General features: G+C 38.2%; 1 protein-coding gene and 1 pseudogene across 3 annotated transcripts; both read left to right on the top strand.

Annotated features, from left to right (window-relative positions):
• Nucleotides 1-22,541: 22,541 nt before the first annotated feature.
• On the top strand, nt 22,542-22,966 carry LOC103241699 (ATP synthase F(0) complex subunit C2, mitochondrial pseudogene; annotated as a pseudogene).
• A 50,421-nt stretch (nt 22,967-73,387) lies between these two features.
• COL6A5 (collagen type VI alpha 5 chain) lies at nt 73,388-196,314 on the top strand. Of its 3 annotated transcripts, XM_008009169.3 has the most exons (41): nt 73,388-73,677; nt 94,665-94,759; nt 97,296-97,895; nt 100,486-101,118; nt 105,862-106,422; nt 109,629-110,183; nt 112,234-112,809; nt 115,902-116,477; nt 118,227-118,567; nt 118,674-118,755; nt 121,679-121,821; nt 122,405-122,497; nt 124,258-124,311; nt 126,224-126,295; nt 126,629-126,655; nt 126,767-126,811; nt 126,903-126,956; nt 129,937-129,999; nt 130,622-130,687; nt 131,089-131,142; nt 134,439-134,474; nt 134,962-135,024; nt 136,553-136,615; nt 137,668-137,730; nt 139,781-139,843; nt 142,059-142,109; nt 142,231-142,266; nt 143,631-143,693; nt 144,750-144,812; nt 147,117-147,152; nt 147,270-147,306; nt 150,488-150,499; nt 152,389-152,873; nt 160,104-160,197; nt 160,748-161,407; nt 164,079-164,166; nt 166,688-166,899; nt 179,897-180,583; nt 182,289-182,385; nt 183,100-183,344; nt 195,502-196,314. In XM_008009169.3, exons 2-41 carry the CDS (start codon nt 94,693-94,695, stop codon nt 195,525-195,527), a joined length of 7,842 nt encoding a protein of 2,613 aa, XP_008007360.3. In that variant the 5' UTR covers nt 73,388-73,677; nt 94,665-94,692; the 3' UTR covers nt 195,528-196,314. The 3 variants fall into 3 exon arrangements, with proteins under 3 accessions (XP_008007360.3, XP_037858822.2, XP_037858821.2); XM_038002894.2 differs by lacking the exon at nt 183,100-183,344; XM_038002893.2 differs by lacking the exons at nt 73,388-73,677; nt 195,502-196,314 and adding an exon at nt 188,477-188,505 and having other exon boundaries at nt 94,693-94,759.
• The last annotated feature ends 11,496 nt before the right edge of the window (nt 196,315-207,810 follow it).

Raw genomic sequence — 207,810 nt, 5'->3', positions numbered from 1 at the left:
GATCTAGCCTTTGCATTCATCTCTAGCCTCACCTATGGTGGTGGTTGTTCTGACCCTCCAACTTTTCATTTGAGCAATACCATTTCCTGGAACTGCCATATTCCATCCACCTATGCTGTTGCCCTTCTGTGATACTTCTGTGGGAAATGCCTTTATTTATTTAAAAATATTTAATTGGCATCTATTATGTACCATATCCATTATCTGTGTCAAAACCCAGCTCAGCTCTCATTGCCTCTCAGGAAAACATCTCCCATTGCCCCCTTTCAAGAAAGAATTAATCAGTAGCTCCTATAGGCTGCCTTGTATACCCTTATCTTTTTGCCCTTTTCCCTCCATTTCACACCATTTGCCAATTAGTCTCCTTATTAGGCCATGAGCCTCTTCACCTTGGAATCCCCGGCCCAGGACAGGGCCTGACACATCTCCCTTTAGTTCTGATATTTAAACTCCCTGCCAGTTTTCAGACTGTTAGAAATGTCCCACAGCCATCCTAACAGTTGGTTTCCTTCTATATCTCTTGCTCTAGAACAATTCTTTGCTTTGTAATTCTGCATTTATTTTTGTTCTGCATTTGTTTCAGACACCAGGGCATCTGCCTCCATCAGTCAATTGTAAAAAGGTTCACGTGTTTTTAAATTCCTCCTTGGATCTGTTATTTCATTAATTATAACCTTGCGCTGCTTTGGGGATATTAATTTATCTGATGAAAGAACTGAGACCCAGAAAGGTCAAGTGGCATCAAATCTTACACAATGATTCAACTGGTAGCCTAAAATTAGAATTAAAATGTGTTTTGAACTGATTTGGCATCTGCTTGGTTCGCTCTGCAAAGTTTAAGGGTTTTAATCATATGAATTGACTGCTTTGCACTTTTAAACATGTAGTGGATTTCACTGATTCTAGAAAAGTGGAGGGTTTGTGATTGCTAGGCTCAGAACTTGGTTCCCAGCCATGTATCAGAATGTCTAAATACATATGGGGATTTTCCCTGAGCTCTCCTGAGTGGAGATCATGCTGACTGTGTACTATTTATGGTTCTTCCTTTAATTTCTTTCCTCTTGTGATCTTATGGTAGATTCTTCCTTTAACTTTTGAATAATCTCAAAGGTATATTTCTAATACAGCTGAAGGGTCCATAATCCCCAGATTATGGTGTTAAGGGAAATACCAAAACTGGGACATGTGAATTCAGCATCTGGTTCCCTCCCCGGCTTTCCTGGTGACTTCATAGGAGAAACTCTATTTTTTTGTGGGGGCTTTGGCCTTTTCTGTCTGAGGAGACTGGAGAGGAGAGAAACATTACTTGCTCCTTTATGCTTTCTCTAAATTCTGCAAACAAAACCATTCCTTCTTTAGCTAATCTCTTAGGAAGCTAAAAGATGCAAGCCCAGTCAAGGACAGGAGAACCACCCAGCTGAACCCAACCCAAATTTATGGCCCACAGAATAATGAACTAAATAGATGGCTGTTGTTTTAAAACACTAAGTTTTGGGGTAATTATTACTTGAAAAAGTTGTGGCTGGGTTTGCTCATGTGTCTAGTCAGCTACCAGTCTGTTGGTCAGTTGGCTGGCCTAGGGTCAATTCCTAATGATAAAAAAAATTGTATATTTGTATTCATGTAATAATATAGCCTCAAAATACTTAAAATACCAATGCAATTAGAATAGAGAAAGCATTTAGAAGTTTCTATTCATACGCAATATTAATATATATCTAGAAAAGTAAAACATCCTAAGAGAACAGCAATGTTACAGAAAGAGTCTTCTCCATCAGCCTGGAGCCTGTGGTGATCATTCAACAGCTGACCATGATGGACATAAAATATGATTGAGAAAGAAACTTTTGTTTTTGTAATCCACCAAAATTAGGGGGTTGTTACTGAAGCACTTCCAGGCCTTTCCCCAGAGATACAGATATAGAGAAATGGGGACTCTCAAACCTGGCTTTTGGAAGCAAATATTAGAAAATGTTTTGGCATTTTCTAGTAAAATTAAAAATTTAAATGCTACGAACCAGCCATTTTACTTGTAAGTATATTCCCTGAAAACTCATTTGCTTGATGACCAATATACAACCACATTCATGAATGATGTTCACAGCAGCATTTTTTTTTAAACCCCCAAGTTGTAAACAACTCATATGTTCATTAAGAGTGAAATGTGTAGGCCAGGTGTAGTGGTTCATGCCTGTAATCCCAGCACTTTGGGAGGCCAAGGTGGGCGGATCACTTGTGGTCAGGAGTTTGGACCAGCCTGGCCACTATGGTGAAACCCCATCTCTACTAAAAATACAAAAATTAGCTGGGCATATAGGCTGGTGCATGTAATCCCTGCTACTTGAGAGACTGAGGCAGGAGAATTACTTGAACCTGGGAGGTGGAGGTTGCAGTGAGCCAAGACTGTGCACTGCATTCCAGCCTTGGTGACAGAGTGAGACCTTGTCTCAAAAAACAGAAAAAAAAGAGTCAAATGTGTGAATATGCTATAGTACATTAAAATAAGGTGTACGACAATGAAAAGAATGAATGAAATTGAATTAAGATTAAGCCACATTTACTAAATCTTAAAAGCATATATTTGAGAAAGACACAGAAGTATGCATACATTAGGATTTCATTTATCTAAGCTCCAAATGAAGGCAAAATTAAAACTATATTGTTATCCTTTATGTGGTAAAACTAGAAAAAAATATGTGGTGACCATTGAAGTCAGGACAGCAACACAGTAGATGCTGTGATGTGTTGCCTACATCCCCCTTCAGGAATGAAGAATTTATTCTTCAGCTGCTGTGAGTGCTGCTGGAAGGTGACTCTCAGAGGTCAGCCCTCACTGGGGATTTCCTCAGAGGAAGAGAAATTCACCTTCCATGGGCAGATGCATCCAGTGACTGGTCAACACTGAGTTATAAAATCCCAGCCCAACAACTTGGGATAACTCTGCAGGCCATCCCAGAGCTGCTTGTGGGGTTGACAGGCCTTCCACTGGACTGCACCACAGCCCAACTTCTCTCGCTGCCTAATTTTGCTCTCTTCTTCATTCCACCGGTGTTGATTTTAAAGACACTCCCATAGAAATGTCTTATGTACTAATCTCTGTTTCAGAGACTGTTTTCTGGTGACTCCAGTCTGTAATCCTCTTGTGGAGGGAGGTGGCTACGACCAGGAAGGAAAACACGAATGCTAAGAATGTTCTGTTCTTCTGTCGAAGTTATATTTTCACAGGGGTTCGCTCTGTATGTATTCATTAGCGTGTACACTTACATTTTATGCTGTTGATTTATGTTTCATGCATCATAGTAATCCAGAAATTCCTCAGAAACACAAATCCAGGACAAGTGAGCTGATGTCATCCTCATATGACTCCTGATTCAGGAAAATAAAACATATTCTTTTAAGATATGTGTCAGCCTGAGTGAATCTGCTTTTTTTGGAAGGGGCAGGGGACTCTTCATTATGCATCTATGAGTGGACACATTTTAAAAGCAATTTTTTTTCATTAATCAGAATGTAGAGCCTGTGTCAGAATTCCTTCTGTCAGGAAAAGAAAATCCCAGACTGGTTCCTGGTCTTGTCTTCTTAATCACTTTCCTCAGGGAAAACTGAAAAGTGATCTCAGAATGTTGGTCTCATTTTAATCCCGTGGTCCTTTGGACATAATTTTGTTTTGACTCAGAACTGTACAGGGGCTTAGAGAGAAACTTACAAGTGTAGATGTAAGAGCTGATATATAGCTATTTTGTCAACACGTATTTACTAAGCACCTACTGTGTGCTAAGAACTCTTCTAGTAGCTCAGGAAGTGGCAGTGAAGAATAATAGCAATAAATAAAAAACCCTGCCCTCAAGGAGTTTACATATTAAAAGCATGGCTGGGGATCTTAGAGATAGTACCACAGTAAATAAGTAAATTATCCAGTGTGTTATAAGGTGAAAACGCTATGAAATAAAAATGAAAGTATAACAAGGTAAGGGTACCTGGAGTGCCAGCGGGAAGGTTTGGGCAAGTATTAAAAAGATGGCCAGGGTTTGCCAGTGAGGGACTGACACTTGAGCAAAGATTTGAAGGAGGCAAAGGAAAAGCTTGTCCTTGAAATCCTATGTAGATATCAGAGACAAGGTCATTCCAGGCAGAGACAACAGCTAACACAAAGAAAGGCTGTGGCCGGGCACGGTGGCTCATGCCTGTAAATCTAGCACTTTAGGAGGCCTAGGTGGGCAGATCACAAGGTCAGGAGTTTGAGACCAGCCTGGCCAACATGGTGAAACCGTGCCTTTACTAAAAGTACAAAAATTAGCCGGGCATGGTGGCGGATGCCTGTAATCCCAGCTACTCAGGAGGCTGAGGCAGGAGAATTGCTTGAACCTGGGAGGCAGACATTGCAGTGAGCCAAGATCGCACCACTGCACTCCAGCCTGGGCAGCAAGAGTGAGACTCCATCTCAAAAAAAAAAAAAAAAAAAAAAAAGGAAAAAAAAAAAGAAAGGCTGCAAGGTGGAAATGTACCTGGTTTGTTTGAGGAACAGCAATGATGATGCCAGTATGCATGAAGTGGTATGAAAAAGTGAGTCGAAGAAATGAAGTTAAAGAGGAATTGAGGAGGAGAATCACATTGCATGTGGCCTTATAAAGGATTATGTTTAAGTTATCTTTGCTATGTAACAAATTATTCCAAACTTTATGGCTTAACTCAATGAAAACACTTACTTTGTTCACTAATCTGTGATTTGGGCAGGGCTCATTGGGAAAGTACATCTCTACTTGGCATCCGCGAGTATGGCTTGAAGGCTGGGGCTGGTATCATCTCTAAGGCTTCCTCACATGTCTGGTGGTTGATGTTGGTTGGGACTTCAGCTGGGGCTGCAGCCAGACCACCTATATGTAAACTCTCCATGTGGTCTGGGTTTCCTTACAATATGGTAATTGAGTTCCATGAGCCTCGAGAGAGAGACAGAGACAGCTTTTGAAGTCATGCCCCATCATCTCCATCCCATTCTAGTCATTAGAAATGAGTCACTAGTCACTGAGGCTGGTCCCTAACCAACGTGAGGGAGATTCAGCTTCACCCTGAAGTGTGAGGAGTATCCCAAAGTTTGCAGATATGTTTTAAAACTACCTTTTAAAAAGTTCTCCAGATTTTATTTTGAGTAAAGTCTATTGCAGGGTTTTGATAGAGGAGTGAGATGATTTGATTTATGTTTTAAAAGTATTACTCTGCTGTAGTGTTGTCAATAGAATATAGGCCTGCAAAGGTAGCAGTGGGGAGATGAATTAAGATTCAAGGGATAAGCCTGTAATTCCAGCACTTTGGGAGGCCGAGACAGGCGGATCATGAGGTCAGGAGATCGAGACCATCCTGGCTAACACGGTGAAACCCCGTCTTTACTAAGAAAATACAAAAAACTAGCTGGGTGAGGTGGCGGGCGCCTGTAGTCCCAGCTACTCAGGAGGCTGAGGCAGGAGAATGGCGTAAACCCAGGAGGCGGAGCTTGCAGTGAGCTGAGCTCTGGCCGCTGCAGTCCAGCCTGGGAGACAGAGCGAGACTCCGTCTCAAAAAAAAATTCAAGGGATAATGATGTCTTGGATATGATGGGCAAGAAATGGTGATATTTTAGATATATTTTGAACTTACAGCCAATATTGACAGATTGATTGTGGGATATGAAAGGAAAACAAGAGTCAAAGATGCCAGAAAGGTTTTTAGCACAGTAAGCTTAAAGGATGAAGATGTAGTCAACCGAAATGCGGGACAGTCCTGAGTAGAGCAGGTTTGATGAGTTGTTAAAGACCAAAAATTCAGCTCTGGAAATGTTGAGCTTGAGACAGCAATTGGACACGCAGCTGGGGATGTTGAGTAAGCAGCTGGATATGTGAGTCTGGAATTTAGAAAAAGGCTGGGGCTAGAAATATGTATTTTAAAGTCATTAGACTATAGATACTATTTAAAGTTCTGAGACTGGATCAGATTCCCAAGTGAATGAGTGCAGAGAGAAAAGAGAAGAGGACAGAGGACTGATTCCTGGAGCACTCCAGCATTTAGAGCAGAAGCCAGGGAAAAGAGGAGAAACCAGGGAAAGAGACCAAACAAAGGGACCAGAGAACTAGGAGGAAAATCAAGATATTGTGATGTCCTTCCTGGAAGCGCCAAGAGAAGAAAGTGCACTGAAGAGGAAGAAGTTTTGGCAAGCCTGTTTTTATTATAGTTCTTTTATTATGAGTACCGTCATCATCTTTTAAGCTTTAGGGAGTGTTATTTTGGGTTCTTTTTCTATAAACTTTCTATTTATATCTTTTAAGTCAAATTTTCTACTGAGTTGGTTATCTTTTTCTTACTGATTTCAGGATTTCTTTGCAAATAAAGAAAATTATCTGTCATATGTGCTACTGATATTTTGTACAGTTTGTCATTAGTATTTAGACATGGTTTAACATATGTGTATATTATATAAAATATATACTGTAGCACTCTCTATACACATATAGTACTCTCTCTATATATATACACACATATATACATATATATATATCTTTAAAGTAATAACATTTCATGAATTATATTTGTAACTATCACTTGCCTTAACAGCAAGAGCTCCCCCTGATCCACATTCTGTCCCAGGAATCTTCAAAATTGGTTGTGGGAGGAGGATTTTTCAGTTTATAGGATGGCTGGCAAACAGAACAAACTCTGTTTCTTAGGCTTTGTCTTCCTTTCTTACTGCCTCCTTTACTCACTGGCACCAGCTTGTCTCCTTGGGTTTTAACCATTCCAACCCTACTCCACTATGAACTTTAGAAAGCTGAAAGCTGAATTTTCCAGACTCCCTTGTACCTAAGGGGGCCTTGTGAATGAGTTATGACTAATGAAAAGCAGGTGGGAGACTGCTGGAGCTGTATTTCCACTTTCTTGTCTGTTTTTTAACCTACAATATAGACATGAGCCTGGAGATCCAGGAAGCTTCACTTAGGATGGCAGAAAGATGGAAAGAGTCTAGAGTCTTGAGGGCATAGACTTTCAGTCTACCTGCCTTGGTCTGCCTGTCCCACACTTCTTGTCATGTAAAACAAATTACTTGTTTGGGCCATTGTTTATCAAGTTTTCTGGAAACAGCAACCCAACAGTACCCTAACTGATACATAGGCATTCAAAGCTCCTCCTTTAAATCCCTAGCTCAAGTGTAGAAAGGCCCTTCCTCCCCTGTGCTTTAGTCAAGATTCTTTTGGAAGTGACAGAAGTGAAATTCAAAATAGTTAGGTCAATAAAAATTTGTTGGCTCATGCATCCTTCTTACGAAATGTATACAGTTGTGCTTCTGGAACGAGAAACACAAATACTGACTAAACTCTATATTTCTATGTTTAATTCTTTTTCTCTCTGTGGGTTAGTTTCAGTTTTTCAGCCCAGATGTCTCTAGGAGTCTTGAACCACCATTGTGACAGTTCCTTGGCCACTTCTACCCAGCTAAGCCACCAGAAAATAAGGGTCTGAGGGCTGGGGACTTTCTCACTCTCAGGTCCCCGCACCTGGTGGATGACGTCCAAAATCTGCCACTAAGAAATCTCTTCTTTAACACTTTGAACAATCAAAATTAGAGTCTCCCCTGGATGCTACCTTGGTAATCCCCCCTCAATCCCGATTTTCTGTCAGAAAGACTTCCGCTCTTCAGTTACACCTATAAGAGGGTAGCTTTAATCTTGAAATATTATGAGTATATCTTAAAAATATATAAGCATTCCTACAAATGTAACTATATATTTAGGTATGAGGAAAAGAGAAGAGGAGGTTATTTTCTCCTGGGTGTCACCCCCACCGCCCCTGTTCCAAATTATGTGAGAATATACCTTTAAAAGGAAAACCACAAAACTCAAACCAATTGTCATAAATGAATTAAAGTTCAAGAGGACTCACAAGAGTTATGTAAGTCATAATGTGATCAGATTCAGGTTAGGGAAAGAATGGGTGCAGCACACCAACATGGTGCATGTATACATATATAACAAACCTACACGTTGTGCACAAGTACCCTAGAACTTAAAGTACAATTAAAAAAAAAAAAGAATGGTTGAATTTCAAGAATTTCTCGGATTTCTCCATCTTTCCTACATACAGAATGATGGCAAAGAAGGAAAACAGAAAGGACTATTACACTGCAAATCACCATAACTTATGAAATAAATACATTTACACAAAAGGCCTTCCAGTTAAGTATTGCAGAATCAAGATAAGCCAACTTCATTCTCCCTTCTGAAACAACAAAAAGAGCAGAGACCATATGAGAAGAAAATCTCAACCCACAATCAATGCAGAACAGCTGCCAAATGCAGTGAAATTTAGACCATTATCTTTTAAATTGCAATTGTTTATCTTCTACCACTCCTGATTCCTCCTTTCCGCACTTCTCCCCAATATATTTATCAATTTTTATAATTTATGACATTACTTTTCATTGTCTCTCCCCTTCTCCCTGCTCCCAACAAGGAAAATTCAGCAAGGACTTAGAACAGTATCTGCAATGTGGTGTCCACTCAATAAATATTTATTTGAATAAATGAAGTTGCTTCTTCAGACCCAACCAGTACACAGAATTCTCCGTGAGGGTACAAACTGTCAACCTGTGATCTTGGAACAGATGGTATACTGGAATATCCCTGAGCCCCATTTAATATTAAAAAGCAGTAAGAAAGTTCAGAGGTAAAGAGTAGCAGATATGCCATCTCATGAGTCAAGCTGTGGTAGTGTAGAGGGATGCTACGGGGCAAGGTCATTTGAAGAGGAGTAAGCACAAAATCACTACATGAAGAATCTGGGATACTGGCCTCATGGAGACCCATGTCTAAATCCAAAAGATAGAGCTTCAGAGTAGAAAGTTGGTGGGAGAATATTTTGAGGCAATAGATCTAGACCCTATTTACCAGCTCAGCCGGCTCACCTAGACTGATGTCTGTTACCATACACTGTTCTTCAGCAAGCAGCTGACCAAGAAAAACTAGCTCCCATTAAAAGATAAACAATAATTTAAAAAACCAGCGGGAAACAATGAGAAAAATATTAAAAGATAAAAATGAAGAAACTCACTATAACAAGAACATCAAAATAATTATTTTACAAAGCATAAAAAATTGAACACTTTCCTTGAATTAAAATAAGATACATTAAAATAAATCTCTTTGCCAAGAGCTCAAAGAATAGAGACAAGTGTACAAATAAGATAATAACAAAAAAATGCTAGAAAGAGATTTTAAAAATGAGTTGGAAGAGCTGGGAGAAAAAAATTAGAGGAGAGATTGAAGCCATTATATAAAAGACAGCCATGTTAGAAATAGCAATAAAAGGAGAAACAGTAGTACCAAAAATACAGTTAGAAATATTGATGGGTTTCAGAAAACTGAGCAAAATAAAATGGAAAAGCAAAAGAGCATTCAAAAGGATTACAGAGAAAATAATAGAAAAATAAAAAGGATTTTATTTATACCTGATTAGTATCCTTGAATAAGAGTAAAGAACAGAGAAAGCCAAATTATCCTTCTTTGCAGATGACATAATCTTATATACAGAAAACTTAAAGATGCCACAAAAAGCCCTTAGGACTGATAAGTGAATTCAGTAAAGTTGCAGGATACAAAATCACTAGCATTTCTATACACCAATAATGAACTAGCTGAAAAAGAAGTCAAGAAAGCAATCCATTTACATATCTACAAAAAACCCAAAGTACCCAAGAATAAATTTAATCAATTTATTGATTAAAACAAATCAATTTTACAGGCTCATGCCTGTAATCCCAGCACTTTGGGAGGCCAAGTGGGGTGCATCACTGAGGTCAGGAGTTTGAGACCAGCCTCGCCAACATCGTGAAATCCTGTCTCTACTAAAGCTACAAAATTAGCCGGGCATGGTGCGGCACTACTCAGGAGGCTGAGGCAGGAGAATTGCTTGACCCTGGGAGGCAGAGGTTGCAGTGAGCCGAGATCCTGCCACTGAACTCCAGCCTGAGCAACAGAGCGAGACTTGTTCCCCTGCCATCCCTCAAAAAGGTGAAAGACCTCTACAATGAAAACTACAAAACACTAATAAATGACGCTGGTTTCTTCTGGTTTTTAGTTTCTTTTTGGTTTTGTTTTGGGGATTCCCCTCACTTTCTTTAAACTCAGGTATAGAATTAAAAGACTATCGGTGAGTTTCACCCAATATTACTAGATGCTTTTTAGTGAGAGGTTTTTCCCTTCAGTGTATCTAGCACATAATATTGATAGAAATAGAAATCTGCCACATAGTATTTCTCTGTTTAAAATTTAACTTTAATTTTTAATAAGGTTTTCCATGTACGTAGATTAAAAAGTCAATTGATTCTACTAAGGTTACTACAGAAGGTAAAATTGTCTTGCCTCTTGCCTCTCCAGTTCATGTGCTCTAAAGACAACCACGCTCAACTCTTTCGTTTTTGTATAATATTCTCATGCATCTCTTTCTTGTTTTCTAGTTTTAGATATTCTCTATAGAATTTCTTTACAGGCTGTCTTAACCACATCTGCATTTCCCTTATCATCCTCCAAATAATTTTGTCTATTTAAATGAGATCAATGTTTAGTGTCTATATTACTATGACTATGCAAATATTGTTCCTAACAGAGCCATGTTTTATACATTGTGTACAATTTATTGTTTTCTTGGGAGTAATAGTCACTTCTGTTTTTTGTTTTGTTTGACTGTCATTTATACATGCATCGCCATTTCATTGCCAAATTTTGTATGAAGTGTAACTCTCCTCTCACTTTATTAAATACATGAGTTATTCTATCAGGTTTGTCTCTCCTCCATCTCTCCTGAAGACTTTCTGCTCTACTTGGGGCTGCTCTTGCTGTATAGCTCTCTCTTTTCACCATCATACTGGGAATACTTTGGCTCTGTCTTATGTTGATGATCTGTTTTCTGGATTCCATGGCTTTCTATTTGTTAGTTTCTTCATGTATTTTAATGGAATACATGCTTCAGCAGATTTTTTGGGACTATATTAACATCTAATGGCTTTATTTATGTGTTAGCTATTAAAATAGCATTTCTATTTCCAGGAAGTGGTGTTATTTTATTAGTAATGGCTTTACTGAGACATAACTAACATGCCATATAATTCAGCTATTTAAAGTATACAACTCAATAGTTTTCAGCACATTCACAGAATTGTGCAACCATCACCACACTCGATTTCTGAATATTTAAATCACAATCACCCAACCAAAAATATCTGTACCCATTAGCACCCACTCACCATTTCATCTCAACTTCCCCACCCTCCTACCTTGGGTAACCATAAATCTACTCTTTGATTTGACGGTATACGTGGTGCTTTGTGAATGGTTTCTTCACTTAGAATAATGTTTTCAAGATTCATCTGATTAAAATATGTATCAGTATTTTATTACTTTTTACTGCTGAAGAGTATTCCATTGAATGAGTATTATATTTTGTTTATCAGTTTCCCAGTTGATGGACATATGGATTATTTCCACTTCTTGGATATTATGAATAATGTTGCTATGAACATTCATGAAAAGGTTTTTGTGCGGAACACATGTTTATTTTTCTTGGGTAGATACCTAGTGCTATGGTCTGAATGTTTGTGTCCCTCCCAAATTCATATGTTGAAACCTAATCACCAATGTGATGGTATGAGGAGGTGTGGCCTTTGGGAGGTAATTGTCATTAGGGTAGAACCCTCATGAATGGGATTAGTGCCCTAATAAAAGAGGCATCAGACAGCTGCCTTGCCTCCTCCACCATTTCAGAATGTAGTAAGAAGGCTTCACCTATGAACTAGAAAGTGGTTCCTCACCAGACATCAAATCTGCTGGCACTTTGACCTTGGACTTCCCAGCCTTCAAAACTATGGAAAATAAATTTCTGTTGTTTATAAGCCACCAAGTTTATGGTATTTTTAAAATAGCAGATCAAACAAATTGAGACGCTTAGGAATGAAATTGCTGGGTCATACGGAAACTCTATCATGTACTAAGTTGTGTCCTCTCCAAATTTATATATTGGAGTCCTACTGCCTTGCACCTTAGAATGTGACTGTATTTGGAGATTGGATCTTTAAAGAGGTAATTAAAATAAATGAAGCCATTAGGATAGGTTCTAATCCAATATGACTGGTGCCCTTATAAGAAAGAAGATTAGAACACAGATAGATACGGGGGGGCGGAGCAAGATGGCCGAATAGGAACAGCTCCAGTCTCCAACTCCCAGCGCGAGCCACACAGAAGACCGGCGATTTCTGCATTTTCAACTGAGGTACTGGGTTCATCTCACTGGGGAGTGCCAGACGATCGGTGCTGGTCAGCTGCTGCAGCCCGACCAGCGAGAGCTGAAGCAGGGCGAGGCATTGCCTCACCTGGAAAGCGCAAGGGGGAAGGGAATCCCTTTTCCTAGCCAGGGGAACTGAGACACACAACACCTGGAAAATCGGGTAACTCCCACCCCAATACTGCGCTTTAAGCAGACAGGCACACCAGGAGATCATATCCCACACCTGGCCGGGAGTGTCCCACACCCACGGAGCCTCCCTCATTGCTAGCACAGCAGTCTGTGATCTACCGGCAAGGCAGCAGCGAGGCTGGGGGAGGGGCGCCCGCCATTGCTGAGGCTTAAGTAGGTAAACAAAGCTGCTGGGAAGCTCGAACTGGGTGGAGCTCACAGCAGCTCAAGGAAACCTGCCTGTCTCTGTAGACTCCACCTCTGGGGACACGGCACAGTAAATAATAACAAATGCAGCAGCTCTGCAGACGCAAACGACTCTGTCTGACAGCTTTGAAGAGAGCAGTGGATCTCCCAACACGGAGGTTGAGATCTGAGAAGGGACAGACTCCCTGCTCAAGTGGGTCCTTGACCCCTGAGTAGCCTAACTGGGAGACATCCCCCACTAGGGGCAGTCTGACACCCCACACCTCACAGGGTGGAGTACACCCCTGAGAGGAAGATTCCAAAGCAAGAATCAGACAGGTACACTCGCTGTTCAGAAATATTCTATCTTCTGCAGCCTCTGCTGCTGATACCCAGGCAAACAGGGTCTGGAGTGGACCTCAAGCAATCTCCTACAGCTACAACCTACAGCTGAGGATCCTGACTGTTAGAAGGAAAGCTATCAAACAGGAAGGACACCTACACCAAAACCCCATCAGTACATCACCATCATCAAAGACCAGAGGCAGATAAAACCACAAAGATGGGGAAAAAGCAGGGCAGAAAAGCTGGAAATTCAAAAAATAAGAGCGCATCTCCCCCGGCAAAGGAGCGCAGCTCATCGCCAGCAACGGATCAAAGCTGGACGGAGAATGACTTCGACGAGATGAGAGAAGAAGGCTTCAGTCCATCAAATTTCTCAGAGCTAAAGGAGGAATTACGTACCCAGCGCAAAGAAACTAAAAATCTTGAAAAAAAAGTGGAAGAATTGATGGCTAGAGTAATTAATGCAGAGAAGCTCACAAACGAAATGAAAGAGACGAAAACCATGGCACGAGAAATACGTGACAAATGCACAAGCTTCAGTAACCGTCTCGATCAACTGGAAGAAAGAATGTCAGCGATGGAGGATCAAATGAATGAAATGAAGCGAGAAGAGAAACCAAAAGAAAAAAGAAGAAAAAGAAATGAACAAAGCCTGCAAGAAGTATGGGATTATGTAAAAAGACCAAATCTACGTCTGATTGGGGTGCCTGAAAGTGACGGGGAAAATGGAACCAAGTTGGAAAACACTCTTCAGGATATCATCCAGGAGAACTTCCCCAACCTAGTAGGGCAGGCCAACATTCAAATCCAGGAAATACAGAGAACGCCACAAAGATACTCCTCGAGAAGAGCAACTCCAAGACACATAATTGCCAGATTCACCAAAGTTGAAATGAAGGAAAAAATCTTAAGGGCAGCCAGAGAGAAAGGTCGGGTTACCCACAAAGGGAAGCCCATCAGACTAACAGCAGATCTCTCGGCAGAAACTCTTCAAGCCAGAAGAGAGTGGGGGCCAATATTCAACATTCTTAAAGAAAAGAATTTTAAACCCAGAATTTTATATCCAGCCAAACTAAGTTTCATAAGTGAAGGAGAAATAAAATCCTTTACAGATAAGCAAATGCTTAGAGATTTTGTCACCACTAGGCCTGCCTTACAAGAGACCCTGAAGGAAGCACTAAACATGGAAAGGAACAACCGGTACCAGCCATTGCAAAAACATGCCAAAATGTAAAGACCATCAAGGCTAGGAAGAAACTGCATCAACTAACGAGCAAAATAACCAGTTAATATCATCATGGCAGGATCAAGTTCACACATAACAATCTTAACCTTAAATGTAAATGGACTAAATGCTCCAATTAAAAGACACAGACTGGCAAACTGGATAAAGAGTCAAGACCCATCAGTCTGCTGTATTCAGGAGACCCATCTCACACGCAGAGACATACATAGGCTCAAAATAAAGGGATGGAGGAAGATCTACCAAGCAAATGGAGAACACAAAAAAGTGGGGGTTGCAATACTAGTCTCTGATAAAACAGACTTTAAACCATCAAAGATCAAAAGAGACAAAGAAGGCCATTACATAATGGTAAAGGGATCAATTCAACAGGAAGAGCTAACTATCCTAAATATATATGCACCCAATACAGGAGCACCCAGATTCATAAAGCAAGTCCTTAGAGACTTACAAAGAGACTTAGACTCCCATACAATAATAATGGGAGACTTCAACACTCCACTGTCAACATTAGACTTCAACACTCCACTGTCAACGAGACAGAAAGTTAACAAGGATATCCAGGAATTGAACTCATCTCTGCAGCAAGCAGACCTAATAGACATCTATAGAACTCTCCACCCCAAATCAACAGAATATACATTCTTCTCAGCACCACATCGTACTTACTCCAAAATTGACCACGTAATCGGAAGTAAAGCACTCCTCAGCAAATGTACAAGAACAGAAATTATAACAAACTGTCTCTCAGACCACAGTGCAATCAAATTAGAACTCAGGACTAAGAAACTCAATCAAAACCGCTCAACTACGTGGAAACTGAACAACCTGCTCCTGAATGACTACTGGGTACATAACGAAATGAAGGCAGAAATAAAGATGTTCTTTGAAACCAATGAGAACAAAGATACAACATACCAGAATCTCTGGGACACATTTAAAGCAGTGTGTAGAGGGAAATTTATAGCACTAAATGCCCACAAGAGAAAGCAGGAAAGATCTAAAATTGACACTCTAACATCGCAATTAAAAGAACTAGAGAAGCAAGAGCAAACACATTCGAAAGCTAGCAGAAGGCAAGAAATAACTAAGATCAGAGCAGAACTGAAGGAGATAGAGACACAAAAAACCCTCCAAAAAATCAATGAATCCAGGAGTTGGTTTTTTGAAAAGATCAACAAAATTGACAGACCACTAGCAAGACTAATAAAGAAGAAAAGAGAGAAGAATCAAATCGACGCAATTAAAAATGATAAAGGGGATATCACCACCGACCCCACAGAAATACAAACTACCATCAGAGAATACTATAAACACCTCTACGCAAATAAACTGGAAAATCTAGAAGAAATGGATAATTTCCTGGACACTTACACTCTTCCAAGACTAAATCAGGAAGAAGCTGAATCCCTGAATAGACCAATAGTAGGCTCTGAAATTGAGGCAATAATTAATAGCCTACCAACCAAAAAAAGTCCAGGACCAGATGGATTCACAGCTGAATTCTACCAGAGGTACAAGGAGGAGCTGGTACCATTCCTTCTGAAACTATTCCAATCAATAGAAAAAGAGGGAATCCTCCCTAACTCATTTTATGAGGCCAACATCATCCTGATACCAAAGCCTGGCAGAGACACAACAAAAAAAGAGAATTTTAGACCAATATCCCTGATGAACATCGATGCAAAAATCCTCAATAAAATACTGGCAAACCGGATTCAGCAGCACATCAAAAAGCTTATCCACCATGATCAAGTGGGCTTCATCCCTGGGATGCAAGGCTGGTTCAACATTCGCAAATCAATAAACATAATCCAGCATATAAACAGAACCAAAGACAAGAACCACATCATTATCTCAATAGATGCAGAAAAGGCTTTTGACAAAATTCAACAGCCCTTCATGCTAAAAACGCTCAATAAATTCGGTATTGATGGAACGTACCTCAAAATCATAAGAGCTATTTATGACAAACCCACAGCCAATATCATACTGAATGGGCAAAAACTGGAAAAATTCCCTTTGAAAACTGGCACAAGACAGGGATGCCCTCTCTCACCACTCCTATTCAACATAGTGTTGGAAGTTCTGGCTAGGGCAATCAGGCAAGAGAAAGAAATCAAGGGGATTCAGTTAGGAAAAGAAGAAGTCAAATTGTCCCTGTTTGCAGACGACATGATTGTATATTTAGAAAACCCCATTGTCTCAGCCCAAAATCTCCTTAAGCTGATCAGCAACTTCAGCAAAGTCTCAGGATACAAAATTAATGTGCAAAAATCACAAGCATTCTTATACACCAGTGACAGTCAAACAGAGAGCCAAATCAGGAATGAACTTCCATTCACAATTGCTTCAAAGAGAATAAAATACCTAGGAATCCAACTTATAAGGGATGTAAAGGACCTCTTCAAGGAGAACTACAAACCACTGCTCAGTGAAATCAAAGAGGACACAAACAAATGGAAGAACATACCATGCTCATGGATAGGAAGAATCAATATCGTGAAAATGGCCATACTGCCCAAGGTAATTTATAGATTCAATGCCATCCCCATCAAGCTACCAATGAGCTTCTTCACAGAACTGGAAAAAACTGCTTTAAAGTTCATATGGAACCAAAAAAGAGCCCGCATCTCCAAGACAATCCTAAGTCAAAAGAACAAAGCTGGAGGCATCACGCTACCTGACTTCAAACTATACTACAAGGCTACAGTAACCAAAACAGCATGGTACTGGTACCAAAACAGAGATATAGACCAATGGAACAGAACAGAGTCCTCAGAAATAATACCACACATCTACAGCCATCTGATCTTTGACAAACCTGAGAGAAACAAGAAATGGGGAAAGGATTCCCTATTTAATAAATGGTGCTGGGAAAACTGGCTAGCCATAAGTAGAAAGCTGAAACTGGATCCTTTCCTTACTCCTTATACGAAAATTAATTCAAGATGGATTAGAGACTTAAATGTTAGACCTAATACCATAAAAATCCTAGAGGAAAACCTAGGTAGTACCATTCAGGACATAGGCATGGGCAAAGACTTCATGTCTAAAACACCAAAAGCAACGGCAGCAAAAGCCAAAATTGACAAATGGGATCTCATCAAACTAAAGAACTTCTGCACAGCAAAAGAAACTATCATCAGAGTGAGCAGGCAACCTACAGAATGGGAGAAAATTTTTGCAATCTACTCATCTGACAAAGGGCTAATATCCAGAACCTACAAAGAACTCAAACAAATTTACAAGAAAAAAACAAACAACCCCATCCAAAAGTGGGCAAAGGATATGAACAGACATTTCTCAAAAGAAGACATTCATACAGCCAACAGACACATGAAAAAATGCTCATCATCACTGGCCATCAGAGAAATGCAAATCAAAACCACAATGAGATACCATCTCACACCAGTTAGAATGGCGATCATTCAAAAGTCAGGAAACAACAGGTGCTGGAGAGGATGTGGAGAAATAGGAACACTTTTACACTGTTGGTGGGAGTGTAAACTAGTTCAACCATTATGGAAAACAGTATGGCGATTCCTCAAGGATCTAGAACTAGATGTACCATATGACCCAGCCATCCCATTACTGGGTATATACCCAAAGGATTATAAATTATGCTGCTATAAGGACACATGCACACGTATGTTTATTGCAGCACTATTCACAATAGCAAAGACTTGGAATCAACCCAAATGTCCATCAGTGACAGATTGGATTAAGAAAATGTGGCACATATACACCATGGAATACTATGCAGCCATAAAAAAGGATGAGTTTGTGTCCTTTGTAGGGACATGGATGCAGCTGGAAACCATCATTCTTAGCATACTATCACAAGAACAGAAAACCAAACACCGCATGTTCTCACTCGTAGGTGGGAACTGAACAATGAGATCACTTGGACTCGGGAAGGGGAACATCACACACCGGGGCCTATCATGGGGAGGGGGGAGGGGGGAGGGATTGCATTGGGAGTTATACCTGATGTAAATGACGAGTTGATGGGTGCAGCACACCAACATGGCACAAGTATACATATGTAGCAAACCTGCACGTTGTGCACATGTACCCTACAACTTGAAGTTTAATAATAATAAATAAATTAAAAAAAAAAAAAAAGAAAACTTAAAAAAAAAAAAAAAAAGAACACAGATAGATACAGAGAGAAGGTTATGTGTAGACATAGGGAGAAGACAGCCATCTTCAAGCCCAAGAGAGAGGTCTCAGAAGAAACCAACCCTGCTGACACCTTGATCTCAGACTTCTAGCCTCCAGAATTTGAGAGTTGTTTATACCACTCAATGTGTGGTACTTTGTTATGGAAGACCTGGAAACTAATACTCTCTATCGAGGTTTAGCCTTTTGAGGAACTGCCAGACTGTTTTCCAAAGTAGTTCTGTCCCAGGCAATCCCACCAGTAGTTTACAAGGGTTCAATAGCTTGTCATTAAGGTTTTGGCATCCTAGTGAGTGTAAAGTAGTATCTCATCGTGGTTTTAATGTGCATTTAGTTGGTGGCTAATGACATCGATCATTTTTTCATGTACTTACTGACCATTTGTATATCTTCTTTGGAGAAACGTTTATTCAAATCCTTTGCCCATTTTTAATTGGGCTTTCTTTTCATGATTGGGTTGTAAGAGTAAGAGGTGTTGTGTGTTGTGTATTTTAGATACAAGTCCCTTATCATAAATACGATTTGCAAATATTTCCCCCTCTTCTGTGGGTGTCTTTTCACTCTTCTGATGGTGTCTTTTGTGGCACAAAAGTCTGAAATTTATATAAAGTCCAATTTGTCTAGTTTTTTCTTTTGCTGCTTGTACTTTTAGTGTTATGCCTAAGAAATCAGCCTATTCTAAGTTAATAAAAATCTAGACCTATATTAACTTCTAAGAATTTTATAACTTTTGCTCTTATTTCTATGACTTTGATCAATTTGAGTGTATTTTTGCATGTATTTAGTACTATGAGGTAGGGTCCAATTTTACTATTTTGCATGTGGACGTCCAGTTGTTTTAGCATTATTTTCTAAAAAGACTATCCTTTAGCCACTGAATTGTCCTGGCACTTTTGTTAAAAATAAATTTACCATAAATGAGAGGGTTTATTTATGGACTCTCAATTCTATTCCATTGATATATGTCTACCCTGATGCCAGTACCATGCAGTCTGGATTACTGCAAGGTTAGAAATCAGGATGTATAAGCCCTCCAATTTTGTTCTTTTTCAAAATTGTTTTTTGCTATTCTAGGTCTCTTGAATTATCATATATATTTTAGGATCTGCTCATCAATTATTACAGAGGGGCCAGCTAGAATTTTGATGAGGATTGTGCTGAAACTATAGATTAATTTGGGGAGTATTTCCATTTTAATAAAATTAGATCATCCAGTTGATGAACATGGGACCTCTTCCTACTATGTATTGATAATATTCAGACATACAATTTATCTTTTTTGTGTTTTTGAGACAGTGTCTGGCTCTGTCACCAAGACTGGAGTACAATGGTGTGATCTCAGCTCGTTGCAACCTCTGCCTCCCGGGCTCAAACCATCTTCCCCGCTCAGCCTCCTAAGTAGCTGGTACTACAGGTGCATACCACCATGCCTAGCTAATTTGTGTGTGTATTTTTGGTAGATATGGGGTCTCGCCATATTGCCCAGGCTGGTCTCGAATCCCTGAGCTCAAGTGATCCTCCCACCTCGGCCTCCCAAAGTGCTGGGATTACAGGCATGAGCCACTACTCCTGGCCTGATTTTTTATGTTGATCAGTTGAAACAATTAATCTATCTTTTATCCTGCAATGTTGCTGAACTAATTTATTATCTGATTATCTTTTAGTGGATTCCTTAGGATTTTCTATACGTAATATCATCTGCAAATATATATGGTTTTCCTTCTTCTTTTCCAAATGAATACTTAAAAAAAAAAAACTTTTTAAATTGCCCTGACTTGAACCTCCAGAACAAAGTTGAATAGAAGTTGAAGATGGAGCGGACATTCATGTCTCATTCCTGAGCTTAGGAGAAAAGTTCTCAGTCTTTCACCATGAAGTATGTTAGTTATGAGACTTTTGAAGATGCCCTTTATCAAGTCAAGGAAATCCCATTTTCTACTTATTATTTGTTGCATATTTTCTTCATGAGGTACTGTCAAATTTTGTCAAATGTTTTTTTCTGTATTTATTGAGATGTTCATGTCGTTTGTGTCCTTTATTCTATTGACATGCTGTATTACATTGATTCTTGGATGTTAAACCAACCTTAAATTGCTGGTATAGATCTTGCTCAGTAATGGTGTATAATCCTTTTCATATGTTGCTGAATTGGTATGATAGTACTTTGCTGAGGATTTTTGCCATTGCACTATTAGGGGTTATTGATGTAAATTTTTATTTTCTTGTAATATGTTTGCCTGGTTTTGGTATTAGGGTAATACTGGGCTCATAGAATGAGTCAGAAAGTGTTCCCTCCTTTGGAAGAATTTGTGGAAAACTGGTGTTAATTTAGCTTTAGGCATTTGGTATAATTTAAATGAAGCCATATGGGCCTGTTTTTATTTGTGGGAAGTTTTAAATGTCTAATTCAATCTATTGTTAAATCTATTCAGGATTTTTACTTCCTCTTGAGTCAGTTTGCAGTTTGTGTCTTCTAGGAATTTGCCCATTTCATCTAAGTTATCAAATTTGTTAGCATATAGTTACTGCTTATCATATCCCTTATAACCCTTTTTATTTCTGCAAGTTCAGTATTATCCTCTGTCTTTTATATCTTATTTTAGGAATCTGTCATGCCTCTTTTTTTTTTGGTCGGTCTAGCTTAAAGTTTGTTAATCTCTTTAAAGAACAATGTTCAACTTCATTAGTTTTCTATATTTTTTCTGTATTCTACTTCATTAATTTTCATTATAATCTTTACTATTTCCTTCATTTTATCAGTTTGAGTTTAGTTTATTCTTTTTTCCAGTGATTTGTATAAGCTTAGGTTATAAATTTGAGATATTTCTTCTTTCTAAAGATAGGTTTTTACCGCTATAAATTTCCTTCTAAGCATGGTGTTAGCTTCATTCCATAGTTTTGAAATGTGTTTTTATTTTAATACATCTCTAAGTATTTTAAATTTTGTATTTCACTCATTGAATATTTAGACATCTGATGTTTAATTTTCATATATTTGTGAATAAAATTATTTTTCTTTATGTTTTTGATTTTTAATTTGATTCTTTTTGGGCTAGAGAATGCACTTTGTATGACTTTAACCCTCTTTAATTTATTGAGGCTTGCTTTATGGCCTAACAACATGGTCTATTCTGGAGAAAGTTCCTTACGGACTTGAGAAGAATGTGTACTCTGCAGTTATTTCGTGGATTATTGTACAACTGCACGTCAGGTATAGTTGGTTTACATTGTTGTTCAAGTCTTCCATTTTCTCATTCACCTTCTGTGTGGTTATTCTATTCATTATAGAAAGTGGAGTATTGAAATCTCCAACTATTATTGTTGAATTATCTATTTATTGAATCTGTCAGTTTTTGCTTCATGAATTTGGGGGTTCTGTTATTAGGTGCATATATGTTTATAATTATTATACCCTAAATAATGACTCATCATTATCAAGTGTATCTCTTTAGTAACAGTTTTTGTTTTAAAGTTGATCTTATGTTAGGATTGACACTTCAACTTTCTAATGGTTGCTTTTGCATGATGTATCCTCTCTTATTGTTTTACTTTCCATATATTTGTATGTTGGAATCTAAAATTAATCTCCTGTAGACAGGATAAAGTTAAATAATGATTTTTAAAAGTCCATGTTACCAATCTCTGCCTCTTAATTGGAAGATTAATACATTTGTTTAATGTAATTACTATATAGTTGTTCTTTTTAAATGTAATTTTCACTCATTATGGTCATTTTGCTAGAGAGTGACTCCGCAGAGCTCTTCAGGCAGCTTTAACATTCCTTTTTATTCTTATAATTTTGTCCTTTAAAAAATTTATTTACTGGGTCATTTGTAAATGTACATAGAAAAGTTACCTTTTTCCACTACCTCACCTCATAAACAAAAATCAAGATCAGAGTTACAATGATAAAAAGTAAACAATGAGATTTTAGAATAAAATGAAAAATATCCTCATGACCTTGGGGTAGGTAAAAAACTCTTAAACAAGATACAAAATGCATTAGCTGTAAAGAAAAAAACTAATAAATTAGCTACATTAAAATTATGAATTTTGCTCTCTGCCTTCTCTGCACTGAAAGCAACTGTGTTCCCATAGCCCCTTACCCCTAAAAATGTATGCCTGCTCCAAGTATGTCTCCACCCACTCTTGGTCAAGAGCACCTCCCAGTTGCTGAGCTGTCTACTATCTGCAGTGGTGCTGAAATGAACAGAGACACTGATAGATGAGAGCCTCAGCAGCTTGGCAGTCTCACATCCCCTTATCTCACTTGTCCCTAGCTGCAGCTTCCAAACCAGTGCAATTTCAAGAGACATTGACACAGCAGCCAAGTTTATTGGGGTTGGGGCTGCTACAGTTGGGGGGCTGGCTCTGGGGCTGGGATTGGTTGGGATTGTGTTTGGGAGCCTCATCACTGGTTATGCCAGGAACTCTTCTCTGAAGCAACAACTATTCTATCCCATTCTGGGTTTTGCCCTCTGGGAGGTGATGGAGCTGTTTTGCCTGATGGTAGCCTCTCTCATTCTTTTTGCCATGTAAAGGAGCCATCTCCACCTCCCATAGTTCTTTCTCCCATGTGTCATTGGCCCTGTATGTTCTTTTTTCCTATACATTCCCAGGTAGTCCGGGGAACGTGGTTGGCTCAGGGTTTGACAGAGGGAAGACAAATAAATACTGTATTAATAAGGTGAAAACAATTATGAATTTTAAGAAAGTAAAAGGTAAGCCACATTGTAAGAGATGACAGTTGAAATACATACATCTGATAAAGGACTCAAATCCTGAGTGTACAAATAACTTACAAAAAAGGAAAAGAAAAAGGCAAGCAATACAATAGAAAAAAGCAGAGGAAAGATTTTAATAAATACTTGATCAAAATCAGGACATCCAAATGGCAAATGAGGACATGAAAACACACATAATTTTGTTAATCATCAAAGAAATGCAGATAAAGCCATAAGCAATGTCACAGTCACTAGAATAGTTAAAATGAAAAAGGCAACAGTACTAAGAGTTGGCAAAGATGTGTAAAGATTGAAACATTCACATAGTATATGAAAGTATACATTGGTACAATCACCTAAGAAAACTTTTTGGCAGTACCTACTAAATAGAGAAATAAATTATATTCTTCGATGAGAGGAACTAAGTGGCAAAGATGCCAATTATCACTACACTAATTTATAAATTCACAAAAATAGCAAATAAAATATCAATGAGTTTTTTTAAATTTTGAGTTTGGCAAAGTAATTTTATCTTTTGTCTGGAAGAATAAGTAATTCATGAAGGAAAACAAAATATTGAAAGGAAGAACCACCAGTGTGGAGCACAGAAATGCTAGGTATTAAAATATACCACAAATATGTGTTAAATAAAATAATAGATTATTCAGTCATTGTAAAACATTTTCAAGAAAGACCAAAGAGTTTATAGGAGTTAAATTTGTGGTTTCAAGTCAATGGGGAAGATTAAATTCTTTAATAAATAATGCTGAGTGAACTGTTTAAATATATGGAAAAATTTAAGCCACAGTCTAAACACTTTGCATGCACCAAAGTATTCCAGATGAATTAGTATTTAAATGTTCTTACAACATTAACAAAATAAAAATATAAAACAAAATAAATATATTTAAATATAGATGAATATTTAAAAGCATTACACCAAAGAGAAAATGAAACAGAAAAATACTGATACATTTAACAACATAAAAAACATACATTTCAGAAAACAGCACAAAGAACATTGCAAGGCAAATTCAACCAAATGTTAAGTTGTTAGGAAAAGATGGATGTCTCATATTATATTTTTGTGCTTCTGTAAGGTTTTATAAATGTCTTACAATAAAGAAATTATTCAGAAAGAAACAACTGAAAATTAAATTTCAGTAAAAGTCCTCTAAGAAATTAATATTCAAATAACCAACATATTAATAGAAAAATGGATGAAGGATGCAATAAACTTTTCAAAAAGGGAAAGTACGACACTAATAAAACATTAGAAAATCAACTTCATAATTATTCAAAGAAATAAATAAGAATAAGAAATGACCTTAGTTCATGGTATGCTGGCTACAGTGTTTAGGGGGAAGTGTACTCATATATGCAACTCTGCAATGCATCAAAAGATAAGATGTATAGATGGATGGATGAATAAACAGATGGATAAATATGTGATATAACAAGTACAGTAAAATGTTACTGGTAGAATCTAGGTGGAAAGTACACTGTAAAACTCTTTCAACCCTACTATAAAGTTCAGCATTTTTATAATAAATATTGGGAAAAAAGGAGTGGAGACAGTAAAATGAATTAGTAAGTTTGTTTAATAGTCTGCAAACAAGAGTTCTAGATTAAGATATCAACTGAAGCAGTGTTGGTGAGGGGTTAACTAAATGAAAAATAGTGTGTTAAAATGTAAGCTCAGTCCCGTCTTTAGGGTGCAGTTTTTCAATGTTCTCTCTGAAAAATGACCCCCATCCAAAAGAACTAATAAATTTGTCTGCCTGTCTTTCCAGGGAGTCAACAGATCTATCGGGGAGAAGAAAGTAGAAATCCTGGAGACAGGAGCTCTTCACAAATGACAAATAGTTCACAGGAAACACTTCTACCCCAGGGTATCAGTTCCTCCAGAGAATCAGAGCTTTTATCCAGCCTCAGGGCAGAAGATTCTTTGAATTAGAAAAATTGTCACACTGACAGCTTTATTTTTACCAATGACACAGACAGTCATCAACATAATCATACCCCATAAGCAGTGTGTTCAAAAGACAATTAGAGAGGGCTCTGGGTTGCTATGGTGACAGAACAGCCCGCCAGACCTGATATTTCTCCTCCTGACTTCTCATTAAAATAGCCTTAAAAAACAGAAAAAGATAAAAATGGAAAGCATACTGTAAAATAAAAGTAAGAGATGTCATAGTTGGAGTGGAATTTTTCCTGAGCATATCATTTTAGAGTAGATCAAGGAGCATCATCCTAGATCATTCATCTCCTTGTCACCCTCTGAAATACACAGTTTGGAGCCCCTCAAAGAGTTGAGAAAGGCTTTGAGTGACCTCTCTCCTAAATCTGGGATACAGGGCTTCATGGATAGAAAAACATCGAACCTCACACCAAAAATCAGACTCCGGTCTTACGCCTGCCTACTAACACCTTTTTTTTTTTGGATATTTACTCAGAGATTAATACTCCTAGCACCAAACATGGCAAAGGTAGAAGATGAGCAGAGATTCATTGTGTTCCAGAATTCTTTGTCATTGAAGAAACTAACTAGTTGCAGAGCCAGGAAGAGTTCTGGCAGCAGCAATCACTTGGGGTTTAATGTTCCATGCAATATAGTTCACCAGAACAAAAGCTATAAAAATCTAACTTAATTTGGAAATCTCCAATTCTCAGATCAAGACAACACCCAATTGTATTGTTTTTGTACTCATTGACCAAATTGACCCAACAATTCTATACTTCCCTAAATGTTATAGGTGTTCAAAAGTAAAAAAGAGACATCCTGAGATATGCAAGAACTCAGAAAAGTAATAATTATTCTTCCTTTCTTTTTTTGAGATGAAGTTTCACTCTTGTTGCCCAGGTTGGAGTGCAATGGCGCAATCTTGGCTCACTGCAACCTCTGCCTCCTGGGTTCAAGCAATTCTCCTGCCTCAGCCTCCTGAGTAGCTGAGATTATAGGTACCTGCCACCACACCCTGCTAATTTTTGTATATTTAGTAGAGATGGGGTTTCACCATATTGGCCAGGCTGGTCTTGAACTTCTGACCTCATGTTATCCACCCGCCTCAGCCTCCCAAAGTGCTGGGATTACAGGTTTGAGTCACTACGCCCGGCCCTTCTTTTCTTAAAGAAAATTCTCATTTGGGTTTTCCAATCCATTGGAAAAAATCAAGAAAGAATTCCAGTTCTGAAGTAGGAGACCAGCAGGACTTGTTTCCTGGTCACAACCCTGCTCACCAAAACAGAATCTGGTCCAGACAGGATAAAGTGGAAAAACCAGCAAGAACCAGCAGATGGTGACAAAAGCAATCCCTAGCTGCCCTCATTGTTCACTGGCATAAGACATTCCCATCAGTGCCAGGACAGTTTATAAATGCCATGGCAATGATCCAGAAGCTACCACTTCTTTCAATGGCAACGCCTCAGAAGTTATCACCCCTTTCCTAGAAAGTTCTAAATAACTCACCCCTCAATTTGCATTGTCCTACTCATTAATTTGTACTGACCCACCCCTTAATTTGCATATAATTAAAAGTAGATTTATGTGAGCATAAATATAGTTGCCAAGAGCCCATATGTTACTGATTCTGGGTGCACTGCCTATGAGTTAGCCCTGCTCTGCAAGGAGTAGTCATTCAATAAAAGATTGTTGTCTAACGCTATGAGCTCACCCTGGAATTCTTTCCTGGGCAATGCCAAGAAGCCTCCTGGGCTAATCCCCAGTTTGGGGGCTTGCCTGTCCTGCATCATCTGGCAACCATGAAGGGACAAAGATGGTGAATGAGAGGCAGGGACTGACATGGCAGTGAGAGAGTGGTGATCAGTGGCAAGATGGTGAGCCAGTGGCAATCAGGGGAGAGGTGGTGAGACAATAGAGACGATGGAAATTGGAAGTCAGCAAAGAGTTCAGACAACAAGAGACAGTGAGAAATGGCAAGATAGAGACTGGCGAGGTGGCAAAAGGTGGCAATCGGTGATCAGCAATCTGTGGGATGGCAAGACAGCAAAAATGGTGATTGGAGAGATGAGAGACGGCAATCAGCGAGAGATGACGAGATGAGATGGCAATTAGCATTACAGAGCTGTAACACTAGTCAAAGGCTCTTTTAAGATCATCTTTCCTGCCAGTGGAGCTCAATGGACAGGCAAGTAGCCATAGTGCTGCTGCCTTGTGTGGGACCCACTACTCTGACTGGCAGGCCGGCAGGTCACTGGTCCCCATGCCACCCCCTCCTCTGCCACATGGCAGCCAAGCTCACCCAGGCTGAGAGAACCTGGAGAGACTTTTACCCGAGTCCCACATTGAAGACCAGTCAGTGCCATTTTGCTTCCTGTGGATGGATGAGTGTCCCTCTGCCCTCCCAGCCCCCACTCCTCTTGAATCAAGTGAGCCAGGGAGTAAAGCCTCTGGCTAGAGGGTCAGTTTAAAGTCCTGCATCATCTGGGTACCCCAAAGCACGTCCTTGTCATCCTTTCCCCTGGTGCTTTTCCTCTGACTCCATTTTATTGCTCTGCCAGCCATTTTATTTTCAGTTCTCAATTGTATGTTTTGTTTGAGGTTTTTTTAACTTTGATTTTCTGTTAACTGTATTTGGGCAATTGTTTAAGGCAAGACACTTGGTTGTGAGAGGTCCCCGTTTTGCTGACTCTGGGATGCCGGAGTCATATTGTTCTGTGGCCCTGACCAACCCTTTGGGGTTCACTGTGGCTGCCCCTCAGGTGCTCTGGGGTTTTCAGCATTTGGTGTGGGTTCCCTCATTGGCCAATACTTGGGTACTCTGGGTTTTCAGCGTTCAGTATTGTTGGCTGCCTCCCAGATGCTCTAGGGTTTTTGGCATTGCCGTTAGCTCTAGGATTATGAGTTATGGGTCCATCCTAGGGAATTCTTGGTCTTCCTTTTTCTTGTTTTCTAATCTAAAGTTATCATTTTCTGTAATAGCATTTTCTTTTCTTTGTCACTTTATTTACACTTTTCCTTCTACATTTTGCTTAATAAAAATACTTCTTTTCATATTTAATTCACTGGCAAATGCTTATAATCTACTTTTGTAATGCCTTGCTACCTCAGTTACATCTTCTCTGCAGGCAGTGGAAATCTGAAAGGAAAATAGTGAGGACCCATTTGTTTTCCCTCTTGCTAGACTTAGAAAAACTTCTGTGTCCAATAGAAATCCTTGTTTGACATGGAGACAATGATAAGCATCCCAGAGAACTCACTGCTAAGATGTCTTTTAGGCTATTGGAGCAAATTCAAATTCAGCTGAAAGAAAAATAAATTCGTTTTCTATTGCAACATCATTTGGGTTTAATATAAATTGGAAAACCAAGATATTTGGCCTAAACATGGTTCTATACATTATACTGCTATTTTACAATTGGACTTATCCTGTAAAAAAAGAAGGAAAATGGGAGGAGGTCTCTTATGTACAGGCTTGTATGGCCCTTTACTGGCTCATGTTACTTCCAGATACCAGGTAGCTACACTTAAGGGATTCCGTCTGAGCTGTTCTTCCTAAAAGGCCTACACCCTCTCCAGAGTCTCTTCAGTTCCCTAGTTCCGAGGCGGGGCTCAGGTCCCACCAGTTCTCTAATGAAAAATTCTACCCCAAGGTCATCAGGCAACCCTCCCCCTTATCCAACTTGCCCCAGCACATACACCCTGCTGCCCAACCAGTACCACCAGGAGTGGGGTCCCCTATCAGCCTTTGAAGTCAAACCTGTGTCCATTGTGGGAGGTAGCTGATGGAAATGGGGGAACACTTAGAGTGCATGTGCATTTTCTAGATCTGATTTGGCTTTATACAAGTAAAAATTTGACCAGTTTTCAGAACATCCAGAAAAGTTTATAGAGGAGTTTGTTAAGTTGGCCACATTCTTTAATTCAACTTGTCATGACTTACGAGTATTGTCCACTTGCTGTGCTGTACAGAAAAAGCAGAGGAAAAATTGGGTTGTTAAGCCAGTCAATTACGACAAGATTAGAGAACTAATTCAGGGAAAGGATGAAAATCCTACTCTGTTTCAGGGCTGTTTGGTTGGGGCACTCAGGAAATATACTAATGGAGACCCAGACTCCCCATACGGGCAAGCTCTCCTGGGTATATATTTTTTACTCCATCTGCCCCTGACATTATAAGGAGACAACAAAAATCAGCAATGGGACTTCAAATCCCTCTGAGACAACTCTTAAATGTGGCCTTTAAGTTTACAACAATAGGGACAGGCAAGTCTTTTTTTACTGGGTCATCTTCTAAGCCTGAAATGCCTACTTCTTTCTTCCTTCAGTCAACATTCTACTCCATCTTCAAGGCCTTCCCTTCAGGAGACCTTCTCTTATCTGATCTTTAAAAAGGTTATTTTCCTACCTGAACTTCAGGGGAAATACAATAAAAAATCCTCGCCACTAAATATAGGAAAGAAAAGAAGTAGTTTCATTATTGAATAAAGTTTAAACCAGACTCTGATATGGATCACAGGCAATCTGCTAAGGAGATCACAAAGACAGAAAGAAAGCTCACCCTTTATAAAACCAAACAGATACAATCCATTACACACATGTTCTCAAGATAAGAATAACTAGATCTCAAGTAAGGGGACTTTGACGTGCCCTTTGTCACACATAATTTATCCTAAATTTACCTAGTAATTGAGGTGGTTATTCATGTTTGCTAACAGACTTTATCCAAAGTAAAAATAAACTTACCGTATCTCTCTCTTTTTTTATAACTTCTGATATCTTTATAGCCGGGTGTCCTGCCAAAGAGAGAGTCCTATCCTTCCATGGGAACTGGGAGATGGGGGTACTGTCTTCCTTGATGATTATGTTTCAAAGATATGGGTGCCACATCCCTGAGAAAAAGATTCCTGGGTTGTAAAACTGGCAAGAGGCTTATTTATCTTTTAAAAATATTCACATCCATCTCAAAGAGTCAGAGAAAGAATTTATAAATTTTCTAAGTAAATAAGAAAAGGGATGGGGAAATTCTCTCTCCTTCTTTTTGTACTAAGGAGATTTTTCCCCCCTTTACTCTTAATTTGTATTTGCCTTGCGAACTCACATAGCCTCTTTGTTCTGTGTCGTTAAAATGTTATTTCATTGACAGGGGTATTTGTATACTCCTCATCTCTTTTTCCTACTCGATCATAGTAGAAACTGTGTCATGTGTGTTTGTGCTGTGGCACCTGATGTGTACCCTGCATACAACTGAGTTCTTTCAGTTTATTTGTTTTTCTTGGCCAGTCTCTTGCTTCCAATCTTTCTATTCAGCACGTCTCTGGCTTTGGTCATCAATTCACAAGTATCACCAATCACTTTGGCTCTTGTTCCTTGAGACTGATGGGGTCCTCTGTGGCTTGGCCTTAAATTACTCCCTTAGGAACTACCTCCTTGAGAAGCACAGGTGTGTAAAACCCATACATTTTATGGAACCTGACTGTCTTCTTGGTGCTGATTATAGGAGTATACGTAGCAAGAAAATAGTAGCTGTGGTTGCCAAGTTGAAGTGATGCCATATGTACTTAATTATAGCTAAGCCATGAAAAACTTAGAAACTTCAATAGCGAACCAAATTGTGAGGAAATAATAGGATAAAATCTTCCACTTTTTGAGGGCTCTGTATTTGTTGACAACTCTGGTAGGTTGTGATTTACACTTCCAAGAGAAAAGCCCAGCAACATGGTGAAGAATTGAGGTTTTGGAGAGGCATCCTGCCAGAGAGAGGCCAAATTCCCAGAGAGAACAGCAAGAGAAGAGGAGACTTAGGATAACTTGTCAAATGAGAATTTTTGAGCATTTTGCTTTGTGGTGTGTGATGTAAAGTCTATTCTGTTGCAAAATTTTCAACAAAATCTTTGTTGCTCATTAATGCTTCGAGTGTGAGTGAATTCCCTTTGGGGAATGCAACTAGTATTGAATTTTGGGTGGTTCAAGTACAGTAAAGAGCAAAAACAGAGATTCTGTATGGGGACATCTGACCTCTGTGTTCCATTAGTCCTTGAGTGTTCATTCAAAATTATCTCCTCAAAGGCGATGACTCCTGGACATTTTCTAGCTTTCTTAAGAGGAGAATAGAGACAATGTTTAAGTAAAGTAATTCAGAGATTAAGTTGAATAATTTCCCAATAGTAGGGCTGCTGAATAGTGATATGATTTCAAAAAAGTATTCAAGCATCAAATGGGAATGGAGCTGCAACTGGATGATTTTTAAATGCACCATGGAACCCTTAAAGCAACACTTCCAGGGAAGGTTTTCTCATTTCCTTCTCTTAATTAAGAATCTTTTAAAAGATCTATTTCTATTTGACCAAGAGGATAGGAATTAGGACTCCTTACCCCAGTCCTGGACTACTTCATACTGTATAAGGACTGCGTTTTGCTCTCCTCTCTTCACCCCAGCTTGGCAGGATCCAGTTAGAGTAGCTCACACTCCACTAGCCAGAGGGGTTATGAGGTAGTTTGAGGCTACTGCTTATACAAAGGCCAAACGTCTCTCAATCTCCTCCCAGTGCAGTCTTCATCTCCCTCCAAGTCTCACATTTTTCACATTTATATGTAGAGCCATTCAGCTTGGACTCAGCTACCTTGATCTTGCATGTTCACATCTGTCAATTCATATTATTTTCCAAGTATGTGAAAACTTTTATACTGACAATGATGACTTTGTTTGGTTTGAGAAAACAGAAACATCCTCAAATTATAAACATCCACTTTCTTTAAAAACCACTAGGATTGGGATGAATAAACAATCTTTTTTCTCATTTCACCCATTTTGTTAAGAGCGTCTGTCCTTTGTCCTTGCTAAAATTGTCCCCCCAGGCACTCAAGCTGGAAACCTAAGGGCCATCTCTAATACCTTTCTTCCCTTCTATCCTATATCAGAGCTATCACAAAATCAAAGTAATTTTATTTTCAAATTACAGTAAGGCTCTGGCTACTCTCCTCTGTTTTCAGTCAGTATCCCAGTCCAAGTCACCATCACTTCTTATGGTGACCACTGCAATAGCCTCCAGTCTGGTTTCTCTGCTTCCATTTAATTATCACAAAGCAGCCATAGCATTCTTCTTAAAATGCAAATAGAATCATGTCACTTTCCTGCCCAAATCCAGCCCTTCAATAATTTCTCAATGTGTTCCATAAAACCCAGACTCTGAAACATAGTCTGTAGTATGCCTACATGATATTGGCCCTGGCTTACCTCTCCAAGCACATTTTGGAGAGGTAAGTATGAGTTCTGGCAACTCATTCTGGCAACTCATACTTAGCTCTACACTATTGGCATTTCTAATTTTCCTCACTAAAACATTTAATCATAGATAAACATGCACCATGAGCTTAGCTGCTGCAGAGATATGTCTTCCCTAACTAAACTTGAGACTGTTTCCTACCTCTTTCAAGGTGCCAACAGTCTTAATTTTTTCAAAGAATCATGCATGTATTTATTTCAAACTTTTGTATTATAACAGCATAAAATGTATCACACAGACAAAGCATACGTCATATGTAAGTACATAATAAAAAGTCTTATTTCTGTTTTGATTACCATGGAAGAGTATCCAAAAATTTTTTTAAAAGTTTAATCTCCTACAATTTTAATCTTAAAAATTTCTGAGTCATTGCCCAATGTTATGTTTTTAGGGGTAAATGGGCTGGGAAAAGCCATCAATCAAAGCTAAGCCAAAAAACGTGGTGTGTGTCCTTTTAACCACCAGAGACACCAGAGGATGGATGGTCAGGGTGAGACTTGTGTGAAAGACATGGTAAAAAGTCACATCTTGTTGGGCACATCAATCACCCCCAAGTTGATAATTTTTACTTTGCTTAGTCTTTGATGACACATTCAAATCAGATAATTTGAAGATAATTTAATAAAAGGTCTCTACAGGAACTCAAACAAATCAGCAAGAAAAAAAACCCAAACGATCCCATCAAAAAGTGGACAAAGGACAGGAATAGACAATTCTCAAAAGATATACAAACACCCCAAAAACATATAGAAATGTTTAACAGCACTAATTATCAGAGAAATGCATATTAAAACCACAATGAGATACCACCTTACTCTTGCAAGAATGGCCATAATTAAAAAATCAAAAAATAATAGATGTTGGTATGGATGTGGTGAATAGGGAAATCTTTTACACGGTTGGTGGGAATGTAAACTAGTACAACCACTATGGAAAACATTATGGAGATTCCTTAAAGAACTACAAGTAGAACTACGATTCCATCTAGTAATCCCACTACTGGGTATCTACCCAAAGGAAAAGAAATTCTTATATGAAAAAGACACATGCATGTGCATGCTTATAGCAACACAATTCACAATTGCAAAAATGTGGAGCAAACCTAAATGCCCATCCATTAATGAGTGGATAAAGAAAATGTGGTATATGTACACAATGGGATCTACTCAGCCATAAAACAGAATGAAATAATGGCTTTTGCAGCAACTTGAATGGAGTTGGAGACCATTATTCTAAGTGAAGTAACTCAGGAATGGAAAACCAAATATCGTACATTCTCACTTATAAGTGGGAGCTAAGCTATGAGGATGCAAAGCCATAAGAATGATGTAATGGACTTTGGGGACCAGGGAGAATAATGGGAGGAGGGTGAGGAATAAAAGACTACGTATTGGGTACAGTGTACACTGATTAAGTGACAGGTGCATTAAAATCTTAGAAATCACTACTAAAAAACTTATCCGTTTAACCAAAAACCACTTGTTCTCCAAAAACTATTGAAACAAAATAAAATAAAAGGAAAGATCTTTAAAAGTTTAAGTAGGGTTGAGGAAAAGCAAGAGGGAATGCTCTAGTACCTGGAAATGCCTGAGCCAGTTATACATTTCTATTGAGTTTGGGTCCAGTTGTTACAACACTGAGCCTACTTTAATATACAAGAGAGCTCTTTAAAAATTAGAATCCATTTAAATATGTTTAGTAAATTTCTAACTTAACTTTTAAATAGATAAATTTACATAGATCCAAAGGAATAAAGGAATTTCAGTGTTAGGTCTCTCTCCCTCTACTCATAACCACTCATTAGTTAATTGTTAATCTTCTAGAGACATATCATATATAAGCAAACATATAAAAATTGTTATACCTTTTTCCATTTTTTACAAAAATCTTGGCAATATTGTGAGCGCTTACTCTATACCAGTTTCTGTTCTAAGAATTTGCATTTAACTCATTAACTGTGAAACAACCCTATAAGATATATACTGTTTTAATCTCTAGTTTATAAATGAGAAGGCTGAGAAACAGAAAACATAAATGTGCCCAAGAACACACAGCTAATGAGTACTGAGGGTAAGATTTGAACCCGGGCTGTCTGATTCCAGTTCCTGTCTTCTTAACCACTTTGTTGTGTGGCTTCAGAGATAACACTGTTAACATAATAAATGTATTTTATTCTATATATGTTATGAAACAGTATTTTACTATTTCTATGATATAATAATGTAGTTTTAAAAATTTCATTTATTCCCTCTACTTGTTTGGAAATTATGCACTCTATTTTTTTATTGTTATTCTTTAAAATAGAATATGTATACTTAATGTAAAGTCTATAATTAATTATTTCTATTTTCTTCAGAAACACAACATAACAGCCTAATCACATTCTCCCTGGTTTATACGCTATCGTTTCCTATTATGTCCAATTTGGGATTTATTATACTATTTTTTAAATTCACAAGTTAAGACATTATTATTGCTGTATGCAGTCTATATTTGTTTAGATTTGCCTATTTATCATTCTTTTTGTTGACTTTTCCACCCCAACTTCAAATCTCATGTGCACAAAATTGGATTAATCATAATTTGGACTCATGATATGCTGTCATCATTAACCCATCATGATCTTCATTTTAAAATTCTCTCTTTTGCTTAAGGAACAACTAACTATAAATGTATTGCTGAACCCACAAACACTAACTATAACATATCTATATACTCTTTTTTCTTGCATCTCAAAACAATTTATCTTTTTCCCAAAGTACATCCTTCAGAGAAGTTCCTCTGGTCTGCTGGTGATAAATGCTTTTAGTTTTTGTTAGATGATAAAAATCTTTACGTCACCCTTTGTCTTGAATGACAATTTTGCTGGATAGAGAATCCTAGGTTCATAGATTTTTCTCAGCATTTTGAAAATATTATTTCATTGTCTTTGGATTCCATTTTTTGGTTGATGAGAAAGTTGTTTTCAGCAAATTATTGTTCTGTTTAGTGGCTCTTTCTTTCTCACTGCCTTTAAGAGTTTCTTTGTCTTTGGTACCCTGCAGTTACATTACAACATATCCAGGTGTGAATTTGTTTTCTTTTTTCCTTCTTGGTTTATGTTGTGATTCCCGTATCTATGGATGTATATCTTTCATCATTTCTGGAAAAATCTCAGCCATTATCCCTTCTTCTTCTACTTCATCCTTTGAAAATATATACTAGATGTTTTTACATTTTATCCTCCATTTCTCTTAACATTTATATATATATATATATATATATATATATATATATATATATATATGCATATTTCACCACTCCTTAGTTCTCTGCACTACCTTCTGGGTAATTCCTTAATGTCTCTTTTCCAATTCACTGTTTGTTCTATTGTGTCCAAACTGCTTTTTAATTCCTTGATTGAGGTGATTATCATTTTTCTTCCCAGAAGTTCTATTTGGTTCTTTTTAAAATCTGCTTAATAAACTATAATTTCTTTAAATATTTTATACAAGTTATTTCATATTCTCTAACTGGTAATCCTAATATCCGAAGTCTGGATTTTTAAAAAAATTATTTATGCTGGCCACTCCTTATGGCACCTTTTAACTCATTTATTCGGTATATTTTGTTCATTAATTCACATTTAAATGACTTGAGTCTGTGACTACTTGATGGCTCTGGACTGAGAATGTTTATCTCTAGAAAGAATTTGCATTTGCTTCTGCAGGGTATCCGATAGTACTATCAAATCAAAACCATTTTAGTTTAACTTGTAGCTCTGGGGATTACCTAGGCAGAGGTAGTATAAATTTGAATCTCAGATTTGTATCACAGCAAGCCTATAATATCATTTCTCAGGAAGTCTATTGTTTTATATATAGATATAACCCAGAAAAGGAGCAGATAGCTTCCAACGTTGGCTATCTTTGCAAGCAGATGGGTGTTTTCCTCAACAACCTCTTCAAGAGATTCCTGAGTAGTCTAAGAGCTACCCTCCCATTCTCTGAATCAGCCAACCATTAATCACTCAACTCTGGATCCCTAAAATGGATTTTTTGCTCCCAGAAGCACTACATTCTGTCCACCTTTGTTTATCTCTGTAATTTTTGCTTACTCTTCATTTTTGGTAGCCCTTACGGATTTTTTCTACTTCTTTGTGTGCCCAGCAATGCAATTGACATTGTTTGGCTCTGTATCCCCACACAAATCTCATCTCGAATTGTAATCCCCATAATCTCCACATATTGAGGAGGGGACCTGGTGGGAGGTGATTGGATCATGGGAGTGGTTTCCCCCATGCTGTTCTCACAATAGTGAGTTCTCATGAGATCTGATGGTTTTATTGCATGTTTGACAGTTCCTCCTATTATCTCTCTCACAATCTCACCTGCCACCATATAAGATGTGCCTGCTTCCCCTTCTGTCATGATCATCATGATTGTAAGTTTCCTGAGGCCTCCCCAGCCATGCAGAACTGTGAGTCAATTAAATGTCTTTTCTTTATAAGTTGCCCACTCTCGGGCAGTTCTTTATAGCAGTGTGAAAACAAACTAATATACTAATATATACATATTCATATATGTATTGTGTATATATATTATTTTTATATATAAAATAGGTTTATATATAAAACATACACACACACACACTGCCCAAGGCAGAACTCCTAGTGTGATCTTTTAAAAGATAAACTTTTTACCCCTAATTAGAATACTTTAATGAATTCTCAATGTTCTTAGAATAAAGACTAAAATGTATCTTCACAAAGTCTGTGAAGACTTATTTAATGTAACTATAATTTTACATTTATTTGTGTTATCATTTTTTAAATGTCTGGTAGCCTCCAAGATAACTGTCCCCCACCCAGCCCAAGATTCTTACCTTCTGGTATTTGTGCTCAGTGTAGCTCTCTCCCATATTGAATGAGGCTGACATATATGAAACTTAGGATATTGTGGAAAAGATAATGTGTGACTTCTGCAGTAAGATCGTAAAAGATATCTCACTTCTGCCTTGCTCTCTTGGGTCACTCACTCTGGAGAAAGTCAGCTGCCATGCCATGAGGCACTGAAGCAGCCATATGAAGAGTTCACATGGTAAATAACTGAAGCCTCCTGCCAGCAGGCATGTGAGTGAGCCATTTTAGAGGCACATCTTTCCTCTGCAGTCAAACCTTCATCTGGCCAACATTGTGACTGTTAGCTTATGAAAATCTTTGAGCCAGAACCACCCAATGAAACCACTCCTAAATTCCTGACTTACAGACTTTGTGAGATAATAAATGATAACTTGTTTTAAGCTACCAGGTTTTGGGATAATTTGCTATACAGCAAAAGATAATAATAGATAACTAATATAATGTCCATGTCTTCCCCTACACTGAATACTTCATGAAGCAGAGACTGTGTCTGTTTTTGCTTACTCTTGCATGCCCTGTGCCTGGCGAATAGTAGAGACTTAAGAAATATTTGTTGAATCAACAAATAAAGCAATGAATGTAAAGATTGTATATCCTTAGTCTCTAGCAAAGATTTCATGACAAAAATGCCAAAAACAATTGTGACAAAAAACAAAAATCGACAAGCTCATTAAACTAAAGAGCTTCTGGACAGCAAAAGCAAAAACAAAAACTATCAATAGAGTAAAGAGACAGTCTACAGAATGGGAGAAAATGTCTGCAAACTACGCATCTGACAAAGGTTTAATATCCAGAGTCTAAAGGAACTTAAATTAATAAGCAAAAATCAAATAACTCCATTAAAAAGTGGGCAAAGAACATGAACAGACACTTCTCAAAAGAAGACATACATGCGGCCAACAAACATATCAAGAAAACTCAACTTCACTGATCGTTAGACAAATGCAAATTAAAACCATAATGAGAAACAATTTCACACCAGTCAGAATGGTTATTATGAAAAAGTTAAAAGATTACAGATGCTTGCAAGGTTGCAGAGGAAAAGAAACACTTAAACACTGCTGGTGGGATTGTAAATTAGTTCAACCACTGTGGGAAGCAGTTTGGCGATTTCTCAAAGAACAGAAAACGAAATACTTCATGTTCTCATTTACAAGTGGGAGCTAAACATTGATCATACATGGACACAAAGAAGGGAACAACAGACACCAGGGCCTACTGGAAGGTGGAGGGGAGAAGGAGGGTAGGAGGAGGGTGAGGATTGATCACCATTCAACCCAGCTTCCCATTTTTAGGTATGCACCCAAAGGAATAGAAATCATTCTATCATAAAGACACATGCATGTGTATGTTCATTGCAGCACTATTCACAATAGCAAAGACATGGAATCAAACTAGATGCCCATCAACAGTAAACTGGATTAAAAAAATGTGGTACATATACACCATGGAATACTATGCAGCCATAAAAAATGAGATTTTGTCCTTTGCAGCAACATGGATGCAGCTGGAGGGTATTATCCTAAGCAAGCTAACATAGGAACAGAAAACCAAATACCTGATTTTCTCATTTACAAGTGGGAGCTAAACATTGATCATACATGGACACAAAGAAGGGAGTAACAGACACCAGGGCCTACTGGAAGGTGGAGGGTGGGAGGAGGGTGAGGATAGAAAAACCACTTATCAGGTACTATGCTTATCATCTGGGTGATTAAATAATCTGTACACCAAACCCCTGTGACATGCAATTCACCTAAATAACAAACCTGTACATGAAATCCTGAACCTAAAATAAAAGTTAAAAAAAGAGAGAGATGGCATGTCCTGTGCAATAGAAATGACCAGAAGAACCCTATGGTAAGAAGCTGCTAGAAAAATTATCTTGACATTATATAATGACCGGTATTTTCCTTAGAGACTGAGAAATTTTAAATTTGGAAGATGTTTATGCAGAATCTGCTGAAGTTAAGGGGTTTTCAAAATATTTGGGCAGTAAAAGATGACAACAGGGATCAGGCTAAGTTGTTCTCATCATTGAAGCTCCTTAAAAGGAAACAAAACATCACAAATGTTTAAAAATGGCTTTGGTTCTATTTCAAAGTAAGAATTAAAAGGGGAAAGATAAACCAGAATTTGAGTATGTGGATGTTCCTGGGTATGGGTGTATGTGTTCGTTGCAGTAGTGGTGGTGGCAGCATTCGTGGTAATAATGGCTCTGGGAATGAGGGTAGCAGTGCCTCACCCCATCCTTCTGCTTATCTAGTCTTGGCCCTTCCAACAAAGAAGGGTTAGAGATTATTCCAAGTGCCTATTTTCCAACAAATAACAGTTCAAGTCTTTCTTCTTCTAGAAAGCTTTCTCTGACTCTCAGGGGCCACTCCCTCCTTTCTATTGCATTTATTGTTTTTAAGAACTTCATGAAAGTCTTAGTTCATTACTTTATATCATGGTTTACCGCCCCCCCCCCCCCTTTTTTTTTCCTGAAACAGTGCCTCTCTGTCTCTTACTCTCAGGCTGGAGTGAAGTGGTGTAATCATAGCTCACTGTAATCTCAACCTCCTGGTCTCAAGCAATCCTTCCACCTTGGCCTCCCAAAAAACTGGGATTAGAGGTGTGAGCCACTGAGCCTGGCCTGGTTTATGCATATTTATAAGTATGCTATGTACTTGATTTCCCTCCGTGGAACAGAAAGCATTATCAGCAGAAAGAAGATTCCCTCAGTTAGAGTTGCTATTCAGAGCAGTGGGAAATACACACAGTAGGACTGGTGGAGGAGGTAGTGGAGGTCATTCCCAGAGTCCTAGAGGATTGATTTCAGTTTCAGCCTCAAGCGATAAGTGCATAGCCAGAGAGAAATACTATGATGAGGCAGAGTCAGAAATCAGTCAGGAAGTGGACTGGAAGGCAAGAAGAGACAAAAAGATCCTAGATGCAGGTGCAAAAATGCAGGATCAAGAGTTCAGTCTTATTGGGTATTGGCTGTATGGTCACCAGAGCATATCACCCAACCGAAAGTTGCAGACCTAGACTGACGTCGTTTTCCAAACTAGACTATATATTCCTCAAGGATTGGTATTTGTACTCATCTCTATCCTCAGGGTATTGCATAGGGCTCTACATATAATAGCTGCCCAGCACATTTATATATATATATACACACACACACACATATATATGTATATACACATATATATGCACACACATATATATATAACTTTGAATTGAATTTTACTGTATTTATATTTGATTTTCATATAGCTAGCTGTGTAAGATTAATCTTTACTAGGTAGATAAAAGGGTTGAAGCTTATTAGTTGTGAGTAATATATATACTACAAAAATAGGCCATTGTTGGTGAATCTCTAAAATACAATTGAAATAAAACCTTCACCTACAACATCATCTGAGCTAACTACATACTGTCATATAGATTACTTGAACCAACCTTAATAGAGGAGTCATTTGTAACCAGGAAATAAATTGAATACAAATAAGATTTGCTAAAGAATGTGGTTTTCTTTTGCAATATTTCCTTATTTGTGACATGTGTCTAAATTATTGCTACTCTGAATTAATGAGGTTGAAAGGAATAAGGTTCAATTGCTGTGTGATGAGTTAAAATATTAATTGTGTTTATTTTTCTATATTTGTTCCTTCTGCCATTTCAAGCAGGTAGCCAGGACCTAGATAATTCCTGTGATTTTAATTCATTTTAAAATTTTAATTTTAATTTTTGGCAAGGCTGAAACCTGAAGCTACTTGAAATAAAAGGATCTTCACATATTTATTGGAACCTAAATTCACTGAAGAGATAATTCCAAGTGAAGAGATTATACCAAGTGCCTTTGAAGAACAATTAGGGAAGAGAGGAGTGGATATAGAACTCTGGCAAGAAATGTGTTTGGAGTGCACAATAGCTTTAAAATGCTTTAATTTAAATGTCTATAGATGGGGTGAACTTTACTCAGATTAACACAGTTCCTTCCTGTTTCTGACATTTGACTTGAGAACTTCTGCTAACAAGCAATAGTAGGAAAAAGGGGGAGGCTTTTCCAGACTGAAAAAGGCAACCTGAGGCCATGAGGTAGGAGAAAACAGCACCGCAGCACAATGTGTACCTAAGAAGATATGAATGTAGTTTTGATTTGCATTTCTCTGATGGTGAGTGATGATGAGCATTTTTTCATGTGTCTGTTGGCTGCATAAATGTCTTCTTTTGAGAAGTGTCTGTTCATATCCTTCGCCCACTTTTGGATGGGGTTGTTTGATTTTTTCTTGTAAATTTAAGTTCTTTGTAGATTCTGGATATTAGCCGTTTGTCAGATGGGTAGATTGCAAAAATTTTCTCCCATTCTGTAGGTTGCCTGTTCACTCTGATGGTAGTTTCTTTTGCTGCCATCTCACACCAGTTAGAATGGCAATTATTAAAAAGCCAGGAAGCAACAGGTGCTAGAGAGAATGTGCAGAAATAGGAACCCTTTTACACTGTTGGTGGGACTGTAAACTAGTTTAACCATTGTGGAAGACAGTGTGGCGATTCCTCAAGGATCTAGAACTAGAAATACCATTTGATCCAGCCATCCCATTACTGGGTATATACCCAAAGGATTATAAATCATGCTGCTATAAAGACACATGCACACGTATGTTTATTGTGGCACTATTCACAACAGCAAAGCCTCAGAACCAACCCAAATGTCCATCAATGACAGACTGGATTAAGAAAATGTGGCACATATACACCATAGAATACTATGCAGCCATAAAAAAGGATGAGTTCATGTCCTTTGTAGGGACATGGATGAAGCTGGAAACCATCATTCTGAGCAAACTATTGCAAGGACAGAAAACCAAATACCGCATGTTCTCACTCATAGGTGGGAATTGAACAGTGAGAACACTTGGACACAGGTTGGGGAACATCACACACCAGGGCCTGTCATGGGGTGGGGGGAGGGGGAGGGATAGCATTAGGAGAAATACCTAATGTAAATGATGAGTTAATGGGTGCAGCACACCAACATGGCACATGTACACGTATGTAACAAACCTGCACATTGTACACATGTATCCTAGAACTTAAAGTATAACAATAAAAAAAAGAAAAAAAAGAAAAAAAAAAGAAGAGATGAATGTAGAGACTACCTTTCAGTATCTGAGACCTAGAAGCTGAATTTACTGCTGGTTTCATAAGAGAGAGCTCTGCTGCACAGGCAGGGCTTCACTGAAAAATGCAACCTGCTATCTGACAATGGGTTGTTGGTAAGTGTCTTTGGGTTGTGTTGTTGCTAGAGGCAGGAGTCGATCGACCTCAGCCTTAGAAGCAGTTTCAGTGGAGTGAGTTCACCACTTACTGGTTGATTTCCAAAGTGGGAGGCTGTCATTGATTTGCTGGCTTTCAGAGGACAGTACATTGCCGCTGAATGGAGTAGCAGTTCTGGTATTTACTTGTAACTGTGCCTATAGAACTACCAGTTTTTTCGTAGAAGAATGGGATTTTTAGTTTTGATTTTGCTTAATTCTCAGAAAGATGAGACCTTGTTATCATCTAGGCAAAGATTTACAAGTGCACATCATATTTCTAAAACAGGGAGCTTCCAGACCATGGACGACCACTGGGTTTTGGACATGAGGATGTGAGGGGCAAACACAAGGGCATGGAGGTGAAAGGCCTTTCCTGTTCTCCAGGTGTCATGGAGATCTCATGGCTTCTGCTGTCATATAGAAAAGAAGGTGCCCACAGCAGTTAATAGTGAATTGCCTCCCAACCAGAGATATGGATGTTAAAAGCAAGATATGAATTGATTTAAAGAATATAAATAAATGCAGTACTTCTTGCAACCCTGTGTTTGTAGACTGATACCGTTTTCCTCATTTTATGAAAGGGGATGTTTATGATACATACTTGTCATTAAAAGAAGGAAGAACGTGAAAGGAACAGTAAAAATGGGACTGGGGATTTCGTTTAAATGGGTAAGGGGCAGGCGTTTGTAGCACAAACATTTCTTCCTTGGCCTCTCAAAAGAAATTCACCTTTTCTGAAATGAAGGAGCTGGGCTAAATCATCTCTAGGGTCACTCACAGATCTAACCCACCAATTCCATTGATTTTTATTATTATTATTTTTAAATGTAATATTGTTTTTAACAGGACAATCACAGCAGATTCCAAGTTTCAGAATGTAACTGCATCTTGTTAAGAAGCAAAATCTATTCATTCATTAACACCAGGGAAAAGTAAATAAGCTTAGTTATTTTACATATAATTGTAATGTTCTACATTTGTAAAATGACTTCATGCCACTCTTCTCACTTTATACTCAATAAAACTGTCAAACTCTTATAGGGTAGGAAATATTAGAAGTGCCCAAGAATTCTGGAGCCTTTCCCTGGCTCTAGTACTGACACTGGGAGGCGTGAGGAGATGGACACAGAGCTCCTAGACCATCATCCCCAGTACTCAGGGATTCACCATCCTATCTGCTCTGGAGTCTTGCAGTCTATCCTATCATGCCCTCTATCCCTTTTCATATCAGTCACCACAGAAAGCCAACACCTTCGCATCTTCCAACATCACCTGGACTCCCATCCTCAGGAGGCTCTGAACATTCCTTAATTCTTCTACTCCTCCTTCCTCCTGCTCCCAAAGACCCCAAACCTCTCACTGCATCTCCTGAAGCTCTATCGGTCACTAGCTAAGTACTCTGTGCCCTCAGCCTCCTCTGTGAGGGTTCTCTTCAATTGCTTGTTCTCACCGGACTCCTAAAGAACCATGTTCCCATAAGGCCTCTCAGGTGAGAGCCATTTTCTCTCTCACATCACTCATACCACCGTGTAGAGAGGCAAGGATCCTTATCGTTGCATCTAGGATGTTTCTCACTTCTCCTTAATGGCCTAACTTTTACTCTTATGCTATTGTAATTCTGCTACACCATCCCCACTGTGAGCCTCAGATACCTTCAGATTCCTCAGTCACTTCATAAAGATTTTAGCTCGTGGCTCACAGTCACTCTCTCCATCACTACCCCTTCCCTCCTTCCCTCATTCTTGATGATATCAGTATCCACGTGGCTCACCCTTCCAATATCCTGGCTTCTCAGCTCCTTGGTTTTTAACAAAGATCCTACCTGCTTCGGTTAAATACTCCCAGAACCCACAACGGCCCATGTCATCACCTATACTGCACACTCCATTATCTTGAATCCAAGCATCTGGGTGTCTGACTGTTTCACCCCACTGCTACTGGTATCCAGAGACCACACTGAGATCTATGATCCATTGATCCTGTCGCCTTTTGACAGTCTGCCTCTTTTTCCCATCATGCCTCCACTTCTTAGATTCTAGAAATCATCGTAATCATTTCCTTATATGCACCTTCAACTTCCTTGTCCCTCTTTTCTGTCTCCATATTCATCTGGAAAACTTGACCTTGGTAAAATACAGCTCTCCACATCCTTGCCACCTGCATCAGGCAGTGAGTGTGGCTGGGAGAAAATGAACAACTATGTTGACCAGTGGTGCTGGCCAGCAAATCGAAATTACATTTTTCTTCCCTCTTGCTACTCAACATGTAGTTCATAGTTCCAAAGCATCAACATTTGAGAGATGATTAGAAATGCAGGATCTCTATCCCCAGCTCACTTAATCACAGTCTGCATTTTAACAAGGTCCCCAGGTATTTCCTGTGCACATTAAAGTATGAAAATAATGACCTAGAGGATGATTTAAAACTTCACTGGCTAGGCACAGTGACTTACCTGTAATCCCAGCACTTAGGGAGGCTGAGGCGGGAGAATCACTGGAGCCCAGCAGTTCAAGACCAATCTGGGCAACTTAGCAAGACCTCATCTCTACAAGAAGTAAAAAAATAAATAAAATAAAATAAAATAAATAAAATAAAATAAAATAAATAAAATAAGATAAAATAAAATAAAATAAAATAAAATAAAAATTACCCTGGCATGGTGGTGTGCGCCTGTAGTCCCAGCTATTTGGGTGACTGAGGTGGGAGGATTGCTTGAGCCCAGGAGGTGGAGGTTGCAGTGAGCTGAGATCGCACCACTTCACTCCAGCCTGGGTGACAAAGTGAAACCTGTCTCAGAATAAATAAAATAAACAAATAGAACCTTCTTTCTTCTTAAACTTCCAATACTTCCAGGACATCCTTATTCTCAGCTGATGAGTTCACTTCCTGTTTCAATGAGGAAAAAAAAGGCAATCTGAAGAAAACAAGCACACTTCCATTCCTACCTACCAACTGTACAGAATGTGTACCTGTATGCTCTGTCCTTTCCTCTCTAACTGTGGGTGCACTGCCAACTCTCTTTTTTTAAATTAATTAATTTATTTTTTATTATACTTTAAGTTCTAGGGTACATGTGCACAACGTGCAGTTTTGTTACATATGTATACATGTGCCATGTTGGTGTGCTACACCTATTAACTCGTCATTTATATTAGGTATATCTCCTAATGCTATCCCTCCCCTCTCCCCCCACCCCACGACAGGCCCCAGTGTGTGATGTTCCCCTTCCTGTGTCCAAGTGTTCTCATTGTTCAATTCCCACCTAGTAGAGAGAACATGCTGTGTTCGGTTTTCTGTTCTTGTGATACTTTGCTGAGAATGATGGTTTTCAGCTGCATCCATGTCCCTACAAAGGATATAAACTCATCCTTTTTTATGGCTGCATAGTATTCTATGGTGTATATGTGCCACATTTTCTTAATCCAGTCTGTCATTGATGGACATTTGGGTTGGTTCTGAGGCTTTGCTGTTGTGAATAGTGCCACAATAAACATACGTGTGCATGTGTCTTTATAGCAGCATGATTTATAATCCTTTGGGTATATACCCAGTAATGGGATGGCTGGGTCAAATGGTATTTCTAGTTCTAGATTCCTGAGGAATCACCACACTGTCTTCCACAATGGTTGAACTAGTTTACAGTCCAACCAACAGTGTAAAAGTGTTCCTATTTCTCCATATCCTCTCCAGCACCTGTTGTTTCCTGACTCTCAATGATCACCATTCTAACTGGTGTGAGATGGTATCTCATTGTGGTTTTGACTTGCATTTCTCTTATGGTGAGTGATGATGAGCATTTTTTCATGTGTCTGTTGGCTGCATAAATGTCTTCTTTTGAGAAGTGTCTGTTCATATCCTTCACCCACTTTTAGATGTTTTTTTTTTTTTTTTCTTGTAAATTTGTTTGAGTTCTTTGTAGGTTCTGGATATTAGCCCTTTGTTAGATGGGGTAGATTGCAAAAATTTTCTCCCATTCTGTAGGTTGCCTGTTCACTCTGATGGTAGTTTCTTTTGCTGTGCAGAAGCTCTTTAGTTTAACTAGATCCCATTTGTCAATTTTGGCTTTTGTTGCCATGGCTTTTGCTGTTTTAGACACCAAGTCCTTGCCCATGCCTATGTCCTGAATGGTATTGCCTAGGTTTTATTCTAGGGTTTTTATGGTTTTAGGTCTAACATTTAAGTCTCTAATCCATCTTGAATTAATTTTTGTATAAGATGTAAGGAAGGGATCCAGTTTAAGCTTTCTACATATGGCTAGCCAGTTTTCCCAGCACCATTTATTAAATAGTGAATCCTTTCCCCATTTCTTGTTTTTGTCAGGTTTGTCAAAGATCAGATGGTTGTAGATGTGTGGTATTATTTTTGAGGGCTCTATTCTGTTCCATTGGTCTATATCTCTGTTTTGGTACCAGTACCATGCTGTTTTGGTTACTGTAGCCTTGTAGTATAGTTTGAAGTCAGATAGCATGATGCCTCCAGCTTTGATCTTTTGGCTTAGGATTGTCTTGGCAATGCGGGATCTTTTTTGGTTCCATAAGAACTTTAAAGTAGTTTTTTCCAATTCTGTGAAGAAAGTCATTGGTAGCTTAATGGGGATGGCATTGACTCTATAAATTACTTTGAGTGGTATGGCCATTTTCACAATATTGATTCTTCCTATCCATGAGCATGGAATGTTCTTCCATTTGTTTGTGTCCTCTTTTATTTCATTGAGCAGTGGTTTGTAGTTCTCCTCGAAGAGGTCCTTCACATCCCTTGTAAGTCAGATTCCTGGGTATTTTATTCTGTTTGAAGCAATTGTGAATGGGAGTTCACTCATGATTTGGCTCTCTGTTAGTCTGTTATTGGTGTTAAGAATACTTGTGATTTTTGCACATTGATTTTGTATCCTGAGACTTTGCTGAAGTTGCTTATGAGCTTAAGGAGATTTTGTGCTGAGACAATGGAGTTTTCCAAATATACAATCATGCCATCTGCAAACAGGGACAATTTGACTTCCTCTTTTCCAATTTTACTTCCTCTTTTCCCTTTATTTCTTTCTCCTGCCTGATTGCTCTGGCCAGCACTTCCAACACTATGTTGAATAGGAGTGGTGAGAGAGGGTCTCTTGTGCCAGTTTTCAAAGGGAATGCTTACAGTTTTTGCCCATTCAGTATGATATTGGCTGTGGGTTTGTCATAAATATCTCTTATTATTTTGAGACATGTTCCATCCATACTGAATTTATTGAGCGTTTTTAGCATGAAGGGCTGTTGAATTTTGTCAAAGGCCTTTTCTGCATCTATTGAGATAATCATGTGATTTTTGTTTTTGGTTCTGTTTATATGCTGGATTATGTTTATTGATTTGTGTATGTTGAACCAGCCTTGCATCCCAGGGATGAAGCCCACTTGATAATGGTGGATAAGCTTTTTGATGTGCTGCTGGATTCGGTTTGCCAGTATTTTATTGAGGATTTTTGCATCAATGTTCATCAGGGATATTGGTCTAAAATTCTCTTTTTTTGTTGTGTCTCTGCCAGGCTTTGGTATCAGGATGATGTTGGCCTCATAAAATGAGTTAGGGAGGATTCCCTCTTTTTCTATTGATTGGAATAGTTTCAGAAGGAATGGTACCAGGTCCTCTTTGTAACTCTGGTAGAATTTGGCTGTGAATCCATCTGGTCCTGGACTTCTTTTGGTTGGTAGGCTAGTAATTATTGCCTCAATTTCTAAGCCTGTTATTGGTCTGTTCAGGGATTCAACTTCTTCCTGGTGTAGTCTTGGGAGATTGTGTGTGTCCAGGAATTTATCCATTTCTTCTAGGTTTTGTAGTTTATTTGCGCAGAGGTGTTTATAGTATTCTCTGATGGTAGTTTGTATTTCTGTGGGGTCAGTGATGATGTCCCCTTTACCATTTTTTATTTCATCTATTTGATTCTTCTCTCTTTTCTTCTTTATTACTCTTGCTAGTGGCCTATCAATTTTGTTGATCTTTTCAAAAAACCAGCTCCTGGATTCACTGATTTTTTGGAGGGTTTTTTGTGTTTCTATCTCCTTCAGTTCTGCTCTGATCTTAGTTATTTCTTGCCTTCTGCTAGCTTTTGAATGTGTTTGCTCTTGCTTCTCTAGTTCTTTTAATTGTGATGTTAGGGTGTCAATTTTAGATCTTTCCTGCTTTCTCTTGTGGGCATTTAGTGCTATAAATGGCCCTCTACACACTGCTTTAAATGTGTCCCAGAGATTCTGGTATGTTGTGTCTTTGTTCTCATTGGTTTCAAAGAACATCTTTATTTCTGCCTTCATTTTGTTATGTACCCAGTAGTCATTCAGGAGCAAGTTGTTCAGTTTCCACGTAGTTGAGCGGTTTTGAGTGAGTTTCTTAATCCTGAGTTCTAGTTTGATTGCACTGTGGTCTGAGAGACAGTTTGTTATAATTTCTGTTCTTTTACATTTGCTGAGGAGTGCTTCACTTTTAACTATGTGGTCAATTTTGGAATAAGTGCGATGTGGTGCTGAGAAGAACGTATATTCTGTTGATTTGGGGTGGAGAGTTCTGTAGATGTCTATTAGATCTGCTTGGGGCAGAGCTGAGTTCAATTCCTGGATATCCTTGTTAACTTTCTGTCTCATTGATCTGTCTAATGTTGACAGTGGGGTGCTAAAGTCTCCCATTATTATTGTGTGGGAGTCTAAGTCCCTTTGTAATAAAGTCTCTAAGGATTTGCTTTACAAATCTGGGTGCTCCTGTATTGGTTGCATATATATTTAGGATAGTTAGCTCTTCTTGTTGAATTGATCCCTTTACCATTACATAATGGCCTTCTTTGTCTCTTTTGATCTTTATTGGTTTAAAGTCTGTTTTATCAGAGACTAGGATTGCAACCCCTGCCTTTTTTTGTTTTCTATTTGCTTGGTAGATGTTCCTCCACCCCTTTATTTTGAGCCTATGTGTGTTTCTCCACGTGAGATGGGTCTCCTGAATACAGCACACTGATGAGTCTTGACTCTTTATCCAATTTGCCAGTCTGTTTCTTTTAGTTGGAGCATTTAGTCCATTTACATTTAAGGTTAATACTGTCATGTGTGAATTTGATCCTGTCATTATGATGTTAGCTGGTTATTTTGCTCATTAGTTGATGCAGTTTCTTCCTACCATCAATGGTCTTTATATTTTGGCATGTTTTTGCAGTGGCTGGTACCAGTTGTTCCTTTCCATGTTTAGTGCTTCCTTCAGGAGCATTTGTAAGGCAGGTCTGGTGGTGACAAAATCTCGGAGCATTTGTTTGTCTGTAAAGGATTTTATTTCTCCTTCACTTATGAAACTTAGTTTGGCTGGATATGAAATTCTGGGTTGAAAATTCTTTTCTTTAAGAATGTTGAATATTGGCCCCCACTCTCTTCTGGCTTGTAGAGTTTCTGCCAAGAGATATGCTGTTAGTCTGATGGGCTTCCCTTTGTGGATAACCCGACCTTTCTCTCTGTCTGCCCTTAACATTTTTTCCTTCATTTCAACTTTGGTGAATCTGACAATTATGTGTCTTGGAGTTGCTCTTCTCATGGAGTATCTTTGTGGCGTTCTCTGTATTTCCTGAATTTGAATGTTGGCCTGCCTTGCTAGGTTGGGGAATTCTTGTGGATAATATCCTGCAGAGTGTTTTCCAACTTGGTTCCCTTCTCCTGGTCACTTTCAGGTACACAATCAGACATAGATTTGGTCTTTTCACATAGTCTCATATGTCTTGGAGGCTTTGTTCATTTCTTTTTACTCTTTTTTCTCTAAACTTCTCTTCTCGCTTCATTTCATTCATTTGATCTTCAATCACTGATACCCTTTCTTCCAGTTGATCGAATCAGTTACTGAAGCTTGTGCATTTGTCCCGTAGTTCTTGTGCCATGGTTTTCAGCTCCATCAGGTCATTTAAGGACTTCTCTATGTTGGTTATTCTAGTTAGCCATTCATCTAATCTTTTTTCAAGGTATTTAGCTTCTTTGTGATGGGTTCAAACTTCCTCCTTTAGCTTGGAAAGGTTTGATCATCTGAAGTCTTCTCTCAACTCATCAAAGTCATTCTCCGTCCAGCTTTGTTCCATTGTTGGCGAGGAGCTGCGTTCCTTTGGAAGTAGGCAAGCAGTCTATTTTTAGAATTTTCAACTTTTCTGCTCTGTTTTTTCCCCATCTTTGTGGTTTTATCTACCTTTGGTCTTTGTTGATGGTGACATACAGATGGGGTTTTGGTATGGATGTCCTTTCTGTTTGTTAGTTTTCCTTCTAACAGTCAGGACCCTCAGCTGCAGGTCTGTTGGATTTTGCTGGAGGTCCACTCCAGACCCTGTTTGCCTGGGTATCAGCAGTGGAGGCTGCAAAAGAGTGAATATTGCTGAACAGCAATTGTTAACTGCCTGATCGTTCCTCTGGAAGCTTCATCTCAGAGGGGTACCCAGCCATGAGGTGTCAGTTTGCCCCTACTGGGGGGTGCCTCTCAGTTAGGCTACTCGGGGGTCAGGGACCCACTTGGGGAGGCAGTCTGTCTGTTCTCAGATCTCAAACTCAGTGCTGGGAGAACCACTACTCTCTTCAAAGCTGTCAGACAGGGACATTTAAATCTGCAGAGGTTTCTGCTGCCTTTTGTTTGGCTATGCCCTGTCCCCAGAGGTGGAGTCTACAGAGGCAGGCAGACCTCCTTGAGCTGCAGTGGGCTCCACCCAGTTCAAGCTTCCTGGCTACTTTGTTTACCTACTCAAGCCTCAGCAATGGTGGGCGCCCCTCCCCCAGCCTTGCTGCCACCTTGCAGTTAGATCTCAGACTGCTGTGCTAGCAATGAGGGAGGCTCCGTGGGTGTGGGACCCTCTGAGCCAGGTGCGGGATATAATTTCCTGGTGTGGCGTTTGCTAAGACCCTTGGAAAAGTGCAGTATTAGGGTGGGAGTGATCCAATTTTCCAGGTGCTGTGTGTCATGGTGTCCCTTGGATAGGAAAGGGAATTCCCTTTCCCCTTGTGCTTCCCAAGTGAGGTGATGCCTCGCCCTGCTTTGGCTCTTGCTCCGTGGGCTGCACCCACTGTCCTGCACCCACTGTCTGACACGCCCCAGTGAAATGAACCCGCTACCTCAGTTGGAAATGCAGAAATCACCCGTCTTCTGCCTCCCTCACGCTGGGAGCTATAGCCTGGAGCTGTTCCTATTCAGCCATCTTGGATGTAGGCACCAATTCTCTTTTCTAAGGCTATTCATTGTACTTGTGCTCTAGCTCTCCTCCCCTCTGCCCTCCCCAGGGAGACTACTTCAACTATCTCTCGTATCCTCAATTTTTCTTTCTTCTAAGTCTTTTGTATCAGCAACCTACCATTCTATAATTTTTCTCATCTTAAAAACTAAGCACACAGATTAAAAAAAAAAAGCACTCATCCTTTGCTACATTCTCATGAAGCTGCCCATTTCTCTGCTCCCTTTTATAAAACTCTCCTGAAAGTGTTCTCATTCTCCTCTTTTTTCCCTCCAATCAAGCTTTCATCTCAATATTCCACCAAAACTGCTCCAATTGTGGGCATCAGCGACTTCTACGTTGCTGAATCCTATGCTCAATAAATCCCCTTTTCACTTGACCTTCAACAGTAATTACTCAGTTGATCAAGCCTTTCTTGAAAAAACAAAAAATGAAAACAAAAAAACCCCATTTTCTTTGCTTGAAACAATAAAAGCCCCAAAATGTGTTTACTTTCTACTTGCAATCAATTCTTAGTTTAAGTTTACAATTCTAGATTAAATATACATCTCCTTTAGCATTGCTAAAGCATTTTTCCTTGTCTTTTTTTAGACTAAAATATTGTTGGAAAGAATGGTGATACTATAATTCCTGGTCCATTGTATTTGACCTGCTTTTACTTTCTTGAAGACTTTAGGATTTACAATTCGTCACTTGGGTTCAGAAATTTCACGTTGATATGCTTTTTTGTGTGTGGTTTTTTTATTTATTATACTGGATTCACAGAGGACTTCTTCATCTAAGTGGTCACGTCCATCAGTTCAGAAAATTTTCTTAATTACTTTTAAAATAATTTTTTCCTATATTTTCTATGTTCTCTCTTTCTGAAATTCCTACTACTTGGATATTGGATTGCCTACATTGATTCTTTAATTTTCTTTTTTCTTCAAAAATTTTCCTCTATCTCCTTTGCACTTTTTTTTTTAATTGTCATTCTACTTTCTGGGATTTCCTTTATCTAATTCCAATTATTATTTTTTATTGTTGATATCATATTTGTAACTTATAGGGGCCCTTTTTGTTTGTAAAACTACTCTTTAATAATTTTATCTTCTTGTGTAAAGGATATGATTGCTTCTTTTATCTCTCTGAGGATATTAGTTCTGGTCCCACATCTTCCTTCAGTTGTCTCCTTGCATTGCTTCTTGCATCACTTCTATTTCTTCCTAATTTATTTTTTTCTGTTTATTATTTTGCTCTATTGTTTAGTCTTTTTTTTCCCCAAATGTCCTGTGATTGGTAGTCTTGGATTGAATTTAAGAGGAGGTCACTAAAAAACTTTTTGGACACCTTGAGTGTAAATGAGAGAGAGAGTGAGGGTATAGTCTTCAGGTAGGCTATATTATGGGTTGATTTGACTGGGATGCTTCTTTAAGAAAACTCACAATAATCATATTCTAAAGTTTTTTGGGTTTTTTTGTTTATTCTTATTATTTTAACTTTTATTTTAGGTTTGAGGATACATGTGAAGGTTTGTTACACAGGGAAACACATGTCATGGAGGTTTGTTATACATATTATTTCATCACCTAGGTATTAAGCCCAGTCCCCAACAGTTATCTTTTCTGCTCTGTTTGTTTTAATCTTGGCCCAGTCTATTTTCAAAGCATGAGATCCTCCAATCACATGCCCAAGAGAAGTATAGCATGCTGCTAATGTTTTCATGGAAGCAAAACATGGAGCATAGATAAAAGTATTATTGTTCAATATGCAAAGTTTCACGTAATCTTCTCTTGTGAGTATCTACCCCTCATCTGTTCCTATTGTCCCACTTGAAGTTTTTCTGGTGAGTTTTCTCCATGTACTAGTCTCTACCTTGATGAGGTAGGAGAGGGGACGAGTAGAGAATAACGTGGCTACATAGGGCAATGAAACGTGCCTGGTGGCATCTAGTTATCTCTTACACAAAATGTCAACCATTTCTCCTATTTTCAAATATACATATGCAACATCTTCTGGAGGTTCCTGGAGCCCCTACATTCTGAACCTTTTAGGAGTGTTTTATAGCGCAAATTACCCAAAGGTAAAAGATCCTGGGCAATTGAAGTTGCTCAATAATGTGTTTTCAATAACAGGAAGAAATGGGCAGAATTCTGCATCCCTTGATGAGTGGAAGGACCCTTAGGAGTCATACTGAGTAACATGCCTGGAACAGAAAGTGATATTTGAACCAACCTTCCTTCCTTCCTTCCTTCCTTCCTTCCTTCCTTCCTTCCTTCCTTCCTTCCTTCCTTCGTTTCTTCCTTCCTTCCTTCTGGACTGAGTCTCCCTCTGTCACCCAGGCTGGAGTGCAGTAGTGCAATCTCGGCTCACTGCAACCTCCGTCTCCCAGGTTCAAGCAGTCCTTCCATCTCAGCCTCCTGAATAGCTGGGACAACAGGCATGCGCCACCACACCCAGCTAGTTTTTGTAGTTTTGGTACAGATGGTGTTTCGCCATGTAGCCCAGTCTGGTCTTGAACTTCTGAGCTCAAGCTGTTCCCCACCTCAGCCTCCCAAAGTGCTAGGATTTCAAATCTTCCATATCCTTCTCATCCATCACAGAAAGTGGGACTGTGTTTGTTCCCATGCCAGAAAGTACACAGGTTGTGGGAAAGGAAATTCAATCATTTTTGAGCAGGCATTTCATGAACATGTTCTCTCTCCAAACACTGGAGAAATATTTTCTCTAACTGAAGAATGATCAAGTCACATAATCAGAGAGGGACACACACTACCTATAATCTCCCATCATTTCTGCAAATTGTTTAGGGACACCACATCATTGACAATTACCTTGACGATGCCAGATTTCATAAAACACAGCAATTCTCCATAAGGAGACTCTAGCAGTGCTTCACCTGAGGGGGAAAAAATTGTTTTCAGCCTTCACCCCAACCCATGGTCAAGCAGGCTTAGACCCCTTTTTAGAACCATGTCTTTGTTCAAAAGACTAAGAACATAGTATGGAGTAATTTTTCGTGTTACAGTACTGTGTAACAAGCAATCCCCCGCACTACAATCTCAGTAGTTTAAAACAATAAACACTTAGCTCTTTTTCATGACTTTTAAACTATGGCCCAACTGATTATGGGCTAGACTCAGCTGGGCTGAGACGGATATCAGCTTCTGTTTGGGTTCAGGTCTGCTCCATGAATTTTCATCTGGCAACCTGAATTACGGTCTTCACCTGGCAAACATGTGAAGCGCCAAGAGGGTTGGTGGAAACTCCATACTTCTTAAAACTTTAACCAGAAAAAAAGGTACTGTTGTGTTTGCTTATATTCCACTGGCCAAACCCAAAATAAATGGAGGTAGAGAAATATACTTATCTCACAGTAAATCATGACAAAGTTGTGGAAGAAGAAAAAGATTGTGAATAAATATTGCACTCTACCACTCCAAAGTTCACAAAAGAGAGATGATTTTTTGACAAACAGAAGTTTGTCAAAAAAAAAAAAAAGAAAGAAAAAAAGAGAGACAATCTGAATTCTGCATTAAAGAAATGATGTTTATAAATAAGCAGAATAGGAAAAAAAATGTAAGTAAAGTAAAAGATACAAAATTTTGCATGACATACTAAAAAATTAGAAGACAAAATTAGCCAAAACAGAAGATTCACATTTGTAAAAATGTGGAAGAACTTTGAAAAGTGTATGAACCACTTCGTCAAAGACCTTGCATAGCTGGTTATACAAAGTACAAGTAAACATTAAATTGTATTATATTATATAGGCAATAGAGATCCATGAAAGATTTTTCAGAAAGAGAATAGCATATGCAAAGCAATATTTAAGAAGGTTAACCTTGAATTGGACCACATGACATATCGGGCAGCAAAGATATTGGAGGTAGGGAATGTAGTTAAGAGTCAATTGGGGATGAGAACTTAAAGCAGGAGAGAATGGAAAGAAAATAATCAATATTTCAAAGAAAATATCAGCAGGATCTTACACAAAATATGTGTTTTTTAATGCAGATAACAAAAACCGAGTTTGAACTAAGGGATTTCATTGTAAGGACTCGGGGATATCTTGTAGACTTCAAGGTGAGGGCTAAAGCTAGATTACAGAAACAACTGGGACCAAGTTTAGAACTCCATCAGATGTTTTCTCCATTTAAAATTTCTGCTCCTCTCTCTCCCTCTATGTTGGCCAATTCTTACTTTTTCTCTCCCTTCAGTCAGGCTTTTTCAACTTATCCCACCCATATGGTAGAAAACCTGGTCACTAACAGCTCCCAAATTTAAGTCCAGGCCACCAGAAAGGGAGTGATCTAAGTTGCTATTCCTCAGAGATGAACCATCATTGGGACCATAGCTTGGGTCAGGTTTCTACCTCTAAGCTAATGAATAGTGGCCAGGGGGGCATTTGGATAAATATGGCAGATTCTGTAGCAACAATGTAGGTAGAGGCAGAAGGGCAAGTCAAAAGGGATGATAGATAGCCTAAGTGGGTTCTTCATACATGATGACTATCTTTACAGACAGTAGAGAACAGCACGACAAAAAATGACTTTGAAGTTTGATTCTGGGAGAATATCTGTGGCACTGAGAGAAATAGTCTTGCAGAGTTACCGGGCTTCTGGAGAAAGATTGTAATCTTGCTTGTGGATATGTCAATATTGAGATGTCATGGAATGTCCAGACGGAACTGTTAATCAGACAGTGGGAGATGTGGGACTAAAACTGAAACAGAGTCTTGTGGGCATGATGGTTGTACACACATGCTCAGAATTGCAAGATTAAACTGAAAATTGGTTCAGCATGCAGGGGAACCAGAGCCAAAGATCAGGTATTGAACTTTGATGTGGCCACAGGTAGGAGGCTGAAGGAGGACATGGAGTCAAGGAAGAAATGTCACAAAAAAGCCTAGAATATATGATCTCTCCAAAAACAAAGAAGAAAACATTCAGTGGTGAGGCCAAGAAAATCTAACACTGTGTAAAAATTCAGGACAATGAAGGCTGAGATTTAGCAGTTTAAGTAACCTTAGCAGTTTAGGTAAAGCAACATCAAAGTATTGTTTCAGTTAGGATGCTCTCAAGCAGCAAGTCATGGAAAACCCTGACCTAGCTGACTGTTTTAATAAGGATATTTATTGTCTCAGATAACAAGAAGTCCAAGGGAAGGGGAGCCACAGGCTACAAGCTGCATCTGCTCAATGACATCATCCAAGTTCCAGGTTTTCTCCATTAATCATCAAGCTAATCACAAGATCCCTGCTGTAGCAACAAGCATCTCACTTGACTGTGATAATGCCAAGAGAAGAAAATAGAATATATCTTTTTAAAAAAGAGAAAATGGAAAGTGATGTCAAAAGGTGCCATAATAGAAAGTCCTAGTCCTTGTCCCCAAACAGAAACATAAGTTTGTTAATGATATAAGTAACAAAATACGGAAGTCCAGAATCCAGTTAAGCAGCTGCAGTACCCCAGATGAATACAAAATTGGAATCAGCTTCACCAAAACAAGTATTTTGTTTTGGTGAAGAAGAGCAATTTTACTTTACCTATATCAGCCTTTCCCCCAAGCCAATGCAGCTAAGCATTTAGAAAGATTGCAACTGCTCTCTGGAAAGAAGGGAAAGAGAGCGGGCAAGTGTCAATTTCTCTTTATTTTCAGTGCACTCCCTAAGGAGCTAGCTTCTGTTTCACCTCAACGGAGTGTTGAAAGTACTGGGATAACCTGGATACCTGGGGAAGCTACCAGACAGGCTCTTTCCTGCAGCCAGCATTGTTCTGGGGATAATGGAGAAGGTGTAGAACTAAGGTCTCTCCTCCAGGACAGAGGGAGAAATGAAGTATGGCTCTAATGTATCTGGTCTTGTAGTATGCTCCTTAAGAGGCTGGTTTTGGCCCCTAGAGCACTGAAGAAACTGGCATAGTCTAGATGCCCAAGGCACCTGTGGCTGGCATGACTCTGTAAGACTAGAAAAGAGAGTATGACTAAGGGTTTATGCCAAGGGAAAAAGGGAAGAGTGGAGCATGCTCCCAGTGTACCCAGCCTTTCAGTGCATTGCCCAAGGGGCTAGCTTCCATCTCACCTCCCACAAAGCATTGATGGAATTAACATAGTCAGTTAGATACCAGAAGGAGCAAGAGATTATGGGCTTCTGGGGGAAAAAAAGGTTGGATGCCTAAGGCAAGTAGGAACAAAGGCCTAGAATCTCTCTAGCCAAGTTAAATGGTGAAGGTCTTTCCTAGTCAAAGCCAGTCTCTAAAAAGTGGGAGAGAGAACCTGTTTCTCCAAATACACAGACACAAGTTCAAAGCTACAAGAAACAGGAAGAATCAGAAAAACACCACACAATCAAAAGGACAAACTAAATTTCTATTAATTGAACCTAAAAAAAATAGTGATCAGTGAGTTGCCTGACAAAGAGTTCAAATAATTGTGTTAAAAAAGTTCAGTGAGTTAGAAAAGAACATACATATATAACTAAATGAAACAGGAACACATTACATAAACAAAATGAGAATATTAACAAAGATAAAAATAATAAAGAGGAACCAAACAGAAATTCTGGAACTGAAGAATATAATAACTGAACTAAAAAAAAATCATTAGAGAGGTTCAACAGTAGATTTAATTAGGCAGAAAAAAAAATCAACAAACTTGAAGGCAAGTAATTTGAAATTCTTCAATCAGAGGAGCAAAAATTAAAAAAAAATAAAAAACTGTAGAAATCATAAGGGAATTATGGGATACCATCACAGGAGCTAATATATGCATTTCAAGAGTTCCAGAAGGAGAAGAGTGAGAAAAAGGGACAGAAATCTTATTTAAAGAAATAATGCATGAAAACCACCCAAATCTGGGGCAGGAAAATGGACATCTAATTTCATTTCACAAATCCTAATGTATCCCAAATAATATGAACCTAAAGAATTCTACAAAGAGATAAAAATATGGAATCAATCTGAATGACCATCAATAGATCAATAGATAAAGAGAATGTGGTATATATACACTGCTATTCAGGAATATAAAAGAACAAAATCATGTCATTTGCAGAAACATGAATGGAACTGGAGGTCATTATGTTAAGTGAAATAAGCCAGGCACAGAAAGACAGATGCCACATATTTCTTGCTCATGTGTGGGAACTAAAAAAAAATTGATCTCATAAAGATGGAGAACAGAATGACAGACATCAGTGGCTGGGAAGAGTGTGTGGATAGGAGGAAGGAATAAAAAAGAAGTCGTTTAGTGAGATAAACGTACAATTAGATAGAAAAAATAAGCCTCAATATTTGAGAGCTGAATAGGGCGATTATAGTTAGCAACAAGGTTTTATATATTTCAAAGCAGCTAAAAGAGAGGACTTTACATGTTATCAACACATGGAAATGATAAATACCCAAGGTGATGGATACTCAAATTGACCTGATCATTGTAGTCTATGCATGTAACGAATACTCACATGTACCTCATCAATATGTAAAATATTTTGTATCGATAATAAGTAAATAAATAAAAAAGAAGTAAAATTATCTGTATATGACATTATCTCTTATGTAGAAAATCTCAGTGACCCCACAAAAACCTGTTAGAACTAATAAACAAAGACAGTACAGTTATACAATCAATGTATAAAAATATTTGCATTTTTGTACATTAACAACAAACTATCTGAAAAGGAAATTAAGAAAAAATTTCATTTATAATATGATTAAAATGATACAATACTTAAAAATAAACTTAACCAAAGAGGTAAAAGACTTGTACACTAAAAATATAAATTGTTGATAAAAAAAAGTTAAAGAAGACACAAATAAATGCAAAGATGCTCCATGTTGATGGATTGAACAAGTTAATATTGTTAAAATGTCTATACTGCTGATAATAACCTACAGATTCAATATAATCCCTATTAAGATTCCAATTAATTTTTTTACAGAAATAGAGAAAAGAATCCTAAAATTCATATGAAACCACAAGACACTAAATAGCCAAAGCAAACTTGAAAAAGAAGAACAAAGCTGGGGGCATTATACCTCCTGATTTCTATAAAGCTATTGTAATCAAAATAGTACGGCATTGACATAAAAACAGACATATAAGCCAACAGAATAGAAAAGATAGCCCAGAAGTAAACCCATATATTTACAGTTAGTTGATCTTGGACAAGGATGCCAAGAATACATAATGGGGAAAAGATAGTCTCTTCAATAAATGGTGTTGGAAAAGCTGAATATCCACATGAAAAGAATTAAATTGAACCTTTATCTTACACCATACACAAATATCAAAGATTTAAATGTAAAACCTAGAACTGTAAAACTACTAGAAGAAAACATAGATGTATACTTCATAACATTGGGCTTAGCAATTATTCTTGGATATGACACCAAGAGTACAGAAAACAAAAACAAAATTAGATAAGTGAGACTACATCAAACTAAAAAGCATCTGTACAGCAAGGAAAACAATCAACAGATTGAAAAAGCAACCTACAGAATGGAAGGAAGTATTTGCAAACCATGTATTTCACAAGAGATTAATATCTTTTAAAAAAATCCAAAACAAAACAAGGAACTCTTACAATTCAACAGCAAAAATAAAAATTAAAAAACAAAAAACAAAAAAATGAAAATCAAAACTAAAGTAAACCAAACTAATAACAACATGATTGGGCAAGGGACCTGAATAGACATTTCTTCAGAAAAGAAATATGAATGGCAACAAGGACATGAAATGATGCTCAGCATCACTAATCATCCAGGGAAATGCAAATTAAAACCATAGTGAGATGTCACTGCATACTTGTTAGCATAGCTGTTATCAAATAAACAAAAGATAAGTGTTGGTGAGGATGTGGTGAAATTGAAACTGTTGTACACAGTTGGTGGGAATGTAAAATGGCACAGCCACCATGGAAAACAGTATGGCAGTTTCTCAAAAAATTAAAAGCAAAACACCATATGATCTGGCAATTCTACTTCTGGTTATACATCCAAGAGAATGAACATCAGGATCTCAAAGATATATATGCACTCCCATGTTCATTGAGGCATTATTCACAATAGTCAAGATGTGGAAACATCCTAAATGTCTATCAATGATGAATGGATAAAGAAAATGAGGTATATACATACAATGAAATATTATTCAGCTCTAAAAGAAAAGGAAATCCTGCAATATGTGATGACACAGATGAACCTAAAGGACATTATTCTAAATGAAATATGTCAATCACAGAGGGACAAATACTGTATGATTCTATTTTGTGAAGTATCTAAAATAGTAAAACACATAGAAATAGAGAATAGAATGGTGGTTGCCAGGGAATTGTGAGGAGGAGGAAATGGGGAGTTGCTGTTCAATGGGTATAAAGTTTCAGTGATGCAAGATGAATAAGTTCCAGAGATCTGCTATACAACATTATGCCTATAGTTACTGATACCGTATTGTGCACTTAAAAATTTGAGAAGGTAGAGCTCATGTCAAGTGTTCTTATCTTATTTATACACAGTGTGTATAAATAAAAAGAAAAAATGTTTGGACTTTCCTTTGTGTATAATTGGCTAGAAGAATTTCACATGCAGACTGGCAAGAATAGGACTAACATAAACTACTTGGTTTAAACTGAGTTGGCAATAGGGTCAATTTCCCTAAGTACACTCTCACACAGAGGGTAGATACTTGAACAAAACTCAAACACTGCTAGTGCAGAAGAATGGCATAGTGAATTTTGAGTAGGAAGCCAATATTGTTTGCTATTATTTCTTATTAGGAAATTGACAAAGATGATGTGGAGTTTAAGAGATTGATTGGTACAGAAAGTTTGAAATAGATGTGATAAATTCAGTAAAATCAGAATAGAACAAATAAGAAGCTTGTGAAATGGCAGTGAAGGCCTATTGAAGTTAGATAGCATTGCTCAGAAGACATAAGCAGCAAAGTCTTGAGATACTGAATAATATTCAAGACATTTGGTTATAGGAGTCATAGTCATTGACATTTCTAATACTAGTAAGGAGAAAATTTAGATGCAAGAGAGCTTTTCTTTTCTTTCTTCTTTTTTTTGAGATGGAGTCTTCCTTTACTAAGTGTCCATAAAACCATATCTTGTTTGTTCAGTTAGGAGGGCTTAAATGAAACCCTCATTTGTCTTGATTCATGAAAATAACTTATTATCTTCTTGATTAGAAAATTTCTGAAAACCCCAACCACAATGTGGCAATGATATTTTTTATGTATTTATTTATTTATTTATACACACTATGGTAAGAATGCTTGACATGAGCTCTACCATCTTAAATTTTTAAAAGTCAAATAAATTGTCTTATTATGGAACCTCATGTGGACATGATGAATAAATGTTTTCTAATGTGTGGTTTTCCTCTGAAGAGATTTTATCAGGACAACCCTTGGATTCCTCACTGTGTGGTCTCTGTATAAGCAAAATCAGGTGTCACTCTCTTCACACAAACACCATTGATTTGGTGAAGTGGGTGGTGGTCAAGAGTATCCGCCCAGCAGAGGATTCTGCTCTTCAGTCAGGAGTAAAACAGTGTTTCAAACAAGAAGGAAACAGAAAAATTTCTTGAAACAAATGATAATGGAAACACAACATACCAAAACCTACGAGATACAGCAAAAGCAGTACCGAAAGGGAAGTTAATAGCTAGTTTACAGATATAAGCTATAAGCATCTACATCAAAAAAGAAAAACTTCAAATAAATAACTTTATGATGCATCTCAAAAACTAGAAAAGCAAGAGCGAACCAAACCCCAAATTAGTAGAAGAAATAATAAAGGCCAGAGTGGAAATAAATAAAATTGAAATGAAGAAACAATACAAAAGATTAATGAAATGAAAAGTTGGTTTCTTGAAAAGATAAATGAAATTGACAAAGCTTTAGCCAGAGAAGAAAAAAAGAGAGAAGACGAAAATAAATAAAATCAGAAATGAATAAAGAAGACATTACAACTGATACCACAGAAATTCAAAGGATCATTAGTGACTACTCTGAGCAACAATATGCCAATAAATTGGAAAATCTAGAAGAAATGAATAAATTCCTAGACACATACAGTCTACCAAGATTGAACCATGAAGAGATCCAGTAGCTGAACAGACCAATAACAAGTAATGAGATCAAAGCTGTAATAAAAGATATCTCAGTGAAGAAAAGCCCAGGACCTGATGGTTTCACGGCTGAATTCTACCAAACATTTAAAGAAGAAATTATACCAGTCCTACTCAAACTATTTAGAAAAAATAGAGGAAAAGGAAGTATTTCCAAACTCATTCAACAAGGCCAGTATTATCCTGATACCAAAACCAGAAAAAGACACACGAATAAAAGGAAACTACAGGCCAATATCCTTAATAAATATTGATGCAAAAATCCTCAAAAAAATACTACCAAACTGATTCAATAACACATTAAAAAGATCATTCATCATGAACAAGTAGGACTTATCACAGGAATGCATAAAAAGGAACATATCTCAACATAATAAAAGCTGTATATAACAGGCCCACAGCTAGTACCATACTGAATGAGAAAAAACTGAAAGCCTTCCCTTTACGATCTGGAATATGACAAGGATGTCCACTTTCACTATTGTTATACAACATAGTACTAAGAGCCCTAGCTAGAGCAATCAGACATAAAGGACATCCAGATTGGATAGGACAAAGTCAAATTATCTTTGTTTGCAGAGGATATGATGTTATATTTGGAAAAACCTAAAGACTCCACTAAAAAAACTATTAGAAGTGATCAACAAATTAAGTTGCAGAATACAAAATCAACAACAACAAAAAATTGGTAGCATTGCTATATGCCAACAGCAAACAATTTGAAAAAGAAATCAAGAAAATAATCCCTTTTACAATAGCTACTTATAAACACCTAGGAATTAACTTAATCAAAGTAATGAAAGATCTATGCAAAGAAAACTGTTAAACATTAATGAAAGAAATTGAAGAGGACACCAAAAAAATGGAAAAATACTCCATGCTCATGGATTGGAAGGATTAATATTGTTAAATGTCGATACTACCCAGAGCAATCTATAGATTCAATGCAATACCTATTGAAATACAAATGACATTCTTCACAGTAATAGAGGAAAACAATCCAGATGCTCATATGGAACCACAAAAGACCCAAAATAGTCAAAGCTATCCTGAACAAAAACTACAAAACGGGAGGAATAACATTGCCTTACTTCAAATTATACTATAGAGTTATAGTCAAAAAAAAAAAAAAAAAAAAAAAAAAAAAAGCATAGTACTGGCATTGTAAACAGACACATAGACCAATGGAACAGAACAGAATTGAAAACCCAGAAACAAATCCATCTATTTGTAGTAAACTCATTTTTGACAAAGGTGCCAAGAACATACATTGGGGAAAAGACAATCTCTTTAACCAATTGTGCTGGGAAAACTGGATATTCATATGCAAAAGAATGAAACTAGACCCCTATCTCTCATCATATACAAAAATCAAATCAAAATGGATTAAAGACTTAAATCTAAGACTTCAAACTATAAGAATACTAAAAGAAAACATTGGGGACACTCTCCAGGACATTGGACTAGGCAAAGATTTCTTGAGTAATACCCCACAAGCACAGGCAACCAAAGCAAAAATGGACAAATGGGATCACATCAAGTGAAAAAGCTTTGGCACAGCAAAGGAAACAATCAACGAAGTGAAGAAACAACCTACAGAATTGCAGGAAACCTACAGGAGGTTGTCTCAAAAAACTAAAAATAGAGCCACTATACAATCCAGCAACCCCACTGTTTGGTATAAACCCAAAGGAAAGGAAATCAGTATATTGAAACGATATCTGCACTCCCACGTTTTTGTGCAGCACTATTCACAATAGTCAAGATTTGGAAGTAAACTAAATGTCCATCAACAGACAAATGGATAAAGAAAATGTAGTACATATACACAATGGAGTACTAATCAGCCATGAAAAAGAATGAGATCCTGACATTTGCCACAACATGGATGGAACTGAAAATAAACCAGGCACAGAAAAACAAACCTTTGTGTGAGCTAAAAATTAAAACAATTGAACCATGGAGATACAGAGTAGAAAGATGATTACCTGATTATCAGAGGCTGGGAAGGGTAGTGGGGGTGGAGTGGGGTGGAGGAAGTGGGGATGGTTAATTGGTGCAAAAAATAGAAACAATGAAAAAGAACTAGTATTGATAGCACAACAGGTGATTATAGTCACTAATAATTATTTCTGCCTGTTTTAATTTAATTTAATTTAATTTAATTTAATTTAATTGTTTTGAGATGGAGTCCAGTTCTGTCGCCCAGCCTGGAGTGCAGTGGTGCGATCTTGGTGCACTGCAACCTCCGCCTCCCAGGTTCAAGCAATTCTTCTGCCTCAGCCTCCCAAGTAACTGGGATTACAGTCATGCGCCACCACACCTGGCTAATTTTTGTATTTTTAGTAGCAACAGGGTTTCACCATGTTGGCCAGGCTGGTCTCAAATTCCTGACCTCAGATGACCCACCCCTCTTTGGCCTCCCAAAGTGCTGGGATTATTTTATATATATAAATATATATATCTTTATATAAAGATATATAAAGATATATATATATATATTTTTTTCTTCAACTTTTATTTTAAGTTCCCAGGTACATGTGCAGAATATGCAGGTTTGTTACATAGGTAAATGCGTGCCATGGTGGTTTGCTGCACAGATCAACCCATCACCTAGGTATTAATCCATTAGCTATTCTTCCTGATGCTCTCCCTCCCACTCCCCTCGTCACCCCCGATAGGCCCCAGTGTGTGTTATTCCCCTCCATGTGTCCATCTGTTCTTATCATTCAGGTCTCACTTATAAGTGAGAACATGTGGTGTTTGGTTTTCTGTTCCTGTGTTAGTTTGCTGAGGATAACAGCTTCCAGCTCCATCCATGTCCCCACAAATGACATGATCTCATTCTTTTTTGTGACTGTATAGTATTCCATGATGTATATGTACCACATTTTCTTGATCCGGTCTATCATTGATGGGCATTTGGGTTGACTCCATTTTTTGTGACTGTATAGTATTCCATGATGTATATGTACCACATTTTCTTGATCCGGTCTATCATTGATGGGCATTTGGGTTGACTCCATGTCTTTACTATTGTAAATAGTACTTCAGTGAACATATGCACACATGTATCTTTATAATACAATGGTTTATATTCCTTTGGGTATATAGCCAGTAATGGGATTGCTGGGTCAAATGGTATTTCTGCTTCCTGATCTTTGAGGAATTGCCACACTGCCTTCCACAGTGGTTGAACTAATTTACATTCCCACCAACAGTGTAAAAGTGTTCCTATTTCTCTGCAGCCTCACCAGCATCTGTCGCTTCTTGACTTTTTAATAATCACTATTCTGACTGGCATGAGATGGTATCTCATTGTGGTTTTGATGTTCATTTCTCTAATGATCAATAATGTTGAGCTTCTTTTCATATGTTTGCTGGCCACATGAATGTCTTCTTTTGAGAAGTGTCTGTTCATGTCCTTTGTCCACTTTTTAATGGAGCTTTTTTTTTTTGTTTTGTTTTTGTTTTTTGTAAATTTGTTTAAATTCCTTGTAGACTCCGGATATTAGACCTTTGTCAGATGGATAAATGGCACAAATTTTCTCACATTCTGTAAGTTGTCTGTTCATTCTGACGATAGTTTTTGTTTTGTTTTTTGCTGTGCAGAAGCTCTTTAGTTTAATTGGATCCCAACTGTCAATGTTTGCTTTTGTTGCAATTGCTTTTGGTGTCTTCATAAAAACTTTGCCTCACCTATATCTTGAATGATATTGCCTAGATTTTCTTCCACGGTTTTTTATAGTTTTGTGTGTTACATTTAAGTCTCTAATCCATCTTGAGTTAAGTTTTGTATAAGGTGTAAGGAAGGGGTCCAGTTTCAATTTTCTGCATATGGCTAGTCAGTTCTCTCAGCACCATTTATTAAATAGGGAGTCCTTTCCTCATTGCTTGTTTTTGTCAGGTTTGTTGAAGATCAGATAGTTGTAAGTGTGTGGTCTTATTTCTGGGTTCTCTATTCTGTTCCAGTCTATGTGTCTGTTCTTGTACAAGTACCATGCTGTTTTGGTTACTGTAGCCTTGTAGTGTAGTTTGAAATTGGGTAGCATGATGCCTCCAGCTTTGTTCTTTCCGCTTAGAATTGTCTTGGCTATTCAGGCATTTTTTGGATTTGTTTTGTTTCATATGAAGTTTTAAATAGTTTCTTCTAATTCCGTAACAAATGTCAATAGTAGTTTAATGGGAATAGCATTGAATCAATAAATTGCTTTGGGCAGTATGGCCATTTCATGATATTGATTCTTCCTATCCATGAGCATGGAATGTTTTTCCATTTGTTTGTGTCATCTCTGATTTCTTTGAGTAGTAGTTTGTAGTTCTCCTTGAAGAGGTCCTTCACTTCCCTTATTAGCTTTATTTCTGGTATTTTATTCTCTGTGTAGCAATTGTGAATGGGAGTTCATTCACAATTTTGCTCTCTGCTTGCCTGTTGTTGTTGTATAGGAATGGTGGCGATTTTTGTACACTGAGTTTGTATCCTGAGACTTTGTTGAAATTGCTTATCAGCTTAAGAAGATTTGGGGCTGAGATGATGAAGTTTTCTTGATAAAGGATCATGTCATCTAAAAACCAAGATAATTTGATGTCCTCTCTTTCTATTCAAATACCCCTTTTTTCTTTCTCTTGTCTGACTATTCTGGCCAGAACTTCCAATACTATGTTGAATCGGAGTGGTGGGAGAGGGCATCCTTGTCTTGTGCCGGTTTTCAAGGGGAATGCTTCCAGCTTTTGCCCATTCGGTATGATATTGGCTGTGGGTTTGTCATATATAGCTCTCATTATTTTGAGATATGTTCCTTCAATATGTAGTTTATTGAGAGTTTTTAACATGAAGGGATGTTGAATTTTATCAAAGGCCTTTTCTGTATCTATTGAGATAATCATGTGTTTTTTGTCTTTAGTTCTGTTTATATAGTCATTAATAATTTAGTTGAACATTTAAAAACACCTAAGAGAGTAATTGGATTGCTTGTAACACAAAAGAAAGATGCTTGAGGTGATGGCTACCACATTTATCCTGATGCAATGATTACACATTGCATGCCTATACCAAAATATCTGATGTTCCCCATAAATATATACACCTACTATATACCCAAAATTTTTTAAAAAAATTTTTAAGAGTTTTGGAATTGTCCCTCTGGGCTGTTAAAAATATAATTGAATTAAAAGGAATTCAACTGCTCCTTGGAAGTGTAAAATCTGAACCATGACCTTGATTGCTAAAACTAACTTTATTTTTATAAATTCTTACCCAAGTTTCTGGGTGATAGTAATAGAAATTTCATTTGTTTTATATTTTCTACACATTTGAATTTGAGGAATCTTTTTATAAAATCTTTTCTAACAAGGACAACAACAACAAAAACTCTTAATCATCCACTAGAGACATCTTGCAGATTTATGCGATGGCCAAAACACCAACACCCATTGACTTACCCACATTTCCTTTTCTAATTGTTTCTTGTCTTGTTTTTCCTTTTAGGGAATGAAGGCAGTACAGCATCGAAATTTCAGGTGTACACAGCTGGAATAATTACAGCGAGCACCAAGTCATAACATCTTGCCAATGTATCACTTAGTAATTGTATATATATAGTAGAATTAACATTGAGGACTTGAAATTTCTTGTTATTTAATATCCTTCAGGGACATGTTTACAGAATTTCATGCTTATGCTCGACAGATGTTTGGTGGTTCAGGAAGGAATAATGAAAAATTCAGATATGTAAACAAAGATCTTAGTTACTCAATAAATCAGAAAGGAAATAAGTTTCCCAAGAATACCAAGTAAAATCAGCAGAAAAGGACCCAGAGCATTTGGCATTTCTATTTTCTTTTTCTTTTTTTTCGTTTGGCTCTGTCACCCACTCTAGAGTCAGTGGTGCAATCTCGACTCACTGCAAGCTCTGCCTCCCAGGTTCAAGCAATTCTCCTGCTTCAGCTTCCTGAGTAGCTGGGACTACAGGCGCTGGCCACCATGCCTGGCTAATTTTTTGTATTTTTAGTAGAGACGGGGTTTCACTGTGTTAGCCAGGATGGTCTTGATCTCCTGACCTCATGATCCGCCCACCTCAGCCTCCCAAAGTGCTGGGATTACAGGCGTGAGCCACCGCGCCCAGCTTGGCATTTCTTTTACATCTTTTATTTGCTTGTATATAAATCCCTAGGTCTATATTAGTTTCTCTGGATTCTTGACATCCAAGCCAGTGTTTATTTGTTAGGCAGCAATAATAAACACTCAGGTAGAGTGTTTCAAAGGTAGAAGTAGCAGTTATAGGATTCACATAATGGAAGTGATTTCAGTGGAAAGACCTACTCATAACAAGGACAAAATGAATGGGCATTGTGGTTTGTTAATGAGGGTTTTGCACATTTGAGTATGTGAACCATTTCTTTGAATTAGGGTTGCTCAACTCTTCCTGCTCAAATGAATCAATGCTGAAGCCTAAAAATATCCAAATTTCTGGCACCATTCCCCAGAGATTCTGAATTAATTGGCCTTAAGTTGGGCCTATACATATGCATTTTTTAAAAAAACTATTGGCTTTGAGACACAATCCATTTGGGAAAATATAATCTCAAGCCTGACTTCACCAAAACCTAATAAAACAAAAGCCAGAAAACAGGTTCAGAACCCATCAGGATATGGTGGCTCCTTTAAGATTTAACTTGTACCACTGAATTAGCCTTAACCATTTCTTTCATTATTAATTTTAATATCCCAACAGCATTGGTTTGAGGCATTGCATGTTCTTTGAAATTCGAGCTACTTCTACAAGCCTTCCTTGGTGACTTGATGTACTGAGAACTTGTCCATTTGCTTAGCAGTGGTTGTTGAACCTTGTATGTGGAATGTACTTAAGTATGTGGCTTCATTCATTGAGCGGGACATGAGATATTCTGAAGTTTCCTGTGGTTAGCTCTTTATCTCAAATGGAAACGGATAATATTACTATTTACTTTTCCTACTGTGGTGCTCTTTTATTTTTAAGTTACTTCAGGATGGTTCTGAGATACCAAAATGAGTAAGATATGGTTTCACTAATGCAACCAAGATTAACTAGGTGAATAGCAATTATATTTTATTGAATGAAACACAGCTTAATTAGGTTAGGCCAAGGAGGGCTATTTCCTCACCAATGTGCACACCTTGAGGGAAGGACAAAATATTAAAGATAACTAGAATTTGCGATTCTAACACCCCCTGAAGCTCTCCATCTCTCTTCTCTGCATGTCAACTCTAATCCTTAGATAGACTTTTTTCACAAAGACTGGAATGTTGTTTCCATCAACCTTCAGGGTCACATTTATCTTCTGAGGAATGGAAACTCATTTTTTTTTAACCTGGGATCCTAGGGCTAACTGGCCAAACTTGGGTCAAGGGCCATCCCCAAAGAACTGTGGCTAGGGAGGTGGGATCCTGACAAAACAGCATTTATCTTTGGATTGTAGAGACAGAATAAATGTTTCCTAGGAAGGGGAAGGGAATGTAATTTCAGGAATTAAAAAAAAAAAAATCAGATGGATATCCAGTACAGACATTGCTTTCTGGTTCCAATTGCTGTTGGAGGTGGAGGGTTTCTCCTCATGAGACATGGCTCCCCAGTCTTGCAGAGTTGAACTTAGGACTTTTTCAGACCCACCTCTCATGTCACCCTCTCATTAAGACTTTATTGACTATATTACCCCCAACCACCCACACACTGTTGGCTTCACCTTCCACTGTGATGCTGTAACATGAAGTAATAAGCCATGATTACAGTGTGCTGCCAACTGTTGTGTTTTCCAGAAGACCATAAGAAAAACGTTGATCCAACTTACTGCAGTAAAGGTAAATACAACATTGACAGTCTTAGTAGTGTCTCAGAAAGGAACTCAGGGAGGATATTTATAGGGTTTAGGTCTTAGACTGAGTGAATTTCAGGTAGGTTTTGCAAGACAGCAAACTGTTTGGGTTTGGCAGAGTTCATGACATAATATCTTTGAATTGTTGGGACACAGGGAGATGAAGGAGTTGAAACACGTCTTCTAGAGCAAGCTGGTTGACATAGCTAAGTAAGCCTCTTTGGTTAGTTACAGCCTTGTCTATTAGGAGCAAATATTTCCTAAAGCAAGTAGTTAAGTCATTTTTGCTTATTTTCAGCATGGCTTAAACACAGAGAAAGTAAAGTATACTATATTCCAATATTATTTAGTACACAGAGAGGAAAGTATTTGGCTTCAGTTATTGATAATGCATTTTAATCATTAACTTTTTATCTGTTGATATATAGGAATGACCAAGGGTCATTGAGTCACATGTAAGAAAAATGTTATTTTATCTTTTAATAATTCTGATTACATCAGTGAGAAAGTTAATCATATTTCCATTTAAATCATCTCACATCCAAAATCACCTTGCATATTTCTGATAGTACGGTTTTCACATTTTCAAACATACCATCAGTATTTCCCAGTGGGAATCAACGAGTTCAGGGTAGAGCAGAATTTGCTATCTCTTACTCTGATGTTATTTCCTTATTTAAAACAGCTGCAGAAAATATAGATTATGAAGGTTCGGTTAATAAAAGGCATATGTGACTAATGATGAAGCCTGAAAAAAAATTTACTGTCTTTTCCACACTTTTGAAATTCTGGATTACTTTTCTTTTATTCAATACCTTTTTATTTTCTAGAGAAAATGGAAAGTGAAACCCAAGTCAGTTAAAGTAATGTAAGTCCAATTGTGTTCTGTGTTAGAAAATTGAAAAGTTGGCACTTTTAGTGCCTGAATTCCTTCAGACGTTAAGCTCCAAACTTCTGCTTTCTGAAGAAAATTAAGTTAATGCATCCTTAATGGAATAAATGCAATTCTCAATAGTGAATAAATTTCACATTATGATTTCTTTAGGGAAATCCTTGTTTCAATTTCATAAGCAGAAGAAAGGAAAGGAAATGTTAAAATCTGTGGAAAAGTTGTAGATTCCTGGAGCCACTTTTATTTCATGATTGTGAAAGTTAAATCATAATTGTATTGCAAATAAAAACATTTCTACAATAATACTTTCTAGAGAAGTCTCTAAACAACAAAAGAACCCCCAAAACACAAACCCACAACTTCCTTTTGGCTTCATTACTATTTGGATATTACCCTAATTGTGAAGAAAAAACCCCACCCTTCTCCTGAAGTATAAAGTAGGCCTCCTTTCTCCCTTGGGGCATTACTCTTGGTTGGGGAAGGATATCTCAATTCATAAATCTTTACACACTGAGGGTATGTGGACATCATAGTAGCAAAGTTTTGGTCTGGGCCAGGCATGAATGTGAAATAGATGTATATTTTGTCCCCCCAGACTCTAGCTTCCTGATATTCCAGCCCATAGACTCTCTCTGGGCTTCACTCTGGTGACCAATGGCACATTTTCCATTAAAACCTCGACAAATCTGAGACTCATTGATACTGAAGGGTGAGTCTAGGCATTCAAATCCAGGATTTCAGGATGTTCTGTGCAGAACACCCCATAACCCTGACTATTCCAAGTGGATTCAAAATAGATAAAATACACTTTTTTTTTTTAGAAAAACCATTTTCAACTTACATCATTTTTTTCTTATTAATGAAAAACAACAACAACAAAAAACAGTTTTTGGTTTAAACATAATTGTGTTCTCTTTGTAAAAAAAATTAAATAACAAAAGGATAAAATCCTGACAGTCCTCATTACACTTCCCTCTCTTCATTCTTCCAACCCATTCTTTCTAAGACATACTTTGAAACTTCCTAGTTAACTTCAGAAGCAATCTCAGAATCGTGTTCTTGCTGAGCAAGGGTGACCTCCCATCTCTCATGTTTCCTCTTAACCTTTTAATAAACTTTCATCAGTGTAAGTAATTGTAACATCTCTTCACAGACAGCCTGAAGAAGCTAGCAGGCGAAAGCAATGGATTGATTGAACTTAACCACTCAAGCTAGGAGTACCTTTACTGGCAGGTGATATACATATATGTAATATAAAATCTCAACCTGAGTACATGTCCATACAAACCAAACAAAAATTAAACCATGCATGTATGAATAGTCTATGCTTTCCTAGTTCTTCACTATCATCTATGTACTAAAAATCACATCTTCATTTTTGTTGCCTGCTCCATTTCCCCATCATGCCCTTTCTAGAAGTTGCTGGATAAAACTCCTGCTGCCTTTAGCATCAGGGGTGCCTTACTTTCTCTCTTATCGGGTTTCCCCCAGGACTTTGCTCCTCCTTGGGCATTTTCGCTGGTTCTCTGCAGGCTGCCTCTGAGAAATTGGGAAACTTGGAGCCAAATGGCGAGTCCTCTGCCCAAGTAGTAGAAGTGATCGCAGCTCGGCCTCCAGCAAAGATTGCCCTTGGTTTCTGAGAAATTCTGACTTCCTAAGTTCATTTGGCAGACAGCGGCTTCTCTGAAACAAAACAAAGCCAGCAAACAGCTGGAGCGTCTCTGGACACTCACATTAAAACTTGTGAAGAGTTAAAAGCCCCAGGGAAGAACCCGGCCAAGGGCACGGGTCAGCGCCGGCTTAAAAGAGTCTCTCAGCGCACGCGGCGTTTGCTCGGGGCACCCACCTGAAGCTGCGCAGCGCGGGCCTGGGCTTCCGGCGCGCGCTCCATCCAACTGCGCCGCGGGCGCCTGAGAGGCGCGCGGTTACTGCGCTCAGGCGCTCGGTGCGGCCTCTTCTGGAGAGTTGGGGTGGTTTCCAGGGTCCGGAGTGTTTCCTGACCCCGGGAAAGCTGAGTAAGTATGGGGTACGGAAACTTGGGGCCTGAGGCAGGCGAGGGAGAAAACCTCGGGTAGACAGGTGGATGTAAGGATTCTCCTTTCTGGTGATTTGCACCTGTTGACGCCCTCAAATCTGGGCTCCAAGGAATTTTACAGATGGTTGAGACAGGTTCTGAAAGGGAGACTCAGAATTCAAATGAACCTTAGAGCAGTGCTATCCTAAGTGTGGTGGAAGGACTAATACATCGCCTTCCCCTGGAAACTTGTTAGAAATGCAAATTCCTGGACCCCACCAAACCCTGTAGAACCCAATCCCTTCTTACTCAAAGTGTTTTCTGAGAACCAGCATTCTCTAGGGGCTTATTAAAAATGCAGAACTCAGGGCTCACTCCAAAGCTGCTGAATCAGAGTCTACATTTTAATAAGATGCCCAGGTAATTCATATGCACGTTAAAGCTTGAGAAACACTTTCTTAATTAACTACTTCCTAAAAGAGCCACTTCCTAGAAATACTACTTGAAGAGTCACGTAGCCCAGAGCTTCCCAGCTGGTGTGCTTCGTGAGAACTATGATAGGCTGAGACATTGATCTCTTTAGCTTGGGACTCTGGGATGGAAGGCCATGGGCTAAGAACCTGAATAATATTGTCATTTCCTGTGTATTCTACCATCTATACCTGTGCTATCCAAGAGCGTAGCCACTCGCCGTATTGGCTACTGACCATTTGAAATGTAGCTAGACTGAGTTGAGATGTGCTATAGAAGTAAAATACACAGCAGATTTTGAGGACTTAGTATTAAAAAAAAGTAAAATATTTCATTAATTTTTATATTGGTTATACATTGAAATTGTAATACTTTAGATATATTGGGTTAAGTAAAATATTTAATTAATTTCATCTTTTTTTTTTTTTTTTTACTTTTGTTAATGTGCTACCAAAAAAGTTAAAATTACATACACAGTTTGCATTGTGTTTCTACCCAATGGTGCTGATGTGGATTGCTTTAGATGGCAAAAAGAAGAATCAAAATTAAAAACCTAGAATAGATACAAACTGGGAGTGCACATTAATTTTATTTAAATTCAAAAATAAACTTGAAATAACTGTGCTATTATAATCACAAAGCAAGAATTACACTTCTTGAAAGAAAAGCTACAATATAAAAATCCCTAAAGTTTAAAAGATAATTTCATGATAATAGATTGAGAGATTCCTCTTGCCCCTATAAAATGCAAACAAAAATTTAAAGGAGAGAAAGGAAATGTAAGCAGACTAATTTTATCTTTCATAGGTGGAAGTTATCAATATTATTTTATTTCTAAAGTTGATAAATTTGGAAATATAAGTTAAAACATTTTATTTATAAATTATTTTACTAGTTTACCCTAAGTAAAAATTAGAGAGAGATATATACACCTCTCAAATACTTAGGGTAAACTAGCAAAATTATATATATACACACACACACACAGACACTTAGGGTAAACTAGTAAAATAATATATATATATGTGTGTGTGTATATATGTATATATAATATATATATACACACACATAAAGTTAATGATTAATGAAAGGGAAATTGAAAGGAAACATAAGGCAAAGTAAGTTAAATCATGTAGTAGTGGAAAGTAAAGAATAATATATTTAAAAGAGATGAAAGTAAGCCCAAACATATATTTTATAATATAAAATAAAGAGTTTAAGTCCTTATCTTAAAAATAATCACAGATTTGATCAAAAAGCTGAATCCAGCCATACACTGTCTACAATAGATACAACTTAAACAAAATAGATTTGATCATTGACATTACGTTGTTTGTAAAAGACACACCACCCAAGAGGAAGCAGGGTTTATGATATTATATCAGAAAATGTTGAGGTCAAAAAAAAACTATATTAAATGAGGTGTAGTGCATACTTTTTTCTATCCTCTCTTCCTTTTTTTGCATCTTCTTTTTTTCAACCGAGATTTATGAAGTGTTAACTATTGACCAGGTAGCCATAGAGATTGAGGATACAACAGTGGGCCAAAGCAGACAGTGGTGGTGCAAGTGATAATCAAAAGTCAGATAATAATGGTAAACAAGTTATGAATATGTTCCACATTGAAGAGATAACTGTCATAAACCTTATGAAATAACTAGCATACTGTAGAAATGCATAAAGCAGGAAATAAGAGAACTGATGAAAATACAGTTGTAGGGGAAATGTTGAGACACTCGTATTAGTCCTTGAGAGTTAAGATAGGCAAAAATAAAGAAAGATTAGTCTATTAGTATAGACTAGTAATGAACTCTATCATCAGGAGCAAATGTGATTTCTAGCATTAAGCATTTCAAAAACTGAGCATTATATTAGGTCAGTAGAAAAGTAATTGTGGTTTTGCCAGTAAAAGTAATAGCAAAAACCTCAATTACTTTTGCACTGATCTAATATATACTAGGTTATATATAGGGGAAACTTTGACATATTCCAGGAAAGAGTACAGAGTACATTCTCTAACCACAATGCATTAAAACCAAAAGTAACTAATAAAAGAGCTACATTCACACTGAAAAATAAAACAACCCCAATAAAACAACCAAATCAAAATAGAAAATCTCTTGATTTTCAATTGAAGAAATAAAAAATGCAGTCACTTGAAAAATTTCAAACCATAATTGAGGAACGTCTGGCCTGTAGTAATGATGAGCATGCTTGCATATCAAAGCTGATGCTGTACTCAGGAAAATGCATTACCTCAAAAAGCTCTCATTACTAAATAAGAAAGAATAGAAGTGGATTAATCATTCAATTCAACAAGTTAGGGGGAAGGCAAAACAAACCTATGTGAAATAGAATGAAGTAAAAATAAAGACAGAAAATTGAGAATTAAGACAAAGAATAACAATAGACTTGATTAATAAATGAAAAATGTCTTTTGGGAAAAACTCACAGTAAACAGGATAAAATACTAGGTACCATAATCCAGACAAGAAAAGAAGAATGAAAACAAATAATAGCACTAGGAATGAGAAATTTGACATAACCTTAAAGAGCAGAAAAAAGGGGTAATAATTTATTTGACTTTATCATAAACAATTGGAAACCAGGATGAAATGGAAAATGATAGGAGGGCACATGAATGATATTTGCAACATCTAGCTAAAGAAGCAATAGAAAATCTAAGTGGCCGGTAACCTGGAAGGAACTGAGAATTGCTGCCAGCTAACACTTTTGGCCTTGTCAGTATATGGGTAATTCCTTTCAAAACTCCCAATAACTGGCAATTGCTCTGTCACTTAAAATGTTTAGAACAAAGATAAAGAAGAAAAGCTTCCAGATCATTCTTATGAATCCAGCATGATTGATACCTGACAAAGATAGCTCACACACACAAAAAAATAGGCATTCTCACCTTTGAACAATAATGCAAAATTCCCAAATCAAATATTAGCAAGTAAAATTCAATAGCACATAAAAGGAAATGTAGGATAATGAAGTGGAATTTATTTTAGAAAAGCAAAAATCATTCAATATTAATAACTCTAATAAATTATTCACCAATATTTTGTAAATAAAGTTCAACATATGGTTATATTTGAAAAGAAAAAGCATATATGATCATTGTAGTAGATGCTGAAAAGGTATTGGGTAAGGAAAAATTTAGCAGCCATTCTTGATTTTCTTAAATCTTAGGTTAAAATAAGAAATATTTTAACATAATCAGAAATATATATTATAAACGAACTGCCATCATGACATGTGTAATGAAGAAAACACTTAAAATATTACCATTAACTGGCCGGGCATGGTGGCTTATGCCTGTAATCCCTGCACTTTGGGAGGCTGAGGCGGGCGGGTCACGAGGTCAGGAGATCGAGACCATCTTGGCTAACACAGCGAAACCCCATCTCTACTAAACAAAATACAAAAAATTAGCCGGGCGTGGTGGCGGGCACCTGTAGTCCCAGCTATTCGCGAGGCTGAGGCAGGAGAATGGCATGAACCCAGGAAGTGGAGCTTGCAGTGAGCCGAGATCATGCCACTGCACTCCAGCCTGGGCGACAGAGCGAGACTCCATCTCAAAACAACAACAACAACAACAACAACAACAACAAAAATTACAATTAAGTTAGGAACATTATCAACACCACTCTTTAACATTGTGAAGTTCTGGTCAATGTAATAATATAAGATATATACATTGAAAAAGGAAAAGGCAAAATTATTATTTTTATTTAAAGTGAGAATATACTGGAAAAGTCTAAGCAAGCCAACAAGAAAGTTCAGCAAAGTGGTCAATACAAATAATTTAATAACATGAGTAAGAGAAAAGATTCAATTTACAATAGCAACAGATATAAAACATCTAGGACTGTGTATATTAATAATAAGAGCAAGTAAAAATAAATACAAAGACAAGCACTCACAGGCAAAATGGTCAAAAATCTTAAGTGTACAGTTAATAGAAAAAAATACCTTTCCCAATCTCACTAGTAATTATAGAAATGCAAATTCAAAGAGCCATATGGTAATGTGGAATTTCTTCCCCTCAATCAGGATTCCAAAACTTCAAAAGTATGTTGTGAGAGTGTGGGGAAATAAGGACTTCCATATGTTCCTGAGGGAAAATATGATTTGGCATACCTTTTTGCTGCAGTTGTCTAATATTGACCACAATTTTAGATATACATTCCTTTTGACCCCGAATTTCCATTCCTAATAAGTGATCTTTTAGAAATATAATACTTCTTCTACTGTGCAATGCTGTTTATTGCAACATTGTTTGGAATTGTGAAAAAGTTGGAAACAACCTAAATATCTATTTATAAATAATTAGTTAAATAAACATTGATATAAAGGAGTACTATGCAGCTGTTAAGATAAATGAAGTAGATCAAGAGTGATATTAAAAATAGTTAACAATGACTATGCATTGATCAATCAGAATGGATGTTGATTTCAACTAGTATGGTCAATCCAGTCTGACAATTTTTAAGGACTTTCAAATAGTTAAATAAGTATGGAAATAGATTGACTGTTAATATGATTATTAATACAGTATAAATGAGGTAGGTACATTTAGGAAGAATATTTGAGCCATCAATTATTTTTAAAATTTAAGAAACAATACCAGGCAGAATAATAGAGATTATATATTAATAGTAAACTTGTATAATTGTTTTGTGCAGGTTTAACAACTTGCCACCAAATAAAGTTTTGTTGGAGCACAGCCATGCAGGACCAATTTATCCATTAGGCACAGTGTTTTAGAAGCCTATGACATGTTTAATTTAAAAAAATTAGAAGAAAAATGAATATTTAGGTCAAAAATTGTTTAGTTTTTTCTCACACAAGGAAAAAAATGTAATTGTTAGGACTCATAAGTCTATTAAATTTTGTCTAAAACAGAAATAAATTGTAAAGTACTTGAAGTTATATTAATAATTTTTAATTTGTTATATTATAGTGAGAGAATCCTATAAAGCAAAAGTGTATGGGACCCACAGCAAAAATAATTTTTAATTCATTTTATTATGAGAGGATTCCATAAGGCAAAAGTGTGTAGGACCCGCAGAAGTCATAGGTGGTTCTGCAGTCACGCTTGTTTGTTTACATATTTTCTGTGGCTGCTTTTGCAAGGGCAAAATTGAGTAGTATATTTGTCCTGGAGACCATCTGGCCTACAAAGCCTGAAATACTTACTTACTTTTTCTTCACAAAAAAGTTTAGCTTAGTGTATTAGCACTCATGATATTATAGAAAGTTATCTTGATGAACTGGATTTTTTTAGTTATTTACTTCCACCTAGACCGTTAATTTTCAAGAAAAGGTTCTGCTTTTAAAGTGTTCACAATTCATGACCATTTGTTGTGGGGAAATGTCAACTACATCAGCTCAAAATTTTGAGACAAGGAAAATTACCAAATAACCAATATTTATATTAAATCATTTTCATACCAAACACCAGAAAGAGTGTGAAGAGAATGAAGAAAAACATGAAGTTTTACAGGAAAAATCCCCAATAGATCTCCAAATAACGTGCTTTTCCTAGACATCAGCTGCAAATGAGCATCTGCTTAGTGTGGCATTAATGTAATGCAGTGGCTTCAAGAACAATCCAACAGGTATCAGTGCTGACAATATTGTTCCTGTACTCTAATGCCAATTTTTAATAATTTCATTATTAAAGTTTTAATAAAATGATAATAATTTACACATTTGGGGTAAAACTTCTGATTTATTCTTGAATTCTTCAAATTCATATTATGAGGGAGATATTTAAGCTTAGGCCTGTTTTGATCATATATTGATTTAAGATGCAGACAGCATTCCATTAATGTAGATTATGATTCATTTATGCATAGGGAAACCTTCTGGAAGAATACATCCAACCAGTAGGAGTTTTATTATGTCTCTAGGGAATGGGAATATGTATCATTTGTGGTGAAAGTAGTCCATGCAGCCACGAAGGCGAAGATTGTTACTGACATTGATTAACATTGCTTCCTCCCTGGGGATAGTAAAGCAGGCCAAGTTTGTTTTGTTATTATTTTTAAAGGCTATGTGCACCACTTTATTGCTAGTGCAGACTACTACCACAGCCCTTCCTTCATTATACCATTCTTATGATAAAATAATTCATCATCCAAACTGTGCACTTAACGAAGTTAACCCTTTTGAGATATAATTTACATATAATATAATGCATCCATTTTAAACGTACTATTAGAACTGTTTGGCAAATGTACATTTCCACGTAACCACAATCAGTATAGAGAGCATTTCCATAATCCCAAAAAGTCTCTCATGCTCAGACTGAAGTTCTATTTAAGTTCACAGCAAAATTGAGCAACAAGTACAAAGTTCCTATATGCTCCCCTACCCCAAACACACGAGGCCTCCCCTGCTATCAATATCCTGCACCAACGTGGTACATTTATTACAATCGATGAACCTACATTGACACATCATTGTCATCGGAAGTCCAAAGTTTATCTTAGGCTTCACTCTTGGAAATGGACATTTGATGAATTTTGACAAATGTATAATAACATGTATCCATTGTGATAGAATCAGACAGAATAGTTTTTTAAAATCCTCTGTGCTCCACCTGTTCATCCCCCCATACCTCCTAACCACTGACAGCCACAGATCTTTTTACTGTCTTTATAGTTTTACCCTTTCCAGAATGTCATATAGTTGTGAAAATACAATATATAGCCTTTTCGGATTGGCTCCTTTCATTTATTAATGTGCATTTAAGGTTCGTGTCTTTTAGTGGCTTGATAGTGTATTTCATTTTAGTCTGAAATAATCTATTGGCCTGAATTACTACAGTGTATCCGTTCATCAACTAAAAGGCGTATTGTTTGCTTCCAAGTTTTGGCAATTATAAATAAGGCTGAACATCCACGTGTAGTTTTTTCTATGGACATAAGTTTTCTTTTTTTTTTTTTTTTTTTTTTTTTTTGAGACGGAGTCTCGCTCTGCCGCCCAGGCTGGAGTACAGTGGCCGGATCTCAGCTCACTGCAAGCTCCGCCTCCGGGGTCACGCCATTCTCCTGCCTCAGCCTCCCGAGTAGCTGGGACTACAGGCGCCGGCCACCGCGCCCGGCTAATTTTTTGTATTTTTAGTAGAGACGGGGTTTCACCGTGATAGCCAGGATGGTCTCGATCTCCTGACCTCATGATCCGCCCGTCTCGGCCTCCCAAAGTGCTGGGATTACAGGCTTGAGCCACCGCGCCCGGCCTTGGACATAAGTTTTCAACTCATTTGGGTAAATACCAAGAAGCATGATTGCTGGATTTTATGGGATGAATATGTTTAGTTTTGTAAGAAACTATCAAATTGTCTTCCAAAGTGGCTGTGCCATTTTGCATTCATCCCTGTCAGCAGTGAATGAGAGTTCCTGTTGTTTCACATTCTTGCCAGCATTTGGTGTTGTCAGTGTTTTGGATTTTCACCATACTAATGGGTGTGTAGTAACATCTTACTCTTTTAATTTGCAATTCCGTAATGCCATATGATGCTAACCATCTTTTCATATGCTTATTAGCCATCTGTATGTCTTCTTTGATGAGAAGTCTGTTCAGATATTTTACCCAATTTAAAATTGGTTTGTTTTCTTATTGTTGAGTTTTCAGAGTTCTTTGTATATTTTGGATAATAGTCCTTTATCGGATATGTCTTTTACAAACCTTTCCTCCCCTCACCAATCTGTGGCTTGTTTTCTCATTTTGTTGACAGTGCCCTTCATAAAACATGGCATTTTAATGTTAACGAAGTGCAGTTCATTAATTATTTTTTTTCATAGATCTTGTCTTTGGGGTTGTATTTCACAAGTCATTGCCAAACCCGACGTCATCTAGATTTTCTCCTATGTTATATTCTAGGAGCTTATGGTTTTGCATTTTGCATTTAGGTCTCTGACCAATTTTGAGATAATTTTTGGGAAGGGCGTAAGGTTTCCCTCGCTCTCTCTCTCTCTCTCTCCATATATATATATATATATTTTCATGTGGATGTCTGGTTGTTTCAGCACTGTTCGTTGAAAAAACTGTCTTTGCTCCATTGTATTGCGTTTGCTCCTTTGTCAAAGATCAGTTGACTATTTGTGCAGGTCTATTTCTGGGCTCTCCAGTCTATTCCATTGATTTGTCTGTTCTTTCACCAGTATTACACTGTCTTGATTACTGTAGCTTTACAGAAGGTCTTGAAATGAGGAAGTGTCAGTCCTCCAACTTTGTTCTTCTCCTTCAAAATTGTATTGGTTATTCTGAGTCTTTTGCCTCATCATATAAACTTTAGAATCAGTTTGTCAGTATCAAAATAACTTGCTGACTTTGATTGGGATTGTGTTAAATCTATAGATCAATTTGGGAAGAACTCACATCTTGACAGTACTGAGTCTTTCTATCCATGAACATGGAATATCTCTCCTTTTATTTAATTCTTCTTTGATTTCTTTATTAGAGTTTTATAGTTTTCCTCATATAGATTTCAGACATTTTATTATATTTTTAACTAAGTATTTCATTTTGGGGGGTGCTAATGTAAATAGTATTGTGTTTTAAATTTCAACTTCCAATTGTTTATTGCTAGTATACAGGAAAGCAACTGGATTTTGTATCCTGCATCCTTGTTCTAATCACTTATCATCCCAAGAATTTTTTTGTTTATTCTCTGGAATTTTCTACAACCATGTCATCTTCAAGCAAAGATAATTTTATTTTTCCCTTCCAAATCTATATACATTTTACGTTCTTTCTTTGTCTTATTGCATTAGTTTGGACTTCCAGTACAAAATTAAAAAGGAGTAATAAAAGAGGATGTATTTACATCGTTCCTGATCTTGGCAGGAAAGCTTCTAGCTTCTCATCATTATAGTGTTAGCTGTAGCTTTTTTGTAGATTTTCTTTATCAAGTTAAAAAGGTTTCCCTTTATTTCTGGATGACTGAGGGTTTTTAATAATGAATAGGTTTTGGATTTTGTCAAATCCTCTTTTTCCCTCTATTGATATGATTATGTAACTTTTCTTCTTTAGCCTGTTGATATAATGGATTTGTAAATTGATTTTTAATTGACAAGCCAACTCTACATACCTGGAATAAATCCCACTTGGTCATGATATATAATTTTTAATACATTGTTGGATTTGATTTGCTAATATTTTGTTGATGATTTTTGCATCTGTGTTCATGAAATATATTGGTCTGTAGTTTTCTTTTCTTGTGATGTCTTTGGTTTTTGGTGTTAGGGTAATGCTGGCCTCACTCAATCAATCAGAAATATTCTTTCTGCTTCTACCTTCTGAAATAAATTGTTTAGAATTGGTATAATTTCCTCTTTAAATGTTTGGTAGTGCTTACCATTGAACCCATCTGGGCCTATTGTTTTCTGTTTTGGAAGGTTATTAATTACTGATTTGATTTCTTGTGTGAGTTCTGTCAGATTGTGTCTTCATGGAATTGTTCCATTTCATCTAGGTTATTAATTTTGTGGGCATAGAGTTGTTCATAGTATTTTTTATTATCATTTTAATGTCCGTGGGACTTATAGTGATGCTTCGTCTTTCATTTCTGATGTTAATAATTTATGTTCTCTGTTTTTTTAAATTAGCTTGGCTAGAGGCTTATCAACTTTATCATGTTTTCAAAGAACTAGTTTTTGGTTTCATTGATTTTTCTCTATTAATTTTCTGTTTTCAGTTTTATTGATTGCTCCTCTAAATGTTATCATTTCTTTTGTTCTGCTTATTTTAAATTTAATTTGTTCTTTTTCTTATTTCCTAAGGTGGAAACTTGGATTATTCATTTTATATCTTTCTTCTATTCTAACATATGCATTAAATGGTATAAATTTTTCTCTAACCACTTCTTTTGCTGCATCTCACAAATTTTGATAAGTTGTCATTTCATTTTCATTTAGTTCAAAATAGTTTTAAATTTCTCATGAGATTTCTTAGACCCAGGTGTTATTTAAAACTGTGTGATTTAATCTCTTTTTTGGGATTTTCCAGCTATCTTTCTGTTTTTTGTTTTTAGCTTAATTCCATGTGATCTGAGAGCAGACATTGTATGATTTCTCTTCCTTTAAGTTTGTTATCTTGTGTTTTATGGTCTATTTTGGTAAATTGAGAAGAATGTGTTATTCTGCTGTTGTTGGAAGAAATGGTTTATAGATGTTCATTGCATTCAGTCAATTGATGGTGTTGCTGAGTTCAACTATATCCTTACTGATTTTCTCCCTGTTAGAACTGTCTGTTTCTGATGGAGGATGTTGAAGCCTTCAACTATCATAGTGGATTCATCTATTTCTCCTTGAAATTCTATCAGTGTTTGCCTCATATATTTTGGTGCATTGTTGCTAGGTGGAAACATGTTAAGGATTGCTATATCTTCTTGGAGAATGGACTTCATCATTTTCTAATGCCCTTCTTTATCTCTGATAACTTTCCTTGCTCTGAAGTTTTCTCTGTCTGAAATTAATATGGTTACTCCTGCTTTCTTTTAATTAGTATTAGCATGGTATATCTTTCTCTATCCAATTTCTTTTAATCTACATTTATCTATATTTAAACAGGGTTCCTTGCAGAGAACATATATTCAATTTCTTTCAGTTTCTGACAATCTCTTTTAGTTGTGCATTTAAACCATTGAAGTGATTATTGATACAGATGCATTAATATCTACCATATTTGTTACTAGATTCTATTTGTTGCCTTTGTTTTTTGTTCCAATTTTGTCTTCTACTCTTTTCTGTTTTTTGTGGTTTTTGTTGAGCATTTTAAGATTCAATTCTCTCTCCTTACTTAGCATATCAGTTATACTTCATTCTTTAGTAGTTGCTCTAGAGTTTGCATTTATAACTAATCCAAGTATACTTTCAAATATCACTATACTGCTACACAGGTAGTGCAAATAACCTATAATAACAAAATAATTCAAATTCCTCCTTCCTTATCCTGTAAATAGGACTTTAATCATGTAGTGGTAGATGTAGTGGTAAGGTATGGAGTGAGAAGCAGCATTCTATAGTTCTCTGATTAGGTTTCATTCCTTTAGTGAACCTGTGTTGCCGAGCTATGAACTTTACAAATGCCTCTCATTCTGTCTTCCGTCACTCTTGGGAGGGACAAGATGGTGTAATGGGGACTAGAGTTGGGTATTTCCTTTCGTCTAGGCCAGTTAGATTCTGATAAAACCCCAGCAGATTGAGTTCTGGTAAAATAGTTTCTCTTGAGAACATGCCTTGTTAAGAAGAACAGCGTGCTGTGGTGTATTTAAAAATGGTTCCTATTCCCCTCACTCTGCTGAATAATGAGGAATTTTTTTCTTTTATCTTTACTGCAAGAGTTTGATAGAGCTCCTTGAGGTAAAACTTAACGAAAGTGTGGGTGCCTCTTTAGCAATTGCTTTTCTGGAATTTTTAACTATTAGATGTGTCCACATTGAACCTCCAGCCATTTGTCAATTATACTTCAAGTTTTCCTACCCAAGCACTGGTTCCTGCAAAGGTTTCAGCTCATGAGTTTCTGCTCCAATAAATTGTACTTGTGATTTTCCGTATCCTCCTGACTGTCTCTTTAATTTTGGGGCAGCGGTTTTCCCTGTGACAAAGAAAAATTATTAATTTTCAGTTTGCTTAGTTTTTTACTTGTTTTTAGGATGGAGTGACAACTTAGGTCCAAGCTACCTCATAGCAAACTAGAAACCATAGTCCCAGGTCAATTTTAAGAGATAACTAAGGTGCTATTAATCGTTGCACTGGGACCACAGTCATAAATTGACACTGTCCTGGGAAGCCATGTATTCTATTTGTGATTTTTCTCTCAAATTTTTGTTTGTTTTACTCCAGAAAAATAATTTCTAATTTAAGAATGAACCAAAAATATCCTCAACCCCACATCTTAGAAATAAATGCACATGACGTTTTTAAAAATTGGGATTATACTCTGCATAACCATTTCTGCATTTCCCCCTAACCTACGATATCTTTTAAGTTTAGCAAGCATTTACTTGCTTTGCATTGTATTAGGACAACCCCAAAGTAGAAAAAAACATGGTCCCTTCTCTCAAAAGTTTCAGTGGAGATAGCACTACCAAACATATACACACGAATAAACAGTACAGCTAAATACAGTATATATCTTAGCTATTAAAAACTCGTGATATAGACTGAGTATTTGGGGCAGATGGGAACACGGAGGATTAGATACAGACTACAGTAGTCAGGGAGCAGGCAGGTCTAGTTCTGAAATATAATTAGGATTTGAATTTACACTTAAGAAAAGCGCAAATTCCTTCAGCCTTGAAGCAGAGGGAAAAACGATGTGGATACTATGGTGCTTGGTCAGGTGCAAAGGGAATAGGAATTTGAGATCTCTCCAGTGAGTCTAGTTCTGCAAAGTTGCAGCAGGAAAGAACCATCATAGAGGCCCTAATCTTGGATATCCCAGTAGGTCTGGTATCCAGGCATTTTCAAAGGTTGTCAGTTGAATTCTGGTCAGGATTCTTTTTGCTCCTGTATTAGTAAAACCCTACTCAAACCAGCTCAAACACAAAATAAAATTTATTGACTGAGACACCTGAAAAGTCCAGGGATTGATCAGGCTGATCAAGCTGCGCAGTTGACATCATCAAAGATACATCTCTCTTGATCTTGGGATTCTTCTTCATGGTGGCAAAACCTGTATATTGGCTGAGGCTCTCTGACTTTGATGGTGTAGGTCAAGTGCTCATTGTTGGATCAATCACAGTGACTGTAGCAATGCTGGTCTAAGCCAGGTATACTTTCCTGGAGTAAGAGTGAGGTCAAGATTTCAGCAACTACATGGTTTGAAAGTGGGGAAAGAGAATCCTCAGAAGAAGTAATGAAAGTTGGGCAGACAAAATCAACAAATGTTTCCTTTAAGATATTTCCTTTAAGAGGTTTTATATACATGGTCTCATATAAACTTCTCAACAACACAATGTTATAGCTATTATTTACCACAACTTGCAGAAAAAGACATTGAGGCCCAGATTTTCTCTCTGGGACTATACCTCTGTGTTTTCTATAGAGAGCTTGCTTAGACCATTCAAGATGGCCTAACTTAGTGGTCCTCAACCTTGGCTGCACATTGGAATCACCAGGAGTGTTTTAAAAAAATCCATGTTCAGACCATGCCCCTGACCAATTGAGTCAGAAACTCTGGGGGTGGAACCTGGCATCAGTATTTTTAATAGCTCTCTAGTGTGCAGCCAAAATTGAGAATCACCAGCCCACAGCCTGTTCTTTCTTAAGAAAGTAATAATGAGAAGAGCAAGCCAAGCCATGTTTTGTTTTCTGAGCCACAACCCTAATAATGAGGCACACAACCAGACAGCCAAAGGATCCTAGAGCAGGAAAGCAGGCTACCGAAACTATGGATAGCAATGCTGCTCATGTGGGGTCTTCATGATTTTGAGGGCAGCTGTGGTCCAGTGTCATTTATTTCCATGTGGATATAATGGCCCTTATGACGTTTTGGCAAATAGAAGGATTAGTAACATAAGCAAGACATTCTTCTGTCTAGGGATGTTTATTTTTTGAAATCTGGCGTATAAGAAGCTTATGGTTTGGATACTTAAACAATAATTAAGAATACTTGAAACAAAATTCTGATGCCTGGGCTCTGATAGAGGGGGCTTCTGTATATATCAATGTGATTTTTGCCAATGCTCTTGCAAGAAGGGTGATGTCTCGCCCTTCTGAGAGGCCCGGACCTTGTAGGGCTGGACCTGTTCACTCATTTTATGCCTTTGGTTGAACCCATGTTCCCAGATGGCCTGTACTCTAATTTACAAAATGAGATCATTTTATAGCTCAAGTCCAACCCTCTTGTTTTATAGATCATAGAAACAAGTCTCAGAGAGGAGCTCATGGTTTGAATTATGAGTTCTGATTCCTTGATATTCTTTCCACAATGCCTGATCAAAGTTGTAGAAGCCTTTAGAGTATATCAAAGGCTTTTGTAAATTTCCTTTTGATGCCTTTTTATAAATTGTACTCTGAAGTGCTGTATTTTATTCTTTTGTATTATTATTGTATTCTTTAAGCTGCATTCTAACTGTTCTTTACAATTTATTCTGAAACATCATGTTCATTTATTCTTTTAACAAATATTCACTACTCACCTACTATGGGGTAGGCATTGACGTAAATGCCATAGACAGTTATTGTATGATGGAGCCTGCAGTGACATTTTAGTCAAAACCAATAGGTTTATGACCTTTACTGACCTTACAAAATAACCTCCATAGTTATTAGGGGGCTAATGTTTGTGAATTTCTATATTTTATCTTTTCATGTCACTGTCCTGGCGCCCCAGATAGATTGTGTGCTCTTGGAGGAAGTATTTTATGTGTTTTACTCTGTGTCCAAAGCCTATGGCAGTTCCATAAATTATCTATAAATGGCAGTGTTGGATGACTGGGAAATTGATGGTTGTTAGATGTGTTAATTAAACTGTAGCCTGTGTTTCTGATATGTCTTATTTGTTTTGATTTTAGGAGCTGGTGGCATAAGCATTCCTGCCTTCTGTCCTAATCCAATTTCCTCTGATAAAGATGTTACTAGAATGTGATATCAGACATTTCCCAATAAGAAGAACTTGAGAAATGGTTTCCTTCTGCTGATGTGCTGTGTAATACAGTTGTAGGCACCTCTCTACCTGAGATCCTTGATCTCTCCTCTTCCCCTTTGTGCATGATATTTTTGTCGATTCCTTCATTTGAAATAATACCTCATCCTCCCATATTTTACCAGCGTTTGCACAATAACTTGCCTTCCGACCTGCCCTCATTTCCTCTTCTCCTTTCTTGCGAATACTCACTCTGCCAAGCCCTGGAAATATAAAGATGTATCAAACATACTTGGTCCCTTAGCAGTATTAGGACCATCATGTCCTAATACTGCTGCCAAACCTCCTCGCCACACCTGCTTCTTCCCTGGGCTGACCCAGGAAGATTTGTAAGGCCTCTGCCTTTTGAAAAGATGGAACCAGAATGGTTTACACAGCCCCTCCTGCTAGAGCAGACTCCCTGGGACTTGTCTGGAATGCTCCAATATGGTGTTCAGCTTTTCCCCAGAGTTGCTCAAATTAGTGGAGTTTGCTTCCCATGCATAAATCCTTACTTTATCAATCACAGGATATTCCAAACATGGCCTTTTGCTTCTAGAAGTTTCTGGAATTCCTGCTGTGTGAGTTTAATAGGCACAATAGTTGGATAAATGAGGCGTTTAATCACTTCCTAAGTAATTAATTCAATTCAGCAAATATTTCTTGAGAGCCTGTTCTAAAGCAGGCACTCACCTAAGCAAGTGGGACGTTCAATGACAAGGAATGAAGAGTCCAGTCCTGCCTTCAAGGAGTTTATAGGTGTTAGTGGTCTGTGTGTATGTGTGAGAGTGTGTGTGTGTGTGTGTGTGTGTGTGTTACTGGGTAAAGAGGAGAAGTGCGGGATTAAGAAAGTCTTTCAGTAACTTCAGTACAAGGCAAAATATGATAGAGAAGAGGAGTGACTTGGCAGTCCAGGTGGCTAGAATGAGTGTCTAGCTGTGGACAGATTTGAGAGTGTGGAGGAGTGGTGCCATGGAGGAAACAAAAGTAATGAAAACCAAAGGAAGTAGAGTCATATGGCACCCACAGGATGGACAGCCAGCACAGGAAAATAAGGCTAAATAATTATCTAGCCTCACAGTTTGTTTTGACAGGAAAACTCAATGTGCCCTCCAGATGCTCCAGAAATGGGATAAGGCACCAGGGAGGCTAAGCCGAGAATTTAAGCTTTAGCTCAGCCATGGACTCATTCTGTGACCTCAGATCCTCAGCTGGGTGTGCATGAATGGTGCATTTGCAGCCTAAGGCCCTTATCAACTGGAGACTGTGGTTCCTAAAGCTGTGCCCTTCTCCCTCTACTGGAGCTCCATATTCTGGCCAGCTTTTGTTGCATAGATCCTGAGTGAGGGATGCTTAACCAGGGAAACTGGAAGGCAGGCATTAGGGAGAAGGGAAACAGTGTAGAGGACAGAGGGGAGATGACCTGACCTTTATTTCTTACCATATTTCAGGACTTTTTGCTCCTTTGACTGCAAAAGGAGAGAAAGAGAAATTAAACTTGGTGGTTTCAGAATGCTATAGTTTACCATTACTTTTAATGGTAGAAACTGCAATTACTTTTGCAACATTTGTGACATGCTTGATTTAGGATTTAGCAGTCTAAGCCTCCAATAAACTGTTTACATACTTACTTCTAATCTCATGGATTCAAGAATTACACCAAGGCCTTTGCTGTGTTGTTGTAACTCGCTAAATAAGTTCTTTTTCCCTTTAGTGTCTGAACTTCTTAGTGGGTTGCAGGCTTTATCATGTGCCTTTATGTTTTGCTAAATTAAGCTTTTTCTCCCTACTTCACCAAGTCACTTTAACACCTCATGCCATAGGTTATAAAATAGATTGCCCCGTAAAACAATACAGTTTCTCATTCATAATGGTGAGATTTGTCTTCACAGATATTTTTAACCAAAGGAATGCAATCAAAAGAAGGGATGTGATTATTCATTAGTCTGTTATTACCCTCTTATTTTGTCTCCTGGAAGTGGCTAGGGAGCTTTAGCCCCCATCTCTATGTGGCTGATCTACATGTGCTGAACATCCCCACAGGAAATAGCAAGGCTAGCTGATTGTTGCCTAGCCCTCGGCATGTGTGCCTTCTCTTCAGATGTGCAGTTTGGCTGTTGGTCCACCCTGAAGTGGGCTTGGGGTGCCCTTCCCTCAGATGTGATACTAACTTTGAATTCCCAATCAGCCTCTGAGAGTTTGAACATTTGAAAGTATGAGAAAGGGTGAGTTGGTTCACTTGGTAGCTATTCAAACTTGGAGTTTCTTTGGGCCCCAAGTCTAGTTTGGGGTATGTCTCCTCCAGAATGGCCAATTAATTCCTTAAAGTGTCACTCATACATGCCACTCTGTGCCTCAGGTCCTTCCATCATAGAATCACAGGATCAGATAATTTTAGAGTTAGGAGGAGCCTTAGAGATATGATTCAACTCTCTCCAAAGGGATCCCTACTATTATATCTTAGAGTCTGTATATTCTAAATATTTTTTCATTTTTCCTTTGGTATGGGAAACTTTAAATTTTGGAAAAGTTGGAAATTTAGCACTGCCTGCTGACTTCCTGCACCAAATCCAAACTTCAAGATGTTACAAAAGAGACAGGGAGGCTGAGCCATCAAAGGACCAAGAGTCATAGAAAATTAACAATTAATAAGCAGTGGCTTCCCCTGAATAACTACAGGGCTGGAAGAGGGGATTGGGAGTGGTAGAGCCTAGATTATAACACTGGACATTTTCTTTTCTGAGAGGCTGCCCTCTTCTATCTCCATCTTATCTGCAGGAATACAAACTTTCACTTTGTTCCTGGGCATATATTACTTGCCAAGGGAATTAAAAATAAGCATATGAAAAAAATGAAAAAAATATGAAAAAAATTTATTTCAGAAGCATGAACAATAAAAAAGACAGACTAATCAGAATAACTTATACCAAAATAGTGTAAATAATGGAAAAGACAAATAGGAATGTGAAGTGAAAATAGTGAGACATACTATGTTGGGGCAGGTAAGGGAATATTATTTGGTACTCAAAGGATGGCAATTTGGCAGTATCCAAAGAAACTTAAAGTAAATATACTTTTGACTCAGCAATTCCACATCTACAAAATTAAGCTATTGACACTATTTTGGAGCCAAGACATGCAAAGTGGGAATTTGAGCTGAAGAAAGAACGGGAGCAGAGCTAAGCCAAGGGATGTGTGCATGAATGGTCACCTGGGATATGTCCTATGGGCTCCAGTGTTCATAAGTAAAACTCTGCTGAGCTTTACTGGGTTGAGACCAGCTTAATCTTACTCTCTAAACATACCACCAACCTAAAGAAGGATGTATACACAGCTCTGAACATTTATTGGCTTTGGAATTCACGTGGCTGTACAGAAATGTCTCCTCTTTATCTTTGAATTCTTATGATCTCCTATATTTAAAGAACATCAGGGAAAATATGAAATAAGATCTCAAAATTCTATTCTCCATAGAAAACCCATATTAATGGATTGTAAGACAATATTAAGATGCTAAAACTCCATAAATTTATCTACCTGTTCAATGAAAACCCTATCAAAATCCAGATGCCTTTCTTTTTTTTTTTTTTTCCAGAAACTGACAAGGTGATTCTAAAATACATATAGAAATGCACAGGGCTCAGAATAGCCAAAACAACCTTGAGAAAGAACAAAGTGGAAGGACTCACACTTTCCAACTTCAAATCTTTCTTAAAAGTAGCATAATCAAGACTATGTGGTACTGGCATAAGGATAGAAATATAGATAAATAGAATACAATTGAGAGTCTAAAAATAAACTCATCCACTCATAGTAAATTTGTTTTTGATGAGGGTGTGAAGATAATTCAATGGTGAAAGAAAAGTATTTTCAACAAATGGTACTAGGACAACTGTAATTGTATATGCACATACAAAAGAGTGAAATTGTATCCCTACCTCACACCACACACAGAAACAACTTAAAATGGGTTAAAGAACTAAATGCAAGGCTAAACTATAAAATGTTTAGAAGAAAATATACAAGTAACCTTTAGTGACTGTAGGCAATGGTGTTTTAGATACGACACTAAAAGCATTAGGAACAAAATAAAACAAAAAAAAACCCAGATAAATTGGACTTTATCAAATTTAAAATCACTTGTGCCTCAAAGGACACATTTAAAAAGTGAAAATACAACCCACAGAATGGCAGGAGTATATTAGCACGTCATATATCTGTGAAGCATCTCATATTCTAGCATCTAGAATATATAAAGAATTTTTATATTACAACAATAAAAGACAAATAACCCAAGTAAAAATGGGTAAAGCATTTAAATAGATGTTTCACCCAGTAAGAGATACTAATGACCATTAAGCACCTGAAAAGATAGCATCATTCTTCATTAGGGCAATGCAAATGAAAACCATTTATACCCACTAGAATGGCTATAATAACAAAACGGAAAATTAGTGTTGATGGCGATGTGGAGAAGTTGGAACCTTTATACATTGCTGCTGAAAGTGTAAAATAGTACAACCACTTTGGAAAACAATTTTACAGTTTCTCAAAATGTTAAACATAGTGTTATGATAAGACCAAATATTTCACTCCTAGGTACCTACTCCAGATAAATGAAAACATATATTCACATCAGCATGTACATAAGTGTTCATAGCAGTATTATTTGTAATAGACCAAAGTAGAAACAACCCAAATGTTCATCAACTGACAATTAATGTTTTAAATGTTATACATCCATACAATGGAATATTACTCAGCCATAAAAAAGAATTAAGAATTAAGTACTGATACATACTCATACTAAATGAAAGAAGTCAAACAGAAAGGCCACATATTATGTGATTCTGTTTATATGAAATGTCCAGAATAGGCAAATCCATAGAGAAAGATCAGTGCCAGCACCTATAGAAGGGTGGCACGGGGGAGGGAGTGGGGAATGACTGCTATGGGTTTGGGGTTTCTTTTTGGGGTGATAAAAATGTTGTTTCCTCTGAACTGGGTGCTTAATCTAAATTATTTATAGGGTCTTTTCCACATCCAGCTTCCAATGATTCTATCAATCTTCCTTAATGAGTAACAATTTCAAAAGAGCTCTAAAAATCAGCCCTTATACCTTTGGTATCTGTTTTAAGGCAGATCTATTTTTTGAGTATTGGCCATTTTAATCTATTTCTATTCTTATAAAGAACAAACTCTGATTTGGTTAAATTCCTGAGATTTTAATTTCCCAGGAAGCGTTCTGATTGATTGTGAACTATGTGGAAAAACCAAACCTAAGGTACTTTGTGAAATTGGGCATAACTGTAAGTGAGGAAGCAGTATTCACAAGGACTCAATGAAGGAAGAGACATGTGTAGCTGTTGGCTTTTTAAGCCAAATTATGAACATATATGATAGTGGCATAACAATAAAGGGTAGAGAATAGTGACTATGTAAATTTTGTGAGGACACTAATTTTGTATAAAGCTTATGACATAGTGGTTAAGAGGTTGGGTGATGCAATTGCTTTGTCTGGGTTAGTACTGTGGATTGATCTACCTCTTACCAAGACATTTGGTGCTTCAGTTTCCTTATCTGTCACGTAAGTGTAGTAATTGTACCTCCCTATAAGACTGTTGTGAGAATTAAATTAGATGACACTTGTCAAGCAAGAGAAAGGTGTTTGAGCCTTAGCCAGGGCTCACCAAACATTAGCATTAATATTTTCAACAAATATTCCAAATGCTTGATGAATTTTATAAACACACTTGGCACTGCTTGACAAATACTTGTTTACAGTGTACCATGCTCTAATACAACTATCTTCACAGTTATTTAATGGTAAGAAATAAAAATTTTCATATTGTAAATAATTCTTTTTTGCAGAACAAAAGTAAAAATCTTCACTAACAAAATGAAGATCCTGCTAATTATATTTGTCCTAATCATTTGGACTGAAACATTGGCAGACCAGAGCCCAGGTACCAGTATATTTTATGTTTATTATTATTTAGGAAATATTTTTATATCTCAGTAAACTTTAATAAACAGAGGGAAATAATTTATTTACTAAAAATCAAAGTATGCAGCATTTAGTAATTGTTATACAATATCAAACAAACTTAACTTGTCAAAGACAGCACAAAGCCATGAGAAAAAATCATGAGTTATGTTGCACCTGGCTAGAAAAATTCAGTTATCCATTGATTTGCTTCAGTCTCAATATTACTTGTCTCCATGGATTGAGTCAGTCCATTTGTTTATAGATCCATTTGAATCTTGATCTTATAAATGAAAGGAAAGGAACCCCACACAGAAACAAATTCTAAGTATTTCATGACTAAACCATTGCCTTCCTTTCCTTTTACAAGCATGAAATATATATTTACACACAAACACACACACATAGTCATACATCACTTAACAATGGGTGTACTTTCTGAGAAATACATCATTAGGCCATTTTGTCATTGTGTAAACATCATAGAGTATACTTATACCTAGATGGTGTACCCTACTGCACACCTAGGGTATATGATACAGCCTATTGCTCCTAGGCTGCAAACCTATACTGCATGTTACTATGCTGAATATTATAGGCAAGTATAATACAATGGTAAGAATTTATATATCTAAACACATCTAAACACAGGAAAGGCAATACCTTGCACTGCCACATTATGACAGCTATGATGTTATTAGGTGATAAGAATTTTTCAGTTCTATTATAATCGTTTTTTTTGTTTTTTTTTTTTTTTTTTGAGACAGAGTCTCACTCTGCCACTCAAGCTAGAGTGGAGTGGTGCAGTCTCGGCTCACTGCAACCTCCGCTCCCTCGGCTCAAGCAATCCTTCTGCCTCAGCCTCCCAAATAGCTGGGACTACATATGCATGCCACCACACCTGGCTAATTTTTATATTTTTTGTAGAGACAGGGTTTCATCATCTTGCCCAGGCTGGTCTCAATTTCCTGGGCTCAAGTGATCCTACCACTTTGGTCTTACAGTGTGAGCCCAGCCAGTTTAATTATAACCTTATGAGGACACTATCATATATACAGTCTGTTGTTGACTGAAATGTCATTATGTCATTGTGAAGCACACGACTGTGGTGTGTGTGTGTGTGTGTGTGTGCACGTGTGTCTGTATAGGAAAAGAGAGAGAGAATGCATTAAAGGCAGGTTTTTCTACTCTATTGTAATTACTAAAAACATCATTCAAAGAAGTATTTTTTACTGTGCATTGTCACGGTGTTACTCTAAGATTTCCTGATGAATTTCTGAGTTACCTTGAAAGAGAGAGCCAGTTGTTAGACATTTACTAGCACATTACTAATTTCAAGAGCAGCATGGATGACCATGACTGCTAAGGTAGATACTATTGGCACTCCCTTGCCAGACTTTTCTTGTCTGGCTGGTGCACCCACCTCCCAGCTACTGTAAATACTGCTGGCAACAGCTCATGGCTGTACCCCATTTTCTCAGGGGAACTGTTCTCAGCTTTCCCACTTAACCAAAAGGTTCTGCCTGCAACCCTCTGCTCCTCTCCAACTTCTGGGGATGGTCTGCAGCCAATGACTGACCAATAGGGTAGCACAAAAAACTGGCCCTCTTGCCTCAAAGAGGGACAGCTCTGCTGTAATTTAGGCTCCAGAGCCCCTTGCAGAGCAGGCCAAAGCTAGACCTTACCTGATGACATGCCCTTCTCTGCTTGTTCCCTGTCCTGTCCTGTTTCTCTTACATTGCATGCCTTCAATCAAGCACTTTCATCTGAAATCCTGGTCTTAGACTCTGTTCTGCCACCTGAGACAACTGCTTACTCTATAATGTTTCCAAAAATTGCTGTAGTCCTCAGACTGCTTTGGCCCATTCTTACACTGCTATGAAGAAATACCCGAGACTGGGTAATTTACAAAGGAAAGAGATTTAATTGACTCACAGTTCCTCATGGCTGGGGAGGCCCCAGGAAAATTATAATCATGGCAGAAGTGGAAGCAAACATGTCCTTCACATGGTAGCAGGAGAGAGAAGTGCCAAGCAAAAGGGGAAAAGCCCCTTATAAAACCATCAGATCTCATGAGAACTCACTCACCATCACAAGAACAGCATGGGGGTAAGCACCACCATGATTCAATTACTTCCTACTGGGTCCCTCCCATGACATGTGGGGATTATGGGAGCTATAATTCAAGATGAGATTTGGGTAGGGACACAGCCAAGCCAGTCCAGTCAGGGACTTTCTGGGTTGGTACAATATCAGAGTTTGGGGTTCCAGAACTAAAAAAGGAAAGAAGTTTATTGTCTCTTGTATATCTGTTGGCTAACTTTACTAAAGCCCTTTTGTTTGACATTTTAGCAAAGGCAATTATAGTTTCTTCTGTTTGACCTCCAAAAGACACTTTTCTTGGGATTCTGATGTATACTTAACAATGGGGCATAGTCTTAAATAAGTATTGCGATGTAAAATATAAAGGCTGAATGATAACTTTGTTTTTGCATGTTGTTATTTTATTTTGATAGGGCCAGGCCCTGAGTATGCAGATGTTGTGTTTCTGATGGACAGCTCCGATCACCTGGGACCTAATTTGTTCCCATTTGTCAAAACGTTCATCAACAAAATGATCAACAGTCTCCCCATAGAGACCAACAAATACCGTGTAGCCCTGGCCCAGTACAGCAATGAGTTTCACAGTGAATTCCATCTGAACACCTTCAAAGGCAGGAGCCCCATGCTGAACCACCTCAAGATGAACTTTCAGTTCATTGGCGGGTCCCTGCAGATAGGAAAGGCTCTTCAGGAGGCTCACAGGACCTATTTCTCTGCACCCACAAATGGGAGAGACAGGAAACAATTTCCCCCAATTTTGGTGGTCCTGGCTTCAGCTGAGTCTGAGGATGAAGTGGAAGAGGCTTCAAAAGCCCTGCAGAAAGACGGGGTGAAAATTATCTCTGTGGGGGTGCAGAAAGCTTCTGAGGAAAATCTGAAGGCCATGGCCACGTCCCATTTCCATTTCAACCTTCGGACAATCAGAGACCTCAGCATGTTTTCCCAAAACATGACACAGATCATCAAGGATGTAACCAAGTACAAGGAGGGAGCCATCGATGCTGATACGCAAGGTAAGGAAGCCCTTGGTTGACGAGGTGCCTGATCCCCAGGTGGGTCTACATTTGTCCACCCTCACCTCTTGCAACTCATGTTAGGTTTTCATGATTAGCCGTATTGAAGTACTGGAAACTTCTATACATCATACCTGCTCACTTCTGCCTTTGCTTGTGAAATTTTTTTCTGACAAGAGCTCGATCTTATTGCACTCCTTTGTTTTCTTATAGCTTGAATGACTCCTGTCATCATGTAAATCTCATCCCTACATCCTTTTCCTCTTGGAATCTTTCCTTTCTAATTTCTTTTTGAGTTTCAGTTCCTTGCACACAGCTTATGACAGCAGCACTTTCCATTTAACTATCCATTTCTGTGTTTGTCCTCCTTTCCTTCCCCACCACCACCGAGCAAGAAACAGGTAGCACATGAGGGCAGGACTGACAACTTATCTCTCTATTCTTTGTGCCAAGCACAGTGTCTGACAATGAGCTGGTGTTCTATTTCTTAATGAATTAATACATGAGGATCTTATAGATAAAGAAATAGGATCATTGTCTATTCTCTTTCCTTCACAGTCTTGTTACAGTATGAGGCTCACAATAAATATTCAATAAATGCTTGTGAACTGATATATAGTGATACTCAGTGAGAAGAATGATAACCTTAGAATAAGACACTATTAGTACATGTTCATATTTTGTGTTCAACCAGGAAGAAGAGGGGATGCCCTCAGTGGTGCAGTAATGCAATGCAGTGGACTGCATTCTGCTGTGTTGAGCCCTGTGTCTGCTGTGTTGTCTCATCCTGGACTTTAGAGTTTAGGACCAAAGACTTTGGAGTCAGGAAGGTCTGAGTTCAAACCCTGGCTTGGCCACTTAGGACATTGAGTCCCTTACTTAACCCTGAGCATCAGTTTCCTTACCTGTAAAGTGAGGATAATAGTGCCTACCACATAATATGAGTGAGGTGGCTTGTATGGCATTTGGCACACTGTTTACTGTTATTAATAGTAACAACTATTTGCAAATCAATACTGACCTGAGAAGGTCATTCTTGGAATTTGTTTAGCTAACTATGGGGGATTCAGAGTAGATTGGTAGATTTATGAGAATTATTTTTAATTCCATAAATATTTTTGAGCTCTCACCAGGCACCAGGTACTGGAGGGACAGTGATAAGTAAGACATGCTTTCTGCCTTCTCAGAACTCACAGATGGGTAGTTCTTGGCAAGGTTGAGCTTATCTCTTGGCTAGCTTTCCACACCTGCAGTTCATCCACCTGTGCTTGGAGTCTATGTTTTATGTGAATTTGGCATACTTTCCATTAGATTCCAAATTTGTATAAGCAACTGCTTACCTGGCATCTCCTCTTCAATACTCAGTAGTTTCTCGAACTTACCATGTCTGAAACAGAACACAAATCCCCCCTGTAACTTGTTTTTCTCACTATCTTCCCTGTCTTGAAAAAAGACACCACCACCATTCACTCAGTCGTTCAGGCCAAAAACCCAGGAGTTTTCACCACTTCCTCTTTTGTTGTCAATACTCACATCCAATTTATCCAGTTTTCTGTTCTACCTCTAAGTCACGTATCAAAACTATCCTTGTCATTCCATCTTAGCAGCTGTAATACTTGCCCAGGAATCCTTATCTCTTTCCTGGACTAGGACTATTGTTTCTTAATTATTATCCCTGAATTCATTATTTCCTCTCAGCAACTGGAATGATATTTAAAATATTTAAATAAGATCATGTGACTCCCAGAATATCTAGGCCCTGCTTCCTTCTGGCCTTATCCATCAGTATTTCCCCTCACTCATGGACTCCAGCTACTCTGGACTTCTTGCTTGTTCCCACCTCTTGCTGCTCTATCTGCCAGAATTCCTCTTCCTTCAGAACTCCACGTGGCTGAATTCCTCTCTCCAGTGATTTCTCAACCCATATGTGATCCTCTCAGAGAGGCCTTCCCTGATTTCTTCATGTCTCAGGTAAGTTAACCCTCCCTTAGCGACAGTGTAGTCAGTCAAGTCACCTGTTTTATTTTCTTGCTAGCACTTACTACTATGTGAAATAATACAATCTAGTTATCTGCCCTCCCCAGAGAATGTGAACTTCCTGTGGTCAGAGATATTTCTGCTAACTCATCCCTGCATCCCAGTTCTTGAGAGTGGTGGTGGCAGTGGGAAAGGTAGCGGTGATGGTGGACATGGTGGTTCCTTCACTTCACTAGTAGTGAAGGTAGTGGCGGCAATGGTGGTGGTGGTGGTGGTGGAGGTGGAAGTGATGGCAGTGGTGGTGGTGATCATACCAGTGGTGATGGTGGTCATGGAGATAATAGTGGTGGTGGTCATGGGATGTGGTAGGGAAATTGGTCAGAAACATTCTTCAGACAGAGGGAACAGCACATGGAAAGCTTTTGAAGTCAATGACCTTGTAAGTCTTACTTAGAATTTTGATCTTTTGTTCACTAAAAGAAAACAATGCTGTCTACATCCGTCATGATTACCTCTATCCTAACTAATGTGCTTGACAATGTAAAAAGTACCTTTCTCTCTCTGGGCCAGTGGTGTATACAACATAATCCTCACACTTTTTGTCTCTCCATAGTTCCCTTCCCCATATCCTGTCAGAAAGACTCACTTGCTGACCTCGTGTTCCTGGTGGATGAGTCACTTGGGACCAGAGGAAATTTAAGGCATCTTCAGACCTTCCTGGAGAACATTACCAGCTCCATGGATGTGAAGGAAAATTGCCTGCGACTTGGACTGATAAGTTATAGCAGTAGTGCCAAGACTATTTCTTTTCTTAAATCAAGCACAACCCAATCTGAATTTAAGCAGCAAATCAAGAATCTTTCCATCCAAGTTGGGAAATCCAATACAGGGGCTGCCATTGAGCACATGAGAAGAGACGGCTTCTCAGAGTCATATGGCAGCAGAAGAGCACAGGGAGTGCCTCAGATTGCAGTCCTGGTCACCCACAGACCATCAGATGATAAGGTGCATGATGCTGCACTGAACCTTCGGCTGGAAGATGTTACAATGTTTGCCTTGAGCATCCAAGGGGCTAACAATACCCAGTTAGAAGAAACAGTGTCTTACCCTCCAGAACAGACAATTTCCATGCTGAAGTCCTATGCAGACTTAGAAACTTATAGCACAAAGTTCCTGAAAAAACTCCAGAATGAAATATGGTCCCAAATTTCTACTTATGCTGAACAAAGGAATCTTGATAAAACTGGTATGTTTTTAAAAATACTTTTCTAATTATAAAAGTAATATAAGTGGTTACCTAGCACTGAAGGGGGAGCGTGAGGATCAACTGTAATTGGATAAAGGAACTTTCAGGAGTTGTGGGAATGTTCTAAAGCTGGATTTTGGTGATGCCCATACAACTTCAAACATTTATCAAAAATCATTGAACAATACACTTACAAGAGATCAATTTTATAACATGTAAATCATAGCTCAACAAAATGTAAAATATATATGTTAATTATAAAATACCATAATAGTATGGCTTGACATACAGAAGAAAATAGAATCACCCGTAATTCTATCTTCAGATAAAACCATTAATACTTTTTCCTGTTGTCTTTAGTCTCTTCCATCCCTCTCTCTTTCTCTCCCTCCCTTCTCCCATCCCTTTACCCCTCCCTCCCTCTCTCCCTCTGTCTTCCTTTCATTCATGCACACACACACAAACATAGAGTTTTTAAAAATGATATCACATTGTATATATCAGTGCTGTCCAACAGACCTTTCTGTGATGCTGGAAATGTTCTTTATCTGCACTGTCCACTAGGTCAGCCACCAGCCACATGTGGCTACTGAGCACTTGAAATGTGACTAGTGTGATGGAGGAACTGAATTTTAAATGTCATGTAGTTTTAATTCATTTTAATGTTAATAGCCAGGTGTGTCTAGTGGCTGTCATATTGAACCGTATAGGCATAGAGAGTTGGGTAACTTTTAATAGTTACAACTATATTTGCGTGTGACCACAGAAGAAACCAAAATTACAGTGATTGAAACAGGGTAAGATTATTTTTTCTGTTTCACAAGTAAGTCCAGAGGTAGGCAGACTGAGCTAGTCTGGTACACCACAGTGTCAGAGACCCTGTCTTTTTCCACATTATTTTTTGCTGTTCGTGGGCTTAATCCCTAGGATCGTTGTCCAAAATAATGGCTCTAGGCATCACCCTCACATCCAGAAAGCAAGAAAGACAAAAGGGAAGAAAAAAGGGGCAGGCCTCTTCACCTTTTCTTCAAGGATGCTCCCGAAAGTTATGTGTACCATTTCTGCTTACATCCCATTGGCCAGCACTTGGTCACATGTCACACCTAAGTTATGAAAATGGGAGCTGGGAAATGTGACCTTTATTTGGGGAAGTCAAACACCTAGGTTAAAACTGGCAGTTCAGTTGGTATAGAAGAAGGAGAAAATGGATATTGGAGATAACTAGTAATATCTGCCTTACCCACTTTTCCATCATCTTGATATTATGATTGTTTGTTTGTTTCCTTAAATATTCTTTTGAAACAATTCCTTTAGGTTGAGAAAAATTTTCCATATAATAGATATACCATATTTTAAAAAAACATATCTTAAATTGTTGGATATATAGGCCAATGTTTTGTTTTTGTAAAAGTCTTGCAGGGACATCCTTTTACCTGTATTTTTATGCACAATCATGGTTATTATCTGACATTTTGATCCTATTTTTTCCTTCTGTCATTCCAGTGAAAGATTTTCTAGTTAAGATTCTTTGTGACTCTGCTATAGTTTTACTGAGCTCTTTTCAAAAGTACATGCCAAGAGATACTTAATATGACTTTGAGCTTATCTAATTCTGAGATATCTGCTGTCTTCACACATTTTCTCCATAGAGAAAATGCTTCCAGGCAATTGAAACTGGAATTTGGCAGCACGTAACATGGAAAGGAATTTTAATGTTCCAATGATATTAAAGGCTAATTTTAAACCAGACCGGCTTCAATATAATACTGTTATTAGGGCATAGAAGGGATGTGTGGCATAGTCTCTCTCAGGAGTTTGCAGTGATGCCACAAAAAACTATTATTGTCATTACAGAAATTGTAAATGGGAAGATGTGGGACCAAAGCTAGGGCACAAGGCTTCACTATGTAACTCCTTAGTAATCCAGTTGTTTTAAAATGTTGGTACCTGACTTAGGTTGGGCTCCTCAGAAGCAGATGCCAGGTAACAATTCACATGAAATTGATATATTAGGAAGCGTAACCAGGAAAAAAAAAAGGAAATTGGTAGGAAAATGAGGAAATGGGAATAGGAAGGAAAGGACAACAAGAAAAGTCCCATGGATAGTAATGTTAGCTCAATTCCATGGTGTCATTCTAGAGATAGTGTATATCAAACATCAGAGTTGTCCCAGGCAAGGAAAAAAAAATACGTAACTAGAGAATTTACATTTAAGCACATGCAGGGAATGTAAATTTCTGGACACTTCTGGTTCAAGTGCCAGGCAAAGAAGTTTCCAGAAACTCAGGGACAGCTCACCCACAGATATAGCATTTGCTATTGGGAGTGAAAGCAAAGCACCAGCAGCCAGTTTGCATAAAAATGGTAAGAGATTTGAGAAAATATAGGCAAAAACACCAACAGTGTCTGTTGTAAACTTAGAGTCTTTTGAGGAGCTTGTTAATAATTCAGTTGCCCAAGCATCACTCTAAAACTACTGGATTGGTCTCTGAGGGTAGGTCCTGGGCCCATGCATTTTAGTGAGCTCCCTAATGAACTCAGGCTAGCAACATTTAAGACCTACCACCTTAGTGATGTTCCTGTGGTCTAGAGTGTGGTGGCCAGCTTTGCAATTTCAGAATGATCAACGCTCAGAGAAAAAGCTATATCTGGCTTAGTCACTGCTATATCCACTACATCTGGCACATAGTAAGTGTTCAATTTTTATTACATAAAAACTTCATTAAATCAAGGCTAAATTCACATTAATCAAACTCAAGTGACTGATGTATGGAAAAAGAATGACAAATCTCTACGTAAAAATGAGAGCTATCAATGCCCAGGGGCTTGGACATTCATATCTTCCAAGTGGTACATTCTCTCCCTATAGACATGCCAAATTAGAAGCTAAATTGTAATCAAAAGTCTGCATGGGGTTGTGGAATCAGAACAAGAGAGTTACTGTAGTTTTATAATTAAAATGTTTAGTAGCATTCAGTTGGGTAGATGTTTCTGCTTTAAAATTAAATACATACATCTATATTTTTATACATATCTGTATATATGAATGCACAGGTGAGGCCTTGAGCCAAGGGACACATTCTTTGGCACTGTTTAATTGAAATTTTGTAGTAATAGAAATATTCTCTATCTATGCTGTCTAAGAAGGTAGCAGCTAGTTATATGGAGCTGTTAAGCACTTGAAATGTAGGTAGTGTACTCAAGGACATGACTTTTAATTTTATTTGATGTTGGATAGTTTAGATTTACATTTTAATAGCAACATGTGACTAGTGGCTAGTGTATTGGATAGCACAGCCCTAGGCAGGGATGGATGGGCATTGCTGCAGTTACCTACTCACATTTTTCTCTCCCTCATTGCTGATCACCACTACCTTTCTTTTGCTCAAGACTTAATTCTTCTTTATTAGATATATAAATTAATGCATTCTGGTTACTTTCAAGTTTTGTTGGCCTGGGATCAATCCTGTCTTCTGCAGATAACCACTTATCTTTGCCCTAATGCTTTATGTATTGATTTTATAGTTCATTTCTCAGGGTCAGATTTCTTTTCAGTATATCCGATTTCCTAAGAAGCAACTGCTGTGGGCTGAAGTAGTGTCAATAGCTATAAATTACCTAAGAGCTGTCAAGAAAACCAGATAATGACACACACAACCAAAAATTTTGAAAATATGTTATTTCTCTTACCCAGTTTCTATGAATGACTACATAAAGTCATAAACAGACTGCTAAGAAAGCAAAAGTAGTTTTTCCTAGATTCAGCTTAACAAAGGAAGGAACACTGAGAAGTCTTTTATTAAAAAAAAACAAATCGAACTCCTATGATATGCCAGGCCTACTGGGCAGAAGCAGAGAAATAAACAAAGTCTTTGTCCTCATGGATTACATTCTGTGGTAAGAAACAGGCCATGCTCATGAACAAATGAAGAAGGTAACTTCAGAAAGTAACATAAAGAAAATAAACACTGTAAGAAGATAGACAATGTCAGGTGTGCTTTAGATAGGGGGAAGTGAAGACCTTTTTTAAGAGATGACTTGATAACATCCATGATGAGAAGGAAGCAGCCATGTGAATATTTGGGGGAAAGAATATTTCAAGAAGAGAGGAGGGTACGTGCAAAGACCCAGGGACACGTTCTGAAAACAGAATGAAGCCCAATGTGGTTGGAGCACAGTGAGTGAGATGAAGAATTGCTGGAAATAGGGTCAGAAAAGCAGGAGACAAGATAAGGCCAAGTTTTAGTTTTTAAGTTCCAAATGCAATGATAGATCATTTAAGAGGAAGAACAATGTGATCTAAGTTTAGCTTTAAATATCTTGTTCTAGTTGCTCTGGGAAAAAGAGATTATTGGTGAAGTAAGAGTAGAAGGTCATCAATCCCATGCCTTTTTTCAAGAAATGATAGGACATAAACTGTCTAAGAAGGCAGGTGTCAATGCTAGAAAAACTATTTAACTTGGAGTCTTGAGTCTCGGGAATTTGGTCTTTACTCTTTAATTTACTGGTTATGTGACCTTAGACAAACCACTACATTTTGCCCTGTTTCAATTTTCTCACAAGGTTGTTGTACATTTCAAAGGAGAAAATGGGCATGAGTGTGCTTAATGAAGTGTGCAGGCTGTATGCAAAAATGAAGTCTTCATTCTTTAGAAATGCCTCAACCTCACGTTACTTCACAAACCCTCTTGAAAAGTTCTCTCTAGGTTCTCTAATTTACAGAGAATGCACTTTGTTTTCTAGGCTGTGTGGATACCAAAGAGGCTGATATCCATTTCCTCATTGATGGCTCAAGCAGCATCCAGGAGAAAGAGTTTGAGCAAATCAAGAGATTTATGTTGGAAGTGACAGAAATGTTTAGCATTGGCCCAGACAAAGTCCGAGTTGGAGTTGTGCAGTATTCAGATAATACAGAAGTAGAATTTTATATCAGTGACTATTCTAATGGCATTGGCTTAAGAAAGGCTATTTTTAACATTAAGCAACTAACTGGTAGAACTTATACTGGGAAAGCTCTGGATTACATACTACAAATAATAAAAAATGGAAGTAAGGATAGAATGAGCAAGGTTCCCTGTTACCTCATTGTGTTGACTGTTGGGATGTCCATGGACAGAGTCGTGGAACCTGCTAAGAGACTAAGGGAGGAGCAAATCGCCATTCACGCGGTTGGCATTGGGGCAGCTAATAAAATAGAACTGCAAGAAATTGCTGGGAAAGAAGAAAGGGTTAGCTTTGGGCAGAACTTTGATGCTTTGAAAAGCATAAAAAATGAAGTTGTTCGTGAAATCTGCACTGAAAAAGGTAAGCAAAACAAAAAAGGCTTTATTCTCCACATTTCATCGATTGCTTTAGGCAGATTAATGGCTAAATTAAGGCTGAGACAAGGCCTGATGTGACCAGCTGTCTGGATAACATTTTGCTAGCTTCCTTTATCACCATGGAGCGATTCAGCCCCTCACTTTTAAACTAAATGCCAAGACTGGAGAATCCCTCTATAAACAGTTGCCCCAAAGCCATCTTGGAAATCATAAGTGGGAAAATTACTAAGAATGTTGGGGCCTTGACAAAGCCCACTACTGTGAAGTGAAAAAGATTCTATTCTGCATGTGAGGTGTATGTGTGTTTATGTATGTGCATATACAGATGAGTACAGGGGAAGTGTTTGTGTGTGCACAGTTGGGTACAGTGGAAGGAAAATGGACTTTGGCTCTAGATAGCTTAGGGTTTGTCTCACATACTTCCACTTGAGCCTGGAACATTGTCATTTATAAAATGAGGATAATGCCTACATCAGAGAATCCTTATAGGTTGAGCACCATAAATGCCAACCATTATTTTTATATTAAATGCATATCAAGTATATATGCAATAATTGTTCATTTTTATTTATAACAAAAACACATATTTGCATTTTTGTTCTAATTAGAGATTAAGTACCAAAAGTTAGGAGAAACAATTTGCAAATTTCCATATCTCGTTGTTTGTTATTTCTATTATTAATAATGGCCACTTACACTACTTATTAGTTAAGATGGTATGTGTTGATTGCTGGTATTAGCACATGAAAATATTGCCTGCTGAGAAGCACATTAATTTACTGGTAAAGAGGAAAGATGCTAGAGTCAGAGTCAAGGTTCACACTCTAGCTTTATCACTGATTAGCCATGACCTTGAATAAGTTACTGTCTACTTGTCTTGGTTTCCTTGTTTGTAGGCTTATTGTGAAGCTTAATGGTGATAACACACATGGAGCAGTTAGAGGAGTTCCTGGAACATAGTAAGTGCTACACAACAGTTAGCTGTTGCAGAAAATGGTTAAGGTGTTCATCGATGAGGAAAGGAAGAGAATTCTCACTTATTTGAACTTTGTAAAGTGAAAACGTGTTTGAATTTTCTCTGAGCCACTAAAAAACAAAAATAAAATATAAGTAAGCAAATAAATAGCATTAATAACAAAATCCTAAGTAAGTAACAATTTTGTTCATTTTTCTCCCTGTTATGGACAGTAACAGAGTTGTATCTTTAGGATGTCTTAGAAAGAGTGCAAGAATAAAAGATTCCCCAATGTTTCCTGGAGTTGATGCTAAGAAAAGTAAAAGGATTCCAGGAAGCATAAAGTAGGTTGTATCTCAGATCCTTTCAAGGGAGAAGGTCCTGGACGAATCTAGGGAGGTACAGTATATCCCTTGCACTTCAGGTAGTTGCAGTTGAAGTAGTCAAATGGAGCACTATCACGCCTGGAGGAGAAGATAAGTTGTGGACAAGGAAATGAGTCATAAAATGGCTATCAGAGAAGCAGGAAAACAAAGGAACCAAAGCTTCCAGAGCTAGAAAAACACTAACGAGTCTCAGAGCAGATGCAGATGGAATGAGGCACAGTGTATTAATAGGGTGCAGGTTAAGCTGCAATAGTGAAAAGACCCCAGACTACACAGCACAGAATATTATTTTTCTCTTACATCATAGTTTAGGGTGAATAGTCCAGGTCTAGTAGAGAGGCTATTCCATCCTCAACACACAGCTTCCATCTTTAGGTCAAAACTGAAGATCCGGTTCTTATCACCTCCTGTCCATGGAAAGGGAGAAAGGACCAAGGGAGCCTACCACGCTCAACTGTTTTAATGTAAGACCCAGAAGTGGCCAGATTACTTTTGCTTATACCTTTTGGTTAAAACTTGGACACAACGCCACAGCTAGCTTCAAAGCAGGCTGGGAAATACAATCTTTAGATGGACAATCATCTGCCTATCTAAAATTTTATTAACATAGAAGAATGGAAAGATAGATATTCAGGGACATGAAGTAGTTTATGTCACAAATTGATACCAGGAGGTAGATCTTGTGAATACTAAACTGTATGTAAAAGCCTATTTCTTTTATATGTGTTACATGGAAGAGAATCTTCCACACTTCACCACAGTGGTCAAGGCCACTCAATAAAGGCCACAAACATCTTCAGCAATTTCTCCTCTCATGACTTTCAAGATGGTTCTGAGGCAGCTTGAATCTTAAAACGGTGGTGTAGTCCTCCTGGTGGATCAGAATGTGACCTTACACTTTATTAAGTAATAGTTAACATCTTTTCATTTTTTAAATATATGGCTGATGCTGTGTTTATTTTCAGGAAGTATGGGATAGACTTCAGAGTGTTGAGGGAGAAACTGTAAGAGGAAGGCAGAGATTACAGATAGAAAAAGAGATTAAGACTAAAAAGATATATGCTAAAGATAATATATTTACATATATATGCAAAACATATGTATCATGAATTAATACTGTTTTTAATAGATTATAGAAATTGGTTTTATATATGTACATATGTCTATATTATATATAGAACAATGAATGTACATACATTTGTGTGTATATATGTGTGTGTGTATATATACAGATATATATGTTCATTTCCAATCAGGCTGTCTAAAGTTTATGTATAAAGGAACAGTCCATGTTGAATAAGTATATGCTTACTGAAGCACTTATCTCTAGTAAAAACTTTTTCTTTAATTTCTAATATTGATTTATAGTGTTTATGAAATCACTTAGAATTATCCCAGAAAATAATGCTGTTTAAAAATTATTTGAAATTGTGTTTCTCCAGAATATACATAAAACCCTGGAGTGTTAGTACTATGAGTGCAAGGAATTGATTGCTTTGGCTCTGGTTCCTTTTTTGTATCACTACTGCATCCTTAACACATGACTGGACGCTTGGCATTTTATACACCTCAAAATTATGAATTAATTAATTAAATATGAATAAATGAGTTATGCATGCATGCATGAATGAATAAATACACATTTTGGAAGTTGCAGTTCTGCTTCAGGGTTCTAGTCAACCAGCTTCTACTAAAGAAACAAATACAATTTTCAAACGTAACAACAGTTGCTGGAGTTAACTTTCAATGTTTTCTCATTAATGCATTTGTTTCTGCCTTAATGCCACTTTGTGAGAACCATTCCAACCTGGTTATTTCTGATCTTTTTTTTTTTTTTGTAACATGCAGGATGTGAAGACATGAAGGCTGACATCATGTTTCTGGTGGACAGTTCTTGGAGTATAGGAAATGAAAATTTTAGGAAAATGAAAATCTTCATGAAAAACCTGTTAACTAAGATTCAAATTGGTGCAGACAAAACCCAGATTGGCGTTGTTCAGTTCAGTGATACAACTAAGGAAGAGTTCCAGCTCAATAGATACTTTACACGGCAAGAAATTTCTGATGCAATAGATAGAATGTCTCTCATCAATGAAGGCACTTTAACTGGAAAGGCACTAAATTTTGTAGGTCAATACTTCACCCACTCCAAGGGGGCCCGTTTGGGGGCCAAAAAATTTCTCATCTTCATCACAGATGGAGTAGCGCAGGATGATGTGAGAGATCCTGCTAGAATTCTTCGGGGCAAAGATGTGACCATCTTCTCTGTAGGAGTATACAATGCCAATAGATCTCAGCTAGAAGAGATCAGTGGGGATGGCAGCCTAGTTTTTCACGTTGAGAACTTTGATCATCTGAAGACACTAGAAAGGAAACTTGTCTTTCGTGTGTGTGCTCTCCATGGTAAGTGCCCCTGTTATCTGTCAGGACTCAAGGATGTGAGCTGTTGACTTTATAATGAGAAACAGTATATGGCACTCAGGCCCTGGCCTCCATATGGACTTTAATGTTAAGTTTTAGTCTTCTCTATGTTATATTAAAATGCCTGTGACCTCCAGGGATGTTTCAGACTAACAGTTTTGGCATCTAGTTTGGCACAAGTTAGTATGGCATTGGTGACTTCAAGTATATTCCAAAAAGATCCCAGAATTTTACTTTAAACTTCCAAATGCTTAATACCCACATACCTGGATTTTCCAGAGCCAGTTTTGAATCCGAAATTATTTTCTAGAATTGTTTCTTGGCCATCTATAGCCATTGTTAAGCAGGAAATAACTAGAAATACAATTTCGTCTTTTAGTTAAATTTTATCTAGTATCCTAAGCACCACCCACCAAGAAAACCCTGGGTATTTTAAAGATAGTTTATTTTCATTACTTCACTTTATTATTCTTAACCTCTATCAACTGGATATTTTATATTCGTCTGTTCATGTATCCATCCCTTTGGAAAATTGTAATTTGTCCCTTTTCTGATTACTTGGGGTCATCATTTTATTCTTACAAATTGTAGTGCTTTTAAAATTGTACTGCACAACCTTCAGTTTGAGCCTATCAATTTTAATGTCTTTTGAATGAGAGCTTTCTCTCAATCCACACATAGACTAAAACACCTATGTTTTACAATCTATCATGTGCTATTTTCTGTGTTTTGGATACAACTAAGAAAACAAACCAAAGTAAGTTTGTTTTGTGTTGTTCCTCTGGCAACATAGAGATTTTCATTGGACTTTATTCGTCAAAATTGTGCATGTGGAATTTCCAGAAACTTAACAAAATGTCTTATAAACACGTAAGTGTTAGGTGATAGTTCTAAAGTTTCCTTGGTAACTGCTTAATTGGAATTTTTTTCTTCCCCCAAAGGTGGCAGTGATTCCAAAACTCCTGATAATGTTGGGAGGTGTACCTAAGGGCTATAGCTTCAACTTTGAAACCTGGAAGGCTCTTCTTGGCATTTCTTCATTTTGATTAATGTAAATGTGGAGGCCTTGTCTACAGCATAACCTGAAATTCATCTGACTCATGCATTAGATTGTTTCCTAAGTATCAGGTCATGACTAGTCATGAGTTCTCAGTGGGTCATTGACCAAGAGTTTTACAGATACAGCCTAGGGATATTTATAGTATCAGAAACTTTAAAAATTTGAGACTTTATTATTAGAAATAAGAGTTGACAATTAGCTAGGCAGGTGGAAAGTGGAGAAAGCAAATCTTTGGAATATATGTGCATAAGTATTGAGGGAAGGAAAAGAGTGGGGAAAGAGTCCACACATTGGAAAGCCGGCCAAAACAGTCACTTGTCTTATAATGTGGAGGACGGTTTGGGATCAGGGAAGAAGTGATAGGAGTTTTTGCTCTCCTCATACTTGGGGCCACTCCTTTCTGCGCTCTAATTCAAAACGTCAAGGAGAAAAGCATAAATAACTACAGAGAGACATGATACACGGGGATGGTTTGCATACCCGAGGGTCCAAAGATACCTGGAGCCAGAGGGAGTAGGGTAAAACCACCAAGTTATACAGTGAGCTCCTGAGCTTTCCACAATAGCAGGTCAGTTTGGCAAACATCAGTATGTCTTGCCATTACGTTGACATTGAACTAGCTTCTAACATTGCCTTTCGGTTGAAAGCCTGCTTAGTAAAAGACGTTACATGTCCTAATGAGATATAGCAAAATAGAGTGGTGTGGCATAAGGACTACTGATCCTGGAGTGATATAGATAGGGTACAAATGTCCTTGGAGTCATGACGTAGGCAAGTTGCACTTCTCTGAGCCTTGGCCTTTTTTTTTTTTTTCCTCCTATAAAATGGCAGCAGCCACCTCTAAGAACTAAGTGAGATGTAGTGTCTGACACATAGTAGACTCACGGCAAATGCTAGTTCGCTTCCCTTCTCAGCACCCTGCATAGAATGCACTGCGGAAAGTTTGTGACTCCTGTTTTCATCTTCTTTCAGATTGTAAAAGGATTACAGGACTAGACGTTGTGTTTGTGCTGGATCATTCAGGTAGCATTAAAAAACAATATCAAGATCACATGATTAACCTAACTATCCATTTGGTGAAGAAAGCAGATGTTGGCAGAAACGGAGTTCAGTTTGGAGCCCTCAAGTACTCTGACCAACCTAACATCCTTTTCTACCTTAATACGTACTCGAACAGATCAGCAATAATTGAGAATCTGAGGATGCGCAGGGACACTGGAGGGAGCACCTACACTGCCAAGGCTCTCAAGCATGCAAATGCCCTATTTACAGAGGAGCATGGCAGCCGCATCAAGGAAAATGTGAAGCAGATGCTGATTGTCATCACGGATGGGAAATCTCATGACCATGATCAGCTCAATGACACAGCATCAGAACTGAGAGATAAAGGCATCACCATCTTTGCAGTGGGTATAGGAAAGGCCAACCAAAAGGAACTTGAGGGTATGGCAGGGAATAAAAACAATACTATCTATGTAGATAATTTTGACAAACTGAAAGATGTTTTCACACTTGTTCAAGAAAGCATGTGTACTGAATCACCAGAAGGTAAGTTGTTACTTTTAAAGTTTCTATGAGGGTAGCAATAAAAATTTAAACAAAAAGTAAATCATAAGTCTCAGATCTCCGATTGCCTGGATGTTATGGACTGAACATTTCTCTGCTCAGGCTATCAGTTTTCTCATCTCTAAAAGAAATGGGTTGATTGAACAAGATCCCAAAGTTTCCTTCCCACCACGGCATGCACTGAAGAGATTATACAGGAAAGTTCCAGATGCATTCCCTGGCATTTTGCTACTCTGTTGCCTTTTTCTGGCAGAAAGAAATTCTTCTTAGGGTCGTATTCACCTTACCCCATGTAATGGCTGCTTATCATGCTCCATTTGGTTAATGGTCTCAGTGCAGCCACTGGACATCAGTTTCAGGCCAAACTCAAGTGGAAAGTTTCATGGTTCAAATGGATAGACTTTTGTCTTCAAAGATTCAGGCCCTCTAAATGGGATCATAGGCATTCTAGAGAGACATCAAAATTCAAGTGGTCTGATATGCTTTTCTGTGTAAGTGCCACCAGTATAGAGGGCAGGATATGAGAGTTGAATGTGGGGTAATGGAAGCTGGCTGAGAGAAACAGGGAGGGAAAGGAACTGAGATGATTACCAGCTACCACCGAAGTTGGTAGGCTGGTGACATCACATTTGAGTGAGGACAGGGTGAGATTTGCCACCTGTGGTCTCAAAAGCAGTAGAGACTGATAAGTAACCCAGGAAGGGCTGCTATGCCTAATTGGAAGGTCCGAATTCTTGTGATTTGTGTATTGACCCAGTCCTCCCAATCTGGCACATGAAACAACCAACTTTTGAATTTCTTTTCTTCTTTGCTTCCTTCCTCCCTCCTTTCTCTCATTTCTTTCCTCCTTTATTCCTTCCTTTCTACCAACAAGAAGCTCACTTTTGTAACTAATATAAATCGTTTCTAAAACTGACATTAACCCACTTCCACATTTGTAACTTGTCCAACTCCAGACAAAACCTTCCCTCAAATCCTGTGTCAGATCAGCATTTGCTTGGCTAAATAAAACTATGCCTGACCACCATAGCTTTACCTTACTTAAGTAAGCAATTCATCTTCTTGGTTTCAGATATTGAATGATGGTATCATCTTTACCCAAGGAAAATTATGGTTTTTCCCAAGGCAGCAGGACCACCCCAGTTCTTCTGCCCATTCCATCCTCTCCCTGGACTCTCACCCTGAAGCGTAGGCTCCCCTCCCTCAGTCCTGACACCTGCCAGTCCACTTAACACTGAGTGTTCTTTCCCCTACACACTGGATGCGGTCCCTCTTCTGCTTACAGTTTTTGTGTGTGTGTGTTTTTTTTTGGGAGGCCTCCCTGTGCCCTTGGAACAATTTCCAAACTCCTGAGCTCTATCTAGCCCCTGCCCACCTCTGCAAGCTCATTGATCACCTCTCCCCTCTTCAAATCTACCCTGTCCTTCTGAAATTCCTCCACGTCTTTGTGCACACTATTCTGCCCACCATGACCACTCCAGCCCACCACTGTGCCTGCCTACATCTCACTTTTCTGTCAAGTTTCAGTCTTTGTGTGCTTTCAGTCAGGCCCAAACCTGACCTCATGTCCCCACTGTATCCCCCAACTCTCACACCTTCTATTTTCCAGGTGGTAGCAATTGACACATATTTGCTGTTTTCCTACCTGTATCTGTCACAAGACTACAAGCTCTGCAGGCAGGCTTAATCTCATTTGTTTGGGGTGTCCTCCAAATCTAGTACATTACTAAGACTACAGTCTTTTCCTAGGAGTGTGAAGGCTGTTTTATTCTCATTTCCCATGCCTACATTTTTGAGGTAGTGCTGAGATGGAGTTTGGGATGCAAGATGTTTATTAGGAATCCACACCTGTAAAATAAATGGGGAAAGCAAGATGGACCAAATAACTCAAGACGTAGGCTAAACAAAGCTCCAAACCTAGCAGAGAGCTCTGAAGCAAATGAGAGCTGTCCAGCATCAGCCTGAAATGACTGGGACTAAGGGAGAACTCCCTTCCCACTTAGTGCCTGGATGTGATGGCCCTAAGAAGGGCATGACCTTTGGCAAGGCATCTCTCTCTAGTGAGACAGACCCTGAAAGTTCTGACAGTTGGAAGCTGTCTACTGCCTGCCCATACTCCGATAGCTGGGAAGTAAGTTCTTCCTTGCAGGTCTATCCGGGCAGCCTGTCTTTGTGTCTGCCACATCACACTTACAAGGAATTGTGTGACTGTGAGTAACCTACTGTCTCAATTACCTTTAGTAATCACCATAGTGCTGCTCCTACCACAGCCATTGAGTTTGGTTGGAAATGAGTATAGAAATGTCCCTTCGATTTTGGGACATTTCAGATTGGACTTCAGGGAGCTGACCATATGCTCTATTTACTAGCCATTCACACTTCTTCTGAGAAATTCTAATATTTGAGTCATGGTATTTTTAAAAAGCATTGCACTAGAAAAAAGTGCTAAATTTAAGGGTAAAAAGGATCTAGAGGTCCAGATACCAGCTCCACTCCATAGTAACTGTATGCTCTTATATGAATCACTTAACCTCTAAGTTCTATTTCTATATTTATAAAATTAGAATAATTAGTCATAAGGTGGTTGTGAATATTAATGTTGTTATTATGTGCCAAAAGCGTTTTTAAAATGCTACTCCTCAATATGGATGTAAAGTGATAACATGAATAGTAATAGGACTACTAATAATACTACAGTAAGTAAGTACTATTATCTTGATGGGGTAAATGTCCCAATCTTGGTGTTTTGAAGGGTTGTCTAGCCTTTGTAATAACCTTTTAATGAGTACATGAAATTTATTCAAAATTCTATCTTTCTTTCTCTGATTAGCTTTCAGTGTCTTTTCAAATGGATTGTATAAATAATTAAACTTTGAAAAAACTCTCTTATCTTTCCTCCTCTTGATATTTTTTTCTTTTTGAGGATCAATCAGTGATTCTTTCTCTTGTTAACTTATCTCAATTTGCTAATGTAAAGCAATTGAAGTATTTAGCAAAGCAATTTAAGTATATGAGGAAAGGAAAAATTTAGAATGATTCATGAGGAAAATAATTTATTCTTTTTTCTATTGCAGTCTGTAGTCTTCAGGAAGCTGATGTGATTTTCCTTTGCGATGGCTCTGACAGGGTATCTAATTCAGATTTTGTTACCATGACAACTTTCTTGTCAGACTTAATTGATAATTTTGACATTCAGTCTCAAAGAATGAAAATTGGTATGGCTCAATTTGGAAGCAACTATCAGAGTATTATTGAGTTGAAAAACTCTCTGACTAAAACCCAGTGGAAGAATCAAATTCAAAATGTCTCCAAGAGCAGTGGGTTTCCGAGAATTGACTTTGCCCTTAAAAAAGTGAGCAACATGTTTAATCTATATGCTGGTGGGAGAAGAAATGCTGGTGTCCCCCAAACTTTGGTTGTTATCACATCTGGAGATCCTCACTATAATGTGGCAGATGCAGTAAAAACCCTGAAGGACCTTGGAATTTGTGTCCTGGTTTTGGGCATAGGAGATGTTTCTAAGGAACAGCTTCTGCCAATAACAGGCAATTCTGAAAAAATAATCACTTTTCAAGACTTTGATAAGTTAAAGAATGTGGATGTGAGAAAAAGGATCGTCCGTGAAATTTGCCAGAGCTGCGGGAAAACCAGTAAGTGCTCCTTGTTTGGTTTTCTTCCATGGAAACCTCATTTCTCCATTTCCCAAGAGTGTCTAATGGGCTAGCTCTAGCAGAGCATATATTTAGAACGTATATTTAGTGAGAATATCTCACTTATGGTGCAGTGATAAGAGACTTCTCTGCTTCCAGGAAGTTTGGATAACTCAGCCTCCCTCAAAGACAAGGAAAGGGTGCAGAGGCTAGAGGGGACCCCTGGACTGTGTCCTCTGGTCAGCCCTGTTCCCTCATGGCAATCCAGTGTTTATTCTCCTTTTAGCACCTGGATCTCTGTCTCCTATTTCTGTCCTCCTAGTAAATGCCGTGCATCAGCAGGAAGTAAGTAAAGTAAACATTTGCTGATTGGAAGTTTTATTATTGTACCTTTGTTAAACCATCTTGTAAGGGACTCGTGTGTGTGTGTGCGTACAGTGTATTTTTCTTCTTTTAATGATTACATTCATATAATCATAGCCTACTAATGATCTGAATTGTCCTCAGAGGTTATTTAAGCCAGAGGTCACAAAGGCACATGGCTGCAAAGACCAGGTGGGTAATGGAGATGAGTCCAGTGAGTAGAGTATGAGGACAGTGAACTGGAAAACAATGATGCATCTCACAGGAATGCCACCGTTCAGCTCCAGCTGAGATTGGCCATGGGGGACTCAGATTCTCTAAATTTGAGGCTAGGAGTTGGGAGGACAGCATGTAAGGAAGCAGTAGCGAATGATTCCGGTTTGTGGAATTTGCACAACATGCAGAAATTCCTTAGAGTTCTTATGTTTCTAGAGTTGTTATGATTGAAGTCACTTCTTTAACAAAATGTGTTAGTCTTTCCAAACTCTCCATATCTTATATGTCCCATTTGTGGTGCTCAAGTGGAGGCAGATTACAGTGGTGAAAAGAGCCCTGGGCCTGGAATCAGAAAGCCAGAGTTCTAACTCTGGTTCAGCGGCAACAACCTCTGCACATCACTGTTTCCTCATCTGTAAAATGAGCACCTTGGCAGGATCAGAGTAACCAAATGGCAGCTTGCAGTTGCAGTTTGTTTGTCGCATCCAGTGTTGATGAGTTGCTAAATTAGTTGACAGCATTCACACTGAAGGTTCTACATTAAAAATGTAGATATCAGGCTCCTCTTTGAAAAATCAGAATATATGACAACACTAGGCCCCATTTCCCACATAGCTACTCTCAGCTGGAACTGAACAGTGAGCAGACCCAGAAATGGATCATTGTTCTCTAGTTTATTTTCCTCACACTCTGCCCACTTGAATCATCTATCTTATCTACCTGCATTTGCAGCCATCTGTGTTTGTGATCTCTAAAACTTAAATAATCTGAAAAGACAGCTCAAAACTTTAATGTATTCTGATTATATGAATTAAAATATGTTGCCATTAAAATGCATGCCCACATGCGTGGCACACACACACACAACAGAGTCACTGAGGATGAGACTAAAGTATGGTTTGAACTTCAAATAGCTATTGGAAGTTTTAATATTTTAAAGGGGACAGAGAAAACCCCTGTAATATATGTTGGTATGACATATATATATGTGATATACATACACACATATGTGTATATGATAAAACAGCTAGTATCTTCCTTCTTGAACACTTTTTGGAGACTAGAGACCCTCTAGCTGTGGGGTATGACAGTGCTCCTTTCTTCTGTCCTGTCTCTCCTTCCTTACTCCTGTCTACTCATTAATCTTGACTCTGTTCCCTTCGTTTCCAGATTGCTTTATGGACATAGTGGTTGGGTTCGACATCTCCACTCATGTGCAGGGGCAGCCTTTGTTCCAGGGCCACCCCCAGCTGGAATCCTACCTCCCAGGCATCTTAGAAGACATCAGCTCTATCAGGGGGGTGAGCTGTGGGGCTGGCACAGAGGTGCAGGTGAGTTTGGCGTTTAAGGTGAGCAATGACCAAGAATTCCCTGCCAAGTTCCAGATCTATCAGAAAGCAGTGTTTGACAGCTTGCTGCAAGTCAACGTCGATGGGCCAACTCATCTGAATGCACAGTTCTTGCGGTCTCTTTGGGACACATTTAAGAATAAATCTGCATCTTGGGGCCAGGTATCCATATTACATTCTATTTCCCATCTCCACATTCTTCCATTTTTTCTTCATTCCCCAATTATATATTTAGCTTTTACACCACACCATTTTCTTATTTCTCTAGGTGCTGCTTATTTTTTCAGACGGTCTCCAGAGTGAAAGCAACACAATGCTTGAAAATCAATCAGACAGGCTCAGAGAAGCAGGTATTGAGTAGAATTTTTTTTGTTTGTTTGTTTTTGAGATGGAGTCTTGGTCTGTCGCCCAGGCTGGAGTGCAGTGGCACGATCTCAGCTCACTGCAAGCTCCACCTCCCGGGTTCACGCCATTCTCCTGCCTCAACCTCACGAGTAGCTGGGACTACAGGCGCCTGGCTAATTTTTTGTATTTTTAGTAGAGATGGGGTTTCACTGTGTTAGCCAGGGTGGTCTTGATCTCCTGACCTCGTGATCTGCCCAACTCAGCCTCCCAAAGTGCTGGGATTACAGGCATGAGCCACCGCACCTGGCCGAGTTGAAAATTTAAACAGTGAAGCATGGAATATGCTTAACAAGTCTCTACCTTTACTCAGATGCTGTAGATGTTGAGATCTGCCTGGCTACTTGTAGCAGAGGCTGTTGATACCTCGTCTAATCCCCTCGTGACCAGCCCTCGCACTCCTCCCCAAAATGCTGCAAATGCTATGGCCAAGTGCTTAGACTTATGACCTTCTATACAGACATATGCCCTTAGACTTATGACCTTCTATACAGACATATACCTGGGCGTGCTTGGAATGGGTGTGGGGTTACCATGCCCGACATTGGTGGTGGTGGGGGGCAACTATGATATAGGGATACAAAAACCTGGCACTCTTGCTCAAATGGATCAACTCTAGTACAATTTGCACTCCAGAGTCCCTCATGAATCAGGCAAAGGCTAAGACTTTATTGAGATGTATTCCTAGTTACATCTCCTTCCCTTTCCTGGTCTCTCTCAATACAGATACCACATACATACAAAATCCTCTCTCAGATTCCAGTTCTAGAGAACCTGACCCGAGACAGCTCCTACTGTTTCTTATTTTCCATATGAAAGATAGCAACATGGATTTGGAAAAGCGCTTCTCACTATATATTTTCTGTCGTGTCATAGCTTCAGACTGAGCCGGAAGCTCAATGCAGAAGTTGAGAGTAGGATGCAGCGATGGAAGACTCCACTAATTGTCAAATGAGATGCATTAAGAATTTCTTGGTGTAGCCCAGACTGGCTTCTAGGGTTCAGCTTCCACAGGAAACCTCCCTAAAGGCCACAATACGTCCTGTGTTATTGCTCGGTTGTATCTCTTTCTCTGCACAGATCCCTTCAATACCTTCTCATTGTTCTTGGAATATAGATCAAATTCCTTAACATGGCCTGGGAGCGTTGCAGAACCTGGCCTCTGCTTCCAATTTCAACATTCATTCATTCATTCATTCATCTATTTATTTATTTATTTATTTATTTATTTTTGAAACGGAGTCTCGCTTTGTCACCCAGGCCGGAGTGCAGTGGCCCAATCTTGACTCACTGCAAGCTCTGCCTCCCAGGTTCATGCCATTCTCCTGCCTCAGCCTCCCGAGTAGCTGGCACTACAGGTGCCTACCACCACGCTCAGCTATTTTTTTGTAGTTTTAGTAGAGATGGTGTTTCACCGTGTTAGCCGGATGGTCTCGATTTACTGACCTTGTGATCCGCCCACCTGAGCGTCCCAAAGTGCTGGGATTACAGGAGGGAGCCACCATGCCCAGCCAAATTATTTCTTATATTCAGCATTCCAGGCATATGAAATTATTTTTACCATACTTCCTCCAAGGTTATACATATATGTAATTTTTTTGGATGGATTTTTGTTCTTGTTGCCCAGGCTGGAGTGCAGTGACACAATCTCGGCTCGCTGCAACCTCTGCCTCCTGGGTTCAAGCGATTCTCCCTCCTCAGCCTCCTGAGTAACTGGGATTACAGGTGCCCATCATCATGCCTGGCTATATATATATATATATATTTTTTGTATTTTTAGTAGAGATGGGGTTTCACCATGTTGTTGACCAGTTCACTGGTCTCAAATACCTAACCTCAGGTGATCCACCCACCTCAGCCTCCCAGAGTGCTGGGATTACGGGTGTGAGCCACTGTGCCTGGCATCCAATGTACTTTACAGCCTCACTTCTCTCTGTCCTTGCCTAGAGCTTCCTCTATTTCCTTTCCTCCCCAGGTACTCTCTCTGTCTTCTTTCTCTGGTTCTTTCCATTGGCCAACTTACATTTATCCTTTAGAATCAGCTTTGACATCAATTTTTCTGAGAAACCTTCCATGACTCTCCAAGAATGGGTTAGGAGCTTCTCCTCTAGGCTTTCATAGAACCCTGATGTTTCTCAGAGCAACTATCCGATTCTTGACCCTCTGTTCCATTAGACCAATAACTCTGGGAAGGAAAGAAGTAAGCCTGACTTACTCATTTGTATCTCTGTATTATACAATGATTAATGTATAATAGGCTCCTATTAATAATTTAAAAATTTGCTTAGTGAAAAGATGAATAAAGTAAATGAACTAGTAAATGAATTAATGAGTGAATAGATGAATTAATGAATGAACTCGATGTGGTCAGGATTTCAGCTGAGACAATTGCCCTGGGTTTTCCTCATGTTCTCAGGGCCTGGCCTCCCAGGGGTGTTTGGAATTGGGAATTAACTTGAGAATTATCATTAATTTACATTCAGGAAAATTCAGAAAAACTCTCTGAAGATGAATAATGCCCTTTCTTAAAAATCACTTTCCAGTGTCCAAGAATTGCACCAACATTGGTGGTAAGATGTGGAACACAGTTTTCTATTAGTGTTTTTCTATAGATTTGTAAATTGTTTCTCTTGAATACTTTTATCAGGGGATTTCATGCAAAAGTCAGGGACCAGAGCTGGTGCATATTCATAAAATGCAGGCAAATTCACTGTTAGTTTCTTCATATGTCAAGAGTACTCCTTCCTCTTATGTTTGTTTTTTCCGCTTTTCAATTCTTTAAATCATGTTCACTGAGCAGAATTATTATGCCTTCTTCCTTTTCATGTACAACCCCTTTGCTTTATTTATATTGTGGTTCTTACCACATAGGACTTGATGCTCTGCTGGTAGTGTCGCTTAACACAACTGCTCATCATGAGTTTTCTAGCTTTGAATTTGGAAAAGGATTCAATTACTGGACTCATCTGACTATTGGAATGAGAGAGCTGGGCAAAAAACTATCACAGTACCTGGTGAGTTGTTGAACAAAATCCCTGGTTGTTCAAAATGCCATGGGAACTAAATTGGAATCTTGATGAGAATTTTCAAAGACTGCCTTTGTTTACCCCTACTAAATTAAGGGCATGGTCCTTAGTATATAAAAAAGTGTGGAAGACCACAGCATAGTATTTTGTTTTTGCGTATTCTTTCATTCTTTGTCATCTCACTAAATGAATGCATAAGGAACTAAAAAACCAACCAACTCATAACTGAATTAGAAAACCCCCAACTGTGTTGCAGAAATTCCAGGCAACAGAAGACTATCAACCAGAAACCAACAAGTCTTAGGCGAAGTTGGGTCATGGCCATCCACATACTGGATGCCCTGTCTATAAACAGAGGTCATTTCCTTTGGAGAGGCGATGTTGCCAGTGCAGTTCCTGGCACCCTCTCTGCAGTGTTAAATTCAGAAAGCACCTCTTATTCTCTGCAGCCCCTCGTCCAAAGGGAGAAGATGGGCTTGTAGGTGGTGGATTATGATTTGTATGAGTACAATTCTTATGAAATAAAGTTTCTGACAATTGTTATTCACTCAGCTTTACTTTTTTTCCCCAGGGAAACATTGCAGAGAGGACTTGCTGCTATACATTCTGCAAATGTCCAGGAATTCCAGGACCTCATGGGACCCGAGGACCACAAGCCATGAAGGTGCCACTCACCTGGATACTATTTTATCTAATGGGCTTTGATTTGGTACGGGTAGGACTGAGACTGACTGATTGATTTTACAACCTTCACTCCATGCTAATGGAATTCCTTTGGACATTTCATATGACATTTTTGGTATAAGATCCAGGTCAGGAGAGCTCACTTTTGATACTGCTAGCAAGGATAACTCCCTTTTCTCTTATATACCCTTGGCAATGTTGCCTCTTGGTTTTGCAATTTATACTTTTGTACTTGCTTTAGAAAGTTTGAAAGGTGATAAGAAGTAAAAAATAGTGGAGACGAAACTGGGTGTAGTAGCTTGCACCGGTAATCCCAGCTACTTGGAAGGCTGAGGTGGGAAGATCACTTGATTGTTCAAGACCAGCCAGGGCAACATAATGAGACCCTATTGCCTTAAAAATAAATAAATAAGTAAATAAATAAATAAGAGTTGTGCTTCATCAGCAACAGAATGAGACTGAACCACAAAATGATCATAGCATTGCAGATTCATAGCCCTTTAAAACACAAATTATAAAATATTATACAATAATAGGATGAATAAATATGTCATGATATTTTCAGTAAAATATGCCAATGAAAATTAATGAACTACAGCTACACACAACAACATGAATAACTTTTACTAACAAGGTAATGACCAAAAGAAAAGCAAAACACAGAAGAATATGTGTGGTAAAATTCCATTTATTAAAAGATATTGTATCTAGGGAGGGATACTTAACTGGTGAAGTATTCTTAAAAGGCAAGAAACTATTATCAGAAGTCAGGAGTGCCCTTGTGGAGAGGGGCCAGGGGTGAATTGTGACTTGGGACAGGCGCTGTGCTTGGGACCAATAATGCTCTATTTCTTGACCTGCGTGGTGGCTACATATACCTTATATATAAAAATTATAAGATTTTTCTGTAAAGTTACTTTATAATAGTTAAACTATACACTCATATTTTATACACTTTTATGTACATTTCAAGTGGATTTTAGGTATCACAATAAAAATGAAGTTTTTCTTTAAAAAAAGAGATCAACAATGCTTGCTCATGAGTTCTGCACTGTCCATCCTTATGGAAGGACAATGTATATTGAACTTTTTACTGCACTGTGATGTTTTGTTTAGCACAGTGTTTTCCATTACTTTGCTCAGGTCAATATTAGAATTACGTTCCAGAAGCACAAACCCCCTGGTATATGATCAGCCAGCTGGGCCTGTGTTAGAGGGTGGGGAAAGCAACTCAAATGAAATGTTTGCCACAGGTAAGCCATGACACAGTTAAACCACACATGGCTAAGGGAGAGATGACTGCAATTAAAATATATGCAGTCTTGTTGGAACTGCCTATTCCTCCTTGAGCTCTCAAAATAGCAGAACAAAATAAAATAATCCCTTTGGAAATGCTATAGGTTTGTCTGCTAAAAGGGTTGTGGCTGGCGCGACTGTCCTCCCTGCAAATCACTCAGGCACAGGTGTGGCTCTGTGGGCCTCATCTGCTGGTGGGTTCCAAAGGTCAGCCTCCTGCAAGGATTAGGAGTGTTGCCTCCTGCAGAGGGGCTTCAGAGCTGAGTGCAAGGACAAAAGCTAGCTCCAGATGTTGTCAGATTCTCCCTAAACTCACAGCCACATCTGCAAAAACTGCAACCAAGTTGGAGGAAGGGACTCGCTTAGAATGCCTAATGATTTCACAAGTTTGACTTGATGGGGGGTGGGGGTGACTACAATTTATTGTTCTGTCTTTCTTCCCAGGGTTCTCAAGGTCTGAAAGGCAGCAAAGGACACAGGGGAGAGGACGGAGACCCCGTAAGTTTTTATGACTCCCCGTCACCCCCCTGCCACTATACACACACTGTACATACACATACACTCACACACACACACTTACTTTCTTTTTCATTAAAGGTTATTTTCATACAAAAGGGGTAGATGGAGTTTTGTTTATATGTTTATTTTTATATGTTTATTTTGTTTATATGTTGATTTTTGTGCATTTTTTTTGGAAAGAAGGGTTGCCTTTCTTTTAGTTTTTCCTTGTCTGAATTATGAGGCAATTACTAAGTCTAAGTTTGGGGTAAGGAGTGAACAGGCTTACACATGCAGCCTGGCATGTTTTTATCAGTGGGAGAGACCTGGGCACCCTCCTCTCTACCCCCAAGCAGGGCACAGCAGGTTATCTGCCAGGGAGCTCTCTTTAGACCTAAAACCCAGTGCTTAGTACATGGCTTTGGGCCAAGGCTGGAGTATACTCCCAAGGAAAGGGAAGAGGGCAAGGCATCCCTCAAGATGGGAGGCATGGCTTCATGGTCAAACCCTGCACAGAGGTTTGCAGATCTCCATGTTTAAAACCAGAACTCTCACTTTCTCGTGAATCAAATTATGAGAAAGAATTTGAAGAAACGGAAACCACTTAGGTGGCTCTGTTTGGGATGGAAAAAGTTCAGAAAACATCCAGACTGGATTTCTGTCACCTTAGATCAAGGCCAGTTCCTCATCTGGGCAGCAAGTTATAAGGATTGAAAGCAAAGACTCTAGAGTCACACTGCTAAGAGTTGGCCTAGATATGGGTCCTTGAACAAGATACCTAACTTCTTGACCCTCTGTTTTCTCATCTGCAAGCAATTATAAATTCCTCTACAATCTAATGGCTGACCTAGTTTACAAAATGACCACTAAGGGGGTGCTGTAAATCACCTACTCTATACCCTCCGAGGGTTCTTGGAGACTACCAAACTAGCATGAGAGTGCTTTCAGTGTGGGGAATAGTGTCACCCACCTGCCTGGCTGAACCCACCACTGGCAGAAAGTCCAGGCAATGGGAAGCCATAGGGCTAAGGTACCTCTCAGCAATCTGTGGCCATGGGCAAGGCCTCCTCCTTTTGCAGGGAAGGATCCTCAGAATAAAGAAAGCAAAGCAGGATGAAGGCAAATCCTTTCTCCCTCTCTTACTGGCAAAGCAAGAATTAAGCTCATTACTAATTAATTATTCATGCAGCAAAATGGGAACACCTGTTATGCACCTAGACACGAGCCAGTCACAAGGGACATGATAGTGAAAGACACGGTTGAGGTTCCTGCCCTCAAAAAGCACAAAACTGTTCCTTTCTTAAGATCCATTTTACTTTAGGATTTATCTGTATTTAAATATTTCCTTGGAGAAACAGGGTTATTGGGAGACACAGAAATCATTGACCTTCAGTGCTCATCCCTGCACGGTTAGTCTGACTTTGGGGGTCTTTAACCTGGTGATTCCTCCTGTGAGGACTGGCTTTTCTCACCTTTGCTTTCTCATTCTCCTAGTAGTGTCACTTTCCAGCAACTGTTTCTACTCAGCAGCAGTACCCTAGCACTGACTTGTGAGTCTACTGTCAGCAATGCTGACTCTCCCAGTATAGCATTAGGGCCCTAGATGAAATTACCGGAGTCTTGGAATGTGGCTACAAAGTGCAGCCACTGTGCTGTTTGATCAGGTAGGGAAGTGGCTGAGCTCTTCTTGCACCTTTTTGTGATCTTGGGTCCATAAAAAGCCCTGAAGATTAACAGGAAACATGTTTGAATATAGAGGGGAAAAACAGATGTAAATGAGTGAGGTTGAAGAGAATTCACTTTTTCTAAAGCTCATAGTGCCCATGTGCTTTGTCTTAACTCTGAAAATAAACCACTGGCAGCTTCTGGCAAAAACATCACGTTGGGTACCTGTCTGTGCTCCTTTTCTTAGGGAGTACGAGGAGACGCAGGACCCCAAGGAGATAGAGGGATTGCAGGATGTCCAGGGGAGCAGGGTGAGAAGGTAAGGCTCTTCTGTAAATGTTATTTCCAATTCTCTATAACATTCTCTCCCTCTCTTTCCCCATTCCTTTCCTCCCTTGTTTTCTCTCTTCCATCACTCCTCTCTCTTTTCCTTTATCCAGTTATATCGATGAGTTTTCCTGTCTGCAGATTAATTCTGCTTTTTAATAATGTCAAGGAGTCTTTAGCATTAATAAATTCCATCTCTAACCTCTTTGTAGATGTATAGCTCATAGAAACTAAAGAAATACATGCTCACTCACTTTAGAGAGGCAGTCTTTGAATCCACACTCTGTCTTTGATATGTCAGTGAGAGATATTTCATCTTTTGCAGGGACCCAGAGGATTTTCTGGACCTAAGGTACTGGAGGTTTTTCTTAGTTTAATTTGATTTCCAAATGAGATTAGTTTCCCAATAAGCGTGTGGCAGAAACCTGCTTTTACCTGACAGCTGTCTATTGTCGTCTCTCAGGGAGGACATGGAGACGATGGGATTGATGGACTTGACGGGGAAGAGGTAAGCCATATTTCTTTAAGTATTATAAAACTGTCATGAGGCTGCTAAAATTTTTTTAAGTGGGAATTTTGTTTTTCTTGTCTTCTTTTAGGGCTCTCATGGATTTCCTGGAATAAAAGGAGAAAAAGGTGATCCAGGATCTCAGGTAACACTTTTCCTTTCAATACATCGAAGAAGGAGAATTTGGTGACAGAGACAGTCTTAACGGCTGCGTGTCAGTGGTTATAGGGGATAAAATTTACAACTGACTTAACCACATAATGAAGGCCTATTAATACTGAATATGTGCTGCATATCTGATTGGAGCAAGGGGGTAACTATGTAATTTTCAAGAATTTCCACCTAGAAAAATTTAGCACACACGAGGTTATTCTATGGGCATCTTTCTCATGTATGAAAATGAATGCTTTTACCTGTCAGTGGTTTCTTTTGTTCATTTGTTTTTTACCACAACATTTCCGTCAATGTCAGTAATTTCTGTGTTGTCTTTATTATGTCAGAAAAAAAAAGCAAGAGAAAGAGACAAAATTATTTTGGTGGCTGTGGTGGCAAATCACTGTGAAACATTTTTTAACTTTACATTTATTTCAACACTCATTAATGTGTGCCTACTTGATTTCAAGCAGCTCTACTTTTATGTTCTGATCCATTTATTTATGAAATATTTTTGAGCACCTGTCATTTGTCAGGCTTGTCATGTGCCAGGCACCTGTCATTGGCCAGGCATATATTCTTATTGAATAAGAATCAGAGGTGAACCACACAGCCCTTGTCTTCAAAGATCCCACAATATAGATGCGGAGACAGATATATCAATAGAATTACATAAAATGTGATTGAGGTCATGTTTTAGATATCTACATGGGAGTCCAGAGAAGAGCATGTAACTCAGCCTAGGGGCAGGGGTTGTCCAGAAAATCTTCTTGGAGGAAATGATCTCTGAGCTGAAGAGAACAGGAATTCAGCAAGGCAAAGATGTGGAGGAAGGGCATTCCAGACAGAGGGAGTAGCATAAGCAAAAACATAGGGTTCAGGGCACTGCCAAGTTTTTCTTCCTGGAGGGAGCATTAGAATACAGGCACTGGGAGGTGAGGTTCAAGACGTGGTGGGAAGAGATCAAGAGATTGGGAGGGCACTAGTGAGTGATGTGGAAGAGCTTGGTTTTTAAGCATAAGGCAATGGGGAGCCTTTGAAAGATTTTAAGCAGAAGAAGCACAATCAGATTTACATTTTAGAAATATTACTTGCAGTAATGTGGACAATATTTTGGAGATGACATAGATACAAGGCAAAGATGAGAGGTAGATCTGTAGAAATCAGGTGAGAAGTGATGAAGCCTTCAAGTAAAGCAATGATAGTGAGAACAGACACAAAATATGCTAAAGTTGTAGCAGGGCTCAGACTGAAGCGAGGCTAACAGGACACCTAAGGTGCAAAAGGGGCAGAATTATGTGGAGCAAATACCTACCTCAATTCTGCATCCTAGGTGCCTCTCTCATCTCACATTTGTCCTGGTTCTAGGACCTGAAATCTCCAGATATAGGCGACTAGAGGAATAGGAAATAGAGAGTCAGTCAATATGCCTGCAAGGATCCTGGCTTGGGCAAGTTTAATTGGAAATAATTAGGTTTGAGATAACAATGGAACATGTTACGGGAAGTCAGGGAAGCCCAATGGAGGGGCTGGCTGAAGCCACGGCAGAAGAACATAAATTGTGAAGATTTCATGGACATTTATCACTACCCCAATCAATACTCTTATAATTTCTTATGACTATCTTTACTTTAATCTCTTAATCCCATCATCTTTGTAAGCTGAGGATGTATGTCACCTCAGGACCCTGTGATGATTGCATTATCTGCACAAATTGTTTGTAAAGCATGTGTGTTTGAACAATATGAAATGAACACCTTGAAATGAACAGGATAACAACTATTTTCAGGGAACAAGGGAAATAACCATAAAGTCTGACTGCCCGCGGGGCCGGACAGAAGAGAGTCATGTTTCTCTTCTTTCAGAAAGCACATAGGAGAAATATCGCTGAATTATTTTCTCAGCAAGGAATAACCCTGGGAAAACGAATGCATTCCCAGGGGGGAGGTCTCTAAAATGGCCGCTCTGGGAGTATCTGTCATATGGAGTTGTAGATAAGGGATGAAATATGCCCTCATCTCCTGTAGCTTCCCCAGGCTTGCTAGGATTAGGAAATTCCAGCCTGGCGAATTCTAGTCAGACCAGTTGTCTGCTTGCAAACCCCGTTTCCTGTTAAGATGTTTATCAGTGACAATGTGTGCCCAGCAGGACATGGATCTTCCTCAGTAATTCTAGTTTCACCCTGGCCTTGTGATCTCACTCTGCCTCTCTGCCCTTGTCATATTTTATTGCCTTGGAAGCATGTGGTCTCTGTGACCCACTCCCTATTCGTACACCCTTCCCCTTTTGAAACCCCTAATAAAAACTTGCTGGTTTTGAGGCTCCGGGGACATCATGGAACCTGCCGACATGTGATGTCTCCCCCGGACACCCAGCTTTAAAATTTCTCTCTTTTGTACTCTTTTCCCTTCTTTATCAGACCAGCCAACACTTAGGGAAAATAGAAAAGAACCTATGTTGAAATATTGGGGGCTGGTTCCCCCATCCTTATGGAAGTTTCCAGTGGACAATTTAATTACAGATGTTAGAAGTTGTTAGACTGGCTAGGATGTCCAATATCATAGCCACTAACCACATGTGATTATTTAAAGTTAAATTTTAATTAATTAAGAAATTATGCTTTTTAGTGGCATTGATTGCATTTTAAGTGCTTAATAGCCACATACGGCTAATGGCTACCATATTGATGAATGCAGATATAGAACATTTCCATCACTGCAGAAAACTCCTATTGGACAGTGCTATGTTAGATCATGAGAAGTTTACCAGTTTCTGAGCCTCACTACAAATAATCCTGACCATAGGCTTAAAACTGGACTTAGTACTGCTTGAGAAGTCTAAGGGAATCTGACTGTGATGAAGGACAAAGAGCATTTTATCTGATTAACCCCCCTACACACAAAACTTCACATTTAATACCACTATACAAACCTCTTACACGCTAACTCAGAAATTTATTTCATTTTTTTCAGGGCAGCCCAGGTTCCAGAGGTTCCCCTGGACAGTATGGAGAGAAGGGCTTCCCAGGAGATCTGGTAAGTTTTCAGGGCCCAGCTGGTCCTGAATTTTATACTTGCTCCACAGTTCCTATCTCCTTTCCCTTTGTGTTTCCTGCTACCCTGTAGGCACATGCTTGTCTTAGGAGTAGGGGTGATAGGTGTTGGCTGAGGCTTTGGGAAAAGTCTGTTTGTGTCTTATCTGGGTTAGGGCCATCTTCTGAGTCCTTATGGTACGTTGAGACTTTCTGCTTCCTTTGGGAGAACATTTCCATAGCTTTATTTATTGGACTTCTAATCTTGCAGACCTACAGATTCACTATTTGCAGACTCAGTTACAGGGGAATCTTTTTACACCCTTGAGGGAATATCCTAAGAATGTTTGAACCAGTGCACCAGTGAAGCTGCCATCATAGAAAAGGGAAAATCTCAATGTAGCAAGCACTCTTTTAATTCTTTATTTATTGCCAAATCTTCTTCAAACTTGTGGAAGTACTGCTTTCATTTTTTTCCCCAAAATCCTGCGAGTTTCAAATGTGAAAGATTTTCTCACACCTCTTATACCTTGACCCGAATTAGCTTAGTACTTAAACATCATACCATTTTGGAGAAAAAGCTGGTATTTCTGGATTCTAAACTACTTTTAAAAATCTTTCTCTAGGGTAATCCAGGACAAAACAGTAACATCAAAGGACAAAAGGGCTCCAAAGGAGAACAAGGAAGACAAGTAATTTGATCTATTTTATCTATGAGTTGATTAATTCTGTTATTGATCCAAGTAAATTTAGTAAGATATGTAACCTTTCTGTAATTGAACAAATGCTCTTAAGACCAAATTTAAAAGACCTTTATTTTTTGGTATGCATATTTGTAGTAGGGTACACTTTTATGAGCAAAATCATGAAGTTTCTGGCAAGTGATATTATTTGGGAAAATGTAGTAGCAGTGCATGTTGCTATGCTTTTTTCTTCTTTAAAGGACGTGTATAACTGACTGTTAATATGCAGAATGATTACAGTATGACATGTTTATTCTGCCATTTTAATAGTGCTTGAGGTTTTGATGCTGATGCCTTTATGATTTATTCAGAATTTCTGCCTTTTGATCTTGAGGGAATTATATTTTTAGGGTAGAACTGGACAGAAAGGGGTGCAAGGCAGTCCTAGTTCCACAGGAAGCAGGGTAAGTATTTCTGTGGACATTTATTTCCCCTCCTTACCACTTGAAGATGACAGAGGCATTCAGAATATTTATTGCACAGAGTTGACTGATTCAGGGCTGAAATATTTTTCAGGGCTTCTCCCTCTTGACACTATTGAAATTTGGGGCCAGATAATTATTTCTTGTGAATGGCTATGCTATGCATTGCCAGATGTTTTGCAGCATCCCTGGTCTCTACCCACTAGTATCAGCAGCACCACCCCTCCCCACTGCCTACTGGTGACATTCAAAAATGTCTGTAAATATTGTCAGATATCTGTGGTGGGTATAGTAGTGGTGGACTTGAGAGGCAAAATCCCCCCTGGTTAAGAAACACTGAAATATAGTCGCCCTTTCCCTTTCCACCTTCCAGGTGTTTCGGGATGTCTTTGAAGAGAGCCAATGATTTTAACACAGAAGCTCTCCTTTGGTAGCTTACATAAGAATATTATGAACTAGGTAAATATACTTTCTCTTTACATGTTGCCAATGAGAAAGAGGACTCATGAATAAATTCTTCCTAAATGGACCAAAGCACTGGCAATTAGGGTCAAGTGGCAACTTTGAGGTGCTGGCATAACTTTACAGCATCCCATGTTATATCAAGCCTGTCACAGCAAAAAATGGAGACATTGGACTTCTCTATCTTTTTAAAAGGAACAACCAAGAAATAGCCTTTCTTTCTGTGGACTACTGAAGCTAGAAGTGATATTTATAATGTATTAAAAACTCCTCTCTCATGTGCTCAGCATGGACATCATTAAAAGAGAAAGTCCTAGATTTGGCTCTGAGTTTTGTTCAAGAAGGAATTGAAAATGCTTGGATTTCTTTTCTAGTACAAATTTGGAATCTTCTCATTATTTTGAAGGCTGTGGCTGATTGCCCTTCTCTCTGGGATAGATGGTGAAGAAAATGTGTTTTTATACCACTTGCCTTTGTTTATCTTGAACCACAGTTCTTGAAGGAGAAGAGCTGGAGTTGGAAGGGGTTAGGCTTCCCAAAGCTTCTGGTAAAATCTTTGGGACTTTGCCATTTTCTTCACACGAGAGAATTAAAATGTAATAAGAGGAAACAGTAGAGCAGCAAGATGAGCTAAATGCTATAAATTTTAAAGATAAGTGTGTATTTTTGTTGGTTTAGGAGGAAATACTTTTAGTTTAAAATAGCTCTATAACTGACACATCAATCAGGTACTTTAAAAAAAGAGAGGCCAGGAGTGGTGTAGGCAATAAATCATGGACAAACCAGCCAATTACTTTTAAGTCATTCTAAGGACATGAGGCTCTCGGCTCCCTCCTCATCTTCTACCCATTTCCTTGCTGACCTCCTCCTTTGTAATTTCTTTTCTCCTGAATTAAACAAGGTAACATTGATATAAAACAACATCAGGTTTTCTACCCTCTCCCCCAAGTTTCTGATGCAGAATAGAATTCTCTGTGAGGGTGGGAGCATCTTAGGTGGATGATAAATTTTAAACAACATAAGCCAATCCAAGACATTGCCTTCTATGTGACAGAATTTCAACTTATGTAAATTAATTGTTTTACCCGTTGTTGCCAAAACAGTGGATCCACACACTGAAAACCACACTGGAATCCACATTCCAGGCCCTATGCTTTTTGCCTGCCATCCACAAAGAATACTTCTATAGCATCTATTTTGCGCCAGGTCTTGCTCAGATCACATTCAAATATTAATTCATTTAATCCTCATAACATACCTGTGAGGTAGATACTATTATTATATCCATTTTTTACAAATGGAAAAAATCAAGAAACCTTGGGCAAGCTGCCCAAGGTCACAAGAGCTTGTAAGTGGCACAGCTGGGATTTGAATTCAATCTGTCTCCCTCCAGAGTCTGGGCTGTTAACCACACTGGGTGAGGTTTATTGGGCAATTTCCCTTTGCCACACAGGCTTTAAAGAACAAAACTGAGCTCAAGTCTGCCTGACTTTTAAGGACATATCTATAACCATTGTGCATACAGTCTGTTACACAGAACACACATTATTTTATCCTTGCTTTTTAATGAAGACAGAATTGTGATGTCATGGGAACCGTAGCCTCAATCTTTGTTTACTGTCTCTTCTCTGCTTTTTTATGTCAAGAGCTTTGGAGATTGATTCTGGGTACAAACAGCTGAAAAGTTTCAATGGGTAACTTCTTTTGAAGAGGATTTGCATCTAAAAAGCAAAAAGTTCCTTGAATCAAGGGGCAGAACCTCAATGGAATCACTGTAAGGACTAGCCAGCCTGGTGGAGCTGACACTTGATCTGGTAGTTTATTCTAAGGACCTTCAGAAGGTGGGCAGTTGAAAGAAAACAGCAGTTCTGAAATAATTTCCATGGCCACCTTTCTGAATAAATGAATGAAGAAATAGAATTTTTAAAAAAATACTTGCTTTGTACCTAAAGTAATCATAGTTGTTTATCACAACACTAAGTTAATTGGTGGTCAAGATGTTCCACGGCTCTCTCAAAGAAGCAAGGACAGGGGTTGAGGGGGTGATATGAGGGTGCAAATCTTATTCTTGCTGTTTAGGGATAAGGAAGTTAGGATCTGGGGCCTGAATCCTTTTCCCATTTGGCTACCCTCTGGAAAGGAGACTGTGTGACAACCACGAGGTAGAGGGCCTGAGCTGGCAACGTGAACTTGCTTCTGGATAGGTGCAGACAGAGATTTGGGCTTCAGGGATCAGCCAGGCTTTTTTGTCCTCTGTTGAACCTAGTGTTAGCCATTTGGACATTTGGATCACCATAGTTGAGCAGACCCCATCAGCCATTTATTTCTTGTAGAATTCTATAGAGACTAGCCCCAGCAGGCCCATACGAGACACTAAATCTAGAAATTTGTTACCTTCTCCCAAGATAAAATCACGGGCCCAGGACAGACAGAAAGGGATGTGCCACAGCTCTTCTCCCATGGGAAAGCTCTGATTAGCAGACAGTGCCTTTTGGAATTTGCTGGAGATGGAAATACAGAAGACAGGATCTTCAGGATGATTTGATTCTCTAAACAGCCTCCAGGATAATTGTTAGAGGCTGTCAGACTGGAACTGGGTCTGTAATGACTTTTAGATTGGTTTGCAATCAATCCTCCAAATGTTAGTCTGTAATTAAGTGCCCAGTGTGAAAGCTTGTCTATGGAAAACACCTCAGGGAAACTGTTTCTATGAGCTGGTCATTACTTATGTCAATCAGAGAATGAAAGAGGATTTGCCTCAAGGAACCCCTCCATTCAGAGATCCACATACTAACATTTTGCCTTTTCTGTCCCAGGGAAGAGAAGGTCGAAGGGGACTCCAAGGTGTCTCAGTATGTAACCTTTACTTCCCGTTCTCTGTAGTTGATGGGACCAAGGACGTTTCTCCCATGTAGGTGGTGCTGGGAATCAAATCAGTAAGCATTTGACAAGGGTAGAGGAAGTGCCCAGTACTGGACATTATCCCCACTGACCCAATGATCACTGCAGCTCCCAGGAACAGAACAGTCCTAAGGAAAAGCCTGCCTGATAGATGTCTGGTAGACAGGCAGAACCTGTACAATTCCGAATATTGTGTGTTTGACTGCTCTTCATGTGCTTTGGGAATCAGCTTCAAGAGGGAAAAATTCCTTATTGGAATAAGAAACAAGTTTATTTTCATTCTTTAGACAGTCTAGAACAGTAAAATCCTAGGCCAAGTAGAGGGTGAGCCATGAGTCGACAAAATAGTACCTATTTCTGATGTACATACTATAAAGAGAAAATCTATATGGAAACAATGTGTAGAAAATCTTGACACTGGAAATTCTTGTTCATCAGGGAGAACCAGGAAATCCTGGACCTACAGGCACATTGGGAGCTGAAGGATTACAAGGCCCACAGGTGTGTTGGAATATTTTGTAAATATTGACAAATGCCGTAAAGTTATTCTGATGGGAAGAAGGCAGGTATTTCTGTATAAAAATAAAAAACTGAGAATCTGCCCCCTGCCCTATTTTGCATTCCCCATCATGGGGTGGGGGATGATTTTGTTCCATCAAACTTGATTCATTATTTGCAGGTCACTAATAAGCCTTTGTAGAGGAAAGATGTGCTCTTGTGCTCACCTGGTATTGTGTCTTCATATTAGTAATAATGAATGATTAATACCTTCATATTACATTAGTAATGAATACACCTTCATATTACATTAGTAATGAGCACCAGGATCAACAAATTGATTTTCCATAGCTGGAGTCCTGCATATACAGGCTCCTACAAAGGAAAATTAGTTGGAAGTTGGAAACTGCTACTTGACTTGCCTAAAGTTAACTCTACAGGGGTATCAGTATTTCTGAAATATGACTGATAGGGCTTTCTGTGAGCCATTTGCATCTTTCATGGTCATATCATTAGTAATATGAGCATCGGAAGTCAGAGCATCGTAGTCTTGCTTCCCTCCATGCCAGAAGGGGAAGCTGTGGTCATTCTACAGAGTAGCTTTGTAACACATGGTTGTTTAGTCGTCTTATGAAGCCCACTTTACATGAAGCCCAACTTAAACCTGGACTTGTTTGGAGGGGCCTGTGTAGCTGTGCCTATTCTAAGGTCTTCCCAGGAATTCATTTTTTTTTTCTAGGAAGTTCAGATATTAGGACCAAACTGGAATTTGGGATTCTCTTGAGTGGTTCTGGGGTCCCTGAACCAAACCATGAGCTAGCAGTTTCTCTAGATTGGGTAGGGATGGGACCAGCCTAGATCCATTCCCAGGCTTTGGAGTGGATGTGGGGGTGGGAATGACAGTTACTTCAGATACCTCAGACATCCAAGCGTCCCTTTGCCATTGAGACAGTGAATCAAGGCTCACCTGGTGGCTCCTGGGCAGCCCAGGGCCGTTTCACAGCTGGTACTTCAATAGGAAGAAACGTTTTTGCTTCTATATGAGAGAACCATATGAGAACCATGTGTTTGATGGCAAATATGGCAGAAAAATAGACTTTGGTTCTTCTGATCAGGGTCTGCTGCTAAGATGCCCTTTTGTGCTAACTTGAAACAACTTTACTCTCTGTTTTACACATTGATAAGGACTTTGGCTCAGGTAACCCGTCCCTTTAAAGGAATTCATCTGACTATTGTTTGCATCTTACTTCCTTTTCTTATAGGTTTCATTTCCTGCTTTGGCCTATTTTTATTTCCTCTGTAGGAGAGGGATGAAGGTCTTATATCCAGGCAGGGAATTCCTTAAAAAGATCTGGACCACTGAGTCCACTGGGCCTGTCGTCAGTTACTCTTAATACATGCTTAATCTCAGGGTTAAAAGGTTGTGGGAAGGGTTGGATCATTGCTTTTCTGCAGGATGTTTCAAAAGAAACACTGAGAAGTAAGCTTTCATTGAAATCATTGCATTATATTTCCTTTATTACCACTAAAGGGGTCGCAGGGAAATCCTGGCAGGAAAGGAGAAAAAGGAAGCCAGGGGCACAAAGGACCTCAGGTAAGTGACAGAGACATTAGGCTCAATAACTCTCAACAGTTATTTTCCTCTTACTGCAAAACAATCTTCACATATAATTTTTTTGTATTATTTACATATACATTATTTCATTTCTGGATTATTTGGGGCAAAATTTTAGCGCAGCTCAGATTCCTCATACATAGCTAAAGCACTCCTCTTTCTCCTTCACTGGGGTTTTACTCTGAAAGCACCGATCCATTTCATCAGCCTAAAGAAAGCATTTGGAAGAATACAAATATTGCCCAATCATAACATTTCCTCCAAAAACTGATACATTATTCTGCTTTTTCTAACTTTTAAAATTTATACGTGCCATGCACATATATCTCCCTTGACTACAGATATTTAAAATTGACTGTACAAAGATCCCTCGCTACTCAAAACTACTTGATTCCTACATTCACCTCTTGAATTCATTATCTGAATCTGTTTTTTTCCTGAGAAATAATAGTTTGGATGGCGAAGGATTCATAGGAAAAATGTTCTAAATCTGTTCAGTTCTGCTCAGACAGCGAGAGTTCACAAGGCAAGGGATACCCATATTTCTATATTCCTAGCATGTGTGGTCAGTTATCTTTCAGATAATATGTGTGCGAAAGACACTTCTGCCCATTTTTTAATTGGAAAGCTGAAACATATCCCACATGCCGTTATGTATACGCATGTGGTACGGTGCACAAAGGTGGCAGCAAAGTGTCTTGTTCTAAAATAATCAGTGCATTATGACAATTTCCCCACATTTGAAAATAGCATGTGTCGACTCAAGGGTGCCTTTTCTTTTTCTCACTAAGCCCCATATGGACTAGTGATGTCCCTGCAGATTAAAACATGTGGTCCTCTAACTAGGACTGGGACCTGAGTCATCTGGTTCAGACCTGCCATCTGCCTCTCTCCTCCTGAGTGGCTGGATCTTTTGTTAAGGCTGCATCAAGGAGTTGTTGGGAATACCATGAAGGAAAGTGAAGTGTTTCTAATGGGCTTTCTAGGAATTACTATGGTGCCAACTTTTTAGTCTCTAATATTTTTTTCAGGGTTCTCCTGGGCTAATGGGAGCCAAAGGGAGCACTGGAAGACCTGGACTTTTGGGGAAAAAAGTAAATATTATTTCTGGTTTTTAATTATTTTAAAAAACATATTTTAGATTTAATGGATAATTAATCATTGCATATATGTATGAGGTACAGTGTGATATTTTCTTTTTTTAAATTACACTTTAAGTTCTGGGATACATGTGCAGAACAGGCAGGTTTGTTACATAGGTATACACGTGCCATGGTGGTTTGCTGCCCCCATTAACCTGTCATCTAGGTTTTAAGCCCCATATGCATTAGGTATTTGTCCTAATGCTCTCCCTCCCCTTGCCCCCCACACCCTGACAGACCCTAATGTGTGATGTTTCCCTCCCTGTGTCTATGTGTTCCCATTGTTGAACTCCCACTTATGAGTGAGAACATGCAGTGTTTGTTCTGTTCCTGTGTTTGTTTGCTGAGAATGATGGCTTCCAGCTTCATCAATGTCCCTGCAGAGGACATGAATTCCTTCTTGAAAAAAGTAAATGTTATTTGTTATGGATTTCAAGTACAAAAGTACCTCAATTTTCTTCCTGATTTTCATGTTAATTCCTCACGTGATTGAATCCAAGCACCATCAGCAAGTCACCAGCATCCCGCTAATATGTTCTCTTCCTTCCATTGAGCAAAGAGTTTCTAACTGCTGACCTCTCCATGAAGCTGCTCTGTTTCCCTAGGAGAGAGTGATCTCACCCATCAGAAACAACTCTAAAAGATCGCTTTCACTCCCTGATTTCCTGAATTCAAGAATGCACGTGGTTGCTGAGTTGAGTGGAGGATGGGTGGTGTCAGAACTCATATCCGTTAGTGTATGTGGTTCTCAAACCACGACTGTCTCTGAGGTGGCTCTGTTGGGGACTGTCAGAGAGCAAACTAATGACCTCATCAGAATCTGACTCCCCTGTTTAAAACCTTTCAATGGCCCCCTCTCCAGGGTCCTGTGACCTGTGCAGCCACACAGGTGTCCTTGCTGAGAAGAACCCCCTGCTGAGTTTAATGCTCTGCTGTCATGGTCTTGAATCTCATTTTTTAAGCAAAGGGCCTGAGTTTTCCTTTTACACTGAGCCCAGCAAATTGTATCATGGGTCTTGGCTTTCCCATGGCCTCCACGAAAATATTCAAACTTTAAGGTAGTTACAACATAAGTAAATTCTGGGGAGCTAATGTATAACATGGTGACTATGGTTAACAATACAGTATTGTATACTCGAAATTTTGCTAAGAGAGTAGATCTTAAATGCTCTCAACATAAAGCAAATATAAAAAAGGAAAAGTGGTAACAAGATAAGACAATAGACACATTACCTAACTTAACTGTGGCAATCATTTTACAACATGTATGTATATCAAATCATGTTTACACCTTAAACATATGCAATTTTTTGTCAGTAAGGTAGGGAGTCATTTACAGGGTCCTTTGCTATTTGCCCCATTTCATTCTAAGGTTTCACGGCTTACCTCCCTCCTGTGTGCCTGCCTCAGGCCTCTCACTAATGCCTTCCCTCTTCCTGGATCACTCTCACCCCTTCCTTGCCCAGTCCTCTGACATACAGCTCATCCTTCAGTCCTCAGCTTCTCTGCTCCTTGCCTTTCAGCAGCCTCCTCAGGCCCACCAAATCTGACTTAGACTACCCTTCTGTTTGCTCCCATAGCACCCTGAACCTTATCTCACAATATGATAATTGCCTGTCTAATTATTTCTCTTTCCAGCCAGGTGAGGGCAGGACCACCCCTAATGTGTTTATTTTGCAGTTCAATAAGTAATCGTTGGATAGGCAAATGCGTCAGCAAATGAGTCAACTTTCTCTGGAGTCAATTTTCTACTCTTTGCCTTTTCCTTCAGTCCTTTTATAACACTGGAAAAGCAGCACATCAGTCCAGCTCTGGGCTGTGCTAGGCATCTTCTGCTAGCTATGGAAAAACTATAATTTGTGCCCTACTCTCATCCCCTTAATGAGCACTGACCCCTCACTGAGAACTTTGAGTCTCCTCATCGAGTGGACAGAACCAGGTTTGATGGTAGGAACGGGGTTTGATTTTACTGATCTGAAGCTCTTCTTGTCCCACTTACTAGGGAGAGCCTGGACTTCTTGGAGATCCAGGGCCAGTGGGGCAAACTGGGCAGCGAGGAAGACAGGTATGAAGTTTTGAAGTCCCTCCCCTCCCCAGATCTGAGTATTCAGTTCCAAGGTAAAGAGAAGGGGTTGACACCATCAGCCCAAGTGTGGAGGGCATGGAAGGTATCTCAGCATCTAGGAAGGTGTGCGAACATTTCTCCCACCCGCTAAAGCTCTCATTCCATAGACAGTCTGTCAATGTGAGGGAGAACAGCAAGCAGGAGAACAGGGGTAGGCAGAGAGGATAATGGATGAGTTAGAACAGGGCATTTCAATACCTTAACAACCAGCGTGGCCACATAAATGCATATCCTTTGAAAAACAACACCGCCCATTTCTGCTCCCTTCTTGCAAAAGTCTAGGGTGACAATGAGAGATAGAGGAACAGGGCTACAAAATGGGGCATCGCATTTTTAGGCCTGCACTCTGTCCTAATGACTTTGGCTGTAACAAGATCTCAGCTCATGGAGCAGCCAGTATAGGAACAGTTATTTCATTTAAAAAAAATTAATGTTTATTACAAATGCTATACATAGATATCACAGAAAATTTACCAAGCACAAACATTATTCACAATAGCCAAGAAAATATGGACTCAACCTAAGTATCCATCAATGGATGAATGGATAAAGAAAATGTGGTATGTATGGATAATGGAATATTATTCAGCCTTTAAAAAGAAGAAAATCTGGTCATTTGTGACAACATGGGTGGATCCAGAGGACATTACGTGAAATGAAATAAACCAGGCATGGAAAGTTAAATACGACAAGATCTCACTTATAGGTGAAACGTAAAAAAAGTCAAAATCATAGAAACAGAGAATTAAAATGGTAGTTACCAGAGGTGGTAACTGGGGAGATGTTGGTCAAAATATATAAAATTTCAATTAGAAAGAAGGAATAAGTTCAAGAGATCTAGTGTATATCATGGTGACCACAGTTAATAACAATATATCGTATATTTGAAAATTGCAAAAAAAAAAAAAAAGAAAGAAAGAAAAAATATGACAAATAAACATAAGGAGCCAGAGGCTTACAGGAGAACAAGTGATTAGGGCACAGCAAGTTTTTGACTTATGGCTACACCCACAATCCATTGCCTCCATAAAGGCTTTCAATCTTCCTTCATTGCATTTTCTATCCATAAAATTAAATGCTTGTAGAATGGTCCATCAAGTCTTAAAAATTGTCTTTTTATGTGATCTAATTTGAAAACATGAATCTAAAAGTAAAGGAAGAACGAAGGAAGGAAGGAAGAGAGGAAGGAACGAGGGGAAGGGAAGAGAGAGAAGGAAAGAAAATTTACCCAGAATAAAATATAGGAAAGAAAGAAAAATTACTTATAATCCATCATTTTGAGCTATTTATCATTATCCTGGAAATTTTTAAAAATCACTCTAAACAACGTATTGTGAGCATATTTTCATGTCATTACATTTTTCCCTCAACATCACTTTTAGTAGCTTCAAAATATTCTACTAAATGCATGTACATTCATTTATTTGACCAATATCTTGTTAATGGTTATTTAGCTTGCTTTCAGTTTTTCACTGTGATAAACAACACAGCAGTGAACATTCATGTACCTAACTAAAATTTTGGACAAAACCATAATGAATTTCTACATAGAGATTTCTAAAGTAGCATAGCTGGATCAAAGAATATGTACATGTTTCATAAAGGCTTTGCACTCCATTATAAAGTGCCCTTAGGAAAATTCAAACAGTATGTGGATCCACGTGTTATTTCAGAACAGTGTTTGTTTTAGGGCATCCACAACAACAGGTATTGTCACTTTTTTCCATCTTTACCATTGACAAAAATACTATCTCATTGCAGGGTCAAATTTGCATTGTTTTGTTACCAGTGAGGACGAATATTTTTTCTGTATGTCTATTGACTATTTATAATCCTTCTTCAGAGAGTTCCTCACCTGTATTGTTTGGATCAGCTCCTAATTTTCTAGGCAAGAAACTGCCACTGACTCCACAAGTGCCAAATGACCACTCCTCTGCTTCCTGCAATGTTTACAGAATGGAACTGGTCAAAGAAGTACAGGGAACATATCAGGGAGTAAGGAAAACACAGCAACACAGGGTTCAAGGTTCACCAGTTAGGCCCCTTCTGCATGGAAGTCCCCAGTGCTTCTCTTTTGACACTGTAATCTCCCCAGTATAGATTAAAATTAATTTCCACTTTTGAGAAATTGAAATAAATTGGTGTGTTTACACAGGGAGATTCTGGCATCCCAGGCTATGGTCAGATGGGACGAAAAGGAATAAAGGTAAATATGGAAAGCAATTATTTTTATTAATTGATGAATCAAACTAAATAATACAAGAAGAAATGATCATACTGCAGAAGTGATATGTTGATGTTTTTTTGTTCTGTCCTGAAAATTATAGGGCCCAAGAGGATTCCCTGGAGATGTGGGGCAGAAGGTATTGTATGCATGACCTTTTGAAATTACCGTGATCTTAACCTTCTACTTGAGAACTGAGATAAACCTGTAGGTCTGAATGAAATGGGAGCAATAAGGAGAAACCCAGGACAGTTGTTTTCCTTGGCTTCCTGAGGAAAGAACCATATTTAACCCCTATGAATCTTTACATTGGAAAAGATTGTTCTGTCCATCATTGCCTGATGCCTCTGCCTTGAAAGCCTACCTCCGGGTATCCTTTCAAGTTCAGTACTCTCTTCTCTTCTTGATTTTCTGCCTTGGTGATTTCATTCAATATTCTTGGCTTTGGTTATTGCTATTTGTTCTTCATTATTGTGCTCTTTATTTTCTCTCATGAGAAAGATTACAATATCCTTCTAATTGGGTTCCTACTTCCATCTTCTCCCTGATTCAGTTAATTCCAAACACTACTGTCCCTTGATTTTTTCCAAAGCATAGCCAAATTATGCAACTTTCCTACTCAAACATCTTCAAGAATTCCTCATTGCCTGCCAGATTGAAATCCATCTTCATGCTGTAGAAACAGACATACCTTTCATCTTAACCCGAGTAGCTCAAGTTAGGTCTGTTTTATACACTGGAATTCTGTAAAAAGATCTCCCTTTTGAAAAAAAAAAAAAATGTCCAGAACAATGTCTTCTATATAAGTGATGCTTATATTAAAATATAAAATATGAGTTTAAAATAGAATATCTAATTAATCAAATAAAGTATAGGAAAACTGTCAACTGTTGAATCCTCTTAAAACTGTTTTTAGTGAATTGATTACCAAAAGAGATTCTTAAGTACAAAAGGGTGCAAAAGGGACAATATAAATAACCATTAGGAAGAAAGTCCTCATTGTAGAGGATCAATTTTCCAATTTACTGATAAAGGGAGAAAATTAGCATAATTCAACTTATTGATAAATGTGAAATAAGCATATTGATAAATAACTGTCAAAATTTAAAAAAATCAGAATGTGTTATTTTCACCTTCAACTTTTTCATAAATGTTTTATGAATTTATAAAGTAATTCATTATTTATTATTTCACATAGCCAATACTCCAAATGTTTTTCTGGGTTTTCAAGCATTTTCTCTGGATATTTTTAGTAACTGGATGACCACTGAATTGATATGTAGATGTAAATATTTATATTATTAGAAAATTAAAAATAGTTTGAAGAATAAGTGTACCAACGACTTAGTTCCAAATGACAGGAAAAGATGACATTAAATATTGCTTTGGCCTTCATCAATATATAATTGTCATAATATCAATTAAGTTTGAGTTTAGAGAGTTTTAAAAATTCTTTCATAGCAAATACTTCAACATCTTAACTTTTTATATCTGAATCTTCAGGGTGATATTGGTGATCCTGGAATTTCTGGGGGACCTGGACCCAAAGGATTTAGGGGACTAGCAGTAAGTAGCCTATAATTCCAGAAATGATAAATATTCCTTTGGCAGACTTTGGCTTTTATGTTGTAATAATAAATGTGGGATTATTGATTCAACCTGAGGGCATCTGAAATGCCACTTGCTAGCTGTGACCTTCAACACATCTTTTCAGGGTCTCTATTTCTGTAACATAAGAATTGAACTTAGTGATATGTAAGGTCACATTCAGCTCTAAAAGTTTATGGTTCAATGAATCAGAACTATTTTAAAGATTTACAAACTGATAACTTGCTGTTCCAAGAAATGTCAATGCCTTCCAGTCTTTTCTAAGGTACATATTAAATCCTGGCATATTAACGCTGTGAGTGGAAATGAAGGTGACGGAGGGAAGATGTCCTTCCCACTGTGTCCCTGAGGGTTTCTGACGATTCCACTATACATCACAAGGTCATATGGGCTGTTTTGAGGAAGGCTATTGAGATCTTCTAATTAGCAAAGTGAAGAGTAGAATATTATGCTTACTTACTTAGAAGCAAAATGCTGAGACAAGCAGTCTTTCATTTGAAAGTTTGAGTGCCATATCAGTGGTCACCATCAGTGTGAATAAAGATGCAACTCAATGGATACTTTCCATCTGGCTGGATAAATTTCATTAGTATTCATATCCATCACTTTGAGGTATGAGAATGACATAACCCACTCATGTCCTCTTATGTGTGTAGGGAATCATTTTCCTTATTTGATCTTTTACAGATGTGAGTTTTCTTATTAGATCTCTGTGTGCCCTCGTATATTGCTTTTCCTATTAGCACCAATCCCAATTTATGGCTAATTAAGATTGAAATGCACAGCCAGTGCCAGAACAAAGTATATCACTATTAAAGAGGCTAGGAGGGAAATGGATGTTTACCAGTCATTAAGAATATATTGTTTATATCACAAGCAATTTACCTGACTTCAATTAATAGCTGCTGTGTTTTTAAAATATTTTTTTAAAATTAGAAAGTCTTATAGAAACTGAAATAGTCCCCGTAGATAGACAATGTTGAAACTAATGTATTGATATATTCCTATCTGCAGCTCACTGTAGGCCTGAGAGGTGAAGAGGGATCTCAAGGACTCCCAGGCCCTCCTGGACAGAGAGTAAGTGTACCCATAAGAACTAAGTAGGACATAGTTTCCAGTATGTTCCATGGAAAGGGCACAGCATTTAAAGTCAAATCTGCACTAAAGTCCAGATTCTGCTTTTTACTAGCTGTATGACCCAGTCACTGGGTCCTTCAGTTTATTTGTAAAATGAGGGGATGACATATTCTATCCTAACTACTTCAAAAGGTAGCTGTGAGGATCAGATAACCAAATGTGAATACTCTTTGTAAACTGTAAGGATTACAAATAGTAATATTGCATTGCAAAATAACTAATAGTAAGTAAAATATATAAAGTACAATGTAAATCATTAATATTGGTTAACTCCAGTATTAACTCCAGGTTGATGGAGTTTACCAAAACCACGATTGTTGCCTTCCTATCCTCAAAATTTAGACTTTAGAGAGATTTGGAAATACAGGCGCAACTTCCCCCTATGATTCCATTAAAGAAAAATGGCACCTCTGGAAGCGTTCCCAGGCAGAGTCAGGCATATCTCCCACTGATGAAATAGCCATCTCTCTATTTTAGTGCCTCCCAGGTTGTTGTAATGATTTAGTTACACGTCTCTCTCTCCTAACAAGCACAGTCAGGTGAGAATTAAATATTGTGAGCATCTGTGTTTTGTGGCGGAGGCCCAGGCAGCATTGTGTAAGGAATGGATAAGCTGCTTATCTTGTTTTGTGCATTGTGAGTTTTTTCTGATTACTTGAAGAGGTTCTTGAACTTGGGACTTTATTATAAAAACAAAAAATATGAATGGTTTTGTGGACAACTGAATCCATGTTAGAATGACAATCAGCTAACTTTAAGGATACTCTGATACAATATTACTTTTTTGGCATTAAGCAATGCGTGAATATTCCTAGTCACATGAGTGAGAATGTAGTCTCTGGGCCGATCTGGTCTGTTCTGGATTTAGCTCCTCAGATTCTGGGGCTGTCATCTGGGGACACCCACATCTTCCTGGTCTTGTGCTTGGCCCAGCTAGTCTGGACTGGAATTTGGCTTCTTTGTCTCAGGCTCTTGATCCTCAGCCTCTGCTTAAGAACTTGCTCAAAGTTATTCAAGGGCTCACTCTTTCAGGACATCCTCTCCATGATTCTGATTCTCTGGAAAATGTGGACTGCCTACTCTGTGTATTAGCCAGAAACTGTTTATCTCTCTGTTTAAATGGTCATGCATTATTTTCTGTTGTCTGCCATAACTTGTAAAGGTAAGAATGACACTACATGTTTTTGTGGATGCATAATTTCCTGATTTGAGTTAGAAGGTTAGTATGTCCCAATGGGTACAATTAGGGATGCCACAACAGTTCTGGTTAACTCCAGCAATCCACAATAGGCCACGTAGACATTCAGCAGACCTTTAACTGTTTATTGGATGGATGGACCAATGGAGAAGTGACCTAGTTGTCATTTAAGACAGAGGTTCTTATGCCGACATCCCTGGTTGAACCTCTGAGGGACTCAATGAAATTGTACAAGTGTAAGCATGAATCACGTTTTTTTTTTAAAGTGAGCATACAGGCATTCTTTAGTTGCCCAAGGGAACCTATATATGCAAGTATATTAAGAATCACAGCCAAGGAGAAGCCTGATCCTAATTAATGGAAGAAAGAAGGAGCAAAGAGAAAAGCTCAAGCTGCCAAGAAAGACTGACTGCTTTCAGGAAGTCTTCCTTGATTCATCTCACCAAATTATTTGTTTTGCTTTGGTCCATAATCTCTTGGCATTTATGAGCTTATTGTAATGATTTAGTTACACTTCTGTAACTCTTCTTTTATGTAATGTTTATTTTGCTGTGTATTTTGCTGTGTCATTGTCTTTGGGTCTTTCTCATATGTAGAGGCTGTTTCTTATTTCCTGTGTTTTACACTCTTGATGTGTAATATAACTGTTCCTCTGAATTCTCAATAAATTACTCTCCTTGGCACTGCCCTTTGGAAAGTATGCTGTTCATAGTTTTAAGTATTCTTATGAGAAATGCCTTCCTCTAAGTATTACATCTTTAGTACAGATATCTTTAAGAAATACCTTTGTTTCTTCTTATCACTGAAGAAAAATAATTTCATTAACTTTGGTAGACATCAGCTTACCTGATCTAACACTGAAACAAAAAATTTACACCCTCGATGTGAGTGGAGAAAATACATGGCAATTAATCCACTGGGTTCAGGAATATTTTAACTACTCTCTACCAGCTGTGCTTTTAAGAAAGATTTTTGTTTTCTCTTGTTTTATTACTAAAGACTTCAGTTGGCATACCACTAACTTGCTCTGTTTTTGTTTTTCCTAGGGCATTAAAGGCATGGCAGGGCAGCCTGTATATTCTGTATGTATCTCCTTATTCACGAAAGAAAACTCAACAAGTTCACTGGGAAATAAACACAGCTACTCAAAGGTCACTGTACTCATGTTTCTTTTCTGTCTCTTTTTTCAACATTTACAGCAATGTGATCTGATCCGGTTTTTGCGGGAACGTAGTCGTGAGTATCTGTTATGAAATGAGAGCATCCATCAGTGGTTGGTGAGGCACTTAGGATTGTATGCAGTGTGAGTATGTGAGATCAGCAGACTGAGTTCACTGGTGGGAAGCCTCTGTAACAAGTTTGCCTGGAGTGCTTACTGTACAACATCGCACATTAAAGGAGAGAGGAAAGGGGGTATAAGTAAAAGTGCCTTCGCTCATGGGGGCAATGCAGACATCAAAAGAAAACATGCATATGGGCAAATTAGAGAAAAACCCAAAAGGTGTGTGAATTAACTCACATTCGTATAACAGTTATGAGCAAAAGGACTGGGAGGGCATGGCGTTACAGGGATGATCATGGGGGTTTGGGACTAGTCGGTTAGTTACTCAGTTAATAAAGGATGTTTGCATAGGGGTAACTGAATCCAGCTATGGGAAAGTGATGAGAGTGGCAAAAAATGGTTTCAGAAAAGGAATAAAGCAGGAGTTGACAAAAGAGGTTGTCTTTGGTTATAAAGAAGGAAAAATAAGGTAGAAAAGCCTAGTGATATCATTTCTGAAAATTTGTCTCAAGGAAATACAGCAAAAGCAAGAAAAAAAATAGGTAAATATGATTGGTGGAATATTATTTACTAAAGCAAAGTGATTATACATTTAGACTGTTTACACTTATAGAAAAATTAGGTTACAATGTATCATCTTCTGAGAAAATATTAACCAAATATAGTTTTTATGAAGACAATCAAACTTTGAAAAATACAGGCATTAAATATTATAAAATGAAATTGAATCCTCATTATTTTTGCACATAGATAAATACATACATAGAAACAAGTACTAGAAGCAATAGTAGAAAAACAATGATTTACTGTGTTCAAGGAGATAGAATTTTAGGAGATCTGTCTTTCTTCATTATGTTTCCATTGTGGTTTTTAAATAATCATAATCAGAAGAATGTAAAAGGGGAAAATCAGAGACTTTACTGAAGGAGACTAGATAATAATGTTGTCATTGCAAGTATATGGCAAGGAAAGAACAGCAAAAAAGCAGGTTTAGAATAACTATCAGGCTAGCAGAGGAGAGGCTGAGTGTCACCAAGGATGAGTAAGCAGAGGAGGAATTGTGAAGGGAAATCAGTTGGTTGGAGAAGATGGTGAGTTTACATATTTTGGAGGTAGAGGAATGTTGTGTAGACCCTACATGAAACGATCGACCCCAGTGAAATGGGGCTTTTGTAAAGGTGAGGAAAGGAGACTCAGATGTTGAAATCATTCAGTGCTAGTGGTCCTTAAAAACACATAGATGGATGAGGTTTCTCAAAATGTAAAACTAGAGAGTCAGAAACAGAATCTCAAGAGGTTTCTGTTTCTTGGCAAAAAGAGTGGGGCCAAGGTACAGAAAAATGAGAGTCCTGCCAAATGTGGGCAGCTTGAAAGGAGGCAAGAGGAAGGAGGCAATGGAGAGGAGATTCAAAGGGAGGAGATAGCAGGAAAGGCTGTTCAGTACACAGGAGGAGATGAGAACTAGGGACTGGGACTACAGGGAGAGAAAAAGGGAAGAACCATTGTAGGAGAAACGAATGTGGGATCAACCTTCCTCAAGATGTTGCCAGTCTTCTCAGTAAAATCAAATGATGTCTGCACAAAGAAGACCAAAGTTAGGTGGAAGGGGCTGGGGAGGTGAGGACCAGCCTTGGAGGGTTTGGAATTTGAAGAGAGAAGTTTTCCAACATAGAATAAAAGGAGTTAGCCCATAAAACAGGAGGTCAGAGAAGAGTAGGCAAGTTCTATAACCACACAGGGCACTGATTGGATAACACAGAACTCCAGGATGCAGACTGGAGATAAAGATGCAGGCAACAGGCCGTTAGAGCTGATCTAAATGGCCTCACTTAATAGCTGACATTTCCAAGGTTTCTCATCTAACATCATTTGCTCCTCAGTCCAGTAGCAGCTCTGTGACACACTGAGACCTTCTTTGGAGAATAAAAGGGCCAGGCTGAGACCTTCTTTGGAGAATAAAAGAAGGTGTCTAGGAGGCTGGGGAAAATTAAGAGAGAAAGGGGGTGGTTGAGAATAAAACAGAAGAGCCCAAGTGATTAGCATTTTGGAGGGAGATACATAAATAAAGAATTTTAGGAAAAATCAACTTAAAGGAAATTGCTCAAAAGAATTTAAGTAATTTTCCCCTAAGTCACCCAGCTCTACCAGACTCAAACCCAGCAGGTGTTTCTGCTTCTAGAGCCTGTGCTTGTAGCCTTGGAGCTGTGTTTGAAGTGAACAAGTGGAAGTACAGGAAAAAGGGGTCTGTGTTGAGCCTCCAGATGCAAAGGAGGCTGTGGGTTATGTGTGCTGTCTGATGGCAGTTAGCGTCCCAGTGGCCGTGGGGTTAAGACAAACAAGAGGTGTTCACAGGGTGGATGGCAGGGGACCACTACTGCATGACAGCAAGACAGAAGGCTGGTGTGTTGCCAGTGTTAATAATATCTTTTATTATATTGGAGTGATTCATTTGCTTCCTAGGAATAGAGTGAAATGAACATGGAAATTGTTAGGCCTGTGATTTCTTAAAGATGTATCAATACTTGTCCTGATTCCTTTCAGTTTTACAGAGTAAATCAGAGAAACCAGATGGTGTTTTGCTCAGGAGAAACCCTTGGGGTTTTTCTTTCTCCCTCTGGATGTGGAGATCACTCAAACAGAGGAGCTGTGCTTTTTATCAAAGACAAAATTCACTTGGAAATCCCCCCATGGTTGTACGGGAAAATAAAGGCTCCCAAGATATTCATCAGGGAGGAAAATAAGAACCCATATTTTAGCCTTGCGTTGCTGAATGACTCTCAGAAGGCTATAAGATGAGAGACAAAACAAATTGAATTTCAGCTATCTTGCCGTTTAATCAGAGGCTCATCTATTTTTGCTTCTAAGATGAGTGATCAGTGTTTCAGTTTCAACCAGAATTCTGCTAAAGTCTGCTGGCTGTGGTTTACAAATGGAAAAGGTTAGGAAGGCTCACAAATTAATAAAATTCTGTTGACATCTTCCTCAATACGTTAACCTTGGCTTCCTGTCAAGAATTAGCCTCATTTGCAGTTAGACTCAAATCACATTTTCAGCTTTGTTAAAATGATGCATTTTGAACTATTTGTAGTCTTGTTCCAAAAACATAACAAACTTTTCCCTCTCTCCTTTTCACAGCTTGCTGGAAAGGTGAGTATTCTTACCATGCTCTTGCCTGCTGAGATCATTACTGCATTCCAACAAGACCAGTCTGAAAGAAGCCCTCACCCCCGTGGGAAACAGGACTGCTTCCTTCTATGCAGACAGTTCTTTCTTTTGATTATGACTATAGTTGTCAGTGTCATGATTGACCTGATTATGAAACGGTGACTGAATCCCAGCCCCAAGCCTGGGACCCATCACAGTTTACAACTCACTTTCTCCCCAGAGCCGGCCCTGTGCTGCTGGGGGATTCAGTAAACGTGGCTCTCTGACTAATCCACATTCTGTTGCTCTGTCTGCCGCTGGTGCCCTTGACACTGGCTTCTTGGGTGTAAGATATGTCCTTTCCTCCCTCTGGCCCACGCTCATACCTGTCATCTCACTGAGTGCCCACTACTTGTAAACCTTTCCTGCCCACGGCTGTGGATGATCTTCCACAGATTCGGGGCTGCACGGCGCCTTAGAGCCCTTGGATGGCAAGGCCACTGCAGCCAGTGGCTCTGTCAATTTCAAAACCTCCTGGTCTCCTAGAGGCCTGCTGATGTAGACCCTCAGGGTCTTTAAGTGTGGTGCAGGTTTGGAACTATTCACCTTAATTCTGCAAAAATATACCTTGCACACAGTAAGCGCTCAATACAACTTTATGGATTTGGATTAAATGTATCTTTCATTTTTCTTATTCTATTGTTCATTATCAGCTTTCATATTTTAAAATTACTGAAATTTCTTCACCGTAAAATTCTTTGATTCAAAACACTTCTCTAAATCAATACTTCCCTATTTTTATTACCAAGAACAGTGGTTGGGATATGGGATATTTTGAGTGTAATATGCTTTGGGAGTTAGCCAGATTGGGGATAGTAGAACAGCCTGAGCAGATGGAAGTGCTTATTAAAAGAAAAATCATTTTTCTTTTCCTGTGTTCAGACTTTAACAAGGACATTGAAAAGTGAGGTTTGATACATAGGGTAGATTTTCTGTGAAATTCTAAAGTTCAGTCATCATAAGACATGAGTATCGAGCTGGGAATGGCAGATAGTCCCATTTTTGTAAGAGCTTATTGCAAAATTCTCCTCTGGTTGTGGAGAACCTTCATTGGTTCATGTTGCTTCCTTCCTCTTGCCACCCTGGTCTTCATTGAAAGCCAGCTTTCCTAAAGCCCCTGAGATAGCCCCCTTTTGGAAACAGCCTCTTTATCCTCTGAATCCTCATTAATAATAATCTTTACTCTGTACCTTATAGTATAATGATGCTTGCCAATACAAGTTCCTCCAGGGCAGTGTTGCACTTGGTTCACCTTTGCATGTATTTCACAGTGAATGTTATACTGCATTTCATGTGGTAGTTACTCAAATATTTGTTGCAAAAATGGATGGAAATCTTACAACTATCTTTATAATTAATAGATTATTTTGGAAGATTTTGGGGGAGAACAGATTTTCAAGATCCCCAATCAGCTATAATTTCATTTTATTCATTTTTAAATTTTACACACAGTAAAATTCATTTCTCTGTGTATGTGTTCAGTTTTACCACATGCATAGATTCATGTAACCACTACCCTGGTCAGGACACGGAACAGTTCCATCAGCCCAAGAACTCCCAGCAATTTCATTTTACACAGCTGACTGATATGATAGCGGGCTGTGAAGTCTGAGCATTATATAGCCAAATATTCATGCTCTGCATTTATGTGACAGCTTCAAGTTTGCAGACCAGATTTCTTTCCTTTCTTTGTCTGTGGGTACCTCTTGTTCTAGAGCTGGATGAAGCACTTGCTTTGCCTCTGTATGAACCCACTTCCTTGGAGTAAAGGGTAAGGGAAAGGATTTTGATCCAGTGAAATAACTTAATACTTCTGCTTTTCTTTTCTCTAGAAAAATGTCCGGTATATCCAACAGAGTTAGTATTTGCTCTGGACAATTCCTATGATGTCACAGAAGAGAGCTTTAATAAAACACGGGACATCATCACTTCCATTGTCAATGACCTTAACATCAGGGAAAATAATTGTCTTGTGGGAGCGAGAGTTGCCGTGGTTTCCTACAACTCAGACACCAGCTATCTCATCCGTTGGTCTGACTACAATAGGAAGAAGCAACTCCTCCAGCAGCTTTCCCAAATAAAATATCAAGACACCACAGAGCCCCGAGATGTTGGTAATGCAATGAGGTTTGTGGCCCGCAACGTATTCAAACGGACATATGCAGAAGCCAACATGAGGAGAGTTGCTGTGTTTTTTAGCAATGGTCAAATGGCCGGTAGGTCGTCCATCATCACGGCCACTATGGAGTTTAGTGCCCTGGATATCAGTCCAACAGTCTTTGCTTTTGATGAGAGAGTTTTCCTTGAAGTTTTTGGGGTAAGAATTTCTCTTGGCAACTTCTTTATTTTTAAGATAGTGGTATTGTGCTAGGGCAGGATGGGAGTGGTAGAGAGTCAAGGAATATATGTGGCCTCTTGAAAACTCCTTTACAGTTTTCACAGCTAAATTGTTTTCAGTGTCTGTGAAATTCAATCCTGAATAATAACAACAGTCAATGATAACAGCAACCACATTTGCTCAGTTCCTGCTGTACGCCAGGCACTGTCCCTAGAGCTTTCTGTATGTATTCATACATTCTCACAGCCCTCAGAGGTCAATGCAGTTGTCATCTCCATGTTAAAAATGAGGAAACCGGGGCCGGGAGCAGTGGCTCATGCCTGTAATCCCAGAACTTTGGGAGGCCAAGGTGGGCAAATCATGAGGTCAAGAGATCGAGACCATCCTGGCCAACACGGTGAAACTTCATCTCTACTAAAAATACAAAAATTAACTGGGCATGGTGGTGCGTGCCTGTAATCCCAGCTACTCAGGAGACTGAGGCAGGAGACTCACTTGAACCAGGGAGTTGGAGGTTGTGGTGAGCCAAGATGGCGCCACTATACTCCAGCCTGGCAACAGAGAGAGACTCTGTCAAAAATAAAATAAAATAAAATAAAATAAAATAAAATAAAATAAAATAAAAAGGCAACTGAGGCCCAGAGGATTACTAGTGACTTAACTATATACCACTACTAAGTGACTAAATTGAGATTCCAACTTAAGTCTACATGATATAAAGGGCCATGAACGTGGTGCTCTACCAGCCCTCTACTGCTCTGGTGTTTCTCAGATTTGTTATCTGCTTGCTGTAGCTCACAGAACAGCTGGCCTTAACCAGTGATGGAAGAAGTTCAGGGGATCTTTGGACCCCTATGGTCGTGCAAAACATTTGATGTATATGAACATTTTTCCCAAAAGAGGTCCTGTCACTTTTGGATCCACAGATTCTCAAGGGATCAATGCTCCCCTTCCCTTCCTCCTAAGAAACTTAAAAACCTCTTCATCTGTTCTACAACTTTTCAATATATTCAGATTATCCATAAAATACATTCTTCTCGAGCTGTGTAAAGCCATCATGTCCTTCAAGAGATTATAAAGGTCTATTTTTATAAAAAATGTACAATTTCTACCATATAAAGAGAAAGAATCTCTCTATAACATGGAGAGAATCAATCTGTTCCTAACACATCCAAGCATTTTTTGGAAATAGGAGCCACAGAGAGTTACAACAGATTCTGACAAAAAGATTGCAGGAAGTCAAAGTCCTGTGGTTTTCAGTTTTTCTTTTTGAAATTTTTCTGCCTCCTTAATTTTTCTCTCTAGGGAAAATAAGTGACATTTCAGCTTTGAGAGTTGCATAAAATTCCAGAATACAAGAAATCTGAATAAGACATCAAATTTAGTCCTTCAGATAGGACTGTGCCAAAGCCCTCAGAGTCCCCAGTGAGAAAGAGCCTCCAGTCACTCTTGCTAACAAATCATTTTAAATTTGCATCATGTCTACAGAGAAGGTGACCCAGGAAGCTATCTGGTTCTCATCACTCTGCTCTTACCAGATAATAACCCCACACAGTCATTCTGACTGCATATCACGCCTTGAGCAGTGCTCCCTTTAGTCATTCTTTATTCTTCCCTGCCTTGCACTCTTCTCCACTCAGGACATCCTCCTCTCTGTTCCCCTCTCTCAACTCCCTCCTTCCAAACCTCTTCATCAAGTCCTCACTGCTTCAACTCTGAAGGCATAGAGCTGCTACCCTTGATGTCTGAGAGTGTCTGTTTCCCCACATACCCATACTGGATTTTACCTATTGAGCTTTTTAAATGTTTGCCAATTGGGTAGGTAAATAAGAGTATCTCGTTGTTTTGATTATATTCCTGTGTGAGGTTAAGCATTTTTTCATATGTTTATTGCCCATTTTTATTTTTCTGTGAAATTCACCTCATGTCCCTTGTATCTCTTGTTTTTGGCATTATTATTTCTTTTGGCAAGTCTGCTCTGAAATAGTTTGCCTTACCTTTTTTTTTCTTTATTTCTTCTTAAAAAAGGAAAAAAAAAAACAGGATACATGTGCAGAACATGCAGATTTGTTACATAGGTATACATGTGCCATGGTAGTTTGCTGCACATATTGACCCATCCTCTAGGTTTCCTCGCCTCAACGCCTACCCCTCAACAACTCTGGTATGTGTTGTTCCCCTCTTACGGTCCATGTGATCTCAAGGTTGAACTCCCAATTATGAGTGAGAACATGCGGTGTTTGGTTTTCTCTTCCTGTTTTAGTTTGCTGGGGATGATGGCTTCCAGCTTCATCCATGTCCCTGCAAAGGACATTATCTCATTCCTTTTTATGCCTGCATAGTATTCCATGTGTATATGTACCACATTTTCTTTATCCAGTCTATCGTTGAGGGCATTTGGGTTGGTTCCATGTCTTTGCTATTGTAAATAGTGCTGCAATAAACATATGTGTGCATGACTCTTTCTTGTTAAGTGATTTATATTCCTTTGGATATACACGCAGTAATGGGGTTGCTGGATCAAATGCATTTCTGATTCTAGATCCCTGAGGAATTGCCATGCTGTCTTTCACAATGGTTGAATTAATTTACATTCCTACCAAGAGTGTAAAAGCATTCTTATTTCTCCACAGCCTTGCCAGCATCTATTGTTGCCTGACTTTTTAATAATCTCCATTCTGACTGGCATGAAATGGTATCTCATTGTGGTTTTGATTTGCATTTGTCTAATGATCAAGGATATTCAGCTTCTTTTCATATGTTTCTTAGCCGCATAAATATCTTCTTTTGAGAAGTGTCTCTTCATATCCTTTCCTCATTTTTTGATGGGGATTTTTGTTTTTTTCTTGTAAATATATTTAAGTTCCTTGTAAATTCTGGATATTAGACCTTTGTCAGATGGATAGATTGCAAAAATTTTCTCCCATTCTCTAGGTTGCCTGTTCACTCTAATGATAGTTTCTTTTGCTGTGCAGATGCTCTTTAGTTTAATTAGATTCCATTTGTCAATTTTGGTTCTCATTGCAATTGCTTTTGGTGTTTTAGTTATAAAGTCTTTGCCTATGCCTATGTCCTGAATGTTATTGCCTAGGTTTTCTTCTAGGGTTTTTTATGGTTTTGGGTTTTACGTTTAAGTCTTTAATTCATCTTGAGTTAATTTTTGTATAAGGTGTAATGAAGGGGTCCACTTTCAGTTTTCTGCATATAGCTAGCCAGTTTTCCTGCATCATTTACTGAATAAGAGATCCTTTCCCCATTGCTTGTTTTTGTCAGGTTTATTGAAGATCAGATTGTTCTAGATGTGTGGTGTCACTTCTGAGGTCTCTGTTCTGCTCCATTGATCTATATGTCTGTTTTGGTACCAGTACCATGCTGTTTTGGTTACTGTATCCTTGTAGTATAGTTTGAAGTCCGGTATCATGATGCCTCCAGCTTTGTTCTTTTTGCTTAGGATTGTCTTGGCTATATGGAGTCTTCTTTGATTCCATATGAAATTCAAAATAGTTTTTTTCTAATTCTGTGAAGAATGTCAATGGTAGTTTAATGGGAATAGCATTGAGTCTATAAATAACTTTGGGCAGTATGACCATTTTCATAATATTTATTCTTGCTATCCATGAGGATGGAATATTTCCCGTTTGTGTCCTCTCTTAATTCTTTGAGCAGTGGTTTGTAGTTCTCCTTGAAGACGTCCTTCACATCCCTTGTTAACTGTATTCCTAGGTATTATATTCTCTTTGTGGTGATTGTGAATGGGAGTTTACTCATGATTTGGCTCTCTGCTTGCCTATTGTTGGTGTAAAGGGATGCTTGTGATTTTTGCACATCGATTTTGTATCCTGAGATTTTCCCGAAGTTGCTTATCAGTTCAATAAGTTTATGGGCTGAGATGATGGGGTTTTCTAAATATACAATGATGTTGTCTGCAAACAGAGACAACTTGACTTCCTCTCTTCCTATTTGAATACCCTTTATTTCTTTCTCTTGCCTGATTGCCCTGGCCAGAACTTCTAATACTATGTTGAATAGGAGTGGTGAGAGAGTTATCCTTACCTTTTTATCCTGGATCCAGTCTCAAGTGGAATTTAAACTTGCAAAGCCCTACTGATGTTCTAGAAATTTCTAAACATTTTTAAAAGTATTAGCAGGTTAAATCTCTGTAAGTCTGATTTTTGTCTATAGAGTATATCTTTTTAAAAATTACCCATGATCTTTCCTCTTGTGAAGTTGGATAAAATGAACAGAGTTATTAGTTATTTGCATTCCCCTATTTTATTATTTTTATTAGTTTTATATATTATCATTTATTATATTATTTAGTATTAGTATTATTTATTAGTTTTATTGCTGGAAGAGACCCTCTGTCTACTATAGACTGATTTTTTCCCCTCTCTGCCACATTATTCCAATCAGGAGAGAGAAATAAAACAACTTTCTGACCTAGATTTTCAGTTACTGCTTCATGTCTTGGCTCCCATATAGCAATATCCTAGGGGAAAAAAGAAATTGTCTATAGTTGCTGCCTCCAGTGCCTCTCCTAGCATTCTTTCTTGAGATAATCCCAGTCACATTTTGATTCCTGCTACTCTCCTGATATTGCTCATGTCAAGGTCAACTGTGATCTTCATGTTTCTATACCCAGTGGTTGATTCTGTTGATTCTGTCTGCAACTCACTGAATTTATTTACAGTATACAACATTGTTGATTCTGCCCTTCTTTGGGAAACATTTTCTTTTTGGGGCTGACTTTTAGTATACCTCATCTTCCTGGTTTTTCTCTTACCTCATTAGTTGTCCCTTCTCAGTCTAGTTTTCTGATTCAGCTTCATCACCTTGGCCTCAGAATGTCGGTATTGCCCAAAGCGCATGCCTTAGCCCTCTTCTCTATCCTTATGCAATCTCTTGACACTCTCATCCAGACTCAGGGTTTTAAATATCCTCAATGATATGTCTATCTCTCATCCAGACTGCATCCTTGAACTCTAGATTCATACACACAGCAGTCTATTCAATACTTCCACTTGCATGTTAATGGATATTTCAAACTTACCATATCTAAAATGAAGCTTCTAATTTTTTCCCAAAACTTGTACAACGTACAGCCCTCTCCATCACAGCTAATAAAAATCCTATTCTTCTACTTGCAGTTATCTAAGATTCCTCATCTCTTCTTATATCCAACATTCTTAACTTTAATGTGTGTATATATGTATGTTTGTGTGTCCATGTATACAAAAGTGCATATATGTACATATATACACTAAAATGTGCATATGTGCAATAAAGTATATTAGTACTTATTAGTAAATATAGCATTCATTTAAGTACTAGTATTAAGTATTGGTATAAGTACTAATCTTGGTATTATTTGTAAAAAATATATATCCAGAATTTGACCACTTCATAGTGTCTCTGTCTTTGACACCTTGATCCAAACCACCATTATCTTCGCCTAGACTGTGCAATCACCTTTCCCTTAGTGGCCTTGTATTCGTTCTGGCCCTGCTACAGTCTGTCTGAACACAGCAGCTAGAGTAATCTTATGGAAGCCCTAAGCCACCAGGTTATTCTTCTGCCTGAAACTCTGCAATTTATCATTTCTCTCAGAGTTAAAACTAAGTCTTTACAATGGCTTGCAAGGCTCTGAATGATCTACCACTCAATCCCTCTTAGTAACTCTCTGATCTCACCTTCTCCTTGTCTTGTTCTCTCTCACCCCATCCCCGGCACACTGTCTTCCCTGCTGATCCTCACACAAGCTAGGCATGCCCCTGCTTCCCCAGAGCTTTCATCTGGCTATTTCCTACGCCAGAAATTCTTTTCACCATCTTCCTTCTCCTTTGAATTTTTGCTTAAATGTCATGTTATCAGTGGGCTCTACTTAAATGTTATCCCAGATTTTCCCATCCCTATTATCCTGCTTGGTTTTTTTTTTCCATAAAAAATATTACTTCCCAACGTACTAAATAATTTACTTTTTTATTATGTTGATGATATAGCTCTCCCAGTAGAATGTAAGATAGTGGTTTTTTTTTTTTTTTTTTTTTTTTTTTTTTTTTTTGTGAGACAAAGTCTTGCTCTGTCACCCAGGCTGGAGTGCAGTGGCACAGTCTTGTCTCACTGTAACCTCGGCTTCCTGGTTCAAGCGATTCTTCTGCCTCAGCCTCCTGAGTAGCTGGTATTACAGGCATGTGCCACCATGCCCAGCTAATTTTTGTATGTTTGGTAGAGACGGGGTTTCACTATGTTGGTCAGGCTGGTCTTGAACTCCTGACCTCATGATCCACCCGCTTTGGACTCCCAAGTGCTGGGATTATAGGCGTGAGTCACCGTGCCTGGCCAAGATAGAGGTTTTATCTGTTTCATTTATTTTCATATCCCCAGAACATAAAACTACACCTATAACAGAATTTGTTTGTCTTCTCTCTTATTTCCTTGAGCAGTGGTTTGTAGTTACATACACTTGTAAAAGCATCTGTTTTGCATGGTGCCTCACATAGAGTAAATGCCCAATAAAGAGTTATTGACTCATTGAATGAATGAGTGAGTGCTGTATATTGCCCATTACAGTGAGTATTAAAGTATTTTAAAAAGTAATCAGGAAATAAGAAATCAGACAGTGTACCACCAGGAATTTTGAATAAAATTCTGTCCATTGCTTTTTGAAATAGACTGTTAAGTGGAATTTGTGATTGAGAAGGTCCCCTTGACAACTGAGAGATGTGCCTTCTTCTAGATAGAGTGGACTGGAAATAGTTGGGATCACTAGTGGATCCCAAAGGAAGCTTGGGAATGTACAGTTTATGCAGGGCCCAACTTCAGAAGCTGGCATGTGGTGTATAATCAGCTGGTGCATAATCAGAAGTGTGTACAAATTTAGTCCAGAATTGCAAGTTTGGAAATAAGAGATTTTAATACTTGCCCCAGTGAGTGAATCTGGTCAGGTTATCTCATGGCAGTTTTCTCATCATAATCTAGGGATGATGATACTTGTTCTATAGATACTTTTTGTGTTATGTTTAGGATAAGCAGGGGATTTTGTGTGTGTGTGTGTGTGAACATGCACTGAATGGAACAAGGAGCTATAATGCAAGGTAATAGTGATTAGTTGGGTGTATTTTAAACTAATCCTTAAAGTGACTGCACAGTGGTTTCCTAATAGTGACTAACAGAATGAGCAAACATGCATTCACTTCTTTTCCAATGCAGTTTGACAACACTGGAACATTTCAGGTGATTCCAGTTCCTCCAAATGGGGAAAATCAAACATTAGAAAGACTTCGGCGCTGTACACTTTGCTATGGTAAGACCAATGAAGAGAATTGACTGTGCTGAAGAGCTTAAATGCCTTCTAGATGAGTTATTGAATGTGGCTTTATCCAGAGATTTCTATTTTTAATCATAGGTTCTATTTTCAGTTTTCTAGTTTTTCAATACCGTATGTCATGGTTTCAATCTCTGGAATGTTTGGAGTTTCCATACAATGCGAAAATTGCTTTAGAAAATTATCCCAACCAATGTAGCATTTCTTGGGGATGATTGGGTAGTTTATATCAGAAGTCTCTAAAATATCAAAAATATTTTCTAAATGAGTTTGGACATGACTTGTACACTGCAGGTATATGTGCTACCTACATCTGCTTTCAACAAAGCCCTTCCCTTATTGTCTGCTAGTGCCTGGAGAAGTACTGGGACATTGAAAATTTCTCATTAATTTAAATTATGTGAGATCAAAGAGGTATTGATCAAATTATAATTCTTGGTAATTAGTCACTGAATCACTTGAAGATCTCAAACAAGTGTCCTGTTGGGTCAGTGTTGAACCAATGATGTGTCTCTCTGTGTGTTTTCAGATAAATGTTTTCCAAATGCTTGCATTCAAGAGGCTTTCTTACCTGAAGATTCATACATGGATGTAGCCTTCCTCATAGACAATTCTCGGAATATAGCAAAGGATGAGTTTAAGGCTGTGAAAGCCTTGGTGAGCTCAGTGATTGACAACTTCAACATTGCTTCAGACCCTTTAATCTCAGACTCTGGTGATAGGATTGCCTTATTGAGCTATTCTCCTTGGGAAATTTCCAGGACAAAGATGGGTACAGTAAAAACAGAGTTTGATTTTACCACTTATAACAACCAACTCCTAATGAAGAATCACATCCAGACTTCCTTCCAACAGCTAAATGGAGAAGCTACAATTGGTCATGCCCTACTGTGGACCACTGAAAATCTCTTTCCAGGAACACCCTATCTAAGAAAACATAAAGTCATCTTTGTGGTCTCAGCTGGAGAAAATTATGAGAGAAAAGAATTTGTAAAAATGATGGCTTTGAGGGCTAAGTGTCAAGGCTACATCATATTCGTGATTTCTCTGGGTCCTACACGTAAAGATGACATGGAGGAGTTAGCCAGCTACCCACTAGATCAGCACCTGATACAGCTTGGGAGAATACATAAACCAGATCTGAATTATATTCTGAAGTTCTTAAAGCCATTTTTATACTCAGTCAGGCGTAAGTTATTATTTCATTGTTTTTCTTTGTTTTAATAAGCTAGTGTTTGTTACTATTATAGTACTGATAACCTATTTTTGTGTCTATAGCTAATCTAAACATAATTTATGAATTAGTTGGTGAGATGGGGCCAGGAATGGATCATTTGCTGGTTATACCCTGTTATATCCTGGTCACAAAATGGCGAGGCCTGAGGCCTGTTTTTATCATAGTGTGTCTGTTAGCCAAACTCTCAGCACTAGAAAGCCACAGAGTGACTAGAGGGCTTATGAGTCACATTTGCTCAAGAAGTTCTGGCAGCAGTTAGGTGATTTCCAGAAGAACAGTCAAGTAAAAGTTTCACTTGCTATATCTGTTTTATTTCCAACTTTGGTACACCCTGGAGACCTGTGTGAGGATGTGAAGATAGCAGAGTCCTGGGCAAACACATCATCTAGTAACCTTGTTAAAATGCAGGATGTTCTTCCTGAGGATGTCTAGGGTGAAGCCTGAGATTCTACATTTCTAACAGGTACCGCAGTAATGTCAATGCTGCTGGTTCATGGATCACACTTTGAATAGCATGGCTCTAGGCCAGTGAACTACGAAGGGTTACTCGTTGGATGAGTGCCAGGCTACAAATTGATGTGTGAAGAAATAAATACACAGATTGAGAGTAAACATCTAGAAACTTTTAAGGCAATTTGACATCGATTGCTGTGGCATACAGTTGCATGACCAGTGGACTCTGTCTCATTGAACAGGATTTAGACCAAAAGCATCAGTCTGCAAAGAACTAGAAATGAGAATACCTTGTCCTCTACCACAGACGGTTTGGGAAAACACTCTTCTAGAGCAATTGTTCTCAATACGGCACAATTTGCCCCAGGGGACATTTGGAAATGTCTGGAGGCATTATTTGGCGGTCACAACTTGGGGATGCTACTAGTATCAAGTAAATAGAGGTCAGGGATATTGCTAAACATCCCACAATTCACAGGACAGACTCCCCACCACAACAAAGAATAATACATCCCCAAATGTCAATAGCAATAGCACTGAGGTTGAGAAACCCTTCTCCATAAGATCCCACAGAATCAGAGCTGAACCTTTCCTTTTTGGAAATCTGACAGTTTTAGAAGTAAACTTGGCTGGAATCAATTCTACCACTGTACAATCCCAGTTTCCTTGCTATTCAAAGGATTTCTCAACAACACCACAGTGATAATGTCTTGAGCGTTCACTTTTCATTGCAAGGAGAGCTCCACCTTTCTCCTGTGATTCATATTCAATTAAAGAATCCAATAGTTGCCCTCTTGGGAACACTGTTATTTCTTTAAATCTAAGATGCCCTCAATTGTATAATGTAAAGGAAAAAAAGTTTCCAATTAAATTTTGATACCAACTTTCCTATTAGAGCATTTTATTTTACAGCAATTGAAAGAGTTCTTTTGGATGTATAGTAAATATATCACTCCTGTGCATGCATAAAAAGAAAATCTATGTGAAATAGGCAGGTTAAGGCATTCCTAAAACAACTTCTTATTCAGAATTTGACTCTTGTGAGCTACTTCTTGGCTCAGAGTCATTGGTATACATTTTTTTCTATGCAGTATTGTTCTTTGTGCCATTAAGATAGATGATAATGCAACATTTTAAAAGACTATAAAACAACTCAAAGCTGGTCATGTTGGACTGTTAAGTGGCTTTGCAATTATGTAGAGGTAGCCTACTTTTGACTTTCACCTGGGAAGTGTTAAACACACCCAGTTCACTGCTTTCCCACAACCACTTGGTTTGTAGGAGTGAAAAGACTCCTCTGCTGGTATTTATGGGAATGTTTTCAAACTGCTGTCCCCAGTTCTACAAGTTTTGGTGCTGGCATGTTTGCTCTTCCCACTTGCACAGGCAGTGACCACTGCATCACAATTCCTGCCCACCCAACAGTAAGTGTCAGATGCAATTAATCAGAGATGCATTTTCATTTTAAAGAAGTAGAAAAAAGGAAAAAAATGCTCATCTTAGAATTTGAAAATGTGATTATTATAAAACTACAGACATTATCTGAGATATTTTCATAGAACCTTGGATCATTCAATGGCTGAAGGCCTTCCTTAAAATCTTTTATTTTCCTGAATGGGGCAGGGTAACATACTTCTCAATATTCCAAAATGTATAGAACAACATCAGGAAGGGGATAAATAGGCATGTTATTTAAGTAAGGTAAAATCTTGTCTGTGATTCTTTTCCTCATAGGAATCAGTGTTAATGGGTGCAGAAGCACAGAAATGATATCAGTATCATGTAATGAAACATTACCTGGTCTCTGTTTGATCTGTTAGCATAAGTCTGGGTGAAAAACCTTTGATGAACCAGAATAGAGTATCTCTTAGATTATGTTAGCCTGAGCATGTGAAAATCATGTGTCCCTGCATCACAACTAGCCCTTAGATGAACAATTTGAGGAAGTCTGTTTCCATGATTCTGGTAATCCTTTGGCTGCTAAAACACTCTGAAATCAAATTTTGAGTGCTATTGCTAACTGCTCTTTTCTATTTTCACCCCAGCCAAATTTTGCTGAAATATGTTAGTGACATTAATTGCTTCAGGAGGATTCCTGTTGGGATTATCTTTACCTAGGAAACATCATTTGCAGTTTTAAAATCTAACTATAACTTTGTTCTCTCAATAGGGGGATTTAATCAGTACCCACCACCGATGCTTGAGGATGCCTGTAGTCTCATCAATTTAGGAGAGAATGATCGAAATGATGGTTTCCAGTGAGTTAGAAAGCTCTTATATTTACAAGTGACTGTTAATTGACTGATGGGAGTATAACTGGTTAATAACACTTTATTAGGTTGAGTATGCTAACAAGGTCACCGAAGTAGACTTTTTATGCATTCCATTTTCCGTAGCTGAAATTACATATCAGGTATGATTTCCAATTTGATGTTTTTATAACATCATAAGCTTTATTACAATTTTGCCTTTAAATTCATGGTTTCTTCAGAAATTCCTGTATTGAAATTTACCCCAGAATAGAACCCACAATTTGTCCTTGATCCACCTCAACCTCACTTCTTATTTCTCCCAACCATGAGTTCTGGTCACACTGAACTCTTACCTGCCTTGTGTGAATTATTTCACACTGCCTGGGACTCTTGCTCCTTTCAGTGAAACCCTAGCCATCTTTCATGACCCAGATTGAAGCTGTCTTGTGTTTAAAACCAATGTTTACTCCCCATCAAAACCCATAGTCTTTTTTTTTTTTGCACTGCTGAGGCACTTATTACGGTCTACCCACAGTCTTGTCTTGCTGAAGTCGGAGGCTACATATGATTCATGTTTCATCCCCAAAAGTTAGCATAAAAGACTCTACAATATAATCGTGTATATAATGTTCCTTGATATTGTATCCTAAATAAAAATATAACTAATTAATCTGAAGGAATCTTTGCTCTGAAACTGAGTGAAAGTGGCCCGTCTTAGTTGCTTTCTTCTTTTCTATTGTGCTTCATCGAGCTTAGATCCCTGAGACCCTGTTTAGACCCAGGTTTAGACCCCTGTTTAGGCCCAGGTTTGGACCCACAATCACCCCATCGTCTCAAATTGCAATTAAGTAAAAGAACTTCTCAGAACAGATAAGGTCTCTTTGATACACCCAGGAGCAAAATGGAAAGGTGAGTTCTCCAGAATTCATGCAAGCACATGTTCCTCCAATGTCATATTTCATTTACTTGGTAATTATGCAGGGAAGCGTCTAGCAGCCAACACCTTCTGAAGGACAATGTGGCACTAATCTTATGTGAAGCGGTGTTTCCCAACCTTGAATAAATCATAAAGTCATTTACAAGGAAAACCAATTCTATAGATAGCAGACAAAATATTATAATGTTATTTAAACATTTACAAACACAAATCTAGCTGCAAATATTATACACTTAGAGTTCTTATGCAGCTGTTAAACCAAAACAAGTTAATACATCAAATCCAGACAAACTCAGTGAGACAAAAATTTTCAACACTAACTTAATGCAATGAATAATTCTTCTTTGTCAAACTGGAATTTTTAAAAACCAAAAAAATGGTAGATGTTGGTAAAATATATAAAATATGGTGCATGCTGCAGAAGAACATCGACATGCAGCTTGCCTGCTCTGTTACATGATGACATGATTCCTCACCACGTATCTTCACCTGCACTACTGCAAAATTATTCACACAGTGTGCCATCACACATGATATCATTTGATTTTCTCTTGGTGTGAACGTATTATTTACATATTACATCTGACTTTACTTCCTCTCCTCATTAACTCTCAATAGTTAAAGTCATATTACTGGGTGCCAAACATTAGTATCAAATGCAAATGCAAACACAGACATTGAAATTACATAAAATTGCATAATCAAGAATAAACTTCTATTGAATATGTTTTATATCATCAACCAAATAAAAACACAAAATTCTCAAATTATCACAGAGAACTCTTAAACTGCTATGATTATAAATGTAGACACTATTTTAAGAGGCACTGATACGGGTTATGTTTTATATAATCTTACTTTCTCACAGCAGTGCTTGGTAGATTAAGTTTTTTCTGCATTTTCCATGGTGATTGGTATCAATCTGAGATATAATATGATTGTTCCAAATGCTTGTGAGTTTCTTTTCACTGATCTAAAACTCTGTACATGCTGGACATGGTGGCTCACACCTGTAATCTCAGCAGTTTGGGAGGCTGAGGAGGGGGAGGATCACTTGAGCCCAGGAGTTCGAGACTAGCCTGGGCAACACAGCACAACCCAATCTCTACAAAAATTAAAAATTAGCCCGTCATGGTGGCATGCATCTGTGGTCCCAGCTACTCAGGAGGCTGAGGTGGGAAGATTGCTAGAGCCCAGGAGGTGGAGGCTGCAGTGAGCTGTGATTGCACCGCTGCACTCCAGCCTGGGTGACCCTGTCTCAAAAGAGTGAGTCCCTGTCTCAAAAGAAAACAAACAATAAAACTCTGCACAAATCAAACTTGGTTATTCCAAAGTAGTACTTAATAGCCTCTAGACAGATGTAAGAAAAGATAGAATAAGTAGAACATTTTATCAGAGTTTTAAAAATATGTGTAATGAATCTCAGTGAATTATTTGATTGAAATGGATTTATATTTTCACCACCCAACTGGTTTTTTAAGGAGACAATTAAATAACTATGTTAAATGTTAGGATTTTTTATTTGCCTCCTTCTCTAAAGTTATCTAGACTCACCTAAGGTTTTTTTTTTTTTTTTTTTTTTTTTCCTAGATTTACTACTGAGCTACAAGAGGATTTTTCAGGAGAGAATGACTTCATTGGCCAAGAATTAAATTTTGGGAGAGAATCATCTTTTGTAAAGATAGAGGACAATAGAAGTGACTATTTGGTTTACCTTCCAAGCCAAATGTTTGAGCCACAAAAATTAATGATCAATTATGAAAAAGATAAAAGATCTGCAGAAATTGCAAGTCTCACTTCTGGTAAGAAAATGAAAAGTCATGATGGAAATGTTTAAATAGTCGGGATCCTCATCTTTTAACACTGGTAGAAAATCAAATAAATTAAGGCTGGTATCTAAAGCAACTTTTTTTTAAGTTCATTATGGTAGATACAACTTCTACTTTTATTGAAATTGAATGCTGATGGGCACTGCTAGGGAGATCACTGATAGAACCTCTCAGAAATGTCCCTGATATTCTCACCAAGCTTAAGAGTTCTCTAGAATCCACAGTTTAGAAGGTTAGTATGATGTAGAAGGAAGCAGTATAGTGAACATCAGAGCAAAGGAGGGATTAAAATGACCTTTTTCTTGGCGGGGGAGATGGAGTTTCATTCTTGTTGCTCAGGCTGGAGTGCAATGGCACAATCTTGGCTTACCACAACCTCCGCCTTCCGGTTCAAGCAATTCTCTTTAAAATGACTTTTAAAAGTTGGCCTGGCCAGTGTTCCAGAATTTGCGATAATATGAGAAAGTATGTTTTATTTTTGTGGTACCCAGAAATGAGAGCATAAACTCCCTTGATGCCTACTCTATATATTTTAATGGCAAAGCAATAACTTTTGTAAAAATGTAATAATTTCAAACAAATCAGATACAAAGGAATATGTCTGCACTTTCATTAAAAAGTGTGATGGGAGGTAGGAATGGTTAATGGGTAGAGAAAAAGGAAAGAAAGAGGAAGAACTCCTATTTGATAGCACAACAGGGTAACTATAGTCAATAATTTAAAAAATTTTTTTAAATAACCAAAAGAGTGTAATTCAATTGTGTAATACAAAAGATAAATGATGATTCTCATCATTCCATGATGAGAATGAGGTACCCCATTCTCCATGATGTGATTATTATGCATTGCATGCCTGTATCAAAACATGTACCCCATAAATACACACACCCACTCTATACCCACATAAATTAAAAATACATTTATTTTTAATTCCAAAGAGACTATTCAGCCATTCCACCTATGCATCCGGAATCTTCTAAAATGCTTATTTGGCAGAATGTCAGCATTTTAAGCATTGTTCCAAAAGTATCATATGGTAGTTAGAATAGGTAAGTACAAGAGAAAAAGGGGCCAATTTTGTACTATAATATTCATTCTTAGTAGCTTCCCCAGATAGAATTTTTTTTCTTGGGTTTAACACTTACATCCCCACAATTATTTCTAAAATATAAATATTTGAACCTTATCTTTAAAACAGCTAAACTTACCTTTGAACAAGCTACAATTAAGGATAAAAAAGACAATCATTAGTTGAAAAATAGGCACCTTAGCTCAAAAAAATGTGATGCAGTAAAACTAGATATATGTAGTACCATGGCATTAAGACATTCAAATGTGTATTTTTTTTAGTTAAAACTTTTTTTATTTTCTTGTAGACACAGACTAAAGAAGAAAATTAAAGATTTGTACCTTTTAATGGATATTAATTATGCATGTTCATTTTAATGAATAGCAAATTACAGTAGCCTTCAAGGCACAATAATTTGTTATGGTTTGCTTTAAAAAGGGGAAAAAAGAGAAGAAGAGGTGTTTTGGCAGAGGGTTAGAGTATCAAATTGTCATTTGTGATAGCTTTGTTAGAGCTAAGCATTCCAGAGTCTAGTAATTTAGAAACATGAACATTTTCAGGAAAGACAGATATGACTGGATATGAAAGGAAGGAAGGAAATAAGGGCATCTCTGCAGCCATTGTTAATGACTGATGTTCAGTATAAAAGAAAGACTTTTCATTGTTTTTTTTCAGCTCTCTGAGAATCAAGATATGTATAGTTAGTGTAAGGTCCCATTTGGCTGAAGAAATAATTGTTCATAGCTCTAGCAAGGAAAAAAATGTAAATCCTACTGCACCCAGTTTCTCCTGCAGTGAGTTGAAGTATGCTGAGAGTTCTGGGGATGATTACGTCAGGTTGGGATAGCCTGGCAACACTGAGTGTTTCAGACAGAAGGATAATGTGTATTTTTTAATCCTTTAAAATAAATGTGAGTCTAAGATCATAAGTGTTTTCTAGGAACTTTGTGCTATTCTTTTCTTTCTTTCTTTCAATCATCTTTAGCCAGTTGCCAAAAACTGCTGAGATCTTCCTGTATAGTGTGCTGTCCTGTAGAGTGAGTTGTAGTTCAGATATTTTATTCAGTCACTCAGAAATGAGCTTTGATAAGTTCCAGATGTATGGCACAAATAAAAGGTTGGTAAGTTTCACAAGCACCTCCATATGCTGTGTTTGTTACCCATTCATAATCTAATTCTTTTGGCTGATGGCTGATCTGTCTGCCCTTGAACTGAAAGGCTGGGAAAAGTTAGGAATCTTAACCATTTAAGACATGTGTAGTACCCAGAGTCCTGTGAGCTGGCAATGAGTTGTGCATCGCCCTCTTTCAAAAGAAGCACAATCACTGACTATCTTCTTTCCTATGCCTCTTTCTCTGTTTCTCCCCATCTGCTCTGGTTTGAATTGAAATCATCTTCAATTCTATCACCTTTCTTGGCCCTCCTTTTACTTACAGCAGCCCAAGGACAACCCATATCAGAATTACCTGGAAGCTCATTGTAAGCACAGGTTCCTCAGCCCTCCTGATAACTACTGTTTCATATTTAGGAGTGTGAACGAGGAGGAGAACGCTACAAACTTTATAACCACTATGGGTAATATTTGTATGCCCTCAAGCTGGAGATCAACTATGTCAGTGGTTCTCAAGGAGTTGTTTCTACACAAGCAGCATCAGCATCACCTGGGAACTCATTAGAAACAGATTCTCAGCACTTGCCCTGGACTACTGAATCAGACATTCTGGGAGCAGGACTCACAATCTGGGTTTTAACAAAGCTCAGGTGATTCTGATGTTGGCAGAAGTTTATGGGTCACTGCACGTTTGAACATTTTGGTGTGCCAGATTTAATCTGTGCTCTCAATGGAGCTGAAAACAATTGGGTATCTAGAATCACAGAATAGAAATGAGAATTGGTGTTGCTAAAGAGTTCCACATGAAGTAGATTATAATTTTATCTTATTCAAGAACATCCATCCATCTATCCATCCAACATCTATCTGACAAAACACATTTAAGATCTAAATATGTAGAGATTATCTAGAGATACTAACAGGCTTTTTGAACATAACATCTGCAATATAAAAATTCCTTGCAACATGCAGTCCCTTCTAATTTCTTGCCACAAAATGCACTTTGTTCTTTGACGCTATGTAACTTTAAAATGGGTTGTTTAATTCTAATTAAATTGCAACTATTGACCCACTGGTAAACTAGCACTTTCGTCAAAGATGCTGTATTATGCTTGCAGATGTTTTCTTGTGAAATGCTTTTTAAACGCTGTATTAACCAGTACTTAAGATACAGCTAATCTACTTTCACAATTAAAAAACAGGATAATTTGTAATGCATTTTAAATACCAACCCAAACTCCGCCTAGGGCCTGCTCCTAGCTTTAAGCAGCCCCAGGCCTTAGGATAACTTCAACTGATGTTCTTTTCAGTGAGCTCATTAAGAAATGAGAAGCAACACTTGCTGCTTCAGACTAGGCTGGTGTTATGCTTAAGGGAATTTACACAGGTTTTGTTTTTCTGTTTAATTTTTCTAACTTTACTCTTATTCTGATTTATAAATTATTTTGTTTTTACAGTCAATGTATATGTATTTTTTGCTTTGAATTACTCCTAGGATAATAGAACTGGAAGGGTATTAGTGATGACCTGGTAAAAACTCACCTGGGAGCAGCTCTACCCTACCCCACACAAGGGAACATATTGCAACGTCTGGAGACATTTTTTGTTGTCATAATTGGAGGACCCCACTGGCATCTAGTGAATAGAGGTCATTGCTAAACATTCTCCAATGCGCAGGACAGCCCCTCAGAACAATGAATTATCAAGTCACTCTTAAGGGAGGTGTTTTAGAAGAAACCTCATGCCCCCAAGTTTGTGGAACTGACAGACTCACTAGACAGGCTCTCTACTGCTACACCCTGTCCACTGTTCCCTTATTACATGTCCAAGATTCTACTATATGTTTTTTACAAATGATAAAAGTACTATTATACCATATAAAATTCAAATACCAAGTTTCAAATCAAACAATTTAGCAAATTGAGTTATTTTTAATGCATAATACGTTCTTTTGTTTTTCCATAGGCATATAGGTTTACGGTTTTATTTAATTGCATATCCTGCTTTTCACATGATATTATTTCACAACATTTTCTATATTGCTGTAAGCTTCCTACTGATTTTTTAAATGTTCTCAAAATGTTCCTTTTGAGGAATGAATGCATGTATTTGACCATTTACTTTTTTTGAACACTTGGATTGCTTCTAATTTTTGCTGTCATGTATCAAACTTGAATGTATATTTTTACTTGGGCTAAATTTAAATCTGCACTGGAGTAAAATGCAGTAGTATTGGCTTCTGAGTCATCCAGGGAACATCAGCTGAATGTTCTGCTTTCCTATCAGTACAATTTTCAAATAAGAAATCAGCAGCAGAATTGTAGTAATGTCTGGATTTTAATAACATGTTTTATGAAATAATTAAGAAATCTTAACCATCGTATTTTTCTTTGTGGAATAAACTGAGTCTCCCATTACTTCATTTTAAGCTGTAAACTGAGATGGCTACACTTCCTTTTGCTTGGCAATTTGTCATTAATATTGTCATTATAGTTTTGGTTGTCTTCCATGAAAGTTTCACATGTGAACAAGATGCATGTAAACTGAGGGTTCAGAATAAGCGGACTATCTGAATTCAGACGTACACTGACATTGCTTCTGTATGTTTTGTGCAATCATTTGTTGCAACTAATGAATGTTCTAGAGTGTTGGTGGCATTTTATGTTATGTGACCCTTTCTAATGGAATAAAAACTGGGTACTTGAAGTATTAAGTAGGTGATGATGGTGGTGATGGTGATGGAAGCGGTGGTGATGATAGCATTGGTGCTGGTCATGGTAGTAGCAAAGATGATGGTAGTGAAGATGTTTGCTGTTGCTGATGGTTGTGGTTGAGGTGGGTGGTAGGGATGGTGGTGGTGATAATATTGGTGGTGATGGAGATAAAAGTATGAAGGTGGGGTGGTGGTGATGGTGGTAGTGATGATGGTGATAGTGAGGAGGTGATAGTAATGGTAATGATGGCAGTGGTGTGGCGGTGGTGGTACTGGTAATGGAAGGAAGATATCATGGTGGAGTGGTAGTGAGAGTGGTGGCGATGGTGATGGCTGTGGTGGTAGTGGTGATGGCAAGTTAGTTGGATGATGGCAGCCCTCATAGAGGGCTTACTATATGAAAAGACTCTTAGATTTTTGCATGGATTTTTCCTTAACTATTCAGACATTCTTTCATATAACAAATAAGTCTTTGGCTCCTGTTCTGAACTAAGCCCTGAAGTGGACTTTTTGGGGAAATTAGGGAGATTTTTAAAAAGACTCAGACATAAGCTTGTCTTCAAGAAACTTGTCATCTGTCAGGTATATTCTGTGTGTGCAAAAAGTGACTACTTCAATTCAGAAAGTATTGAGTTTAATTTAAAAAAAAGTGGCATGCTTTGGGGGATCAACATTCATTCCATGCAGGACACCTTTCAAAGTATTGCATACACAGTATCACTTGACTGATGAACAACGTATGAGGAATAATAGTAATCACAGAAGCTACTGCTTATTGAGGGCAACCGTGGGCCAGCCACCATATAAGCACTTTATAGACATGATTTTATTTAATCTTTATTAAATTAAATCTATCATTATTTCCTTTTACAAATGAAGACACTGATGTAAAGGTTAAGAACTTCACACAAATTCATGTAGACTGTGAGTGGCAGAGCCAGGATTCAAAAACATGACCATTAACACACAAACACGGACTTTTAGCAACGTATACCATGTTGCCTGGTGATGGTCATTTCTGCATTTACAAATGAGGAGATATATCCGCTGGCCAAATTTGAGTATAAACTAAATCACTAAATCATGTAATCATAGTTTTTGTGGCACAATTCTATTTTTAAATTTAAATTAAAAAAAAAAAAACCTTCTTATAAACTCATCCGGAGGCATGGAGCACAGAATAAATAACTCCATTAAAATCAACCTGCCATATCCCAGGTCATTTGGGTGTAAATGACTCCTAAGACATGCATCGCCTTTTCTCAGTGCGCTGGTCCCTTCCTGCAGACTACTGTTTCAGAGTAGGAAATGACCCACAAGACTCACTCTTATCATCTAAATGCCATCTAGAAAAGTCTAGGCCAAAAAGACATGAATTATAAGTCTTTGGAGAAAAGGATGAAATCTATTTTAAGACAGTCATCCCTACTTATTCAGGTAAATGAGGGAAAAGGACTTCAAACAGCAAAACAAGAGAATTTTTAATATGTCTACATTTCCCTTAGGCATAAAATCAATGACATCCATCAGACACATACGTATTTGTGCCTGCCTCCTTTGTTGCCCCAACTCGTGCCTTTAGAACTGGACCGGTGACTTTATCAGACAGGAGGGGTGATGGGCCTAGGCTGGCAGTGATAAGTGGATAGGTGTGTGAATGATTGCCTACTCCTTGAAGTTAAGCATGTGTCAACACAACAGAATGAGAGTTCTCATTTCTGAGAGCATCTGTACACTTGTGCATGTGTGTGTAAATTAGACCAGCTGACTGCTTTTTTCAGTAGAAGTCCTGGTTTGGATAATATACTGTCATGGGAAGGATTTTCAGATGCCTGAGACTTTTCTTTGTTTCTTTCTAAAAATTATATTTGTGGAGTAATTAGGACATGCAAAGCATGGTGTAAACTTTAATTTTCTCAAAAACCTTTTAAGGTTGTGGTATATTATTACATATTTTTAAGGTAATGAAACTGAGGCATGGAGAAAACTCAGGGTCCCAAAGTTAGCAAATGACAGAGGCAGGACTCAAACTCTGAATATTCTGCTGATAATCACTGTCCTACAATGCCTAAGAAGAGAAAAATTACAAATTGCATTTAATTCATATGTAGTTGCTTACTTTTGGAAGAAAACATTCTCTGGTGGCTTCAGCCAGAAGGAACAGCCATTGACTGAGAAGCACATTTTTCACACCAGGTCCCAGGGCCTTAAGTGAGCTGGTTGATGAGTCACTTCATGTTTCTGCTAGACTCTCATCTCTAATGACCAGTTCTTCTGAAGGAGCTAGACCAAGCTGGGTTCAAATCCTGCCTCTACCACTTATCAGCCATCCTTTCTTAGCCAACTCATTCACCCTTTCCAAGGCTTGGTTTGCTCATCTGTAAAATGGAAATGATGATTATTCTACCCTCATAGTGCTTCAAGGAAGATTAAATGAAAGAAGACAAGCATAGAGCTGAGCACAAGACCCGAAGCAAACTAAATGCTTGATTAAATACTAAGAAAGTAGAAAAGCCAAAAGAAAGTACTGCTAATCTCATGGGAAATCATAAAAAAAAATCAACTTGGAAAATACTAGCTACAGTTCATCTGGACAGAACCTCACATATCAAGTAGCCTCAATTGTACATGTAGCTGCCTATGAAGAACACATGGTTAATTTTGTCCCCTGAACAAATTTCAAAGCAGGCCACTGGATAACTCATGCATATCTTGAGATTTCCCACAAATGCCATGAAAGGCAGCATAGCATCCTCACAGCATATCTCATCCCAGTCCAGATGGCCCGAGTCCTTCAGAGCCTCCCTTCTCTAAGTTTCCTTTCCAGCCCCGCTTCTCCCTAACGTTACTGGAGCACATCTGGTGTTGTGGCTTGAGGCACTGGCCAAAGTCAGGCTACTCTCTGGGGGTGCTTCCCTGGAAATTCTGCTGAATCCCTAATTCCTTCCAAATCTTGCCCATAGGAAAGTGAGTCAGTTCCCCTTCCTCTGCCATTCTAAGGAAATTCTTTCACAGAGTTGAAGATGAGAATTTGGCTGGGTTGACATTTCCAGAAAATACACAGCACCATTGTGAGCTATGGGTATATTTTATCCACACTTCTGCCAGATTATCTTGAAAGAAAATATTTTTGAAGACCTTGTATCCCTAAGTAAGATGAATTATTCTCCAAGTAGAATAATCACACCTTGGGTTTGACTAAATTTTAGAGTTTTCAAGGTACATCATCCACATTTAGCCTCAGAGATTCTCATTCTAGTCCTGTAAGTTGGGAAGGGACCTATTTTTAGACACTTTGTAGATGAAATATACCTCTTTAGAAAATAGTTCTGAGGGGTATTTTAGAAAAGGATTGAGATTTTGCTTATTTATAAAGAAAAAACTGGAAAAACAGTAATATTTCTGGTATGGGCTTGCAGTAAAAAATATTTCGCTAACATGGTAAGTTAACCCTTTTGCTTCTACTAGAATATTTATGAATCTACTAGAATATTATGAATATCTTTTTCTTTTTCTTTCTTTTTAGAGATAGGATTTTGTTCTATTGTGCAGGCTGGAATGCAGTGGTGTGATCACAGCTCAGTGCAGCCTCAAACTCCTGGGTTCAAGCGATCCTCCTGCCTAAGCCTCTCAAGAGTAGCTCAGACTACAGGCACACACCACCATGCCGGGCTAATTTTTTAAATTTTCTGTAGAGATGGGTCCACTATGTTGCCTAGGCTGATTTTGAACCCCTGGCCTCAAGTGATCCTCCCACCGCAGCCTCCTAAAGTGTTGAGATTACAGGCATGAGCCACCACACCCAGCCATGCTTTTCTTTATGTTTAACAAACTGTGTTGGTTGACCTTTTTAAAGAAACTGAAATGCTGTAGTTGAAAAACAGAGATCACGGTAACATCACAGGTAATGGTTAGTGAACTCCAAAACTCCAAAAGGGATCACAAACTCCAAAAAGTTTGAAATGTTCATTTAATTAATCTTCACAATTCCTAACACGCTATGGCTGAGAACTCTAGAAGTGTTTTTGGTGGTGATGTGCAAAGAATACAAAATATATGCTGTGGTCTGCACTTCTAGTTTCATGTTTGGTTGTTTAATCAGGGACCTCAATCTTGACCAGAAATTCTAAGAAGAGTTTGCCACTGGGTTCCTGGTGGAGAATAGGAGGCCCATAAATTTCAAACATGCTTCTGCAATGCAAAATCCTGTTCAATTACTATAAATGTATTTAGTGATAAAGGAAGAATGTGGTGTATATGTGACCAGTTCTTAGTCCTTTGTAAGAAGGAAAAGAAGCATCTCAAACAAGATGGTCAGTTCTCATCTTTTAGCACTGCCCAAGATGGAGTAAAGTAGTTAGACTTACCTCACAACTGTAACAAACAAAAGAGAAAATGCAAACAAAATATATGAAATAACAACTTTTAAGACACTGGACATTAGGAAATGAAATACAGTAATCTTTAGAGAAGGGAAACAGATGAACGCTACAAGTGGTCCGGCTTATAGCCTTGAGTGCTCTCAGGCCATGGTACAAGAAGAGGGCATTGAGGAGGAGCCCACTGAGCTCCTGGAGCTGAGGAGTCAGAGCTGGGAGAACAGGAGGACCAAGACAGTGAGAGCTGACAGAGTGGGATACCAGAGGGGGATAACTGCACAGAGAGTAAACCCCAGAGGTCTGCAGAGGGTCTCCCTGGGTTATTCAGAAGAGTATTGACAGCACATGCATGTTAAGGAATTACCTGAGACCAGGGAAAGAACCCTCTTAAAATAGTGCCATTTACTCAACAGGATTAGGAATCATGTTTTTTTCCCACCAGCAAGACTGGAAAAGAATATAATTCACATAGTAATGGGGAGAAAACTTAGGAAGGTCTTCGCTCAGCAATAGGAAATAATTAGCCCTGAATTAACCACTGCTTTAGGCTCACCTAGCGAATCATAAGAGCAAGATCCAAAAGGATCAAACTCTTTCCATGTATCTTAACTGCCTTCCAGAACTAAGCACATGGATATTTACAAGAATACAAAAGTATTTCACACCTAACAAGGAAAATTTCACGATGTCTCTCATAAGAAGCAGAAATGCACAAAACATAATGAAGAGTATAATCACTCAAAAACAAACCACAACAGACATAGATGTTAGAATTAGCAAAGATATCAAAACAGTCATTGTAACAGTATTCAATATGTTAAAAAGTTAAGTGGAAACATGAAAGGTATAAAAAGATTCCAATAGAATTTGCAGGGTCAAAAACCATTGTGTCTGAGATGAACCATACACTGAATGGGATAATGGAAGATTAGATTTGGCAAAACAAAAAGATTGGCAAACTTGAAAACATAGCAATAAAAATCAGCAGGAATATAGTACGCTTGAGCAACACTGTCAATTAATTTGACCTAACTGACATTTGTAGAACACTCCACCAACAGTAGAATATATAATCTTCAAGTGCACATGAAACATTTACCAAGATAGACTATATTGTGGACCATAAAACAATGCTCAACATTTTAAAGGATTCAAGTGATAGTAAATGTGTTCTCTGACCGAAACAGAATTAAATTATAAATCAATAGCAGAAAGATCTTTGAAAACTCCCTAAGTATTTGGAAACTAAATAAAGCACTTTTAAATAGTCTGTGGTCAAAGAATAAATAAAAGGGACATTAGAAAGTATAATATTTGGAAATAAAAGAAAATAAAATCAATATGCCAGAATTTGAGGTTCCATTTAAGCAGTACTTAGGAGGAAATAAATAGCATTAAATGCCTATATTGACAAAAAAGAAATGTTTCAAATCAATGATCACAACTTCTACCTTAAGAAATCAGAGAAAGAAGAACCAGATAAACCCAAGGCAAGTGGAAGAAAGAAAATAATAAAAATGAAGTGGAATTCAGTGAAATTGAAAAAAGAGAAACAATAAAGTCAATAAACCCAAAAGTTGTTTCTTTGAAAAGATCAATAAAATTGGTAAATCTATAATCAAACTCACCAGGAAGAAAGAGAAGACACAACTTCCCAATATCAGAAATGAGAAGGGAGATGTATTCCAAGGTTATTAAAAGGATAACCAGGGAATATTATGAACAATCTTTTGTGTATAAGTCAGCTTAGGTAAAATACACAAATTTCTCGCAATGTATAAACTACCAAAGCTTACTCAAGAAGAAGTAACCTAAGTAGCCTTATACTTATTAATGAGATTTAATTTGTAGTTCAAATCTTTCCATAAAGAAAACTCCAGGTATAGATGATTTCACTGGTAAATTCAACTAAAAATTTAAGGAAGAACTAATACCAGTTCTATGAAAACTCTTCCAGAACATTAAAGAAAAGGGAATATTTCACAACTCACTTATTTCATTTTATAATTTTTAATTTTTATGAATACATAATAGTTGTACATATTTTTGGGGTATGTGTTATATTTTCATAGAAGCATTCAATGTGTAATGATCAAATCTGGATACCTGGGATATCTGTGAATAAAATGGTGGTTAACAGAAGCTAGGAAGGCTAATAGGGAGGCAGAAATAAAGAAGTGCTGGTTAATGGGCACAAAATACTTATTAGAAGGAATAAGATCTAGTGTTCTCATGGTTAACAATAATTTATTATATACTTTAAAGTTAACACCAGTTAACAATAATTTATTGCATATTTCAGAATAACTAGAAGAGTAGATTTGGAATGTTCCCAACTCATTTTTTGAGGCCAGATTACCCTCATACCAAACCCAGACAAAGACATTACATGAAAGGGAAACTACCGACCAACTACAGAACATCGTTCATACGGATGTGAACATAGATGCAAAATTCTAAAGAAAATTTTAGCAAGTTAAATCCAACAATAGATTTTAAAAGAGATAATATGGAATTTATACTGGAAGGCAGGGCCCATTTAACCATCAAACATTATCTAATAAAGCATTTTCACAGTTAATAACTTCACCCATGGTGGTGGGGTATTTTTTTGACATTTTATTTCTATATTAGGTTTATAGTATTAATAAAGGTTGACTCATTTGTTGTTGTGAGAATTAAAATAATGTAAAAGTATCTAATAAAGGGTTGAGTAGAAATGGAGATCAATGCATTTCTGCCAGTTAAAAATCTACTTTTTCTTGATTAGGTTCACAAATTCCCTTCTTTCATAAAACCAAAGAACATTGGCCATCTACTTCCTGTCTTTCCGAGCTGGCATTTCCTGTTGCCGCCTCACCAATCAGCCATCATTCATATGATTGTAGACAGGCTTCATGATCCCTAAGGCTTAGAGCAGAGCTACTTGAAGTGCTGGTCTGCAGCAAGATAAGAAGCTTGTCTCAGAATATAAATCAAGACAATGTTTTCTTCAAAGAGAAAGTCTTGCTATGAAAATAAATAAATAAATAAATGTCAGCTGAACTAATCGGTGTGCTTAGTAATATAGTTGACTTACATCATGGTGCAAACTCTTTACCTTAAAGTGGGCTGATGAACTGTTTGCAGGCACTTTGAGTACCAGCTTCTTAGAGTATGTCATATCTCACACAGCATTTAGATTCCAAAGTCAGCACTTGTTTATACTTGCTCTCACGACATTGCTGTATGATATATATTTTTAATACATATATAAAGGTTTTTGTGCTTGTGCCACCAATAAATGTAACTTTAGTATCTATACTTTCTCTTGAGGTCATTATATATAATTAAATTTCATGCAAATGTGTACTCCAAATTTTTTAGCCATGTGGAGTACATTAAAAATGAATGTTTCTCATCTTGCATATTAAAATCGCTGGAGGATAAATCAATCCTTTCACAAAGATCTGAGATAGGATAGCAAATGGGTTTTTTCTTACGTGACAATATGTGTCAAATGGTAATGGCTCTGCATGTGCTATCTGGGTACAGATTTGGAGGGTGCATCTGGGAACAAGCAATGTGATTATTGATGTCTGCCATGAGTATGGAAATGAAACATGGTAATACCCTCATGCTATGAATTTGCCATCTATCACTAGGAGCTCCAAACTTATCTTTCATTAAAAAGAATGACTTGAGTTATTCTGTTGCAGGACGTGAAAATTATGGCAGAAAAGAAGAACTAGATCATACTAATGAACCTGGAGATGTCTCTCTTCAAGAATATTACATGGATGTGGCTTTCCTTATAGATGCTTCCCAAAGAGTAGGAAGTGATGAGTTTAAGGAAGTAAAAGCTTTTGTAACCTCAGTGCTTGATTACTTTCACATTGCCCCCAATCCACTGACCTCCACCTTAGGAGACAGGGTTGCTGTCCTGAGCTACTCTCCCCCAGGCTATATGCCTAACACTGAAGAATGCCCTGTCTACCTGGAATTTGATTTGGTTACTTATAACAGTATACACCAAATGAAACATCATCTCCAAGACTCTCAACAGCTCAATGGAGATGTTTTTATTGGCCATGCCTTGCAGTGGACAATTGACAATGTCTTTGTAGGAACCCCCAATCTGAGGAAAAACAAAGTTATCTTTGTAGTATCTGCTGGCGAAACCAACCCTTTAGACAAAGAAGTCTTAAGGAATGTGTCTCTGAGAGCCAAGTGTCAAGGCTACTCCATATTTGTGTTTTCCTTTGGCCCTAAACACAATGATAAAGAATTGGAAGAATTAGCCAGCCACCCTCTGGATCATCACTTGGTCCAACTTGGCCGAACCCACAAGCCAGACTGGAACTATATCATCAAGTTTGTCAAGCCATTTGTCCATTTAATCAGACGTAAGTCATTAATTCTCTGATTGCTTTTGCGATAGATTTAATGTTTCTGTGTACAGTCCATCAGCAGGCTTAGTAAAATGATCCTCACTTCAGTTGGGGGTGGTAGAGTATAAGTGAGTATAAATCTCAGAGAAAATTCCCAGATTTTTTGACCATGAGCCTTGCTGCTGCACTGCCAAAGTTTTAGCCAGGAAATCCTCAAATGGATGAAAAGTGCCCTTTAGCCCTAACCTGTGAGTGTTTACTATGTGTCAGGTTCTGTAAATTGATTGTGTCATTTAATCTTCAGTGCAGTCCTCAGAGAAAGGTATTTATAACCCCATTTTGTAAGTGAAAAAACTGAGATTCAGAAATGTTAAATAAACTGCTTAAAATCTCACAAGTAATAATTAGTAAATTCTAGACTCAACCCCTCACATTCTGACCCCAGGGCTATGCTCTTGTCTCGTAAATCATACTTTAATTACTAAACCCTTAGCAAGGTGTACTGCTGTAATAAATAATATCGCAGTGACACTGCCCTCCACCTACTCCAAGGACTTCTATTTTGTCTTGTCATTATAAATTAACCTTAGTTCTGACTTGAATTCTTTTTTTTTTTTTTTTTTTTTTTTTTTTTTTTTTTTTGAGACGGAGTCTCGCTCTGTCGCCCAGGCTGGAGTGCAGTGGCGCAATCTCGGCTCACTGCAAGCTCCGCCTCCCGGGTTCCCGCCATTCTCCTGCCTCAGCCTCCCGAGTAGCTGGGACTACAGGCACCCGCCACTGCGCCCGGCTAATTTTTTTTTTTCTATTTTTAGTAGAGACGGGGTTTCACCATGGTCTCGATCTCCTGACCTTGTGATCCGCCCGCCTCGGCCTCCCAAAGTGCTGGGATTACAGGCGTGAGCCACCGCGCCCGACCCTGACTTGAATTCTTATGAGCCATAGGGACAAATCTCCTCTAAAGCCTCTATTCCAGACAGCTGGCAGGGATTTTTAAGGGTGTCGTTACACAGTGGGGCTTTGAGGGTGGCTGCCCCAGCCTCTGCCCATGTGTTGTGACTTTAGACAAGCATATAGCAGCACATCCAAAACCTTGTAACATCAAACAAATCGTAGCCTGTGCTGGGAATTAGGAATGTGGCAGAGGTTACATTGAATGGTCTCTGCAGCTGCTGCAAGTTTACTAGAGAATCACAAGGATGCGGGTTTTCTGGAATGCATAAAGCCCCAGGGCTTACATAGTTCTCAGGAATCTTGAAATTTAGCGGTTATATTTAGTAGCAAGTAAAAATGTGGCTTCTCCCAACCCCAAGATAAATAGGGCAGACAATTTCAATAGCTAATAGAGTCTTCTCCCAGAACTTAAAGTGTAATTTCAAAAAATAAAAAATAAATAAAATTTTTTTAAAAAATAAGAGTCTTCTAGAAAGATCCTCCTTTTATAGGGAAAGAAACAAATGATAGGAAGAATTTAGAGATGTCCTTAAATTATATCACAAATTTGTGATAGAGCATTGGAATTATTTATTCAATGACTGGCTGTATCTTCTTGACTCTGCCAAGAACAAACAATTTCCATATTAGAGTGTACCTATTTTGCCAAGTCCGTTATAAAAGTTGTTCTTGAAAACACTGCCAACCACATGAAAAGATGAACTGACTTTGGGTGAGATAATAATGTAGATGGGTAAAATGTAGACTAACCAGCCCACTCTCTCTCCAGGTGCCATCAACAAATATCCCACCAAAGATATGAAAGCCACATGTGTTAACATGACCTCTCCCAACCCAGAGAACGGTGGCACAGAAAACACTGTACTGTGAGTTGAGAAATTCCAAGTTTGCATCATACCACAACTGGAAACAGTCCTTAAGAAAACTGTGAAATGAACAGCATTTTAGTTTTTAAGATCCAAGTGTGTGTGTGTGTGCGTGTGTGTGTGTGTGTTTTAAATGCTACTCGTTTGTGATGATAACACAGGTCTGAAATTAATCACAGATAGAACAGGACTTATATTTGAAAGAACTGTTTCAAATGTTTCCATTTCTGTTTGTTTTACCAAAAATGCCTCCTATTAGTACCTTCTCAGTAACTAGATAACATAACTCTAATATTGGCTACTGCCAAAACACAAAACTTATATCAAAGATTCCATGTAACAATTTTAGAGCAGAATAAAAACATAAAAAACAAAACATGACATTTGGCCATTTAGAAAACAAAACACATATGAAGATTGGCAGGAAAGATTCTTTGAAGTTTGATTTTACAAAGTACAACGCTAAGTACTCAATAAAAATTTAATGATAGAAATTATATTGGTTTGGAATTCTAAACTGCAGAGACAAATGTCTAATTTCCCTTCAGAATATTAGAAAATTGCACAAGTCAAATTTCATTCGTGAACTGCACTTGGACTATTCCAATCACATACATAAAATGGGTTCCTCTTATATTATCTGGTGGTATTCACATTTAATCTTTCAGGGGACTTGGCTAACTAATTTTTTATCTCTCTTCTCTATTACTTCAGACTTATTCCTGGTATATATGAAATAAAGACAGAAAATGGTGAGCTGTTTGATGAATTTGATTCCCAGGTACAACATTTCCTTATATTAGGGAACAATCATAGTAATGGTTCTGGGACAGCTACTGATTTGATGCAGAAGTTATACCTGCTCTTTTCAACTGAGAAATTGTCAATGAAAGACAAGGAAAAAGCACATGCAGAAGAAATTTCAGCTCTAGTGGTTGATAAACAGCAAGAAAAAGAAGGTAATCTTGAGTACCATAGAGTTGAAGACCCTCAAGTACCTTTGTTTGGATTTTCCCCTGGTGGAAGATGAGCAGTTAGAATTCACTAGGAGAGGCAGAGATGACAGGATGAGGATAAAAGAGGGGCTTATCATCTAAGGATCCAAGGGAGATAAAACTTCAGAAAGGCAAAAAATAGTCTTTGTTGACATATTCAGAATTACAAGCAGGTATAAATGCTTGGTGTGGAGTCAGGAAATTGGGAAGTGGGAGGGACAAGAACAAGGACAGCAGGTCCCAAGTAAGCAGGAGCAGCCCTGCATCTTTGTCCAAGATCGGGGTGAGGGGGAACTGTGCAAGGAGCCTCCAGAGTTTTAATACTCGATATCTGCTCTCTCCTTTAGCAACTAGAGCTTTTTTGGTTTGAGATGGAGGCCCCTAGCTGAGCCTCAGCCTCAGTGGGACATGGAGAGGACAAGGCCACCATGGTTCTGAGATCTGTGTGGAGACTGTGGGCAGCTTTATAGGCTGGGTGGGGAAATGGACGTACAGCTAAAAGCAAAATAGGAGATGGACAGCAGGAAGCTATTGGCTCTACGGCAGTGATTCACAGTCCTTTCTGTGTCCCAGAGTCATGTGGGAAATGATTTTAAAATAAATATTCCTGGGTATCTACTAAAGCTGAAAATATGTATATCCAATGACCCAGCAATTTTACTTCATTGTATATACCCAATAGAAATATACATATTAACCAAAAATCATGTAGTAAAATGTTTATAAAAGCAGAATAAAAAAATAAATTTTGGGATATTTATATAATAAAATCCCATACAGAGGCATGTATGTACACTTCAAAAAAGTTTATATATATATATATATGTAAACATATTTATAAATATAGATATAGTTAAAGCTCTAGATATATATATATATACACACACACACACATAAACATATGTATAGTTTTAGATATGGGTATAATTGTAGGTATATCTATATGCAGAGAGAACAAAATCAGCAAAATGATGGAAAATAAGAGAAGTGAATATAGAGAAAATAGGAAAAATACAGACACACACAGAGAGAAAATAGATAAAATAAAATAAAAATTAAATATAAGTATATTAAAATATCTGGTTCTCATCAAAATGGAATAAGTTCGTTTTTGTTTCAAAATGGAATAAGCCCATATCACTTATCTTTTCCACTGATTACAACTGAAAATACTGGATGAAATACAAAAAGCAACTACCTGAGGACTCTGAAAAGTAAGCAAAAGCACATATATTGTGAAGGGGCATGAGTTTCTCATTTTCTTTTCTCTTTTCTTTTGAGGCTTTTTGCTGAGGGCAAGTCCAAGTACAGGAACTGTGTGGCAGTGAAGTAGATGGCTGAACCTCCTTAGAAACCCCATCTTTTTGGCCAGAAGAACTAGGAAAAAAGAGGCCCTGTGCATTAAAGACGTCCTACTTTTTTCCCCTTTTCTCTTATGGGTTTGCCTTGAAGGCAGGCATCAGTTGGCAGCTAAGTGGAAAGCTAGACACTTAAAATTAAAGAGAGACCCTTTCTTTCTTGCTGAAGGCTGAAAGAGTGAGGGTTGTGATCAACTCAGTATACCACTGGAGGCTATTTGAGTAAACAGCAAACTGTTCTCATAAATGCAGAATGTTGGCAAACTGACCCACTGCATATGCCACCCAGGAGGAATGCTGAGGGCAGTCATGCCCCAAAAGCAAGTGTTTCTTGTAATTAGGTACATCTGAAGCCTGTTAGTAATGATATGAACCTGCGATCAATTAAGCAGCTGTCCCATCATTACCTCCTCTCTGCTCTTGCTACTCAATAAATACAAAGGGCAGTGGAAGCTCAGGGACTGACTTTGCTCACTAGAAGCAGGGAGCTCTCTTCTTCTTCCCTTGTTCCCCTTCCTTTAAAAGTTTCTTTTGTCTTAAGTTTTCATTTCTACGTTTGTCCCTTTGTTCAGTCTCATAATTATGGTCTCAAGCAGTAACAGTAGGAACTTGTAATGATGGTCTCAAGTAGTAACAGCAGTAACTGTCATAGTGATTGTCTCAAGTAGTTCTGGCCAGAGAAACTGGAAAAGAAGACCTCGTGGGCCAGCATGTGTGGGTAACCTTAGAGAGAAGAGAGCTGAACAAAGGAACACTCTACTTGTAGTTAGGGGACCTATATAAGTCTCAGGCTCTTCCCTAAACTGTACATAGATAAGAAAGACCCAGAAAGGATAGCAAAGGCCCAAGAAACTAAACTGTGACTGTTACTCACAGATAATCAGACAGCACTTGCATGCTGAACCTGAGATGATTGCCTGCTAAAACAAAAATATTCTACAGAGAATCATAACAGTACTTAGAGTCTAAACAACATAATATTCAAAATGTTCAGGATACAATCCAAAATTATGCAACATAAAGAGAACCAGGAGATGTGAACAATTCTTAAAAAAAAAAAGACAACCAACAAATGCCAACCTCAAGGTGACTCTAATGTTGCAATGATCAAAGACATTAAAGTAGCTATTATAAGTATGCTCTATGAGGTAAATGTAAATAACTTTAAATGAATGGAAAGACATTTTCAAGCAGAGAAATAGAGATCACAAAAAAGAACCCAAAGGAAATTTTAGAAGTAAAAAATACAATATCTAAAATTTTAAAACATTCACTGGATGAGCTTAATAGCAGAATGATGATGAGAGAAGAAAGAGCCAGTGAAAGCTGAGTGCAGTGGCTCACACCTGTAATTCTGGCACTTTGGGAAGCTGAGGTGGGCAGATCACTTGAGCCCAGGAGTTTAAGACCAGCCTGGGCAACATGGTGAGACCCCATCTCAACAACAACAGCAAATTAGTCAAATGTGGTGTCTTGCACTTGTACATAGTCCCAGCTACTCAGGTGGCTGAGGTGGAATAATTGCTTGAGCCCCAAAGGTCAAGGCTGTAGTGAGCTATGATCATGCTGCTGCACCCCAGTCTAGGCAACAGAGTAAGACCATGTCTCAAAAAAAAAAAAAAAAAAAAAAAAAAAAGAAAAGAAAAGAAAAGAAAAAGAAAAAGAGTCAATGAACTTGAAGAAAGATTAATTATAGAGTTATACAAACTGAAGAGAGAAAAGATTGAGAAAAAGGCGAACTGAACCTTGGAGACTTGTTGAGTATCAGAATGTCTAACATTTGTTTCACTAGAATTCCATAAGGGAAGTAGAAATATTCATGCCAAAAAAAAAAATTTTAGGAAACAATGACCAAAAATTCCCCCAAATTGGTGAATTACCCCTAAATTGTTAAAAGATATAAATTTACAGATTTTAACAGCTAAAAAAAAAAAACAATTCAGACACATCATAAACTGCTGAAAACCAAGGATAAAGAAAAAAATATTGAAGCAAAACAATTCAGACACATCATAAACTGCTGAAAACCAAGGATAAAGAAAAAAATATTGAAGCAGCTAAAGAAAAACTATGGTACAAAATAAGGGAACAACTCAAATGACTGTCGATTTCTCATCAGAAACCACGGAGGCTAGAAGACAGTGGAACAACTTCTTTTTTTTTCTCTTTAATGTACTGAAAGAAAAGAACTATGGACACAGAATTTTATATCCAATAAATATATCCCTCTCCCTCTGGAATAAAGACAAAATAAAGGTATTCTCAGATGAAGGAAAATTAAGAGAACTTGTCACCAGCAGACCTGTTCTAAAGGAGAAATATGTGACAGCCAGGGAGTTGGAGTGAGGTCAAATGACTGGTGACCCAGTGGGCAGGAGACATACTGGGCAGGTGAAATTAAGGAAGGGACACAAATGAGAAATCAAGTGGGTGGTTGAAAGGGAGGAAAGCTGAGTAAGAGAAAGTGGTGAGAACCAGACACAGATTGCCCATGTGAATAGCTGTACTGTCTGTGAGATAATTTCATACCCATGGTTTCATTGGATTCCCTTAAAAACCCTTTGTGGGAGACAGGAATTAATATCCCTAGTATGTAGATGGAGAAACTGAGACTCAAAGAGGTTTAGTGCCTTGCTAGTGACTCTGTTTTGGTAACTTCTGATTCAGGATGCTTTACAAACATCTGGAGGAAGGAATAAGGGGTAGATCAGAAACAGAAACAGTGGGTTGAAGAGGAGGTGTATTAGTTTGCCTGGACTGCCATAACAAAGACCATAGACTGGGTGGCTTAAATAACATTGATTTATTTTCTCATGGTTGTGGAGGCTGGAAGACCAAGATCAGGGTGCCAGCCTATAAGGTTCCTGATGAGGGCTCTCTTCCTGGCTTGCAAATAGCTGCCTCCTCTCCTTGTCCTCACATGATAGAAAGAGGATCTTGGTGTCACTTTCTCTTTTTATAAGGGTAATGATTCTGTAAAATCAGGGCTTCACCCTTATGACCTCATTTAACCTTAAGTGCCTCCTTAAGGGCCCTATCTTCAATACAGTCACATGGGGTTAGGGCTTCACTATATAAATTTGTGGGCAAGAGACACATTTCAGTTTATAGCAGGGGATATAATTAAAAATTACTCACAGGAAAGAACCCTGTAAATTGGTGGTTCCCAAACTTGTCTGTACATTAGAATCACCTAGTTATTTTTTTTAAAGTCCAAAGTCTTGCCCACACCCCATATCAATTAAGTTACATTAGAGGTAAGACACAGGCATCAGTTATTTTGTTTTTTTGTTTTGTTTTGTTTTTTGAAGCTCTCAGGTGATTCCAATGTGCATTCAAGTTTGCAAAACACTGCTATAAATCCTGGTTGAATCATTCCTGTTAGACAGCTTTACATATCTCAAGGTGATTTGCTGCTGAAAATAATAAGGTTGGTAGAATCAAAAGGATTATCATCAAGTGTGCATCTTTGTTGTTTGTTATTATTCTTCATTATTTTATCCAAAAGTTTTCTGCATTTTTCTATTGTAATGATATGTTATACATCTAGAAATAGATGATGTCTTTAATTCTTTTTCTCTCAGATCTCTAGACAACAGCTTGGGTTAGTTATACTTGGCCAGTCCTGCTCCCTGAAGTCAATCTGAGTCTCTTCAGAAAATATCAGCTTGACTTTTTCTTGCACTCATGAAAGCTTAGTGACTGGAAATCACTGAGTTGTACTTTATCTTTTTGCAGATAAGGAAATGGAAGCTACAGACATCTGAAGCATCTTACGTAAGAATTCACAGTAATTAATCCAATACTTTCGTCATAGTGATTTATACTCTATGTTTATAGAAAATAAGTTTACCTTAAAGTTAGGCCATGAAACAGAAATAATAAAATCTATCTCTGAGTTGTTGAAAAGTTGAAGATGATGCATATAAAGCTCAAAGTACACACTATCCCTGGAATATAATCAACTTGTATTATCCCTATTTGAATTATCTAAGTTTGATCATCTATTTGACAATTAAAAATATAAATCCATTGTATAGAATTATCACTTTATGTTATTTTGTTCATCTTTTGTTTTCCTAAAGAGATTGAACTTTCCTTTTCACCTGTCCATTTGTTTGATATTTTCATTATATATTTCTACTTAAAGGACAGATTTTCTGTTTGCTCATTATAAAGTACATTTTCAACAATTTGATGTAGATATTTTTAAGTGGAACTGTATCTTTTTTTCTTTATGCCAAACCCAAGGCTTGTTTCTTAGTCTTTATTTTTCCAGTATCAACTGTAGTGTTTCTCAAAGTTTGTTCCCTGGATTAGCCACATCAGCATCATCTGGGAACTCATTAGAAATGCAGATTCTTGGATTGTACCCCAGACCTACTGAATCAGAAATTCTGGAGGTGGAGCCTCCAGAGTTTGAGAACCACTGACCTAGTGTTATAAATATCAAGTCTAAATCAGACTTCTTTAATAGGGGTCCTTTCATTGGATATATGAATAGGTATTTGGGAAAAAAATCATTTCTCTAGAAATCACTGATAAGTAGATATGGGTTTTTCTGCAGGACTTTTTATTGTCTTTAATGGAATATTAAATTATGTTAATATTCTGAGAAAACAGATATAATCAAACCAATTTGGACACAGAATCTTTTAACAGCATTTTATAGGGCTAGTATTTTGTAGAAAACACTTCAGGAAACAGGAGTTGAAAGAGTTAATCCTGGAGCCAGCTGTAAATTTGAATCCTATTTCTGTAATTACTGGTCATGTGATCTTGGGCATATCACATTGCCTCTCTGAGATTCCATTTCCTCATCTGCAAAATGGGGATAATAATATAACCTATGTCATTGGCTAATGTAAGCAGTAAATGAATATGAAGTACTTCAAACAGCTCTTAGCATAGAGTAAAAGCTTAATAAATGTTAGCTACTATTTAAAATTGTGATCATGTTGATGATAACAGTAATGATAACAAATGATATTAGAGCTAGTGATTATGGTGAAAAGAACACTAGATTGGGAATGAGGAGACTCCAGTGCTAGTTTTAGTTCTGTCACTAACTGGTTTTATGATCTTGAGAAGTTACCTGATTGCTCTGGTCCTAAACTTTCTTCTCAGTGTAATGAAAAGCTTGGACAAGGCCAGTGTTTTTTATACTGGGGTATACATACTGGGTGACACACAAAGGTTTTCCAGTGCGTGGATTTCAAAGGCTAGTCTTAAAGGGCTCCATCTACCTGAGAATGTATTTGTGTCTGAAGAATCACAGAAGGGCATCTTTTTCTGCATCCCCTTTTAAAAACATCCCCCACTTCACACACACTAAACGGCACATCTCTTGGCCATTCTGAATCTAATTGTGGTGCTTTGCCCTAGATGTAAAACCCTTCTAGGGAGGTATTTGGGGTGGGGTGGAGTGGGGATTGTCAAACTAGGAGTCATTTAAAAATATTCTGTCTGTAGTCTTTCTTTAATCAAAGCACCATAAACCCAGGTAAGGCTTCAAATCTTTTCCATCCTGTACATACTTCTGTTAAGGAAGAAGTGTGTTGCTAGAAATGGAGTATTTGAACTCATGTTAGAACGTTTTGAATTCCGGTGTATCATGGAGTGAGGGTGATAGCAATGATGATAAATTTCATTTTGTAATCTGGCCCCTCCCATTTCCCAACTATTGTCAAAGGGTGTATCTCTCCTGACTGGGATTTCCATGAGAACAAACAGTGAGTGTATTGGAGATAGACTGATGAAGAATGCTATGGCCTGAATGTTTGTGTCCCCCCAAAGTTCATATGTTGATATCCTAACCCCCAAGATCATGGTATTAGGAGTTAGGACATTTGTGATTAAGTCGTGGGGGTGGATCCCTTATGGAGGGATCAGTGTCCTTATAATAAAGGAGACAAAGGGACTCCTCTTCCCTTCCACCATGTGAAAATTTAGTGAGAAGGCACCACGTTTGAACCAGAAAGCAGGTCCTTCACTAGATGCTGAATGGGCCAGTGCATTGATCATAAGCTTCCCAGCCTCCAGAACTGAGAGAAATAGATTTGTCTTGTTTATAAGTCACCCAGTTTATGGTAGTTTGTCATAGCATCCTAAATAGACTAAAACAGAGAGCAAGCATTCTTTTGTCAGGCAAAAAACAAAAAAACAAAAACAAACAACAACAAAAAACAAAAGCCACAAAACAGAAAACAAAACAAAAACCCACTATGGCAAGAGCTATCAACCTATCTTGGGATAGAATCATAGTAAGATATCATCACAGGAACCCCCAATACCATAATTATTTCAACTGAGAGATGAGATTAGACTCTTTCAAAGGCAGAGCGTGTGTGGATTGGCTTTTACAATAAAGACCATTTCTTCCAATTAGGCTACATGGGGAACATTTCTCATAAAGTGAATGAACTAAATTGAAGTTTCAAAATTCTGAAGTAAAAACATACAGAAAAGATGATTAAAATATTTTATCAAAAAATATACTGATAATATAAGTGTCAAGTGTGCTTAATTTAGCAATATTAAACTTTTCCAAACGTTTTAGTTTTTCAAGATAAATACAGTGCCTCTCAGTAAAAGAGTAACGGGTATAATTAATAGCTGTTTGATAAATTTGGTAAAGCACTTTTAAAAAATATTTCTCAGAAATTAGAAAATGTCATCTAAATGACTAGATAACTGATTCTTTTGTAAAACTTTTTGAAAGATTACTGGGTGATTTTTGGGATATGATTCAGAAAGAAGTCAAATAGTTGTTTGACATTGCTCTGATAAAACTCCTTCAAGATCCATTGATATAAATAATATTTATCAGTGCTTAAATATATAACAATAGATACTAATAATTCTATCAATTCTGATATTAAATCTTGCCTTACTCTAGCAAAAACAGTAATAAGTAAAAATAACAGGGAAAAACTATCCATTTCATTAATAAATGTATTTCAAGCAAAAATGTTTACTTTTTGTCTTAATAGAATTACCAAAATTTAAATATATATATTGTTTTGATAAATTCTAATGATAATTCATCTTTAAAAAGTGTTAATACATAGAAGTTTATCGTCATAGAAAATAAGAACATACACTTAAATATATATATTTTTACAGAGAATTATGATTACACAAACAAAATTTTTTAAAGCATATAAACATATTAGAGTTAGAATGAAATTCTATGGGGAAAGTGGAAGAGAAATACAAATTTAAGGAGAGAAATGAACACTATAAACTATCTGACATTTAAACATGAGCATGTTTGCGTATATTTTTAGTAAATAATGGTAGACTCTGTTGGATAAGTTAAGAGAGAAATGTTGAGGTTTTATTTTTAAATGTCGGTTTTTATAATATGTCACAATGTACATCTTTTTCAACCACTTAAACTCATAATGAAAAAAATACATATTTAAAATGTTCAAGGCAAGACATAGATGTTTTGTTTTCCTTTGAGGTGTGGCTGTAAGCAAAATTTCTAAAAGACGACTAGGCTGGAGCCTCTCTAAGATTCTGTTTTAGACCAGATTCCCCTGAGGCCAACCCAGAGTTGAGAATTTCTGTGCATGTGAGTTATTGAGGGAGTCCTCACAGGAGAACCAGTAAGGAAGGAAGCAAGACAGGGAAGGAGTGGAAGGCAAATAAGGGTGTCATCTCAGGCGAAGTCCCATAGAGGGCAGCTTAAGCTCAATCCTTCGAGGAAACGCAGGCGTCTAAATTAGGCTGCAGAGATGTCCTGAGCTGAGGCAAGAGAGTTAGGCTTTCTTTTTTTTCTTTTTAATCCTTTAAGTTCTGGGATACATGTGCAGAATGTGCAGGTTTGTTACATAGGTATACATGTGCCATGGTGGTTGGGTGTACCCATCAACCCATCATCCACATTAGGTATTTCTCCTAATGCTATCACTCCCGTTGCCCCCCATCCCTTGACAGGCCCTAGTGTGTGATGTTCCCCTCTCTGTGTCCATGTGTTCTCACTGTTCAACTCCTACTTATGAGTGGGAACATGTAGTGTTTGGTTTTCTGTTCCTGTGTTAGTTTGCTGAGAATGATGGTTTCCAGCTTTATCCATGTCCCTGCACAGGACATGAACTCATTGTTTTTTGTGGCTGCATATTATTCCCTGGTGTATATGTACCATATTTTCTTTATCCAGTCTATCATTGATGGGCATTTGGGTTGGTTCCAAGTCTTTGCTATTGTGAATAGTGCTGCAATAAATATACCTGTGCATGCGTCTTTATAGTAAAATGATTTATAAATCTTTAGGTATATACCCAGTAATGGGATTGCTGGTCAAATGGTATTTCTGGTTCTAGATCCTTGAGGAATCGCCATACTGTCTTCCACTGTGGTTGAAACTAATTTATACTCCCACCAACAGTGTAAAAGCGTACCTGTTTCTCCACATCCTCTCCAGCATCTGTTGTTTACTTTTTAATGATCGTCATTCTAACTGGCGTGAGATGGTATCTCATTGTGGTTTTTATTTGCATTCCTCTAATGACCAGTGATGATGAGCCTTTTTTCATTTGTTTGTTGGCTGCATAAATGTCTTCTTTTGAGAAGTGTCTCTTCATATCCTTTGCCTACTTTTTAATGGGGTTGTTTTCTTTTAATTGTAAATTTGTTTAAGTTCCTCATAGATTTTATTAACCCTTTGTCAGATGGATAGATTGCAAAATTTTTCTCCCATTCTGTAGGTTGCCTGTCCACTTTGATGGTAGTTTCTTTTGCTGTGCAGAAGCTCTTTAGTTTAATTAGATCCCATTTGTCAATTTTGGCTTTTGTTGCCATTGCTTTTGGTGTTTTAGTTGTGAAGTCTTTTCCCATGCCTATGTCCTGAATGGTATTGCCTAGGTTTTCTCCTAGAGTTTTTCTGGATTTAGTCTTACGTTTAAATCTTTAATCCATTTTGAGTTGATTTTTGTATAAGGTGTAAGGAAAGGGTCCAGTTTCAGTTTTCTGCATATGGCTAGCCAGTTTTCCAATACCATTTAATGCATAGGAGATCCTTTCCGCATTGCTTGTTTTTGTCAGGTTTGTCAAAGATCAGATGGTTGTAGATGTGTGGCATTATTTCTGAGGCCTCTGTTCTGTTCCATTGGTCTATATATCTGTTTTGGTACCAATACCATGCTGTTTTGGTTACTCTAGACTTGTAGTATAGTTTGAAGTCAGGTATCATGATGCCTCCAGCTTTGTTCTTTTTGCTTAGGTTTGTCTTGGCTATATGGGCTCTTTTTTATTTCATATGAAATTTAAAGTAGTTTTTTTCTAGTTCTGTGAAGAAAGTCAGTGGTAGCTTGATGGGGATAGCATTGAATCTATAAATTACTTTGGTCCGTATGGCCATTTTCACAATATTGATTGTGAAATACCTGAGCATGCAATGTTTTTCCATTTGTTTGTCTTCTCTCTTATTTCCTTGAGCAGTGGTTTGTAGTTCTCCTTGAAGAGGTCCTTCACATACACTTGTAAGTTGTATTCTTAGGTATCTTTTTCTCTTTGTAGCAATTGTGAATGTGAGTTCACTCATGATTTGGCTCTCTGCTTGCCTATTGTTGGTGTAAAGGAATGCTTGTGATTTTTGCACATTTATTTTGTATCAATGTGCAAGAGACTTTGCTGAAGTTGCTTATCAGTTCACTAAGGTTGAAATGAAGGAAAAAATGTTAAGCATAGCCAGAGAGAAAGGTCGGGTTACCCACAAAGGGAAGCCCATCAGACTAACAGCAGATCTGTCTGCAGAAACCCTACAAGCCGGAAGAAAGTGGGGGCCAATATTCAACATTCTTAAAGAAAAGAATTTTCAACCCAGAATGCCATATCTAGCCAAACTAAGCTTTATAAGTGAAGGAGAAATAAAATCCTTGACAGATAAGAAAATGCTGAAAGATTTTGTCACCACCAGGCCTGCCTTACAAGAGCTCCTGAAAGAGGCACTAAATATGGAAAGAAAAAACCAGTACCAGCCACTGCAAAAAATATAACAAATTGTAAAGACCATCGATACTATGAAGAAGCTGTGTCAACTAATGGGCAAAATAACCAGCTAGCATCATAATGCCAGAATCAAATTCATATATAACGATATTAACCTTAAATGTAAATGGGCTAAATGCCCCAATTAAAAGACACAGACTGGCAAATTGGATAAAGAGAAAGTTGGAATTTCTTACTTCCTCCCAGGTTATTGATTGGTCAAGAGCTGCTGTCAAGAGGAATGTAAACTCCAGGTACTCATGGTGCATGTGGTTAAAACAGGTCCAGTAGCTAACAGCAGTCCTCGAAGAATAGTAGGTGCTGATGTTGGAAGCAAAAGCTCATATGGCAATGGTTGGGGAGGGAGGTCAAGAAGGGGAAGACAGAAAATGAAGGAATATTGTCCTAGAAATTAATGTTAAAAAAAGAAAGATTAGAAGGATTCTGGACAGAACCTTGATATTGTCTATTGCACACCCCTTCAAGCACCTACTTAATACCAACCACTAAATTTGCTAAACATGGAATGTCAAATCATTAATGTACCAGCATTCTTCCAGGAAGAATTATGTGTATGATTCTCCTTATATATTGTTCATTTATTTCTATTATCACATCACCCTGAGCTGGACTTCTATTTTGACCATTGAAAATGACAAAAATATTGTGTTTGTTTTATATGTGGCATATAAAGGAGCAGACCCTGGAGGAACATTTTGAACAAATGTAATGACATTAAAAGCAGTGAATATTTTTATATTTTGCAGATGGCGAAGACACAAGGTCATCATAGGAGAAAAGAAGATAGCTCCACTGACATGTGTAATCCCATGTGGTTCTAACCAGAATGTATAATTATCTATTAGAGGTAGTGTGGTAAATGACAGGGACTTTTCACAAAAACAATTGGCTAATAGCATGCTAAATTTGTTCTCCACCTCAAATCTGAGGAGAAGAATTTTCTGAGTGAAGACATCAGTAAGAAGACCTGACAAACCAGGAGTGACTTCATTTCTCCTGAGAACTGGGGAAACCGACGTATAAGAGTTAACTTTTCTTTGAAAGCTCTGCACAGTTCAGGCATCGATTTTTATGATGTATCTGTCTGAAAAAGATTGTCATTATTTTCCTCACATCTATATCTCAGATTGGACTCCTCTAAAAGCATTTAGAATTGGAATTTCCTAGGAATATCTTCTACTCATTCTTAAAACTGGAAAGCCACGCCCATGTCATTGGTTCTGGGATGAACCTAACATTTCATCTAGCAGTGATTGTCCTCGAAAACCCACCTGTCAGGATACTATCACCCATAGTTAGTGCTTGCTCTTCACAAGGACATTAACAAAAGAATGGAATTGGTGAAAAAGAAAAAAGTGATCAGAGGCTAATTTTATGAACCTCTATTTTGTGCTATAATCTTTTGTTTATATTTTAGAATGCTTTGCTTTTTGTATACTGAATGTTTGCAGCAAAAGAATTATGGAAAAGCACAGATACTCTATGTGACCAGAGATGTTCTTGGGAATTACAATGTAGCAAGAGATAATTGCTAAAATAAAAACAAGTCTGACTTGGAAGTTTGTTCTGATCATTATTATTTAACTACGGTCTAATTCAACCCTAATAGAACACCAGTAGAAGACTAAATATATTTGAAACATTTACATAAAATGTAAAATTAGCTAACAGTGAATTAGTTTAACAAATCGTTCAATTTGGCTAAGGCAACAAGTAATTACCAAGTCAATGAGCATCTATTATATTAAAAAATGAAATGACTATGTTAATGGGATAATACCATAGGCTATTTTGTACTTTTCCTTGACCTTACTGATGTTATTTGTATAATTGTCCTTGACCTTACTGATGTTATTTGTGTAATTTAAAAATAATCCAATTAATTATAAGTTGCTGAGATTTTTATAGTAACCATTTATTGCTCTCTGATAAGTTCCAGATTCAACTCTACTCATTTAGTAAAGTTTTGTTTTCCCCTAAGAACTCTGATATGTGTAGGGGTGTGTGTGTGTGTGTGTGTCTGTGTGTGTGTGTGTGTGTGTGTGCGCGTTTAAACATACGCATGAAAAATACATCAGATACCTAAATCTGAAAATGACGTGATTATCAAGAATGTGAAGCCACAGGAACTCACCCTCTGCTGATGGGATTGTAAATTGTTTAAACAGCACTGTAGCAATATTTAGTTAGATGGATGATATGCATATCCTAAAACCCAGCAAACCCACTACTAGATCTCTACAGCTATGTGTAAGAAGCTCTCACATATACATGCCAGGAACCAAATACAAACATGTTCGCTGCAGCACTGTGTGTTTTAGAGAGGAGCTGAACCCAACATGAATGTCCTAATGTGGTCCTACTCATACAATAGCATATGATACAGCAGCTAAATTGATAAACTGGAGCTGTATCTGCAAACAGACAAATTTCAGAGATAATATTGAACCAGAAAGAGTTGCAGAAGGATACATTATGACACCATTTATATAACATTTTAAAACCTGAGAAGCAATACCACACAATGTTTATGGCTACTGACAACTGGAGTGAAAACGCAAAGGCATATGTGGGGATGACAAACACCAGATTCAAGACAATGGTTATCTTTCAGTGGTAAGAGGTAAAATGGGGGTCCAATTATCATCGTAATGTTTTATTTCTTAAACTGGGTGATGGAAAAGATGTACATTCCTTATGAAATATGTATATTCTCTATACATATTTCAATGCCTGACATTCCACAATTTAAAAGAGTAAATTAAGTAATAAAAATGCAAAATTCAAGTAAATCCTTGTGCTATATCCAGGACTATGTTAGGAATTGAGAGGGATTTTTTTTTTTAATTAGATAACTCCACTTGACCTTGAGGAGTTTGCACTAAGTCAAGGTCATTAGACTTAGGTAACCTTCTGAGATAATGGTTCTTCTTAAACATTGACCATCTGGGAAACTTGTCCCCTTCACTGATATGCCACATAATGTTGATCAATATATGAAATTAATTTTATATCTGGTCATTTGAGGTTGCATAGAGCACAGCACAATTTGATGCACATAAGAGCCAAGATGGGTGATACTAAGTGGCATTGTTTCCTTGGAGGAGCAATTACACTGTAAATACAGGGAGCTTTAAAATAAATTTTGGGCATTCAAGCAAAAAATATAATACCTGAATGTGTGCTGTGGGCACAAAATGTCAACAACCAACATCAGAGAATGACCATAGGTTAATAAAAATACAGTGCATGAATTCAGAGTCAGGCTGCTAAGTACAGTCAGTAATTGCTTTGGAAATCAAAGAAGGAAAAAAAATCACCTGGGATTTAAATAATTGAAGAAGACTTCAAAGAATAAATGGGATTCACACCAGGTCTCCACTTAAAGGCTCACAATACTTTCCTTCCAGTTTCTTCACAATAACAACGAAAAATCCTTTCATGCCTTAGAAGGAGTTTCTATAGGTCAGTTTCTAATCTGACTTTTGCTCACCTTTCCAGCCCAATCTGTTCTCACTGCAAGGAACCTCTTCGACTCTCTACCTCCTATTTATTCTTCCAGGCTGGCTCTCACCTGCTTAGGAACACCTTCCATACAGGGGGGTTGATAATCCCAACCCCACCGTATATTCTCCTAGTACCCGGATCTCTCCCTCTGGGTCCTTATTAGGGAGAGTTATAATGACCCATTCATTTGTCAATATCCCCAAGAGGCACTGAAGTGAGCTTCTCCATCTTGTTTATCGCTGTGCTCCCAGTACCCAGGATGGTGCCTGGCACTTAAAAGGCATGCAATAAAGATTTGATGAATGAGTGAACGAACTTGCCTTGAAGGATAAATATGGTTTGGTTTGATGGCAATGAGGGGAACTGGTATGAGCAATGATGAGAAAACAAAAGCTAGAAAGAGCTGTGTGTCTGTGCACTAAGGCAAGTGGAGAAATTGACTTGTATGGAGGCCAGTGTGATTGGAAATTTGAGACCACAGCATGTATGGTGAGTGGCTGAAGTGCCTTTTTTAAAAAGCCTTTAAAAGTAGCAAATTAAAAAAAAAAAATCTTGAACCATTCCACAACATCCAGTTTGAATATGGGATGATCTATAAGCAGAAGAGCATGCCTTCAAAAAGGAGCCATGGTATGTGCATTAAGCACCCATTTTTCCGAGTTCTATGCAGAAATGACCCATGGTCAACCCACTGCAGCCTTACGTGACATGAGAAAATGTGCTGTAGAACAGCTGGTCAGAATTACAGATGACTAAGAATCCTGTGATAGCTCTGGAAAACTGCAGTTGACATTTCAAACCTAATTTCTAGATCTTTTATCTGAGTGTAAGCAGTGGGGGTGAAAATTTGAATAAGCACAGTTGAAAGTTTGTGCATCTCCAGTCAGCCTCCCTAAATTGGAACCCTTTTCCATCTTTCTAGAGTAACCTGTCTGTACTTCCAGAACACCTCTCCCACTGCAAGATTACCAGAGATCCAGCCCCAGAACCCTGGGATTTTCTTTTGACCAAATTTCTTCTCTAGATGTGCGTTATCCACCTTGAAACCCCTAGACTCTCTCCACTGCTGAAATGGAGTCAAGGAGTGATAGGAGAGGAGGATAGAGAGCTTAGCCCAAGCCAGCTTCAGAGGGCATTGTGCACCAGGCTGAAGAGTTTAGATTCTATTTTGGAGGTAATGGGCTGCCCCTGAAGACGGAGAAGAGACGTGGTTAGACATTTATTGTGGCTCACACTGGCTGCTGAAAGAAGAGGGAGGGAACTGGAGGGAAGAAAAACTAGTCACAGGGTAACCAGTTATCTGGGCAAGAATGGATAATGGTGCTCAGGATGGAAATTAGTTGACATATGAGGGAAATACTTAAAAGTAGTGGGATATGATCATTGATGGGTTTGGACAGAAGATAAGGGAGTGGAGAAGACTGGGTGTCTAGACCAGTGGTTCTCAAACTTGAGTGTGTATCAGAATCCCCTGAGGGCTAATTAAAATATGTATGATTAGGCCTCACCCAAGAGTTTCTGATTTAGTAATTTGCTAGAATCACTTGAGATTTTTAAACTACTAATGCCTGCACCTCACCCCTGGAATCCTGACGGAATTGCTGTGGAATGCAGCCTGGACACAGCATTTGTAAAGCTCCTGGTGGCTTCAATGCTAAATGCAACTTAATTATATTTGGAATACAGGCAAAGGAGCCATTTGGGCATTAAATTTGTTAAAATTATTTTTACATATTCCTACAAATACCTCACTATGTGGGCCCTGATATGTGCATAAATATATAGTCAATCTCTCTGGAAGATCAATATAGCATATAATGACTACTATCTAAAAGGACAAATACTAAAAAGATAAAATAGATACTACTTCCACACCTAAGGCAAGAGGAAGGAGGAAAAGAAAAGAGAAAAAAAATCTATTGTGTTCTTACTATGTGCCAGATAGTATAATAAGTACTTTATATACACTATCTCATCTAATGCTGACAACAAAAGCAAGAGTAAGATATCCTTATCTCCATTCCTTTAATAAGGGATTCTGAACTCAGAGAGAGACAGTCACACAATCCAAGGTAAAAAGGGATTTAGATCTGGATTTGCCTGGTTCTTCCAAAGACTATTTGCACACATTCTTGTTGGAAGAGAAACTGGTTATATGGTACAGAGAAAAATAGCCAGGATTAGGCATCAGGTGCTTGAATCCTAACCCTAGCTCTACCCCTAACTAGCTGTGCCACTTTGAATGAATCTCTATCTCTCTGGGCTTTGACTTCCTCATCATCAAAATGGGGATAAAATTTTTACCAGCCTTATAGGATTAAATGAGATCATACCTAGCCCAATACCTGACATATGGAAGATACTCAAATAACGTTAACTCTTACTATCTACTTCCTCTTCATCCTCATATTCAGTAAAATGAGGGAGCTGGGCTAATCGTCCCTAAAATTCCTTCATATTATGAATGCTGTGATTAAGAATTTACTACTTTCTTTGGTGTCTACAGCTACTTTCTGATACTCTTCGACTAGTGACTTTATCTTAAGAACTGGTCTTTGTTTAAAATCAGCCCCTCTTTCTATAACCCCCTATTTTACCACTTCATCCCCTCCCCTGGGTTGTGTGGCTGGCCGTGGCTGTCTCCTGGCTATCCATTGCTGCCACAGTTATGTCAGTGTTTTGGTGACTCTCGCAGGAGCTCCATCACGTCTCTTGTGCAGTGTTGCTGTGTTCAGCAACCTCTGCAGTGCCTGTGTGAGCATCGTTATGCCAGGTCAGCAGGAATTCCGTTCCGTGAACACATTTGCAGTGATAAATGGACCACACTCTGCAGCTCTGAGGCTAATGATCTTATCTGATGCCCCGTAGGCTTAAAGATGTGTCCAAGATGCAATTTGGAATTATGGAAAGAGTAAAACTTGTTCTACCACATGCTGGTTATGTGATGCTGGACTTGTGGATTAACTTTCTGGAACCTCCATTTTTCTCATCTGTGAAACTGGTTTTGTGCGATTTGGCACATTAAGGTGCTTTATATGGTGTCTGGCTCACAGCAGCTCCTCAGCAGAAGTTGGGAACCATCCCAACTGACTCCATTTGGGAAGCTGGCAATAGCCTTCAGGGTAGGCTAAGGAACAGGGTTGTGTAGAATTTTGGAGAGGGCTGATCATGGCGTTTTAAACCTTTTACAGTAGACTTGCAGTCACGATGACACTTCTGTTGCTGGGTAAGTAGCAGATTTCAGCAATAGTGTTCACTTCGGCATTCCTATTGGAAACATGTCTAAGGTTCTCCACACAGACTGGGATCTGACCTCCGGCACCTTCAAACTCATAGTTAATTGCATAGCAACGGGCTGATCGCATGGTGGAGCAGGGTCCATGACAGTCCTTGTGCATATGCCTTCTTTAAAGCAGCAGGCTGGTTCAGCCCCCTACACACACAGGAGTGACTGTCCCCAGGGTTTCTGCCAATGTTAGCAGCCTGCCTGGGCAGAAGACTTAACAGCTGCCTGACAACATGTCCTGACATCAGCATTTAGGTTTCTTGTTTCATCACTCACTCTTAAAGTTAGAATAACTTTTGATTAAGCAGGGTTTTAGCATGCAACACTGTTTTACCCCAATACCAATAGGGGATGGATACAACTAACGTAGACTCCAACTTGCTTGACCTCTACCAGAAACCAGCTCAAGCTGATGTCCCCACCATGTTGTAGCTGTTTTCTAGACAAGTGTTTCTCAAAGTGGGGTTCAGGGACCACCTCTATCAGAATTTCATCAGCCTTGTTAAAATGCATGGTCCTGGCCAGTCGCAGTGGCTCATGCCCGTAACCCTAGCACTTTGGGAGGCCGAGGCAGGTGGTTCACCAGATCAGGAGATCGAGACCAGCTGGCCAACACAGTGAAACCTTGTCTCTACTAAAAGTACAAAAATTAGCCAGGCGAGGTGGGATGTACCTGTAGTCCCAGCAACTCAGGAGGCTGAGACAGGAGAATCACTTGAACCCAGGAGGCGGAGATTGCAGTGAGCTGAGATCGCACCACTGCACAGGTGCCTCCAGACTGACTAAATTAGAATCTCTAGATACGAACACAGAAGCTGCATTTTAACACACTCTTTAGATAATTCTTATGTGTATTATATTCTATTTCTTTAATCTGTGTTGCTATAAAAAATATTACTTGCTCAAACATGTTTTAAAATCGAATACTAAAAAGTTAATAATGAAAGATAGCCACTACCTTTCTTCTGCCCACCTCTACTTTCCAGAAGTTACCACATGCTAAGTTCTGAATATTCATGTCCCCCAAAATTCATGCCTTGAAATTGTAACCCGCAAAGTGAGGGTATTAGAAAGTGAGACCTTGTAGCGGGGGCTGGGGGTGGTAATTAGATCTGTCTTCATGAATGGGACCAGTGCCTTTACAAAAGAGGTCTGAGGGAGTTTGTCTCTTCCACCATACACGGACATAGAGAGAAGGTACCACCTATGAGAAAGCAGGCTCCCGCCAGATACCCAAGCTGTTGGCATGTTGATCTTGGACTTTCCTGCCTCTACAACTGCAAGAAATAAATTTCCCTTGTTCATACGCTGCCCAGTCTATGGTATTTTGTTATGGCAGCCCAAATGGACTAAAACAACATATTATACTTTTATGAGTTTCTTCAATTTTTACCTTCCTATTTCTAAATAACATGCCAATACTGCAATTTCATGTCATATTTTAGACATTATCTGCTGACTTTCTATTACGATTAATATTTAGCAATTTATCTAGCTTATAATTATTCATTCTCACCTTCTTGATATAGACCCTTGAGTTTTTGTTAAGAGTTAGGGTTGCTTTTTTAAAACTATATAAATATTGTTCAATATTGATCCAAGAAGGGACTGTGAATATGTTCACTTTCTCATTGAACTTCTATTTTATCTTGGAGTTTCAGCTCTATCAAACAACTGTCGATTTTAATTTCTAAATATTTTAAGATATCAAATACTTAGCATTTAATTTATCTTGCCCTTGGATACTTCACTCCCAGAGTTCCCCATTCTGCTCTGCATGAACTCTTAATTCTGGTTTCCTTATTCTCTATTGGCTGGTCTCATGTTTTCCTCTTTCTTAGTTTATTTACTTACTTTAAGTACGTTCTCCAGTAACTTCTTTAAAAAAGAGTGCATTGCAGGGATAGTTTTTCAGTACTTATCTGCCCAAAAATATCTTAATTCTGCCCTCACACTTGAGTGACAGTTTATAGTGATTGCGTAGTGTTCCCCCAAAATTCGCGTTCACCAAGAACCTCAGAATGTGAGTGTATTTGGAACTAGGATCTTCACAGATGTAATTAGTTAAGATAAGGTCATACTGAATTAGAGTGGGCCCTAAATCCTATGACTGGTGTCCTCATAAGAAGACCTTATAAAGACACAGACACAGACAGGGGAAAGAGGGCCATGTGAAGGCAGAGGCAGAGATTGGAGTGACACATCTACAGGCCAAGGAACAACACTGAGGATTGCTGACAACAGCAGCAACCTGGAGAGAAACATGGAACAGATTCTCCCTCATAGCCTCTAAAACAAATTAACTCTGCTGACATCTTGATTTTGGACTTCTGGCCTCCGTAACTGTGACAGAATAAATTTCTGCTGTTTTAAGCTACCCAGTTTGTGGTGCTTTGTTATGGAAGCCACAGGAAACTAATACATGGTTTATCTGGGATAAAATTCTGTGTTGAGGCCAGTCACGGTGGCCTATGCCTGTAATCCCAGCACTTTGGGAGGCCAAGGCAGGCAGATCACTTGAGGCCAGGAGTTTGAGACCAGCTGCCCAACATGGCAAAACCTGTCTCTACTAAAAATATAAAAGTTAGCTGGGTATGGTGGTGCACACCTGTAATCCCAGCTGCTTGGGAGGTTGAGGCACAAGAATCTCTTGAAATGGAGAGGCGGAGGTTGCGATGAGCTGAGATTATGCCACTGCACTCTAGCCTGGGTGACAGAGTAAGACTCTGTCTCAAAACAAATAAACAAAAAATTATATGTTGAGCATCGCTGCCTCCAAATTATGACCACACTGCCCTGTGTCATTATAGTTTCCAGTGTTGGTTTAAGAAGTCTAATGCCACTTTAATTTCCATTTCTTTGTATGTGAGGTGTCCCCCACCACAAGCTTTCGGTATCATGTATTTATCTCTGGTGTCCTAAAGTTTATTCACCAAATTTAGTCCAATAAGTGAACTAATATTCATTAGGATCTATCTTAGTGTGGTTCCTTTTTTTCATTAATTGACATGGACACATGGAGAGCTTTTTCAATCTGGCAAGTCAAGTCCTTCGGTCCTGAAAATCTTTTTACATTATTTCTTTGACAATTTCCTCTTCTCTATTGGTTGAAAGTTCAATATCCCAGACTGACCTCCCCAAATTTCTTATCCTCTATTTCCTATTCTCTACTTCTCTGTGTTTTTTTTTCACTTTCTTAGTGATTTCCTTGGCTCTCTCTGTATTTTCTGTTTATCCAGGTTGCTTATTCTGTTGGTTTGTATCTTTTTCATATTGAAAACTTTCCTCAAATGTACGTAAACCCAGGCTGTTTGCGTTTAACAGTGTGACCGCAAATAACTGATTAGAAACTCTGTATACAGGAGGAACTTGTCAACCAACTCTGGAGAGAGAAAGAGAACCTAAAAACCCAACCATTTTGCATGAAAGATTTTAGTCAATCCCTCTATACTCAGATTCACACCTTACCCACATCTTTTGCTGTATTCACCGTTTTAAATCCTGAGATTTTCCAAGTTTCTAAAGGAAGAATCAGATTGGTTTCTGTATCTCTTCCTGACACAGTTTATAGGTTTCTCCACTCTGCTGAGAAAGAAAGTCACCACTTCAAAAAGATTTCTCTCTTTGAAAAATTTGTGTTAATCCTTGTTTGTGGCTGTATATTCTCTCAGTCTCTTTGTCCTTGTCTTAGTCCATTTGTGTTGCTATAAAGGAATACCCGGCCAGGTGCGGTGGCTCACGCCTGTAATCCCAGCACTTTGGGAGGTCGAGATGGGAGGATCACGAGGTCAGGAGATGGAGACCATCCTGGTTAACACGGTGAAACCCCATCTCTACTAAAAATACAAAAAAAATTAGCCGGGCATGATGGCGGGTGCCTGTAGTCCCAGCTACTGGGGAGGCTGAGGCGGGAGAATGGCGTGAACCTCGGAGGTGGAGGTTGCAGTGAGCCGAGATTGCACCACTGTACTCCAGCCTGGGCAGCAGAGTGAGACTCCGTCTCAAAAAGAAAAGAAAAGAAAAGAAAAAGAAAAATAAATAAATTTTTTTAAAAAAGGGAATACTGAATACCTGAGGCTGGGTCATTTATAAAGGAAAACGTTTATTTGACTCACAGTTCTGATAGCTACAAAGTTCAAGATTGGGCATCTGCGTCAGGTGAGGGCCTCATGCTTCTACCACTCATGATAGAAGGTCAGGGGAGCCAGTGTGTGCAGAGATTACCAGTGAGAGAGGAAGCAAAACAGGAAAGGGGCCAGGCATGGTGGCTTATGCCTGTAACCCCAGCACTTTGGGAGGTAGAGGTGGGAGGATCACTTGAGGTCAAGAGTTCAAGACCAGTCTGGCCAACATGATGAAACCCTGTCTCTACTGAAAATACAAAAATTAGCCAGGCATGGTGGTGGAAGCCTGTAATCCCAGCTACTTGGGAGGCTGAGACAGGAGAATCACTTGAGTCCAGGAGGCAGAGGTTGCAGTGAGCTGATACCATGCACTGCACTCCAGCCTGGATGACAGAGACTCTATTTCAGGAAAAAAGAAAAAAATAAAGAAAAAAAGAAAGAAAGAAAAAGGAAAGGTGCCGGCTTTTTAAACAACCAGCTCTCACAGGAAGTAATAGAATAAGAACTCCTCCCCATAACCCCCTTCAGGTAAGGCATTAATCTATTCATGAGGGATCCACCCTTAGGACTCAAACACCTCTCACTAGCCCCCGCCTCCAACATTGGGGATCAGATTTCAATATGAGGTTTGGAGGAGACAAATACCCAAACCTTAGCAGTCCTTGTACATTTAAATTCTTTTTCTTTTTAATATTGAAAGGGATTCCAAGAAGAGATAGATGTGCGTGGTCACCCACCTTGTTGAGCAAAAAGCTTCCTTTGTTTTCTGATGTACAATACACAGGAAATATTTCTATTATAATGTGTTGTTTAGTGAAATACTTGAAGTCAAACAAAAACAGTGGCATTGGAATTCGGAAGATGTGGGTAGACATCGTTTCTGTCACTACACACTTAATATATCTGAAACTCAGCTTCCTTGTCTTTATGTTTTAAATGTATTCTTATTTTTTAAATTAACAAACACAATTTTGTACGTTAATGGTATACAACATAATTTTTTGAAATATGTATACATTGTAGAATGGCTAAATCAAACTAATTAACAGATGTACCTCATATACTTGCTGGGTTTTAATGGTAAAAATGCTTAAAAATCTACTTTCAGCAATTTTCAAGTTTATAATATATTGTCATTAACTATAGTCATCATGATGTTCAACAGGTCTCTTGATCTTATTCCCCTAACTGAAATTTTGAATACTTTGACCAACATCTCCCCAATCCCTCTACTCCCTAGCCTCGAGTAGCCAGCATTTTACTCTGTTTCTATAAGTTCGACTTCTTTAGATTCCACATATAAGAGAAATAATGTGGTATTTGTCTTTCTGCACCTGATTTATTTTGCCTACATAATGCCCTCCAGGTTCATCGATGTTGTCACAAATGACAGGATTCTTTTTTTTTTTTTTTTTTAAGACTGAATAGTATTCCATTGTGTATATATACATTTTCTTAATCCATTCATCCATTGATGGGCATTTCATGATTGGTTATTGTGAATAAGGCTGCAATGAACATGGGAGTGCAGACATATCTTCAACATACTCGTTTCATATCCTTTGGATAAATACCCAGAAGTGGGATTGCTGGATTTTTAATTTTTTGAAGAACTTTCAAACTATTTCCATAATAGCTGTACCTTTGTCATTAAAAAGAGATAGAAATACCCACCCATGCATAGTCCATGCTAGTGCATGGTGGTTCATGTTTTCCATTTTGGGTGTTACTTAAACTGGACCACACGTAGGAAGAAAATCACAAATAGCACAGGCTTAATCCCTGCAATCCCTGTAGAACCTCAGTGTTTTGCCCCATAGTATGGAATGAAAGATGGATGATAGGGAGTGATCATTCAACTAACTCAACAGACTAATTCAGTTCCAGAGACTTCCTGGTAGGGAATCTTCCTCAAAGATAAGTTACAAATTGTTACATTGCAAATGAAAGGGGGAAAAAGTCAATAAAAATTGCAAACTTTCTCTTTCATTAGGCAAAGTGTGACTTTTCCATAAGAACAGGGCTGATTGGAAATGAGTGTTTCACATAGTTTCCAAAGACAGTTTATCTTTTTGAAATTTTAACTGTAAGATCCCCCAGGAATAAGAAAACATTAACTCAGAGCCAAAATTCAGGAT

This window comes from Chlorocebus sabaeus, chromosome 15 (assembly GCF_047675955.1).
Source record: "Chlorocebus sabaeus isolate Y175 chromosome 15, mChlSab1.0.hap1, whole genome shotgun sequence".
NCBI classification, from domain to species: domain Eukaryota; kingdom Metazoa; phylum Chordata; class Mammalia; order Primates; family Cercopithecidae; genus Chlorocebus; species Chlorocebus sabaeus.
The sequence above is the reverse complement of the archived record's forward strand: the minus strand, read 5'-3'. Positions and strand labels throughout refer to the sequence as shown.

What these genes read in the sequence shown, in the direction of transcription:
- COL6A5 (XM_038002893.2), top strand. Translation starts at nt 94,693, where the DNA reads ATGAAGATCCTGCTAATTATATTTGTCCTAATCATTTGGACTGAAACA. An exon ending in AATCTGCATCTTGGGGCCAG is followed by an intron (nt 118,568 to 118,673) that starts GTATCCATATTA and finishes TTATTTCTCTAG; the next exon opens with GTGCTGCTTATTTTTTCAGA. An exon ending in AAGGATTTAGGGGACTAGCA is followed by an intron (nt 143,694 to 144,749) that starts GTAAGTAGCCTA and finishes TCCTATCTGCAG; the next exon opens with CTCACTGTAGGCCTGAGAGG.